This window comes from Pleurodeles waltl, chromosome 1_2 (genome assembly GCF_031143425.1).
Source record: "Pleurodeles waltl isolate 20211129_DDA chromosome 1_2, aPleWal1.hap1.20221129, whole genome shotgun sequence".
In the NCBI taxonomy this organism is placed as follows: Eukaryota; Metazoa; Chordata; class Amphibia; order Caudata; family Salamandridae; genus Pleurodeles; species Pleurodeles waltl.
The window spans coordinates 459,123,959-459,412,316 of record NC_090437.1 but is presented as its reverse complement, the minus strand read 5'-3'; positions in this window follow the sequence as shown (position 1 = coordinate 459,412,316).

Here is a 288,358-nt window from a genome sequence, read left to right as displayed (position 1 = left end):
AACCTTTCGATTCAGGTAACAGTGTAATCTATTTAGTCACACATTTAATCCAGGAGACAAAGAATCAAGTTTAAAAGTTTATTACAAATTAAGGGCCAAACTGAAGTGAATGAATCTCATAAACATGCTATATAAGTACGAAATCACCAAAGATGAGGTAAGGCATCGAATTAAGTTAAATTGTATAAGGCATATGAGAATTTCAGGTAAGGCAATAGAAAGGATGAGAAACAGAACCTATGATCTGTATATAAATTTCGGTCTTCTTGTCTAATTATTGGAGAAAGTAACTTAATCTAAATATCCTAAACTAAACTAAAGGGAAATCCTAATTAAGTCTAAGGAAATAGAGGAAAGCGTCAGCATAACAAAAACCTGAGTCAAAGTTCTGATAGAAAGGTGTTGCATAGCATAAAGCCACACAAAGGAATAGAAAGTAGAGAGGTCTATACCCCTTCAGTGAATCTCCCTTTGTCTAACTAGGTGAATACCAATGAATCCTACAGAATATTCGACAAAGCCATGTCATCCACTCCAGTAGATTTCCATCTTCCTTGCATAGTTTAAATTGGCAGCTCCTGTTAGAAATGGGGTCTCTAGTTGGCAGTGGTTTACATCCTGTCCAAATAGGGACTCTCACTCTAGTCAGGGTTAAGGAGCCACACGGCTATGATAACTCCTGCACACCCACCTGGTAGCTATGCTGAAGCAGTCAGGCTTATCTTAGAGGCAATGTCTAAAGTATTGTACACACACACAGTAACACAGTGAAAACACTACAAAATGACTCCACATCAACTTAGAAAAATAGCCAATATCTATCTGAGTAAAACAAGACCAGAATGACAAAAATCCAACACACACAAGTGAAAATAACTCTTTTTTAAAAGTCTAAGCAAGTGTTAATCAATATGAATCAATGGATATACCTCTTTAGTACAAAGTTCCTGGGATGTGTCAAAAACAAAGACGATGCAGGTCACAGGGGAAGTGAGGCACCGGAAAAGCAAAGCGATGCGTCTGTTCCTTACAGCACAGGGGAGGTGATGTGTTGATTCTTTCTTTGCATGTAAGACGGTGCATTGATTCCTTACTGACAGGGGACATGATGCATCGATTCTTTCTTCACGGGAAAGGCAATGTGTCCATTTGCAGTCATGCGACCTTGGTTTCTTACTGTGGTGTGGGTTCGAAGAAAACTAGCACCCAGGCATGATGTGTGGAAAATCAAGACACGCTGTGTTGATGGGACCACAGTTAAACAGGTTCGGCATCGATTCTGTGGCCGCTGGACAGGCACTGAGTTGATTTTTCAGCCACAAGACAGGCACTGCATCAATTCTTCTGGTGCTTCAATTCATGAATTTCCTCTTCAGATCACCAGCTTGTACTTCCTAGGGTCCAGGGACTCGAGTTGGGACCACTTGGAAAGTCAAGACTCTCAGCAGAAGATCCCAGGAACTGGCAGATGAAGTCTTTGATGTCCCTGAGACTTCTTAACAAAAGGCAAGCTCAGTCCAAGCCCTTGAAGAATCTTTGGAAGAAGGATGTAGAAAGCTATGTCCAGCCCTTTCACTCTCAGGATAGAAGCAGCAGGTCAGCAAACCAAACCAATAGGCAGAGTGGCTGTTCCTCAAACAGCATCCAGGTCTTCTTACTGCCAGAATCTCCTCAGTCCTGAAGGACTCTCTCTAGGTGCTTTAAGAGGTCCAGGACTTATAACTATTTCTGTCTTTGAAGTAGGCAAACTTCAAAGAGAAGTCTTTGTAGCACATAGGGCCCAGCATTTCCCTGCCCTGGCCCCAGATACCCTCCAGGAGGTTGGAGACTGCTTTGAGTAAGGACAGACACAGCCCTATTCAGGCACAAGTGTCTGCTGTTCCAATCACTCTAGCTCTATTACACCTTTAACCAGCCTTGCATCATTTACTGATGCAAAACCATCCATACCACATGACTCCTGTCTTATAAAATAAAGGAGTCATGCCCACCACCCCAATGGCCAGTACAGGGGACAACGGTCTCCTGGGCATGGCCATTGCACCCAGTGCCATGTTGGGGGGTTGGGGGGGCTTTCAGGACCCCCAATAGCACTTTAATTGTTTTTTTAAAATACTTACCTATACTTACCATACTTACCTGGGATGGTGTCCCCCATCCTCTGGTGTCCCTCTGGTGTAGATGGGGGTGTTCCTGGGGCTTGGGGTGGGCACCTGTGGGCCCTTTCCATGGTGTTTGACAATGGAAATGGGTCCACAGGTCCCCTAACGCCTGCCCTCACCTAGTTGTTTAATAATGGCGATAAGCAGGCTTAGCGACATTATTTAGGCCCGCCTCTCTCCTGTGTACCATTTTTGCATGGGAGGATAAAGAAGGCGCTAGGAACTTAGAGTCATTTTTTGGACGGGAACGCCTAACTTGCATCTCATTGACATAAAGTGGTTTCACGCATCCAAAAATGACTTTAACTCCAATATTTTGACGATTGACGGGCCTAGCGTCAAAATATAAATATGGAGTTAAGTTTGCTAATTCAGCACATAGAAAGTATAAATATACCCGTGAATGTTCCAGGCCTTTGGTTATGCTAAGTTAATAAAACATTCCATGCACATTTAAAATGCATGAGCATAAGTGCAATTATACAGGAAAACAGGAATTATAAATGAAACGTGAATATGTGCAGTTTCACAATAATGCCAAAATCAGAATACATATGCCTGAGTACTACAAATCAACATGGTAAAATCAAACATTAGTACACACATATACATGAACTACAAATTTTCTACTGTGAATGAGACCTTCAGTAATATGATTTAGATACTACAATTGACATTAGTATCTTTAAGGCAGACAATATATGTATTGTCGATTACACTGTTATGTCACTCCTGTAACACATGATGGTACAACCAAAATTATGTGTCACCAACCTTCAAGTTTTTAACTTCAGTAGCAGTGCTCATTTGGTCCACCACTCTACAGCAAATGAAGAAGAGGCTGGAGATTACCTCCAGCTGGTGCTTTTTGTTTGGGTGATTCCTACTTTGTGTGGATAACTGAACCAAGATATGTGTGTGTGTGTGTGTGTGTGTGTATGTGCTCGTGTGTGCGTGCGTGTGTGTGTGTGCACAACAACCAATCTGAAAAAGGCAGATTTGTACGAAATATTTTCCACCATGCATTTCAGCAATGACCTAAGAGGCTGTACAAACTATACATCGGTTTTTGTAATCGCTTTCTTGTCTTTATCTTCCAATGAATGAATAAATGGATTTTATAAAAAAGCACACATGATAATTGACTTCAAGAATATAAACACGTTTGTTTTCCAAAGAGTTTTGAAATGTGGGCAAAAGCACTCGTATTGTAGGTGTCTGTGTTGCAGATTTACATTGGGCTTAAAATATCACTAAAATCACTTTTTAAAAAAGATTAACCCTTGTCTGGTCCTCTAGCGCTTTAACAATTGTTAATTTGTCACTTGTCAAGCTCATCAGGGAGCACGTCTCAATAGTTAGTCACAACAAGGCATTCAGTTGACACATCCTGCCTTGAAAATGTGAAACAAGCGTGCATAGCTTTCAGAGGTCTTATAAAACTTAGGGCGTCATTGTGAGATCACCAAATTCCTCACATACAGGGTAAAAATGACCCTCCTCTCAGAAGTAATTTCTTTTTGAGAACTTACAGGATGAGGGCAGAGGGTTTAAGATAAAAAACTACGGTCAATATTCCAATAAATGACTCAGGACTGTAATGGCCGAGCGAATCCTCCTCCAAGCACGTTTCTACTGTTTAAAGGTAAACAGGATAATTTCGGCGTCTCTGCCTTTAACAAGCTTACACATTAATCTGTTTATATCCTTGGCTTCGATATTAATGCTTCTTTTAATTGCCGTCACTGTTGAAGAACCCACAACAGTGAGGAAGCCAACTGAGTGAGAAATCTGTTGTTTCTTGAGCCTAGCAGCACAGCACGTACCAGAATTATCAATGTCAAAATCTTGAATAAACGGCTAGCAATATTGCTGTAATTAATTTTCTGTGAAATCCAGTGACATTTATGTTTTCATTGCCATTTTCTGTAACAGTAAATTGCTGCAAAAATACCATTTGATTCTAGAAAAGTATCATATAATATAAAAAGCACCGATAGACAAATGTGTACTGCGGCTGAGTTAACAACAGAGTTATCCTAGAATATGTCTGAGGCTGTGTCAAAAATATATGCGAACTGATTGCATAAACTGTCAAACTGGCACTAATTCATGGCATCGACCTCATTAGCAATATATTACATCTTTAGGAGATGTCTAATTTTGCTTCAATTCATTATTGTGTAACAGCAAAAAACATAGTTGAATAGAATAAACTTTATTCGACTTTTCAGCAAGTCATAAAAGCAGCACATAAAACAAATCTTATATTATAAAGATGTAGTTAAGGCATAGCAATAAATATGGGAGATTAAAATGCAGTAACATATTAATTAATCAATCATGAATGTTTAGATGGGCAAATTATCATGTTGCCAGTCCACTCACAGACTTTCTTGCAGTTATTATAGAGCATAGAAAATTTGCTAAAATTCCACATATTTCAATAGAAGGTAACATCTGTAGATTAAGATACGCAATGCGACCCTGTCGCATACGGGTAGATCTTAAAAAAGGCATTAAAATACGCTTTCTCTGTTTTCCATAAAATTAGCAAAAAACAACCACATGTATCTTACTTTGTACTGACTTTGTATCACAAGGACAGGCCCCTAATATTGTACTCTAGTCATTTATAGTCAGAAAGTTTACTAGACGGTGGAACGTATCTAGCCTTAACCTAGTAAGAACAAAACGATGTCGAGGTTTTACTACATTTACCAGGTAAGGCTGCATGCCCTCCATAGACAGAATCAATTGGTTAGACATGACACTATGGCGGTCATTACGACCTCGGCGGTCTTTTCGCAAAACCGCCGAGGTACCGTCATGCTGAAGATTGCCAGTGGTGGCGGTCTTCTGCGCCGCGTATTATGACCGCTGGCAGCCCGCCGTCCTTTTTCGTACGGAAAGCCGCCAGCAGCCATAATGGCGGACGGCCCACGTCCCATGATTCGGTGTGGCAGTGTTCTGGTGACGGTGTTCTGGTGGCGGAGCTGCCACCATGGATCCCGTCCCCTCCTGGAGGATCAACGGACAAGGTAAGTTGATCGTCTGTTAGGGAAGGGGGCCTTTGTGTGTTGTGTGCGTGCATGGGGGTGTGCGTGTGAGAGTGTAGAGGGGGTGAGTGAGTGAGTGTATGGGTGTGGGGGGGTGTTGTGTGTATGGGAAATGTGTGTGGGTCGGACGGTGTGCATGTCGGTTTGTATGTGTGCGGGTATGTGTTGTCGAGGTGTATGTGTGCGTGTATGGGTGTGTATATGTGCATGTTGGGGGTGTGTGCGTGTAGGGGTGTGTATATGTGCATGTTCGGGGTTGGGGTGGGGAGGGGGATTGTGCCACCTTTGGGGGGTGGCAGAGGTGTGGGGGGAGGATTTGTGGGGGGTAGCGGGGGTAGGGGAGACCCGTATCAGTGCCAGGGAAGGAATTCCCTGGCACTGATAGTGCCTACCGCCATGGATCTCATGGCGGTTCCCAACCACCCGAGATCCATGGCGGTATGCAGGGTCCTGATACCGTCGGTGGTCTAGTGACGACTGCCGAGCTGGAGACCGCAATCTCCAGCCCAGCGGTCTTCACCGCCATGGCGGCCGGAATGGTGAAGTGGCGGATGACCGCAGTGGTTATAATTTCATTTTTGTTTCCGCCGGCCTGTTTGCGGTCTTACCGTCGCTTTACCACCGACCGCCAGGGTCGCAATGACCCCCTATGTTTTTTTGCCTCTACTATCCACCTCTGATCTTTTAGATACTTCAAGGACAGGGACCTCAGTTCTTTCCTGATCAATCTCTCCAATAATTCTGGGTTTGCGTAGTATTCTTTATGACCCATGTTTTTTAAAAAAAGTAATAATATACCTCAACCATGGGACTCTTAGAGAATAAGCTGATGCCATGCAATTCCGTAAAACTGCCATATTTCCGCCAGTGTGTTCTGAAGTCCAAATTTTCTGCCATAATAATATTGGCTGTATCTTTATTAGGTCGACTAAGAAAGTGGCCCCTAGTTCAGCGTGACTAATGAATGATGAAGTGCCGTTTGGTACCATTAACAAATGTCTCAGAAAGTCATTTTCCACCGTTTGGATCAGGTTGCAGTTGGTATACCCCCCAAACGCCCGCTCCGTACATGGAGGATGGTATACATTTGGCTCTATAGACCTTTAACATGTTCTTTGGAGGGATCACCCCTAACCTTTTTGAGAAAATCTTCAGGGCCGTCTTCGTGATCTGTAATTTTTTGGTTTTTACACACTGTGCCCAGGAACCTTGTTTATCAAACATTATGCCCAAATAAGAAAATGTTAAAATTATGTCAATCTTTTCGCCTTGCGTGGTGATGTCATGGGTCTTACTTGATTTCCTACCACAGTTCAGTATAAAGGTTTTTGAGCGGTTGACAGTAAAGCCCAGGTCTGTCATGTATGTTATACATTTTGTTAGGAGTTTTTGAAGGGCTAGTGGAGTCCGGGCCATAAGTACAGCATTGGTTGCATAGAGTAACACCGGAATCGGGCGATGACCTATTTGAGGGAGATCTTTACATTTACTTGTTAATTCTCGTTCCAGCTTGTTTATAAAAATTGAGAACAAGAATGGTGCTAATTCACAGCTTTGACGTACTCCTCTGCATATACCAAAAGGCCTAGTACTTTCCCCTCTTATCCCATATCTCACCCTCGCTCTACTCCCTGAATACAGTTCCCGTATGAACTGTATTAGTGTCAATTCTACCCCTATACTGCTTAGAATTTCCCATAATTTATCATGAACTACGCAGTCAAATGCTGAGGATAGATCTATAAAGGCCAAATACAGGTTGCCCTCCCTAATCTTTGTATATTTCCCAATTATAATACTTAAATTCAGTCCTTGTTTCACCGTACCTATTCCTGTCCAGAAACCATACTGTAATTCAGTTAGGATATTGTTTTCCTCAGCCCAGGACTGCAATCTGTTCAAGATGACTCTCCCAGCTATTTTAGCTGATGTATCAAGTAAAGAGATAGGTCTGTAACAGGCTGGGTTGAGACGGTCACCTTTTTTGTAAATGGGAACGATGATGGAATCTAGCCAAGATGGTGGTGGTCCTTGCATACAGCAAGCCCTTAGTACCTGCGTCAGTAAAGGGCCCCATACTTGTATATGTGCCTTATATAAATCTACCGGAACACCATTAGGGCCCGGTGCTTTCCCCGCTTTACTTGAATTTATGGCTTCTACTACTTCCTCCAAACTAAACTGGGGTGTTATAATCATACATGGATTTTTCTGAATAGTATGGCTCGTTGTGGAATCTAGTAGCTCTATGTCAGAAGCTGGGCTATATATCTTGGAGAAGTAACCAATCCAATCCTCTTCTGTTATTGCAATTTCCATTCTGGGATCATGTCTAGCCCCTAGAGTAGGAGTGTTTATTGTTTTCCAAAAGAGGGGATTATCTTTTGTGAGAGTAGCTGTATGTAAGGTTTCCCAGGTATTTTCTTTCAGGGTGGTTTTCCTTTTTTTAATGGCCGCCTTATATTCCTGCCTCCGTGTGCATATCTCAGTCATACATCTTGTTGGGGCACTTAGGGCCTTTGTTAATCTCTTATGTGCTTTTGTGCAGTCGAGGTCAAACCAGCCGGTTTTTCTCCTCTGTTCCATCTTTCCCGTTTTATTAGTAAGAGCTTCTTTCACACCTTGCGCTATCAAAGGAAAAGCACTTAGGCATTTTGCTGGATCTATGTCATCGCTGAGGCAGTCTGCAAAGGCTTGCTTATATTCACAGATTAACTGTTTCAGGAGGTCCTTTGGCTCTATTTGGGACCATCGTAGTGAGTATCCATTACACGAGGCTAATTCAATGTCATTTACCAAGACAACTTTATCCTCCTGTGCAAGTGTAGAGGATGTTAATGCGACCTTTAAGCTCTGCTGGAAATGGTCACTTATTGCAATATCATGGAGTGAATATTTGGTAAGGTAATGTGAGAAGTGAGTAGACATTAAAACATAATCAATCACTGTATCCACACCCCTTCCATTAAAAGTTGGTTGAAATTGCAGATCATCAGAGTAAATTTCATTTACAAAGGACAAGTTAAATTTATGCGCCAGTATATTCATCACATCACCTTGAATATTATGTGTAAAATGAGGCCTCAAGCCAATGTCTTCCTCATCCCAGCCGCACACCTTGTCAGAGGTTTCTTTACAGAGATGAACATTGAAGTCGCCACCCCATAAGATGAGACTTTCCTGCCTAGATTTTGTGCAGATTCTCTCTAGCTCCTCTCCCAACTGTGTTAAGATAATAGAGACCTCTCCCGGTGGTGCATTGTTATAAAAGTTTATAACCACTAGGTGGATCTTCTGATGTAAATCACTCACAATCACTTGATAAGATACCTTTGAGATTTGCATATTTAAGTTTGTTAGGGAAAGTGTTGTATCCGACATAAATGAGGTCAAACAGGTGGGTGTGTTTTCCACGTTTATTTCCAAAGTCACAGGAACCACCTCCAGTATTCGTCCCCGGCACCACTCCAACCGCCTTCCTTCTCCTCGCCGCACCTCCCGCATCACAGCCCTCGAGCCCCCATCCAGCCCTCTACATTCCACCCGACCCGCGAGCCCTCTACATTTCACCCGACTCGTGAGCCAACACAACATACCATCTCTTTTTTTTCCTTTTTTTTAAAAACAAAATCAAACTATAACTATCAAAAACGAGTAAAACTAGTAAATAACAAACACAAATCTAATAATAACAATAGAGGATGAAGATAAAAAAAATATATATATACTATAGATCAGCTCTTAATTTCCATGGCACAAACTTTTGACGGGAAGATCTGCTTGGAAAATTATCCTCATGCTGTAAAGCTGACTTCTGAGTATTCACATTACGTAAGTTTTGAACTTGTAAGGAAGAACTCCTATTTGCACACCTGTCAATGTCATTACAAGGATTCAAGACAGGCTCATCAGGTGACTTCACCACTCTGGAAAGATTCCACCAACGACCATCTTCAACCATAATTGCACTTCCACAAACTTTCTTTACCCTGACAGGCTTCCCAAAACAATCATCACCCTTTCTTACAGACACACATTTTTTTATACGTACCACATCTCCAGGGAATACCTTGCACAACTTAGTGGCTTTGATCAAATCATATCTCCTCTTCATACGTTCTTGACCAGACTTCACCTTTTCCCATTCCAACCCCTTTTTACTATCACACAATCCCCTGGTCTTCAACGAACTCTTCAACCAAGAGGGAAAGAGAACAGTGGTTGGTTTACGCCCTTTTAAGGCTTCAAAAGGTGACACGTTAGTTAATGAATGAGGTGTGGAACGATAAACCCACAACATGGTGCTTACCGCTTCAAAGACGTCGTAATTATTGTGTCTAGCCCACTTTATACAGTCACCAACCACCCGATTCATCCTTTCAACTAAACCATTTGTCTGTGGGTGAAATAATGAACTCTTCAAGTGCTTAATACCAGACTGCTTTAAAAACTTCTCCATTTCCGCATTAACAAATTGCACACCATTGTCAGAAATAATGATTTCCGGAAAACCTTCTCGCAAAAAGACTTCCTTTAGAAAATTCACAGCATTAAACGCTGAAGGAACTGGATAAAAATGAACCTCAGGCCATCTACTATGATAATCCATAAGAACAAACGCATATCGTAAGTTGTGAGGAAGAAAATTAAATGGGCCAATCATGTCAATCCCCAGCTTAGACCATGGTCTTTGAGGAATTTCAATAGGATGTAACGCGGAGTAGATACTTTTAACCCCTTTTCAGCCGAATTGCAAACAAGACACCCCTTGACAAGCAAATCGACCTCTTTGTCCATAGATGGCCACCAATAATTCTCCCTTAACCTCCTTTTAGTCATAGTCACTCCAAAATGTCCTTCATGCGCTATACTAATCAAACCTGAACGTAAATCGTGTGGGGGAATGCACCTTTCGCCCCTCAACAATATATGATCTTCTATAGAGATCTCATTTGCAACTTTACAAAATGGTTGTACCGGTAAAGAAACATTCTTTTCACTTGGCCACCCATTGACTACAAACTCTTGGACTTGGTTTAAAATAGGATCCTTTGCAAAAGCCACCTCCCAATCATGTTTAGTATAGGCTCTGGACATCGGTAGATCCACAGAAGCAATAAAACAATCCTCTCTATCGTCCTCAGCATCAACACTCTCCACTTCTCCCACAGGTAACCTAGAAAGAAAATCTGCTCTTACATTGAGCTTCCCCGGTAAAAATTTTACCTCCATATTGTACTGCAACAACTTAGTGGTAAGGCGTGCAATGCGTGGGGTAGTGTAATTGGTTTTTTCCCCACCGAGAATGTATAATAAAGGTTTATGATCTGTCACTATAACAAACCTCCTGCCCCAAATGTAGCTCCTAAACTTCTCACTTGCCCAGACACAAGCCAACAATTCTTTTTCTATTACTGAATAATTTACTTCAGCCTCCCTCAACACTCTAGACGCATAGCTGATGGTGACTTCACCATGTTCCGTGTCCTGGACCAGAACTGCCCCTAAACCATATTTGCTGGCATCAACCATAATTTTACACGTTAACGCAGGATCATATGAGTGTAAAGCTTTAGCATCAGTCATTTCAGCTTTTACCAACTCAAATGTATCCTGACAATCCTTGTCCCACTTAAATTCAACACTTTTTTTCAACTTATTTGACAAACACTTCATCTTGGAGGCATAGTTCGGAATAAACCTAGCATAAAATTCACATAAACCTACAAATGATCGTAATTCATCTTTGTTCTTAGGGGGAAGACATCGACGAACAGCATCCACTAACCCTGGTCTCGGTTTAACACCCTCCGACGAAACAACATGTCCCAAAAATTCAATCTCTTTCCTCCAAAATTCACATTTCTCCTCCTTAACCACAACCCCACAATCTTCAAAAATCTGTAATACCATCTTGAGCACTGTATTGTGAGCCATTAACTGTTTGGCAAAAATCAACACATCATCCTGAAAGACCACTACCCCTACGACATCTTTCAACAGAAATGACATGATGCGTTGGAAGACTGAAGCAGCTGAAGCAAGGCCGAAAGGCATTCTACGAAACTGAAAAGTACCAAACGGGGTGTTAAACGCTGTTAAATGCCTAGAGTTTTCGTCAAGAACAACCTGGTGATAAGCTGAAGCTAAGTCAATTTTTGAAAACCAGACTGCGCCACTAAGTTTTTCAAGTAGATCACAAATTCTGGGTAAAGGAAAAGAATCTATCCAAATCTCTTTATTGAGACTTCTTAAGTCAATACATAAACGGATCTCACCATTGCGTTTGCGAGCAACCACAATGGGAGACAACCATAAACTAGATTCAACTGGTTCAATCACCCCTGAAGATTGCAACTTCTCCAATTCTGATTTAAGGTCTTCCCTCAAACTAAATGGAATTGCTCTTAACTTGTGTTTTATCGGGATAGCATTATGTTTAACTTTGATACAATGCCTAAAACCTTTGATACATCCTAAATTTTTCCCAAAAACCCTAGGGAACATTGAATGAAGAGTAGACAAGTGCATGTCATCACAGTCTCTAACCACCATTACCTGTTCAGTGGTACCTGGTCTCAATACCATCCCAAATAGACCTTGGTGGAACCAGCCTAAAATATTAAGACCTTTGACAGCTACATACACCTTACCACGGATCTTGCGCCCCTTGAATTCCAACACATCCTCAATGAAACCCTCCAATTCAATCCTCCTTCCTTCATAGGAAACAGGAGCTCTATCAGGTGGAAACAATTTTCTATGACCCCACGTACTCTTGAACAAGTCTAAAGTTATCATCGTAATGCGTGCCCCAGAATCTACAAGCAAATGAAGTGTTTTACTCCCCACACAAATATCTACATACGGGTCGACACACTTCTCAAATTCATTCACTGGCAGTTGCTCATCTGTGACAACCACAATCATGTCACGGAATTCCCTTTCTAAACATTGATTGGACCCTTCACAGATATCAGACACACTGCTGATATTAACATTCTTGTCACTCTTGACACTCTGACACACTCTAGCAAAGTGGCCCGTACGGCCACACTTGTGACAAATTACATTCTTCGCAGGACACCCTTTCGAGTCTTTCAAATGTGGAACATTCCCACATCTAAAACAAATATTAGTGCGTTTGAAAAACTGATTATTGTTCGTCTTGAATTCTTTCCGTGAAGAGACAACACTGACACAAACTTTCTCATCTTCCTTGCGTTGATACGAAAGTTCTTTAAGAGAAATTTGAGCAAGTTCAATGCTTTTAGCTTGCTTGATAACCTCCTCAAGTGAAGGATCACCCATCGTAAGTAGTCTTTGTTGAATATGTCTATCATAGCAATTTCCAATGAGTTGATCCCTAACTAATTGGTCACGAAAAGCACCAAATTGGCACTGTGCGAACAATTTACGAAGTGCACTAACAAAATCGTCTACCGATTCATTTTGTAGCTGGATCCTCTTGAAAAATTTGTGGCGCAAAACAACAAGACTGGGTTGTTTATCAAATCTCACAATCAGCTTCTTCACTGTTTCCTGATATTCATCCAACTCTTCATTATCAGTCATTTCAATTTCAGGAAGATGTTTCAACGTCTCACGGCCTTCAAATCCCAGTGAATGTAACAACAAAAACGTTTTCCTTTCTGGTCTATATCGTGATGCCCCAATGGCTCCCAAATAAGTCTCAAAAGCATCAAACCATTGAGACCAGGCCACTGGTGGTTCCCCAGGTGTTTCAAGAAAAGGAGGAGGAGCCGAGACAGATTGCATAATTACAGCGTATAATTAGACAATCTGGTGGTAGAAATGAAATATTAATGTAAACCACATACACAGAAACATCTGATGTAACTCTGAAGAGTGTACTTATGCTGTGGTTCTGACAAAAACAAATAAACAACCTCCTCTTTGGCAATGTACAAACAAACGGTCCGTTTTCTAAAGCAAGTTCGCCTTATATTCCCTTTTTTTTTTTATATAAAACTACCAAAGCATCCTGTAAATGAAACGTCCTGGAGTGCTCTGTTACTCAAATACGCGTTGTCAGAGAGCGCGTGTAAACAAGCGAAGTAAGAATGCGCTCGCGGCCGGGGACCAAATTTAAACCAATCTTTAATGTCATACACGCGACTTATTGCGCGTTTATTTCAACTTTAGAGCACCAGAAACTCTTCCTGACTCTTTCCAGCGAAGACAAAGATCTCACTCACCCCGGAGATCCGTTGGCAGTGCAGCGTCCGTCTTTCAAAATATGAACTGAACGTAGATTCGGAGATGGTTCCACAAAATCCTCGTCGCCAAAATTATGTTGTATCCGACATAAATGAGGTCAAACAGGTGGGTGTGTTTTCCACGTTTATTTCCAAAGTCACAGGAACCACCTCCAGTATTCGTCCCCGGCACCACTCCAACCGCCTTCCTTCTCCTCGCCGCACCTCCCGCATCACAGCCCTCGAGCCCCCATCCAGCCCTCTACATTCCACCCGACCCGCGAGCCCTCTACATTTCACCCGACTCGTGAGCCAACACAACAGAAAGCTTATTTGAAATATATGTACATGAGCCCCCTTTAGGCCTACCATTTCCTGTGGGTACTGCTGGTGTAAGATATGTTTTATATCCATTTATATGACCAGGATTTAAAAGCCAAGTTTCCTGGAGGCATAAAAAGGAAAAATCTTCAAAAAAGTTTATCCAGGGCACGTTACTAAGCCTATTACTTAGACCTGCCACATTCCAATAAAGTAGAACTATTTCCAATTTCTGTTGATTCTGTTGCTGTGCGTTATTTATAGTCAGGGGTATACCGCTATGAGGTATATAAGTTGATGTCATAAGCGGGTCTCTCTGCCTTATCTGCCCCCCCTTCTAAATTCGTTTCCAATGCCATCTCGTTAGACATCTCTTTCTTTGCCCTACTGAGTCAATCTAAATTCTCTAGCGTTGAAAGGGCTTGAAATCTGTTGCAGGAAAGATAAGGATCAGGACTGGGTAAGACTGTTTTATGTGGTGGTCGGGCAATGTTAACATTTGGTTCCGCAAAGCTTTGATAAAAAAAAGCCAAAGGTAATAACAAAATACCATGATGGGTAACGTGCCTTGCCCCAAGTTTACAAATAACTCTCTCCACTAGGTCTGGAGATTTAAATGAGAGAACCACACAATCTCCCTCCAGTGCTTTCTGCCTGCTACCTACCCACTTAGTTCTCCTAACCATTTTAATATCATCAAAAAGGGGCCCCACCATTCCGAGATCCATACGTGATCCTATCCAATTAAGGGACTTATTCCTCAAGGCAGTCCATGTTTCCCGTTGCTGGTTAGCCACAAGGGGAACATTAGCCAGGACCACTACGTATGGTGTCGCCTCCAGGGGGAGATGTAAGATGTCGCTTGGTATGTGCGAAGGCTCAGTAGTTCTCCTTCTTATGTGTTGTTCCCCCGCTAAGTTTGTAGGAGACTGAATTATCCTGTCTGTTGGCGGAACACTATTCAACGTTTTTATGTATATATGTCTGGTGGTTGGTACTAGTATTGACGATTGTAGGTTACTCATAAGATTTGTGGTCGAGTATGGTTCAATAGGAGTTTTTCTATTTTGTATTGCGGGTTGTGAGTTACTCGCAGAGTTTGGAATTGAAGGAGGTGCACTGGAACCTTTCCTCGAGGGATGTAAATCCTTAGGCTGTAGAGACTTCATGATTACTAGGCCTGCCCCGAGATTACTCTCCATCACTCTTAGGCGTTCTGAAAGGGAGTCCAATGAGGCCCAAATTGATGATTTCAGGGTATTTATTAATTCATAGATATTAACAAGAAGTCTTTGGGTTGTATCAGCTGGTTTATTTAGGGATTTCCTCCGGGTCACTTTCTTTGATGGCTGCCTTCCGGGGATAGTTATTAGCTCTTTCTTTAAGTTTTTATTAGTGGAGTTATCTGCTCTGCCTATCAATGGTTTTCTTGAGCGCTTAGGCGATGGTGAGGAATCATCCGGGACATAAATTAGATCAGAGATATTTTGGATACACCCATTGTTATCATTTTTACTTTCCTGATTCTCTCTCACCTCCGCCCTGATACCCCTGTTATTACAATCATTACAGTCATCCTGTGTCTCTAAATTCTTTGGTGGGCGAATGGTGTAATCACTAGAAGTCAGCAGTTTTTCTTCAACATTGGAAATTTGCTTGTCTATCACCCTCATCGCTCCTGAAATATATTTTAATATGGAGGTGCTGTCTTTTGCGTTTGGGGGAGGATTCAGCATTGAATGCTTTCTTTTTCCCATGATTTATATGGCAACAAATAGGTCTTTTTAGAGGGGAGAATGTGTCAAATGTAAAACTATAAAAATTTCCCTTTGTAGGGAATAGCGTACAGAAAGATATACAAATTAAGTTAATTTACCGACCAACAAGACCCCTCATGTAGTATAACATAAGACCCAGCCCACACCCCAATAGGTATTTGGGGCCAGATGTATGAAAAAGTTTTGCACTCGCATAGGGTGCGAATCGGTAAAATCGGCCGTTTGCGAGTGCAAAACAGTGGTCTGCAATGCATGAAAGGCATTCGCAGACCACAAATAAGAAACCGCTAAAATAGCGTTGTGACCTGGAAATTGCGAGTCGCAATTTGCGATTCGCAAATTCCAGGTCGCAAGGCAATGCTGCAAAAAATCGCAAATTTCGATTTTTCGCATAATGGCATTTTGCACATGCAAAATACCGTGGACTGCAACCAGGTGGTAACCTGGTGCAAAATTTAAAAATGCATTTAAAATGCATTTTTAAATTGAACATGTAAAGCACACATGCCCTTATGGCATGTGCGTACTTTACATATCCCCGAAAACATTTTTGGGGTGCAGCAGAGGGGGCCATAGGCCCCCAGCACCCTGGGGATTTGCATTTCCAAAATTGCGATTTCTGGTTCAGAAATCAAAATTTTGGAAATGCTACAAATTCGCAGCTATGGGCCAGCAGGCCCATAGCTGCGAATGGGGCCGGTATCGCAATTTGCGATTCAGTAATAGCATTTGCGATTTTTAAGAAATCACTAATACATGTGATACATGGCCCTTTGCGAGTCGGTAATAGCGATTTCTTAAAAATCACTATTACCGAATCGCAAAGGGCCGAGATGATACATTTGGCCACTAGTTATGCAAATTAAATGTACACAGTCTCAGTCGGAGGCCGTCAATACGAACCACCTTGTCCAAAAAATTAAGTCATATATTGTATAAAAAATAAAAATAAAAAAAAGCTCTCACTTATGTGTCCTGTTCCTTTCTCCAAGACCCCGTTGTCTCCTGTGTTTATTGTTAAGGGGGTGGTCCAGCCCAGCCTCCTTCGGGCTCCGACGGGAGCGGATGGGCCCGCCCTGGGCCCGGGCTTTGCCCGGTTGCGACCTGCGCCAGTCCCCCGCCGTGGGGCTACGCGGCGTGCTTTGAAGCGCCCACGGCTCAGGTCCGGCCCTCCGGTCGGTGGAGAAGGCTCCTGGGTCTTAGAATCCCACCAGGAGCAACAGCAGCAGTGGCAAGGTCACAGGGGCTACGCGGCGCGCTTTGAAGCACCCCCGGCTCAGGTCCGGCCCTCCCAGTCGGTGGTAAAGGCTCCTGGGACTTAGAGTCCCACCAGGAGCAACAGCAGCAGTGGCCAGAAACAGCAGCAGTAGTTTCTATTTTTGTAATGTAAACAAAGTCCAAAAGATTGTGGCGTTCCACAGTCCTCACAAGGTGGTTAATGGGCACCTGCTCGTCATTTTGGAACAGAAACAAACACTGGTGACTGTGTGCATAGTTGCTAGGTTTCACATGTCCACACGTTTAGTTAGTTTAAACCCTTTTTTTCTTAGAATTCTGGGACCTAGTTTTATCTTGGATTAGACAAAGTCTGCAAGTCCCAGAATTCTAAAAGAAAACTCAGATTAGCGTAATCAGTTCGGCATGGACCTGGGAAACTTTACATCCATGCATGTGTTTTAATTTGAACACCTGATACCGACCTGGTGATTCAGTTCTCATCAGAAACCTTGGTGACCCAGTCAGTTTGCAAGAATTTCCATGCAAGGTGTAGACGATTTCACAACCTCACAAGCCAATTAGAGTGCCCAGACATCTTTCATGGATGTATGCCACAACCTCACATGCCGTAACCATGCATTCCTTAACAACACAGTTGGAACCACAACTGCCTCTTTCCACGCATGCCTTTACCATGCATGCTTTAACAACAAATTTCGTAGTAAAAGCATGCTTAGTAAAGGCATATGCGGAAAAGGCATGCGTGGTTGTGTGATACAACCCCCCCTCTTCACCTAAAAAAGTATCCCAGCCCCCCACCCACCCTGAGGCCCAAAACTACTCCCACCCCTAATAAGTAAACTACCCAGACACCCCCACCCTCCCTGAGCCCTAAAACCTTCCCCCACCCCTAATGACTAAAGTATCCCAAACCCCCACCTACTCTAAGCCCTAACAAAAACTCACCCCAACCGCCACCACAGCACCTAAAAACTAAACTACCCCAACATTCCCACGCACCCTAATCCTAAAAAATAAACTTCCCCAACCCCCCACCCCTAAGAAAAAACTATCTCTATCCTCCAACCAACCATAAGCCCCTTATCCACCCCCCACCTCAAAATACTACCCCCAACCCTGCCCCAGTCCAATTTACCTCACTGCGTCATCACCCAATCCACTAGACTATTCTTTGCCTTTTTCTCTGACTTAACCACGCATATGCAAACTGTGGCACATGCGTGGTTAAGGCAGTGAAGTATGCAGTTTTTGTTCAGGCAAGCATTGTTCTGCTTGCATGAGATACGTCCATATTGTTGCCGACGTGTTGTTTAGATAGTTTCCCATCTTCCATAGATGTGTTCAAGAACAGTTACTAATTGTTGGAAAATGGGTCATTGGTAAGGGCAGGTAGGTACCTACACATAGCAATAGGCCACTAACCTCAACGTAGGTCCAGTTAGGTCTCAGTAAATTAAACCCAGCTCAACCCCTGGTAGCTTGGCAACGAGCGACAAGGCTTAACTTAGGAGACAGAGTGTAAAGCATTCAAATATCACAAAACAGTAATTAAATAAAACACAGGAAACAGTTTAAAAATCCCAAACCAATTAATAAAAATAGATTATATTTTTATCATTAAAATGACACAAAAATGAATAAAATCGGACAAGGGGAACCGGAGATATAAATTTTTAAAGAATTATTATTTTCTAGCGCCTAGAAACAAAAAGCACCAATCTGGTCATCTGGTCGCACCTCGACCGGGGCAAAGTCACAGTTGAAGGCCGACCGCGATGGAGCCCGGCTCGGCAACAGACCGCGGGAGGCCTCGGTCAAAAGTTTACCTCCGGAGTTAGTCGTTTTTCGGAAGATTTTCTTCAGCGGGACGAACCTGCCAGTCCAATCCGACCTCCTGGAACTCTTTTCCGGATACGCGTCGCGGGAGCCCTCAGTGGAGATTTTTACCTTCGGACTTAGTCGTTTTTTCGAGGTGAAAATCCTTTGACCGGGTCATACCTGGATCTTTATCCGACATCCTTGGAGCTCTCCTCAGATACTCTGGCTGGGAGGGCCCAGTCAACTTCCTATGTTTAGACTTAGGGCCTGATTACAACTTTGGAGGAGGTGTTAATCCGTCCCAAATGTGACGGATATACCACCAGCCGTATTACGAGTTCTATAGGATATAATGGACTCATAATACGGCTGGTGGTATATCCGTCACTTTACCGTCACTTTTGGGACGGATTAACACCTCCTCCAAAGTTGTAATCAGGCCCTTAATCTCTTTTTGGTGATTTTCTTCACCGGGACAAACCTGCAAATCAGGCCGGGTCATGGTTGCGGCAAGCCGGCACAGTTGCCATGGCGGGTCGGTCCCTCTATGGAGCTTTTTTCCAAAAGTTTTCCAAACTTCTCCAAACTTCTGGGTCTTCTTCCAGATGTTCCTTTAAGGTTCTTTTGGGGTCCACAGCTCACCCCAAGGTTCCAGAAGCTCTGAGATGATCCTTGGGGGTGTGGACTACAACTCCCAGAATGCACCTGGTGCAAACTCCTTTTTGGCCACTGGACAGTGGTCAGCTGGTTGATTTCTTCAGGAGTTGGTGCAGGTGACTCTGGTTAGCAATTTTTCACCTGTAGCAAACAGGGAGTCCCTCCGTGAACCAGTTGAAGCCAGGCAAAGTCCTTCTTGTGGTGAAGCCCAGTGTGTAGCTGGTGCAGGCTTCAGAGTGCAGGGTCCAGGTGCAGGCCAGGGGTCCAGCAGCGCAGTCCTTCTTCTTCTGTGGTTCTTCCTTGTTGGAATCTCATGGGGATCTGGTAGGGAACTGAGGTGTGGGTGCAGGTCTGCCAGTTTTATCCTTGCTCCTGGGTGAAAAACAGGGGGGTCCTGGTTCTCCAATCAGGTGCAGGGTCCTTCCCCCTGTGATGGCCACTTCCTGGGAAGGGTGGCAAAAATCAATCCCAGGAGGCAACATTCCTCAAAAATCCATCATGGATGAAAGTGATTTTTGGAGGTTACATCTGGCTGAGCCCACCCACTGGTGTGGCTAAAAATCCTAAACACACCTCTCTTCTGCCCTCTCCTAATCTTATCAAGGGGGCACCTAACTGTCTGGGTTTGCAGGATGTGGGGATGTTGCTGGGTTGCTCCAAATGTCCTTCTCTGCCTTTGAAGACCAGTTTGGCAGTTCTCAACCATTCATCAGCTGCCTCCCCTAGCTCTCTAGGGTTGGTCAGCTTAGAGTCCACTAGATGCTGGCGTAACCTTTCTTGGATACAATTGGTCAAGATGTGATTGTGCAACCCCTCATAAGTATTTACTTTGTTACCATGAATCCAGCCCTCTAGTGCCTTAAGTGAGGTGTCTACAAAGTCAACCCAAGACTGGGTACTGACCTTCTGGGTGTCCCTGAACTTCATCCTATACTGCTCTGGGGTCAGACCAAACTTCTTGGTTAAGCACCTCTTCATACTAGGGTATGAATCTGCCTCCTCCCCACTTAAGGTCAGAAGCCTATCCCTCCCTGAGTTGAGGACCACCTCCCATAAACGTGAACCCCAGTGTTGAGGCCTAACCCTTCTCATTTGGAGTGCCCTCTCAAAGGTCTCCAACCACTTGTCTATGTCACCCCCTCTACATAAGCTTGGTATCTGTCACTTAAGGGGACTTTTAAAATTAAAATAAAGTCTCCCCATTCTAGCCTATGGAGGTCATTCACTACAATGAGGGAACAATTAATTTGGCTGTTTTTACCTCACCAGGGCTTCTACAACTATTTGTATAAGGTCCCTGCTTATAGTTACATAGCACCCAGCCCTAGGGGCACATAGGGCATACCTTAGGGGTGACGTATATGTAAAAATAAGGTAGTTTAAGACTTTGGAACTACTTTTAATTCCAAAGTCGAATTTGCATGTAACTTTAATTTAAAAGCAGCCAGCAAGGCAGGCCTGCCCTTAAAATGATACTGGGCACCTCAGCAGTGCACCTATGGGGGCACTACCAATGCTGGGGTCCCTAAACCTCCATGCCCTACCATATTCTAGGGACTTATAGGTAGGTTGACTTAGCCAATTATAATTAGCCTAATTTGCATACTGAATTTACACAGAGCACAGGCCCTGGGACTGGTTAGCAGTAACCAGGGCACCATTAGAGTCAGGAAAACACCAGCAAAAAGTGGAAAATAGGGGCAAAAAGTTAGGGGGGCTTTGCAATCAGCCCTGTTCTCTCACACTAACCTAACAGCTTCAGTCACTGATGGGGATCCAGCAACCAGTCAGAATAACTGAATCCCCCTTTGGAGATAGCGGAATAAGCATTGGTGGCAATTCACCTAAAACACAGAGAGTGCAGAAGTGAATTATGTGCCATCTGACACCAAATAGAAGGGAAGACATTTAATGGGAAGTTCGGTCTCCATTTTAACCAAACTTTTTTGGATCCTGGAACTACAGCACACAAATAATCAGAGCTTTTTTGATCGTAAGTGACAAAAGAGGATTACAATTACAAAAGGTATGGCATACTCAAGTGGTAAATGACCAGTAGACTGACTTGTTAAATTACATTTACATTTGCAGTTAAGTGAACCTTCAGCTTCCCGTCTTTACCTTGAGTACACAAGAGAAATGTTTGCTTCACACAGCTTTGTAAAATCTGTGACTTACATTCCAGGCAAACAGCAGGGCAATTACAGGGGAAAGGGATCGGGAGGGGCTGTGATAGGGGTAGGCATTATGCCTGAAGCTTCGCAGCTTTGCAGGCCCCCACCTTCCTGCTTCAAAATATCTTTGTATAGACTTTCAAAGCAAGTCTGTTTTTGTTATAATCGATAATGGAGCACAAAAGGAAATGCCACTAGATGTCATCAGGTGATGTATTTTAAAACAACTTTTAAAAAAAACTAGGAGTACCAGTTTTCCTTTTCTGGTAGACATAATTTTCTGTGACAAGCCAAAAACACTGACAAGCCTCGCAAAGAGGATAGGTCATCATCACTTCCAATAAATATTAGGAATTAGAACTTCGTAGAAATTGTACTTTTTATTGCTAAGGAAAGTTGTCAAAGAATAAACAGATTCCACTTCTCCTACCAACAATCACCATGAGAGAACAATGGAGGTTAAATGACTTAAATATTTATGTGATATGAATAAACTCCCACACAAGCTAGGTCTGGGCTACCTACGAAAGCAAACCAAAGGACTTTGCAAATATCCTTGCTTCACCCTGTAGTAAGGTGTGTGGGCTGAGGTCAAACTTATTTCCGGCAAGTTGAGGGTTAAAATGATACATCACATCAAACAGTACATAGTCAAAGTATTGAGAATTTTAAGTTACAACAATTTAAAAAAGAAGATATCTAAGCAGTATCCACAAATTGGAGAAAGAATAATAAAGAAACCCTGGGGAAATAAAGGTTTACACATTCCGGTGAAAGTAAATAGAGGTTACCTTTAGCATGGATAACTAAAGAACTAAAAGCAAATCCAAAGAAAAAAATAAAATGTTATTAAATACTATACGTTTCTGTTAAACGTTTTTCAAATTAGCAAAAAGTAATTTAACTCGTGAGGTTAAGTAGTCAGATATATGTCATGACTTCGACCCAATGAACAAAATCACCAGTAGCGGGACATATCAATTCAGAGGAATGCACTATTGGGATGACCACCAGATATCAGTGAGATTCACATTCCGAATTTCAAAGGTACTAGCAAGAGACCTTTGTAATGGTGGCACCTGCTCTAGATTTAGTCAGTAAAATTATATGTGTGACGTAGATAGCATCCAACATAGTGTCTGTCTGTCTGATTAGATTTGGACATTAGGCTGACCAGTCTGTCACCGTTTTGGTGACACTTGCTCCATGCAAAACCACCAAGTAAAATATGATGGTTTTTCACACCACCAAACGAGTGATTTTAAAGCAGTTAACAACTCACAGCTTGTCAGAGATAATTGTAATGTCTGTACTGGCAATTTACATCCGGAATCTATCTATCTATCTATCTATCTATCTATCTATCTATCTATCTATCTATCTATCTATCTATCTATCTATCTATCGCTTAATTTGTAAATAAAAATGTGTGGGTGCCAAAAGCCCTCCTCTTAAACACGTGGCTGCTGCAATTAAATGTGGGAACACGGAATACTGAGGGAGCGTAATCCTGAAGCCACCTCGGGCCTCTTCAGCTCACTCTTGCAGCTTTCTTTTTTTTTCAATTGTGACACTTTTTAATTTTTCTCTTCGTCGATCTTTCCCCTATATGTCTTTTGCTGGCAGTAAATGCTTGAAGCAGAAATATAGGCACAGGCCCTCAAAAATAATTGCTGGTGCTCCACACCAGAAACAACAAGCACTAATTAAGCACTTTATCTAGCTATCTAATGTTTATTTGAGAAATTTGTAGAATCACCTGAGTTCCCTTTTGATGTCTTCAGAATAATGAAAGTATTGAAGGTGTAGTATGTGTGTATGCATGTATGTATGTATCTGGTATTTGCATTCTGCAAGCCCAGCTACAAAGGCACACAACACTGTAAGTACAGGGTAAAAGGCAAAGATACGTCCAAAAGGTTTTTGGAAGGATAGCTAGGTTCGGGTAAGAAAAGTGGACTGTCTCTGCATTGTGACATAGGGCCTCATTATGACCCTGGCGGACGGCGTTATTTTGGAGAAAGGTACTGCCAACAGGCTGGCGGTACCTTTCCCCAAAATATGACATTGGCGGATTGGCTCAAGCCAAACCTCCAATGTACCACTCCGTCCACCAGGGCGGTAACAGCCGCCGGGCTGGAGACTTCGGTCTCCAGCCCGGAGGCCGTCACAATCCCACCCTCGGGATTATGACCCCATCTACCGCCATGGTTTTCATGGCAAACTTACCACCACGAAAACCATGGCGGTAGGCAATATCAGTGCCAGGAAATTCCTTCCCTGGCACTGAGAGGGGTCTCCCCCACCCCCTCCCGAGAGCACTCCCCCAACCCAACCCTCCCCTCCCAAACCCCCCGACATACACACACCTACATGTGCAGACATATACAGTACACTCATACCCACACACATACCCAGATCCACCCACGCATGCATACATTCATACACACACACTGCAACACACACTAACATACCTAAAAGCACACACACATTCACACAACACAACATACACATACACCCACACCCTTTCATACACAAACGCATTACACACACCTCACACCCGCATGCACGCTTACAAAAGCAATCACACATACCCCAACACACCCATACAACACCCCCAACCCCTTCCCGTGTTGGAGAACCCGACTTACCTACCTGCAGGGGGTCCTCCGGCAGGAGACGGGATGTGATACTGCTTTCAGCAGCAGCGTACGCCAGCGGAACACCACCAGGCCATATCATGGGTCATAATACGGTCGGCGGCGTTCTCCTGGCGTGGCGCTGCTACTGGCAGCAGTGCTGCCTTACCACCGTCCTCTGCCATGACCGTAGCTGGAATTCCACCAGCCTTCTGGCGGAATTCCGGCTACGGTCATAATATGGTGGATGGTAGGTAGCCACGGCGACGGTCTTTTGGAGGCCGTCGCACTGGCGGTAGGTGAGATTTACCGCCAATGTTCTAATGAGGGCCATAGTGTTCTTTTGTTAGCGTGTCTGACCTTAATAAGTAAACTTACAAGGGGACGCGAATAGGTCAATGAACCTTTTGACAAGCAATTAAGATGTTCTTACCATAGCTCCAGTACATGCAAATCAATATTCAATATCCAATACACCAGGTCAATAATCAACAACAATCAATAACAGTAACAATCAATAGAGTCAGTAATTATGTGCCATGACCTTTCAGTCATGAATATCCACACCTTTTAATAAAAGTTAGAATATTTATTTCCCTATATTAACAATGCTAAGGTCATGAAGATTAATCTCAAAATCAAATGAAACACCTACAGAGACAATACTGGCTGTCCAAAGCGGCAGAAGAAACGTAATCTAATCAAAGCTTGAACTACGACACATTCTAACGTTATGGTGCAAATTAATAACAAAATCAACTGTGTCAAAGTGATTACATACATTCGAGTTCAGCAGAGAAATTCATCAAGCATTATTCCCTATGATAAGCAAGGCATCAGGATTCAGCATCAAAGTTCAGAAAGCAAAAAGTCTTTAAGCATTAAAGTCAAGATGCAAAATGGGCAAGAATGAGCTATGGCAATTGCTTAAGGCGAAAATGCAAAATGCAGAACACTCGGTTCTTCTCAGTGCAGTGTCGTTAAACCAAAACCACTAAAACTATTTCCCAAATCCCTATTTGTCAATTAATCGCATGTTCAAACTTTGTCCAATGAAACTATAACTCAAAATCTATGAATTCTACTATCACTCCTTTCACATGTCATTGATTGGTTATCCTGCAATGTCCTCATCATCCGTCTTGTCAGGTAACAATATTGTTGCAGCTTCTACTCCAGTCAGTATCTCCATTGTTCTCCTCCTGAGAAAGTCAGTCTCACACACATTACACACAAAGGGGGTCATTCCGACCCCGGCGGGCGGCGGGCGCCGCCCACCGGGCGGAAACCGCCCAAACACCGCACTGTGGTCAAATGACCGCGGCGGTGATTCCAACTTTCCCGCTGGGCCGGCGGGCGATCTCAAGAAGATCGCCCGTCGGCCCAGCGGGAAAGCCCCTGCAAAGAGGAAGCCGGCTCCGAATGGAGCCGGCGGATTTGCAGGGGTGCGACGGGTGCAGTGGCACCCGTCGCGATTTTCAGTGTCTGCCAAGCAGACACTGAAAATCATTATGGGGCTCTGTTAGGGGGCCCCTGCACTGCCCATGACACCCGCCAGGAACAGGATGGCCGGAAGGGGGTCGGAATCCCCATGGCGGCGCTGCAAGCAGCGCCGCCATGGAGGATTCCCTGGGCCAGGGGTAAACCGGCGGGAAACCGCTGGTTCCCCTTTTCTGACCGTGGCTTTACCGCCGCGGTCAGAATGGCCCAGGAAGCACCGCCAGCCTGTTGGCGGTGCTTCCGTGGTCGTTGACCCTGGCGGTCGGTGACCACCAGGGTCAGAATGACCCCCAAAATGTTAAATTAGCAAGAACAGCATCTTCTAGAAGTCAGTTCTCATGAGAAACCTTCAGTTATGAGCACATTTGAACAATGCAAATGGAAAATCACAGTTTAACTCTCTAGGACAGCCATTTATTAAACGTTAAGAAATACAGCTTGACATGAGGCCTGGCAAGTAGGCCAAGACTTTTGCTAAGTTAAGGCCTACAATTAGCATAGCTAAGGCATAATACATAACCTTTAATATGACATATTACTACATTAGTCAAACATATATTCAACATTTCACAACATTAAAACATCAATAAGTACACTTGGTGAACATTGACGGCCACTCATCGTAATCATGTTTTCAAATGTGGGCATTATTTTTCTACGTTATTATATTTTCTACACAATTCCATTATTCAGATTACATGAACACTCATTAATCATTTTTCTTAATACACCTGTGCTAGCAATCCCTCCTCTGAAGACTTAGGGGGTCATTTTGACCTCGGCGGTCTTTTGTCAAGATCGCTGAGGGACCGCTGTGCTGAAGACTGCCAGTGGTGGTGGTTTTCCGCTCGGCATATTATGACTGTTGGCAGCCCTCCGCCCTTTTTCAGACGGAGAGCCGCCAACAGCCATACCTCCACGCCACGTCGACAGAACACCGCCCACCGAATCACGTCCTGTGATTCGGCGTGGCGGTGTTCTGTTGACGGTGTGGTGTCGGTGGAGCAGCCCCCATGGATCCTGTCCCCTCCCGGAGGATCAACGGTCCAGGTAAGTTGATCGTCCGTTAGGGCAGGGGGGTCAGGGGGTGTTGTGTGTTGTGTGCATGCATGGGGGTGTGCGTGTGTGTATGTAGAGGGGGTGTGTGAGTGCGTGTATGCTTGCGGGGGTGTTGTGTGTTTGGGAATGAGTGCGTGTATGTCTGTAGGTAAGTCTGTATGGATGTGTGCGTGTATGTTTGAATGTGGATGTGCGTGTCTGACTGTGTGTGGCTGTTGGCATGAATGTCGGTGTGTGTGCGTGTATGTATGTTGGTGGTGCCTGCGTGCGTGTCGGGTGTGAATGAGTGATGTGATGTTGGGGGTAGGGGTGGGGAGGGGGGTCATGCCACCTTTGGGTGGTGGCAGGGGTGGTGTAGGGGTGGGAGTCGGGGTGGGGGTGGGGGTGGTAGAGACCCTATCAGTGCCAGGGAAGGAATTCCCTGGCACTGATAGTGCTTACCGCCATGGCTTTCATGGCGGTTCCAAACTGCATGAAATCCATGGCGGTCAGCCGGGTCTAAATACCGCCGGCGGTATAGTGACGACCGCCGGGCTGGTGGGCGGAACGGAGAAGAGGCGGATGACCATGGCGGTCTTACCGCCGCTTCTCCGCCGTCCGCCAGGGTCGTAATGACCCCCTAAATGTGTCATCACACTAACTACCACCCACACATTTTTGCAGCAGCTAAAATTCTGTCAATTCAATCCTTTCATACTTTTGTTCCCTTTTTTGAGTTTTCTCTATACACATTTTCCCTTTCATTTTCTTCCCTCCTCTGATTATTCTTTGACCTTTTCAATTTAATTATTTTGCATAATTTACACAACCCCCATATTCCAATTAGACAAACCACAATAATTAATATCCCCTGCAAGATTTTCAATAATTTCCCATTCCAAATATTGCTGAGCCAATTTCCCACTGAGGCAAAACCTTTGCCAATATTATCCCAAACACCTGGTTCTTTCAATTTCAGCACTTTCATTGGTCAGATTAGTAATTAAGCCTCCAATTTCTCTACTATTTTCAGGAATATACGAACAACAATGCCTAGAATTAATCATTCTACAGACTCTGCCATCCTTCACTAAAATAATGTCTAAAGCAAGACGATTCTGAAGAGTCATAGCTCTATCAGCAGCTAACTCAGTATCTATCAGGAGCATGGCCCATGAAAAATTTGTCAGCATGTTATCCACAATAGTAGACAACTTTTGATACTTTATTGATTTCAGAATGACTCCCACTGAAGGAATCACTGCTCCAAATATATCTCCCACTATACCAGAAGAGGATTCCCTCCTCTGTCTCATAAGATGTAATTCAGTCACTTTCAGAAACTTCTTCAAATCATCCATTTGATAATTCTTTGGGAAAACTATCCCCAAATAACATGTCCCATACTATTCTCTAGGAAGACGGTAATAAGCATTAAGACCACAGAGATAATAAATTCCGGGAATCGCTGGGTCCTGTCCATTCAACATAAACGTCCATTTACTCTGGAACAAAAACACATGCTTACATTAACTTGTTCCCACAAATAAAGTGTCAGTGTATGATTAAGGACTGTATATACAAAGTTTCCCCAAATGTTGTACATCTAAAGCTAATTTCCCCTGCGTTTTAATTGCACTGTAAGCATATTCATTCCTGTAACTCCTTTTCTCTGAGCCTTTTTCTAACTTCTCCTTCAGTGCCTTTCTCCTGTCATCTGTGTGATCTAAGAAGCTATTCTCTACAGGTGTAAGCAAGCATGTCAGATTATTCCTGTGCACATAAGCTGTGCCAATCGTCAATGTAGGTTCAAAGAAACCTCTAACTATTACTATTCTATTATCCCTAACTATTCTACTCCAAAACCTAATTATAGGGACAAATGAAAACACCATATTATAGCTTGAATAAAAGTACTGAATGTACTCCTGGTTATAAAATCTTGTTAGTAGCAAACTACAACTTATTCCATATGTTAAAGGCAAACTATGGTACGAAAATCCTTCCTCAACTGACAAAGGAATCTGCGTATACATATAACAATTCCTCGCATCCATCATTTCAACATACTCACTCAATAGGCGATAGGGGACATTAGAAGAAAGTTCTCCTTGCGCACTAGTATCCCAGTGCAAATTCTTCTCATCTAATCTAAACCTCTCTATTGTCGTTAGTGCAGTACTTGTCTCAAAAGCAGAAGTATGGGTGGCTTCACTCTTATCAAGAACAGACATACCCACAATCAACACTACAAGCAATATCCCACACACAATCGCCAAACCAATACTCACATATTTACAGAGCCTAGTATTCCTATCCTGCTGGCTAATGTTGACACGTAGGCTCTCATTATTCTAATGAGACTACTGGATTTTGCGCAGCAGAATCGCCTGCGATGTGGGAGACTGAGTCTGACCCACTACAGGTGACACCTGTCGCCCCAATCCGTGTTTTGCTCCAGCTATTTAGTAGTGCCCCATCTCTACCCAAGGGCAAGGATGATTGGGCAGCCGAACGCACAACATAATTCATTTCTCAGGGAAACCGTGTCACTCAGGTCTCATCCGTTTCTCTCAGTTACATAAGTGTCACATACAAAATGACAACCAGAGGCAATATATGTTTCAATAAGGTTTTAATGAAGCAACTGCATCTTAGATAGCAAAGCATGTACTGCAATAACCAGGATGATACAGCATGACAAGATTAACATTTTGACAAGGAGTGTAAAGCATAAAATTAACGCTACCATTTTGTCACTAGAGCGAATAGACTAATTCCAACCTAGGATTATAATAGAGCCTGTTAAGCTCAAATTCTGCCCTTCAGATTCCCCTGGGAAGACATCATCCCTCATACTTGAGCAGATGCCTGAAGTCTGCATAAGCAGCTGTAGCAAAGCATTCAGCAATCAGCATACAGTCGTGGTTCTCTGGCTGGAATCTCCCTCTAACTTGTAAGGGACAGGGAAGTGTTTATATAATAAAATAGCTGATGTTCTGAGAAATTGTCCCTACGTAAGGATGTGTGTTATTTATGAATGTCAGAGACAAAACTTGTACCACGTTCACTGGCAACATATCTTACTGCAGCCTTGAAAGAAGCACAGAGTGAACAAGAATGTCTTGTTTAGGAACATAGGCCCATATTTATACTTTTTTAGCACCACATTTGCGTCATTTTTTGACGCAAAAGCAGTGCAAACTTACAAAAACAATTGTATTTTGTAAGTTTGCGCCGCTTTTGCGTTAAAAAGCTACGCAAATGTGGCACTAAAAAAGTATAAATATGGGCCATAGTGCTGGCCTAAGCAAGAACAGCTAGATGGAGAGAAAATAAAACAAGACCGCAAAAGTGGCTATTGTTAAAATAATAAACAAAGCTGAATAAGATATCTAAGTTAAAGTGCACAGCGGCAGGCCTAGTGTGCTAAAATAACGTGCATGAAGCTATAACTAACATGGCTACACAACAATGTTACTCATGATCTGTAAAGAATTAGAAAGCAGAAGAAAGTAAACAACTCTTCTTTCAGCAATTATTTACAGCGTCCAGTCTCACTTCCCGGATCCTTGTCAAAACTGGTAAGCAGCTTATCAAAATCAGGTTTCAAAAGTCAAATCGGATAATCTATGTCTCTTCTGGTTACTTTCAAAAGTCTCTTTTTCAAAAAATGTTTTTTCTCTCAGGTTGTTTTAACAGTTCAGTTCATCAGCTTCCTTCAAGTGCCAAAATACTGACCCAGAATGTCTCTATCAAAACAAAAAGACAAAAACTCTGGCTGACACTCACTTTTAGTGGCATACGCCTATTTAGGACCTGCGTATCTCCGACTTGCTATTCTCTTTCTTTTCAACTTTCGATCACCATTCAATTCTCCTTCACTTAGATCTTCTTTCCTTGTTGTATCTAGTTCTTCCTCAATTGTTGCCTCAACAACCACTTCCTTTTCTCTCACTACTTGCGACTCCGGCCACTTATCTCCTTTCAGTGGACCTTTTGTCAGTGTTCTTTTCAGAGTCGAACTTGAACCTTCTCCTTGTTCTGCAGTGTTGTCTCTTGATGGACCTTCAATCATTTCAGGAGGAGTTAGATCAGAATGGCTTCAATCCACCTCAACTCCTTTCCCCTCTGAGTCTGGCAATTGCTCTGTTTGTCTCTCAAGATCGTCTCCTTCTGGGAAAGCCCTCTGACTAGGCTCTCCTGCTGCCTCAATTGAGATAGGCCCTCCCTCACCCTCCTGGAGGTCTTCTCCTTCGTCTTTCACATGAGTGACTGAACTGTCCTCAATGGGTTCAGATCTGGTCTCAGTTCCCCTTTGTTCTCTTTACAGCCCTGAGACTTGTTTCGCTGTTGTTGGTACTCTCAACAACTCCTCTTCCTCATGATCCAGTGGACATGCCACATTCTTCATGTGACTAGCATGAATCCAGTTCGGAATTCCAACACACATTTTAGCTGTGGTAGTTGTCAGAACTACCTGGAAAGGGCCTTTCCAACGAGGCTCCAAACACGTCTCCAGCTCCAAGGGTGTGCCCTGGTTCATGGATCGGTGGCAGTGTGGTAGCTTCCACCTGCTGAGAGAAAGAGTGAACCACATCAGCCAGACCTTAACAGTAGTCCAACACCATATCATCTGTAATGTTGACAAGTGCATTTGCAGGCACTGCTGGCAACGTCTTGGCTCGGCCCATAAGGATCTCATGCGGAGACAATCCTGTCTTCCTGTTGGATGTGTTTCTCATTGACATAAAAACTAAAGGCCATGCGTCAGGCCATTTCAAATTTGTGGACGCACACATCTTTGCAACTCTTGACTTCTAGGTACCATTCATCTGTTCCACTTGTCCCGATGCTTCAGGATGGCAACTACAATGCAACTTGTGCTCAATGTTCAATGCTGCAAACAGAAATTTAATTACTTCATTGTTGAAGTGACTTCCCCAATCTGATTCTAAAGAGATCGGAAATCCGAAATGCGGTAGCAGTTCCCTAAGCAGTAGTTTCGCTACTGTGAGACTATAATTTCTTCGTGTAGAATAAGCTTCAATCCAGTGACTAAAAATGCAAATAATTACCAACATATATCTCAAACCTCCACAAACAGGCATCTCAATAAAATCCATCTGCATTCTGCTGAATGGACCTCCTGCTCTTCCAATGCGGCTCAAATTAACCACTGTCCCTTTCTCCGCGTTCACCTGTTGACAAATGACACAACAATGGCAAACTGCTTCAGCAACCTGTCTAAACCTTGGGTTAAACCAATAATTTTTGAACAATCGAATCATTGCGTCTCTCTCAATATGTGCTTGACCATGATAGTACCTAGCCATTTGAGACAGCAGACTATTTGACAAAACCAATTGTCCCTCTTCTGAAACCCACAATCCATCTTGTCTTTGCACGCATTTCATTTAGCTCCATGAACTTTTTTCCTCCCTGTCTGCATTATTTTGCAACATTTTCAATTCCTCCAAGATGTCAATTACTTTCAGTGCATAGCTTGGACAGGTTTCGTCTTCCTCAGATAACAGTTCCCATTTGTCTTTGAATGATATACAGTTCAATGCGCAAAAACTTGCGACTTGATCCACATATGCATTTCCCAATGATAAAGTGTTGCAACTTCAGATGTGCACTGCATTTCACTACGGCAATCTTTTCAGGCATTTGAATAGCATGTAACAGTTCTTTAATCCTCTCACCATTTCTCACTGGTGAACCAGAAGAAGTCATGAAACCTCTCTGTGACCACAACTGGCCAAATTCATGGACTATTCAAAATCCATACTGGCTATCCGTATTGATTGTAACTTTCAGCTGAGCAGAAACAAGGCATGCTCTAGTAAGGGCTACCAGTTCCACTACTTGGGCAGAATACACTCCTTGAAGCCAGGAAGCTTCTAAAATGACAGTAATTGTGCACACAGCATATCCTGCTCTCAGTGTCCCTGCAGTGTCCCTGCATTGTCTCTCAGACAAGAACCATCAGCAAAGATAACTTGGTCATTTTCTTCTAATCGGGTGTCTCTAATGTCAGGTCTCGGTTTTGTGCACAAGTCAGTTACTTCAAGACAATCATGCTCAACATCTTCCATCTCCATCATTTGTATACTTCCACCTTCCATCCATTTCAACATTTTCATGTGGAAGGAAGGTTGCCGGGTTCAGCACTGTACATCTTTTCAATGACACATTTGGTGACCCTAGAATGCTCGTTTCATATCCGGTCAACCTTGCACCAGTCAAATATAGGGTTTTCATCCTTGTAAGTACAATCTCAATAGAGTGAGGGACCATTATAGTCAGGGGATGTCCCACCACAATGCCTTCACACTGTGTAAGGCTTTGACCATCTGCTGCAACTGCCCAGAAACAACCTGGTTAGGCTGTGGTACTGGGTCCAAAGTATCTGAAAAATATGCCACTGGGCGATTTACACCTCCATGGACTTGTGTCAAGACAGACAAAGAACATGCATCACGCTCAAGACAAAACAATGTGAAAGGTTTTATGCAGTCAGGCATAGCCAACGCAGGAGCCTTGCACAGACTCTCTCTCAATTCAGTGAACGCTTTAATTCCAGCCTGTTCTAACACTACAGGATCAGTGACTTCCTTATGAGTCAGCTTCTGCAATGGTCTCAAAATGACTGAAAACTTTGGAATCCATTGGCGACAATAGCCTACCATCCCTAAAAACATCCTGATATCTCTCTGTGTGGTCGGGGGATTTATCTGCAGTATGGTTGTAATTCTTTCTCTCAATATCTTTCTTGATCCCTTCTCAATCTGGTGACCCAAGTATTTCACTACTTTTTGACAGTTCTTCAATTTAAGTGGGACACTTTTTGACCATTCTTTCCCAAATGGTTCAAAAAGGCAATCGTATCATACTCGCACTCGTCCCTTGTCTTGGAATGCTATCAGCAAGTCATCAATGTACTGTACCAAGGCCGATTGGAAAGGCAATTCCAACGACTCCAAATTCTTCTTCAAGATCTGATTAAATATGGAAGGTGACTCTGAAAATCCTTGAGGAATTCTGCACCAGCAATAAACTCGATCCAGAAATTTGAAACAAAAGAGAAATTGACTATCCTCATGAAGAGGCACAGAAAAGAAGGCTTGTGACAAATCAATGCCAGTGATCTACTCAGCATCACATGGAATCTGAAACATTATCACAGCTGGATTTGGCACCACAGGACAACATTTGACCACAATCTCATTTATTTTTCTCAAGTCCTGGACAATTCGAACTTTCCCACAGGGCTTTTACAAAGCCATTATCGGTGAATCACATGGACTGCTCAATACTTCCTTCAAAGCCCCCTGCTTTACAAAGTCTGCAATTACCTGGGCAACCTTCATAAGGACCTCTTGTGGCATGTGGTACTGCGAAAGTTGAGGAAAAACTGCATTTGGCTTTACAGTAACTAACAGGGTCAACTCCCTTTATCAGAACTACTTCTTTTCCAGTCAAATCCCACACTTTCTCCCTAACCGTTCCCTGCAAATGAGGATGGAGCTCTTTCACTGTGAACATTGCGAAAAATTCAGTCAGAGGGTATTCCTCATTTATAGTTTCCCCTTCTATCTCTGGGGCTTGGTCATCTTGATCATCACTATTCGTCTGAATCTCAATTCTATCATTTGAACAAGTAATCAAACATTTTGTTTTACACAGCAAGTCTCTTCCCATCAGGGATACCAGACTTGAATCGCAGACTACAAATTTGTGCAATCCCTGAAAGTTGCCAATTTTAACCATGAACCGGCTCTGTAATCGGGTTGGTCAAATACTGATTCGCTACTCCTCCAATCTGAACTGCTCTACGTGACAGGGGCAAATTTGGAACTTCTGCACTTCTCACTGTAGAGCGTGTAGCTCCTGCGTCAACCAAGAATGAAACTCTCTGACCCATAACCTTCCCCTTCACATAGGGACCTCTTTGATCTACTTCTAAGGAAGTTGCAAGCACACACGACTCCTTATCTGAACTGTCGCTCATCCAATCATCATTTATTCCATTCTCACTGTGTAATGGGAATTGGTGCACTGTGTTATTACTTTGGTTAAGCCTCTGACCTGTGACCTGTTGAGAAAGCATCACCTGTTGCTCTTCCATTGGGGCTTGGGGTATTTGAATTTGCTGTCTAGGTACCATGGGAACCTGCTGTTGCATTGGCTGCAATTGTGTCATTTGTACATGTAACACACAAAAGGAGAGCGCTGGGAGTGTTGCTCACCCACACCACCTCCCAAAGGAAACTATATCATCACTAAAGGTGTGGGGTAGTAGGAACTGAGGGTAGGACTGAGTCGATATTCCCTCAGCGTACAGTGTTAGAATCGCTTTAGATTCTGAAGCGGGGAAGTCATGGTTGGAAAATGTCCAAGCATGGGGGTGCTGTGTTGTTCTACAGGTGGAGGGGGGAGTTCCCTTACGGACTAGGTGGTCTCTCACACATAATAGTGTCTTGCTTCATCATTTGACCACCTAGCCCCACCCAAGTAAGATGATACTACTTAGGCGGACTCAACCTCTTGGTTAAAAGAACCAGAGGGAGTGCTGAAATTAGACTGACTGGATAATTACAGAGATCCAGATGAGGTGAAAAATAAAATTACCAAGCAAGTCACCAATTGCTACTGCTAGTTTTAATGAGGGTGCATGCTGGTAAGGCTAAGAACAAGGGGGGAAAAGGCTCGTTAGAGGATAATGTCTCTTGGAGTCTAAAAAGGAATACGTATGACCAACACGTTTCTGCCCTCGCAAAGTGCTGGTAGGTCAGGGGCATTCGTCAGGGTCGGAGCACACGCAATAAGTGAAGTGCTCAAAGTGAAAAATTTATGGCCTACCTGAACAAGTAGTTCACGGAGTGGTAGGTCTAAAATAGCCCGGAGTTGGGGGCGATTTGCCTCTGGTCTGGCTAGTGCCAGGGGGGTTTTCCCTTGTAGTCACACTCACTCCAAAGGGAATACCATGGGGGGTACCTACATGCCGGAGCCAGGCCGCTCTGGTCATTTGTACATGTGACATTTGCACCTGCTGCATGGGCTGAAAATTCTGCCCTTAATTCACATGATTTTGAAAATTTGGATTATAACCTCTCACTCTCAGCCCTCTCATGTTTTGGAATGAATTGATGTCATTACTCTGCTGAATGACATCTTCCTGCACCATCATTGGACACTCCTGTTTCCGATGTCTTACGGCTCCGCAAACATGACATAGCATAAACGTCTTCATTCCTTGCACATCATTCTGAACCCATAAAGTATCTACGTCTGGACCATGAGTCATATTTCCTCCACAACCTCTACGTCTCACCTGGGGCTGAAACATCATGTTTCTCTGCTGTTGCTGTGGTAACTGATGTGGAAAATGTCCTTGCATCCCTGTTTGAGCTGCTTTAATTAGCATCACCATCGCCTTCTCTTTCAAATTTTCCTACTTCAACTCTGTCTCATCACTACAGTATTTTGCATGCTGCAACACCGCATCAATCAGCTTTGCTTGCCAGCAAATCAAATGAGTCTTAATCATCTGGCCAATTTTAGTTCTCAACCCTTCCACAAATCTGAACACAAAATGAATCATGTCTCTCACTTCATTTGTCTCTGTTCTACTTTAATGCTTAAACACCTGCAACAATCTCTCATAATATCCATGAATCGACTCATTTGCCTCCTGAGCTGTCCTGTTAATCCTCTGCCAATTAATATTCTTGGGCAAAATTCTCATTTTCAAAAACTCAATCACCTTATAGTAATATTTCATTACCTCAGGAGATGGTGTACCTATATTCTTGTCTCTCTCTGGATCGCTTTTTGACCAATCTACACTGCTCTTATAGTCAATCCAGAGATCATCTGGAACCACTATCTCTAGTAAAGTGTTCACGTCCTCCCACAGGCACTTTGCAAGTTTCACAAACCTGTCTGTCTGCTGGTACCACGCTACTGGCTTCTCTCTCAATCTTGGATAATCACTTGTAAATGATAGACTAGATTATCACTTTTGCTCCAAGGGACATGGACAAAATTCCCTCCTGGAATCTCTCTCTTTGGTAACATTTTCACTGGATCTTTATCCTGCTGCACATCTGTAGTCAGCTCCACAGAATCCTTTTTTCCCTTGTCTCTTTTCTTCACCCATCTGCCTTCCCACTTGTCTAATGCTCCCCAGGTCTGGGCACTTTGAAGCAATTCCTTAAGGTGTGCCTTCATTCCGGCAGATCTCATGTGTTCAAAATCTTTAGCCTCAGAATCTAATCTGTAACTCCTTTTCAAATGCTTCATTTTCTCTATTTCTATGCCGTACTTCTCTGCCAGGTCTGCTAGTTTTTGATGCACAGTGCTCACTTCCCTCATATTCTTCAGGCACAAATATCCCAATTCTGCCTCTGTGTAGGATTCTAACCTGTTCACTCCCATAGTTCCCTCAATGAGTTCACCCGCTTCCATACTTAACCTATCATAATTCAAACACTCCTCTCCTTCAGGAGCACTCTGTGGGGTACTCAGCTGGTCTAACCGTTCATTCAACTGCTGAGCTGTCAATCCTTGCAGCGAAATGTTACTTGCTTGGACTGGTGGCACCTGCTGTACAACTGCATTCTGGGTCTGTGGTGTCAACACTTTCAAACTCTGGCTAACGTTTGATCCTGCCATAGTATCTGGAAGTGCTACAAATGGACTAAGGTCTAACAATGATCTTGATCCGTCAAAAGTCTGTCCCAAAGGAGAGACTATTCGAGCATCTTCATTATGACCTCCCCTCATTATTCTCTGGGACATTGCTCCCTATTCACCTACAGTCATTTTCTTCGGTGCGAATAAGGATACGGCTGGACCAACAGTATTAGGTAGTGTTATAGCATCTGGGACTGTTCTGGCACTTACGCTCTGTGGGAGAGTAACTCCCATATTCTGATTCATCATTGGAGTCATATCTGACTGTGTCCCTATTACTGGAGTAAATCTTGGCATTACCTGCGGCTGCACTTGGGGCAGTAAACGTAGAGTTGGTTCAGACTCAACCAACATCGGTCTCTGGAAAACCTGGAACGTAGGCACCATTAAGTTCGAAGTTGTTACCATAATGGGCACATTAGGATAAATTCTCTGAACCTGTAGCGGTTTCATCTGATTTTGTACTACAGGAGTAGTAGGCACATTAAGATCACTCTGCATCACATTCTGTGTCAAGCTAGCATTAACCTGCATCAGACTCATTATCCCATTAACCTGGGTCGGGGCTGTCGGATCAGCACTGGTACTTGGACCACTCTCATGTGATGTATATGGTGGTGGGCGATTTCTCAATAACTGTATAATAAACTCATCACCATTGATTCCTCCTCCACTGTTGAAGACTTTTTAGTCTCCCTACTTTCAGTCGGACTTCTGTTAGTCTTCCTAGTAGCTTTCCTTTCTTCCTTCTCATTGTCCTGGGTAATTGCCAAAAACAACTTAATTCATGCAAAGTCTCCATCCTCCACACTCTCTGATCACTGTCCCACCTAGCCTCTGTTGAAGTCTTTTCTGCCTTTCTCATCCTCCTCTCGAAATTATGTTTCTGGTGCTGTCCAGCTACTGGCTCCCAAATTGCTAATGCCTCAAACTGTGCTGGTCTCGAAAGGGGTTCATATAGCACCATCCTTAAATGCTCCAAAACCCTCAAATTGAACATCCCATTTGTAGGAAATGCTAAGTTCCCATCCTTTTCTGTCACTTTGCACCATTGCTTTAGCCAAAGACATTGTAAGCTGGTGTACCTTCTGGCGGTGTAGTCTTGCCTCTATTTGGTGCAATATACGTATCTCCCCTTAAGGCACTCTTTAAAGCTTTGAAAAAGTTCATCTTTTACACCTTTTTGTTGTTCAGAATCATTTCAGGAAGTGACTTTTAATCTTAGAATTCCTTTCACCTACTTTCTCAACCAATTGCCTGTCACGGAAGGCTGCCAATCTGTGAGTGACCCTTCTCATTAACCGACCTATCCCTGCATGGCTCCAGTGATGTCACACTTACACGTACTGTGGCTGACAAAGTCTTGCGGCTTGTCCTCCCAATCTCCGATTCACATAAATTCATGCAAAAATTGCAAGCACTAATCAAAAACCAAAAACCAAATCTGCTGGTTCAATACAGGAAAAGTATCACAATCGCTTCAGAAACCCCTATGGATTTTTCACTGACAGCTCTCGCTCTAACAGATACTCCTCCTTTCTTGGTCTCCCAGATTCGCAAGCAAAAGTCGACCCACAAATTTTACTCTGAACTGATCAGTGGGTCTGTTCTGGTGCACGTAGGACTAGCCAAATCTCAGTCAAAATTTTCTTTCACTCACTTTGACTCACACTCTGACCTGTCAACCACTCCTGATCAACCTACTAAACCAGACTCATACACTTTTCAATATACTCCGGAGTCATAGACACTGCTCATTTAAACAAGGTTCCAAACAATATGAATAATAATAATAAAAGGTGCCAGGATGCTTCCCTGTCAAAACTCTCTCTTCTGCTTAAAGTGCAGTGTGTATTTCACATTAAGGTCATATCTTATGGAGGATGAGAGCCCCTAGTGCAAGCTATACAAAAATAGTGACAAGTGCAGGCTCAACACCAATGGAGTACAGCACAGCCCTGAGCTTAGCTCTGTTAACTGTGCCAAACGCCATGCTGAAGTCATTAAAAGCCCGATGGATGGCTCCCTTCTTTGTTCTGTATGTATCAGGGCGGGCTTGTGTAATTTTTTGTTTCAATGTTAGTGATTTAAGTCTCCCAGCACTTGCCACATGTTCTGTTGTCCCCCTGTTTCCACAGCATCTTGAGAATGTGTGCTTCTGCGTGTCCCCATGTCAGAAATGCAGCCAACCATTAACAAAGGCTGTGGGGGTCTACATCTGTCGCGTGAGGAGGACAAAACAGAGGTCAAGGAATTTCTGTATGTGTTTGTCTCCCTTGTTTTTGGGCTGAAGACCCACCAGGTAAGACTCGGGTTTTGGTGCAAAGGCATGTTCTGTGACTTTGGCTACAGCAGTGGTGACCTTGTGCAGATCATTTATAATACTGGGCACTCTCACATCAGGAGGTATAATCCAGCTTCCATTAATGTACACATGGGACACCCAGGGGTTAGGGTTGGGAACATGCGCTTAATGTGTTGTGGGGAAAGGTAGGCTTGATGCACATAGTCAAATTGCAGAATTGGAATCTCAGATTGCGAGATACTTCTTTGATTTGCTGAAGTCCTTTTGACCAGGCCCTGTCTGACAAAGGTTGTGGAAGGACGCTATTTCATCTGGTCTGCTCTTTGTTTCCGTATCCCATTGGGGCAAGGTTAAGGGATGTGTAAAGGGTGGTAATGGTGTGGTGCATGATTCAGTGAATTAGGAGAGTGTGTAGAATGGGGAATGAGGTTGGTCCTGCTTCTCTAGTGTTTCATTTGGAGCATAGTGCTTTTTGTATGGCATTGAATCTTAGGAAGTGGCCGGCGCCCATGCTGTATGTGTCCAGGATATCTTGGTAGAACTGCACAATCCCCTCTGTACAGTGGGTTTGGGGCACAGGGCTCATGTGGAATTACCATTGGGGCACTTCATGGCCTTCTCCAACTCCATGACAGATATCCTCCAGAGCCCATGGTCCAACTGCAATTAACACTATGGCAGGCCCCCTTGCAGAGAACATGAACCCCTTGAATACATTGTACAGTTGTATAATTAGGTTTCCAGTTTGCACACTTTGTGAAGGAATGACACATATTTCCTGGTTAATTGGCTCCAACTGCCATGGCTTATTGATTCCAGCTGCTAATGTTTATTGGTTCCACCTGTCATGCTGTACTGGTTCCAACTGTCATTTTGCACCTGCCTTCATTAAAGGTCAAAGCCATTACACTCACACATGTTCTCTCCCCAGGCCTTTATGAGTCTTCCTGTCTTCAATGTGTGCCACGTGCCTCTCAAGAATCAGACCCCAGACACAGTATTCAAACCACGCCCAAAACTTGAGTCAGTGCTTGGTCTTGTTCCTGTCCTGAGCAAGGATCATCCGCTCATTCACCTGCTGAGTTGGTCAGAATCATCCAGTGCTCTAGTCTTCATCAGCCCAAGCCTATCTGCTGGTCCTGTGATCCTGGTGCAGTCAAAGTCTCCATCATCCCAATTTCCTGCATGGCGATACCTGTTCCACGTTGGCTCCCTGCTCAACAGCTACGTGACTTTCTCCGGATTCCAATTTAAGAATGAGAGACAATGCAAAGTACTTGATCACAGGTTAGTGCACACTAATCGAAAAAGGTTAATCAAAAGACTAAAGGAAAGACTGAGAGGTTGATTTAGACCTTGACGGTGATGCTTTCGCCGTCGACTTCTTGACTGAAAACCTATTCACCGCCACAATGGTTCACCTGCCGTATTTAGATGTTGGGGGTCCCATAGACGAAAGCCTGCATTCAAAACACCGTCTCTGCCAAGAAACACCGCCCGCATTGAAGGCGGGAGAGGGAAAAGTGACGGACAGCAAGACCCCAGACACCCTTCCTTCTGTGCAGATTTTGATGTGCTATACCGCCAAGAAAAAAGTTAAAGTCTGACCTCCACTTCTGAGTTGCCGAATCGAAGAGGGAAAGGGGTGAAAACTCACCTTTATACTCCATTCCACCTCCGTCTGCAACTGGACATGACTGGACAATACCTGCTGTCACTCCAACCACCGACCCATGGAGATTACATGGCCCCCCCATCAAAGGACTCAAAGGTAAGGAGGGGTTATTGCCAGGGTACATTGCGTGGGCAGTGCATGGGAGATCAGTACTACTGCAGGCATATACATGTCACAGTATGTTTTTTAATCACTGCGACATGTATATGTGGGATACACAATGGTGTCACACGTGGCTGGGGACACACTGGCACAACAGATATATCACATACATACACAACTGTCATCACTCATTGCAATATGAATGCTGGCACCACAATGATGGTGCACTCACACTGGACAATGGTGTCCATAAATGCGCATTGCAAGGGAACCTGTACAGGTAGGTTTTATGCTATCTGTTGTGTATGTGAGTCTGAATCTGTGGATTGGCTGTTTGAGGTGGAGGGAACTGGAGTGCGTGTGTGGTTGCGTCTGTATGTGTGTCACTTGCCTCTCAGACCGAAATTGTTGTTGTGTATGTTGTGTTGCTGTGTGCTCATTCAGGTGAGTGTTATTGTTTTGTAGCAGACATTGTTATGATGTGTGTAGTTGTACATGAGTGTGAGTATGTTTGTGTAGCTGACTGTGTAGTTGTGTTTGTTGTGGTTGTGTCATGTGTGGGTGCAGGGTCAATGTATGTGTGAGTTGTATCATGGATGTATGTCAATGTGTGTTTTCGGTATGTATGGATTGTGTTGTGTTAGAATGACAATGGGTTACTGTGGGAATGTGGTGTGTTGTGTAGTGCAGGTTGACGCATATGGCTAAGGGACAGTGTGTGTGTATCAATTACCTCTATTCCACAGCCCCTGCCATTGTACACAGTCCCCTGGGCCCTACCACCGTCTCCCTCCATCAGCAATCCATCATCAGTCAATCTACGTGTAGAGCTGTAACATCTAAATACTGCAGGTGGAACACCGTTGACTTGATGTTGTTTTCAGGACTGCTGTGAATGCAGCCTAACTGTAACATTGTGAAGATCTAAATCAAGCCCTGAGGTTTTTTTTCCAAAGAAAAAGCACATATTCTGTATATTAGACATTATGGCCCTCATTATGACATTGGCGGTAAATCCCGCTTAGCGCCATGCCGACTGCCGCCAACATAACACCACGGCGGCGAATAACCGCTAACCACTTTATGACACACACATACCAATCTGTCACTATATAGCCACACACACAAGTCTGGCAGCACAAAGGTCAGTGAAAAACTGGCAGCACCCAAACCCACACCGTTACGCCAAGAGAACTACGCCCAGCATTATCACCCATCAATCACTGCGGCGGACATTCAATGGAGGTAAAGCATTGGCGGTACATACTGCTGCACTCAAAATACACACACACAAACAAAACAACACCACGTTGGTCAAATGAAACTACACATACCTGACACCCATACAGACACCACACCCACACACCCACATCACTGTAAAACACACACCCACAGTACCCACAACCCTTTACGACTAGAAAGAGCCACATAAAAGCATCACCTATAGACTATCCACGCACCTTACATCACACACCCCAACACATCACCCCACACACCCTCACCCACACCACTCACACTACACCCATGGTACAACAACAACAGCACAGGTTCTCTGAAGTGAAGCTGAGGGTCATGGTGGAGGAAATCATCTGGGTAGAGCCACAGCTATTTGGATCATAGGTGCAGCAGACATCCATTGCAAGGAAGATGGAACTATGGCGGAGAATTGTGGACAGGGTCAATGCCGTGGGACAGCACCCCAGAACAAGGGGCGACATCAGGAAGAGGTGGAATGACCTACGGGGGAAGGTACGTTCCACAGCAGCAAGACACCAACTAGCTGTACAGAGGACTGGCGGTGGACCCCCACTTCCTCCTCCACAACTAACAACATGGGAGGAGCAAGTCTTGGCAATCATGCATCCTGAGGGCCTAGCAGGAGTAAGCGGAGGACTTGACTCCGGTAAGGCAAATCTCCGCCTGCATGCCATCATAAACCCCCACCTGTACCCTCACTCCCATCACTTCACGACCTCCCACATACCCCACCATCACAATCCACTCATCCCAATACCAAGCCCTGCACGTAACCCCAATGAATGGACACCCTTCACAGACCTGCATGGACACCTATCACCACTGCATGCACACTGGAGAGAATCATCTAGCCCACCAAATAGCTACTCACTCAAAGGCAAATCTGCCAGGGCAACAACAACCATAGAGGGCAATATACCCATGCACATTATGTCACATGCAGAAACAATAACACTGCATTTACATCCCCACAGGTCCCCCAGCCAATGTCACTGGAGAATAGGTGCCAGCAACATCCAGTCCCCCCAGAAAAGGCCCACAGTGATGACAGCAGCTCTGCGCACCTGGAACTGGATGACCAACCTGGCCCATCAGGTAACTCTGGACAGTCGGTTACCCAGGCACACTCTCACACCACCACAGAGCCTCCATCCTCAGGAAACACCACCACAGCACCCACCCAGTGGACCCATACCTCTGTTCCCAGGACACATCAATCAACAGTGTGTCCACCACTACAGGGACCCCAGGCCACCCCACAAACACAGGATGATCATGGACCTGTGGTCAGTGGCAGTGGGCACACGGTTCAGGGAACAGAGGCACAAGACAACAGGGAAGCTGGCAGGACTGCTGTGGGACAAGGGGAGGACACGCCCAGGAAACTGACTCTCTACGAGGCACTCACCTTGATCCTGGGAGCATACCACCATTCCCCGGATACTCTGGGCCAGATACTGGACAAGCTGCAGGAGAACATGCGGCTGCAGGAGGGACAGTATGTGGGGACCAGGGAGGACTTAAAGGACATCAACACTACCCTGGTCTCCATTGCAGGGGTGCTGGCAGACAAGGCCAATGCTATGAAGAAGTCAGTGGCACCCCACCAGGCCTTTGCCACTAGCCAGACAGATGAATAGCCCTCCACCTCCGCTGCCGGTAGTGGACAGGAGGCCCCGCCACAGGACCAACAGGCCCCCAGCATCCCTCCCCCTGCAGAAGGTGAACCACCCTGCAAATGTCCCCAGTCATCCAGGCAGAATCCAGAGACTATTGCCAAGACCCCCGCCAGGAAATAAGACTCTCTTGATTGTCACCCTTGTGTCCCACTCTGTCACCCTGTCCACCTTGAACTGCCATTGTTCCCCTTCCTATGCCCTCTTGGACAATGCACATGTGATGCAAATAGACTAGACTGCAACCTGGACTTTCCTCCATGATCCCCCCAGCCCATTGCACATCCCCCTCTACCTTTTAGCACTGAAATAAACACTCTTTGAAAAAATACAAGTATGGAGTATGTCAAATGATTTAAATATGTATTCGTTTAACAAGGTTGAAACATTGAAAATCAACTGTACAGAAATGTATACATAGGAATGACCTGTAGTTGGCTGCAGTCAACACACCAGGAGCGATGGTGGGGCACAATTATCTGCAAATAGAAATGCCAAAGGCTACAGTGAGTGGCCATAGAAGTGGGAAAATTAGCCTGCAAGTGACAATGTCAAACACAAACCTGTCAATTAAATGTGAAGTAACACTGTCTTACCTGTGTGTCATTGGAAGTATTGATGAATTATTGCACTTCTGTTGTCCTCATCCTCTGCCTCCTCATCACTGTACACAGGGTCCACTGCTACCACACGGCCATATCCAGCCTCATCTTCCTGTAGAAAAGGCACCTGGCGACGTAAGGCCAGGTTGTGCAACATACAGCATGCCACGATGATCTGGCAGACCTTCTTGGGTGAGTAGAAGAGGGATCCACCTGTTAGATGGGGGCAACGAAACCTGGCCTTCAGGAGGCCAAAGGTCCTGTCTATAATCCTTCTTGTTCGCCCATGTGCCTCATTGTAACGTTCCTCTGCCCTTGTCCTGGGATTCCTCACATGGGTCATTAGCCATGAGAGGTTGGGGTAACCGGAGTCACCAGCAAATATTGAGGGACAACTGTTAGCCCCACACCATACCCATACACCAACATATACTGGGTGGGAACCAGGGCTCACCTATTAGCCACACCCTGTGCCTCTGAAATTGAGCCACCACATATGGGATGCTGCTATTCCTCAGGATAAAGGCATCATGCACAGACCCGGGCTATTTTGCATTGACGTGGGAGATATACTGGTCCGCCAGGCACACCATCTGCACATTCATCGAGTGAAAGCTCTTTCCATTTCTGAACACCTGTTCATTTCTCCGGGGTGGAGGGACAAAAGCTATATGTGTACCATCAATTGCCCCAATAATGTTGGGGATATGTCCAATTGCGTAGAAATCAGCTTTCACTGTGGCCAAATCCTCCACCTGGCGGAAAAGGATGTAGCTGCGCATTTGTTCAATCAGGGCAGACAACACTCTGGTCAGCACTATTGAGAACATTGCCTGAGACATTCCTGCTGCCAAGACCACTGTCACCTTGAAGGAGCCAGTTTACAGGAAATGGAGCACTGATAGCACTTGCACAAGAGGAGGGATCCCTTTGGGGTGACGGATAGCAGAGATTAGGTCAGGCTCCAATTGGGCACACAGCTTTGTGATTGTGACCCTGTCCAGTCTATAGATGAGGATAATGTGCCTGTCCTTCATTGTTGTCAAATCCACCAGGGGTCTGTACACGGAGGGAAGTCTCCATCTCCTATTCATCCACAGCGGTTGCAATCAATGGGGCAAAATGATGAGCAGCTGGTCAGTATCTCTTATTTCCAAACACTACACTTCAATGCATGTCGTCATTGTAGCAGTATTGTTTTGGAGAGGTCCAAATGGTGCATATGTGTACTGTGACGCAATTAGGAGCCATGGCCTGCACCCCCCCTGAAATGGTGTCCACCTGTCCTGTGTGGAGGGGCAGGTGGAAATGAGGTAATTCCGCTGACGTTGTGCGCCGTTGCGGGAGGCAGTCGAAAACCGCTGTGCAACTCCTCATTGGTGAACATTGGGCCCCATGGGGTACAGTGGCCAATGGTGATGTATGCCTGCAGTGATGGTATGCACTGCCGTGGACGTCACAGCCATTTTCTATCTGGTCACTCACTTGCTACCTGACCTTCAACAGGAGAGGACCTACACAGCAAGTGCTGCTGTGACCTGTGTCTGGAACTGACCATGGCTAGTTGGAGCAACTGGTGGATGGGGTCCTACCCCAGTACCGAATGCGGTATGGGGCTCCAGACCAACAGGTGGGTACACCGTGAGTATGATGCATGGAGCGTGAATGCATGGAGTGCTGTGTGTGAAGGCCTAATGTAGGGGGGGTGGGGGATGGGCCTTGGGCAGCCTGCTGCATGTATCGTGGGCCATGTCTGTGATAGTGGGGATGGGAAGGGGCATGGTGGGCCATGAGTGTAACAGGCAGAACGGTCAGACTAATACCTTTTCCTGTGTATGGTGCGCCATTGCCAAGTATGTGCAGACTCTGAGGGTCTACACTAGGTGGAGTACCCACTGTCGCAAATGGTGGGAGGATCTGAGACGCTGGGCACGGAAGATGGCAGAGGCCAGGTTGGGATGGCCTCCCAACCAGGATAGGATGCCCGTCGAACCCTGACCCTTCTGATGGTATGCATACTAGCTGTGGCCTATCTGGAGTCGGATGGGTGCTTGGGGGCATCACAGCAGCAACAAGAGGTTGAGTACAGTGCCCCAATCTACAACTTGCGTTTGGTGGAGTGGTATCCGGGTTGGGGATGTGGGCCTGTGGGTGCCCCTAGGCCAGGCCTGACATTGCAGAGTAGGACCCATGTTGGGTAGGGTTCTGATGAAAAATACCTACAACCAAGTTAGTGGGCATCCACTACTGGGCAGGCATCTGTGGGTCTCAGGTATGCTGCAATTGGCGTTAGGTGTCCCTATCCATGGCCTGGTGACAAGCATTGTGACTGGTAGTGCATTGCCTAGTGCGTAGGGCTGTTCCCTCTGTGTGTGTGTGTCGTGTACACCAACGGTGGTGTTGTTGCCGCCATTGATCAAGTGTATCCTTTGTCTCTTCCCCCCCTTTTTGTTTTGTCACCCTGTACTTATGTGCATTAGCATCATCTGCTGATGGAGCTGAGGCACCAGTGACGGAGGGAGCTGCATCCCACAGGGCCCAGGGGGCCGAATGCACAGACGGTGAGGGCACCAGTGGGTCGGAGGGTGAGGGGAGCACCACGGCGGAGACAGGAGGGAACAGTTCGGACATCGATTCCTCCTCCGATGGAAGCTACCTGCTGGTTGTGGACACCTCTGTGCCCACCCCAGCTACAGGTACAGCCTACACCCCCCCTTACCATCATCGCCCTCCCAGCAGCCCCTCAGTGTGTTTCCTGTGCCCGCTCACTCAGGAGGGTGGGCAACTCCTTCACCCCAAGCACCTCAGGCCTTCCCCCAGTGAGCCCTGCTGCCCTGAGTGAGGAGGCTATTGGCCTCCTGCGATCCATCTCCGTTGGGCAGTCAACCATTGTGTATGCCATCCAGGGGCTGCCAGTCCAAATGCAACAGACAAATGCATTGCTGGAGGGCATTTACATTGGCATGGCGGCCCAACGTAGATCAATCTAGGCTCTGGCCTCCTCTCTGATGGCAGCCACTGTCCCTGTTTCTAGCCTCCCCCTCCAACTTCCTCTACCCAATCCCATTCCCCTCAACCCCAACCTATCCAAGCACACAGTCAGATGAGCAGGCACCCAGGACAACACACAAGAGTGGACATGGCAAACACTTGCACCATACTTCATCGAACAGGCACTCACACAAACACCATCCAGATGCAGACATACCAACATCCACTGCCTCCACTGTGGCCCCCTCCTACTCCTCGTCTACCTCCCTCCCAGTTTTGTCTACACTCACACCTGCATGCACTATATCCTCATCCACTACACCATCACCAGCACACCTATCAGCACACGCCCCTCACTGGCAGTCACCACTTCCATGCACACATCCACTGTGTCTGTGCCCTCCTCCCAAAGTACACATACGCAACCACTCTGACACTCAACAGCCATCCACCTCACAACAGCATCCATCCCATGCACCTGCACCCAAACACAGCAGGCAGACACCTTCTACAACCACTCCCTCTACCTCCACTCCCAAACCATCTCCCTCTTCCCGCAACAATGTCCCTAATAAGCTTTTCCTCTCCACCTTTGACCTCTTCCCTAGCCCTCCCCCACATCCCTCACGTCAGGCCAGGGTGGTCAAAATCCAGCCAAGCACCTCAGCCACCCAGTCCAGGGGCACAGTACTGTCCACAGCTGCACCAGGTGGGAGAGGGTCCCAGGCACCAGGCATCGACACTGATAGGGTGCCTGCACCAAGTGCTGTAAGGAAGGGGAAGGAGGAACCCCCAACTGCTGCAAAGAAGAGCAATGAGGCACCCCCAGCTGCTGCAAAGAAGGGCAAGGAGGCACCTCTAGCTGGTAAAAGGAAGGGCAAGGAGCAATCGCTGGCTACTGCCAAAAGGAGCAAGGAGCCATCCCCAGCTGCTGGCAGGAAGGGCAAGGGGCCTGCACCAGCAGGCAAAAAGGACAGGAGGCCTGGTGCTGGAACTCAGTCAGAGCCCCCACCATGAACCACAGTGGTGCAGCCGTCCGAGGCTGCAGAGGATGGGCTGGAGCCTCCCCCCACCACTGCTAGCACCGCCACCAGCACCACTGCCAGCAGCAGTAGCCCCAGTGGGCAGCCGTCCGAGGCTGCAGGGGATGGGCTGGAGCCTCCTCCCATCACTGCCAGCACCGACACCAGCACCGCCACTCCCACCACTGAGCAGCCGTCACTGCCGGTTGACAGTGTGTCGTCCTGCATCCATGGGCTGTTGTGCGGCCTGGCCCCTGCAAATCCTGTGGGTCTGACACCCAGGTGAGAGACTGTGACCTTGCACTCCCCAAGATCTGCATCACAGGGCACAATGCCCCCTCCAGAACCAGTGGAGAAGCCTTCCACTCACCCCATCCTTCACAAGATGAAGCTCACTGAGCACAATGCCCCCTCCAGAACCAGTAGAAGAAGCCATCCACTCACCCCATCCTCCAAAGGATGAAGCTCAGTGGGCACAATGCCCTCTCCAGAACCAGTGGAGAAGCCATCCACTCACCCCATCCTCGTCAGGATGACGCTCACTGGGCACAATGCCCCCCCAGAACCATTGGAGAAGCCATCCACTCACCCCATCCTTCCCAGGATGAAGCTCACTGGGCACAATGCCCCCTCCAGAACCAGTGGAGAAGCCATCCACTCACCCCATCCATCCCAGGATGAAGCTCACTGTGCACAATACCCCCTCCAGAACCAGTGGAGAAGCCACCCCTCACCCAATCCTTCCCAGGATGAAGCTCACTGGGCACAATGCCCCCTCCAGAACCATTGGAAGAACCCATCCACTCACCCCATCCTCCACAGGATGAAGCTCACTGGGCACAATGCCCCCTCCAGAACGAGTGGAGAAACCATCCACTCAACCCATCCTTCCCAGGATGAAGGTCACTGGGCACAATGCCCCCTCCAGAACCTGTGAAGAAGCCATCCACTCACCCCATCCTTCCCAGGAAGAAGGTCACTGGGCACAATGCCCTCTCTAGAACCAGTGGAGAAGCCATCCACTCCCCCCATCCTTCCCAGGATGAAGCTCACTAGGCACAATGCCCCCTCCAGAACCAGTGGAAGTAGTCACCCACTAGAGAGACTGTGGCCTTGCACTCCCCAGGACCAAGCACAAGGCATGTTGGCCCCTCCAGAGCATGTGGGCTAATCACCCACTTGAGAGACTGTGGCCTTGCAAGCACAGGGCATGTTGCCCCCCCCCGGACCAGTGGTTTTCCATCTTCAAGCTGAGGTGCCCCCCATACCCAGTCCCCCTGAGGTGCCTGTCTATTTTCTACCTGATACCCCAGCAGTGTTCTCTCCGTGTTGTTGCAGAAGTGAGGTTGGGCCTTGGACTTTGTGATGTGGCCCTGTGACCCACGGATATTGAGGACTGGGCAGTGTCCCTACATTTGTAAATATGTGTATACTTTTTGATTTGGATGCACAAATTTCACCTATATTTATCTGATTACAGCCTTTTTACACTATAGTAGTTGTCCTTGCATTATTCCTGAGGGTTACGGGGTGAATATGTAATGTTACTGCATCTGCTTGTGTGTATGGTGTTGGGGGTGTTGCGTGTTGTGTGTGTGTGTCACTCTCTTTTTCCTCCCCCCTATCATGTTTGCTAGGCGGCAGTACACACTATGGTGTCTTTGCGGTGTTGGTGTTCGTAATGGAGCAGAAGGTAGAAGAGCATGGGGAAGACATGCAACTCAGGCTCCATGGCGGCATGGTTTTTCCCTGAGTCTCCAGAGGTGAGTAGTTTCCCTTCTGTGCAGTGTTTCTGCCATGCTTTTGATGTCATTGGTACCGCCCTGGAAAAGGTGGCGGATAGGTGTGTCATTATACAGTGGGCAGTACATTGTGTTCCACCTGGTTGTTGGCGGCTACTGCTGTGGTGCCTGTTGGTTTCACCCTAGTGGTGAGTGTGTTAAAGTGGCTGTTTCCGCCATGGTAATAATTTCATCTTTATTACTGTTGGCATGCAGGATGGAAAGTAGGGGATGCGGGGCCCTTTGCTATGTACAAATCTGCACTAGCATAGGCAGGCCACTGTCATCTGGCAGAGTTCCCACTGTGGATGACAGTCTGGGTCAGACAGCCACATGTAGATGCTCAGTCGCCTCAGGATCCCACACACCACTGCCTTCTCAGGGCATGCAGTCACCTGCACATTGGCCACTGTAGTTGTGCTTCCGCATAGTTTAGCTCAAAGTTGGTGTTAGAAATGGGGTCTTTGGTTGACAGTCAGGTTACCCCCTGTTCAAACAAGGACCCTCACTCTAGTCAGGGTAAAAAGAGAATCACCCTCAGCTAACCCCTGCTTAGCCCCTTGGTAGCTTAGCAGAGTAGTATGCTTAACTTCAGAATGCTAGGTGTAAAGTATTTATACCAACACACACAGTAACTTAATGAAAACACTACAAAATGACACAACACAGTTTTAGAAAAATAGGAAACATTTATCTAAACAAAACAAGACCAAAATAACAAAAAATCACAATACACAAGTCAAGTTATCAATTAAAAGGCAAAAAGAGTCTTTATGTAGTTTAAAACACACTAACACTGTTAGCATGAAAATGTACCTTGGGTGCGTCAAAAATAACCCCGGACGGGCGAGTGTGCGTCAAAAAGGGCTTGCAATGTGTCCATTTCACTCACGAGTGAGACCTTGCGTTGTTTCTCCTTCCGACCGGTCAGGGCGCGACATTTCTTTTCTCCGCAGGAGAGCGATGCGTTGATCCGATCAGCACTCTCGGGTCCGGGCAGGCCTTGCGTTGCATTTACACACCCAGCGGTTTTTGCTTTGGAAATCCAGCCACATAATGATCCGAAAACCATGCAGCGCAGGTTGCGATCTCCCAGCCTCAGTCAGTGATGCTGTGTGTCATTCCTCTTGCTCCGTGCGTCGATTCTTCGGTCGCTTTTCCGGCGAGCATCGACTTGCAGCAGCAGAGCCAGCGCACATCGTTTCTTCAGCTGCAGATCGGAGTCGCGTTGATCTTTTCCCTGCATGGCCCTCTGTGCGTGAAATTCCTCCTCTTAGGCTGCCAGCTTCTCCTTTCAGGGTCCCAGGAACTGGATTGGCACCACAGGGCAGAGTAGGAGTCCCTCCAGAGACTCCAGGTACTAGCAGACAGAAGTCTTTCCCGTCCCTGAGTCTTCAAACAACAGGAGGCAAGCTCTAAATCAAGCCCTTGGAGATCTTCACAAGATGGAAGACACACACAGTCCAGTCTTTGCCCTCTTACTCTGGCGGAAGCAGCAACTGCAGGATAGCTCCACAAAGCACAGTCACAGGCAGGGCAACTCTTTTAACTCAGCTCTTCAGCTCTTCTTCAGGCAGAGGTTCCTCTTGGTTTCCAGAAGTGTTCTAAAGTCTGTGGTTTTGGGTGCCCTTCTTATACCCAATTTTTCCTTTGAAGTAGGACTACTCCAAAGCAAAGTCTCTCTTGAATGTGAAACCCTGCCTTGCCCAGGCCAGGCCCCAGACACTCACCAGGGGGTTGGAGACTGCATTGTGTGAGGGCAGGCACAGCCCTTTCGGGTGTAAGTGACAACTCTTTCCCTCCCTCCTAGCACAGATGGCTCATCAGGAAATGCAGACTACACCCCAGCTCCGTATGTGTCACTGTCTAGTGTGAGATGCAACCAGCCCAACTGTCAAACTGACCCAGACAGGGAATCCACAAACAGGCAGAGTCACAGACATGATATAAGCAAGAAAATGCTCACTTTCTAAAAGTGGCATTTTCAAACACACAATCTTAAAATCAACTTTACTAAAAGATGTATTTTTAAATTGTGAGCTCAAAGTCCCCAAACTCCACATGTCCTTCCACTCCCAAAGGGAATCTACACGTTAGTCAGATTTAAAGGTAGCCCCCATGTTAACCTATGACAGGGACAAGCCTTGCAACAGTGAAAAACAAATTTAGAAATATTTCACTGTCAGGACATATAAAACACATTACTATATATCCTAGCTTAACCATACACTGCACTCTGCCCTTGGGGCTACCTAGGACCTACCTTAGGGGTGTCTTACAGGTAAGAAAAGGTAAGATTTAGACCTGGCAAGTGGATACACTTGCCAAGTCGAATTTACAGTTAAAAACGCACACACAGACACTGCAGTGGCAGGACTGAGACTTGATTACAGAGCTACTAATGTGGGTGGCACAACCAGTGCTGCAGGCCCACTAGTAGCATTTGATTTACAGGCCCTGGGCACCTCTAGTGCACTGTACTAGGGACTTACTAATAAATCAAATATGACAATCATGAATAAGCCAATTACATACACATTTTGTAAAGGAGCACTTGCACTTTAGCACTGGTTAGCAGTGGTAAAGTGCCCAGAGTAACAAAAACAGCAAAAACAGAGCCCAGCACACATCAACAACCTGGGAAACAGAGGCAATAAGTTAAGGGAGACCACACCAAGGATGAAAAGTCTAACAGTTGGACACACTCAGTCCACCCTCGAGCAGTGATCATTGTAGAAGAGGAAGTGCAACCTGACATTGCCTGTTGCTTCATATTGTTTTTAACAGGATGCCAGGGATTTCACAGGAAAAGCATCTGGGGAGCACAGCTGACAGTGCTGCAAAAACATAAAGTAGACAGGAAGTACCAACATCTTGGAGATCGCCAGTCTACCCAGTGGGGAGAGAGTCAGCGATTTCCAGAAGGGTAGAGGCTTATGGGTAGCTTTCATCACTTAGGGGGTTATTCTAACTTTGGGGGAGGTGTTAATCCGTCCCAAAAGTGACGGAAAAGTGACGGATTTACCACCAGCCGTATTACGAGTCCATTATATCCTATGGAACTCGTAATACGGCTGGTGGTATATCCGTCACTTTACCGTCACTTTTGGGATGGATTAACACTCCTCCAAAGTTAGAATAACCCCCTTAGTCTTTGTTTCCCTCTTTGATGTCCCTTTCTGAATGATATATTTGGATGCCTAAATATTTAAAGGTGTCATAGCATCACCGGAGCCGGGTCTGGATTGGGCCAACCCTTTCCAATTGAGGGTTGATGCCAGAGGAAACAGGCATGATTTTGGCCAGTTTACTCTCAGTCCTGATTTGTCAACAAATGTGTGCAGTAAGAGCATTAGGTTGGGTCAAGTGGCTCTCACTTTCCATAAGAACAGCAAGGCATCATATCCATTTAGTAAGACAATGTGGTGAATGTCTGGTTCTGGGTTCCCTCATTGGAGTGCACGCCATTGCGGTTGGCAGGCTAGTGGTTCCATTCTGAGGGCAAGGGTCAACAGGGAGAGAGGGCATCCCTGCCTGGTCCCCCTTTGGATTATGAAACTATTGCATATCACCTGACCTGTCTTCACTCTTGCCATTGGGTTCTTGTACAATGTACAGATGCAGCCTAGGTCCCTCACACCAAACCCCATGTGTTCAGGGAACAACAGTAAGAAATCCCTTCTTAGGGCGTTGAATGAATTTTTCAGAATCTAGGGACACCGCCACTTGGCCGCAGCATTGGGAGTGTTGTCTTGTATCAAGCGATGGATGTTAAGGAATGTACTGCACCCAGTTATGAACCTTGATTTGCCCTTATGTACAAGGATGTTGATCGCAGGTATTAGTCTGTTCGCTAGTACTCTACCTAGAATTTTGTAGTCCAGGTTAGGAGGGATAATGGCCAGTATGGGTGAACATCTTGTGGATCATGATCGGGTTTGGACAAACCCACGAACAGTGCTTCAAGAAGCAAGTTGGGGATATGTCCTGTTGCTCTAGTTTCATTGTACATCTCCATTAAATGTTGAATAGTAGGAGCAGAGAGGGTGGCATAGTAGTCAATCAGGACACCATCCGTGCCTGGCATCTTGGCAATTTAAAAGAAAGCAGCCCATATGTCCTCTAGTTTTAGAGGTTCATCCAGGTCAGCCCACTGTAGCAGGGTCAGTTTGGCTAACAATAAATTCTGTAGGAAACCTTGTGTTTGTTTTCGTGGTGAGGAGCCCACCGCTCTACACAGTAAATGGTAATAGTCCCAGAATGTGGAGTTGATGGCCGACTGGGTTGTGGCTAGAGTTCCACTCTCCATTCCAGTCGTTCGTATCGGAAGCCATTGCTGATCTTCATTTATCAGCTTGGCCGGGGGCCTCCCCAAGCAATCCCCCTCTGGGTGTAACATGGTCAGGCATTGTTTATAATCATGTTTCTCCACATGCACCTTCACGTCATTGTGCTGTTTGTGCAGTTGTTGGAGTTGGCCGGACATCGTGGTCTGGTTAGCATCCATCATCTGTAGGGTCGATAGCTACTGTTCAAGTGCCAACAGTTCCTTTTGTAAGTGTTGGCATATTGTCTGTGTGGCTACCATACAGTGAGCCCAGATGACCATTTTGTGTGCATCGCATTCCACTGCTTGGGTCAGGTGGATCCTTTATTTAGGTCGAAGTATTGGATGACACACTTTGGTAGAACTTCCCAAAATGGGGGGTCTAAGAGTGCTTCTGTTTGCAGTCTCCAGGTGGCTATCCTGGGAAGTTGCCTTCTCCATTGTAGAGTCACCTGTAGAGGGCAGTGATCTGAGAGGGTGTGCACCAGGTATTTCAATTGACCTATATGTGACCCCAATCATTTCATACATAGAAAAAGGTCTAATCTGGTATGAATGTCATGAACTGGGGAGCAGAATGAAAATTTGCACTGTAGTGGGTGTCTGAGCCGCCATACATTCTGCAAGCACCAGTGGTTGAGCCATGTTTTGAAGAGTTGTGTCATGCAGACGCATGTAGCGGTTCAGTGTGGGGGGACAGATCAGTCGTGATCTGTGTCCAGCACACAGTTGAAGTTGCCACACCATAGCGCTGGAGATTTTGGGTCATGGAAAAGAGCATGGTAAAACGGTTTGTGCTATGTTCTGAGGCCATTTCCACCACCTGTGCTTGGTCCACTGATGCCTAGCCCTGAATAGGCTGAGAGTGTGCAGTTCTGCATTTCCTGCATTTACAGCGGGGATCACCCAGTCTCTGTCCTCCCAGGGTTCCATTATGTGTGAGCCAACCCTTTCATGTGGAGCCAGGTCCACACATCTGCAGGTGTTAGGAAGATATTGAAGGTCTTTCGAGCCATTACTTTGAGTTCCACTGGGAACAGGAGCACGTATTTCAGTTGCAATTCCCAGAGACATTGCTTGAATATTGTGTAGGAGCTTCAGAGTTGCTGTACTTCTGCCGTAAAGTCTCCATGGTTTTGTATAGCCAAGGAGCCTTTATTCAGAATCACAGCAGAACTAGGTCACAGTCAAGGAAATTGAGAAAATTAGCAATGAGTGATTGAGTAGGTGCCGCACCTGATGGTGGCTTGCCAGGGATGCAGTGCCCCCATTCTATGGAGGACAGTTTTGGAACTTTACTTTCCAGCACAGTGGTCATTAGCCAATTTTCAGTAAAGAACTCAGCACTGGGACCTTCCAAGCATTCTGGGAAACCCCAGAAGCGAATGTTGTTGCACCATGACCGCCCTTCAGCATCCTCTGCCCTTGCGTGCAGTGAGGCTACCTCCTCTTTTATAGCACTTAGTTGCATTTGCAGACTGCTCACTGTGGGGTTCATGGAAGTGACAGTTGATTCTGCTTCATCCAAGCGTTCCACCAGCTTACAATGATGTGCTCTCAAAAGGTTCTAAGGAGACCGTGAATTTTTTGGCCTAAAGTGACCTTTTAGTATCCAGGATGGCATAGAGGACCTTCTCAAGTTGGACATAGTTTGTGTTGAGGGTGGTCTGCATTTCCCCTTCATGGCAACATGGGGCTGCAGTGTGACTGATGGTTAGGTGTAAAATGCCTGATTCTGGGGTCTTGCTATCTTTCTGCTGTCCCACAAGTGGTCAGAGAGGTTCAAGAAACTGTTGCAGCATTTGAGACCTTTTGGTGGGGCATGGGAGGTAGCAGAGCATCTATCTGTTAAGTACCTTTAGGGAATTGAGCGTTCAGGTTGTGGGTGTGTTTCCTTAGGTCAAATCACTCCAATCCTCTTCAGTCCACTGACTCAACAATCTGGTGATAAAAGAGAATGGTAGAAGTCTACTCTAGGTTAGCCACCTTTGTCTAAGAGATTACTCCTTCTTATGGGTGCCCAGCTTGGGTGCTGCCGAGGTCCCCATACACACCTTTTCACTGGTAATAGTGTCTCTGCAACAGTGTGGGCATCGCCAACCAAAGTCCACTGCTGTAGAGTGTGGAGTTCAACCAAAGAGCATGTTGCATAAGTTGTGGAGTTCAACCAAAGAGCATGTTGCATTGTTGTCTGCACACAGGTGCCGACCGGGGATTTTTCATTTGCAGATCTAGGATTGGTCTTGTTGTATTATGGTAGTTATCCACAAAGGGCTGGTGGGCCCCAGGGAGAGCAATGGGAATTTGGCCTTGGGTTGAGGGGGAGTATCCAGGGCCTTTCATGCCCCCAGTGCTGCAGTATTTGGGTGTCAGGTTCTGTTCACCACCTCGCCTCGATCTTTTGGGTTTCTGCCCCGCTATTCAAGCATTCAGCTTGAAGACGCACTGACAATTCACTGTGTGTTGTTCCATAAGTATTGATTTGAGCCCCACAAGTGTCTTTTGCATAGCTGGTGATAGTATAAGGCCTGAGGGGCACAGCCAGCAAGACTCTTGGCACGGAGGTGCAGTTGTAGTGATTTGAGCAGGTGAGCTCGCAAGTGACTTTGCACTCCCCTCTTGTGGGTTTTGTCAGGGGTGGAGGTTGGCCACTGTGCATTATTTGTCTCAGGGCATCCCAGAGCCCTATTCCAATCCCCAGGTGTAGCAGTTGGGTTCCTTAAGGGTATCCCTCTGTGTCTGGTGCGGTCTCGCAGGTGATTTAGGTGCGGTCTCCGCACTGTTGGTTCAGTTCAGTTCCACACAGCCCTCCCTTCTTCATGGCAGGGGAGGGAAAGAATATTTTTTTTGTGTGGCACACATTCTGAGCTTATGCATTTCAAGGAGCTCCTATATGCGCTAATAAATGAATTGGCACTAAAGGTGTGCAACCCATTGAGTTAACAGGCAAAGTTGACAAAGGGCTGGCTCTGGTTCTAGGAGCCTGTGCACCAGCCTAGCCTTAAAAGTAGGAGTTTTTAAACATGAACTGAGCAACATTCCCCTCTACGACAATACTGTTAATGCACAAAGAGGCAAGTCAGAGGTCATGTGTACCCAAATGTGGGCCAGATTCCTATTACTCTTGGACCGAAATTGCATCATTTTACAACATTTAAAAAAATGTTTCTCAGAGGGCGAACCCCTCCACTCCTTATTTGAAACATCTAGCTCTTTCACTAAAACTCATTACCTGGTCGTGCGGCCTCCAATTTCTAATACTACCAGCCTTCACTGACTGCCACTAATAACTGCTTCACCATCCATGCATTGAAATGGAAACCAAAGCATAAATAAGGAGGACTCCCCTCACCATGTGGACTAATTTGACTGCTGAACCCATAAAATAACCATAAACTAGTGGTATTGGAAAGTCTATACGTAATACACAACAATCAAGGGGGAAAGGGGGATGACATTTTCACCCATCAATATGTATACATCATATTGGGTTTCGTTAGCAGAAGAAAGATGGATTCAGAATATGTTGGCAAAGTATTTTCTCGATTTTGAGTTGCCTTGCCCTAGGACCACAGTGATGCCTGATAAGGGTTTAATTTTGGGGATGGGAGCACCTATGCCTATTAATGTTCCATGTGGCAGGCATTCATGAGGCACTAGGTGTTTTGTGTATTTTCTTCATTTTTCACCCTTCCTGATAAGGGTGGGCTAAAATGGATTTACATTCTGCTGAAAAGCACCAGAGGGAGGATATTTTTCATATTGCACTTTCAAGTATCAGCCTTCCTGGTTGTGCGTGGATTTCAGGCTTAAACAGCGGTGGAGACAAAGTACTACAGAGCAGTGACATTGGCCAAAATCTAAATCAGGCATTTAATGTCCCTGTTCCTTAAAATATAATCTAACCTCGAGAGGTGCAATGTGGTGCTCATATATAGTTCTCTAGTTCCCTCAGGCTGAGTTTGCGCTACATAAAACTGCAAGAAAATTGGTCACACGTCTCGTTTTTTTTTTTTACCTTATCTAAGGTTCAAAGTCAAACCAAAATACAACTACTTCTGTTTCCTCTCTTTTCTTTCATCATTATCTTTCATTCACATATTCCACGTATTAGTAAAAAAATACACTTGGATAAAACATAGGCAACGCACCAGAATGCAGCTCCAGTTTCCCTCAAATGACGGTCTGGGAACCCCAACAGCATTCATCAATAACAAACTTCTTCAGAGCATGTTACACACAACTCTACACAAAAATAGCATTTGACAGACATAGTATTTCGCACCGAGACATACCACACAGCACTTTACAACAGCATATATTGACTCCGAACTCTCGTAATACATCCAACAGATTCAAAATATGACATTGACTGGCTATTAAGAAATCCTACAAAAATGTCTGCTATTAGACACTTGTCACACATATACATTATGAGCACGCTGACCAAATCAGGATATAGGTAAGAAATGTAGTTCAGTTCACCAGTGACATGCACCAAAAATGCACAACTCATTAAAACTGACCTGCTCACATTACTAAATACACACTCCATAAAGCCGATGCAGACACTGGTCTTCGATGGAATCCTTTGGAACGTCAAATTAATCCCTATACAATTGCAACATACAACTAATAACACCACCATACACTATAGTTTTCTTTAGATTCAAGCAATGCGCGCTGGGTGATCAGGCTTTCAGAGTCATTTCATGGACATTCCGATTTGATTTTTCTTTTGTTTAAAACAAATCTGCAAAAACCTCGATGTGCATTTGTGAAAACAATTAGGAACACATCATCTGTGCTCATACTAATTTAGAAAACATTAGCAGCCAGGTATTTAAACGAGTGCATCTACTTGGATGTGTATGGTAATAGCAACTTGTTTGGTTAAATGTAGCCTTCAGGCATTGAATCAGTGACACTGGATATAATGTTTGCACAGAGATAAGATCTCTGTCTCATTCTTTGCCCTTCTCAGATTCTCAGGACACTTGATGAATGATCTGCAATCTTGCGGTTCTATGGAAACTGGAACAATATGTTTATCTCTATTGAACAGCAGTTCATCATTTTCATTGATTTCCCTTCTGCTAGCAAAATATCCTCCGATTTCACATCATTTTGCTTATTTTTTCCACAGACAGTTCATTTCGGATCATTTCTTCTAAAACCTTGGAGGTTTGCAAGTTCCTGTGATACCTATTGCACACAGGCAACTTATCCTACGTCTCTGGAGCAAACACTTCTCATCTTGCTCTGAATCTTGGGTTTTTCAGAGTTGTCAAGCAATAATTACTCCTCCTCTGTCACTTTAACCGCCTGCACAACAAGCGCTCACACAAAACATTACAGTTATGAAAGCAATTAAAGTCTCAAGCCTGCTGATGTTAAATATATTAAGGCGCACGCTTTTTCTGACATATTTGCATCCATAAGTAGCTGAGAAAATTGCACAAGTTCTGATGGGTTATTTTTAAAAGCAATAGCATATAGCATTTGCATATACTTCACTTCACGATTTACTAATTTGCCCTATATTTAGAAACAATTAACATATTTGTGCTGGCTATTTGCTCATACAAGTTTCAAAAGGTCGTCAAAAATGTGTTGGCTCATTGGTGAGAATAAGGGGAGAAAATATCGATGTACTGCTTCTACTAGAAATAGGGCATTGTGTACTTTATTGCACAAGTGGACTTTTATCTCCTATTGGTTTCTGAAGCATTAAAATAATTGCATCAAATTATGCTCTGTGATGCAGCTCATAATTTATTAGGTGTGTCATAAATTCATTCAATTGCCTAATCATCTTTTGATCACTAGACCGATTACAAAAACAAAGGTTGCAATGTTGAGAATTTGCTCCAGAAGGGTCCTATGCCATTTGTAATTGATTTCTTAACTTCTATGTATTCACAAAGAATGGATGGTGGCTCCCCAGCGAGGGCATGTGATTTGGTGCCCCATCAGTCCAGGAGGAAAGGGGAGGTGAGAAGAAGTTGATTGAGCTATTACAATGGTGCATTTATTCTTATATTTCTGTTAAGACACAGTAGATATTTGTATGGAGGCACCATGAGAACTGGGTTAGTCCACTATACACTCCCCGTTAGTGTATGCATTATTTTGTTTTACTGCAGCTTTAAAGTACTTCTCTTTTTATTAAGACATGCACTGGACTGGACAGTGAGGTATTGTGTCTGACTGTTTGCATTCTGTGTCTCTGCATCAGACTACCTCCTTGAGAACCCTTTGACTGCTCACCCTTGCTACCTTGAGAGTCAAGTGTGGAAAGGGTGTACTTAAGCCCAGTTTGCAGAACGATACTAGGCAAACCCCAGCATACCAGAGGCAAGCAATCCAACCACCACCACAGTAGCCCCTGCCTGCTCGGTAGTCTTGGGAACAATGTCTCTCAATTCCCTTTAAGAGAAAAAGCAACATTTCGATTGGAGTAATTGTTTGTGTTGTCAGTGGAGCATGAGCTCCTCTTTTAATGTATAATTTTTTATAATTATGATTTTAGCTGTTTAGTTATACTCATGGTGCTTTATAGTGCATTTGTTACTTAAATGAAATGTTAGTTTCTGGTTGGGAGCTTCCTAACTCCTTTTCTGGTTATATTGCCTCTCCTTTTACTATTTTCTTCTTTCCTCTCCTGGTCTCTGTGCCCCTCCATAGCAGTGTTCCCCACCAGTTCATCACCCCCCTATCTCCTTGCAATGTAGATGTTGACCTTACAGAAGGAGCCAGCGTGAGCCATGCCACTAATGTGGTCCAGGCACGTTAATGGCAAGCCCCACTGCACTTGTTAACGCTTCAGCAGGGCTAGATCCCCTGGGAAAGAAACCTTCCTCAGATTTTGTTCCCATCTGCTCTCATTCCTTCCCTCATTATTATGTTGTAAAGGAGCGAGTTACTGAGTATTTGTTTTCTGGGGGTGACTCTTCTAGGCACGCTTCCTTCTTCCAATAAAAGGCATTTTCTTCTCGCAAGCTAAATTGTTTTTACTTATTCCATGTTCGTTAGACAAACAATATCTTGAATTTCTTGATCTTATTCCAGATAGCAGTCCTGGTCACGTTTTAGTATTTGAGAGGCTTGGTTGAATGCCTCCAATGGTAGCTATTGCCTTCTGCAATTTGTATAATCTAGCATGGCTGGATTGCGTTGAATAGGTAAGAGGTGGCCTAGTAACATCTTTGGAAAAATATAGGCCCAGATTTACAAGAAACTGGTGCATCAGTACTGATGCACCAGATTTCTTGCGCCACCCCACCGCTACCTAATGACACCATAGGTGTGCCGTATTTACAATACTGCGCACCATGACACACGTTAGGCCAATAGCTTCAAAATTAATGATGCTATTGTGACACTTTGCTCCACTAGCATAAGTGGAGCAAAGTGCAAGGAGGCTCATTGATTTCATTGGGTGTGTCCTTTTGAGCAGGCATTAAAAATGACGCCAAAGATGGTGCAATGAAATCTTGTAGATTTAATTGCACCATTTTTGTGGGCCTACTAATGCCAGAACACCCCCGTCGCCTACATTATGCCTGGCGCAGGCATAATGTAGCGCAAGAGGTCACAAAGTGGCGCAATGCTTGCAATGCGCCACTTTGTAAATATGGCGTAGTGATATTTGCCCTTGTTGAGCCACATTAGAGTAAAAAAAATGACACTAATGTGGTGCAAGGAGGCCCTAGGGCCTTGTAAATCTGGTCCTCAGTGTCAGGAAATGCTTCAGATATTAACAACTAACTCTGCAGAACTCCATTTCTCGTACTGATGGTTTTAGTTTCACATGTTATATAGTTATAGCGCTCCTGGGGCTGCTAGTTGTTCTACCGGTGCCTTTATGAGGCAAACATCTCGTTTGTACTCCAAGCTTTTTAATATATTCTGCTAGGTGATTTTAATATATGAGATAATATCATAAAAGGCTTTACATTGCAGATTTTCTTAGTACTGGAAAATAACTTAAACTCCCTCATTAATTTCACAAGGACAATCCCATCTTGCACCACACATTTACTAGTTTTGAGGACTATTCGTTCTGTTGTGTGTTTCATCTAGGTTGATTATCACGAAAAACATGAAAAACAGCACCTACTCCTATTACAGATGCCAGTTACTTTACATCCTGGTCCTCTGTCACACAGCTGGAATCTGCTCTACTTGGTGCTGTAGATTTTCCAGTGGATCCTAAAGATTGTGATAATTGCCTTACTGAATAGTTGCACAATAATTGCAGACAGTGTAGATCCACTGAGCCCCCCCTTTACACTTGTATAAATCGTACTACTTCAAAAACCTTAACTCGCTTTGTAAAACGGCTAAATGTAAATGGCGCCTAATTTCTTAATCTGACACAGTTTATATTCCGACGAGGCAAAATCGTAAAGCTGTTTACAGCAAGGTCCGTTCTTCAAAGGATTATTAGAAGACTGAAAACTGCGTCAGCAAGCTGGAAACAAAAGTCAGAATTGTTACAGTATCGACTACAAAAGTATCAGAAATATGGACAACCAAAACATTGTCAAGTTAAAGATACATTGATAAATATAGGTGCATTAATCCTAACTCCACATCTGCATACCTTGATGATACAGATGTGATATAAATACACACACACATATATATATATTTTTAATTTACTCATACAAAACCATAGAAATTCAGCGGTTATAGTTAGAGTCCTTTCAAGTAACTATAATTCGCGCCCTAAGGCAACTATAGCTGGAGCCCTTGCCATGCAGTTTCCTAATCAATAATGTTGTTGCAAATGTAGCAGTGGTATCAAAGATGCCATATAAGATCTCATTAATGATATAATATGAGGACTAATTAGCTGGGCAAGGTGTGAGTTATAGTTATTTTAGAGTGTGAGTTATAGCAACTTGAAAGGACTCTAACTATAACTGCTGAATTTCTATGGTTTGTGCAAATTAATTCTGAACCTAACTATAGAGTCCCTGTAACCTTTGTTTTTTTCAGTGAATTTCTAAGGTTTTTTATGGTAAAGTAATTGTAATTACTATACGTTATTCCAACCTTCGCTGGTGCGGTTGCTAGCAAGGCCTGGCCTTGCAGCTAGGCTTTGCAACCAAGCCCTTATAACCACACTACCCCATGCCACACATGGCCTTTGCCAAGCGCAGCGCAGGTTGGCCACAAAGCCTGTCTGTCAGTGGATGTGAGTGGGTGTGTTAGTATCTGAGTGGGTATGCAAGTGGGTGAGTGAACCTATGAGTGAGTCTGAGTGGGTGCATGGGTGTCTGAGTGGGTGTGTGAGAGGGCGCCTGGGCCTCCGAGTGCATGTATGAGTGAATGAATTAGTGTATGAATGAGTTTTCTTTAACATTTTTCTATATTTGCACATATTTTGCAAATAATTCATGGAAATTAGTGAAAATGCATACATTTGCCTCTAAAACACACCTATATCACACTCCTGGGGTCAGAGTACCTTCTCAATGACCCCCTATACCGCTTTCAATTTGAATTTTCATCCCCAGGGACTGTGTCCCGTAAAATAAAATGGCGGTCACAATTTCCTAGTGAGATTGCGGTCAGTCAATTGCAGTGCCTCTTTTTCCATGTGCGTTCACGAAAATTCACGAATTTTCATGATTTTTTCGTGAAATAATTGTAAACATTTTGTGGCCAGAGATATACAAATTTATTTGCCCTTAAATATCTCCTTTACACCAAATAACAAAAAGCACAATCTGCGTACCGGCAGCTGGCTTTCTGCCAAATTTGGTGTAATTCCGTCCAGTGGTTCGGACTGTAGACGTGTTGACAGATCTTATGGGAACACAATGTTTTTTGAGCCCCCTTTTTCTCTGTCCCAGCTTGACGGATCACCCCGAAGCTTCCTGGCCACAACAAGAATCCCCAGGCCACTTTTTTTTTGAAAATTTCATGAAGATTTGTCAAAGGGTGCCAAAGATATAGGCAAGTCAAAAACAGTTTTTCTATGGAAACATGCTCCTTAATATAACGGTATAATACACATATGATATTGATATTTTGGCTGTCAATATTTTTGCAACAATATTTTTGTAGTCAATATTATGGCATAGAGCCTGCAGCCAGGCCTTGCAGCCAGGTCCTTATAACCACCCAGCCCTGGGCCAATCACAGCCTCTCGACGTGCGCAGGGCAAGTTGGCCACAGGGCCTGTGTGTGTGTGAGTCTACGAGTAAGTCTGAGTGGGTGCATGAGTGTCTGAGTTGGTGTGTGAGTGGGTGAATGAGTCTCTGAATGAATGTATGAATGGGTCTGTGGTTTTTCTTTCAAATTTTTTCATATTTGTGAATATTTTGCAAATAATTTGTAAACATTTGTGAATTTTCACAAATATCGTGTGTGGTAATGCATAATTATTCCAAATCTGTAATTTGCTCCTAAAATACACCTAAATCACACCCCTGGGGTCAGGGTACCTTCACCCTGACCCTTTATGCCACTTTCAACTAGGAATTTTCACCCCGGGGGACCAGGTCCCGTGAAATAAAATGGAGGCCAGCTTGGGTGATCAGAGGTTCTTGAGATCCACCCATATCAGGCAATGGTGGTAGAGGCTCAGGAGCTGGACCTGAGGGTGCGGTAGCCTCCAATGTAGTTGCAGGAGCTGGTGAGTGTCAAGGTAGGTGTTTAAAGTGTGATGTATCCCAAGTGATGTATTTTCATGGACGATGTGCTGTCACCATGTGCCCTTTGCACACCACCAACTGTAAAGGGTCAGTGGCAAAAGGGATGTCCATCTTTTGTTTCTGTCTCTGCTTTACCAGTACCGAGACTCCTTTGTCAAAGACTGTTTTCTGGGCTTGTGGTTGCTGATCCGCATTGTTAGGCCTGACAGCTTTAGGGTGGTCACCCCAAACTTTTTGCCTGCCTCCCTCCACTTTTTGATCACAGTTTTTGCTGGCTTGAGGACTCTGCGTACTTTACCACTGCTAACCAGTGCTAAAGTGCATATGCTCTCTCCCTTAAAACATGGTGGCATTGGTTACTACCCAATTGGCCTATTTAATTTAATTATAAGTCACTAGTAAAGTGCATTATATGTGCCCAGGACCTGTATATTAAATGCTACTAGTGGGCCTGCAGCAATGATTATCCCACCCACTTAAGTGGCCCCTTAAACTTGCCTCAGGCCTACCATTGCAAGGCCTGTGTGTGCAGTTTCACTGCCAATTCGACTTGGCATTTAAAAGTACTTGCCAAGCCTAAAACTCCCCTTTTTCTACATATAAATCATCCTTAAAGTGAACCGTAGGTAACCCCTAGGGCAAGGTGATGTGTAGGCAAAAGATAGGACATGTACCTGTGTAGTTTACATGTCCTGGTAGTGTAAAACTCCTAAATTCATTTTTACACTGCTGTGAGGCCTGCTCCTTTCATAGGCTAACATTAGGGCTACCCTCATAAACTGTTTGAGTGGTAGCTTCTGATCTGAAAGGAGTAACAAGGTCATATTTAGTATGGCCAAAATGGTAATACAAAATCCTGCAGACTGGTGAAATTCGATTTAATATTTCTATTATAGAAATGCCACCTTTAGAGAGTGAGCATTTCTCTGCACTTATATCCTTCTGTGCCTTACAACCCACATCTGGCTAGGTTTAGTTGACAGCCCCCTTGTGCATTCAGTCAGACAACCCCATGCACAGGATGTTCAGTCACACTTGCATACATCTGAATATTGAAGGACTCTTCCTGGGCTGGGAGGATGGAGGGCCTGACACATGTCAAAGGAAAATAGCCTGCCCTCACACAAATTACTGCCACACCTCCTACTGGGACCCTGGCAGACAGGACGGAACTGAAAGGGTAGCTTATGCACTTCTAAGCCACTCTTTGAAGTCTCCCCCACTTCAAAGACACATTTAGGTATTTAAGCAAGGTCTCTGACCCTATCAACTTAGACACTTCTGAGGTAGATACTTCTACTTCAGCAGACAATTCCTGGAGAAGAAAACCTGAACCAGAACCTGCAACCTGCCAAGAAGAACTGCCTGGCTGCCCAAAGGACTCACCTGACTTCTTTTCTGCAAAGGACTGCTGCCCTGCTGTTGCCCTGCTGCCTTGACGCTCTCAGGCTGTGCTGAGAAGTGCTCTCCAAAGGCTTGGATAGAGCTTGCCTCCTCTTCCCTGAAGTCTCAGGAACAAAAAGACTTAGGTGGTCATTACAACCCTGGCGGTCGGTGTTAAAGCGGCGGTAAGACTGCCAACAGGCCGGCGGTAAAAAAATTGCAATTACGACCGTGGCGGAAACCGCCAACAAAGACAGCCACTTTAACACTCCGACCGCCACGGCAGTACAAACAAACAGTGCGGCGGTCACCGCCAACAGACAGGCGGGATAAAATGTACCGCCCACACTATTATGACAGGCCAATCTGCCACCTTTTCCGGGGCGGATTCACCGCGGATAAAAACATGGCGGAAACAGGAATCCCGAAGGAAAAACGCTCACCTCTACACACCCCATGAAGAACGAGGACGCCATAGATCCAGAGCTCCAAATTCTCCCTGCAATAGACTTCCTGCTCCTTTACCAGGAGCACGAAGGCCAGCGGCGAAGACCACGGTGAGTACAGCACCTACGACACAGGGGAGAGGGGAGGGAAAAAACAGGGACATACACACGCAACACCCCCACCCACTACAACACACACACTAATGCAAATCAATACATCACAGTTACACCCCCAAACCCCCTGGAAGAATGCAAAGACAATAGAAAATGAGTGTAACCATTGTAATATATTAAAAGCAAGTAGGCAGAAATGTATATATATATATATATACACCATGTACAAAATATATACCAATCATAGTAGTCCAGGTAGTGCTCTAAGAAAGTCCGTGGAACACTGGGACCACACGGTATGGGCGAGGCCCACTCAAGATCCCCGACCATGACGGACAGAACACTGCAGGGGCATCAGAGAGCAACTAAACACGCACCTCAGGGGGAGGGAAAGGGGGGGCACCTCAGCCGGTTGAGTGCACGATGCCAAATCCACGAGGGGGACACATGCCCACTGTTCCATCCTGGGGAGTGCAAAGCCACAGTCTCTCAAGTCTCTACAGTGGGTTATTTGCTCACTGCCATATCCTGGGGAGTGCAAAGCCACAGTCTCTCAAGAGGATAACAGTCTCCACTGGTTCTGGAGGGGGCATGGTGCCCAGAGTGCTTCATCCTGCTAAGGACAGAGGTAGTGGATGACAGTCTCCACTGGTTCTGGAGGGGGCATGGTGCCCAGAGTGCTTCATCCTGCTAAGGACAGAGGTAGTGGATGACAGTCTCCACTGGTTCTGGAGGGGTCTTTGTGCCCAGAGTGCATCATTCACCCCGTGACGGACTCAGTTGCATCAGTGCCATTGCCGCTCATGGGCCAGCAGTGCTTGAGACAGCGGTGGCCTGTTCAGCGGTGTTTGAGATGGTGTGCCCTGTTCAGCGGTGCTTGAGATGTGCACTCTTCCAGGATTTCCTTTGTGCACAGCCAAGCCTGGGTCCCCGACACTCCTTCCTGCAGTGCACAACCTTCTGAGTTGTCCTCCGGCGTCGTGGGACTCCCTTTTGTGACTTTGCATGGACTCCGGTTCACTCTTCTTCCAAGTGCCTGTTCAGGTACTTCTGCGGGTGCTGCCTGCTTTTGTGAGGGCTCCCTGAGTTGCTTGGCACCCCCTCTGTCTCCTCCTCCAAGTGGCGACATCCTGGTCCCTCCTGGGCCACAGCAGCACCCAAAAACCTCCACCGTGACCCTTGCAGCTAGCAAGGCTTGTTTGCGGTCTTTCTGCATGGGAACACCTCTGCAAGCTTCATCGCGACGTGGGATATCCATCCTCCAAAGGAGAAGTTCCTAGTCCTCTTCTTTCTTGCAGAACTCCAAGCTTCTTACAACAGGTGGCAGCTTCCTTGCACTCTCAGCTGGCATTTCCTGGGCTCCTGCCCACTCTCGACACTGTCGCGACTATTGGACTTGGTCCCCTTGTCTTACAGGTACTCAGGTCTGGAAATCCACTGTTGTTGCATTGCTGGTGTTTGTTCTTCCTGCAGAATCCCCCTATCACGACTTCTGTGCTCTCTGCGGGTAGTAGGTGCATTTTACACCTACTTTTCAGGGCCTTGGGGTGGGCTATTTTTCTAACCCTCACTGTTTCCTTACAGTCCCAGCGACCCTCTACAAGTTCACATAGGTTTGGGGTCCATTCATGGTTCGCATTCCACTTTTGGAGTATATGGTTTGTGTTGCCCCTATACCAATGTGCTCCTATTGCAATCTAATGTAACTTTACACTGCTTGCATTACTTTTCTTTCTATTACCTGCATAATTTTGGTTTGTGTACATATATTTTGTGTATATATCTTATCCTCATACTGAGGGTACTCACTGAGATACTTTTGGCATATTGTCATAAAAATAAAGTACCTTTATTTTTAGTACTTCTGTGTATTGTGTTTTCTTATGATATTGTGCATATGACACCAGTGGTATAGTAGGAGCTTTACGTGTCTCCTAGTTCAGCCTAAGCTACTTTGCCATAGCTACCTTCTATCAGCCTAAGCTGCTAGAAACACCTCTTCTACACTAATAAGGGATAACTGGACCTGGCACAAGGTGTAAGTACCTCTGGTACCCACTACAAGCCAGGCCAGCCTCCTACACCGTAGAGTAGCGTGTACTGGGGGAGGACCCCATCCATTAGTTTCTCCAACTCCTCTGATGTGAAGGCAGGGGCCCTTTCCCCAGACACTCGAGCCATTGTCTCTTCCAGACCGGCTCACAGCAGCACTTGCAGTGTAGGTCGTCTCCTGTCGAAGATCAGGTATCGAGTGATTGAACAGATAGAAAATGGCGGTCACGTCCGCGGCGGTGCGTACCGTCAACGCCGGCGTACATCGTCATTGGCTCCTGGGACCCATAGGGTCCAATGTTAACCAATGCAGCATAGCGCCGCGGTCTTCGACCGCCTACCGCGACGGTGTACAATGCCAGCGCAGTTACCTCACATCCCATTGTCCCACTTTAGAAGTCAGGCAGCCGCCATTTCAGGGGCCCACATGGCTTCATTTTCAACTGCGTCGCACATACCTAGGCCTAGACTCAACACACACACAGGCCACCTTTTGTGTATGAATGATGTTCTATGTAAACTGTGGGTACGTACCTCTGAGTTGTTTGACTCTGTGCTCGCTGTTGTCCTTCATAGGCACCGTCCGTTGGGACATGTGAGGAGATGGCGGCATTCTCCGGAGTACCAACCGTTGGTGGACCTGTCGACAATGGAGGAGCGACATGTGATTATCACATACAGGCTTGACCGAGCCACAATCCAGGAACTGTGTACCCAGTTGGAGCCAGACCTGATGTCAGCAATCCGCCATCCGACAGGAATCCCCCCTCAAGTGCAGGTGCTGTCAGTGCTCCATTTCCTTGCAAGTGGGTCTTTTCAAACAACAGTGGCCATAGCATCAGGGATGTCCCAGCCTATGTTTTCCAACGTATTGTCCAGAGTGTTGTCTGCCCTTCTGAAACACATGCGGAGCTACATCGTTTTTCCTCAGGTGGAGGATTTGCCTACAGTGAAAGGTGATTTCCATGCCCTGGGACACATCCCCAACATCATAGGTGCCATTGATGGGACCCATGTGGCTTTGGTACCCTCCCCTCTGGAGTGAACAGGTGTACTGAAACCGGAAGAGTTATCATTCAATGAATGTACAGCTGGTATGTTTGGCAGACCAGCACATCTCCCATGTGAATGCCATGTTCCCTGGCTCAGTGCATGACGCCTACATCCTGCGGAATAGCAGCATCCCTTATGTGATGGGTCAACTCCAGAGGCACCGTGTGTGGCTATTAGGTGAGCACCTGGAAGCAAGACAGTGGGAATGGTTGTCTGGGTCTGGTGATATCCCTCCAGGTTAGTGCGTGTCTAACAGTTGTCCCTCGCCATTTGCAGGTGACTGGTTACCCGAACCTGTCATGGCTACTGACCCCAGTGAGGAATCCCAGGACAAGGGCAGAGGAACGCTACAATGAGGCCCATGGGCGAACTAGGAGGGTGATCGAGCGGACCTTCGGCCTCCTGAAGGCCAGGTTCTGGTGCCTCCATATGACAGGTGGATCCCTATTCTACTCACCAAAGAAGGTGTGTCAGATCATCGTGGCCTGCTGTATGCTTCACAACTTAGCTTTGCGTCGACAGGTGCCTTTTCTGAAGGAGGATGGTCCAGATGGCGGTGTTGTGGCAGCTGTGGAGCCTGTGGACAGTGAAGACGAGGAAGCAGAGGAAGAAGACATGAACAACAGGGACTCAGTGATCCAGCAATATTTCCAGTGAGACACAGGTAAGAGTACAGACCTGCCTACTACATGTACTTTAACACGACTACCCCTCATGTACTTTAACACTACTACCTCTCTACGGTCTGTCGTTTTCACCCAGTGTATGGTCACTGAGTTGTCACTTTCCCTTACGATTTCACAGATGTGGGTCCCACTGTGTGACATCTGCTTAGATTCCTCATGGACTAGAGCTGTGTGACATAGGTATGTTGACATTACAATTGAAAGAGCATTTTGTCACTGTAATTGCTAATACACTACTTCAAAAGCACAGACAGACTCCAGATTGTTTTGTGCTTTAAGTGCGTTTATTTAAGTGCTCAATATTGGAGGGGGTAGTAAAATGGTGAGGGGTGATGGCGGAGGAATGTCCATGGCAGAGTCCAGTCTATTAGTCTCACAGGTGCATTGCCCATATGGGCATAGGAAGTGGAGCTGGGGCAGTTTACGTATGGACAGGGTGACAAAGTGGGACAGTAGGATGACACTCAGGGTGGTCTCATTTCTTGGCGGGGGTCTTGGCATCGTGCTCTGTCTTGTTCCTGGATCTCAGGGACCGTTTGCGGGGTGGTTCTCCCTCTGCAGGGGGTGAGGTGCTGGTGTGGTGGTCCTGTGGCGGGGCGTCCTGTCCACTAGCGCAGGCGGAGGTGGTGGGCAGTTCATCATCCATGCTAGTGTCAGGGGCCCCTTGTAGTGCCACAGTGTCCCTCCTGGTGTTGACAAGTTCCTTCAGCACCCCTACGATGGTGCCCATGGTGGAGCTGATGGTTCTGAGTTCCTCCCTGAAGCCCATATACTGTTCCTCCTGCAGGCGCTGGGTCTCCTGAAACTTGGCCAGTACTGTTGCCATCGTCTCCTGGGAGTGGTGGTAGGCTCCCATGATGGAGGAGAGGGCCTCGTGGAGAGTGGGTTTCCTTGGCCTGTCTGCCCCCTGTCGCACAGCAGCCCTCCCAGTTCCCCTGTGTTCCTGGGCCTCCGTCCCCTGGACTGTGTCCACTACCACTGCCCCCAGGTCCCTGTTGTTGTTGGGGTGGTGGGTTATCCTACGTTCCCTTTAGTGGTGGACACACAGCTGATTGACGTGTCCTGGGGACGGAGGTATGGGCCCGCTGGGTGGGTGCTGTGCTGGTGTTTCCAGAGGGGGGAAGGTCTGTGGTGGCCTGTGACTGGGTGAGGGGACCCAACTGTCCCAAGGTCCTGAGGTCCCCAATGGGCCGGGCTGGTCATCTAGATCCAGTTGGACAGAACTGCTGTCATCACTGTGGGACTCTTCTGTTGGTGGTGTGGACATGTGTGGACCCTCCTGCCCGGTGACGTTGGGTTGGGGTCCTGCAGGGGTATAAAAGAATGGTTATTACATCTGTGGTGTCATGGTGTGCAATGGGTTGGTGACCATGTACCCCAGTGCTTGCATTCCTGTGTGGGACCTTGTGTGATGATGGTTTAGGGGGTTGTATGGGTATGTGCAGTGGGCATGCTTTAGTGATGGCTGTCCATGCTTTGTTGTTGCATGCAGGGCTTGGTGTTGGTATGGGTGGTTTGTGATGTTGGGACATATGTGAGGAGTTTGAGTGCTGGGGGTGAGGGTGAGGGTGGGAGTATGTGATGGCATGAAGGTAGGGTGGGGGATGTAATAGTTAAGATTTGTCTTACCAGAGTCCATTCCTCCACCTACTCCTGTGAGGCCCTCAGGATGCAGAATCACCAAGACCTGCTCCTCCCATGTTGTTAGTTGTGGGGGAGGAGGTGGGCGTCCGCCGCCAGTCCGCTGAACCGCCAGGTGGTGTCTTGAGACCACGGAATGCACCTTCCCCCGTAGGTCGTTCCACCTCTTCCTGATGTCCTCCCAATTTCTTGGGTGCTGTCCCACTGCGTTGACCCTGTCCACTATTCTTCGCCATAGCTCCATCTTCCTTGCAACTGAGGTGTGCTGCACCTGTGATCCGAATAGCTGTGGCTCTACCCAGACGATTTCCTCCACCATGACCCTGAGCTCCTCCTCCGAGAACCTGGGGTGTCTTTGCCGTGCCATGGGGTGGTGTAGGTGATGTGTGGGGTGGAGTGTGTGGTGATAAGTATGCTGATATGGAGTGGTGTGTTGTGTGAGGTGCGTGGAAGTTCTGTGGGTGTTGTGTGCCTGTGGATGCTGTTGTTCTTGCTGGTGCTGTCTCTCTCTGGCCTTCTTTCAGAATTTTTGGTAGTAGGGGTTTGTGGGTGATGTGGGTGTGTGTTTTATATTGTAATGGGTGTGTTGGAGTGGTGTGTGTATGTGTATCAGGTATGTGTATTTCGAATTGTCCAATGTGGCTGTGTTTTGTAGAAGTGTGTGTATTTTGAGCACGGCGGTGTGTACCGCCAATGGAATACCACGGTTGAAAGACCGCCGCGTGGATTTGTGTGTCATGATAGTGTGGGCGTATTTCTGTTGGCGTGACGGTGGAGGTTTTGTTTTCGCCAGTTTATCACTGACCTTTGGTGTGGTGGACTTGTGTGGGTGTCTGAATTTTGTCGGATTCCGAAATGTGGGTCATAATAGCTGTGGCGGAATTCCGCGGCTGCGGCGGTGTGTTGGCGGTCTTCTGCACGGCGGTAAGCGGCTTTTACCACCAATGTTGTAATGAGGGCCTTAGGGCCATATGTATGAACACTTTTTCCCATAGACACAGAATGGGTAAAGACCTTTGCTACATCTTGCCATTAATTCCTGCAAAAGAACTCCTTGTGCAGAGGAAATTGATGCATAGCCTGCAAGAAAGAAGCAGCCCGACTTCGCAAGGAGAAGATCGACGCAGCACCAGCTTTGCGACTGGAAATTCTACACACAGCCCACTGGATCGATGCAAAGCTGAGCTGGAATGATGCAGTCTGACTTCCTGAGAGGAATCGACGCAGCACCTTCCATGCCGTAGAAATTTCGACGCATCGCCCACCGGATCGACGCAGCCCTTGTGACTTTGTCCTGCAAGCACAGGATTTCAACGCATCGTCCCTGGGGCGTCCGAAAACTCCACATCCCAAAGATGATCCAAGTCCATGCGCCGGAAATCGACGCAAAGTCTTCCCTGCATGGAAAATAAATGATGGTTATCTGTGTGCGGCCAGAGAAATCGACGCACACCTCCCCGTTTTCCACGCACCTCCTCCTCTGTGGTCCCTTGCGGAGAATTTGAACGCAAACCAGGTACTTTGTGATTGCAAGAGACACTTGTTGCTTTTTAAGAGACTAAAGACACTTTATATCATTTTTACAGTGATATTTCAATGTATACTTATTGCATCTTGATTGTTTTGACCTGCGTCTTATCAGATAAATATTACATATGTTTCTAAACAGTGTGTGGTATATTTTTGTGGTGTTCTACTGTGTTATTGCATGAATTTGTTGCCCAAATACTTTACACATTGCCTTCTAAGTTAAGCCTGACTGCTCAGTGCCAAGCTTCCAGAGGGTGGGCACAGGATAATGTGGATTGTGTGTGACTTACCCTGACTAGAGTCTGGGTCCTTGGTTGGACAGGGGGTAACCTGACTGCCAACCAAAGACCCCATTTCTAACAAGCATGTACTTTCATTTTGCTCTTATGAGAAGCACTGGTGTCACAAAGTTTGTCAGCATTCACTGATTAATTGGATGTCCATTGAGGTAGCATTGTTCTGATACCTCTCCCAAACAAAAGGCAGCTGGGTTTGCACCCATAGTAGAGTGAGGAGTTGATTGATCAGCTCCAGAGGGCCTGGCACATAACTTGCCAAGGATTGATTTTTTTCCAGGGATGCTAGTTGAATTGCCCTCTTGAGGATGCTCATAAATCTTTCAACTACACCATTGGCTTGGGTCCAGAAGGTGTAATCTTTTGATATTTGATGTTGAGTTGTACAAGAAACTTTTTGAACCCTTTGCTGTTGAAGAGTTAACCATTATCAGATTTAAGGATCTCGGGGATACCCCAAGCTGCAAAGATGTCATGAAACCTTTCTCTGTCTTTATAATGATTTGTTAGAACATTGTTTCCACCGACAAAAACAGGAATATTCATCTATGATTACCATGAGCTTATGTCCATTTCCTAATTGTCCAAAGAAGTCAACTGCAACTCTTTCCCAGGCATGGGCAGGAAGGTCAGACATAGTCACTGGGTGCTGCGTCATCTTGGGGGGGGGAGCAATTGCAGGCGTGGCATGCTGTCAATTCAATTTCTACTCGCTCATCTAATAGAGGGACACACACTCTGTTTCTCAGTGCTCTTTTGGTGGCCTTAATGCCACAATTTCCTTCAAGGGCTAACTCGATGACCCGTTACCTTGGGCTCTCGGTTATGACAATTTTTGTGCCTCTCAGTATTAAGCCTTCTTGTGTGACGGCTAACACATCTTGTACATTTTTGAATTTTTGGAATTCAGTATCATCAGACAGAGGCTGTGCATGTCATCTCCGTCATCGCTAATAGAGGGACACACACTCTGTCTCTCAATGCTCTTTTGGTGGCTACAATGCCACAATGTCCTTCAAGGGCTAACTCGATGACCCGTTGCCTTACGCTCTCGAGTATGACAATTTTCGAGCCTCTCAGTATTATGCCTTCTTGTGTGACGACTAACTCATCTTGTACGTTTCGAACATTTGGAATTCAGTATCATCAGCCAAAGGCCATGCACATCATCTCCTAGCACCAACTAGCTGTACAGAGGACTGGCGGTGGACACCCACCTCCTCCCCCACAACTAACAACATGGGAAGAGCAAGTCTTAGCAATCATGCATCCTGAGGGCCTGGCAGGAGCAGGAGTAGGACTGCACTCTGGTAACTCAACTCTACACTACTATCACCCCCCCCACACCTGCATACCATCACATACCCCCATCCCATCCTAACTCCCATCATTCCACCACCTCTCACACACCCCACCATCACATCTCACCCATCCCAATCCTAAGCCCTGCATGCTATACCAATGCATGGACACCACTCACAGACCTGCATTGGCACCTATTACTAAAGCATGCACACTAGAGGGAAACAGCTAGCCTACCAAATAACAACTCACACGAGGCAAAGCTGGCAGGGCAAAAACAACCATAGAGGGCGACCCACCCACGCATAATATGTCACACACAGAAACAATAACACTGCATTTACATTCCCACAGGTATCCCAGCCAATGTCACCGGAGAAGAGGTGCCAGCAACATCCAGTCCCCCCACAGCAGCTCTGGTCGCCTGGATCTGGATGACCAACCTGGCCCATCAGGGACCTCTGGAAAGTCGGTTACCCAGGCACAGTCACACACTACCACAGAGCCTCTTCCAACAGGAAACACCACAACAGTACCCACACAGCGGGCCATACCTCTGTCCACAGGACACATCAATCAGCAGTGTGTCCACCACTACAGGGACCCCAGGGCACCCCACAAACCCAGTACAATCAGGGACCTGGGGTCAGTGGCAATGGGCACAAGGTTCAGGGGACAGAGGCACAGGACAACAGAGAAGCTGGGAGGACTGCTGTGCACCGGGGGAGTACCGGCCCAGGGAACCGACTTTCCAGGAGGCATTCACTGCGATCCAGGGAGCATATCAAAATTCCCAGGATATGCTGGACCTGATCCTGGACAAGTTGCAGGAGAACATGCGGCTGCATGAGGGACAGTACCAGGGGATGAGGGAGGACTTGAAGGCCATTGACACCACCCTGGTCTCCATTGCAAGGGTGCTGGCAGACATGGCCAACAGTATGAGGGAGGCAATGTCACACCAGCGGTCTCCTGCTACTAGCCAGACTACTGAACAGCCCTCCACCTCCACTGCCGCTAGTGGACACGAGGCCTTGCCACAGGACCTAAAGGCTACCAGCACCCCTTCCTCTGCAGAAGGAGAACCACCCCGCAAACGTTCCCTGCGATCCAGGCAGAAGCCAGAGACTATTGCCAAGACCCCTGACAGGAAATAATACTTTCCTGATTGTCACCCTTGTGTCCCACTCTGTTACCCTGTCCACCTTGAACTGCCATTGCTCCCATTCCTATGCCCCATTGGACAATGCACCTGTGCTACAAATAGACTGCACTCTACCCTGGACTTTCCTCTATAATCAACCCAACCCATTACACTTCCCACTTTACTTCAGAGCACTGCAATAAACACACTTTGAATAAATACAAGCATAGAGCCTGTCAAATGATTTAAGTATATATTTGTTTAACAAGGTTTAAAAATTGCAATTCGACTGTACAGTAATGTATACATAGGAAAGACCTGTAGTTGGCTGCAATGAACACACCAGGAGCGATAGTGGGACACCAATATTTGCAAAAAGAGATGCCAAAGGCTACAGTGAGTAGCCATAGAAGTAGGAAATCACAGCCTGCCAGTGACAATGTCAAACATGAAACTGTCAATGAAATGTGAAGTTACACTGTCTTACCTGTGTGTCATTGGAAGAATTAACGAATCACTTCAGTTCTGTTGTCCTCATGCTCATCCTCTGCCTCCTCATCTTCACTGTCCACAGGGTCCACTGCTGCCACATGGCCATCTCCAGCCTCCTCCTCCTGCAGAAAAGGCACATGGAGTCTCAAGGCAAGGTTGTGCAACATACAGCATGACACGATGATCTGGTAGACCTTCTTGGGTAAGTAGCACAGAGATCCACTTATTAGATGGAGGCACCAAAACCTCACCTTCAGGAGACCAAATGTACATTCAATTATCCTTCTTGATCATCCATGTGCCTCATTGTAACGTTCCTCTGCCCTTGTCCTGGGATTCCTCACATGGGTCAGTAGCCATGAGAGGTTGGGGTAACCTGAGTCACCTGCAAATATCGAGGGACAACTGTTAGCCCCACACTAGCCCTTATGGCCCAAACCATACCCATACACCAACATCCACTGGGTCGGAATCAGGGCTCACCTCAACCTGTTCCTCTGGAGTTGGGCCATCACATTTGGGATGCTGCTATTCCTCAGGATAAAAACATCATGCACCTACCCAGGATACTTACCATTGACATGGGAGATGTACTGGTCCGCCAAACACACCATCTGCACATTCATCAAGTGAAAACCTTTTTGATTTCTGAAGACCTGTTCATTTCGCCAGGGAGAGGGGTGACAAATGCTATATGTGTTCCATCAATAGTCCCAATAATGTTGGGGATATGTCCCATTGCATAGAAGTCAGCCTTCAGTGTGGCCAAATCATCCACCTGGGGGAAAACGATGTAGCTGCACATGTGTTTAATCAGGGCAGACAACACTCTGGTCAGCACTATTGAGAACATTAGCTGTGACATTCCTGCTGCCAAGCCCACTGTCACTTGAAAATAACCAGTTGCCAAGAAATTGAGCACAGATAGGACTTGCACAAGAGGGGGAATCCCAGTAGGGTGATGGATAGCAGACATCAGGTCAGGCTCCAATTGGGCACACAGCTCTGTGATTGTGGCCCTGTCCAGTCTATAGGTGAGTATTATGTGCCTGTCCTCCATTATTGCCAAGTCCACCAAGGGTCTGTACATGGGGGATGTCACCATCTCACATTCATCCACAGTGGTTGCAATCTATGGGGCAAAAGAGTGAGGAGCCGGTCATTATCTGTACATTGTAACCACTACAGTTCAATGCATGATATGATTTTTCTATTTATTAGTGGCATATGTCTTAAATGTACATTTGTGAACTGTGACGCAGTTAGGATCCATGGCCTGCCCACCCACCTGAAATGGTGTCCGCCTGTCCTGTATGGAGGGACAGGTGGAAGTAAGGTAATTCCGCTGACGTGAGCCATTACAGGAGGCAGTCGGAAACTACTGTGCTACTCCTCATTGGTTATCATTGGGCCCTATGCAGTACAGTGGCCAATGTTGATATACGCCGGCGGTGACGGTATGCACCGCCGCGGACGTCACTGCCATTTTCTATCTGTACACTCATTTGCTACCTGACTTTCAACAGGAGAGGACCTACACTGCATGGGCTGCTGTGACCTGTATCTGGAAACTACCATGGCTCGTGTGACTGGGGAAAGGGCCCCTGCCTTCACCTCAGCGGAGTTGGAGAGACTGGTGAATGGGGTCCTACCTTGGTACCGACTGCTGTATGGGCCTCCAGACCAATAGGTGAGTACACTGTGAGCACAATGCATGAATGCATGGAATGCTGTGTGTGAAGGCCTCGTGTTGGGGGGGTTGGAGGATGGGCCCTGAGCAGCATACAGCATGTATGCTGGGCCATCTATGTGCGTAAGGGGAATGGGAAGGGATATGGTGGGCCATGAGTGGAACAGGCAGGATGGTCTAACTAATACCTTTCCCTGTGTGTATTTTCTCTGCAGGTCAGCACCCATCAAAAGAAGGGTTTATGGCGTGCCATCACCAAGGACGTGCGGATCCTGGGTGTCTACGGCACGCGGAGCACACACTGTCGATAAAGGTGGGAGGACCTGAGACGCTGGGCACGGAAGACAGCGGGGGCCCAATTAGGATGGCCTCCCAACGAGGAAGGGGTGCCCGTTGAACCCTGACCACCCTGATGGCCTGCATACTGGTGGTGGCCCATGCAGAGCTGGATGGGTGCTTGGGGGCATCACAGCAGCCACAAGGGGGTTAGTACAGTGCTCATCATCACTACTTACGCCTGGTGGGCAGGTATCTGGGTGGGGGATGTGTGCCTGTGGGTGCCCCTAGGCCAGGCCTGACATTGCAGAGTAGGTTCCATGTTGGGCAGGGTTCTGATGTGAATTTCATCCAACCTAGCTAATAGGCATCCACTACTGGGCAGGGCTATGTGGGTCCCCGGTATGCTGCAGTTGGCGGTATGTGTCCCTCCCATGCCCTGGTGACTAGTATTACTACTGGTAGTTCATTGCCTAGTGTGTAGGGCTGTTCCCTGTGTGTGAGTGTGTTGTGTACGCCAACGGTGGTGTTGGTGCAGCAATTGACCAAGTGTATCCTTAGTCCCTCCCCCCTTTTTTTGTTGTCACCCTGTCCTTATGTGCATTAGTATCATCTGGCGGAGGAGCAGTGGCACCTGCGACGGAGGGAGCTGCATCCCACAGGACCCAAGCTCTGGCCTCCTCTCTCATGGCAGCCATTGTCCCTGTTTCCACCCTCCACCCTCCAACTTCCTCTACCCAGTCCTATTTCCCTCAACGCCAACCTATCCCAAGCACACAGGCAGACGAGCATGCACACAGGAAAACACATAAGAGTGGCACAGGCAAACACAAGCATCACACACCACCCCACAGGCACTCACACAAACACCATCCAGATGCAGACATACAAACATCCACTGCCTCCACTGTGTCCCCTCCTCCTCGTCCTCCACCTCCCTCCCAATTGCATCTACACTCACACCTGCATGCACTACATCCTCAACCACTACCACCATCAACACCACACCTAGCAAAACACTCACCTTACCTCTAGACACCACCCCCACATCCATGCACACGTCCCCTGTGTCCTCTCTCACTGTGTCTGTGCCCCCTCCTCCCAAAGTATACAAACGCAATACTCAGACACTCAACAGCCATCCACCTCACACCAGCATCCAGCCCATGTACCTGCACCCAAACACAGCAGACAGACACCTCCTACAACCACTTCCTCTTCCTCCACTCCCAGACCTTCTCCCTCTTCCCGTCCCGATGTCCCTAAGAAGCTTTTCCTCTCCACCGTTGACCTCTTCCTTACCCCTCCTCCCTCCCCGTCCTTGACGTTGGGCCAGGGAGTGTAAAACCCAGGCAAGCACCTCAGCCACCCAGTCCACGGGCCCAGTAGTGTTCCCAGCAACTCCTGGTGAGAAAGGATCCCGGGCACCAGGCAGCCACACGGAAAGGGTGCCTGCCCCAAGTGCTGCCAGGAAGGGCAAAGAGCCACCCCAAGCTGCTGTAAGGAAGGGAAAGGTGCCACCCCCAACTGCTGTAAGGAAGGGAATGGTGCCACCACCAGCTGCTGAAAGGAAGGCAAGGAGCAATCCCCACCCGCCTGAAGGAAGGGCAAGGAGCAATCCCCTGCTCCTGAAAGGAAGGGCAAGGAGAAATCCCCAGCTGCTGCCAGGAAGAGGAAGGAGGAATCCCCAGCTGCTTGCAGGAAGGGCAAGGGGCCTGCACCAGCAGGCAGAAAGGACAAGGGGCCTGGTGCTGGGACTCAGTCAGAGCCTCCAAAACTTACCATGGTGGTGCAGCCATCTGAGGCTGCAGGGGATGGGCTGGAGCCTCCCCCTACCACCACCACCAGCTCCACCAGCAGCACCGCCACCAGTACCACCACCAGCAGCAGCAGCATCAGTGGGCAGCCATCTGAGGCTGCAGGGGATGAGCTGGAGCCTCCCCCTACCACTACCAGCACCAGCACCACTACTGTCAAAACTGAGCAGCCGTCACCGCCGGTGGACAGTTTATTGTCCTGCCTCCATGGTGCTGCCCCTGAAAATCCTTTGGGTATGACACCCAGCTGAGAGACTGTGACCTTGTACTCCCAAAGATCAGCATCCAAGGGCACAATGACCTTTCAGAACCAGTGGAGAAGCCATCCACTTACAACATCCTCCGCAGGATGAAGATCACACAGCACGATGTCCCCTCCAGAGCTAGTGGGCAAGTCACCCACTTGAGAGACTGTGGCCTTGCACTCCCCAGGACCAAGCACAGGGCACGTTGCCCCCTCCAGGACCAGTGGATTTGTTCCATCTTCCGGTTGAGGTGCCCTACCCGTGTCCCATCCCCCTGAGGTGCCTGCCTATTTTTGAACTGATGCCCCTGCAGTGTTCTCTCCGTGCTGTTGCAGGAGACAAGTGGGGCCTTGGACTTTGTAATGTGGCCCTGTTTCCCACGAACATTGAGGACTGGGCAATGTCCCTTCATTTGTACATATGTATATAGCTTTGGATGTGGATGCACGTATTTCTACTATATTTATGTTATTACACTCACTCTGATCTATTGCTGTTGTCCTTGCATTTTTCCTGAGGGGACGGGGTGTAAATGTTATGTTACTGCATCTGCTTGTGTGTATGGTGTGGCGGGTGGGGGTGTTTGCATGTTGCATGTGTGTGTCACTCTCTTTTTCCTACCTCCCTCCCTTCTGTGCTAGGCAGCTGTACTCACTGTGGTCGTCTTCGCCGTCGTTGGTGTTCGTGGTGGAGCAGGACGTAGAAGAGCATTGGGAAGACATGCAGCTCAGGCTCCATGGCGTTGTGTTTATTCCCTGAGTCTCCACAGGTGAGTCGTTTCCCTTCTGTGCAGTGTTTCCGCCAGGCTTTTGATGTAGTTGGTACTGCCCCGGAAAAGGTGTCAGTTTCCTGTCTCATAATACGTTGGGTGGAACATTGACTTCCACCTGGCTGTAGGCTGTTCCTTGCGTGGTGCCTGTTGTTTCCGCCCTGGCAGTCGGTGTGTTAAAGTGGCTGTCTGTCTGGGCTGTTTTCGCCATGGTCATAATTTGGCAGTAATTACCGCTGGCCTGTTGGCGATATTACCACCGCTTTACCACCGACCGCCAGGGTTGTAATGAAGGCCTCAGTCTCTTGTATCTGAACAAACCATAATGAGTGAAAAAAGTGGTGATATATATGAAGTTCTCTTCTAGCTTGACTTGGTGGTACTCCTTGTTTAGTTCAAGACAGGAAAATAATTGAGCTCTGTTTAGTTGCACAATCATGACTGCTTCATGGGGACCAGGGTGTCTCTCCCTCTCAATGGTTCTGTTTGACTGGCGCTATCAACACAAATGTGCACTGCTCCACTGCTGTTAGTTTTTTGGCATAACTACTATGGGCAAAACCCATGACATGGGGCCTGTGGAAAGGTCAATGATGTCATGTCTTAAAAGTGTTGCCAACTCTTTCTCTATAGCTTCTTGACAATGAAAAGCAACTCTGGTGCAGCTGGGCAACTGGGTGAATTTCTTCGAGAAGTTCTTCTTTTTCTTGAGTTTTCCCAAACCATGAAACAACAATGGGAATTGACTCTTAATTTCAGGTTGAGTATGGAGGTTGTAGTTGAGAGGTATTCACCCCTTATCAGCTACTGTAGCAAAACTTAGCAAATATGAGCTAGATGAGGTTCCTTGTTCAACATGAGTGGTGGCATGTACTGACATTGTTTTGTGTTGCATTACTGCTGTGAATGACCCTTGGCTTTGTAGCAGTTTAGAAGCTTCCCAGGTGTATACTTTTGTGTCTGAAGGAGTAAGGCATGGTACAGGTGAGAGATTGTTCAAATGATCCACTGGAATGATATTAATCGATGCCCCACTGTCAATGATGAAGGATATGGAGTTCCTGTTTACCTTCAATGTGATCCTGGGACAGTGTCTGAAAGATGTTCAAAGCTTTGTTTGATGAGTTGCTTTTGAACTTCGGTGTTCTTCATAGGCAAATAGCCCCACAAGTGTATGCTGTCTTTTCGTGGACATCATCAGCATGCACCCATTGTCTTCATTGGTACTCGATAGTGACATAGAAGACCTATTGTACAACGAACTTGACGAAAATTGATTTTGCCTAGTCTATACTTGTCATAGCTGATGCGGCTTTTTGGTTTTGTGGTCGTGGCGAGAGTGCATTTGATATCCATCCATTTTTCTTTCCATTGTGACACACTTGAATTTTCCTTAGCTCAACACACAGTTATGAAGTGGTTTTCTTTCCCACAACCCTTGCAGATTTGTCCTAGGGCTGGACATTTACCTTCATTGGGAAACAACACTTCACAGCACAATTTTGTCTTCTTCATCAACTTACATGTATCTGTTTTGTGCTTGCTTTTCATAGACAACGCTGATTCATTGTGCACTGCCCATTTCCATGTCAGCAGTTTGTCGTTCTACATGTTTCTCTGCACTCGCGGTCATCAACATTTTCTCTAGACTGAGGCTCTCATTACAACCATGGGGGTTGGTGATAAAGCGGCACTTATACCGCCAACAGGCCGGCAGTAACAAAAATGGAATTATGACCACGGCGGAAACCGCTCAGACAGACAGCCACTTTAACACACCGACCTCCACGGTGGTATCAACAAGCACAATGGCGGTAACCGCCAACAGCCAGGCGGAAGACAATGTACCGCCCTGTAGCCGGCTGTCGGAGATACCGGCTACTGACGGCACCAAATCAGGAACGGCGTCCCGATTCTCCTTCGAGAACGCCGTTCCACCCGGGTGTCAGACAACGAAGACGCCGACACAAGCACTGGGAACCCGGATATCCGGGTTCCCGAAGGTATAGAAAGTGAAGACGGACTTCGCGCGAGGGACGCGAAAAGAAGTGAAGACGCCGACGGAGGAGCCGAGAGGAGAAGCGAACGACCCGAGGACCCAGAAAAAAGGCGGCAGAACGAAGAAACCCAGAAAACCAGTGACCAAGGCGAGTTGGATATCCGGCGAGGATCCGAAGGACGAGAAATCCGCCACGTCCCAGGAGGTACGTGGCTACACCAGGTACGGTCCTTTCTAAAGGACAACCTCGGGCTAAAGGGGAGGGGGAGGTCAGGAGAGGGGAGAGGTGATCCAGGGAGGGGGAGGGAAGAGAGATTAAGAGGGGAAGGAAGAAAAAGAATAGATATTGGAGAGTTAAAGGCACCACAGAGAAGGAACCACTGGCACCAAGCGAGTATAACCTATCACTGGGAAGATACTAAGAGGTGACTGTTTTCCTGACCTCGGATTTTTCACATTCTACACCTTTCACAAAGGTCGGAGCTCTCTCTCTCTCTCTCTCTCTCTTTCTCTCTCTCTCTCTCTCTCTCTCTCTCTCTCTCCTTACCTTCTTGTACTATTAGTCCTAACAGTACATATATACTACCCCGACTTACCCATATCTCCATTCCTCTTATTTTCCGGTGCGCCTGGGAGTCCACAGGAAATACCTGCGCCAGTCAAGAGGAGACCCATAGAGGAGAGAAGAGACATCAGGGAGAGCCCGACAGCCCTAGAATATTAATGACTTTTTCACAACGTTAAAGAGTTTTAAATAAAACTCATTATCTCTAACACACTCGAGCCTCCTAGTCCTTACTATCGCCACACCCACTGCTACAGTGGTGTCAGAAGTGGGATATTGATACGTGCACGATAAAAGGACCAACTAGACAGAAAGAAAATGGGGGAGAAACCCACATGGGAGGACATGATACAACAACTAGCTGAGGGACAGCGACACCTGCAGCTAGTATGGGAGGCCCATCAGAGGGAGGCTAAGGAAGACCGAGAGACACTACAGAGCGCCCTAAAGAGCCAAGCCACCATCATGGCCAATAATCAATTAGTGCATGAGACGGCCCTCCAAAAGCTCACTGATACCATCACAGCTAGCAAGGTCCACCCCAATGTACCTAGCTCAGTCCTCCAGAAGTACCAGGACGGAGAGGATCCCGACGCTTTCTTCATTAACTTTGAAAGGGTGGCCTCCTCGGCCCAATGGCCAGAAGAACGGTGGGGCCAATATATAGCGCCATTGCTGACCGGTATCCTCCAAACGGCTTACCAGCCCGCTAATCTGGATGGTACCACACCTTACAAAGAAATTAAAAAGAGTATATTGGAGAGAGTCGGGCACGATACCGGGTATTATCGACTACGATTCCGGAAGATCAAATGGGGGCCGGCGGAAGACCCCCGGACCTTTTATTATAAAGTCAAAGACCTGGGACTGAAATGGCTGGGACCTATAGGGAAAGAAAGGGAAGCCATTATAAAATATGGTGTGGTCCTGGAGCAATATTTAGAATCACTCCCTCCCTCCACTCGGAGTTGGATATGCCAACACCTGAATGTCAATACCGACTTGGCTGTGGACTTAGCCTGCGCTTACCACCGATCAACCGAGTTCAAGGGTTTAAGCTCTAAGACACCGACTAGACCCACAGCCATGCCTTTAAGAAGTTTTCCTCGGAAGCCCCTCGAAGAAGCAGGGTATCCCAAACTCGGGGAAAACCCTCCTATGCAACAGCCACAGTGTTATAGCTGTGGTGAGTGGGAACATATAGCTCGCCTATGTCCCCGGAAAGGGGAAAAACCTGAACCCATGGAGATTGGGGTCACTAGGGGAAGAGTCTTGGGTACTGGTGGGGGTGATCCCAGATACAAACAAAAGATTAAAGTCAACGGAAAGGTACTCCTAGCCCTGATGGACTCGGATGTAGCCAGTCCGAGGTAAGAGCTGATGTGTTGAGTCTATCTGGGCAATCCAGTCACCAATGGGTATCGATCTAAAGTATACACGGGGACAAAGACCAGTACCCCCTTGCCCTTGTAAACATAGAGTGGGAAGATAATCATGACATATTACCAGTAGGAGTTATGGATTGCTTGGTGGAGGACTGTATATTAGGAACGGACTATATACGGTTCCCCGAACTGTTGCAAAGGGCCAGGTCACAAGTAACTACCGAGGCCTGGTGGGCTGAAGCCCCATTTCATGGTAGCTATATTGAGGACAAACCGTATCGTCCAAGACCCACTAGACGGGAAAAGAGACAAACAAAACAACAGTATTGGACTGCAGAAAAAGGGAAGAACGTAGAGAAAGTAGTGGCCAATGTTACAGCTCCCCTTCCTTCCTTCAAAGTCAGCCAACGAGAAGATCCTTTGTTACGGAATGCTTGGCGAACGGCCAAATCTGAATCTACTAATGAGGTGGGTCCCTACTTCCTGGTCCAGAAAAATCTCCTTTACCGTGTCATAAAGCACAATAACATCGAAAAACGACAGTTAGTTGTACCTGAACCCTATCGCCTACAGGTACTCTTTTTGGCACACAATCAACCAGGAGGGGGTCACTATGGTAGGGAAAAAAACAAAGAATATTTACTGAGGAGGTTTTATTGGCCCGGAGTTTATGCCCAACTTCGACAGTATTGTGCCCAGTGTCCCCGGTGCCAGGTAATAGATCCGGGACCCCACAGGAAAGCACCCCTACAACCTCTTCCTATTATTGAAGTTCCGTTCTCGCGGATCGGCATGGACTTAGTAGGTCCACTCCTTCCGTCTACAAAAGGTCACACATACATTCTAGTTTTAGTTGATTATGCTACAAGGTATCCTGAGGCTATACCCCTTACTAGTATGACCTCTAAAAACGTAGCCCAAGCTATGATCACTTTCTTTTCTAGAGTCGGATTTCCCCAGGAAATCCTGACTGATCAGGGAACACCTTTTATGTCTTCACTAATGGGTAATATCTGTAAGATCCTTGGGATCAAGCAAATCAAGACCTCTGTTTATCACCCCCAGACAGACGGTTTGGTTGAGCGGTATAACCGCACTATAAAAACACTACTACGAAAAACGGTCTCTGAATCTGGACGAGATTGGGACCAACAGCTTTCTTTAGTCTTATATGCTATAAGAACACATGAACAGGCTTCAACAGGACATAGCCCCTTTGAGCTTGTCTTCGGGCGACAACCTCATAGTCTGCTAGACATGGCAGCGGAATTGTGTGAAGAAGAGGGAGAGGAAGAAAAACCCCTATTAGAATACGTATACAACCTGAAAACACACCTGCAATCCGTATGGGAAGACGTACGTAAACATCTAGAGAAAGCACAAACCACACAAAAGAAGTATTATGACAGAGGAACAAAAACCCGGTATTTTCAACCGAATGATAAGGTTCTGATATTAAGACCTTGTTCAGATAATAAACTTCTAGCCAGAAGGCAGGGTCCATATACTGTAATACAAGCTATCTCCCCAGTTACTTACGTGATAGAACTGTCCAAACAACCCAAGAGAACTCAGATTTACCATGTTAATCTGTTAAAAAAATGGGAAGAGCCCACTATAGCAACAAACCAGTCAGCTACTGGTTTCCTAATAACCCCACAGGAACATCTGAATATGGAGTTGTGCCCTACGACCAACAATGTAACTATAGAGAGACCCCATATTAATGTCAACCTCACAGAAGAGCAGATGAACCAGCTAAAAACCCTATTAAAACACCATAGCCAGTTTTTCTCAGGAATCCCCGGTAAAACCCATCTAATCCAACACCGCATCAGAACCCCTGAGGGGAAAGTAATACGGTTACGTCCTTACCGTATCCCCGAAGCTCGCCGACATTTAATAGAAGAAGAAGTACAAGCTATGTTAAAATTGAAAGTAATAGAGCCATCGACAAGCCCCTGGTGTTCGCCCGTTGTCCTTGTCCCAAAACCGGATGGGTCGATACGATTCTGTATCGACTTCCGCCGACTAAATGAAATTTCATTATTTGACATGTACCCAATTCCCAGGGTGGATGACTTATTGGAACGACTGGGGAAATCCCGATATATGTCAACACTCGATTTGACCAAAGGGTACTGGCAAATACCCCTCGCTCCAGCTGATAAAGAGAAAACTGCTTTCTCCACTCATTCAGGACTCTACCATTTTACGGTGCTTCCATTCAGGCTCCACGGGGCCCCAGCCACATTCCAAAGGCTAATGGACCACCTTTTGAGACCTTTTCACAAATATGCTGCTGCATATTTAGATGATATTGCAGTTTTCAGCAACACCTGGGAAGACCATCTCCTCCATCTCCATGAAATCTTCCAAGCACTACACACAGCAGGTCTCACAGCCAACCCAAAGAAATGCCACCTGGGTTATGACCACATTGCTTATCTGGGGTATTTTATAGGACAGGGTCAGCTCCGACCTCAAAAAAACAAGATCGAGGCCATCCAACAGGTTCCTAACCCCACAACTAAACGGGAACTTCGATCCTTTCTGGGGTTAATCGGGTATTATCGTCGGTTTATACCTCGATATTCTATCTTAGCCGCTCCACTCACTGACCTTCTCAAGAAACACCTCCCATCGAAAATTACATCCCTGTCTGACGAACAACTGGCTAGTTTTCATAAGTTGAAATCGTGCCTTACCACAGAACCGGTTTTGCAGTGTCCTGACTTTTCTAAGGTTTTCCATCTCCATACGGATGTCTCGGATGTGGGGTTGGGGGCAGTTCTTTCCCAACCCGACGACGAGGGCCTTGACCACCCCATTGTGTACATCAGTCGGAAATTGTTACCCCGAGAATGTAACTACCCGATTATTGAACGTGAATGTCTGGCGATCAAGTGGGCGGTGGAAAACTTTTAGTACTATCTACTAGGCAGTCCTTTTGTGCTGTTTACTGACCATGCTTCCTTGACTTGGTTGGCTTCCAATAAAGACTCCAACTCCCGAATCCTTCGTTGGTTTATGGAACTTCAGCCCTTCTCTTTCCAGGTCCGTCATATTCCGAGTGCTCTCCAGGGACCTGCTGACTACTTGTCTCGTTTTCCTGGTTCTTCGGAACTGTATCAGTCCCGATCTTGGGATGGGGTGTGTAGCCGGCTGTCGGATATACCGTCTACTGACGGCACCAAATCAGGAATGGCGTCCTGATTCTCCTTCGAGAACGCCGTTCCACCCGGGCGTCATGACAACAAAGACGCCGACACCAGCATTGGGAACCCGGATATCCGGGTTCCCGAAGGTATAGAAAGCGAAGACGGACTTCGCGCGAGGTACGCGAAAAGAAGTGAAGACGCCGACGGAGGAGCCGAGAGGAGAAACGAATGACCCGAGGACCCAGAAAAAAGGCGGCAGAACGAAGAAACCCAGAAAACCAGCAACCAAGGCGAGTTGGATATCCAGCGAGGATCCGGAGGATGAGAAATCCGCTGGTACGTGGCTACACCAGGTACGGTCCTTTCTAAAGGACAACCTCAGGCTAAAGGGGAGGGGGAGGTCAGGAGAGGGGAGGGGAGAGGTGATCCAGGGAGGGGGAGGGAAGAGAGATTAAGAGGGGAAGGAAGGGAAATAATAGATATTGGAGAGTTAAAGGCACCACAGAGAAGGAACCACTGGCACCAAGCGAGTATAACCTATCACTGGGAAGACACTAAGAGGTGACTGTTTTCCTGACCTCGGATTTTTCACATTCTACACCTTTCACAAAGGTCGGAGCTCTCTCTCTCTGTCTCTGTCTCTGTCTCTCTCTCTCTCTCTCTCTCTCTCTCTATCTCTCTCTCTCTCTCTCTCTCCTTACCTTTTTGTACTATTAGTCCTAACAGTACATATATACCACCCCGACTTACCCATATCTCCATTCCTCTTATTTTCCGGTGCGCCTGGGAGTCCACAGGAAAAACCTGCGCCAGTCAAGAGGAGACCCATAAAGGAGAGAAGAGACATTCCATCAGGGAGAGCCTGACAGCCCTAGAATATTAATCACTTTTTCACAACGTAAAAGAGTTTTAAATAAAACTCCTTATCTCTAACACACTCGAGCCTCCTAGTCCTTACTATCGCCACACCTACTGCTACACGCCCACACTATTACAACAGGCCAATCCGCCACCTTTTCCGGGGCAGTACCAACGACATCAAAAGCACGGCGGAAACAGAACACAGATGTCAAAGGATTCACCTCTGGAGACTCAGGGAACAACCAATATGCCATGGAGCCTGAGCTGCACATATTTCCATGCTCGTTTACCTTTTCCTGCATTATGAGCAGCAACGCCGGCGAAGATGACCACGGTGAGTACTGCCGCCTAGCACACAAGGGAAGGGGGAGAAAAAAAAGAGAGTGACACACACACGCAACACGCCACCCCCCCACCCCAACACCATACATACAATCAGATGCACAAACATTACATACCCACCCCGTACCCCTCAAGAATAATGCAAGGACAAGATAAGTGGAAGAAATTGACTGTAATACGATAAAATAACATGAATAAGTGCATCAAAATACAAACGTATATACATATGTACAAATGTAGGGACACTGCCCAGTCCTCAGTGTCCGTGGGCCACAGGGCCACATCACATAAGCCAAGGCCCCACCTCACTCCTGCAACAACACGGAGAGAACACTGGAGGAGCATCAGATCGAAAATACACAGGCACCTCAGGTGGACGGGGAATAAGGGGGCACCTCAGACGGAAGATGCTACAACACCACTGGTCCTGGAGGGGGGCTACAAGCCCTGTGCGATGTCCTGGAGAGTTCAAGGCCACAGTCTATCAAGTGGGTGGGTTGCCCACATGCTCTGGAGGGGGCAACATGCCCTGTGTTTGGTCTTGGGGAGTGCAAGGCCACAGTCTCACAAGTGGGTGGTTTACCCACTGCTTGGTCCTGGGGAGTGCAAGGCCACAGTCTCTCAAGTGGGAGGTTTGCCCACTACTTGGTCCCGGGGATTGCAAAGCCACAGTCTCTCAAGTGGGTGATTTGCCCACTGCTTGGTCCTGGGAAGTGAAAGGCCAAAGTCTCTCTCGTAGATGGCTTCTCCACTGGTTCTGGAGGGGGCATTGTGCCAAGTGTGCTTCATCCTGGGAAGGATGGGGTGGGTGGATGGATTCTTCCATTGGTTCTGGAGGGGGCCTTGTGCCCAATATGCTTCATCCTGGGAAGGATGGGGTGAGTGTACGGCTTCTTCCACTAGTTCTGGAGGGGTCCTGTGCCCAGTGTGTTTCACCCTCAGAAGGATGGGGTGAGTGTATGGCTTCTTCCACTGGTTCTGGAGAAGGCCTTGTGCCCAGTGTGCTTCATCCTGGGAAGGATGGGGTGAGTGGATGGCTTCTTCCACTGGTTCTGGAGGGGTCATTGTGCCTTGTGATACAGATCTTGGGGAGCGCAAGGTCACAGTCTCTCACCTGGGTGTCAGACCCAAATGCTTTGCCAGGACGCACAACAGCCCATGGAGGCAGGACTACTCACAGTCTGCCGGCGGTGACAGCTGGTCAGTGGTGGCAGTGGCAGTGGCGATGCTGGTGTCGGGCTGACAGTGGTTGGGGGGAGGCTCCAGCCCATCCCCTGCAGCCTTTGATGGCTGCTCACTGGGACTATTGCTGATGGCAGTGGTGCTGGTGGCGGGGCTGGCAGTAGTGTTGGTGGTGGCGCTGGCAGTGGTGGGGGGAGGCTCCAGCCCTTCCTCTGCAGCCTCAGACGGCTGCCCCCTGAGGCTGCAGCTGCTGGCAGTGGTGCTAGTTGCATTGTGGTGGTGGTGGGGTGAGGCTCCAGGCCTTTCCCTACAGCCTCGGACGGCTGCCCACTGGGGCTGCTGCTGGCAGTGGTGCTGGTGGCGGTGCTGGCAGTGGTGGGGGGAGGCTCCAGCCCTTCCCCTGCAGCCTTGGATGGCTGCCGACTGGGGCTGCTGCTGCTGGCAGTGGTGCTGGTGGTGGTGCTGGTGGCAGTGCTGGCAGTGGTGGGGGGAGTCCCAGCGCCAGGCCTCCTGTCCTTCCTGCCTGGTGCAGGCACCTTGCCATTCCTGTCAGCAGGCGGGGATTTTCCCTTGCCCTTCCCTCCTGCAGCTGGTGGTGCCTCCTTGCCCTTCCTAGACGTTGCTGGTGGTGCCTCCTTGCCCTTCCTTGATGCACCTGGTGCAGGCACCCTGTCAGTGTTGCTGCCTTGTGCCCCGGATCCTCTCACACCTGCAGTAGCTGTCGACCCTACTGTGGCCGTGGACTTGGTGGCTGAGGTGCTCGCCTGGGTTTTGACCAACCTGGCCCGACAAGAAGGACGGGGGGAGTGGTAGGGAAGAGTTCAAGGATGGAGAGGAAAAGCTTCTTAGAGACATTGGGGCAGGAAGAGGGTGGAGGTTTGGGAGTGGAGGAAGAGAAAGTGGTTGTAGGAGGTGTCTGTCTGCTGTGTTTGGGTGCAGGTGCATGGGCTGGATGCTGTTGTGAGGTGGATGGCTGTTGGGTGTCTGAGTGCTTGCATTTGTGTACTTTGGGAGTAGGGGGCACCAACAGAGTGAGAGAGGACACAGGGGACGTGCACATGGATGTGGGGGTGGTGACTGACAGTGAGGGACATGTAGGGATAGGCGTGATGGTGGTAGTGGATGAGGATGTAGTGTATGTAGGTGTGAGTATAGATGCAACTGGGAGGGAGGTGGATGACGAGGAGGAGGGGGACACAGTGGAGGCAGTGGATGTTGGTATGTCTGCATCTGGATGGTGTTTGTGTGAGTGCCTGTGGGATTGTGTGTGGTGCTTGTGTCTGCCTGAACCACTCCTATGTGCTGTCCTGGGTGCATGCTGGTCTGCCTGTGTGCTTGGGATAGGTTTGGGTTGAGGGGAATGGGATTGGGCAGAGGAGGCTGGTGGGGGAAGGCTAGAAACAGGGACAATGGCTGCCATCAGGGAGGAGGCCAGAGCCTGAGTTGATATCTGTTGGTCCACCATGCCAGAGTGAATGCCCTCCAGGAATACATTTGTGTGTTGCAAATGGGCTGTCAGCCCCTGGATGGCATTCACAATGGTTGACTGCCCAACAGAGATGGATCACAGGAGGTCAATAGCCTCCTCACTCAGAGCAGCATCGCTAACTGGGGCAGGGCCTGAGGTGCCTGGGGTGAAGGAGATGCCTACCCTCTTGGGTGAGCGGGCTCGGGAAACACGCAGAGGGGCTGCTGGGAGGGCGGTGTTGGTACAGGGGGTGGAGGCTGTACCTGTAGTTGGGGTGGGCAGAGACCTGAGACCCACAGACACCTGCCCAGTAGTAGATGTCTACTAGCTTGGTTGGAGGAGATGTATATCACACCCTGCCCAACATGGGCTCTACCCTGAAAAGTCCGGCCTGGCCTAGGGACACCCACAGGCCCACATCCCCCACCCGGATGCCACCCCACCACACGCAAGTAGTGATGATGGGCACTGTACTCACACCCTTGTGGCTGCTGTGATACGCCCAAGCGCCCCTCGAGCTCCAGATAGGCCACTGCCAGTATGTGGGCCATCAGTGGGGTCAGGGTTCGACAGGCACCCCTTCCTCATTGGGAGGCCATACCCAGCTGGGCTTTCGCCGTCCTCCATGCCCAGCGTCTCAGGTCCTCCCATCATTTCCGACAGTGGGTGCTCCAGCTGCCGTAGACCCCCAGGGTCCCCACGCCCTTGGCGATGGCACACCATATGCCCTATTTTTGATGGGCACTGACCTGCAGAGAAATACACATAGGAAAAGGTATCAGTTAGACCATCCTGCTGTTACAATCATGGCCCACCATAGCCCTCAAATCCCCTTATGCACAGACATTGCCCACCATACATGCAGCACGCTGCCCAGGGTCCTTCCACCAACCCCCCCTACACGAGGTCCTCACACACAGTACTCCATGCATCCATGCCCAATGCATCGTGCTCACAGTGTACTCACCTGTTGGTCTGGAGGCCCATACAGCAGTCGGTACTGGGGTAGGACCCCATCCACCAGTCTCTCCAACTCCGCAGCGGTTAAGGCAGGGGCCCTTTCCCCAGTGACACGAGCCATGGTCGTTTCCAGACACAGGTCATAGCAACACTTGCAGTGTAGGTCCTCTCCGGTTGAAGGTCAGGTAGCAAGTGAGTGAACAGATAGAAAATGGCTGTCACGTCCACACAGTGCGTACTGTCACCGCCGGCATACATCACCATTGGCCACTCTAACCCACAGGGCTCAATGGTATCCAATGAGGAGTTGCAGGGCGGTTCTCTCCTGTCTCCCGAAACGGTGCACAATATCAGTGTTTATACCTCATTTTCGCCTGTCCCTCCTAACTGCATCACAGTACACATAAGCACCATTTGGGCCTATGCAACAAAATACTGTTACAGTCACAACATGCTATGCAGTGTAGTGTTTGGAAATATGGAATACTGACCAGCTGCTCACCGTTTGCCCCCTAGATTGCAACTGCTACGGCTAAATAAGAGATAGAGACATCCCCCCGTGTACAGGCCCCTGGTGGACTTGGCAACAATGGAGGGCAGGCACATTATCCTCACCTATAGACTGGACAGGGCCACAATCACAGAGCTGTGTGCCCAATTGGAACCTGACCTGATATCTGCTATCCGTTAGCCCACGGAGATCCCCCCTTCTTGTGCAAGTGCTAGCAGTGCTCCCTTTCCTGGCAACTGGCTCCTTCTAAGTGACAGTGGGCTTGGCAGCAGGAATGTCTCAGCCAATGTTCTCAATAGTGCTGACCAGAGTGTTGTCTGCCCTGATTAATCTCATGCGCAGCTACATTGTTTTCCCCCGGTGGAGGATTTGGCCACAGTGAAAGCAGATTTCTATGCAATGGGACGTATCCCCAACATTATTGGGCCAATAGATGGTACACATATTGCATTCCCCCCCCCCCCCCAGATTAATGAACAGGTGTTCAGAAATCAACAGAGCTTTCACTCAATGAATTTGTAGATAGTGTGCCTGCCGTACCAGTACATCTCCCATGTCAATGCAAAGTATCCTGGGTCGGTGCATGATGCCTTTATCCTGAGGAATAGCAGCATCCTATATGTGATGGCTCAATTCCAGAGGCACAGGTTGTGGCTAATAGGTTGCCCTGGTTCCCACCCAGTAGGTGTTGGTGTATGGGTAAGGTGTGGAGCCTAAGGGTTAGTGTGAGTCTGACAGTTGTCCCTCAATACTTCCAAGTGACTTTGGTTACCCCAACCTCCCATGGCTACCGGCCCCTGTGAGGAATCCCAGGACAAGGGCAGAGGAACGTTACAATGAGGCACATGGGCAAACAAGAAGAACAATAGAAAGGACATTCAAACTCCTGAAGGCCAGGTTTTGTTGCATCCATCTAACAGGTGTATCCCTGTACCACTCACCCAAGAAAGTGTGCCAGATCAACTAGGCATGCTGTATGTTCCACAACCTTGCCTTAGGTCGCCAGTTGCTTTTTCTGCAAGAGGATGAGGCTGGAGATGGGCGTGTGGCAGCAGTGGACCTTGAGGACAGTGAAGATGAGGATGCAGAGGATGAGGATGACAGAAGTGCTATAATACGACAATACTTCCAATGACACACAGGTAAGACACTGTAATTTCACTTTACATTGACAGTTTTCTGTTTGACATTGTCACTGGCAGGCTGATTTTCCCACTTCTATGGCCACTTATCGTAGCCTTTGGCATCTCTATTTTCAGATATTTGTGCCCTATTATCGCTCCTGGTGTGTTGACTGCAGCCTACTACAGGTCATTCCTATGTATACATTATTGTACAGTTGTATTGCAGGGTTCAAAGCTTGTTAAACAAATACATAGTTCAATCATTTACTTGTATTTATTCAAATGGTGTTTATTTAAGTGCTAATAAGCATAGGGGGATGTGCAATGGGCTGGGGTGATGGTGGAGGGATGTCCAGATAACAGTCCAGTGTATTTGTGTCACAGGTGCATTGTCCAAGGTGGCATAGGAAGTGGAGCAATGGCAGTTCAAGGTGGACAGGGTAACAGAGTGGGACACAAGGGTGACAATCAGGAGAGTCTTATTTCCTGGTGGGGGTCTTGTCAATGGTCTCTGGCTTATGCCTGCATCGCAGGGACTGTTTGCAGGGTGGTTCTCCTTCTGCAGGGGGTGAGGTGCTGATAGCCTCTTGTTCCTGTGGCGGGTCCTCCTGTCCACTAGTGGCAGCAGAGCTGGAAGGCTGTTCATCGGTATGGCTAGTGTCAGGGGCCCGCTGGTGTGCCACTGCCTCCCTCATGGTGTTGGCCATGTTTGCCAGCACCCCTGCAATGGTGACCAGGGTGGTGCTGATGTCCCTCAAGTCCTCCCCGATCCCCAGGTACTGTCCCTCCTGCAGCCACTGGGCCTCCTGCAACTTGTCCAGCATCTGGCCCATCGTCTCCTGGGAATCGTGGTATGCTCCCAGGATGTTGGTGAGTGCCTCCTGGAGAGTCGGTTCCCTGGGCCTGTCCTTCCCCATCGCACAGCAGTCCTCCCAGCTTCCTTGTTGTCCTGTGCCTCTGTCCTTTGAACCGTGTGCCCACTGCCACTGACCCCAGGTCCCTGATTGTCCTGTGTTTGTGGGGTGGCCTGGGGTCCCTGTAGTGGTGGACACACGGCTGATTGACCTGTCCTGGGGACAGAGGTATGGGCCCACTGGGTGGGTACTGTGCTCATGTTTCCTGAGGGGGGAGAATCTGTGGTGGTATGGGACTGTGCCTGGGTTACCGACTGTCCGGAGGTCCCCGATGGGCCAGGTTGGGCATCCAGATCCAGGCATCCAGAGCTGCTGTCATCACTGTGGACCTCTTCTGGGGGGGGCTGGATGTTGCTGGCACCTCCTCTCCGGTGACGTTAGGTGGGGAACCTTTTGGGATGTAAATGCAGTGTTATTGTTTCTGTATGTGTCATCTTATGCATGGGTGTGTTGCCCTCCGTGGTTGTTATTGCCCTGTCAGCTTTGCCTTGTGTGAGTAGTTATTTTGTGGGTAGGTGATTCTCTCTATTGTGCATGCTTTAGTGATGGGTGTCCATGCAGGTCTGTGATGGGGGTCCGTGCATTGGGGTTACATGCAGGGCTTAGTATTGGGATGGGTGGGTTGTGATGGTGGGGTGTGTGTGGGGTGGTGGAGTGATGGGAGCGAGGGTAAGGGTGGGGATTTGTGATGGAATGCAGGTAGGGGGGGGTGATAGTAATAGAGAGTTGACTTACCAGAGTCCAGTCCTTCTCCTACTCCTGCCAGGCCCTCAGGATGCATGATTGCTAAGACGTGCTCCTCCCATGTTGTTAGTTGTGGGGGAGGAGGTAGGGGTCCACCGCCAGTCCTCTGTACAGCTATTTGGTGTCTTGCTGCTGTGGAGCGCACCTTCCCCCGTAGGTCATTCCACCTCTTCCTGATGTCATACCTTGTTCTGGGGTGATGTTCCATGGCGTTGACCCTGCCCACGATTCTCCACCATAGCTCCATCTTCCTTGCAATGGATGTCTGTTGCACCTGTGATCTGAATAGCTGTGGCTCTGCCCTGATGATTTCCTCTATCATGACCCTTAGCTTCTCCTCAGGGAACCTGGGGGGTTGTTGTGATGCCATGGGTGTAGTGTGAATGGTATGGGTGAGTGTGTGTGGGGTGATGTGTTGAGGTATGTGATGTAAGGTGCGTGGATGGTATATAGGTGATGGTGATGTGTGGCTATGGTCATGTCTGTGGTCATGCTATCTCTCTTGTGGCAGTTGTTTTTAGTTGTAAAGGGTTGTGGGGAATGTGGGTGTGTGTTTTATAGTGGTGTGGGTGTGGTGTGTGTATAGGTGTCAGGTGCGTGTTATTCAAATTGTCCAATGTAGTGTTGTTTTGTATGTGTGTGCGTATTTTGAGTGTGGTGGTATGTAGTGCCAATGGTTTACCACCATTGAATGTCTGCCGCAGTGATACGTGGGTCATAATGCTGTGGGCTTAGTTCTGTTGGTGTAATGGTGTGGGTTTTGCTACCGCCAGTTGATCACTGACCTTTGGGCTGGCGACTTGTGTGTGGCTGTATAGTGACAGATTGCTATGTGTGGGTCATTATATGGGTGGTGGTAATCTGCTGCGGCAGCGGTAAGTTGGCGGCAGTCAGCATGGCGGTAAGCGGTACTTACCGCCAATGTCATACTGAGGGCCTGAGTGTCTCTCTCATCATGCGCCTTCTAAAAGAATCTGAAAGGCAGCCATCAATGATTCTATGGTGCATTACTTCTTCATCTGTAAAGTCACAGTACTTGCAATGTTTAATGAGTCCATAAAGTCTCTCAGCAAACTCATCCATTGTTTCACCAGTCTGTTGTCATGCTTGGTTGAAGATATATCTTTCATATTCAACATTTGACATTGGATTGAACTTGGCTTTGAGAGTTTCTTTCACCACTCGATACAGTGTTATATCAGTCTGTGAAACTTTCTTTAGCACTTCTTTCACTCCATCACCTGCAAGGTTTTTCAAATATTTCATGATTTTCTTATCATCTCCCTCCTCTAGTGCACCTATGAAGTCATCAGATGTTTCAGTCCATGCAATCCACCTGGCACCAATGTAATGTCTCTTGGATGTGTTCAACAACGGGGGTGGCTTCAAGAACATCGCTGTATTGTATTTCACTCTCCCTTCTGTCACCATTGCATTATCAGGTCGTTCAACTGATGTTGTTGTACAGGGTGGCTCTGACGACTTCTGTAAACATCAGTTGCATGCCGAGGCCTGTGTTGCAGTGTGCTTCAGCCCCCCCCCTCATTGTGACTATGCTCTCTGATTCTCTTACCTTGTTGGTGTTATGGTCCTTTTCTTGTTCTGTCGGAATAAATGCTCTATGTTTGGGGCCTAGTTTGGCATCTCTGCTGACAACCTCACCAGTGGTATTGGCGGGCCTTTTGAAAATGCTCCTCTGCAGGGCCTTTGATTGCTTCTGTGGCTGTGTATGGGCTAGAGCAGAGCTTTTACTCCATGTGTGCTGGATGCAGACCGCTTTGCATCGATTCTGGGCACACACAGCATGCACAAGTAGTTTGCTGTACCATTGCAAATTGTCAGGGGGAGTAGTCTTGTTTTCTACAGGTTCAAAAACCCCTACTCATTGCCAGTTGTAGCATCTTCCCCTGCCCTGGAGCATGCAAATAGATTATGCCACAGAGAAGAGCTGAGGTTGAACATGTCTTTATTCTCCAACATCCCTTCATGCACACACCATTACATCATTTTTCCCACAACTACACCCTGACACCTCCTTGCATAGCATGTGGTTCAAGTACAGAGTCCGCACAGAACCAAAAGGGCCTAGCGTGCATAGCATCAATATGCTAAATGAACCACATTGTGTCTATTCCCAATGACCTAGGACAGTAAATGGAACTTTCCTAGCTACTGAAACTTTTGGGTGCGCTACACTTGCAAAATGTAGGTTCTTACTACTAGTAGGAATGTAGGCAAATGCAGTCATTTCTCTAAAATAAAGTAAAAACAAAACTTTGCCATGGCTAGTCACACACTACACTCTGACACAGGCCAAGTAGCCAATTAGTAGAGAAACGTGCTGAAAACTGCATAGTTTTGCCACATTTTTAAAGGTTTTCATGAAAAAGGGTAACCCCAACCCCATTAGAGATGATAAGTCTTGATTAGCATATTGTAAAAGTGTTTGAATATTTACGGATCCCCTTTACCACCCCTGGATTCTTAGGTAGAAATTGTACAGAGAACGCATCATTTTACCATTTTTTCCAAAAGCTTCTTCCAACCCATTAACAGAAGTCGGACTTTCTCCCTTTGCTCATAGCATGCATTCACATGCATGAACTTAAGCATCACCACTTTTGAAAGCTCACCGGACACCACTGCAAAGAATCCAAGAAATATCTCAGAAAATATTTCATAAATGTTCTAAGTAGCTGCATGTAGAATTTCCACCAGATGTAAAATTATGGATGTGTAAATAAAGCACAAATTCCCACCTTCCCATGGACTCTCGGCTTATCTTCTGAATTCTACAGGACAGAACTCAACAGCAGGAAAGCTGCAGAATGTCGTGGGCAGGGGTTTTACAAGGTCAAATGCTCTTGAACCCTTGATTCTTGTGACAAAAGTTCCCAACAGGAAAAACCAGGAAACAATGCTCGCCAATCTTGCCTCTTGATCAGTTAGTCTTGCCATATATTCTTTATCCTCTAGAAATGAAACTTTCATAACTTGTAGCAAATGTTCTGTAAATATGTAATTTCAGTTCTGGTGCCCTGAATTTCCCCAAATCTTAAGCCCACAGACTCAGTTGACAAAAAAGGATTTTTCCTTAAGCCAGTATGACAGATCAAAACAGTTTTTCAACTGGCATTGCTCTTTTCTTCTTCCAGAGAGACCCTTGACCCAACTCTCCTTGAAGGATGACATGGAGAAAGCTTCCCTGAAAGTAGCTTTTCAGGGTCAAACATTCAAGAAGGAGCCGGAATAACATTCACCAGTTCCTTTGCAGGTAGAGAGGAATTCTCCAACAGGTAATCCTCTTGATGTCTTCACTTTTCAAAGCAACGCTATGAGATAAGTGCGGTGGAGCTGTGTTTTATAAGGCTAACTTCTGGTGATTGCAGAATTCTTAAACATATTGGGACAGAATTCTGACGCTCATTCTTTTGTCAATTGCGTGATCTGATTTCTGGTGTTAATTAACAATAAAACAATTTCAACAGTCCATTGTTCACTCCCTCTAAAAGATGGTGGTTTCTCACTCAGAAGAACCATAGGGTGAGTTGTCTTTCCGAAAAGAGACACAGATTTATTAAATACTAATTTCACGAGGCAGCCAATAGACATGGTCTGGCAGAGTTAACTCTATAGTCCATCCAGGAAATGGGTATCCTGTACTCTTATGAAGCTTAAGAAATTAATAAAATCACATTCTGAAAGGAAACAGTCAGTCATGAAAGTTCACAAAAGTTGAACACAGGTTTAAAGCAAACATGAACCAAACTGAAAAACATATTGTAAGTTTGATTCGCAATGCCAATAGACCAGAGCTTCACAGTTTGAACTATTGGTGCACTGCTCTAACACATTCCTTATAGGGAGATTGCTCTAACACATTCCTCATTATCGAATTCTATGTCAGGACCAGAGGATCAGATTATGCTTCTCTTTCTATGCTTTAATAAAACTTCAGCAGCCAATTAGAAAGCTCTTTAGCAAAAAACTACAAATCCCATGAACCCACCATAGTACCATAACAACCATAGAGTCCAACCCTATAAAACCATCCTGACACAAAGACTCTTCCTCTTTCTTTGCTTCTTCGCAGCCAGTTAAGTGTATACTTCTTTCCTTAGCATGATTGTCTTTCTTTATTGTAAATAGTGTTGATTTATATGCGTGTCTCGCGGGCTTTCATTTCCGATTTCCTGCCATGTGTATGTAACATTGGTATTTAACTTTTCTTTCGTTATATTTGTTCACCGGACGGCTTGGGCCTGAATTGACTGGAGCGGTATTTGTTTTCTCTGGGACCCCGGACTGCGCAGCCTCGCCACGCAGTCCTATTTTTATCTTTGATTGCGCACATCGGTGCATGCAAGCCGTCCGATACATTTTTCCCTCTCTTAAGGGAATTCCCAGCTCGTGCGCCCCATAAGCTTCAGTGCGCTTTTACCCACGTGTTTTCTGGAGTTCTGTACGCTCTGGGTCTTCAGTTTTATTATGGACTTCTGTCCCCTGTGCTCCTCTGAACGCCCTGCTTGTTGTTACTCCCAGGGTTGTAAAATGTATATAGGCTTTGCCTAGAGCTGTTGAGTTTTCCCTCCACACTCTATTTCTATTTCTTGCCGCATTTTGGGGTCAAAACTTACAGCTCCCCCTTGGATCCTCCCCCCTTGGTCACAGTGGTGATTTGCACTATATATACACATATTTCCATATATATATGTATTTAAAGATGTATATTTTCTTACTATTTTGAGTTGCTTTCACCACTCTTTCCAAGAGGGGGATGAAAATTATTATTTTGAAGAAACTCACACAGGTTCCTTTGAACAGGATCTGGTGCAAGCTTTGGACGCAGGCATGCACCAAACCGTTAATGATGCCTTGGCAAAGGCTATTACTCCATTGAAGAACCACCTTTACAGATTTGATCAGCAAAAAGGCTGGCTTTCTCCCGCCGGAGGTCTTAGTGATGAGTCCACGACTCGACCATCTAAAGCAGTGGTTCCAACCTTTTGACCTCTATGGACCCCCACATTATCAATACTGGAACCCGGGGACCCCCACTGAATCATTATTGGAACCCGGGGACTCCTACTGAGTCATTACTGAAAGCTGGGTACCTAATCTGTTAATATTACTTAATTTTCTACGCAGTCGCAGAACCCTTGAGGAGGCTTCAAGGAACCCCAGGGGTCCCCGGACCACAGGTTGGGAACCACTGAACTAAAGAGATTCACTCTGAAGCCTTTCAAAAAATCTCGGTTTCTTTGGCTAATGAGCACCCCTATAGTATGCCTGCTGAACCCCGCTCTGAAGAGTTGTCAGATGGCTCCGATGCCTCCTATTCTCAGGGTACGTCAAAAACTGATTTGCATCCTCCACTCAAGCGTAAGGGAAAAACCCATCATACTTCCAATCCTAAGCAGGCTAACCTGTTAACTTTTGAACCGGGTGATATTATACTCCCCAGATCTACAGCCTGGCTTCCTCCCCTTGAAGCTTCTGATTATGTGAGGATGCACATTCAACAGGAGTTCGATAAGGAGGTTCGCACACGTTTGCGTTTTGAATGCCCCAGACCTGATCTTCCCGACAAGGTGGCAGAGACTACTGAGATAGACCCATCTATGGTGACCTACCAGAAGAAGTACACTAAAGACCCTAAGAAGGGTATCGATAGGGCTTGGAAATCCTGTCAGGACAAGCTTTTAGACTTATCAGGTCCACTAATTAAGATCCTGGAAATTGCATATCAGGCAAAGGCATCTAACTCTCCTATTGATGCACTCTGATTGGTTGGTCTCAACGTGCAATATGTCTTTTGGGCAATACTAACTGTGCCATTTCTAATGAACTCTGTTGTTCTATTCTTATGAAACTTGACCCTAAATTGGCTGATCTAGCTTCCTCTGAAACGGGTCCAGCAGCTCAAGGCCTTTTATTTGGAGTTCCCTTTCTCAAGGAACCTTCTAAGTTCGTCTGAACCTTTTCTAGTTTAGACAAAGTTCAAGGCTCCATCAAGAGAGCTCTGTGACCTCTTTTTTCCTGGGCCGGACGCTTCAGGGGGCGACCGTTCGGCCGAGGTTACCAGAATCCAACCAGAGACAGCTTCCAGGGTCACAGAGGTAGAGGTGGCTCTCAAGACCTAGCCTCCCTCTTCTACTCTTCCAGAAGTTCTTTCAGAGGCTGCTTCCATAGAGGAAGATTCAGGGGCACTGCAGCAGCCATCCAGGAATCCACCTCTGAAGGTGAGAATTATTCAGTGGGAAGAAGTTTCTTTAGTGGGTCGCACTCAATGTTTCTTTCACAATTGGGTGCTAGAATCCGTTCGGGGATTCAAAATAGAATTCTTTCAGTCTCCCCTTCAACTTCCTTTTCCCAGCACTCTGTATTTTTCCCTCTCAGATCAGATCATCATTCAAAAAGAGATACTGGCACTTCTATCCAAGGATGCAATAGAGGAATCAGTGTTACACCCCTGAGGGTTTGTGAGTCCCATTTTTCTACTAGACAAGAAAGGTGGAGGCTCAACATCTGTCCTCAATCTAAAGGAATTCAATCAGTGGATCCTGTATCGCCATTTCAAAATGGAGGGCATCCATTTAGTATGGGACATTCTCCGGACTGGAGATGGAATGGCCCATCTGGACCTGAAAGATGCTTATCCTTCCGTTCCTATCTTCCCTCCCCACAAACGTTTCCTCTAGTTTCTTTGGGAAGGGAAGATCTACATATTCAAGGTTCTTATATTTGGCCTTTCGTCAGCCCCGTGGTGCAGCATGAAACTGATGAGGCCAGGGGTGGAATGTCTGAGAGCCAGGGGCGTTCGCCTCATCATTTATCTAGACAACAAAATAATTATGTTTCCCAATCTCCCCAGACGGTTATGATCCATTTGGAACGGGCGATCTCTCTCCTTCAAGACCTAGGCTTTGTCATCAACATCCAAAAATCCATTCTAATCCCTTCTCAATCTATAGAATTCCTAGGTTTCTTGGTGGACTGCCCTTCAGCTCGGTTGATTCTTCCTCCAACAAAGGTGAGGAATATCAAGAAAGAATTGAGACTAGCCTTGTCCAGGAAGACTATATCATTGAGGTCCCTAGCCCGTCTGGTGGGGTTGCTAGCTTCTTCTATTCAAATGATATTTTCGGGACCCCTACATTACAGGTCCCTTCAAACCATCAAGATCATGCACCTGAACAAGGGCTTGTCTTACTCCCAGTCAGTTCCCCCTCAGAGGAGGCGAAGATGGAAATTTCTTGGGGGTTATATCACATGGAAGCATGGAATGGGAGAGCCATTTTTCCCTGCTCCCCGGACCTGATCATAGAAGAGGATGCCAGTCTATGGGGTTGGGGGGCTCGTTGCTGCCCCATATCTATGCTGGTCCCAGCAGGAACTATCTCTGCATATCAATTGCCTGGAGCTCTTAGCGGGCTCTTTTGCGATTTGCAGCTTCACCGCGGGCAAAGCAAAATATTGCATTCTTCTCAGGATGGACAATGTGTCAGCGGTTCGGTACGTGAACAAGCTGGGGGGGACCCGTTCTCCTTTATGGAAGGAGATTGCCAAAGACTTTTGGCATTATTGTCTTCACAATCACATTTCGGTGACAGCGGAATATCTTCTGGGTCAGCGGAATGTGATTGCGGATTGGCATTCCCGTCACTTGACAGATTCCAGCAACTGGAGGTTACACCTGCGAGTTTTCAGGGCTATCATGATGATGTGGGGTCCGTGCACAATCGATCTGTTTGTTCCCGTCTGAATTCTCGAATCCCCACGTACTTCAGTTGGCGTCCGGATCCGGAAGCGAGGGCAACCGATGCTTTCCTCCAAGATTTGACTTCTTTCCTCTCTTATGCATTTCCTCCTTTTGTAATGATTCCCAGGGTCCTAGCGTATCTTCAGAGACAGGAAGCAGAAATGGTTTTGATCGCTCCGTATTGGAGGGCCCAGCCTTGGTTTCCCATCTTGATGGAGCTAGCTTGTGCTCCCCCCAGTCTCTTGCCCTGGAGTTGGAATCTCCTTCTGGATACGGTGGGGTCTCCTCACCCCTTGAACCTGTCAGCTCAATTGTCCCTTCTAGCGTGGCGTCTTTCAGGCAAACCCGTGTAGCCTCCCAGGCCTTTCGAACGAAGCTCAGGAATTCATCAATCAATCCTGGGCCCCCAACATACATAAACGTTATGCCTCCGCTTGGATAAAATGGTGTAGTTGGTGTTCTTCACGGGGTTCAGATCCCTTTGATGCAGATTGTACTTTGATCCTGATTTTTCTGGCCTCTTTAGCCACTTCTGGGATGGCTTATAATTCCATTAACAATTTTCGTTCAGCCATTTCTGCCGGTCATGTCTTTATTGATGGTAGACCTGTGGGTCAGTTACCTGTTGTTTGGAAACTAATTTGAGGCATTTGGATGTTAATTCCCCTTTTTCCCAAGTACACAGAGCTTTGGGATGTCAACATCATTCTTCTCTTTTTAGATTCCTGGCCTTCTAATAAATACCTCTCCAGAAAATAACTTTCCACTAAACTTATCATCCTTTTTTGTCTCATTTCTTGTAAACGTGTTTCTGACGTTAAAGCTTTGCATTTAGCAGGGAGACGTTTGTCTCCTGAAGGTGTTTCTTTTGTCATATCTGGAAGGACTAAGTGCAACACCAGTTTGGTGTTCTATCCAGCATTTCCGGATAATCTCAAACTTTGTGTTGTTCAATGCCTAAAGGATTATGAGGTAAATACATCAGAATTCCGATCTGACATGTCGGGTCAGCTGCTTATTTCTCTCCAAAAGCCATTTAGACAGGTTTCTTCGGCTACTCTGGCTAGATGGGTGAGATAGATTTTGTCTGAAGCAGGCATTGACACTTCCAAATTTGGAGCACACTCCATGAGGGGTGCTATGGCATCAAATTATTTTGCTCTTGATTCTCGTTTAGATGATATTTTGAACTCAGCAGATTGGTCCTCTGATTCAACGTTCAAAAGGATTTATTATAAGCCTATTTTGGATGTGTATTCTGTGGTACTGACAGGACTTTAAACTAGCATATTCTGAGTCTCCGGTCCTGACAGAGAATAAACATTTTTCTAGCTATTGTGTATAGAATTTTCAATTCTATTAAGGACACGGAGGTGAGGATTATCCCACCCATGGTTATTATGTTTCTGATGTGTTTATACTTTGTTTTTTCATAACGTTGTTATGATTTTGAAACAAATAGTTTTATTAAAATTCCCACCCTGTTATTATATGGTGTAAAAAAAATTTGTGCTCTATCATAAATGAGACAGTGTTTATGGCTCGTTATTTTTCTTTATCCTAGGTCAAGAGGATAAATGATTCAGAGTCCATTGTTCGGGTTCCACAGAAGATCTTTCTTCTCCTCCCACGTTGCTGATGGGATATTCGTCCTTCTGGTTTGGAAGTTGGTTGTTCTTCGGTTCTGGACTCCAGGTTCATTTGTGACTTTTTCGGCATTAGTGCTGTATATCTGACTATGTGCAAAGAAAGAGGAAGAGTCTTCATGTGAGGAAGGTTTTATGGGGTTGGACTCTATGGTTGTTATGGCACTATGGTTGGTTCATGGGATTTGTGGTTTTTTGTTAACGAGCTTTCTAATTGGCTGCTGAAGTTTTATTAAAGCATAGAAAGAGAAGCATAATCCTCACCTCCGTGTCCATAATAGAATTGAAAATTCTAAATGCGATATCTAGAAAAAAATTCAGTGTGCGCATGTTTAACCCTATTGTTCTTATGTGCTTGTGCATTTGAGTTTGACATGTGTTGGGGGTGTCATAATTGTTAAGCACTCAAATGGTGCTAATGTTTTTAACAGTTTTCTGTTTTTACTTGTGGACTTTTTAACTTCATTGGTGAGCTCCGTGTGGGAGCCGATATCTTCTTGCAAGGTTAGCATTCTAGTCGAGCCATTGGAAGAACATAGTCCTCGTTATTGAAGTGCGCCGCATTTTAAACAATTATTTTGATGTACTTGTGCATTTGAATTTGACTTGTGTTGGGGGTATTATAATTTTTAAGCACTCAATCGGTGCTAATGTTTTTTGGCTACTTTCTAGTTTTACTTCGGAGCCTTTTAATTTCATTGGTGGCATCCTTATCGGAACCGCCCTCTTCTCACAAGGTGAGTGTTCTAATCGAGCACTTGGGAGGAGGGACACTAAGTGGAGAAGAGGATATGAACAAGCTCATAACACGGATGAGCCGCTGGCGCACAGAAGGCATCTCAAAGGCATGCCCTACTGAATTTGTCATTTTCCATTCCACGGACAGCCCCATATCATTTTGAATGCAGAGTCTGCACAATCAGTAGAATCTCTAAAAGAAATCCTCGTTAAACTTCACCATTGCAGCAATGTAATTGACTTGTCAAGCATTGAAGGTGCTGTTTCATGTAAATGCTGCAAAGAGGCTTCTGGAGTTGCTTGTCCCATTGAGTGGTCCCCAGTGGCTAAGTCTCCTTCCGGTAGGCTTATCAAAGTGCATTCCTTCTCTGAACATTCCCAAAAAGGGCACAATCGGGTAAACATTCCCAAGAAGTGCACAATCTTGTAAACGATTAACATTTGGGGCCATATGTACCAACACATTTTCCCATAGACACAGAATGGGTAAAACCCTTTGATACATCTGGCCCTTCGACTTGTAGTTTATTACCGAGTCCTGGCTTAAGTCCTGGTCAAACCCAAATAATTCCATTGCATTACTTCCAGGCTATGCTAGCCGCAGATGTGATAGGTCTGAGGGTCATGGCGGAGATCTAGCTATCATTTTCTGAGACACCCTTAAATTTAGTTTGTTTGAGGTGGGCAATCTAAGAGGGGCTGAAAGTCTTTTTTTTTTTACAAGATTAACCACTCACAGCCTTTTTTTGGTTAACATATAGCCTGTCTGGACTGTACTCCAGCTTTCAGGGCTCTTTAGGAGATGCTGTCTTACCCCTATTACTTCAGTATGCCAACTTCACTTCATTAGGTGATTTTATTGTCATTTTGATGATCCTGTGAACCGCAACACTAAAGGTCTTGGAGAGATTTTAACAGTAATGGGTCTCTCTCAGTTAGTAGTGGGCCCAACACATCCAGCAGGCCACACCCTGGATGTGATTTGTACTAATTCCCCCCTACTTGTCCCAGATGACCCTGAAGTCCAGAAGTGGTCGTATCACTGCCTGATTTCTTTCATGTTAACAGTGCATCTTTGCTTCCCAGTCAACCATCAATCAGATATGGATTTGTTCAGTTTTCAAAAATGGGGGAAAATTACAAACCCCAACCTGATGACGCAGTTGGCTATGAACTTCTCTTCCCTTATGGGAATATTCCCTAATGACCTAGATTTGTTCAATCATTGGATGCAGGATGGTGCAGATGAATTAGCACCATTAGTTTGGCCAGGTAGCAGTCATTCTACCACATTTGCACCTTGATTCACGCCAAGCTTAGCCAAAATAAAGCTTCTTTGTGAGCAACTTGAGCCTAAATGGTGTTTAGTCTACAGTAGGTTCATACTTGCCCTGAAACTAAACCACAAGTCTATCGGGGAAGCCAAAAAGTCTTATTTTACTACCCAAGTGGAACATGCCAATTTTTAACCGATTTTTTTCAAATCTCCAAGTCTATTCTATAACCGAGAGCCCTATCAAGGGATAGTCATCCTTCACAAGCCATGTGTGATAGATTGTCTAACTTCTTTGAAGAAAAGATTTTATCAATTGAACATGACTTTGGTGCTAGTTGTTCAGAACTAAGCCAGCCACAAGGAGAGGCATTGAATGCCTCTCTTTTCCACTTTGCCTTATCCACTTTTCAGTCAATTTATTTGCGGTAATCACAGCAAGTGGTCCTTTCTTGTAAATCTTGCTCACCCCGGGACTAAGGCTGGGTGCTACTCTGTTCCTCCAGCAGAGTGTGTGGGGTTTTTCCCACTCCGAGCTCCACTCAGAGTGCGAAGTTCTGAAAAAACTCAGCCAAAAAGTGGTAGTGGTCAAACCACTCTTAAAAACACTTTTGCAGACTTTTCTATTCTGGACAATTTTAAGCCTATTTTGCTGCTTCCTGCACCAGGTAAAGTTTTAGGGTGGATTGTGAATGCTCAACTGACCACTTACATGGAAAATTCTAAAGCATTACATTCTTTTCAATATGACTTTAGACCTAGGCACTCTACAGAGTCTCTTTTAGTCTCTGAGACTATCTAGATGATGATGGACAATGGTAATAATGTTGGTTGATCCTATTGGATCCATCAACAGCGTTTGACATGATTTCTCATGCTATTCTTCTTCAGCATTTTCTGGATATTGGTATCAAATGGCAAGGCCTGGTTCAAATCTTTTGTGACTGACAGGAAACAGTTAGTGTCCATTGGACAATACTCTTCAGAAGAATGATCTTTACCCTTTTGTGATCTGCAGAGCTCATCAATTAGTCCATCCCTATTTAACATTCACATGGCCTCTTTGATATCTTTGATCATTTCCTATGAAATTTCATTTACTTCGTATGCAGACAACACACAATTAATTCTATCCTAGGATAAGAATTCCTTTTGGTTTAAACATAATTTTAAGAGTTGTTTTACAAGTATTATTCGATGGATGGAAAACAATCACCTAAAAAGTAACATCGACAAGCAGAAATGATTTTGTACTGGAAGTCTAATTTATTCTCCTCTATGATGTGGTGGCCGAATTCTGTCCCTACTCCAAAATCCCCAGTAGAACTGGCAAACAATTTGGGAGTCAAATATGGTAACCCCTATCTTTTCGACCACAAGAACTATCAGTAGCTGGTACATGCTTTTCACTGATTAAATCTTTACAAATATTCTTTGACTTCCTCCCCCTAGCCTCAAGGAAAACACTGGCCTTTGCTTTTATAACTTTGAGGCTGGACTATTGCAACAGCTTGTAGGTATGGAGTTCAAAGCTATTGATCATAGTCTCCCGATGGTTCACAATTCAGCAGCCAGATTGGTGCTTAAACTCCCTACATATAGTTCTGCATCCAAAGCACTCAGGAATCAGGAAGTTGCTCTGGCTACCTATTCATAAGAGGGTCTTAGTAGAAACTCTGGTTCAGGTCTTCAGAGCATTTCATGATTTGGGCCCTAAACATTTTTCTGACAGGTTCTGCCATTAGAGGACTCTGAGGACTATCAGATCTTCTAATGCCAAATGTTATTACTTCCTTCTTTTGCATTAGATTCCTAGGAGGCAAATCATTTATGGTCCTAGCATCAAAAGCCTCGAACCAACTCCCAGGACCACTCTGGTTCATTTCAAATAAAGCCAGTTTTATGAAGAATTTGAAGACTTGGCTCAAAATACCCTGTGTCACTCATTAATATAATTGTATTTGGATGAGTAAAGGTCTATTTCTTCTTTCATCCCTTCTGTATTTCCTCTTTCGCTCTCCTGTTTCTTCTTGTGCTTTTTTATTGAGGAATAGAGTTTGAGCTCGTGTCATGATGCTCTTGTTTGAGTGATAATGCTATCTAAAAGTACTGAAGCCATGTATTCATTGATTCATTCATAATGCTGAATTCAGTACATTTTTATGCTACTTTTATACATTTCCTTCAATGGAGTAAGTGCAAGAAAGAACACAATTAAGCCAAAACTCCCAGCTCTTCCCAAGAGAGGAATGTGAGAAGGCCTGGAGAAGAAGATATAATGGAAATCGGAAGATAACCTGATCACTTAATCTACACTTCTCACTTGGCTATGCCACCTTCGGAACAAGGCTGTGCTTATTTGAATGGTCAGACTAAACGAGCAATGCACAACAATGAAATACAAAATTAATGTACTTGGTGGCGGCTCCTCCGCAATGGCGGAGGAGCGTCATCCTGCTCGCTCAGAACCAGAAGAAAAATAAAATAATATTTCATCATTGTTTTATTTTTCTGCTGCTGGCTGAGCCAGCCTGTGCAGGAAGGGGCAGGCAGTCTGGGCCATGGAAGATGGGAGAGAGAAGGGGGGAGTGGAGTGTGCCCTTGACTGCTCATGTCTGTTTTGCCGGGTGTTCTACGCCAGCCAAACAGACATGCGCAGTTAAGTTTCTCCAACCCAGCTGTATTTGACAGCTGGGTTGGAGAAACAGCACAGGTTCCCTGTGCGTGAGCAAGCGGCAAACCATCCTGCTCAGGCCAAACTCTGTGCTGCTCTCATGCTAGTTATTAGCATGAGAGCAGCGCTGGGAGGCTGGCAGCACCAAGTAAGTGTTTTTTTTATTACCCTCCTTGCGATCCCCCCTGAACTTCCCATGTACCCCCTCTACCTGCCCCACCACTTTTAACTTAAGTCAGCTACTGCTGAATGTATGTTTAAAATGCAAATCAAGGTGCAATAAAACAAAGGCTTTGGTAGTAGAAAGTAAAACTGGTTTAATCTGGGTTAGTACAAGCAGCTATAAAATATGTCCTCTATATGCATCATCAAAAGTTATACAGAGGAAGATCAGAGTGTCTCTGCTCATGGTGTTTTAAAAAATCATCCCCCTTGGAAATCGACTATACTGTTGTTTTTCTATGGGTCAATGGAATTGAGCACATTTACCTTGAGTTTTTGGAGTTGGTATTATCATATGCCCAAAAGCGTAAATCAATACAGATAATGTCGGGCAAACTACGACTTGATCTTATTTTATCTGTGTCGAACCTCTATCGCTCGTTTATAGAACTGAGTGAACATGAACGGGCAGTGCTTAATTTGTAAAAAAAAAAAAAAAAATTAGCATTGGTCCCAAAAGCTCTTCTCAGAAGTCTGTGGCCGACGCTATTAACTGTCAGTGTGCTGATTACCAAGACTGTTTTGTCTTCAATTCACCTCAGACATCTTTAATCCACTATTTGACACTTCTTGTCCCTTTATCTCATTCTTACAGGTGCCTGCTTTCTTCTGATCAGAGTTTTTTCGTCTTTATCTTCCTCCCTGTCTCTCCTTAGGATGCTTTCCCTCGCCAGCTCTCAGGAAAAGTCTGATGTGGAAAAATTCGTGCCGGCTCCTACAAATGAGTGCCAGTAGCCCCCACCGGCAACTAGCAGTTAAAATTAATCCCTGTACGGCCACATTTCTTTTCCTCGTGCAGGATTTAAAGCAAGGTCGGTTACTTTGCAAAACACGATTGTACTAGCAATTTGGGAGAGGGCGAATGAAAAGACAGTTATTTCACTACATAGCTTAACATAATCTTGGTACTGCGTTCAAATAAAAAAATAACCTACCTCTGTTTCGTTTAATCCACGTTTTCTGCATTGAATCCTTTATGTCTCCAGTTCTCTTATGCAGCCAAATGAAAATGAATGAGTAAAAAAATCGATAAGTACTAAAATGCACAGAGGGAAGCTTTTAAGATGCCCGAGTATTACAGTTTTTTCGACCAGTCACCGTCATCTTTACACATCTTTTACAAACATATGTGTGTTCGAGGAAAAACCTCGTCAGACTGTAAGTGCCGTTTAACATGAAAAAAGCTTTCAGCCTTTGACTGATGCAGGATGAAATAGCCTGGTGTCACTCCTGTCCGGTAACTCACAACTGCATGACTAAATAATGATATTATTCATTTGAGACTGAATAAATTAGTCATAAACTCGGATTTTGGTACATATAATTCTGAGGCGTGCCCGCAGTAATACGTCTCTTCTTGATAATTTAAATGTTGGTCTTGTCAAAGAGCAAGAGGGGGGCGTCTGTTGTGGAGTGGAAAGGAGCGCAGACTCTGCAGCATGTCTGTGTACCCACCCACCATAGAGCATTCACCACCAGGGGTCATTTAGGATAGAGAGAAAGTACGCATTTACATAATTAAAATGTATTATATAAACATAACAGTGAAAATGCCATGCCCACCTATAGCAGAAAACCAAATGCGTACACGCATTTCTCAGGAGCATCATTTTGGTCAGGACTGGAATGCTAGCTGCTGTGTTCTTTTGATGTATTGATGTCTCGCGATGACACCCGCATACCTTTAGGTTTAAATCACGCGGCGGTGACAGCTAGAACCGTGTTTAGATGGCAAACACGTCTATCTCCGGTGTTTTATGGAGCTGCAGACTTGACAGTTGTGCTGCTTTAAAGTCCTTTGGGACATGTGGATTGTATGTTTGGGAATTATATTTTCACGATAGACAAACATGAAATGCCACGCATAAGGAGAGTGGGAAAGTGGCAGTGTGCAGTTTCGTCTGCATTGAAGTTCAACTGGTTTCCAGAAAAAAGTGAAGAGCGCATTGGATACTGTGTGACATACCTACATTGATATTTACATTGCTCATTATTTGAATACTTGGGAACTTAAATTATCATCTGAGTTCTAAATGATAAATAAATTAGGGCAGGGAAGAAAACGAGTTCGCAGAAATAAGTTTTGGAGACATTTCATCGACAAATTAAGGGGCATATTTATACAGAAGTGGTGCAGGTCGGCTCTGCGTCAAAACTGGCAGGGCGCTGTATCCCTTCTGAAATGCAGGGATGCTCTGTTTTTACACAAATACAGCCCACTCCATGTTTCCCTTTGTGCTGGCATTAAATTTAGCACTAGTGCCAACGCAGTCATCCTTGACCATAGTGCCAGGGTGTCTACATTGAAGGGAATGATTGTTTATGTGCAGGAAGGAGCACCTTCATTCATGGCGTTTTGTTACTTCTATATGTGCTGCACAATGCAGCACACATAGTAAAAGCAAAAACGAGGAGAACTAAAGTATTTCTCCTCATTGCACCATGCTAACACCACCCCTGGGGTGGCGTTAGTTTTTGGCGCTGCCAAAGATTTACAAATTCTTGTAAATCTGGGGCAGCATCAAAAGCAATGGGTGTGGTGGTAGAACGCCCACAGCAATACCCACTGCACACCCCTCTGCCGCAGAGAACTGCATCGGAGTGGCTATATTTACAAGGTGGTGTTAAGACAATGGAGTAGCTCCGGACTTGATTTGCTGGTAAAAGTCCGGAGCTACTACATTGTCTTAAATGGAGTGCTCAATATTCCAATGTTCTAATAAGAGATCTATACTTTTTATCTTTCCAGTCGCTAGATATACTTTCTAAGAAAATATCAATACTGAAAAACGGTACTAATGAGTTGAAAATAGAATTATTTTGGTTCCAAACGTGTGTCCAAAAAGAATGCACTAGAAGACAGGTGATTAATAAATATTTAAATTCTGCATGTTGTAAACGACATGACAACAGCTGTCAGGAGGCTCTGAGTACATGTGATGAAGAGTAGAAAGTGAAAAGAAAAGTCTGCTATAAATATAAAATACAGTTTGGATAGTGTTAGCAGCACAAGAGTTTTCATAATTTTGTCCAAATTTGTCTCCGAGTGGAAATAGGCCAAGTTAATCCCAAATCTCGCTCCCATACTAATTCAATGTCAGATTTATATCTGTCAGAGGAGGGTTGTTTTAAAAGATGGTAAAAAGCCGAAGCTTTTGGAGTTGTACATAGAAGACTACCTAATTTAGGGGGGGCGGGGTGAAGGCTTCGACTGGAAGTGATTATGAGCATTGGTGATGATGTTTGTAACGTTTTAAATTTATGATGAAAGGAAAATGGAAGATTAAAAAGGTCCTGAGCTGGTGAAAATGTCAGAAATTACTTATTAGTATAAAGTTGAATAATCCATATTCAACAGTTTTTTCCCAAGCTTTCCAATAAAGCCAGTGGCCTTCCAACATACAACTAAGAACGGGAAAGATTTTACCCAGTTATCTTTTCAAACATGGTGGTCCGCACTTTGTTACAACCATAGACTTGATGCAGAAAACTCTCATCTTCTCTCACCTGTTTTTAAGCGTTCTGCTTTATGGTCTCCTATCACAAAGGTTTTGATTCAACATGCAAAATCTTCTTTTCAAGTAACCTGTTACAGAAGAAGTACTTCAACCCTCTTGACTTTCCTTTTTCTCCTATCGATGACATATGTTTTTTTCCAAGTAGTTAAGTGCTTAAGATTTATTGTATACGGTTATCAGGTTACTTTTATTTGAGACCTTCTAAGTTTTTCTTGTTATAGCATCCCCATTTTCTGTTTCTTCTCACTCCTCCCACCCCTTAATTGTATTTTCTATTACCAGTTTGAATGCATTACCATGCTGTACTTTCTTTAATGCTAATAAACTTCATTTAAACTTAAAAGAAAGTACAGCAGTTAACAAAAAAAAATAGGTCTGTAATTTGTTACTCACAAATTTGTGATTTTTTTATCTATTCTAGTTCGTGCACCTCACTTCTGTAAACAAAATGGTAGCTTGCTTTTCCTTTGCAGCACTTTTAGGGGCATATTTATACTCCGTTTGCGCCGAATTTGCATCGTTTTTTTTTACGCAAATTCCACGCAAAACTAACTCCATATTTATACTTTGGCGTTAGACGCGTCTAGCGCCAAAGTTCATGGAGTCAGCGTCATTTTTTGGCGTGAACACCTTCCTTGCGTTAATGAGATGCAAGGTAGGCGTTCCTGTCTTAAAAAATGACTCCCAGGCATGTGCGTGGTATTTATACTCCCGGGCAAAAATGACGCCCGGGAGTGGGCGGGGCAAAAAACCCTGCATTTGCGCCTCTTTTTAACGCCTGGGTCAGGGCAGGCGTTAAGGGACCTGTGGGCTCAGAATGAGCCCAGAGGTGCCCTCCCCTGCCCCCAGGGACACCCCCTGCCACCCTTGCCCACCCCAGGAGGACACCCAAGGATGGAGGGACCCATCCCAGGGAAGAAAAGGTAAGTTGTGGTAAGTATTTTTTTTAAAAAAAATTGTGGCATAGGGGGGCCTGATTTGTGCCCCCTACATGCCACTATGCCCAATGACCATGCCCAGGGGACATAAGTCACCTGGGCATGGCCATTGAGCAAGGGGGCATGACTCCTGTCTTTGCTAAAACAGGAGTCATGTTAATGGCGACTGGGCGCCCAAAAGAATTGGCGCAAATCGGATTAAGATGATTTTTTTGCCTCAGCCTGACTTGCCCCATTTTGGGACGCCCAAACGCCATTTTTCCCTACGCCGGCGCTGCCTGGTGTACGTTGTTTTTTTTCACGCACACCTGGCAGCGCCGGTCGGCTAACGCCGGCTAACGCCATTCGATAAATACGGCGCCCGCATGGCGCTTCAGAATGGCGTTAGCCGGCGCTAATTTTTTTGGCGCAAAACTGCGTTAGCGCAGTTTTGCGTCAAAAAGTATAAATATGGCCCTTAGTATCTTGTTTTGCACTCTAGCAATGGACAGGTTCAGCAGTCTACTGAAGATAGCATTGTATATAATACTACACATATTTCTACAGGGAGTGGAATTTGTGTCTGTCCTTGATTATGATTAGACAGCTTCCCTCTTAAGTTTAGCTCTATGCTTTTTCTTAAACAACTATGTTCCGTATTTTGAGGCACATTTACCATTTTTCAGGCAACACAGGACAGCGAGCATAGTTGATGCACTTTGTTGCATGAAACAGAGACAAAAGAAATGTGCTGTCTGCTAAGATATGGCACATTTCTGCTTTTGTGCAGCATTTGTGCAGGAAGGAATACCTTTCTGCATCAGTAAATCCTTAAAGACAGTTTCCTCTTTCTATTTGCACCCCAGGGAGTAGCCAGAAAGATGAAAGACCCTCCACATAAGCCATTTCCAAAATTGCAATAATAGAGTATGTTTATACTGGAGCAGGGATTATTTCAATTAGAGTTTCAGTTTACCATTCATCAGGGCTAACCCCCACTTCCTGAGGTCGATGAGACTTTGCTTTTGAGTGAGAATTTTTCAATCAGGAGCTGTACATCACCTATGATTATCACAATTTTTAGTCTATTTCAGTCAATGAAGAGAGTTTGGTATGAGTTTAAGTTTTTTTTTAATCATATCTTTTATTATTTCATCATCATATAAATTAATCAAAATCAGTCATTATCTTTGTCAATAATCAAAAAAAGAATCAATACAACATATTAAATGCATTAACCCCTTTGCTGCCAGGCCTTTTCCCCTCCTTTGCCAAGCCTTTTTTTTGGCTATATGGGGCAGTTCCAGTTTAGGCCCCCATAACTTTTTGTCCACATAAGCTACCCATACCAAATTTGTGTCCTTTTTTTCCAACATCCTAGGGATTCCAGAGGTACCCACAGTTTGTGAAAAATGGGAAAAAGGGCTGCAGAAGAAGGCTAGTGTTTTTTCCCCTGAAAAGGGCATCAACTAAGGGTTTGCGCTGCTAAAATCACCATCTTCCCAGCTTTCAGGAACAGGGAGACTTGAATCAGAAAACCACAGTTTTCAACACAATGTTGGCATTTTACTGGGACATATCCCATTTTACTATGTTTTGTGCTTTCAGCCTCCTTCCAGTTAGTGACAGAAATTGCTGTGAAACCAATGCAGGATCCCAGAAAGGTAAACATTTCTGACAAGTAGGCAAAATTCTATATTCAGCAAGGGGTAATTTGTGTAGATCCTACAAGGTATGCCTACAGATAATAACAGCTGATATAAAAACATCTTGAATTGGGGTGAAATAAACAGCCATTTTTCTCCACTTTTTACTCTGTAACTTTTTCCTGCGATGTCAGATTTTTTAAAGCAATATACCATTATGTCTGCTGGGCTCTTTTGGTTGCAGGGATATATAGGGCTTGTAGGTTCATCAAGAACCCTAGGTACCCAGAGCCAATAAATGAGCTGCACCTTGAAATGGGTTTTCATTCTATACCGGGTATACAGCAATTCATTTGCTGAAATATAAAGAATGAAAACTAGGTATCAAGAAAATATTTGTGTTTCCAAAATGGGCACAAGATAAGGTGTTGAGAAGTGGTGGTTATTTGCACATCTCTGAATTCCGTTGTGCCCATACTAGCATGTGAATTACAGGGCATTCCTCAAATAGCTGTCTTTTTTTACACTCTGTCTTACACTGTCTTCCATTTGGAAGGAAAGAATGTACAGAAAGACAAGAGGAAGTAACACTTTTGCTATTCTGTGTTCCCAAAAGTCTCCCAGTAAAAATGGTACCTCACTTGCCTGGGTAGGCCTAATGCGTGCAACAGGAAACACAACATGGACACTTTACATTTTTTCACTGAAATCTGACGTGTTTTTTGCAAAGTGCCTAGCTGTAGATTTTGACCTCTAGCTCAGGGAAACCTACCAAACCTGTGCTTTTTTTAAAACTAGACACCTAGGATAATCCAGGACGGGGTGACTTGTGGGGCTCTCACCAGGTTCTGTTACCCAGAATCCTTTGCAAACCTCAAAATCTGGCCAAAAAAACACTTTTTCCTCACATTTTGGTGACAGAAATTTCTGGAATCTGAAAATAGCCACAAATTTTCTTCCACCCAGCCTTCCCCCAAGTCTCCCGATAATTCAATTTATTTATTTCACGATTTGGAACTCTGAAGAGGTCCACATGTTCATCCAACATTTAATCAAAGATATAAATATTACGGTCCCTAGCAAATATATTCTAACCCATCTTAAATACTATATAAAAAACAAGAAGAAATAAAACAGAATTATATTTCAGTTCAAAATAATCAGATCACTGCCCAACATTTGTCAGTTAAATATCATACAATATTTACATAAAAACACTATTCGATAAATAACTAGTTTAAAATGAGAAATAAAAATACCAATTCACAGATGAATTAATGCCTACACCCAAACAAAAAGGCCTACCATACGACCAGAATATTCAAATTATGACAACCTCTTTATAACTACCGAGAGAGTACTAGAGTCAATATAAATTCAAAAAGGCCTTAAAAAATGTAAACATCCTAAAACAAAATATTTCGTTCGGAGGATTATACATGAATTTCAGTACCCCATCATATGAACACATGTTGAAATTCACACATAATGGGTTCACCCATTTTTTCCTTAACTCATCTATGGATGTAAAAGTAACACATGTATGAAATTTTGTATCCCTAGCTGGCAAAGATCACAAATATTCGAGGAGCCATCCCACTCAGCAGTTACATCTCTCAGAGGTAATCTGTTAAATCTCACCAGAATGAGGAAATGTCTTACTCTATGCGGTAAATTCCACTGTAAATAAGGTTGTGGGTAATTAAAAATCGCCGAATTTGTTAATGACTTTAACCTCCACTTTTTATTGCAGAACTCCATGTCCAATGAGAAACATTTTCCCCTTGTAGCTTCATTTAGACTCTTTTTAAATAACAAGGGATGTTGAGATAACAACGAATGAACATCTAACTGAAGAATTTGCATAGCACGGTTTATATTTCTATAAAAGTAATAGTTATCTCTCAGTGAGCCAAATATTTCTTTATAGGCTAGGGATCTTAAGGATTGTACTGTACTCTGGGCTAAACAGTGGGCTCTCCGGAATACTGCAACTAGGCCCTGTATATAAATACTCTGGAAACCAATTTTTTTGCCTTAAGGCTGCCACAGAAACTAAATTATTACAGGCAACCAGGCTTTTCAGAATCCGGCCTTCAATTTTATTAAAAAACTTCCATTTTGAAATTTTGATTCCTTCAATGGCATACAGGATAGATGGAATTTTTGCTTGATAAACAGAAAGTAAGTACAAGAAGTGCCGCCGACCCACTGCTTTATAAAAGGCTAATATCCCCTGAGACTGAGACAGAGCCTTACTGCTGTTCTTACATATGTGGTCTCGATCACTAAGGGAACAGGACAGGATTTTACCCAAAAAACTGTAGGATTTCATCCGCTCCAAACTCTGCTGACCCACCGACCATATAAAGTAAATTTTTATGGGATTAATTCTCCTGGAAGCACACTACTTGGGATTTTAACACAGTTATTGTTAGGTAATGCTGATTTGAAAAATCATGTAAGGCCATGAGTCACCTATTAAGACCTTTCGGGGTGAGATTGAGCATGATAATATCGTCAGCATAGAGAAGGCAAGAAATTGGAGTGCCTCCAATTATGTGTGCAAACCCTTGGGTGTTCCCTAATACAGATGGCAGGTTGTGGGTATATAAGGAAAAAAGAAGAGGTGTCAACAGGCAGCCCTGTTTTAAACCATTTTTGTCACAAATTTAGAAGAAATACCCTGCTCTCAACCTAGCATTACTTTACACCACGTTGAGGAGTGCAAGGCTATAATTAGACATACGAAATATGCAAAAAATCTGGCATGGACACGGCTCTCCAGGACCGACTTTGCAGAACCCTGGTCTACCCAGTCAAAAGCTGTAGAAAAGTCAATAAAAGCGGCGTATACTACCCCACCCCTAAGTTGAACATACTTTTCATTTATGATTTGCATTAAAAGAATATTATTCTAGGGTGTTATGATCCTTCCAGAAGCCTGCCTGCTTGATAGGGAGGATCGAATTTTCTTCTACCCAGGAAGCTAAATATACGAGTATGCTTTTAGCAAAGATCTTACCATCAGCATCCAACAGGGCTATTTGGCGATAGTTTATAATAAAGATTTATTGCCCTTTTTATACAAAGGAACAATGATACTCCCTGTCCAAGACACCAGGATAGTACCATTCAAATAACAACAGTGGAATACCGGGTTAAGGATCTTTGCCCAAAGCAAGGGGTCTTTTTTAATTACTGCCATGGGGACTTGATCTGGATTATTGCTCCCGAGCCCCTCATCGACTTTATAAACCTCTCCATTTTAGGGATTGTAGGGGCACTGAAAGCATCGGCTCCAAACAACAACCAGTCTTTAGGTCCAATTCATCTAATTCCACATCCTCATTTTCCGCATACAGGGAGAGGATATAGTCCCTCCATTCTGACTCAGCAATTGGTGGTGCTGAGGGAGTTTTGCGAGACCCACAACCTTCAGAAATAAGTGATTAAAATTTACAACTGTTTTTCACCCTTGCTGCTTCCCTCAGAGCAATCCAACGCTGATCTGCTTCCTCCTTCCTTATTCTCGCCTTCATCCGTACTCTTCTCCTCTTGAGAAGGGAAATTCTTCTACCCCTCTCCTCCAATTCCAGCCCATGCTGTAACCTAACCAATCTGTTAATTTCCATATTCAATAGGAGAAGAGGGAGACTTGATTTCTGTTGTCGAGGTTTGATACATTTTGTCTGGATTTTCTGAATAATATTTCCCATAAAGTCGGAAAAACATTTTAACGGATCTTTATGCCAGGCAACAGTATTTCTCAACACTATTTCAAGTAATTCCTTCAGGGACAAAATTTTCAAAGGCGATCAATGCATTTGACCCGTTTTCACATTAAAATTCATATTTTGACTCCTAAAATTCCATGTTTCAATATGAGACATTTGGAGTTTTAGCAAAAGGCTAAAAATCTTATGGTCGCTAAATGAAGTATCCATAATCAACATATCCTCCTCAATTTGTGCTAGGGTTTAGGAGGCCAAAAAATAATCAATGATAGAATTACTCAGAAGGGTTATATGAGTGAAAGCTGCTGGGGAGTCCAACTGAAATTGGACATTCAAAATTATATAGCTGAGTTCCCTCAAGCCTTTTAGCAGAGAATACCCCCTTTTGTCTGTCCTATTTCTGAGAGGAAAACAAATAGATGGGATATTAAGGAGGGATTCCCTCTCTATATCACTAAAGAGTGAGAGGGATACATTTGAGATTTTGCTATTTAAATCCCCTATTATCAAAACTTCAAATACAGTTTCATGTGAACTTAAAAAAGAAGAAATACAATTCAACATATGAAATAACATCCTACCATGCTCCTTGTCAGGGGGACTGTAAGCATTTACCACTAAAATTGGCATTTTCCTACCATCCTCCAATGTTGGCACAATTCCAATTATCTGATAAGAATTGTGTAAAGTCGGAATGATTTCAAACTCCCATCTGTAATTATCACTTAAGAATATTGCAGTACCCCCTTTTGCATGCCCCATCTTGGAGGGTTGCACTTTTTGACAAGGGACTGTGTACCCTGGGCAAGAAATATTAGTTATGCTCCAAGTCTCCTGGATGCAGATCAGGGCCGCTTGAAGAGAGCAGATATGGTCTAATTTACCTATATAATTCTCTAATCCTGCAGCATTCCAGGAGACCACATGGAGATTATGGCTAAAAACCATGTTGTAGGGATTTCCCCTTCACCTTAACGTTATTTAAAGCCCCTGCCAACCAGCTCCAATTATCTTGGAAGGGACTCTGAGGGGAAGACTGAGCCTCTTTGACGAGCTTCACCACTTTTCCTCCCCACGAAAGAGAGACCTTCACACTTTCCAGGGTAGGAGCCGGAGACCCACGCCCGAGAATGATGTTACTTTTATTCATGCCTGGCGCAGGGGGTGACTGGATTCTATGGAAATGGGAGTCCATACCCCTAACTGGGACCACATCTATGCCTCTATGTTGCAATTGTTCACAGTTGACTGAAATCAAATTTACAATAGTTTTGGAGTAAAACCAGACTCTTGATTTTGCAGAGTTGAGATCCTGCATTAAAAATACACGAGCAATATCACCACTTTCAATTAAATTAAACTCCGGTATATCTCCAAAACATGATATTAAAAGAGAACGGTTTAAAGATAAATTTGAGTCAAATAAAACACAAAACTCAAGGCATGACGTTGACCCAGACAAATTGAAAGGATTCTCCCTCTCCCCATTAGCAACTCCACCACCCAAGTTGTCAGAAATTAAATGTGAGGTATTACAAAACACATCAGCATGTGGGTTAAGGGAAGAGGTCACCTTCTTTACAATCAATAGTTCATCTGGTTTGTCCACAGGAAGTTCCCAAAAGGGAACTAAATCAAGTTCTTCCTTAAAGGAGGAGGATACTATAACTTCCTGGTCCTCCAAAACATTTGTCTTCTCCTCCATTGGATCTTTATTGATAACTTCTATGGGAGGAGAGATTCCTGAAGGAATCTGGCTGTCGAACTTTACCTTTCTAGGTTTTCTTTTAGAAATCCACCTTTTAGCTTTTCTTCACTGCTTTTTCCCTTTTTGGGACTTTCCCATATTCCCTCCATTGACTACTTGCTTAATTGATTCCATCCTCTTGTGCTCCACATTTGGACAAATGGGGAGTAACTTAGACTGAGGTAAAAAGATAGGAAATGGGGCCACAGGGATGATTTTAACTCCGAATTTACTGACACTGGGATATTCGGCTGCAGAAGTGATGGAGAGAATAACTTTTCCAGGGAATAATCAGTACTTTCCAAGTCAAAACTTTCCTCACACTTCACTGGAGAAGGGTTTCCCAGCCTGGGTTCCTCTGGTAAACAAAACAGAAGGTTTGATCAGGTTTGTGTACAAATTTGCATCCAAGGGGTCCTGAAGTATACTAGGACAACTACCCCCCAATTCCTTGGATGCCTCCTTTACAGCAGTCGGATTTTTCTCAATTGGGGTTAAACCCTCCTTCTTTTGACCAGTCAGGACTTTCAATATATAAAGTATCTTGGAAATTATCAAAGCTATCTATCGATTTTTCCAAGAGCGCTAAGATAGATGAAAATATTCCCTCTAGGCATTTAAAGGACTCCAAAATTACTGTGTGTTGATCCAGGGGGGCACTTGATGAATTTCTAGAGAACAGAAACTCAGGGGTGAGTGAAGGAAATCCTGGAGATAGAGAGAGATCCGAAGGGGTACTACTAATAAGTCTAAGACAAGGGGATTCCTCTCGTCCTTCCAAGGGCGGAGATGCCCGATGAAAAGACGAGCTCTTTGTGACAAACATCCCTTTTACCTCAATGTCCGGCAGGGTAAAGTCTCCCACATCCGGGGGAGGTCCCATGTTGAAAGAAGGGAGAATCGTGTTCTCTAGATCGCTCCCAGCAATAAGCCGGAATTATAGAGATTATCAAAATCCTCCGGGTTTGCAGGAGCTTCCTCATTGGGTGGGGGATCACCAAGAATTTCCTTTTGCAAAAAGGGAAGAATTACACAGCTATTTTTTGTCTTCAAACAGGACATAGGTGGTCATTATGAACACAGGGGTAAACACCGCCAACCGCCGTGGCGGCGGTGAACAGAAAGACCGCCGTTGGCGGTGAATAGAAACCTCCATATAATGAACAAAAATCCTGAACCCGCCAAAAATTACCAGTCACCGCCAGGACCCTGTCAGCAGGAATGCTGGACCTTCCACCCCATCACCGCTGAGCACTCCCACATCCCGCCCTCCAAATAATGATGCACAAATCACCTTGGTGGTCAGTGGAAGTCGAACGACCATTGGTGGTGCCGACCGCCACGGGCGGCAAGTGGACCCAACAGCAAGAAGTGCACACATTGGATAAACTAGAAACACACACAACTGACACACATCCACAACACCATAAAACACTCACATACACACCCCACAATCCTTTGCAACAAAACCAGGCCAAAGAAGACAGAGAGCAGAAAAAGCAGACACCGAACGCCAATATACACGAGACTCACACCGACCCACAGAAGAGCACCCTCACCGCGATTCCACCCCAACACCATTCACCACACTCACCATGTCACCCCCCAAACAGCCACGCTTCACAGAAAGGGAGCTAAGGACCATGGTGGATGAGATCCTGAAGGTGGAGCCACAAATATTCGGGGCTAAGGTGCAGTACACACCTATCCCCAGGAAGATGGAGCTATGGCAGACCATTGTCAACAGGGTCAATGCAGTGGGACACCATCCACGCACCAGGGACGACATCCGTAAGAGATGGAATGACCTGTGGGGGAAGGTCAGGGGCATGGCATCAAGGCATCACATTGCAGTCCAGAAGACTGGGGGAGGACCACCACCAACACCACCTGAATACACCGACAGGATGGAAAAGGTACTGGCCATCCTGCACACTGAGGGACTCACTGGAGGAATGGACTCGGGTAAGTCGTCTACAACTGCCCCATATACATCACACCTGGAATGCATGCACCACCCCACCCCACCAACACCCACCAAGATCACTACCCCAACCAGCCCACAGCCATTGAATCCACTTCCCCCTGCATGCCCACAAACCCACTAACAGGCCCACATCCCTCCCCCTGTGCACAGCCACCTACCCCAGCAAGGATTCACAATGGCACTACACCACCCACAATGCTACTCCACATCTGAAACAAAATGCATTGCAAACCTCACAAAGGCACCCTGCATGGCCCCAAAATGTTACACCTGCACAAAACAGCCCAGCCCTATGCACCCCATTAGATCATGCAATTGTAACAGACATGTCCATTTCCCCAACAGGCACCACCACCCATGCCACCCTGACTGACAGGACAAGGAGTGGCAGTGCCCCCCAGGGAGACAGAGGCACCTCACAGGACACTGGGGAAGGATCCCTGGACACTGATGAGCAGGCTGGCCCCTCACACAGTCCTGGACTGTCACCATCCAGCATCCCACTGACACCCCAACCACCCAGCCATCAACATCAGCCCAGGGCAACCGTCCCCACACCTGTGTATCCAGGCCACAGACTGGTGGAATGCAGGTACAGAGGCCGCAGTCATCCCCTACCAACAGGCAGGAAGACGATGGCCCCAGTACAAGTGGTACCGCCAGACCTGTGCAGGGGACACAGGCACAGGGGGCTAGGCCCAGTGGGAGGGCCTCAGTGGCCCAGGGGGGAGGCCACAGGATGGATGCTGCACCCCAGGACGTGATCTCTGAGGTCCTGGGGGCATACCAGCATATCCATGACAGATTGGCACAGATAGTATCCACCCTGGAGCATAGTCAGAGGATGCAGCAGGAACACCACCAAAAGGCCATGGAGCAGTGGAAACAGCACAACGCCACAATGGCCAGCATAGCAGGAGCACTGCTGCAGCTGGTACAAACCCAGTCTGAGACCCACACAGGACAGGAGGCCCCCACTACAGCACAGGAGACAGACCGGACAATGACAGAAACAGCAGCAACATTCCACGAACTACCCTCAGAGGAAACACAAGGTACAACCATGTCATCCCCTCTAGGTCAACAGCAGGCGTCCAACCGGACCCTCAGCCCAAGATATGGGACTGGAACCCCTTCCAAAAACAATCCCCCCTCCAAAAAGTAACTCTGCAAGAATCTACCCACCAACCATCACACACAATCAACCACAAAACAGTGCTAACAATCAATAAGAACTCATGTAAGCATTAATGGACCCATCAATAGTAACAACAAGGCTGCCACCATGTTGGCATTGAGGACAACCACCTATGACCAACTGCCATCACTGTAAATTGCACTAATTAATCCCTGCCACAAATAAAACATATCTCACACCTGTAACACTGTCCCCTGTCATAATGTGTGAACAAAGTGAAGTATGGATGCAACTGGCTGATAACTTCTTTATTGGTAATGCGTAGCATGAAAGTACACCTGTGTGCCTAAATGTTGTGGAAAAATAAATAAACTAAATTGTATTTGGTACCATGCAGACCTGGACCCAGTTTCAAGTAGTAGATTCAACCCCCCCCAGATGACAAACCACACTGACAGTATGTGTCACAAACACCAATGCCAGCCCTTAGTCCCACATAGTTACTGGAAGTAGAGTTGTATCAATTGGGTCCTGGAATTGACATCTTCCCCTTCCTCACCATCACCATCACTCTCCTCCCCTCTCTGAGGAAACTGGTCAGGATTTACAGCGCCATCCACATCCAAGAGGGGGGTAGAAGTTCTCACTGCCACGTTGTGCAGCATGCAGCAGGCCACCACTATTTTACAGACCTTTTCAGGCCCATAGGCCAGAGAACCCCCAGAGATATATAGACAACAAAATCTAGCCTTCAGAAGACCTATTGTGCGCTCTATCTCCCTCTTAGTACATCCATGGGCCTCATTGTAATTCCTCTCTGCATCTGTCCCAGGATTCCTCACTGGTGTCAGGTGCCAACACAAGTTGGGAAACCCAGAATCACCTAGACAAATGTGCAAAACAGAGCAGTCAGTGTCAAGCCTCTGAGTCAGACAGCCTGGCTGTCTGCTAGGTGACGGTTACTGACAGAAACACCTACCTATGATCCACCCTCTGTCCTCTTGTAGTTTTTCCATCTTCTGTGGCACACTACTGTTCCTAAGCACAAAGGAATCATGGACACAACCGGGGAACATGGCATTCACATGAGAGATGTACTGGTCTGCAGTACATACAAATTGGATGTTCATGGAGTGAAAGTTTTTTCTGTTTCTGTACACCTGTTCACTGACTCTTGGGACTATTATAGGTATGTGGGTGCCAACGATGGCACCGATCACATGGTGTATGTTTGCAAACGCATATAAGTCAGATTTGATGGCAGGGAGGTCAGTACTTTGGGGAAACCTCACATAGGACTGCAGGTGTCGAACAAATGCATTTAGAAATCTTGTCAGTATCATGCTGAAAATTGTCTGTGAAAATCCTGCACCCATGCCCATTGTCACTTGAAATGAGCCCGTGGCCAGGAAATGGAGTGCAGAGAGCACCTGCACTTCAGTAGGGATGGCATGCTGATTACAATTTTCCAGAGTTAGTGCAGGATCCAGTAATGCACAAATTTCGAGAATAGTTGCACGGATGAGTCTGTACTTGATTATGACGTGATGCTCCACCATGGTCCGCAAATCAACAAGTGGTCTGTACATCGATGGGGCCCTTCCTCGCCACAAGGGACGGTACCTAAGAGGGATTTGAAACACGTGTGAGGAACACGCAGACATAGACACACATTGTCATTCATTGTTCACTGCTTACTTGATCGTAGGGACTCAAAAGTAAAATGTTCTTGACAGAATTTCATCTAGACCTTAATGAGTGAGCAGGGTTTGATATGTGTGGTATTGTTAATTGTCACATGCATAGGTATGCTAGGTGAACAATAGGGCCTGCATTGTGCAAATATCATTTTTATTAATGCGTAGTTTTGGCCAAAATGTCTGCCCCTGTAATCCAGATCTGTTGTTGTGGAAGTGACCTCATACCCCTAGCGGTTGACGTAAACGCGTAAGGTGGTGTTTACCGGCGTTCGCACCGTCATTGGTTAACATGAATGCCAGCCAGTGGGGAACCCGGGTGTATCATGATTGCCACCGGCAGTGATGGTGCACACCGCCGCAGTACGTACGCAAATTCGTCACCCCATCTTCACTTGACTCCCTGATCTCGTACGAGCAGGTACTCCACTGAGTGTACTGCTGTGTCCTGCCTCTGGTCATGGATGTGGCTCGTGTTGGAGAGGTAAGGGCCCCGGCCTTCACCCAGGAGGAATTGGAGATGCTAGTGGACGGGGTCTTGCCCCTGTTTGCCAAGCTCTACGGACGGCTAGAGGTACAGGTGAGTCGGGGTTTGGGAGCACTCTTTGGGTGTAATGGATGGTGTTGTAAGTACATATGTGTGCACCTCTGAGCCTGCATGGGCCATGGTTCATGCCATGCTGCGTGCGTATGTCCTGTAAGTCTGTCAGTACTGTCCATCCCATAGTGGATGTATAGCCAGCTGTACACATTTCCCAAGTGCCTGACCTCTGTGTTACATTTCTGTGTCTCCCTTATAGGTCAGCGCCTACCACAAGAGGGCACTTTGACATGCCATTGCCAAGGAGGTGCGGACCCTGGGGGTCTACAACAGATGGAGCACCCACTGCAGGAAGAGGTAGGAGGACCTGCAGCGCTGGGCACGAAAAATCTGTGAGGCCCAGCTGGGGAAGTCCTCCCTACATGGAAGGGGTGCCCATTGGGCACTGACCCCCCTCATGCTACGCATCCTGGAGGTGGTTTACCCAGACCTGGATGGGCGCTTAAAGGCTGCACAGCAGTCACAAGGGGGTGAGTACTCATGTCACATTCTTAACCCTTGATGGATGTCTGTGTGTGCGTTAGGGTATATGCTGCTTAGTTGCAGGGACTCTCACTGAAGTCCATCTACATGATGGTTCCCGTAGGGTGTAGGGGTGTTTTAGTCAGGTCTCCTACGCGTCAGGTCCTTAGATAGTTCAGGGGATGGGTATAGAGCAGGGTTCTGGTCACTAGTCAGGGGCATGGCCATAGGCATAGTAGAAGGGGCTGCCTGTTAGGGGGGGTCTTCTGGGTGGGTGTATGTCTGGCCACTATGTTCACTTCTTTCAGATATTTACAAGTGTCTCTCCTGTTTTGTCTCCCCATCCTTGTTCTCTTGTGTTGTTTGTGTACATCAGCATCATCTGATGAGGGAGCTGAGGCACCGGCAAGAGGGGATTCAGCGGCCCACGGATCCTCGGAGGCAGAGTCATCTGACGCCAAGGGGACCAGTGGGCTGGAGGGCGAGGGGAGTACCACGGGGGGACAACTACCACAGGAGGTAGTGACTCTGATACCTCCTCCGATGGGGCTCCCTGGCGGTGGTGGACCCTAGTGACCTCCTGAGACCCATCTCTGTAGGGCAGACAACCATTGTCAATGCCATCTGGCCTACAGAGATCTTTTCAGGCTCGGCCTCCTCTTGGATGGCAGCCAGTTTCCCTGGTCATTCCATTCCCCCTCCAACCTCGTCTACCCCTTCCAGCACCCCACTCCCTTCACCCGTCAAAGCACACAATCTGACACCCAGTCAAGCACCTCAACACACAAGAAGCAGACTTCTAAACACAAGCACCACACCTCCCACCACAAGCATTCACACAGCCAACATACACATGCACACACAGCAACATCCACTTCCCCTAGTGTGCCCACCTCTTCTGCCTCCCTGTCTGTCCCCTCCACATGCACACCCACAAGCACTGCACCTTCAGTCACTGTTGCTGAGCCTATTCCTGCACTCACCACAATAGCAGACATCCAGGCTTGCACCCCAGACACCACACCTGCACTCACCACAACTACTGTAGTTGACACATGCAGCACTCTCACCAGACTTGCAGACATGCACACAACATACATCCACACTGGCAGCCTGTCTTCTCCAACTGTGTCCACCTCCCTCCTCCAAAAGCACACAAACGCACCAAGACACCCACCCATCACACATCCACCACACCTCAGCATACTGTCCAGTCACCTGCACCCACAACACGCACACCTACACCACTTACGACCACACCCTCTACCTCCACTCCCATGCCCTCATCCAGTCCCAACCCAATTGCACCCAAGAAACTTTTCCTCTCCTGTGCTGACCTCTTCCAACCCACTGGCCCACCCTGTCTTGTCCCTAAGCGTGTGCACCTCCTTGCCCTTTCCACTCCTTCCACTTCACAGCCCGCCCCTGTCTGCCCTTCACATTCCTGTGCACCTTCCCCTGAGAGGAAGAAGCCCCGTGCCCCGTGCTGAGCCAATTCCATCTGGCTCCACCCGGTCGAAGCACATACCCCCACCTTCCAAAGTCAAACCCAGACCCCCTCCACCTTCAGAGTGCAAGTCCAAGCCCCACCCCTGTCGCAAATCCCCACCCCCTGCTCCTGTTCCCTGAGGTTCCTGAGTGCCCCATTGTTGCCCCATTAGGTGGAGTACCGTGCACTTTTGGGAGTCAGGTTGGGGCCACTGTAGCCCAAACACGTCTGGCACTATGGACAGGCCATTGGCCTTGTTGTGAATAGTTAGCTCTGTGAGCTGAAAATAATACTTATGTGTGCCCTGTGTTTTGGCGGCACACTCTTGTACCCTGGTCTCTCGTTTCATTGTTTTTGGGTGTGGGGCATTTGTATGTACTATGGTCAGGTTGGATTTGCCTTGTGTCGGGTAAGTACCTCTTGCTGTGGGGTGTATGGGTTGTGCTGCTGTCAAGGGTCGTGGGAGCGTTGCAGGCTGGGTGGAGTTGGGGGGTATGTAGCTGTGCCCTTTCTTTCCCTGTTTAGTAGGTTGCGGTACCCACCGTTGTCGTCTTCGTCGGCGGTCTCAGTCGTGGAGGTATATGGCAAAGAGCAGGGCTGCCATGACCTGCAGCTCTCTATCCATGTTTGCTTCGGTGCTTTGTGTAGGCCTCCAGTGAGAGTTTCCTTATATTAGGTTAGTTTCCGCCTGGCTTATGTGGTGGTTCCCACCCCAGAACTGACGGCGGTATAGTGGTTCATTATTTGATGGGCGGGTTGGTCCCTTTGCGTCGGCCTGTGGTTGGACTCTGCCGTCATCGTCGGCACTCCTCTACTGGCGGTGGGTGGTTTTCAAGATGCCTGTGTTTAAGTTGGTTCTTTATTTGGCGGTCCGGACCGCTCCTCTGTTGGCGGTTTTTACCACCAACGCGATGTGGACCGCCATGTTTGTAATGAGGGCCATAGTCTTGTTTCTTAAGGGATCGATTTAGTCTTTTTACAGGCCCGGTTGAGAAAAGCTCTGCCTAGCCGTAGGCGTTTTGCCGTCATAACCCGGGAAGGGATTAACTTAACAGGCTGGACAACTGTTCTTTTTTCCTCTCGGCTCCTCTAATCGGGATGCTCAGGCTCTTGGACTACAGGCAATCCCCGAGTTTTAGGTAGACTCCCAGAAGTTATATATATGGCTGTATAGGATATTTAATCAATATTGACCTTATTCTGGACTTCCCAGGGTTTTCCTGTAGCTGGTTCTCCCGGGGGGAGGCTCTTTAACGGGGTCACAGCAAAGGCCAACAATCCTCCAGCCCACCGCAGCATTTCTTTGAGCTGAGTATCCACCAGTACCCACGAGGGTGAAGCCAGCCCTAAGACAGAGTGGGGCGGCAAGGGTAGAGGGGGGGTTCTCTAGGCCGGGAACCCACACCCCTACAACCCTGAGTCAATTGCTGCTCCCACAAGAATCCCGATAAAAATGGTACCTCCCTTGTGTGGGTAGGCCTAGCGACCGTGACAGGAAACGCCCCAAAACACAACATGGACACATCACATTTTCCCAGAGAAAACAGAGCTGTGTTTTGCAAAGTACTAAGCTGTGGATTTGGCTTCTAGCTCAGCCGGCACCTAGAGAAACCTACCAAACCTGTGCATTTTTTTAAACTAGACACCTAGGGGAATCCAGGCTGGGGTGGCTTATGAGGCTCTCACCAGGTTATTTTACCCATCCTCCTTTGCAAACCTCAGAATTTGGCCAAAAACACTTTTTCCTCACATTTTGGTGACAGAAAGTTCTGGAATCTGAGAGAAGCCACATATTTCCTTCTACCCAGCGTTCCCCCAAGTCTTCCGATAAAAAGGGTAGGTCACTTGTGTGGGTAGGCCTAGTGCCCGTGAAAGGAATACCCCAAAACACTATCTGGACACATCAAAATTATCAAATATAAAACTACCTTATTTTGCAGGGGACAACTGTGTTTGTAGTCCTGGGCTCAGCAGCCATACAGGGAAACCAATCAAACCCAGACATTTCTGAAATCTAGACATCCGAGGGAGTCAAGGGAAGTATGACTTGCGTGGATCCCCCAATGTTTTTTGACCCAGAATCCTCAGCAGAGCTCAAATTTAGCTAAAATGTCAAATTTTCCCACATTTCTGTGTGGGATCACCACACCTGAACAAATTTCCTACCACCAAACGTTCCCCTCAAATATGATACCTCACTTGTGTAGGTGGGCCAAGTGCCTGTGACAGTGAAGAGCCAAAAACATGTTGAAACTGAGGGGGAACCAAAGCAGGTCCAAAAGGGCAGTTGGAAAAAAAGCATTTTTAGGCTGACAAGTGGGGCAGAATTTTTATCGGTATAGATGAGACAATGCTGGGTGGTAAGAATGTTGGAGATTCCTGCAGATTCCGGAAGATTCTGTCACAAAAATGGGGAACAAATGTGTGATCGCCAGCAAAGTTGGAGGTTTGCAGGGCATTGTGGGTAGGAAAATGGTGCGGGGTGCATGTGAAGTACACCACCCTGGACTCACCCAGATGTTTAGTTTTCAGATGTGTCTAGGTCTTGTGGATTTTTCTACATGGCAGCATCCCAAAGTCCAAAAATCGCAGCCCTCACCATTCCAAGTGGGACGATTTTTAGATTTAGCCAAGCTCTCTTGGCCCAAATGTAAAACCAAGACCCCAAATAATCAAATGTCCTCTTGCTTGCTGTGGAATAAGATGTTTTAGTGTGCGGGGGACAGCTGAAAGACTGTTACCCCTCTTCAGTTGGGGTGTGGGCATAACCAGGCCCATACTGTTTGGTAGCCACCACCCCACTATTTTTCTTATTTTTTAAATTCCCTGGCATCTAGTAGACATTCTGCCCCCCCCCCCCCCCAGGGTGTGGATTGGGGGTAATTGCTCTATCTGCCCACTGGTGGACAGGACAACTTTGGCCCCATTTATTTGGGGTGGGGGTATGGCTATACCCCCAAGCTCTTATTTTGGAAAAAAAATCTTCATTGGTCTCTGGTGGGCTTTCTGCCCCCTTGGGGCAGATGGGCCTTCCAAAAATAGGCCGATCTGCCCCCAAAGGGGCAGATCTGGCCAACAGTAATGTGCCCCCCTGGGGAGTGACTCTAATAAAAATAGGCTGATCTGCCCCCAAGGGGAGCAGAAATGGCCTAAAATAAATTTACCCCCTCCAGGTGAGCAAACCTTGCCTAACGTGTCCTGCGTGAAATTGGCGCAAAAAAAATAATCCATGGTGCCTAGTGGTTTCTGCCCCACTTGGGGGCAGATCGACCTAATAAAAATAGGCCGATAAAGGCCTAAAATAAAGTTGCCCCCCAGGGAAACGATCCTTGCCTAAGGGGATCCCTTTGTGTGAAATTGACGCAAAAAAAAAACCCTTGTGTCTAGTGGTTTCTGCCCCCCTTGGGGGCAGATTGACCTAATACAAATAGGCCGATCTGCCCCGAAGTGTGGCAGAAATTGCCTAAATACAATCTGTCCGCCAGGGGAGCAACCCTTGCGTATGAGGTAGCTCACCATATCTAAAAAAAGAAAGTTAACAAAAAATATATATATCCCTGGTGTCTAGGGGTTACTGCCCCCTCTGGGGGCAGATTGGCTTAATTAAAATAGGCCGATCTGCCCCCAGGAGAGGCAGAAAAGGCCTAAAAATATTTTGCTCCCCTTGCAAGGGGCATTTGCCCAAGGGGCTGCTCCCCTCATTCAATAAAAAGTTTTTTTTAAATCCCTGGTGTCTAATGGTTTCTGCCCCCTTTGGTGGCAGATTGGCCTAATAAAAATAGGCCGATCTGCCCCCAAGGGGGGCAGAAATGGCCTAAAAGTAATTTTGCCCCCGGGGAGCGATCCTTGCCTAAGGGGTCGCTCCCCACATATAAAGCAAAATAAAAAAAATATCCCTGGTGTCTAAGGGTTTCTGCCCCCCGGGGGCAAATCGGCCTAATTAAATTAGGGGGGCAGAAATGGCATAAAAATAATTTGGCCCTTGGGGAGCAGCCCTTGCCCAAGGGGCCGCTCCCCTCATGACAATGACCTAAACAAAAACAAAAAAACTCCCTTGTGTCTAGTGGGCATTTCTGCTGCCCGATCGCTTCGCTGAGAAAGACATCAAAGGAAAGGAAAGACCTTTCCTTTCCATTGATGCCTCTCTCAGCCCCTCCACTTGATTGGAGGAGAAATACAAAAGCATTTCTCCTCCGATCCAGAGGTGCAGGCCTCTGATGAGGTCAGCGCGCTCCTCAGACGCCACGGGCGGGGGGAAGGGGAAGGGCTTTCCCTTCAATCCCTGCCCTTGGGGGGATGTGGAGGAAGCCCACAAAGGGAGCGCTAGGGCTCCCTCCGAGCTCCTGTGCCAGGATGTAATGGTTACGTCCTCAGCACAGGATCACTGTGCCACGGAACGGAACTGTCACGTCCATGGCACAGAAGCAGTTAAGCATGTTCCATAAAGGAAGTAATCCGGATGCTAGGAATGAGAAATAAAGAGTGTCAGACAAAAAGCCCATAAAGAGTTATGAATTCAAGAGAAATCAACAGCATAAAGCTTCAGCATCAAATATCAGCTCAATAAATCTATAATCAATCAAAGCATAACTTCTCATGAAAAAAGGTTCTGCAAACTCAGTTGAGTCTCCAACAATGAAAAGGCAAAGAAATGAGGCATGATGGGACCATAAAGCATAAACGACAAAGAGGTAACATACTCTAGGAACACACACTGTTATAGACAGACAAAAGCAATTTAGCAAATTCTGGTGATTTCTTCTTTCTTCAGTTGACCAATCAGTTCTTAATGCACCAATGGGAACACATCCACTCCCTGTTTTCTCACAGGAACACAGTTTTCTTCAGACAGCAACTACTAGGGCTCATCATGTAACTACCTTGCTCCGGTTCCCATGAATCATTTCCCATACAAGACTACATTCCTGTGTGTGAACATATCCAACCTTTTAAATAATAAGTCTATTTATTAGCTAAAGGTGATCATTTTAGAAGTTAAAACATCTATATAAATGAAATGAAAATACTTTTGCACAACAACTATTCATTATGAAAAACAAGAATTTCAATATGTCAATATCGTGCCTTGTGCCCTCTTTGCAATTTCTTTAGATTAGTTAACTATAACATGGCAATGTCTAAATATTTCAGGCCTAGCACATTTAAATATGATTGCCTACTACAATTTTGCATGTATTCACACTATAAGCATTATTAACTTTGTACATTATTTCAGCATAACTTTGGGCCTGATTACGACCTTGGTGGATGGGATACTCCGTCAAAAACGTGACAGATATCTTGCCCAGTATTTTACATGTTCTGTAGGATATGATTGAACTTGTAATATGGCAGGTGGGATATCTGTCACCTTTGTGATGGAGTATCCCATCCGCCAAGGTCTTAATCAGTCCCTTTGTCTTTTTATCAGCAATCTAAAAACACTTTCCCAGTTAATAAGCCAAAGAGGCTTTAAGGGAGAGAGCCCACTGAGGGAATTCTGAAATACTCTCTCTGCTCTATCTCTCTTCATGCTTTTTTCCTCCCTTTCTTCCCTCCTTCTCACGGTGCTTAATTCTGTCTTTCTCTCTCTTTCCAATCTCATTTAACCATCTTTCTTTGTCATTTTCCATCCACCCTTTATTTTTGCTTTTTACCAATCCTCTCTTCTTTCTATCTGTTTTCTTCCTTTTTCTACCCATGTATCCATGGGTTCCTGCTTCTGCCCTTGCTTCTCTCCATCTATCCTTTCTTATTACTCTAATTCCTTACACCTATCGCTTCATCCATTCATCCTTCCCTACATCCATCTACTCGTTTATGCATGCATTCACTTGTCTCCATTTATTCTCTAACCTTCATTCATCCTTCTCTCCTTCCATCCCAATCTCCACCCATTTCCCCAACCATATGTCTCTCATCCATCCTTCTCTCATCCACCCTTCTTCTCTTCTTTCCTTCCAGGCTCTCTTGTGACATCTTTTTCCCTACCCCACAATGCCTTTATACTGCTTTCCTACAGTGCTAATTATGAGACTCAGGGCCTCTGGGCCTGCGGAGCCAGCGGTAAGTACCGCCCCATTAAGAGTTGTGGGGCTTGGCAGATGCCAAGCCTCCACAACGCCACCTGGCCCACTGGTGAAACCAGCAGTGAGCACCATCAACCTGCCAGCAGACCCCAGCCTGCCATCCAGATTACGAGGCTGCTAACAGCCAGGCTTTCCATGGCGGTCACCCCACCATGAAAACCCTGGCGGTCACGCACCCGGCGAAAGGAATCTTCATGCCTGTCGCCGGCACACACATACACATATGTCACCACACATGCACACATCCTCCCACCCGTCCACACATTCACAGACACCCCCAACCCCCTCATGCATGCATACACATACACACCCATTGAGCATACGCATACATGCACTCAGACACCCCCACTCACTCGCAAACATGCACTCAGACACCTCAGCTTATTCACGTACATCAACACAGACACCCCCATACACTCGCACATACACGCATGGACACATTCACATTCACTGGCATACGCTCACGCATTCACCACTGTTTGCAGTTATGCACACACGCACCCACACACACAGGCACCCCCCCTTCGGACACCCACTTTCCTTCTCTGTTGAGGAGGATTTCCGGGAGGGGATGGGTCCTGGCATCCTCCATCTACAACACTACCACACCAGCAGGACTACAGCGGGCAGAGACCTGCTGGCATGGCGGTGCCGGAGATGGAACCGCCTCTGCATCTCCGACCGCCACGACGACTGCTGGCGACTTTCCACCAAAAAGATGGCGGAAGGCTGCCAGCAGTCAGAGTATGGCAGTCTGCAGACCGTCATCACTGGCAGACTAGTGGTGGGCTTCGCCTTGGCGGTCTTCTTTTTAGATTTAGATCGCCAATGTCAAAATGAGGCCCTCAGTTCAGAGACTAGCAGTCTCTGATCAAAGTAAAATAAGCTAGAAACAAAAGGTTAAACATTTCATGTTAATCAGAAATGATCAGTGGCACCCACCGGCACCCCTGCTCAAGCAGCTAAACTGGGGAGTTGTGACACCCCTGGTATAGCAATCTGCTGCTGATGTCATGAAATTACGTTATAAAAAAAGTTGCTAAACATTCCATGGGAGTTCATATGTTGCTCTTCACAGCACGCTTGCCTTTCTTTCTCTTCCTCCCTCCCCACTGACACTGCCTCTGTCCTCATACACTCCCTCACACTGCCTCTCTGCAGCACAACAAGTGCCAGAAGACAGCCCTGGGGATGGCCTTGATGATGTTCTGCTCCCACTTCTTCGATAACACCATCCCTACCGATGTTCCTGTGAGGCGCTCCAGGCACCTTGGTGACCTTGTGATGCCATTTGCACTTTCGTCTGCTAACCCTTTCCTGGTCAACAGTGTTAGCTGCTTTTAGCTTTACCAGTGTTGGATGCTTTTAGAATCTGCTGTAATTGACAAAGCCAAAAGAAATTACAGGATATGATGAAAGTATAAAGAAGATTGTTTTGTATACTTGATCACGCTGCATTAGGCATCATTTTGGGCATCTTGATAGTATAGAAAACAGTGTTTTTTATACTTTCAACATGGATGGTCATCACTATAGGCTTTGCCAGTGCCTGCACATTTTAAAAGATTATACCATCAGTAAAGTCAGTAGTGCCACCCACAAAGGAATTTCAAAGCTAGACAAAATGGCTTTGCCAATGCCTGTTTTTCTATGTTCTCTCTAGTGCCTGCGCAAACTAATCACCTTATTACTGCCTGTGCCTCCATTGCACACTCTAGCTAATTATTGACTGCTTTTCCTACCTACCGGGTATTTCACTGGTACCACTGTTAATTTTTTCTAAGGACGGTGTCAGTACTGATTAAATACCTGCCTTGTCCAGCTTTTCTTTGTCTAACTATACTTCTGTTACACATATTCTCTGGACCTGGGGTACTCGAAAGATAATGGAAATCTTTGTGGCAGGTTTTAACTGTTATCTTGACCCAGAGCCTAAACAATACAACCCAGCTTAATGATATGACAATGTCCTCTCTTTTGAGCTTTGTGTCTTAGGTTGATATGAGGAGGATAAACAAGAGAATGCTGTGTAGGTTCAATAAACACTATTGGCGAACCAGCGGTCGCCCAGGAAAGTAGATTCTTTCGGAGTCAGGCCACGTCTCCCCAGCAAAGGGGCATATTTAAAAGCCCCTAGCACCACCGGAGTGTCACTTTCAGTGACGGTCCGGTGGCGCTATGCACTGCACCGTATTTAGAAGGTGGTGTTAAGCCACTTCTTGTGGCTTAACGGCACCTTGTAAATACGTCCCCGTCACACGCAGCACTTTGTGTGGATGGGGCGTGCAATGGGTGTTGCTGTGGGCAGGCCAAAGCAACACCCATTGCATTTTGATGCTGTCCCAGATTTATGAGTTTTCGTAAACCTGAGGCAGTGCCAAAATCTAACACAACCCTGGGGGTGGTGTTAGCAGGGTGCAACGAGTAGAAATGTTTTAATTTCTCCTAATTTTTTTGCTCTTTCTATGAGTGCTTCAGAAAGAGCAAATCTCCATTTAAGATTGTTTTTGTGCAGGAAGGAGTTCATTACCGCACAAAAACACTCTCCCCCTAAATGCAGCCATCCATGCACAATGGTGAAAGGGTTGCTGCGTTGGCGCACGGCTGCAGATTCAGTGCCAGTTCAGAAGGCAACACAGGGGTGCGCTGTATTCTATTTAATACGATGCATCCCTGCGTTGCGCAAATGACGGTGCACAACGCTGCCAAGTTTGGTGCAGTGACACACACCATCATTTTCCCCTTAAACCTGGTCCAAAGTTTCTAGAGCAAAATAAGTGACCCTTGGTCATGGACCTCAGTAGTCAGCATGGCCGCAGTAATCACTGGGGTCCAAATTATCGGTGTGTTTTCATACAAAATTAAAACATATGGCGGGGAGAACAAAAGTACCTTAACCACAACATTCATAATGCTGGTGTCACTTTGTCTTGGACAAACGTTTGAGCCAGCTTCCATTAAGACTTGCAAGCTAACTTGTCAAACCAAACAAGGTAGCCAGTAAGATTCCACTCATTACTGTTGGTCTGGAGAGCACTTTAAGTTTGTATAGATATACAAGTCCTCTCCCTTACGCCTCCCGCTTTTTGACTTTTTCATTTGTACCTAGATTCCAATGCTAGTTATTTCCAACTGCTACTGTCAACGCTGACACTTATTTTGATGCGTCTGTAACTCAAATCATTTATAGTATATTTCAATAAGAAAAATATGTTTAGCTTGCATGACTAAATCATCACCGACACAAACGAGTTGACATATCAATGCCACTTTCTGGGTGAGTACACGATGCTATGAGTATCTCAATTCCATAACTGCAGCAATGTTTTGAACCATATGGCAATGTATTAATTTATGGCACTATGCTGTGAGACGCGAGGCCACAATATTATGTGATATATAAATAACGGTTGACCATATTTGTGGACATATCCATCCAGCTTCTGCTGATTGTCGTCCTACTTTATAGGTCTCAATGACTAGCATGTCACAGTACATGCTCATATGTAATGTAGCCATTGTTGTGGTGTTAAGCACTTCCTGCTACATTGAATCCTTGTGCGTTATTCGAAACCGACAGCCCCCACCTTTTTTTAAATTTCTTCTTCATATCTTTTAATATTTTTCGTGTGACACATCGCTGACAATACACAAGCTTTTCCCGCAGCATCTTTGATTATACCATATGGCACACAATGCGCCTGTGCCGATGCAATGTAAGATAAATGTATTATGCTAAAGCCTTACTCATTCTCCACACAGGCTTGTAAAAACCTAATTGGCTGATTTGCCGGAGCAAAATACGTTAAAGGCTGTATACACCAATTAATGAAGAAATATTTCCACATCAAATTGTAGCATGACGGTTTAATTGAAGGAGGAATGAGGGAAATTATAATACTATTCCTTAAATCATATTTACACTCTAACATGCATGGGCTCAGTGTTTATTTTTAGGTCTCAGCCTACCAGACAGCACAGCTGTCTGGTTTGCTAAACACATCTTGTGGACTTTCAGAAAGTTGACATAGGAATGCATTCCGCTTGTTGATTACCATTGGCTTTTTGGTTTGAAACTCACACTTTCTGGCTTTCCACTTGCTGGCTTTAGTTGCTTTAGGTTCAGTTTGGCCCTCCCGTAAAGCGTGTTTTCTGTATTCTTCCACAAACACAATTTCTGTTTCCAGGCCTTTAAATCTTGTTCTTTTGTCATCACATTTGCTATGCATTCAAAGACCGAGGTCAAATGTCAAGCACTGTCTTCCAAGGGTGATTGTTTACTTTTCTTTCTTTGACTTCAAAGTGAGAGGGTTTATGTGACAATGTTGCTGGATATCGGGGGTAGGAATCTGTTTTTTTTCTTGCACATGACAGCAGTTAAATGAACAGTGTGAGTATTTCAGAATACATCAGAATTATGAATGCACTAACAAAGCACATTTCTAATTACTTCTGAAATGTGTTGGGAAAAAATACTTTAGTATGATCAAACAAATCTTTAAACTAGGTTATCAAATGTTCACACATTTTTTGTTTGTGCACTGTATAGTTGTATTAGTAAAGCTGTATGCCAGTGCAAATGTAATGGTCATTTAAATGTTGTCTATAACTGCAATGTGCTACCATACATGAATATTCCACTCTACACCACTCCACTCCACTATACTCTGCACCACTCCACACCACTGCACCCTACTGTGCAGCACTCCACTTTACACCACTCAATGCCACTGCACTTTGCACCACTCCATTCTATGCCACTGCACTTTACGCCACTTCGCACTATGCCTCTCGTCTCTATGCCAGTTTACTCTTTGCCACTCTACTCTACACCACTGCACTCTTTGCCACTGCACTCTACACCACTCCAGTCTAGGCCAAACCAATCTACTTTACACAACTTAATCTATGCAACTGTACTCTATGCCACTCTGCAACACTGCACTCTACGCCACTGCACTCTATGCCAGTACACTCTGGGCCAATGCACTTTACTCTATAACACTCAACTATATGCCCCTGCACTCTACGGTAATCCATGGAACACCACTTTAATTTACTCTGCACCACTACATGCTATGCCACTTCACTCTACACCACTTTACCCACTTTACACAACTGCACTCTACCCTTCACCACTCCACTGTATGCCACTTCACTCTACTCTGAAACAATATACTCTATGCTACTCTACTCTATTCAGTGCCAATCCACTGTATGCCACTGCACTCTATGTGACTCTACTCTTAACTACTGCACACTACGCCAGTGCACTCTACACAACTGCACTCTATGCCACTGCACTCTATGCCACTGCACTCTACTCTGCATAAATGTACTTTACGCCACTGCTTTCTACACCACTCTACTCCACTCTATGCCACTGTACTCTGACAGTCTACTCTCCAACACTGTACTCTCCGCCACTGAACGCTATGTCACTCTATTCAGCACTACTCCACTTTACGCCTCTGCTCTCTATACTACTCCACTCAATAAAACTATACTCAACTCTGTATCACTCTATGCTACTCTTCTCTGCACCACTCTGTGCCACTACACTCTATGCCACTCAACTCTACTCTGTGTCACTGCCCTCTGCTTTGCTCAACTCAATGCCACTCCACTCTGCCCCACTCTATGCCACTCTACTCTATGCCACTGCACTCTACAGCCCTCTACTCTATGCCACTGTACTCTGTGTCACTCTGCGCCACTCCACTCTGCACCACTGCAGATCGCTATGCACCACTCTAATTGACACCAAAGCATTTTATGCTGCTGCATTGTACGCTGCTGAATTGAATGCCACCGCACTCAATGACACTGCACTCTACACCACTATACTCTGCAACATGCTACGCCAATGCACTCTACACCAGTCCACTATACTCAATGTCACTCCAGTGTATGCCACTCTACGTGACTCCACACTATGACACTCCAATACACAACACTCTGCCACTCCAATACACAACACTCTGCCACTCCACTATACAACTCTTGACTCCACTCTTCACCATTCCACTCAATGACACTCCAAGGCATTCTCCTCTATGGCACTAACATTTAACCATGCTGAACAGCAGCCATGCTGGTGAATAACAGGGCTAAAACACTTTGGCAAAGCCAATAGCTCTTGCATAGGTGAGACCTATTTGCTTTGCCAATGCGTTTTCTCACAGGAAGCTCACATACCCGCGTTCGGGAATTCTGGACAAAGTTTTATTGTGTGTATTACACCATTCTCTTATGAAATCCTGTGAACTGGGGAATTCTAGGGGACTACTGTAGTTTGCAAAATGTCTCCATTGAATCAAGTGGGTTTGAGTGCAGATGGGCACAACGGTTAGATTCTCCTCTGAAATTCTAATTACCACCAGACTCTATGATGCGAGAATTCTGCCTTGGAACTGGGGATTCATTCACCTGATGTAGAGGAGGAAGTGTTGTAACTAGAATTCCACTGCAGATTGATGAAGGTAGCTGTGGACATAATGGCAAAGCTCTCTCTAGGAGAAACCATGGAGCATAAACCTAATTGGAATGTAGCGTCTTCCTAGGAATAAACTCTCTACTTCAGAAGTATAGAAAATCAGATTTGCAGCGGCTGCAAATCATCTGATGCTCAATATCAGAAAGATAAAAGTGTTGTTTGTTAATTATTCTCTTTCTGAAGATAGTCAATAATATGCATCAGGAAAGAGACCAGCTGTCTTGAAGTGGAACTCTTTTCTGCTATGCATGCTTTTAAGTAAGTAATATATTTACCTTGCTCCCATCCGGTCAAACGTGTGGTTTCCTCACTCTTTTTAGAGTCAGGAGAAACATTATATTTATGCCAGTGGAGCATTCACTGGTTCTGCCAATGTAAACCTGACCTGTTGTCCCGTCCACCAATCGCCTCTAGGACACAGGGAAAATCGTACCGCCCTAACGAGGACAAAGTACTTCGGGCACATGCAGGGAAATATAGACTGCGCTCCAAATGCAGGGAGGAAAATTCCCTGCATATAAGGGGCATTAGTTTTGGTATTCTGAAAATATTCTCTAGCCTTGGAAGTTTATTTTCTAAATACAAAAACTTTGCTGAGCGAACGCTATACATATATGTCCGCTCAGAGAACCTTCAGGGCTCAGGAAACCATCACTAGTGTGTCTGTTCCTGCCAAGCTGGCGAGAAATCTATCAGACCGTCTTCAAAAGTGATGAAGTGACGGCAGACCATCCGTTTAAATGACACCCACGGGCCTTATATGGGAAAATGAGGAATTCGTACGCGTGCCCTCTCCCAGGAGAAAGTGGGGTAAAGATAGGCATAGGAAACAACACGTTTTAATTTACACTCTGAAGTCCCACTGTTGCATTAGTTTCAGAAGCATTTTTAAGGGATGATATAAAATATTAATGTGAACAAATATTAATCTGCTCTTTTGTGCCTTTGTTACCTCTGCAATCAGTCTCTATGTAAATTAAGAGCAAATATAGTTCCTTTTTAAAAAAAAAATGATGCATCGATACTGTGTGTATCCTGTTTTTGTGGACGAGCGCTCAAATAAACTTATTTTATAACAAGGTGACCCTTTAATGTGTACTGTCCTGTCTATGCTAAAGGTTATATGTCAGAATATGATTATCAGAAATATAGGCTGACATGAATATTGTATCAGAAATATCATTATCAAAAATATCATCTTATTGGGTGTAGATTTCTTATTGTTGAGCACACTCATATTTTTGTAAATATTATTTAGGATTCGATATTTATGTCAGACGATAACCTGAACGTGATATTCAGATACCATACCATAGTAAATAGAAGCACTTTTTCGAAGTGTCTCAGATTCAGCTGTAATGAGGGGGGACTCAAGACTCACAGGAGCTGCCAACTAACTGCAGAGAGCCGCTAGTCTGATCAGAGCCTGAAGCCAGCTCTTTCCCTTTTGTGACTCTTTCCCTTTTGTGAAAGAGCCGAACACAGGATATGGGACATAAGCACATGTCGGCTGACATGCCTACGGCATTTCCTTCTCCGAGGGTCACACCTTGAAGGCCTCAGGCCTGCTGGACAGTGGTCTGACTGGTGTAATAAATACAAAGGTCCCCTTTAAGCTCATCGTAGGGTTAATAGATGCAAACCAGACACACAGCCACCTAAGTTTCACTGGTGTGCTCAATGAAAGGGAAATGAGAGTCAGCGGAGAGGCAGTTACCATTTAGGTCTAAAAAAGACTTCAAAGGTGAGCTACCGTTTAGGGAAATATTCTTACACTTTAGAGGACCCCAAGCAGGGTGTCTAGGAATTCCGAGACAATATATCCCAGATTTATTAACCCTGTACCAAGTGTGTGTCAACAAAGAGAAGGAAACCCGGCACAGCGAAGTTTAGGGCGAATTATCATGATTTGAGTGGAAAGATGACAACAGTAAGGCACAGTAGCACTATGGACTACTTTGTGTTACTTTGCGATAAGGAGGCATATCGTGGGGATACAATGGCATCCCCATGAAGCTGCCCATGGGTTTTGGCACAAATCCATATCTAGTGGCACTGTTAGACAACTATTTGCACCAACAAATGATACCTTGTTGGAAGAGTGGAGTACATTTAGAATTCACCATTTTTTCCCAACTTTGCACGTGTGCACTATACAGCACACATTCAAATGGGACAAGTATTAAAGCATATCTTTTGAACAGGAAGGCTCCACTTGCAGTACAAAACATATGCTTGACAGAATACAAACACCCTTGCACTATCTTGCAAGGGAATGTGCATTGGAGCATGACAGCCTTAAGGGCACCAGCAAAGTGCATCACTCTTTGATGCCATGCATCACAACTATTTTGGTTGCTGAACTGCATTGATCCAAAACTTAGTAAATCGGTACCAAGTGAGTAAGTCAATTAGCGTAATCTACAAAAGGAGCAGCTATTCACAAACGTTTTATTCATTTACTCACTCTTTCTACTCTCATAGTTCATTCTTTCGTTATGGTTTGCATCTTCTCCCTCTTTTCCTGTCTCACTTTGCCTCTATTCAGAATGTTCTGAGTTATTGGGCCAGATGTTCAAAGCCCTTTTGCATTTTTTAACAGTCGGAATCAATATTTCGGGCAGTTAAGAAATGCAAAATGGCCTTTTCTTTTGTAAAATGGCCCTTAAGGAATCACAAATAGGGATTCCCTATTTTCGATTCCTATTCTGATGTACAAAGTATTTCCTGAATGCAACTTTGGCATTTAGGAGATGCAATTATCACCTGTAAACAGGTGCAATTTAAAAAAAAGCACCCCAAGGTGCCTTTTTCTTTGTAATAGAGCACACACATCCAATTAGGCATATGTGTGCTCTACAGGTTATCACTATTTTTGGGGTGCACCAAGTGGGACCTTTAGCCCTTTGCAATCCCTGGTTTGCATTTCCTAAACAGTGATTTCCTATTTAGGAAATACAAAACCAGCCCATTGACTGAAATGCAATGGGATGTCTTAAAACCAATTTCCTAACAGCAGCTCCTACTTTGTAGTAATCGGTATTAGGAAATTGGTATTTCTGTACATAGCATTTTGCGTTTCTTAAATACCGATGTCAATGAAGTTACTATTTAAAAAATGCAAAATTGCGTTTTTGTAAATCTGTCCCATTGTTATCTATCCGATGATGAGCAAACAGCATTTTTCAGATTTAAATATTTGAGATGCTGTATATTTCCAAAAGAGTTTGTGTGACTGCAGGGTTACTTGGAAAGTGCATTTATTTATCCCCAACATTTCCCTGTGCTCTCTTTGGCATATCAACATTGTTTATTGTGATTAGTGGGGTGTGGGGTGTGGGGAGCTCTGCTGTGCTAGCAGAGCCAACGGAGATTTTGGAACTCAGCGCTCCGCTTGGAGTGCGGAGTTTATCCAAAAACTCTACTAGCCCCGCCTGCGGAGCAGAGCTCACTCAGTGCACACTGCAGCCCAGTTATGGGCTATACAGTACAAGCGCAGACAGTCTGCGCTTGTGCTGTGTAGCCCATGCCTCTGCTGCAGTGCACACCGGAGCCTGGGAGCAGAAACCAGAAAGAGGCAGAGAGCCAGGTCACTGTGAACTCAGAGGACAATGAGGCAAGGAGGACCCACTGGAAGACCAACGTAAGTCCTCGTCTCTACTTTTTTCATTGTTTGTGCACATTGGTGCACAAACAAGGACTGAAATGGCAGCTTTCCCTGCCTATGGCACTGGCCTGAATGCGTCCGATCTTGGAAGCCCTAAGCAGGGTGGGGCCTGGCTAACCAGGCCTGACCCTGCTTGGCACTTCCAAGATCAGGCGCATTCAGGACTCCGCGGGTCACAGAACTCCACTTCAGCAGAATTCAACTGTTTATAATCAACTTCGCCCAGGCCTAATTATGATACCAATTCTTGCATTACCCATCTTCATGCCGGTGCCCTCCTTCATAAAGATATTGCAAGTCTGTTGGACGTACCCTCTCTGCAAGCCCCCCCTCCAAAACTACGTTGCTAAAGTGCTTGTGCTCTCTTTTAAATATGGTAAAACTTGCTTAAATCCAATTGTCCCATTTAATTTACTTTTTAGTCCCTAGTAAAGTCATATTACTTGTACCTAGGGCTTATACATTAAATGCAACAAATGGGCCTGCATCACGTGTTGTGCTACCCACTTAAGTAGACTTTAAAACATTTCTCAGGTCTGCTATTGCAGTCTGTGTGACAATTTGACCTGGAAAAATAGACCTTTTGCAAGCCCTAAAGCTCCCTTTTTAATACATATAAGTCACACCTAGGGCAGGCCCTAAACAGCCTGTAGGGCAGGGTACATTAAATTTAAATAAAAGGTATGGTATGTGTTTTTAAGTTTTACATGTCCTGGAATTGAAAAACTCCTATTTTTTCACCACTGTGAGGTCTACTGCTCCCACAGATTAACATTGAGTTACACTATTACGTATCAAAAGTGCTAATGTTTGGTTGGGAACAGGTAGAAGTGTCATATTTGGTCTCAAAAGAATTTCAATTGAAAATTCTCTTCAATGATAATGTCTGATGTTAAGTAACAAATACCACTTTTAGAAATTTGTCACTTTCTTGTCCTAAACAATTGGTGTTTGAAGCCTGTGATTGGAGTGGCAATGGGCCTGTATGCATTCCTCCCAGCCTGGGAGACAAAGGGGGACAAGAGTTGACAGGAAGAGCCATCATGATAAGATGGGAGGGTTGGAGATGTTCCCTGCCCCACGTCTATTTCAATGGACTTACTCTGGCACACTTACAAAGAACTTGACACTAGCCTTTTATCACCCTAGACCTCTGGGGACCTAGGCAGGAGGAGGAAGGAACGTTCCAGATCCAGATGCAGAAAGGTATAGAAGTTTCTTCCTCTTCAAAGTCGGGCACCAGGTATAAAAATGGACCCTCTGACCAAATCCTCAGTATATTCCTGGACTTGTGGAAGAATTCAGAAGGACTGCCTTATACTCAGAAGACTGCCTTGTTGCTTGAGGTTTGCCTTGTTCTTCAGAGGACTGCCCTGCTGCTTGAAACCTGCCTTGCTCCCTGAAGGACAGAGGAACATTTCCTTGTTCTCAGAAGGACCTCAGTGAATCCAAGGGTCAGTTAGTCAGTTTGAGCTACAGGGACACAACAAACTCCTGAGGCCTCCTTGAAAACTGCCCAGCTGACCTGCTGCAACTGGACCTACCTGATCCTGCAGCAGGACCTGCCTGAGCCCTGGTGGTCTCTGCTACAGTGAGACCCTGAACCACGAAAGGTGACTCCCCAGGTCCTGGACCCTTGGTTCGCATCAGAGAACACTCCTCTGAACAGAGAGGAGAAATCCTGAAGTTTTGGGCCTTCGTCACAGCAAACAGACCACTTTGTGCCAAGACATTTCCAATTGCGACAATTGCCAATTCAAAGATCTAGTTAACCTGACTGCTTGACAGTGACCATCAGCAATACAAGATCTGCACTTTGCACTACAGTCTCAACAGCGGATGGTGACCGCCAACACAAAGCTCTAGCAATGACTGTACATGACTCTGAATGGATCTTCATGCTACCACAATGACCATCTGTGACACCAGGCCTGCTCATCATGCTACATTGACGATCATCAGTGACGCTTTCAATCCTCCTCACAACCTCACTCACTGTAAACTAGACTCTCCGTGCTGGACTTTAAGAAAGTAACTTCTTCAGTGGGACTAACCTGGTCTCTGTATCCGAACTCTGCTCCATCAAAGTCGGCCTGAACTTGTGATCTTACCCTGATTTTGCATGACCAGGCGTGGAACTGTGTGCTTTTAGGAGCTATATCTACATAAATCTGAGAAATGACATATCTCCGGTTCTTTTGATTGGATTTTAGTTGGTCTGGTATCGATGTATTTAATGAAATTGACTGTATTTGCTCTAAGTTGGTTTGGAATTTTTCTAGTGTTGTGTCTTCACTTTATTACTGTTAGTGTGCTGCACAAATTCTTAACACAGTGCCTATAAGTTAAACCTGGCTGCTTTTGTGCCAAGCTACCAGAGGGTAGTCTATATCTCATTGGGGCTTTTGTGGTTCACCCTTACAAGGATTTTGGTTGTTACTTGAAAAGGGTTTTCACCCCCTCAGTCGAAAACCCATTTTCTTACAAATTACTGAGGAGTTCCTTGACAATATAGAGACTTGAGGCTAAAGGCTAAGTTCCTTTATAAGGTCATGGAACTCCAAGTAAAACAGAGCATATTTTATTCCTCATAATACATGGTTTTACCTTTATCCTTTTTGTGAACTGCTTAAATCCTAGGTAGTTTGCTCTTTCATGCAAGTGGTTGCGAGGTTGCAGACCTGAAAAATAAAAATGGAATCTAGTGTGAAATTGAACACACCAAAACCAGTTACTAATTTGTTGTAAAAAGATAGTAGAATCAGTTTATTATAAGTCAGAATGAAAAAATCAGGGAGCACACAATGTGCAGATAAATACAGAGAAAATCTATTTTTCCTGTAATGGCCTTCAGTGTGAGTAAAAAACTGAATTATTATTGGGGTGGATGAAAGTCCAACACAAGTAGAAAAGTCACTAACCTGTTAGATCCATTCAAATGTCTCATTAATGGAAACCGGAGATGAACCCCGTGCAGCTGTGGCACAGAGCAACCAGGCTTAATTTAAAGACAATAGATAATGCATTTAGAAGTACTACAAAAAATAAACAGTCAAAAGCATAATGAAATAAAAATGCCTGCTCCAATTTATAAAACTCAAGAACATTTCAATAGGCAAAATTACACCAAACCATCAGCAATCAACTAATAAGAAGTGGAGGTATGGATTTTTGAAGATTTAAAAGGAAAGGCACCAAGAAAAAGTAAAGGGCCAATGATAATCTGTGATCGTAGTTGGACGGGATCTAGAAGTATTTTCAGGCTAACAGTGATGGAATTTCAGTTGGCTATATCCAGCAAGTTTGTCCCAGCAGAGATTTTGCCTTGTCTGGAAAGGAAGTCAAAATCCACCAACTGATCAAGGTTGCAGGCTTTATCGAATGATGGGTTCCACAAGGTTGGATACATTCTTGCTGAGGGCCTGCAGAAATTGTATTTCTGTTCCTGAGAAGCTTCAAGTAGATGAATCCCATTTCTTCAGCCCAGGAAAGTTGCACCTTGGTTGGACTGGCTTGTGTCATTGGTACTAGTCATCCACCATCTGGAATCCTGGATTTGTATAATTCATGCAGCCTGTCATAGATTGTAGGAGACGCCCGATGAGATACAGTCAAGGGTCCAGGACTTCAGGGACAGCCCTTTGGTCATGATTCACTTCACCAAAGATGACCTCCAGGGTCCAGTCCAGGTCCTGTTGCAACTTGTTAGGTGGGCACTTCATTGAAAAGACCTCTAGTAGATTTTTGTGTACCTGTAGCAATACAGGAAGTCAGTCAATTGACCCTTGAGGTTTACTTCTTTGTTTTAGGTACAAGTGGGAGCTGGTCTAGCCTTTCAGGTCTCCCCACAGATCTCAAATAGCAGTCTCAGTTATCCTTCTGTTCCTCTTCTGGTCTGGAAAGTAATATGTGGATGCTGCCTTGGGGTGCCCCATTTATGGTTAACACTAGATAGTTGGTGGGGTGACTCCTGGCTTCTCCCTAATCAATGAGTTACAAGTTCTTAATTAAAACCGTACCCACATTTGAAGCAGTTCCTGTTTTCATTACTGCGAACATTTCCACAAAACAACCTACCCTCAAAATCCAATATGGTTAAACGCATCTCCTCTTTCAAATTGTGTGTTCACACCTAAATGTGGGGTCAAGATAATTAGCAGTCCACTCCTCTTTAGTCACTCAAAAGACATTCTGGGGGTACCTCGCCTCCCATTAGGTTTAATACCAACCTGACTGAAGGGGGCGGAGTCTGTTCCTCTCCAGGTATCAACATACATTTAATTGTAACAGGGCAGACCTCTTTAAAGGTAATGAAGCTTTTGGACCCACCCTAGATGGTCTTCCTGTCATGGGAAGAGAATCACCCCGACACCCAGACCATTGCCTCTGCTTTCGGAGTAGTTTTCACATGACATTAAAGTCAAGCCCTGGCTGTACATCTGCTGGAGAACTAATGTGGATGAGCTTTAAGCAGGAAAAAAGTAACTTTCTAAAAGTTACCTTTTCTAAATATTATTAAAAAATGTAGCTTCCCCATTGAATTAGACTTTTTTTAAACATTAAAAAGAGTGGTTGAATTATTTTTCCAGTTGGAATCAAACCTGAAATACAGAATAAATATTTAAATGTGTACTCTAGTTTTGTTATAGAACAGCCAGGTCCTTTCACAGTGAAAATTTCTTTTGGAGGCTCATCACTGCAGGAACATGATAACATTAAACATGTGCATGTCCTATTTTAACTACCATGCACTCTATCAGTTTGTGCTAAAGGTTTAATCTTCAGCAATCAAGCTGCATCAGTAGGCCTGAAGCAATGTTTTCCTTGTCACACTAGTGGATGGCACAATATTTACTTCAGTCCACAGGTGACATTTAACTTTCCATACTGTGGAAATAGAATAGTTACATAGGCCAATCAGGGTCAGCCAATTTCTGTTTCAGGTGTCAGACCACATACAGTTACAAATCAGCTGTTATATGGAAAATAGAGACTTTTCCAAGGGATTGCAGCACCCATGTATTATGAACAACTTAATAAACTGCCACTGTATATGTTGGCACAATCCATCTTACTTTTAGCTTTTACAATTTTTTAAATCTCATCCTGTTTATTGACTAATGAATTCCACACTTATAACCATAATGTAATGTATATGATATAATCATGAAGATGTCATGTCTACTGTGAGAACTATCCACTTCTCAGACTATAAACTAAAATGGATTTTACAGTTCAACATTCTTATGAAAAACTAAATGCTACTTGACTCACATAGATGAACATTAGATAAAAAAAGTGAAAATGTTGTCTGTGTGGGTTTTAGAATTCTGTTTATGAAAGTCTATCTCTTTCAATTGAAACAAGAGCTAGGATGCTGTAGGTTGAAGCAGCATGCATATTTTTTGACGAATAAAAAAGAGGATGCATTTGCTGTATGGAAATCCTTCATTGACTTCTATTCAGCAGATAAATTTGATTTGATGTGATTTGATTTGAGTTTTACATATGTCCCAAAGTTACAAAACACTGCTAAAGTTGATGGTGTCAGGAAAACAAAAAAGATTCTAAAAAAAGATTGTTTAATACAATACAAAGAAGGAAAACGAATACAGAAGGATTCTAGAAGGATGAACATTGCATTAAATTATGGTAGCATAAGCATGTACATTTGTAACCACCTCCAAATTAGTGTTGGAATAGGTCAGAATTACAGAGTAGTATAACTTGTAAAGAGATTTCCTTCAAAATAATTTTTATAACTAGCAGGTAAAAGGTGAAAGTAAATTGATTTGAAAAAACTTTAAGGGATGGGTCAAACTTCTAAAGGACAAATTAAGGGCACATTGCTGCACATTAGTTCATTTGAAGGTAAAAAAGCCATTCATACCTCAAGAGAATTCCAGGCACAATTCTCTGCATGAGTGAGTCATGAAATAGAGTGTCAACTAATTTTTGCATATTTTTGGAGTTTTCTTCAGGATCCTTAAATAGTATTTAGCATTACTGTACAAGTTAATTGTATAAAACTTTTTTTTAAAGAATGATTTCTTTACTTGTTGAGTCAACAGAGTGAATTATTTGCTATTTCTGACAGTTTCATTATGGATGCCAGTCACTTCCCACTCCTTTCCCCTCATTCCCAGTAAAGTTGTTTAGCTGTTTGAAGAGCCAATTCAAATTACAAGTTTTAGTTGTTGTGTTTGTCATGATAATGGATGGATGGGTGGAATTATGGAACATTTAAGAGAGAGAAAATACAAACACAGCATTCTGCCATTGGCATGGTACATCTGTCATGGAAGGAAGATAACAATAAAGTTAGTTTATTTAGGGGTGGAGCTAACAAGATGGCGGACTAAATGTGTTTTGTCGAGCTCCGGCCGGCCCGTAAATAATCCTACCTATCCTGCATCAAAATCCTGCCATCAGCGATGAATCAGCACCAGGGAACAATGCCAGGTGTGTAGGATGCCGGGACGGTCCTTGGTAGCACCCCAACAAGGCCTATTTGGAGGGGAGTGGGCCCTGGATGCGGCCTGCTGTGGCGTCCTGAGCAACACCTTGAGTCGTGGACTCCCCCAGGCCGAGATGTGATGCAGCAGAACAGCGGTACCTGCTTTGGAGAGCTGGGCTGTGGCTGCGGCACGCCCTGAGAGCTGCGCTTTCCGGGCCCGAAGACAGACTTGGACAGGCGTGCATGGTGGCACCCCGGGCCCCTGTGAAGGCACAGAGGCAGAGCAAGGAGGTGGTGAGATGGCGGCCTACGGAGGAGGGCTGACGACAGTGGCAGGGAGCGGTGAGGAGTCCATGAGCGGGGGAGCTCCTTGGAGCCCAGGACTGTTGCGGTCCCCCTGCTGAGGTGCTGTGAGCAGTGGCAATGGCTGGACCGCTCTCTGGCCTGGCCTACATCGCAGCAACCGACCAGCCACGGATGGAGAGCCTGGTGAGGGGAGATGCTCAGGGGCAGCCCGGGTGGAAGAGCTGATGATAGATGAAACTGGTTGGGAACGAGCTGGGTCCTGACGGGGTCCTCCCCATCAGTAGTTCTGGGTCTAGACCATGGTAAGATGAGGGCCCCTGGGCTCAACATATGCACCATAACATACCTGGGTGAGCAACAAAAGAAGGAGATGACTGGAACGAAGTATGGTGCGGCCTACACTGTGGTGAGTAGCCAGCCCAAGAAAGGAGGACCATGTGTGGAGAGATGCTAATCGATGGCCCTGGTGGCAGCGTGGGTGATGGATGAGCCTGGTGGCGAGTGGGCTGGGACCTGGCAGAGTCCCTGCCCTAGTATGGTGCTGGGCCCAGAACATAATACGACAAAGGGAACAGCTTGTGCAACATATACTACCTGTGTGGATGGCAACAGGTGCACCAAAACCACAGTGCCAGCAGGGGAATCGATAGAACACAGTCCATGCTCATGGACCGGTGCTGTTGGCTGGGGGCAAGTGAGGACATGGCGCAACAGATCTCTGCGGCTACCTGACTAGTGTGCCAAGTAGGAGAAACACTTGAACTGCAAGACTGGGGAGAACAAAGCTTCCAGGCCTTATATGGCAACTTATGAGCATCACTGGAAAGGCCTGTGAAGTTTTATTGTGCCATCCCGTCCCTGGATAAGTAGTCACTGGCTCGATTGGGAGATATGGGCAAAGACAAAGGAGGACGACAGTCTCAGGTAAATAAGATTGTTAACTAAGAGCAGGTCACCCACGGCAAAGACAAGGTGGGCAAGAACACTCTGGAGGACACTTGAGTGCTGTGGAGAGCTGCCACCACCGGGAATCATCCATGTTTGATATCCTGAATGAAATCAAGGGCACACGCACTGAACTGGTCACCAAAATTGACACAGTGCCGGTGGATATTGCAGTACTGTGGGCAGACCTCCGTAAAGTGGCGGACAGAATGAAAGAAGCGGAAGACACCATTGGAGTGCTTAACTGGGAGGTGGATGCCCTGAAAGATACTTTCTCATCCCTCCAGAAACTTACAGTGTGACTGGAAGAGCAGGCAGAGGATGCAGAGGATGCAGAGGGTAGATCCCACCGGAACAATTTGCGCTTTGTGGGTTTCCTGGAGGGGGCAGAAGGGCGCAACGTGGAAGACTTCCTGGGACACTGGCTAGTAACAATAGCTCCCCCGGAGAGACGTACCCCTTTATTGAATGTTGAACGCACGCACAGGGCCTTGATGCCTTTCCCTTGCCTGGGGATGCCAGCACGTGCTATTTTTGCTCATTTCTTACACTACAGAGACCATGACGTTCCTACAGCACATGCGGAATAATGGGCAGCCTCTCTATGACAGCCACCAAATATTGGTGTTCCTGGACTACACCCAGAAGGTGCAGAACCTTAGGAAATCCTTTATGGACGTCAAGAAAAAGATGCAAGATTTAAATTTATGCTATAGTTTGGTGTTTCTGACAAAACTTAGAGTCATTCACAATAATAAAGTACTTTTTTTAGGGACCTGCAGGAGGAAGGCGAATTGATGGACATGGTGTTTCCGTGTGGGGGACCCCATTGGGTCCCTGGGACGGACAAACAGGGACCTCATGAGAGCCGGCTTGCACGGCGGCGCACCCATAAACCATTGCAATGTGGAGCCTCCTCGCTGGCCCCAACGGGCAGGGTTACTTTGCAGCCGGATGGCACTCTGGCCGCCGAAGGAGATGAATTGTATGGAGAAAGCACACTTGAAGACCAGCAATGACATACTGACTTAGATACGGATGCTACAGGGGATGGCCAGCCCTGACACTTCTGAATGAATGAATTAACTACCTATGGTGAGGAGGTCCTGGGGGGAAGGGGGGAAACTGCACTAAATCCATGGATGCCTGAGAGAATTGCAGCCTCTGAGGCTGATTGCTGTTGGCCACACTTAGGCCCTCATTCTGACCCTGGCGGTCTTTGACCGCCAGGGCGGAGGACCGCGGGAGCACCGCCGACAGGCCGGCGGTGCTCCAATGGGGATTCCGACCGCGGCGGTAAAGCCGCGGTCGGACCGGCACCACTGGCGGGGTCCCGCCAGTGTACCGCGGCCCCATTGAATCCTCCGCGGCGGCGCAGCTTGCTGCACCGCCGCGGGGATTCCGACCCCCCCTACCGCCATCCAGATCCCGGCGGTCGGACCGCCGAGATCCGGATGGCGGTAGGGGGGGTCGCGGGGCCCCTGGGGGCCCCTGCAGTGCCCATGCCACTGGCATGGGCACTGCAGGGGCCCCCGTAAGAGGGCCCCTAAATGTATTTCACTGTCTGCTGCGCAGACAGTGAAATACGCGACGGGTGCAACTGCACCCGTCGCACAGCTTCCACTCCGCCGGCTCGATTCCGAGCCGGCTTCATCGTGGAAGCCTCTTTCCCGCTGGGCTGGCTGGCGGTCTGAAGGCGACCGCCCGCCAGCCCAGCGGGAAAGTCAGAATTACCGCCGCGGTCTTTCGACCGCGGAACGGTAACCTGACGGCGGGACTTTGGCGGTCGGCCTCCGCCGCCCGCCAAGGTCAGAATGAGGGCCTTAGTCTAGTCCTATATAAAGATGTATATTACTAGGAGATGTGAGATCTCCTATGCCACTGTGAGGGTCCAGTTGGCTCTATACCCCCACAGGGTTCATGCAAAGTTCTGGCCACTGGAGGCTAGCCTCATAGTTAGGCTTGCTTGGTGATGACCTCTGATGAAACGTAATGCTATATATAATTGATCAATAAGTTACTAATCTGGTTTTATTGCTTTACTGGGACATGAGGTGGGGACTGGTGGCTTCTAACCCATTATGGTTCACACAGGATGGGTTGGGTCACTGCCTATGGGAGATGGGGAGTTGGGGACTGTTCGTTTTTTTGGTTCTTCATCAAAGGGTCCTAGGGCTTGTGATGATCATTGGGAAAGTTTACCTCTTGGTTCTGATGTGCAGAATAACTGCCTATGACATATGCGCTAGGTTGCCCTCATGGCAGACGCATACACATTAATGTCATGGAATGTGCAAGGTTTGACTCAGCTTGCTAAGTGGCACCATGTACGTGCCTACCTCCGATGCTATTGTGTCTCGATAGCCATGCTACAGGAGACACATACATGGGGGAACTGTATCTCTGGGCTCCAAAAACAATGGATGGGCCAGTTATACGTGACCTCCTATTCTGGCTTTGCGAGGGGGGTTCTAATCTGAATAGCCACGGGTCCCATTCCAGCACACAAGTCATGTACAGGATCCGGGAGGAGGTATTTGGTATTGTTTGGGACCCTGAACGGCCGGGAAATATGCTTGATCAATGTGTATGCCCCAAATGTAGATAGTGGAACCTACTTTGGTGAGGTAGTACGGGCTGCCTCCCCATATCTAACTGCTGAGATTATATGAGCTGGGGACTGCAACTGTGTCCTGGATGGAACGCTTGACCAGGATCCTCCGTGACAACGCACAAAACTCCACCTAACTAGACAGTTATTAGATACTTTGCTAAAACTGCAGTTGCAGGACCTCTGGCATCACAGGAACCCTACTATCAGGGAGTTCTCATGTTACAACCCAGTGGAAAACACTTACAGCAGACTGGACAATTGGTTAGTATCCAAGACCCTATCCCCGCAGATACAAGACTACTTATGGAGTTATATGTTAACTCGAAAAAAGACATACTTGACCATGAAGCTAGGCTCCGGGTCATGGAAAAATGCCTTCCAACGCAGCCACAGGGAATGGAAGAATGGCGGCAGGCTAGACGGGTGTTACTGGAGGATTGGCGACGACTGGAAAGATATGTCTATAAGATATACCACCAGCATCTACATGCGGAGGGCAACAAAGTGGGTGCACATTTGGTGTGCCTGCTTAAACAGCATGCCGACCACACGCCTGTCACTGCACTAGTAGACGCTGCAGGCAGAAGAGTATGTACACAGGTAGCAATAAATATGGTGTACCGATACCATCTGGACAGACTTTATGCTCTGCCTGGGGATGGACCACCAGAGGTGTGGACGACCTTCCTAAATGGGTTCACACTCCCATAACTGACGCAGGCGGCCAAAGCCCTGTTGGAGGCCCCCCTTGATCAGGAAGAATTACAAGAGGCATAAAACTGTTAAAAAACATCAAAAACGCCTGGCTCTGATGGCCTTCCAGCAGAGTTCTACCAAAAATATGTTGATATCCCTGCTGAGAAGCTATATGTGGTATACCAGGAGGTGTCAGCCCATTGTAGACTACCGAACGAGATGAGGGAGGCTTGGGTGGCCTTTATCTCCAAACCACATAGAGTTCTGATGGACCCTGTTACATATAGACTGCTGTCCGTTTTGAATGTAGATTTTAAAATACCAAGCAACATTCTGGTGGCGTGTCTGCTCCTGCATTTGGCTTCCCTTATCCATGAGGATCATTGTGGTTTTACACCCCATCGCAGCACTATGTTTAATATTCATCACCTTACCCACATATATCATATGTATCTACAGTGGCATTAGCTGGTAGCGTTTTCACTCCTAGATATAATTCAGCCTTTTGACTCTGTGAATTGGGATGTCTTTGGCAGTTTATGGCCATGATGGGGATCATCCGGAAGTATATTGCCTGGGTCCAACTCTTGTACCTGAGCCAAATTGCGCTGGTGCGGACTGGGGGAATGGTCTCAGAGAGTGCCCAGTTGAGGAGAAGAATGCAGCAGGGCCGCCTAATGTCTCCACTCCTTTAGTATGGCTATGGAGCCATTCGCAGAGCATTTGCGTGAACTGCTGAACCACTGGGACCTGCGTGTTTGGGGAATAACCATGTAGTTTCCCTCTAAGCCTATGATGTGCCAGTATATGTGGGGCACCGAGAATCATGGATTCCTGTGCTTCTAAAGGCATTGGGAGAATTTGGGGAGTGCTCTGGACTCCATGTAAGTTTTTGTATGTCATACCTGTTCCCAATGGGTGCCCTAGCTGGGGACCAAATCGATGCTCTCCTGATTACCGTGGGGAGGTGGGGGCCTTCGATACCTTGGGATATGATTGGCACATACGGCTGATGAACGCTATGACCTCAACCATGGCAGAGTACTAGAGGGTCTGAGGACTTTCCCTGATGGACAGGGCAGCCATTACTAAGATGGGTATCCTGCCACGTTGCCTATATGGCTTGCAGAATACACTATACGAGGTGCATAGATCGCACTTTGCATGAATAGATAGTCTAATTCTGGAATTGTTGTGGGCAAGTAGGAGGAAGAGGGTGGGGATGAATATGGGAATGAGGAGGCATCGAGATCCCTCATATGGAAGTTTATTATTTTGCCTCTTAGCTGCAGCATGCGGTACACTGGTTTGACCCTGAAGATTACTGGGAGAAGAGACTTCTGCAGGATGGGTGCAGACTACATACCTGCTAGGCCCTACTCCTGGGGAACTGAGTGATGAGGGGAAGGCGCCCCCTACATAGTGAAGCAGGTCTGTAGTGCATGAACCCGAGTGGTGTCCTCTGTATTGTGTTGCTACCCTTACTCTAGGGATGTACCCATCTGGGATATGCAGGATTTTGCGGGAGTCACTCTGGACATCTCTATGAAGAGAAGGAAAGACAGGGAATGTGAGGTAGCAGGAGATCTCTATCTTGGGGGGAAATTCATTGCCCAGCAGGATGCCATGAATGCATTTCAGTTTGGGGGAGGTAAATTGCTACAATATGCAAAGATAGCGGCAATGGCACGTGGTCAGTGGCCAGGATTTGATGAACCCCGACCTCTGCCACCCTGGATGCGTTATTGTCCCTGGGAGGGGAGCAAAGACTGGTGTCATGCCTTTATAAAGTGCTGATAGAGGATGCTCCGAGAATTACTCCAGAAGTGCAGCGTAAGTGGGGGGTGGTTCTGGAAGAGGAGGTTTCAGCTGCAGAATGGAAACGTGTGTATGAAGGGGCTAAGACGAGCAGTTCAAATGCCAAGTTTAAACTTCTACAAAATAACTATAATTATCAAACATCCCAGCCCCAAACATTCGCTGCGGCTTCTGCAGATTCTTTCCACTTGGTATGGCAATATAAGGCTCTGAACTCCGACTGGGAGAGTATAATAACAGCCTTGGAGAGGCCTGCAGCATGGAAAATGGTACATACTCCCAAGGTGATACTGCTGGGTTTATTGCCTACTCGTAGGGGGCAACATTTAAGCTGCAAATTTATGATGTTGGAACTCTTGTTGGCTAAACGTCGCATAGCGATTCAGTGGCTTAACCCCACTCCCCCAAATTATGGAGATTGGTATCGTGATTTTGCTGAATGGGCAGTAGCGGAAGAAGTTTGGATGAAACATGTCCGCACAGATGACAAATTAGCAGAGGATGTAGCAGCTTGGGTTCAAATGCTGCAAGAGCTTGGGGGGCCAGACACTCAACCAAATACAATGAGTGATGACTAAGCAATATGCATGTGTTGGGAGTTAATGGGGCTCACTGTGGCACACTGAAATGAGGGTGGGAGAAAGGCTTAGGGTGTGGGATGCAGACACCTTTAAAGAGCGAATGTGATTACATTGTTAAAGAGCTGAGAAATATAATGAGATACAAAAACAAACAACAAAAGACAGTAGATATTAGATATACAACATACTCAGACCTGGGAGATACTGCCAGCAGAATGAGGGTGGTGGGGGTAGTTGAGGGTTTTGTGTTAAATTGTTTGATTGCGATCACAATATTGAGTATTGCCTACATATTAAAGTACTGAAGTGTAATGAATAATTACAATCCTGTTTGTATCTGGCATTATAATGCAGAGAACAATACATATATATATTTTTTCAAAAGTTAGCTTATTCAAATGGTCTTTGTGTCTCACACACTTCCAATTTAGTTAACTAGGATAGAATGCAATAAGAGATGGTATATACTTTTACAAATGTTTACAATATTTAAAATTGATACAGCAAAAATGGTACAACTGCATTACCATTGTCTGTCTTGAGAACAGTGATCAACCACTCAGGAGAAATGCCATGAAGGTTCTCTGCAGGAGAGAAGACCTGTTGGATGAGACCTGCAGTAAGCTTGGTGCACAAAGAGCAAAACGTGGCTTACTATTTACTATCTTCCAGATAGTCAGCTAACCAGCTGCATCCACCCTGAATTATTAATCACCTAAACAATAAAAACTCAAGTTTAGCTATGCTCAACATGCCCATAGCATTACTCAATTAAAGGTTTTTACTCATGATTCCCCTGGTCAGTATAATTCAAAGTAATTCTCCTTTTTCTACTTCATATGGAAATGCTTCTTTAAGTTTTCTTTGCCCTAAAGTACATAAAGATGGGTCTTTGTATTCAATGTTGCTGACTTTAAATGCAGATTATTGTCTTCCAAAAAGACACAGAGCTGTTGTAGAAGAAAAACGTTAAGGCCCATATTTACATTTTTTGACGCAAATCAGCGCTAGCGCAGATTTGCGTCAAAAAGTTTACCGCCAGCTAACGCTATTCCAGCGCACCAGCCGGGTGCCTTATTTATGGAATGACATTAGCTGGCGCTGCAGCCTTGTTAGCGTCAAAATAAATGACAGTAACCGGGCAGCGAAGGGAAGACTGGGGGTTGTGCGCCAAAGAATGGTGCAAGTCAGGTTAGAGTCAAAAATATTGGCTTTAACCTGGCTAGCACCGTTTGTGACACACAACCTCCATGGAAATGACTCCTGTCATAGCAAAGACAGGAGTCAGGAGTCATGCCCCCCTGCCTAATGGCCATGCCCAGGGGACTTGTGTCCCCTGGGCATGGCCATTGGGCAGAGTGGCATGTAGGGGGGCCCAAGTTAGGCCCCCCCATGCAACTTTAAAAAAAATATATAAAGTTACCTGCACTTACCTGCACTCACCATGGATGGGTCCCCCTATCCATGGGTGTCCTTCAGGGGTGGGCGAGGGTGGCAGGGGTGTCCCTGGGTGCAGGGAAGGGCACCTGTGGACTGCTTCCATGGTCTCCTGTACTGCCATTTGTTAAATTTTGTTTTGACCAATGACTTTGTGTTTCACCACTGCGCATATTAGTTGCTCAATGTTCACCAGTAGCACATGGTATGTTTTGTTCAGTTGAGCCGCCTATGGGCTTTGACATGGCATTAGCCATTACTTTCTGTATTCAGTTTAGCCGCCTATGGGCTTTGACATTGCATTAGTCATTACATTCTGTATTCTGCCTATTGGCTTTGACATGGCATTAGCCATTACTTTCTGTATTCAGTTGAGCCGCCTATGGGCTTTGACATTGCATTAGCCATTACACTTTGTATTCAGCTCCGCTGCCTATTGGCTTTGACATGATATTATACATTGCATTTTGTATTCAGCTCAGCTGCCTATGGGCTTTGACATGATATTATACATTGCATTTTGTATTCAGCTCAGCTGCCTATGGGCTTTGACATGATATTATACATTGCATTTGATATTTAGGTTAGCTGCCTATTGCCTTTAACATGACATTGCATTTGATATCTAGGTTAGCTGCCCATTGCCTTTAACGTGGAGTTAGACATTGCAGTTGAGAATCCAAGCTGTATTTTTCCAAGCTGTGTTTTTGCACAAGATGAACCAAGATGTTTTGTTCTCACAGTAGACTAGACATGATAAGAGAGAGTACATGGGTGTTGTTCTCTCTGCTTGAGCTTGGGAACAGGAGTAGTCTTGGAGACCTGGCCAGTCTCCAAAAGGCTTGCTCAGTTTCCCAGGTCTGAGAGGAGGGGGCACACCTTTGTAACAAATGTAACAGGCTGCAGAGAGTCAGATTCGAATCTGCCGGACCTCGTGCTGGAGCTTGGCGCCAGCTGCCAGCAATCCCGTGTGGGTAGATGAATCTCTCTTTCCCGCGGCTGACAGGGGTCATCAGCTTGCAGACCTTAGAAAGATGAAGCTGTAAATAATTCCCACACGGTGAAGTATTTGTTTTGCTTTGCATTATAAATATAACCTGCTGTGTATATTGCAAACTGATATATTTTGTTTGATTAACGCGGACTTGAAAGCTACTAATTCGTCATTCATAAATATTGTGGTTGGGGAAGAATTAACAACAATAAAAGTCTTCTTTGACCTCAGAAGTGCATTTCTGTTGTGTTATGTTAGTGCTTAGAAACTAAATAAGAGGAAAGCACTACAATTGGTACCAGAAGTGGGGTCGGTCATTAAGAGGTGATTAAGAGGGTGTTGATGAGTTGGTAGATTTCTAAGTGCACACTTTAAAAGTGTAATTGTTTTTTGTTGTTTGGAGAATTACAGAAATTGTTTTCTGTTTGGGGAATCACAGTAGCACGGCAGACCATGTCTGAGAATACATGTGTTGATAAACTGCCTGATGGTGCTAAGAAAAACTGTGAATTGTTTTCTGTTTGGGGAATTACAGAAGAAAATGCATGTGTAGCTAAAATGCCTGATAATGCTTTGAGAAATAATTCCTGTTGTACATATGTAGAAAAAGTGTCTTTTGGAAGTAATGATGACAGAAAGGTCTGGATACCTTTATCTGCTTACAGAGAAATGCAGGAGAAATGTAGGAAGTTGGAACATGAAAATAGGAATTTACGTGAGCAAATTAGCCCGACTGAAAGTTATAAAAAGGCTTTCTTGTCCCATTCCAGTAATGAGGGGGTTAAGACAGCTCCGAGCTGCACTGAGTTTTTGTGTGAGCCAGGGTTTTTGGCAGCCAAAATGCATTCCTTAACTGATAACAAGGACGAGAGAGACCAGAATGTGATTTACGAGTTACCGTTGCAAAATGCACAAGTAAAACGAAAGATTTTAGAGCAAGAGCCGACTTTCATTAGCTTGTTTGATTTTTGGAAAAAGAATAGCCTTCATTTGAGAGAAATCCTAACACTTTTGTATATGGTCACTGTGAAAAATAATATGCAGCTGCGCGCTTGTGATTTGGCAAATGAAATAATGCAGACTTTAGGTTTTTGCGCAGTGCAAGAAGGAAATACTTATGTACATTTAAATCAAGAACAAGGAAAGAAAATAGTGCCCCTAGCTAGAATCATACAATGGATCTGGTATTTGCAAGACAGGGCTAGAGTACCACAGATAAAAGAGTTACCAATGAAGTTGAATGCACCATTTGAATTCGTGTCCACTGAAGATAAAAAGCATGTTTGTTTTACTAATGATTCATTGACTGAAATGTTGTTTTCTGGCACAGGAGAAGGAATGGAGTTGTATAATGTGTGTCAGATTTTAAAGCAAGAGCTACGTGAGATGTGTCATTTTTACGCTGATTTTTGGTTTATTGCTAATGTTTTAGCTGTTTGTTTTTACATATGGCTTGTACCTAACTGGTTCAATTACCTTGCAGATGTTAATGAGAAAAATGCAGAGAGAGAAGTGTTCACCCAGAATTCTGCCTTAGTGGGGATGGCTAAGTGGGTGCCCCAGAAATGTGAACAGCTGAGAGAAAAAGCCACTTACAGGTGGGCAGAGATGAGAGAGATGCACATTCCCCTAGATTTGATAAAAACTGTGCAGCACGCACAAAAGCAATCTGTCATGCAAGCAGTCACAGAGCAGTTGGGGAGAGGAAAGTTACCAGAACAGAAATGGCAAATTGATCAGGTTTTAGGGAGAGTGATTGCTGCAAACTACCAAGGAAAAATCGAAATTATGCTGATACCTAGAAAAGAATCTGATTCATTCATACAAATTGGAGACAGAATGGCCCAAATTGGCAAAAGTGCAGTGAATGGAGGTTTGTTAAAGAAGGAGTCTGCCCCAGCCCTTCTGACAGTGCAAGAAAAAGGAAGCTGTGGCGCAGCAGATAAAAACCTCAGTGCTGATGTGTGGGCTGAAGCCCCAAGTGATCCTCCAGAACCTGCAGAAAATATAACAAAGGGCCTCAAAAACTTCCTGCTGATTATAAAACAGGGAAAGAAAGAGGAAGGGTGCAGTTTAAATGAAAAATGTTATTTGCAAGAAAAGTCATACTTGTTTCTTTTGCAGATCCTACCACGTTTCGCCACTGTCCCTGAGTGTGCTGTGTGGTCCCCTTTCCAGTGTGTGCGTGTGGGGTCGGGGAAGGGACCGAACCACCAACCTGAACCTGGCTGAGTAAAGTGCCAGCACCATGGATCCATTTTGCGCAAACTGCGCCTTCAGTTCAAGTTCAACTTGTTTGATTGCATTCTTCCACTGGAACTAAGCTGTGGTTTTTTTTTTTTTCCCTTCTCGTATGGAACTCTGACTTTTGCTTACCTTCCAGCAAACCTTTCAGGTGGACCGTGCATCTTTACATGAGTAGAACTCATGCCACATCAAATTGCTAACACTGTTGAATTAGAGACTCATTCAGAGTATAAAAATTGCCCAGTCTTTTCTATGTAGATGTATCTGATGTGAAAGGTTATGAAATCAATGTGTTAATTCACTTCTATTGCTTTACAGGGATTGCTTTGATATGTTTTTTGTTTTTGTTTGAAACAGGAGATATGTGAAACAAAAATTCATTGGTCAAAGGGCGGAATGTACTGCCATTTGTTAAATTTTGTTTTGACCAATGACTTTGTGTTTCACCACTGCGCATATTAGTTGCTCAATGTTCACCAGTAGCACATGGTATGTTTTGTTCAGTTGAGCCGCCTATGGGCTTTGACATGGCATTAGCCATTACTTTCTGTATTCAGTTTAGCCGCCTATGGGCTTTGACATTGCATTAGTCATTACATTCTGTATTCTGCCTATTGGCTTTGACATGGCATTAGCCATTACTTTCTGTATTCAGTTGAGCCGCCTATGGGCTTTGACATTGCATTAGCCATTACACTTTGTATTCAGCTCCGCTGCCTATTGGCTTTGACATGATATTATACATTGCATTTTGTATTCAGCTCAGCTGCCTATGGGCTTTGACATGATATTATACATTGCATTTTGTATTCAGCTTAGATGCCTATTGGCTTTGACATGACACTAGACATTGCATTTGATATTTAGGTTAGCTGCCTATTGCCTTTAACATGACATTGCATTTGATATCTAGGTTAGCTGCCCATTGCCTTTAACGTGGAGTTAGACATTGCAGTTGAGAATCCAAGCTGTATTTTTCCAAGCTGTGTTTTTGCACAAGATGAACCAAGATGTTTTGTTCTCACAGTAGACTAGACATGATAAGAGAGAGTACATGGGTGTTGTTCTCTCTGCTTGAGCTTGGGAACAGGAGTAGTCTTGGAGACCTGGCCAGTCTCCAAAAGGCTTGCTCAGTTTCCCAGGTCTGAGAGGAGGGGGCACACCTTTGGAACGAATGTAACAGGCTGCAGAGAGTCAGATTCGAATCTGCCGGACCTCGTGCTGGAGCTTGGCGCCAGCTGCCAGCAATCCCGTGTGGGTAGATGAATCTCTCTTTCCCGCGGCTGACAGGGGTCATCAGCTTGCAGACCTTAGAAAGATGAAGCTGTAAATAATTCCCACACGGTGAAGTATTTGTTTTGCTTTGCATTATAAATATAACCTGCTGTGTATATTGCAAACTGATATATTTTGTTTGATTAACGCGGACTTGAAAGCTACTAATTCGTCATTCATAAATATTGTGATTGGGGAAGAATTAACAACAATAAAAGTCTTCTTTGACCTCAGAAGTGCATTTCTGTTGTGTTATGTTAGTGCTTAGAAACTAAATAAGAGGAAAGCACTACATCTCCCACCACGGAAATGAGCCCACAGGTCCCTTAACGCCTGCCCAAACCCAGGAGTTAAAAACCGGCGCAGATCTGGCTGGGCGTCATGTTTTAAGGCCTGTCTCGTCCTGTGCGTCATTTGGACGCCAGAGGATAAATAAGGCGCACATGCCTTAGAGTCATTTTTTACACGTGAACGCCTACCTTGCATGTCATTAGCCCAAGGTAGGTTTTTCACGTACAAAAAATGACTCAAACTCCATAACTTTGGTGCTAGACGGGTCTAGCGCCAAAGTATAAAGATGGAGTTAAGTTTGCGCCGGATTTGCGCCAAAATAAATGATGTAAATCCAGTGCAAAGAGAGTATAAATATGGACCTAAGAATCAAAGTAAACTGAAAGGCCTCAGAAAACCAAAGAAAAAGGTCAGTCAAGTAACATTGCTAGAAACACCTTAAGGCATTCACCCAAGATTTACTTAAGTCTCTCTCATCTCTTACATTTATTACTTTTGTGCTTATTATCTATTGCAAGTTATCTGTTCCAAACAAATGAGGTACCTATGTGTCTCCTTATGCATGGAAGTCACACACGTAAGGAGTAGATTCCTTTGAATCTTCATTGACAACTAAATATGGGAATGAAAAGTTAGAGATGAGATGAATCTTGTTTTTTCAGGAGAAGGAAGCATCTAATGCACACTTAGAGGCTTATGTTCATTGCAAAGGTGATGGTCAATCAAGTAACCTTGCCAACAGCATGTTAAGACATGCACCCAGAATAATCACCCAAACATCAAAAACAAAAAAATTCCTGAAGCCTCTCTCATCCATCATATTTATTATTTTGTGTTTATTAATTAAAGCAAGTCACCTGTTCCAAGCCAATAAGTTATCTACGTGTCACTTTCTCCATGGGATTCACACACATAAGAAGAAGAGTCCTTTGAATGCTAGAGGCAGTGTGTGGCATGTGTCTGATCGAGAACTCACATAACTGGCAGATAAAAAAATCAAAAGCCCAGGCAAGTTAAATAGGTGAAACAAAAGGCCACCTCGGGTATCCTCTTATAAAGTAGATATGAAAGCCATATTGCAAAAAGACTATTACAAACTCCTGTTACAGAATACTAGAGGGAAAACCATAAATCTGACATCAAAATGTCATTCATTAAACATTATGTACCATACCATGAACAAAATAGATCCTTAAACGTTATAGGAATAGAGCAAATACCAACAAACATCAGAGGCGGTGCTCGAGAACTCAAACTACAAATAACGAAAAGCGAATTCATTTGGATAGATTCAGTACACTAAGGGGCATATTTATACTCTGTTTGCACCGGAATTGCGTCGTTTTTTTTAACGCAAATCAGAGGCAAACCTAACTCCATATTTATACTTTGGCGTTAGACCCGTCTTGCGCCAAAGATCTTGGAGTTTGCGTCATTTTTTAGCGTGGACACCTACCTGGCGTTAATGATATGCAAGGTAGGCGTTCCCGTCTAAAAAATGACTCCAAGGCATGTGCGCCTTATTTAAACTCCCGTGCAAAAATGACGCAAGGGAGTGGGCGGGTCAAAAAAAATTACGTCCAGCCGCTTTTGCGTCATTTTTTAACGCCTGGTCAGGGCAGGCGTTAAGGGACCTGTGGGCTCGGAAGGAGCCCAGAGGTGCCTTCCCATGCCCCCAGGGACACCCCCTGCCACCCTTGCCCACCCCAGGAGGATGCCCAAGGATGGAGGGACCCATCCAAGGAAACTTCAGGTAAGTATTTAAAAAAAAAAAAAAATTGTGGCATAGGGGGGCCTGATTTGTGCCCCCCTACATTCCACTATGCCAAATGACCATGCCCAGGGGACATAAGTCCCCTGGGCATGGCCATTGGGCAAGGGGGCATGACTCCTGTCTGTGCTAAGACAGGAGTCATTTCAATGGGGGTTGGGAGTAAAAAAAAATTGCGCAAATCGGGTTGAGGCCAATATTTTGCCTCAGACCTGACTTGCCCCATTTTTTGACGCCCAAGCTCCATTTTCCCCTACGCCGGCGCTGCCTGGTGTGGGTCATTTTTTTTGACGCACACCAGTCAGCTGCGCCGGCTAACGTCATTCCATAAATAAGGCGCCTGCATGGCGCTTTGGAATGGCGTTAGCCGGCATTAAAATTTTTGACGCACAACTGCATTGGCGCAGTTGTGCGTCAAAAAGTATAAATATGGCCCTAAGGCCCTCATTATGACTTTGGCGGTAATGACTGCCTACCTCTGCGGCGACAACCACCAAAACACCACCGCCGTGGCTACCTACCGTCCACAATTTTAGGACCATAGCCAGAATTCCGCCAGAAGGCTGGCGGAATTCCGGCTACGGTCATGGCGGCGGATAGCGGTATGGTGGCACTGCTGCCAGCAGTAACGCGATGCAAGTAGACCGCTGCAGACCGTATCATGACCCATGATACGGCCTGGCAGTATTCTGCTGGCAGCACCACGTCCTGTCTCCTGCCGGAGAACCCCCTGCAAGATGGTAAGTTTGGTGCTCCGACAGGGGATGGGGAGTGTTGTGTGTGTGTGGGGGGGATGTGTGTGTGTATGTCTGGGCGTGTGTGAATGCGGGTGTGTGGCATGTGGAATGTGTGTGTGCATGAATGGGTGTGAGTGTGCATGTATGTTGTGTGGCATGAATGCATGTGTGCTAGAATGTATGTCAGTATGTGTTGCTGTGTGTGTGAATGAATGTGTGCAAGCGTGGGGGAATGTGGGTATGAGTGTGTGTATGCATGTGTATGTTGATGCGTGAATGTGCGTGTATGTCAGGGGTTGGGAGGGGGATGGTGGGGGTCTGGAGGGGGCAGGGGAGACCCCTATCAGTGTCAGGGAAGGAATTCCCTGGCACTGATAGTGCCTACCGCCATGGTTTTCGTTGCGGTATGGTAGCCATGAAAACCATGGTGGCAGGCGGGGTCTTCATCCCCCGGGTGGTACAGTGACGGCGCCTGGCTGGAGACAGAAGTCTCCAGCCGGTGGCTGCTACCGCCCTGGCGGACGGAGTGGTACATTGGCAGTTTGGTTTGAGCCAAACTGCCAATGTCATATTTTGGTAAAAGGTACCGCCAACCTGTTGCAGTACCTTTCGCCAAAATACCGCCGTCCGCCAGGGACGTAATGAGGGCCTAAGTTCCAAACAAATAGGTAGATATGCACACATTTTTCAGGATGGTTTCTCTTTCCACTCTTTTCTAAATATTGTATCACTAATCACCATTGCCAAACGTTCCCTACTTTCTACTTTCTCTGCCACGAGTGCAGTATTTAGCCAGTCACAAATCTCGCTTTGATTACTCCAGTATGTATATAAAAATAACCTTGTATTTATCTTTGTTTATATGTTATCTTTTATTTTTCATTTGCTAATATATAAGTGGACCAGGTTATGGGTTTGGTGATATGGGGACTCCTTCCAAAGGGTATCTTTCATTGTGAGCTGTTGTGTTTCTTTTTCTTGTAACAGTCGAACCGCAAGTGAACTTTATGGAGGTCCACTGCTTTGATGGTTAGGGATGTCTGTGACATTCCTCTTTTCCTTTTACCAAGCTGCGGTTGCTGCAAGTAAAGAATATATTTTACAAGTAACAGGGTTGCATCTTGTGCTGATAGCATCTTCATCAGCACATCCTTGTATATTTTTGGTTCTTTTGTCTTAAGAGTTTTTTATATCTCAAGACCAAAAATCTTAGGTTACTAAGAAACAGCTGGAGAGATAAAAAGTTAAATTGGCTCGAGTACCTCCTCAATGTGAACCGAAGATTTTTGGTACTGAGATATAAAAAGCTCTTAATGGCTTGATGGTCCCATGTAGGACCCCGTCAGACATTGCAGTGCCACTCTGACGTGGAGCAGAGCCCGATGATGATGCATGAGGGCTATTGCTTCTGAGAGTGTGTGCCTGCGAGAGGGGTTGAACATCCCCCGTCATCTGGAGCAGTGTACCCATTAACTTTCATATTGTATATTGGGAGAAAGTGCACTGGACCAGTCAATCTCCCAGTCCCTCCTTTTTTCTTTCACTTCTGGACCTGAACCTGCAACCTGTCTAGAGGAACTGCCTGGCTGCCCCAAAGACTCATCTGGACTGCTTTGCTGTGAAGGACTGCTGCCCTGCTGTTGCCCTGCTACCCTGCTCCCTCTAACTTTACTGAGAAGTGCTCTCCATGGGCTTGGATTGAGCTTGCATCCTGATTTCTGAAGTCTCAGGGCCAAAAAGACTTCATCTCTTCAAGGAACTCCATGTGCGCCTAAAATTGATGCACCGCCTGCCGGAAACGCCGCCCAGCCCTCCTTGCGATGAGAAATCACTGCACTGCCGAACTGGAACAACGCAACCCAGACCAACTACTGAGTGAAGAGTTGATGCAGCTCTTGCCTTGTGGCCTGAAATTCAATGCACAGCCCTACCGGATCGATGCACAGCCAAACCGGAACGATGCAGCCCGACTTCCTGAGTAAAGAATCGATGCAGCGCGTGCCATGCAACAGAAAATTTGACGCATTGCACATTGTGACTTCAGCCTGAATGCCCAGGATTTCCACACATCCTCCTTGGGCGTCAAAAAGATCCCCACATCGCAGTGAGGAACCAAGACTGCACACCGGAAATCGAGGCAAAGCCCCTTGTAGGCTGGAAAGAAATAACGCTTTGGAAAATCTGACACTCACCCTATTTTTTCCACGCATCTCCTCCTCCATGGCCTCCGTGCATGTTATTTTTTACGCAAACCAGGTACTTTGTGCAAACAAGAGATAAATGTTGATTTCTAAGATTTAAGACTCTTTTTAATCCTGCAAAAGTGATATCTCAACTTGTGCTCTTTGAATTTTGATCGTTTTGGCAAATATCTTATATTTTTTAAACCAGTGTGGTGTATTGTTGTGGTGTTTTCACTGTGTTACTGTATGATTTATTGCACAAATACTTTACACATTGCCTTCTAAGTTAAGCCTGACTGCTCAGTGCCAAGATACCAGAGGGAGAGCACAGGATAATTTGGATTGGGTCTGACTTACCCTGACTAGGATTATGGGCCCTATTTGGAAGGATGTATACCTCTGCCAAGTAGAGACCCCATTTCTAACAGTTGGCTTGGAGAAGATGAGATGGTGGCCTTTTTTTTTTAGAAGAGATGGTGAAGATGATGTGTCTGATGTAAGATCAGTGACAACATCCTGCTATGAATTGAGCTCAATTTCCAGCTCTCCTCCTACCTCAGGTAGATCAAGTGTAGCAGATTCTTGTTGCTGTTGAGTATCCTGCAAAGATCTGGGTTCCTGCTGTGATTGTTTGATTTTGGATTCACTACTGTCATCCATGATTTCAGTTATTGCAATGCTGAAAGACATCTAATTCAGTTGAGGAAGTGGGGCTGTTGTTGATATAGACTTAGGGGCATATTTATACTTTTTGGTGAAAAACTGCACTAACGCAGTCTTGCATCAAAAAGTTTTGCACCAGCTTGCACCGTTCTTGAGTGCCAGCCGGGCCCATATTTATGGAATGGTGCAAGCCAGAGCAAGTGTTGGGCTAGCGTAAAATAAATGTCCCAGTGCTATGTAAGGGGCCCATTTCGAGGCCCCCAATGGAACTGTAAAAAAAAATTACCTGTACTTACCTATACTTACCTGGGATGTGGTCCCCATCCTCCACTGTCCCTCTGGTGTGGGTGGGGGTGTCCAAAGGCATATGCAGACCGAGAAATGACCTATATTTGACATGAATACAAGGCCATCCACAAGCCCCTAATTCTGTAAAAACTATCTCTAGCATGAAGCAGGGAGAATGTGAAAAATAAATTCAAAACACATTAAGGCCCTTATTACAACCGTGGCAGTAAATGCTGCCTACCGCCGTGCTGACGGCCGCCAACATACCGTGACCGCATCGATATTCCGCTATGGGTATTATGACCCACACTGAGAAATCCTCCACAATACAGACACCCACACAAGTCCGCCACACCAAAGGTCAGTGATAAACTGGCGAGTCTTATCTTTACTATTATATCCCCCACCCTACCTGCACGCCATCACATACCCCCACCCTTAACCACACTCCTATCACTCCATCACCTCACATATACCCCACCATCACAACCCACCCATCCCAATACAAAGCCCTGCATGCAACACCAATGCATGGACCCCTATCACAGACCTGCATGGACACCCATCACCACAGCATGCCCAGTAAATCACCACTCACACAAGGCCAAGCTGACAGGGAAATCACAATAATAGAGGGAAATACACCCATGCACAATACGGCCAACGCAGATACAATAACACTGCATTTGCATCCCCACAGGACCCATATTAAAGGACACCGGAGAGGAGGTGCCAGCTACATTCAGTCCTACCACAGAAGAGGCCCACATTGACAACAGCAGCTCTGCACACTTGGATCTCGATGACCAACCTGGCACATCCGGAACCTCTGGATAGTCGGGTACCCAGGCACAGTCCCAACCCTCCACAGAGTCTCCCCCCTCAGGAAATACCACCATAGCACCCACCCAGCGGGCCCATTCCACTGTCCCCTGGACACGTCAATCAGCAGTGTGTCCACCACTACAGGGACCCCAGGCAACCCCACAAACCCAGGACGGCCATGCGCCTGGGGTCACTGGGCACACGGTTCAGGAGACAGAGGCACAGGACAACAGGGAAGCTGGAAGGACTGCTGTGCGACAGGGGGAGGACAGGTCCAGGGAACCCACTCTCCACGAGGCACTCTCCAACTTCCTGGGAGCATACCACCATTCCCAGGAGATGATTGGCCAGATACTGGCCAAGCTGCAGGAGACCCAGCGGCTGCAGGAGGAACAGTACCTGGGGATCAGGGAGGACCTAACAAAAATATACACCATCCTGGTCACCATTGCAGAGGTGCTGGCAGACATGGGCAAGTCCATGAGGGAGGCAGTGGCACAACAACAGGCGCCTGACACTAGCCAAACTGAGGAACAGCCTTCCACCTCCGCCGGCGCTAGTGGCCAGGAGGCCCCGCAACAGGACCAACAGGCCACCAGCACCCTACCCCCTGCAGGACGAGAACCACCCCACAAACGGTCCCTGCGATAAAGGCAGAAGACAGAGAACATTGCCAAGACCCCCGCCAGGAAATACGACTCTCCTGATTGTCACCCTTCTGTCCCACACTGTCACCCTGTCCACCTTGAACTGCCATTATTCCCCTTCCTATGCCCCATGGGACAATGCAGCTGTGATACCAAGAGACTGGACTCTACCCTGAACTTCCTTCCACCATCAGCCCAGCCCCTTGCACCACCCCCTCTACTTATGAGCATCTAAATAAACACCCTTGGAACAAATACCAATTTGGATTCAGTCAAATGATTCAAATATGTATTAGTACAACATTATCAAAGCATTGCAACTCAAAAGTACAGTGAAATATACTTTAGGATGACCTCTGGTGGGCAGCAGTACACATAGCAGGAGCCAGAGTGGGGCACGGAGATCTGAAAATGGAGATGCCAAAGGGTACAGTCAGTGGCCATAGACATAGGGAAACATGCTACCTTGTACAATGTCCAACAGATAACTGAAATGTTAAGTGAAGTTACAGTGTCTTACCTGTGTGTCACTGGAAGTACTGCCGAATAATAGTGGTTCTGTTGTCAACATCTTCTTTCTCTGCCTCCTCTTCCTCACTGTCCACAGGCTCCACCGCTGCCACAAGACCATCTCCAGGCTCATCCTCCTGCAGAAAAGGCACCTGGCGTCTCAAAGCGTCTTTGCAACAATGATGATCTGGCACACCTTCTTGGGTGAGTAGTACAGGGATCCACCTGTCAAATGGAGGCACCGGAACCTGGCCTTCAGGAGGCCTAAGGTTCTTCCTCTAATCCTCCTTTGTCACCCACGTGCCTCATTGTAACATTCCTCTGCCCTTGTCCTGGCATTGCTCACTGGGGTCAGTAGCCATGAGAGGTTGGGGTAACCAGAGTCACCTGCAAATATCGAGGGACAACTGTTAGACACACACTAACCCTTAGGGACAACCCCATACCGAGACACCTACTCATACTGTGTGGGGACCTTTGGCTCACCTATTAGCCACACTCAGGGCCTCTGGAGTTGGCCCATCACATATGGGATGCTTCTATTCCTCAAGATATAGGTGTCCTGCACAGAGCCAGGAAATTTGGCATTCACATGGGAGATGTACTGGTCCGCCAAACACCCCATCTGCACAATCATTCAGTGATAGCTTTTTCTATTCCTGTAAACTTGATCATTTCTCCGGGGTTGGGGACAAATGCCCCATATGTACCATGAATGGCACCAATGATGTTGGGTATATGTCCTAGGGCATAAAAGTCAGCTTTCACTGTGGCCAAATCCTCCACATGGGGGAACACGATGTATCTGCGCATGTGTTTCAGCAGGGCAGACAACACTGTGGTCAACACGTTAGAGAACATTGGTTGAGACATCCCTGATGCCATGGCCACTGTTGTTTGGAAGGAATCACTTGCCAGGAAATGGAACACTGACAGGACCTGCACTAGAGGGGGGATACCTGTGGGTTGGCGGATAGCAGACATCAGGTCTGGCTCCAATTGGGCACACAGTTCTTGGATTATTGCACAATCAAGTCTGTAGGTAATGATAATGTGTCGGTCCTCCATTGTCGCTAGGTCCACCAGGGGTCTGTACACCAGAGGATGCTGCCATCTCATAATCTTTCTCACTGGTTGACGCCTATGGAAGAGAACAGTGAGCAGGGTGTCATATTCACACTTATATTGCACTAATGATAAATTGTTGACTTTACAGAAACAGTATGTAAGCTTGAGAGACAGTTGATGTGCCAATGTCTGCTGTGACACTTTTAGGTGCCATGTCCTGTGCCCCTGAAATGGTGGCAGCCTGACCTGTGAGTAGGGACAAGTGGAAATGAGGTAATTGCACTGGCGTTGAGCGCCGTCGCGGTAGACAGTCGATGACTGTCACGCAAATTCGCATTGCTTATCATTGGGCCCTATGGGTTCCAGGAGCCAATGGCGATGTACGCCAGCGGTGACGGTACGCACCGCCGCGGACGTGATCGCCATTTTCTACCTGGCCTTCAACAGGAGAGGACCTACACTGCAAGTGCTGCTGTGACCTGTGTCTGGAAGCGACAATGGCTCATGTGTCTGGGGAAAAGGCCCCTGCTTTCAATGCATAGGAGTTGGAGAAACTGGTGGATGGGGTCCTACCCCAGTACACGTTACTCTACGGTCATCCAGACAAACAGGTAAGTACACTGTGAGCATGATGCCTGGACCATGAATGTATGGACTGCTGTGTGTGTAAGCCACATGTGGGGGGAGCAGAGGGGTCCTGGCCAGAACGCAGCATGTAAGGTGGTCAAAGTATGTGTGTCAGGGGATGTATGGAATCAGGTGGGCAATGAGTATGACGGTCCAAAGGGGTGAATAATTCCCTTTTCTGCTGTCTTTTCCCTGTAGGTCAATGCCCACAAGAAAAAGGGTATTTGGCGTGCCATCACCAAGGAGGTGCGGACCCTGGGGGTCTTTGACAGGCGGAGCACCCACTTCCACAAGAGGTGGGAGGACCTGCGCGGCTGGGCAAAGAAGACGGCAGAGGCCAGCTGGGGATGGCCTCCCAACGAGCAAGGGGTGCCCACCTCACCATGACCCCCCTCATGTTCCGCATCCTGGCGATGGCCTATCAGGAGTTGGATGGGCGCTTGAAGACATCACAGCAGCCACAAAGGGGTGAGAACAGAACCTGAAACCTGACTTTGCACGCGTTAGGAGGTACCTGGGTGGGGAATGTGGGCTGTGGGTGCCCCTAGGCCAGGGCGAACATGACAGGGTAGGTCCCTTGTTGGGCAGGTTCAGTATCACTCCTACCCCAATAGTATTGGTGGCCATCTACTCCTGGGCAGGGTCCTGTGGGTTTCAGGTGTGCAGCTAATGGTGTTAGGCACTAAACCCCATGGGCTGGTGACTGTCATCGTAAATGGTTGGGCATGGCCTAGTGCATAGGGCTGCACCCTGTGTGTTGTGTATGCCAACGTTAGTGGTGTTGCTAGCATTGACCAAGTGTATCCTCTGTCTCCCCCCCTTTTTGTTCTGTCACCCTGTCCTTGTGTGCATTAGCATCATCTGGCGGAGGATCAGAGGCACCAACGATGGAGGGAGCTGCATCCTACATGGCCCATGAGACCGAATCCACTAAGGGTGAGGGCACCAGTGGGATGGAGGGCGAGGCGAGCACCATGACGGGGACAGGAGTGGACCACACAGACAGCGACTCCTCCTCTGATGGAAGCTCCCTGGCAGTGGTGGACACCTCTGTGCCCACCCCAATAACAGGTAAAACCGCCACCTCCTACACCCCCCATATCAGCACCGCCCTCCCAGCAGCCCCTCAGCGTGTTTCCCGTGCCCGCTCACCCAGGAGAGTGGACACCTCCTTCACCCCAAGCACCTCAGGCCCTGCCCCAGTCAGCCCTGCTGCCCTCAGTGAGGAGGCTATTGACCTCCTGAGATCCCTCTCTGTTGGGCAGTCAATAGTACTGAATGCCACCCAGGGTGTAGCAGGGCATTTGCAACAAACAAATGCATACCTGGAGGGCATTCACTCTGGCATGACGGCCCAACAGAGAGCATTTCAGGCTCTGGCCTCAGCAATGATGGCATAACTTGTCCCTGTGTCTAGCCTCCCCCCTCCAACTTCCTCTACCCAGACCCAATACCCTCAATCCCAGCCTATCCCAGTCACACCTTCAGACCAGCATTCACCCAAATCAACACACTAAGGTGGCTCAGGCAAACATAGGCACCACACTTCATCTCACAGGCACTCACACAAGCACCATACCCATGCAGACACACCAACATCCACTGCCTCCACTATGACCCCCTCCTCCTCTTCGTCCACCTCCCTCCCAGTATCGTCTCCACTCACACCTGCATGCACTACATCCTCATCCACTGCCTCCATCACCAGCACACGTATCACAACACATCCCTCACTGGCAGTCACCACCCCGCAACCATTCACATGTCCCCTGTGTCCTATCCCAGTGTGTCTGTGACCCCTCCTCCCAAAGTACACAAACGCAACCACCCACCCACCAAACAGTCATCCACCTCAAAACAACATACAGACCATGCACCTTCACCCAAACTCAGCAGAAGGACACCTCATACAACCACTCCCTCTTCCTCCACTCCCAAACCCTATCCATCTTCCCGCCCCAGTGTGTCTAAAAAACTTTTCCTGGCAAACATTGACCTGTTCCATACCCCTCCCCACGCCCTTCCCCTTGGGCAAGGGTGTCCAGAACCCAGGCCAGCACCTCAGCCACCAAGTCAGCGTCCGATGTGGTACCTGCAACGCCCAGGGGCTTCAAGGGGGCACCCGTCAGGCCAGCCAGTGTGCCACCGACCCCTGCAAAGGACCATACCATACCGCCACCTGCCAAGGTGAAGAAGGGGACAGCATGACCAAGGGCAAGTAGCACGACCCACCCAGCAAGGCCTCCTCCAAAACTGCAGCTGCCAGAGCCAAGGTCCCAACAGCAGCTGCCAAGGTGAGGAAGGGGCAGAAAAGCCAAGGCAAGGCACCTTAGGTGTCGGAGCCTGCAGGTGGGGGTCTGGTGGCCACCATCAGAACCGACAGCCCCGCCACCCGTACCGCAGGCAGCACCACCTGCATCCCGCCGCAAGCACCTCCACCTGCACCGCCACCTGCACTGCCGCTGCCATCACTACTGTCAGCAGCAGCATCCCTAGTGGCCAGCCATCCGAGGCTGCAGGAGAAGGGCTGGTGCCTCCCTCCACCACTGGCAGGACCGGCACCTGCACCACTGGCAGCACCGCCAGCATCCCCGCCACAAGCACCGCCACAAGCACCGCCACAAGCACTGCCACCTGCACCGCTGACAGTGCCACCTGCACCACTGACAGTAGGACCACTAACAGCCGTAGCAGCCCCAGTGTGTGTCCGTCCAGGGCTGCAGGAGACGGGCTGTAGCCTCCCGCCACCACTGGCAGCACCCCCACCAGCACTGTGACAACCACCAGTTTGCAGCCTTAGTCACTGCAGGATGGAGTCTGGCCCTGCCTCCGTGGACTTTCCTGCTACCTGTCCCCTGCAAATCTCGTGCCTCAGACACCCAGGTGAGGGAATGTGAACTGCCACACCCCATGTGCTGCATCACTGGGCATCAAGCCCCCTCCAGACCCAGTGGAGAAAGGCATCCACTCACCCACTCCTTGGCAGGATGAAGCAGACTGGGCACAAGCCCCCTCCAGAACCTGTGGAGAAAGGCTTCCACTTACCCAATCCTTGGCAGAATGAAGCAGAATAGGCACCAAGCCCCCTCCAGCACCTGTGGAGAAAGGCATCCACTCACCTAATCTGTGGCAGGATGAAGCAGACTGGGCACAATGCACCATCCAGAACCAGTGGAGAAAGGCATTCACTCACCCAATCCTTGGCAGGATGAAGCAGACGGGGCACAATGCCCCCTCCAGAACCTGTGGGGAAAGGCTTCCACTCACCCAATCCTTGGCAGGATGAAGCAGACTTGGCACCAAGCCCCCTCCAGAACCTGTGGAGAAAGGCATCCACTCACCCAATCCTTGGCAGGATGAAGCAGACTGGGCATCAAGCCCCCTACAGAACCTGTGGATACAGGCATCCACTTGAGAGACTGTGGCCTTTCACTCCCTAGGACCAAGCAGCGGGCAAACCACCAACTTGAGAGACTGTGGCTTTGCACTCCCCAAGACCAAGCAGTGGGCAAACCACCCACTAGAGAGACTGTGGCTTTTGCACTCCCCAGGACCAAGCAGTGGGCAAACCACCCACTTGAGAGACTGTGGCTTTGCACTCCCCAGGACCAAGCAGTGGGCAAACCACCCACTTGAAAGACTGTGGCTTTGCACTCCCCGGGAGCAAGCAGTGGGCAAACCACCCGCTTGAGAGACTGTGGCTTTGCACTCCCCAGGAGCAAGCAGTGGGAAAACCACCCTTGTGGCTTTGCACTCCCCAGGAGCAAGCAGTGGGCAAACCACCCACTTGAGAGACTGTGGCTTTGCACTCCCCAGGACCAAGCAGTGGGCAAACCACCCACTTGAGAAACTGTGGCTTTACACTCCCTAGGACAAAGCAGTGGACAACCCACCCACTTGAGAGACTTGAGACTGTGGCTCTATACTCCCCAGGACCAAGCAGTGGGCAAACTACACACTTGAGAGACCTGAGAGACTGTGGCTTTGCACTCCCCAGGACCACCCAGTGGGCATGGAGCCCCCTCGAGGAGCAGTGGTGTTATTCCATCTTCTGGCTGCAGTGCCCTCCCCCCCTTCCACATCCCACTGAGGTGCCTGTGTGTTTTTGACCTGATGCCCCTGCAATGTTATCTACGTATTGAGGCAGGAGTCAAGTGTGGGCTTGGCCCATGATTTTTGGCCCAGTGGCCCATGGATATTTGCAAAGGACAATGTACGACCTTATGTACATATTGTATATTTTTGTAAATACTGTTTTTTTAATCGTTACGTATATCTCACTATTTCTGAAATATCTCTATTTAACTCAGTTCCTTTTGCCTTGCGTTCTTCCAGGGGGTTATGGGGTGTATATGTGATGTTGCTGCATGTGTTTGTGTGTATGGTGTTGTGGGTGAGGGTGGGGGTGTTGCATGTGTGTTTCACTCTCTTTTTCCTCCCCTCCTCCCCTGTGTGCTAGGTGCAGTACTCACCGTGGTTTGATATTCCTGGTGTATGAGGAGGTACACCAGCATGGGGAGGACCTGTAACTCGGGCTCCATGGCGTCCTGGTTCTTCGTTGAGTGTCGAGAGGTGAGTGGTTTCCCTTCCAAACACTGTTTCTGCCGTGCTTTTGATGGCATTGGTACTGCCCCGGAAAAGCTGGCGGATTGGCGGGTTGTAATGGGGTGGGCGTACATTGTCTTCCACCTGTCTGTTGGCGGTGACCGCCGTGGTGTTGGCTGCTACTGCTGTGGCGGTAGGAGTGTTAAAGTGGCTGTCTATGATGGCGGTTTCCGCCGTGGTCGTGATCCCATTTTGTTTTACCGCCGGCCTGTTGGTGGTATTACTGCCGCTTTAACACTGACCGACAGGGTTGTAATGAGGGCCTAAATGCCTATAGCAGACTTGGCCTAATAAGGTAAACCACACCACTGTGCAAAGACAAATCTGGATAAAATTAAAAAACATAAGGAAGGTGAAAAACTATTAATCCCAAACCTCCACTACCCAAAAATGTTGATTACCACTCAATCTCACATGAACCTGTTCCTCCCCATTACAAACACTAGGCTGTTACCAGCAAACAAAAAAAAAAGAAGAAACACAATGCCTGCCAAAACAAACATTTTGCAAAGAACTGCACTGAATTTACTTAATTTTTTAAAAATATTAAAGATTATAATTTCCAGGCGTGTATGTTTTGAGTAGTTATGCAAAATGTCAGCAAAATTTGTCAAAATTGCAAGTAATCATTTTGTGCCATATTTAGGGAGAAATGTGTCCTTGTGCTATTTTTAGATTCAAGGCTAAAAACAGTGCAAAAATAAAAAATAGTGAACAACAACCGCTTATGTTCTGTTGCCCCTGTGCAGTCGCTGTAGATTTTTACTGCAAATTTCACATTTATAGTACAAAAGTTTCAAAAACACACAAATTACTCTGTTATAATTTACATTTCACCCAAGTCTACTCAAAGCCTTTTTAACATAAGCTTACAGCAGGTGAGACTTCATTAGCAGGACTCACACAAAACAGAGGTCCAAAATACAGAGGTCCAACGGTAAAAAATGAGGATTTTCATAGGTCAGAATCAGCTTTCGTATTTGTAACAAAAACTGTTGACCAGTAGCACATCACACCTGTTCTTGTGTGGCATCTAATATTTTGAACCAAATATTGCAAATAACTGAGGCAAAAAGGCCAATCAACAAATTAGATTTTTTACCATTAGGCTGACAATTGAGATTGTGATGAATGTTCTCTACTTTCTGTCATGTTTTCGTTTAGCCTTTTCAAGGTGGACTGGTAGATGCTACAACCATTTCCTAGAAACACTAGTAGATGAAACTGAACACAAATGCTCATATTACATGAGCCTACTGTACTGTTGCTTCAAAGAGTCTGGGCACTACTCTAAAGATAGAGGTTCTCTCCCCAAGCAGATGCAATCATTATTTTGCTCAGAATGATAACTATGCAGGCAGCCCATGTCTATGAAAATCTATTGCAGTAAGTTTGTTGAGTATTGAATGAGTAGATGGTGTTAGTTTGTCTTCTCTCTTTGTCTGCTTCTTGTGAGGCAGAGGTGAGAAAGAGTACTCTCCTCATCTGGTAAAGTGATGACAAGCGGGTAGCACTACTATGATCTTATAGTTTCCTTCATGGCATTCCACATCTCATAGGGAAGTCAAGGTGCTGCAGCGCTGACGGAGTGTGACATCCACAGGTTTTCTTTCTCCTCCTGAGTTGTCCCAGGAAGTGCGAAACAGGTTGGCAAGGTCAGAATAGAAGAGGTCAGGATAGAGGAGAAATGAACTGGGTTTGGCACATACATTTTCACTAAAATGAAAGCCACCTAGATTGTCGCCTCCATGCAACCTGCCAGACAATTAAGTTGTGTGGAAGACATCAGTGGGATCATTTTCCTTTTCCTGAAAGCCTTCCAAATGCAGTAAAATGCATTGCAGGATGTCTGGCAACTGTTGTCATCACATAGAGCAGGTCTGTATCATCTCTGTCAGGAATTAGTAAGGTATTCAGGGTTTGATGGTAGCTATGGGGACTTCTGTGTGACATATTATTTTAAGGTTATGGCAGAACAGACTGGTACCATCAGCAGCAGTCGAGCCAGTCTCAAGTCTGCAACATCTACATCACAACAGGCAGCAACATTATTTAAATAACATGAATTACAGGAAGTTGCCTAGCTTGTTGTTAGTTTGTACACTGCTTACCATTCCCTGCCTTTTTTATTTTATTCCCCTACAATTGTTCGGTTACTCAACCTCCGTGCCTCTTATGTGGAACTTGCTCTTGGACTTTATTTTTAATATATACATTCCTGCTTAGCTGAGGTCCACTTTGGCCTACCTTTATGAAGCTGGTGAGTATAAATGTTTACTCATTGCTTACTTAGAAGGTTTTATGCTTTTCATCAATAGAAAAATGCTGCATGTACTCATCTGAGAGCGCAGTGCTAATGAAGAGCTGGGTGTATTCTCTCTCTCTTAGCCCATTCACCTTTCCGTTGGTGTTTGGCTCCTTACATTCTGGGAAGAGAGGCAGACTGTCATCAGAACTCATCAATTTCACAAAACTTGACAAACTGAGAAAGAAAAGCTGAGACTGATGGCAACAAAGTGTATCCATCCGAGTCATGTCTAAAATAGAAGCCTCTAATATGTGCCACAGGGCTTGAAGTGCCCTTGACACAACTAAGCTGAGTGCGAAGGGCATAAAATAAAGACCAATTAGGAGGTCCGTTGTAGCATTAGTAGCAAAGAAGACGAGTATGGAAAGTGTACTTTACTAGAGACTTTGATTAGGACAGGTTTAACAGTACCATGACCCAAAATCAGAGTACTTTTTATCATGTCTTGCCTAATGTTCTTCCTTGAAGTCTCTGGAACTAGATCTGTTTCCACTCTGTGTCAAAAACATCTGTATAACATTACTGTGACCATCATATTGATGATTTGATATGCCCTTCATGAATGAACTCCAGTGTGGAAAGCAGCTGAGTTAGCTATGTGTGTGGCTCAACCTGATTCAAAATAACCTAGTAATAGGCTGCTCCTGTGGTTCATGTGACATCTGAGACAATCTAAATGAAATAGAATATCAAGCCTATAGTAATCTTTGGAACGTCACAGTAGCCACCCTTCACCTTAGCCCAATGGGCAAATTATTTCAATTTAGCTTTCATCTGACATCCACATCAACAAAAGCTCCAAGGTTCACAACAAGGTGACCACTTCACATGTCCACCCTCAAAACATCAATCAATCAATCAATCAAATTTCTTAAGTACGCTACTCACCCGGTAGGGTCTCAAGGTGCTGGGGTTGGGGGTGTGGGAGTTACTGCTCGAAGAGCCATGTTTTAAGGTGCTTTCTGAAAGTTAGGAGGTCTCAGGTCTTGCGTAGGTTGGTGGGGAGGGAGTTCCAGGTTTTGGAGGTGAGGTGGGAGAAGGATCTTCTGCCGCAGGTGGTGCGTTGGATACAGTGGACTGTTGCAAGGGCGAGGTCGGCAGAGCGGAGCTGTCGAGTCAGGTTGTGCAAGTTGATTCGTTCGTTGAAGTAGGCCGGTCTGGTGTCGTGGAGGGCCTTGTAAGCATGTATTAGGATTTTGAAGATGATCCTTTTGTTGATGGGCACCCAGCGTAAGGATCTGAGGTGGGCGGAGATGTGCTTGTGGCAAGGGAGGTTGAGGATGAGACGTGCGGCGGCGTTCTGGATGCGCTGGAGTTTTCTCTGAAGCTTGGCTCTGGTCCCAGTGTAGAGGGCGTTGCCGTAGTCCAGTCTGCTGCTGATGAGGGCGAGGGTGTTGAAATAGGAGGACGATATGGCTTGATTTGCTGAGTCATGGAGAGAGATGAGTCATGTATGATGGCGAGATTGCGTACGTGGGTGGTGGGTGTTGGGGGTGGTCCTAGGGTGGCGGGCCACCAACAGTCATTCCATGCTGTCTTGTTGGGACTGAAGATGATGATCTCGTTTTTTTCTGAGTTCAATTTGAGGTAGCTTGCTGTCATCCATTTAGCGATGGCGAGGAGTCCGGCGTGTAGGCTGTTCTTGGTGGTAGATGGGTTACTCGTGATGGAGAGGATGAGCTGGGTGTCATCGGCGTATCATGATGTTGAGGCCGTGGGGGGGGACAATGCTGGCGAGCGGAGCCATGTAGATATTGAAAAGGGTGGGGCTGAGGGAGGATCCTTGGGGGACCCCACAAATTGTCTTGGTGGCTATAGACCGGAAAGGAGGGAGGCGAACTCTTTGGGTTCTTTCGGAGAGGAAGGAGGTGAGCCAGTCCAGGGCTTTGTGGCGAATTCCGGCGTCAAAGAGGCATGTGCAAAAACATCAAATGCAATAAGAGATTGCTGCAGGGATCAGGCTCACATTTTTAGGATGAGAAGGGTTCTAAGACACAAGAAAAAAGAATTTCAGCAGCCAAACACAAGAACCATTTAAGCTGTATAGAATATACCTTTGCAATAAGACATCAGAAATGACTGTGATGAATCCCATTGATCCTTTCACCGCAGAACTAGGTTTATAGACACCTTGGGACATGGTTTGGAATATAATCCTTAGGGAATCAGACTCAAGGTATGGAGTTGTAGCTCATCTTTACTATGTTCCTCCACCCTTCTAGCTTTTGTGCATGTTTGTGGTTTGGGGAAACATATGACCAATCCAAGGTCATCATATAAAAGGTGTCAGTTAAGGAATCCTTCATGGTTCATTAGACATAAGTCCTAGATTCAAAGAACCCCTTTGCCTTTTGGCATTGGGGCCAAAATACAGGGTTGTGTTAAATAGAATTTTGTGAGCCAGTTGAAGCACTGAATCAGACTTTGCAAAGTGTCTGTTTCAAAAAATAATTGGAGTCTATTTGAGGTTCATAGAACAGCCCTTATATAAAAAGTCTCCTTTTGTCGATGGTTGAAAGCATGGCTCAAATGCAGTACTACAAAATGTAAGCATTCTTTTGAATTCTCTACAGTGGCCATAATATTGATTTATTTTCCCTAAATTTGACATAGAGTCATTAAGAGGTCTGAAGAACAAGTTAGGTTTTTTTCTGCACCCTGCATTTAGATGTCTAGACAATGAGTCAGAACTCCAGAATCTCTACAAGTACTTCCAAAGTTATAATTATTTTCTGTGAAAGCATTTCACATTGTATGAGTCTGTGGTACTCTCTGATAATTCTTTAAATCCATCTATTGATTGGAAAGGGCACATTATCAGTTGTACCTGCGATCAATGGCATGGCACTATATGAGACTTTTACAACCTCATTTAGAGTTTGCGGGAACTGAAATTCCTTTAGTTTATGAAGGAAACTCTAAATACAGAGTAGAACGTACTGACTGAATTTATCAGATTGATTATACTTGCTATTTAGATTTGTTTTCAGAAATTGGGGGATTTTCACCTTAATCCAAAGTGATGACCTTCATCTCATGGAACAATTATGGTGCATTAATAGCAAAACGTGCCCCAGAAGGAGGTTTGAAATCTCTCTCAAGTGATGAGAACTATGGCACAAGCTGCCAACCAACTTCAAAACTCAAATCTAAGAATCTCACCCCAGGTGTTCCTGATGACATTCATGTGCTCTTATTAGTCCTTATTACAGATACTTACCTATAACTATTCCTAGAGTGACATTTGGACACACATAATTTAGCCTTGGGTTGTGAGAGCCACCTTCCATTAGCATTTGTTCCATCAATTAAGGAGCAATGACAGTATCTAAATATAGCACTCATAAGGACATAGTCCACAAAGCAGCCTGGAAGTCACAGTGGGTATTTACACCCATTTTATGTGCCTGGCCAACTGTGGTATTACAGAATGAGCCACAGACACAAGTGAAGCTATGTTTTCAAACTGCTGCTCTGCCGTTCAATGGTGTAAGGTTGTTGGTGCAAGTTTGGATGTCCACAGGAGTCATTACATTATGGGACATATTTATCAAAGGGTTGCGTAGCTTTGGCAACACACAAAAGGGCGCACAATAACCCAACCCTTACGTTTAATTGCTCAAGCCATGCAAGGCCACCTTGCCTGGCCCTGAGTGGCTCGATAAAATTCAGAGTAATGCAGCCCAGCACAAATCACTGTGCTGCGTTACTCTGCCCCAGGGAGGCATTCCATGGGTGGTGCATGGGTTTCCCCATGCCACACCCATGGATTTTGGCACATTCACAGATTTACCATAAGTGAGTAGACCTGGAAACGTGTCAAAACGGATACTCCTCCCAGAGTGAGATGTAACGAGGAGAAATATGTTGATTTCTCCTTGTTTTTACCTCTTTCTATGTGTGCTGCACAATGCAGCACACATAGAAAGAGGTGTCCCTCCATGTACAAATAAAATCCTGTTTACAATGCAGGCACCCTTTCACCAAGGTGCAAGGGTGCTCGTGCTGGCACAAGCAGCACATTCCTGTCCTCTCCTATCATGCAGCACAGCAGGGTGGCTTGCTGCACTGTATGACTTTTTAATGAGTCTGCCCCTATGTTTTTGCAATGTGTGGCACAAGATCTTGGTTTGCACTGCGAAAACCAACACAGACCATATCCAGATTATGCACCATATCAAAGTAATAATGCAAGAAGAGCACACACTGAACAATCTTTGGTCCCTGCAAGAAACATAGGAATTCTTCTTGATCTTGAGGAGCTCCACCTAGGTTTGGGAGGGCCTGTATTTGTGGCCAGGCAGTGACGCTGTCTCTTGGATCTCTAACTTGAACTTTTTATGTGCTTCATTGGAGATTTTAATGTAAAAGTAGTGTAAAAAGTGACAGAAAATGTGGGTCTTGGACCAATAAAGACTTCACCAGAGAGAGAAAATCCACTGCATCGGAAAACCAATGCAACACCTGCAAAAACCTTTGAATCGCCTGTAGAATCAATGCGGGGCTTGTCTCATGGCTGGACAATCGTCGCAGCACCCACCACAATGACGCAGTGCCTGTTTCATCCTTGCTGCACATTTTGGATTTTCAATGCATCGTCCCTGGGCATCAAAATATCCCTGAACTGCAGTAAGGAGCCAAGGCCTGGCACTCAGAAATCAATGCATCCCTTGCCCACGAGGAAAGAATCGACACATCACTCTGCTGCACTGAAAAATGAATGCATCGCCCCCTCTACGGCCCCTGCATTGTCATTTTTTATGCATCCTAGGTACTTTGTGCTAAAAAGATACATCCATTGATTCCTGTGAACTAAGACTTGCTAATCCTCTAAAAAGTGATATCTTGACTCATGCAATTGGGATTTTTGTCATTTTGTTCTTATTTTATTCAGATAAGTATTATCTATTTTTCTTAACTGGTTTGGAGTACTTCTTACGGAATTTTCACTGTGTTACTGTATGTGTTATTGCACAAATACTTTACACAGTGCCGTCTAAGTAAAGCCTGCCTGCTCTGTGCCAACCTACCAGAGGGTAAGCACAGGATAGTTTAGGTTGTGCTGTGACTTACTCTGACTACCACTGTGGACGCTACTTGGACAGGGTGCATACCTCTGCCAACTAGAGACCCAATCTCCAACACTAATTGTCACTCTAAAAAAGACCAGCTAGCCTACGGAATCTATGGTCCTGTTAAAGGCAGAAGCCCAAATGTGTGTGCCAGGTTTTGCATGAATGTGATGAAAAAATAAAAATATTTTACCTTGGACAATAACTGCTGCTGTGCTACCTGTTTCTTCTACCCTTGGCCGTGAATGTGATCTAGGGTGTGGTGAGACACTTGGATGTAGATTTGTTATGTTGTAGCTGGACCACACATGGAGTGCAACCAGGAATGAGGAGGTTGGGTGAATCTTGCTACTTGTGAGCTACATAAGCAAGAAAGCCAGTGTCTCTTCTGCAATGGAAGTTATGTGGAATGGTGACTGGGGCTGGCTGAGTGGTGATATTGGTGTTTCTGAAAAAGAGTTGTGGAAAGGGCAGACTCTAGACCATGGCTTCTAGTTACCCCGCCACTCTCCAAACTTTATGAAGCAGGAAATAAGCTTTTCATGAGCAAATCAGCCATAGCACATGACCTGGTGGATTTTTAATTGACACAGGAGCCTGTTTATTCACAATTTTCCAAGAAGATGTTTTGTCAATACTTTAATATCTCCCATAAGAAAAGGACTTTGTGCAAACAGGGATTATGACCGACAGAATTCTAAAAAGAGAACAGATTGCTGATGAGATATTCAATGATAAAGTTGTGAACCCAGGGACTTTTAGTGCAAAGCGAAGAAATATGAAAAAAACATCACTCAGATTAGTCAAGAATTAGGGGATGATTGTGCCATGAAAATAAATAAATGGTGCAAATGACAACCTTGAGAAAATATCCTTACTGTAAACTAACCTCTAGGGATCTTCGGATTCTAGTTAGTCCCTCATTAAGTGATCTTGATGATGACATTTTTAAGGACTGGCAAATGGACTCCTCCGAGTGTTCCTTCAAGCAAGTGAACATGCAGAGAGAAAAATAAATAAAGTAACAGCAGGAATCAAGGAGATTGATGATGAACTGGTAAAAGCTAAAACATCATGGGAAATACCCATTGCCTTGGAAGCAATAGAAAGGATACTGGAAAAGCATTAATCTGACATGCAAGCGAGAAAGGCAAGAAAGTTAAATTACAAAGGAACTATGGGCAAGTCTCTAGAAAAAGAAAGCACAGTGGCCACAGATGACAGCTCAAAAGTGAGTTCATCAGAAGAAGGAACATCAACAATAACCCCGAAATTAGACATTGTAGAGGAGTTGAAATTGTACCAGATTTGCACAAGACACAGAGGGAGAGAAAACTCCAATGTAGTTGGCAGAGGAATAAGAAAACTTGGAGAGGTACAAGAGGAGGAAAAAGGAAAACAAGACAAAAGGAAGAGGAAAAGGAAAATAGACCCTGCATCTTAATTGAAGAATATTATGGTAATACATCTCCCTTCCAAAGTATTATTAGAAAAACATGTATGAATACTCATCAAGGGACTGACTTTTTGCCCAGATGTGGATCTGAATTTACTAAATGCAAGAACAGATCTATGTAAGTTTTCTAGGAAACTGTAACTCAAAAAATATTTTGCGTTTCTGAGAAAAAGAATAACGCAAAAATGTAGACATTATTGTCCAAGTTAACTAGGAATGATATTTGAACATAAAGACATAATCAAGTTTGGCAAGGGAATCTGAGGACCTGCAGGACACAGGTAAGATTAATGAACTAACTACCAAAGGTCCATACATATACTGGGAACCCTTGGGATTATCTTACTGTCGATTAAATAGGTTCTTTCCTTGTCCTTTTCTATCATGTTTGAAAGATTCAACTGATTTATTGAATATACTGGAAGGAATCTCTTGTAAATCAAAGTATCTCATGGCAACTGTTGATGTGATTTCATTATACACATTTATCCAGCATAACCATGGTATTTCACCACATGAGCATTTCTTAAGATTGAGATCAATTAACCTGATGCTATGTTTATAGAAATCCTTGAATTCTGTCTTACACTGAATGTGTTTGTGTTTAACGGTGTTGATTTTTTACAATGACAAGGGACAGCAATTGGCACTTCGTTCATTCCAACATACGTGAATATCATGATGGAATGGGTGGAAGCAGAAACTGTTTGGACAGAACAAAATGAGGAGACGCTTGAAAATGTGAAACTCTGGGTCTGTTTCATTGGCAATCTCTTTGTCATATAGGAAAGAGATCTAAAGGGTTTGGAATCTTTTCTTTTGTCATTGAACAATGACACCTTTAATTTGACATTCATATGTGACATTGATGAAAGGGTGACAAATTTTCTTGATCTTGCAGTTTGTATTAAAAAACAAAATCTGCACAAAAATACATAGAAAATCTACATGGTGCAAGGTGCAATAATTTATTACAGGCAAAAAGTGGACATCCCATAGTGTTAAAATGGAGTGTGCCCTATAGTGTGCTTTAATGAGTGAGACACAATTGCTCAGAAAAAGAGGATTTTGAGGCTTAGGCAAATGAGATGATGGGCAGATTTAGAGAGGATATCAACAGGAAGTATTGGATAATGCTCTACTAAGAGCCCAGAAGAAAAAGAGGGAAAGCTTATTGACTACTAGTAATAAGTGAGGACTAAGTGAGAAAGAGGATAAAAGCATAAAATATAGTATGGATTACAATGTGGTACATGATGGCATTAGAAGAACATTTGCATGTGCTTTTATCTGAGCACCCACAAGAAACTTACAGGAAAGTGGTCTGATTAAGGTACATGCTAACCAAAAGTCACATGCCACAAATGAAAACAAATTAACTGGAATGAGTGAGCAGAAAACAGATAGGTATTTTGAAATGCTTTAAATATAAAGCATGCACGGTTGGCACTAATAAATTCTCTTCTAAAATATACAATGTACAGAAGAGAAAAATTAAAGAGCATATCAGATCTGAGGCAATGCATTTGGTATATGTATTGGAATATACCTGTGAGTAGAGATATATGGGAAGCACCAAAAACAAGGTGTAATTACGCATATTGCAACACGTCAGAACTGTTAAAATTAAGGATTTGGTCTATGCCATTGCAAAGCATCTTTGAGAAACACATAGAGGAGATACTGAAATCTTGTTTTATTATAGCATAAAGCACATTCCCAAACATATGATAAATGGAAACTGTGAGAGGACATTGAGATGGGAAGAATTAAGACTAAGAATTATTTTGGGAACAGATGTCCCCTGAGGTCTCAATGGGGAGGTGGAAGTGTATGTTCACCTTTAATCTTAGCTGATGAAAACAATTAGCAGGATATCAGTTATGGACTGAATTTCTTGTGAGCTTGGCATGTGGCTGCTTAGGGGTCTTAGATCTTTTTATAATCTTGATGATGTTTTGCACAAGGAGTTAAAGTGATGTGAAGTTTATTGTTAACATGAGATTCTATATAAAGGCATACATGTTTACACTTTTCAAGCATATGCACTCTAATGTACCAGAAAAAATATTAGCACTTTATGCTGGGGGTTACTCATATATTTAACCTTGAGTAGCGAGACATCCAAAATAAAATGTAATTGAAGCATGATGCAAAGCATATGCACTTTAGGTGTTTAGCATTTTTTGTTTTAAATGTGATTACCTTTCAGTGTTGGTGGAGTCTCCACTTCATTATGAAAATGCTTAACACTTTACTAAATTGCTATTGGAACTTTATGTTATAGATAAAGTACAAAGCAAATATATAGTGCATTAAGAAACAGAAGTTACAACATATATGTTTGCACTATTTAAGGCATGTGCGCTTTAACTTCACAATTAGGACAGGTTATTTTGGGTCCGACTCATATAATCTCTAGCAATAAGAATATCAAAAATGAATTGAGTCTAAGCATGAATTGAAGTAAATGTGCTTTAATTGTTTAGAATTACTTGCTTTGCTACTGATTGCTTTTTAGCACTTTATCTACATTTTCAATGGGCTCTTTATACTCATTTCATGGGAATCCTGATTCTTAAAACATACTACTTTAAACTAACAAAACCACTGAAATCAATAAATGATCTATAAGAAACTATAGTGTGCTGTTCGATAAATTCACCATAAAGCAGAATCGACTCCTGGATTCATTGTCATCCATTTATTAAGGGGAATACTTTTTAAAGGATGCAGTAGCCCTCACCCACCTAGGTTGCATGCTTCATCATCAGCCTAGCTCCTCTCTGGTTGGGAGCTGCAATACTCAGTGGGATCCCAAGTTCTGGGGGTCTTCGGTGGAGAGCTTTTTTTTCCCCCAACCCGGTAATTGCCAGAGCTAAGGTCAGAGCCCTATTTGGGCCAAGATTTAAAACATGACTTAACCAATCAGGCGTGATTAGGAACCCTTGGTTTTACAGTGTGGTCAAAAATTTTTATTTCCACTTAGACCCCCAAAAGGCCTAGGTATTTAATCTGGACCAGAACAAACTTTATTTTACTGAGTTATGTTTAGTTTAAAACAAAAAATAACCTCTAGTGTTAAGAAAATAATAGCGAAAATGTTAATGATGCCACAGACTAACTCTGCCGCTTCCAACCCGGAAGAGGAAGGTCCGTCGACCAATCCTCTACGATTTCCAGATCCAGAGGGGCAGTGGCAAGAGCTGCGCGCCATTTCGGCGGTACAAAGGGAGACTACCCAGGAGAGAAGGGGAGACACAGCTGAAGGAGCCGAAGGAGCCGGGTACCGACGCGAGGATGACCGGAAAACCAAGCCGAATCGAGGAGCTACCGGACAACGCCCAGGAGGGATCCAGAACTCCACCAGTGGTGCGGGAGGCACCCTGCGCAACATCCAGCCAAGCTTCAGGAGAAGCGTGGCGACTCCAGGTGCATGTCATTCGCGGGGAGGGAAAAAGCAGGGGTGGTTGGGAGGGAGTACCACGTCGTACACATAGAGGCAAGGGAAAGGTGGGCAGAAAGGGGAACCTCCATTTTTTTCAACACATAGAAGAAGGGGTGTGGTGGTGGGGAGTGCACAACACGGGAGGGGAAAGAAGGAATAGGGGAAAAGGACAAGAAATACAAAGGAGACAGGAAGAAAGAAAACGGATCACACAGAGACAAAGACAGACAGAGAGAGACATTCCAAATGCAGCTAGAAAGTGTTAGAAAAGTAAAGGGACGAATGTCTAAACAGGACAACAGAGTGACATAGAGAGAGGAAAAGGTCTCAGAGGAGCAAACCAGAAACAGGCAAAAAAAAAAAAAGGAAACAAGAGAGAGAGGGAAGAAGGAAAACAGCCCATCACAGAATACAGACCCAAAGGATGGAAAAAGGACAAAGAAAAGAAAGACAGAAAAACAGAAAACAGGGAAAAGGAAAGGCCAGAAAAGAAGGAAGGAAGAAGATAAAACCTGTACATAGGATATCCTACTTACTGGTACTTCATCTTGTGTTTCCTCACATGTGCCTCCCGGGAGCCCTGGAAGACGAGAGACAAGAAAAGGGAGAACCTGAACCGCAGCAGTGACCAGAATAGGACACAGAATCATACTGAATACTTATTGTGCATATAAAAAAAATAAAACTCACCTGAACTGTTAACTCGCTGACTTGTGTCCTCCTTGAGTCACTCTGTCACAAGTGGTGTCAGAAGTGGGATTCACGTAACACAGCAACATGGAGGAGAAACCCACACTTGCGGACATATTAGTGCAGTTGGCCAAGGGTCAGCGACATCTAAAGTTGATTTGGGAACAACAGCTGAAGGAAGCTAAGGAAGAGCGGGAGGTCCTACAGACCTGAAAAGCCAGGCCACCATCATAGCTAATAACCAACTGGTCCATGAGAATGCCTTCGGAAAATTAACAGACACTATCGCACACACCAAAGTGCATCCCAACATTCAGAGTAGCGTCCTTCAGAAGTATCAGGAACAAGAGGACCCAGACTCATTCTTTACAAATTTTGAGCGTGTGGCAAGCACCGCCAACTGGCCCATGGACAAGTGAGGACAGTACATAGCTCCCCTCTTAACTGGTAATCTACAAACAGCCTACCAGGCGGTAAACCCCGGAGGGGACATACCCTACAATGAAATAAAGAAGGCCATCTTAGAACGTATTGGGTTGGATCAAGAAAGCTACAGGGTCAAGTTCTGTCAGATAAAATGGATATCCCAGGAAAATCCACGTATCTTATACTACAGGGTACACCATGCTGGGGGAAAATGGTTACACCCCACCGAGACAACGAAAGACGACATGTTTGAGGCCATCATACTTGAGCAATACCTGGAAGCCCTCCCTCCAAACACACGTAATTGGGTCAGGCAACATCCTGACCTGACCAACCGCACAGCCATAGACCTCGCTTGTGCATTCCATCGAGCCCGGACTTCAGAGGAACCCATTCTAGACCAACAACGTCCACTACCTCTTGATTGGGTCCAGTAGAGTCAGTCCATCAACGGTCCATGGTTCCTCATGGTACAGAACGTGCCACCCCTATCCAACCCTCATCCCCTCAAGACCCCATAATGGGACCCCAATGTGTCCACTGTTCAGAATGGGGCCATATCGCCCGCCATTGCCCGTTAAAGAAGGAGACCAAAGAGCCCTTGGAGATAGGAATGATGAAGGGACGAGTGCTATGGTCTGGCAACAAGAAAACGAAGTATACCACAACCGTGGGTCTTAACGGCAAAGAAAGAACAGACTTGGTAGACTCAGGTTGCAGCCAAAGTGTTGTAAAACAGGACCTGGTGAAGCCCGAACAAAGGGATCCACATACCCAAGTCCTAATCACCTGTGTCCATGGAGATCAACAGTCATATCCGGTAGCAACGGTCTCTCTCAATTGGAGAGGAGCGGCTCACAGTAGGAATGATTCCCGCCCTAGGGGAAGATCTAATCATTGGTACTGATTACGAGGACTTTCTTCCATTGTTAGCAAAAGCCAGCTAGGAATATCTAACCAACGCATGGTGGGAAGATGTGCCATATATGAAGACAGAGGTAGAAGTGAGCCCCCAGAGATTAAAGCTTAGTACAAAACAAAAGCGGGAATAAAGGTGTTATTATCACACCAACTCGGCTCCTGGTTCTCTCCGGCTAGCCCCACAACCGACCATGGTATTAACCGCAGGGGAGAACTGCACCCTGAAAAACGCATGGCATCAGGCCTTAGCCACGGATGACACATCGGTAGGTCCCACATTTTCCATAGAAATATAACTTGCTGTATAGATCCAGTCCTAACACTCGGGAGGAGCCCCTCAACTAGTGGTACCCCAAACTCATAGACAGCAGGTCCTCCACTTGGCACATGGGGATAATGGGAAGGGATATATGGGAAGAGAAAAAACCGAGGCAGCTATATTACGGCAGTTTTATTGGCCAGGCGTCTACGGGGACATTAGGAAACACTGTCAAGAATGCCCGAAATGTCAGCTAGTTAATCCATCACCCCATGGGGTGGCTTCTTCACAACCGCTACCCATTATCGACACCCCCCTTCTCCTGAGTGGGGTTAGATATTGTGGGACCCTTAACCCCCTCAGTGAAAGGACATCAGTATATCCTGGTACTAGTTGACTACGCGGCCCAATATCCTGAGGCTATCCCCATTTCCAGTATGCATACCAAGACGATATCCCAGGCCATGATTGAGTTCTTTTCCTGAGTCGGTTTCCCAAAAGGAAACTCCTTTCATGTCCCGGCTTATGGCCGAAATATGTCATTCCCTGGGGATCAAACAGATACGGACCTCGGTATACCATCCACAAATGGATGGTTTAGTGGAGCGGTACAATACAACCATTAAAACATTGCTACGAAAAGTCATCACTGAGGCGGGCAGAGATTGGGAAAAGAAGCTACCGTTAGTACTCTATGCCATGCGCACCCATGTTTAATCCTCCACGGGATATAGTCCCATCGAATTACTTTTCGGACGACAACCCCGCACGCTTTTAGAAATGTTGGTGGAACACTAGGAGGAATCAGAGGTGGAGGCCAAAAATATCCTCACATACACAAAAGATCTGAGAGATAACCTACACACCTTGTGGGAAGAGGCCCCCACCGCATTAAGAGATGCTCAAATCAAACAGAAAACCTTGCATGATTCTAAAAGCACCCCCGAAGTTTGAGGGTGGGAGACAAGCTGCTTGTGTTATTACCCACCTGTGAAAAACAAATTGCTTGCCCGGTGGCAAGGACCATATAAGGTAATAGAACAAATCAATCCTACCACGTATAAACTTGAGATACCACCGGATACAGGCAGGGAACAAATATACCATATCAACCTCCTTAAGAGGTGGTATGAGTCAACTGACGATCACCCTACCCTGTACATAACTAAACAGCCCGAACAAGACATACCCATATACCCAGTTCCTGACATTCCCACAACAGAGACCCCCATACCCCAATTAAACGCTTCCCTCACTGAAACCCAACTTAATCATCTCAAAACCTTAGTCGTTACGAGTCTCAATGTGTTTTCCAAAACACCAGGACGAACTCTGTTGATTCAACACCCCATTCACACCATTACAGATACTGTAGCCCGTCAACGACCGTATAGAATCCCCGAGGCTAAAAGGCAGATAGTAGAATAAGAGGTGGAAGATATCTTAAAAGCAGGTATAATGGAACATTCAGTCAGTCCATGGTGTTCCCCGTTAGTGTTAGTACCAAAACCAGATGGAAGTACCAGATTCTGTATTGACTTCAGACAAGTCAATGCGTTATCACATTTTGATTTCTACCCAATGCCACGAATAGATGAGCTCTTAGATCGCTTAGGCCAAGCACGATATATGTCCACCCTGGACCTGACAAAAGGCTACTGGCGGATTCCTGTGCGTTCTGAAGACAAGGAAAAGCCCGCTTTTGCTACTCCTTCCGGTCTTTATCAATTCACGGTTCTCCCATTTGGCCTACAAGGGGCACCTGCCACCTTCCAACGGCTTATTGACAGGATACTCCGACATTTTCACAGGTATGCTGCAGCATATCTGGATGACATAGTGGTCTATAGTGCCAGTTGGGAAGAGCATCTCGAACACCTGGGTCTCATAATACAGGCCCTGAGGGAAGCCAACCTAACTGCCAACCCGGAGAAATGTAAGTTAGGCCACACCATCATCAAATATTTGGGCTACATACTAGGGGAAAGTCAGGTGAGATCCCAAATAGAGAAAATTCAGGCTATCACACAAATACCCTTTCCCCGTACAAAAAAGGATGTCCGCGCCTTCTTAGGAATGGTGGGATATTACTGACGGTTCATACCCTGTTTTTCCACCATAGCAGGACCACTTATGGATTTATTAAGAAGAACCAGTCCTAACTGTATAACCACCCTTTCTGAATCTGAACTGAAATGTTTCGAGACTCTAAAACGCCTCCTGACTTCGGAACCTGTCCTATGTTGCCTGGACTTTACTAAGCTTTTTGTGGTTCAGACTGATGCCTCAGATGTGGGACTGGGGGCGGTATTATCACATGCTGATAGTGATGGGGCTTTACACTCCATTGCCTACATCAGGCGCAAATTGTTACCCCAAGAGCAACACTACCCATCTCTTGAAAAGGAGTGTTTGGCAATAAAATGGGCTGTGGAATCACTATGGTATTATTTGGCAAGGAGAACATTTACGCTACTGACAGACCATGCTCCTTTAACATGGCTGGCTTGACATAAAGGCACCAATGCTCGGGTTCTCAGGTGGTTCCTCTCACTCCAGCCTTTTTCCTTCCAGGTTCGTCATTCCCCTGGGTCCTGCATGGCTAATGCTGATAACCTGTCCCGCTACCCAGCTATGGAGCGGCTCTATCAGCCACTCGCTAGGGAGAGTGCCTGTGACGGGCTGGTTCCAACAACAGACACGTCCGTGTATGCGGCCCAGACTAACTCTGCCGCTTCCAACCCAGAAGGGGAAGGTCTGTCGACCAATCCCCTACAATTTCCAGGTCCTGAGGGGCAGTGGCAAGAGCTGCATGTCATTTAGGCGGTACAAAGGGAGACGACCCAGGAGAGAAGGGGAGAAACAGCCGAAAGAGCCGGGTACCGACGCAAGGACGACTGGAAAACCAAGCCGAATCGAGAAGCTACTGGACAACGCCCAGGAGGGATCCAGAACTCCACCAGCGGTGCAGGAGGCGCCCGCGTGACATCCAGCCACGCTTCAGGAGAAGCGTGGCCACTCCAGGTGCGTGTCATTCGGGGGAGGGGAAAAGCAGGGGTGGTTGGGAGGGAGTACCACGTCGTACACATAGAGGCAAGGGAAAGGTGGGCCGAAAGGGGAACCTCCATTTTGTTCAACACATAGAAGAAGTGGTGTGGTGGTGGGGAGTGCACAACATGGGTGGGGAAAGAAGGAATAGGGGAAAAGAACAAGAAATACAAAGAAGACAGGAAGAAAGAAAACGGATAACACAGAGACGAAGACAGACAAAGACCTACCAAAGGCAGCTAGAAAGTGTGAGCAAAGTGAAGGGATGAATGTCTAAACAGGACAACAGAGAGACATAGAGAGAGGAAAAGGTCTCAGAGGAGCAAACCAGAAACAGGCAACAGAAAAAAAAGGAAACAAGAGAGAGAGGGAAAAAGGAAAAACAGCCCACAACAGAATTTAGACCCAAAGGATAGAAAAAGGACAAAGAAAAGAAAGACAGAACAAAAGGAAAAAGGAAAGGCCAGAAAAGACGGAAGGAAAAAGATAAAACCGGTACATAGGATATCCTACTTACCGGTACTTTATCTTGTGTTTCCTCACATGTGCCTCCCAGGAGCCCTGGAAGACGAGAGACAAGAAAAGGGAGAACCTGAACCGTAGCAGTCACCAGAATAGGACACAGAATCATACTGAATACTTATCTTGCACATCAAAAAAATTAAAACTCACCTGAACTGTCAACTCGCTGACTTCGTGTCCTCCTTGATTCTGCCGGTCACAGCCCCTCAACCTGTAAGGAAAAAAAAGAGAAAAAAAGGAGAAATGGAAACAAATGATTTTATATCACTAGACTTGTACTTCCTTAATATCTATGTGATACTCATAATTAACCCATTGCATACAGTGCACACGTTGAAGGTCCACAAGAGTTTTTTTTACACACACATGCTTGAGGAATGAATACACATTTTTATTCATACCATTTTGGTCTGTTAAGAGGGCCCCTTAAGGAAAACTCAGAGCTGTGGCTCCTCAAACATCTGTGTAGGAGAATGAAGATAATAAACCAACAGCAGAAAAGAAATCCATAAGTCAGCCTTACAAAATGCAACGGTCTGATAGAAACTTACTTGAGTACGGAGGAGACTCTGTGGACATCCTACCCTGCTTCTAGAGCCCCCAAACAGTGACTGCAGGAAGACGTAGAGCCATTTTTAAAGCTAACTTTAAAAATGACCGGATACGAGCATGACGTAAGCACATAGCATGTGCTCAAGCTACTTTGTCATTACCTTTCAGCGGTGGCTCTGTTCATCTTTACAAGTGAAATCCATGCTCAGCTTGAAGTTTAAAAACACTGTGAAACAAAACTTTATGTTTTTACTGTGTGATTCTGATTATTAGTAACTTTGTTTTGGAACAAAGAAAAATGGTTAAATGAAAAAAATTTATCCACATGTGTATTTACTGTAACCAATTGGCCCAGAATATAAGGACACCATTTTGGAAATGGATAAATAAATAGGCAAAATACAAGAAAGTGCTGAGGTTGTAGCATAATCTTTATAAAGTAAAAGTATTAAATATGAATAATATCAAAAGGGAAAAACAAGAGGGATTAGGACCAGAAATGTGATAAAGGCTTGGGTTGTGTGGACTCGGGGAGACAATAAATGGGTTCCCTGGCAGGCATTGGGTTAGATAAAAAGCAAGGGATGAAAAACAACTCCCCAAGAAGAAGTAAGTGACTTCAAATCCTTCTGTTTCCATTGGACCAGGAGGAAGAGCCCAGAAGAAATGAAAAATAAAAACCACATATAACAATATATCCAAATGCTCTACTTGTTTTATGGTCAACAAACTAGGTGAAGGTATTTTAAAATTTTGAGAGAAGTGTCCAGGGGATCTTATCACTGAGACCGCTTAAACCTTTCTGAAGTATAAACATCCATCTTTGTCCCTTTAGCAAGAGCCTCTTCTGGTTATCAGGTCGTTCTTGTAGTTTCTCAGTGATTAGGCAAACCGTGGCATTAGGTTTTTGTTTGTGAGCCACAAAGTTGTTTGTCACTCGTGCTGCTGTGTGTTGACATCTAATTGTGATCCTGTGGTCACTGAGCCTCACTTTTATAGGACATATTGTCAACCCATGAATCATAGAAAATATGGGCTTTGGGTCGAATAGATACAATTTGTAGTATTGCAGTTGGCATGGTTTTTGAGTTGCCACTTTGAAGGGAGTACAATGTCAACTTCTGTTATTTTGGTCTAAAGATGACAACATTGCAGCCACCACACTGGAAATGACTGTCACTTTCAGACGGTTCCAAATGTATTATTTGCAAGGGGGTCCACCTGTTCACTGCAGCTGGTGTGGACGAGCATGTCTCGCAAATTTGTTGATCTTCTGAAAGCAAAATGAAGTTTCTCAACTTGTATCTTGCCAGTATGTGCTATTTGTTTTATCATTTTTACATCATTTGAGATAGGGGTGTATGTTGTTACACATGTCAGCTTCTTCCCAGAGGTTTTTGGTTTGTCTCCAATGCCTCCCTATTATTGGTCTGTGCTTGCTGAATTGTTTTTGGAGAGTATAATTTTGTTTGAAGCTTCTTTGTAAGTAGACAAGCCTGATCCTCAAAATTACAGAGTCTATTGCAGTTCCTGTGCAGCTTTATGAACTGCCCAAAGGGTAGGCATAGGGATATAGGATTTTACCTGTTAAACTGCAGGTGACTGTTTCTGTCTGTCTTTTTATGGAAGGTTTGAGTATTAATAGTACTCCCTTTGGTGTTGATGACAAGATGCAGAATGAAAATCTCTTCCTGAGACATTGTGTGGATGAAAGTTAGAAATGGATCCAAAACGTTGATTCATAATGATGTAATTTCAGATGTTGCAGTCAAGTTATCAGACATTTCATAGATCATGTCATGAGTGATGTAATATGTGGAATAATTAGCAGTGCATGGGGAGGGCTCGAGCTATAGTTACCTTAGTGCATGAGTTATATTTACTTGAGATAACTATAGCTGGTAAATTTCAGTGGTTTTGTTAGTTTAAAATTGTATGTTTTCACTGACATTGTCACATAACTATAATGTCCCTTTAGCTTTTGTGTTCGTTCAGCAAATTGCTCAAGCTACTGTCTAAATCTCCATTGCAAGTATTCATTGCATAATTGAAAAAGACAAAAATTATCAAGCCTTCAATGTTTATTGGTTATTAGGTTTAGCACATGAAGGGAGAAACTAAGAAAGTTCACCAATAGTGGATGAGATTTATTCACATTTCACTAAGGTCTAAACAGTATTATGTGTCCCATTGTTACCTTTATCTCAAGGCTCCCTTCTTTGCAATCCAGAATAGCCTTTGCAAAAGATGCCATCTGTATGTCAATGGGTTTGATCTTTCTCAGCCATCGTGAATGCCAGAAATCCCTGATTTTGAATGCCTTTGAGGGTTCTCCAAATCTAAATCTTCCAACTAAGTATGGATGCCAGAGAGGTGGGTGTTAAGTTCCCTTCACATATTGATAACAATACCTGCAACTGCTGACACTTGAATGACTATCTTCTATGTTTCAGTAACTCTGTTGTTAATATCAACTGTGCTATTGTTAATGTTAGATAATGTCTCTTTACTCTCTATTCATCTCCTGATTTGCATTGGCCATGAACCCAGCTCTTGCGATCAACACAAAGGAGTTAAGTAACTTGCATTACAATAGAGTGTGAGGTTTCAGATGACATTTGCAGCTGTGGTTGTGTCCCCCAATGGCTATGCCATTTGTCTCCTACTATCCTGTGCTTGAGTATTAGTTATGACAAGGTGCAGCGTACCGTGTTTTCATGTGCCAAATCATTATCACTTTCAGGGGATAAAGGACAGGCTTTCCTTATTCTATCTATGCATGTAAAGCCTTGGGACACTGTTAGACTTAGCCTTCTTGGCGTGGTCTCGCCTAACTTTTTGCCTCTGTTTCCCAGGTTATTGATGTGTGCTGGGCTATGTTTTTGCTGTTTTTGTTACTCTGGGCACTTTACCACTGCTAATCAGCGCTAAAGTGCAAGTGGTCTTATGTAAAATGTATGTGTAATTGGCTTAGCCATGATTGGCATATTTGATTTACTAGTAAGTCCCTAGTAGAGTGCACTTGAGGTGACCAGGGCCTATGGATCAAATGCTACTAGTGGGCCTGCAGCACTGGTTGTGCCACCCACATTAGTATCGCTGTATACATGGCTCAGACCTGCCACTGCAGTGTCTGTGTGTGCAGTTTACCCACTTTCCAGACCTAAACTATCCTTTTTCTAAATGTAAGACACCCCTAAGGTAGACCCTAGGCAGCCCCATGGGCAGGGTGCAGTGTATGTTTAAGGTAGGACATATATTGATGTGTTTTATATGTCCTAGCAGTGAAATACTGCCAGATTCGGTTTTCACTGTTGCAAGGCCTATCTCTCTCACAGGTTAACTATGGGCTGCCTTTAAATATTATTAAAGTGCACTCCCTTTTTGGAGCAGATGGGATTATGGATTTTAGGGTATCTGAGCTCACAATTTAAAAATACGCCCTCTAGTAAAAGTTGTTTTTAGATTGTGTGTTTGAAAATGCTACTTTTAGAAAGCAGGACTTGTCTTGCTTAAACCAATCTGTGACTCTGCCTGTTTGTGGATTCTCTGGATCAGTTTGACAGTTGGGCTGTTTGCACCTCTCCTCTAGACGGTGACACACAGGGAGCTGGGGTGTAGCCTGCATATCCTGATGAGCCATCTGGGCTTGAGGAGAAGGGAGGAGTGGTCACTTACACCTCAATGGGCTGTGCCTGCCCTTACACAATGCAGTCTCCAACCCCCTGGTGTGTGTCTGGGGGCCTGGCCTGGGCAAGGCAGGATCTTTCAAACAAGAGAGACTTTTCTTTGAAGTTTGCCTAGTTCAAAGGCAGAAAATGGTATAAGTATTGGACCCAAAACCCCTTAAAATTAGATCACTTTACGATTCAAGAGGAACCTCTGCCAAGGAAAAGAGCAGAAGAGCTGAGGAGAAGTGCTACACCTGCATGTGATTGTGCTTTGTTGGGCTATCCTGCAGTTGCTACCTCAGCCTGTGTAAGGGGACAGAGACTGGACTTTGTTTTGCATTCCTGCTTAAGACGTATCTCCAAGGCTTAGAGCAGAGCTTGCGTCCTTTTTTGATGCCTCAGGGACAGTAAAAGCTTCACCTTCCAGTTCTGAGTTTGTGTGCTGTGGACTCTAGCTTGTCAGAGGGTGCCATTCCAGTTCCTAGGCCCCTGAAAGTGAATTTCTGGAGAAAAACCTGTCTACCGCCGTGCAACTTCGCTAAGGATGTCGCTGCCTGGAACTGTGACACCGCCTGCCGTGGGGCCGTGGACCTCGCAGAAATGCAATGACCCCGACGACCCTGTAGGCTTCGTGTCACTGCAGCCGCTGATCCCACCTGACTTCACTGACTTGGGAGTGTCGTAAGTCCGACATCTGTGACATCAGATGCCATTGCAGCGCCTGCAGCCCTGTGACATCATCGCAACCCAGTGAGGTTACCCCGCAGCATGGTGACTTCGCCAGACTTCGTACCTGCCAAAACCAAGAGACAGACTTCGCAACTGACGCCGCTTCACCTCCACCTCTCTGCAGTAAGGATCTGATGCCACTGTGCAATGCCTCTCCTCCTTCTGCCCTGTAGCACTGAAACCGGCGCTGCATCGGATCCAGCTACACCTTGCTCCCCGACTCCGTGCACCGGCCTGTTGTCTAGTTGTTTCCTAAGGTACTGTACCTGGGGGTTGCATTGTAGGAAACGACTCCGTCACTATGCCGCTTAATACCAACTTGAAGCATTTGCGTTTTTAAGCGCTATTTTTGTGTTTAATTTTTCTAAATTCATAACTTGACTAGTGAATGTTGGATTTTTGCCGTTTTAGTCTTGTTTTGTTCAGATAAATATTGGCTATCTTTCTGTGTTGAGTAATTTTGTAGTGTCTTTACTGTATTACTGTGTGTGTAGGTACAACTACTTTAGATATTGCTTCTGAAGTTAAGCCTGTCTGCTCGTGCCAAGCTACTAAGGGGATGAGCAGTGGTTAACTGAGTATGATTCTCCTTTACCCTGACTAGAGTGAGGGTCCTTGCTTGGACAGAGGGTAACCTGACTCACAACCAAAGACCCCATTTTTAACAGACATCAGTTCTATAAAAGGACCCAGGGGTGTGATGCCACAACTACTAGCTGAGTGAAATACAAATGCAAAGGCATTACTTTTTCTTAACTGAAAGACTTACAGAGACTTTTTTTCTCATGAAGGTGTGTACATTGTTAGGAATCATGGCAGCTCTAAGCAAGTAGCTTATCCCATTTTGATATCAGTGGTCGCTATCAGGATTCAAATACAGTGGGGAACAATGGCACCAGACTCAGCATATATGCGGCTCCCCCGGTGTCCTTGAGCAGGAATGGAAAGGCTTCCATCCTGCTCAGTGAAACTGGAATCTAACCAGTCCTGGAACTGCTCTTGTGCTGTTTTCAGCATAAAAGCAGCTCCAGGATTGGTTTGAGCAGGCTAGCCCAGTTTTCATTTTGAGGCTGGGAGCCCGTGCCATCTAGTTCCCCGCTATTTGATAGCCCTGGGATTGCTGGGTCTACAGGGCTCATGTTTGGCTGGCCGCACCAAGGCAGTCGGCTAACCCAACATTCACACTGAAAGGGGCAGCAGTCATCCTGCAATTGCAAGATGTAGCCCAGCCCTCACGCTTGTGCTGTACACAGCGCAGGCTGATGGCAAAATAAAATGGCATTATTATGCCATTTCATTTATTTGTGTTTGCCTGCTGCACTCATAACAAGCAGGCAGTGCTCTTCCGCTCTTTAGGAGGAACTGCTGTGGTCTGATATGATATTTACCATGTTTCATTCATCCTGTGTGTACTCACTGTTTTGTCATTCAGGTTCTGCACCTTTTAGTATGAAAGTTTCTCTCCCCTCCTGCATAGCAGACACAGAGCTATGACATAAATTAGATGCCCCCTTCACTGTTGTGCTTGCCTGATCCTTCTCACAATACTGTTTGTCTCGCCTTGTAATTGGGGAGGGCTTATGGTTGGCAGGGGAGTTTCCTGTGTGAGCTCCTGCAGTACATAAGGGGATCTGCTTTACCTGTGCTACCCGTTTACCAGTTAATGCTGAATTGATGGTACTGAGAAAGCTAAACTCAATGTTCTGAAACATTGCCTGTTACTTCAGTCTGACACTCAATCTCCCCAAGTGATGAAGTGTGTGACTGTAAGAGTACAGTAGAGTGGGCAACCAACAATGCACCGCCAGTAATCTGTAACCCTCTTTGGCTATTCATTCACTTCTGGTGGTCTCTAAAAACCTGCAAATAAAGCAGCTCATTGAGCAATTTGGTGTAATGTTACTCAAGCCAAGGGTTGGCTACTAATTGGACAAACGCTAAGCATGCAATGAGAGACTCTGGAATCTGAATAAATGATGACCCGCTGAAAGCAAGACTTGAAGAGAGGAGCTTCCAGAGAAACCACACAACAAGTAACAAGTATCTGGTGACAATCGTGCTTTAAGATTGCAGAATCAAAAGTGTGATGGAGTTTTTCCTAACAGCTGCAAACAGGATGACCTCATGTCTCTTTAGCAAACGGTAAGTAGAGTGGAAGAGAGGGGGTGGTAGTGGTACTAGCACAGGCTGATGATATATAGAGAGTCCTTAACCTGTACAGTGCCTGGGTCGAGCTGGTCTCACCCTTGGTCACGGTTCCCGTGTGTCGGGGATGAGATCAGCTTATCCTGAACCGGGTCCACGAGGGGAGTCCTAGCACTCCCCCTGTGGGCCTCCTACCCACAACCCCGTGAGGAATGGAAGGGGAATTGCTTCCCCTTCCACCCGACCCACCTGGTCCCCCCCCAATGACGCCTGATGATATCAGCACGCAATCACGTGTTGACCTCATCAGAGGTCACCTCCCATCGCGCTGGAAGCATGCTTCCAGCACAATGCAGAAGTGACATGCTCAACATTTCTCTTCTCGGGAGGATGGGGCAGGCAGAGACATCAAAAGAAAGGTAAGGCTTTTCCTTTTTCCAGTGAGTTTTTTAAAATTTGTATTTACATATGGAGGGTAGTGACCCCTTGGGCAAGGGTAGCTCCCTTGGGGGCATTTAATTTTTAGGCCTTTTAAGCCCCCCCGGGGGCAGATCAGCCTATATTGATTAGGGGGGCAGAAAGCACTAGACACCAGGGATTGTTTTGTTTTTTTGGTTTCAGAAGGGGAGCTACCCTTGCCTATATTGATTAGGCCGATCTGCCCCCAGTTGGGACAGAAGCCACTAGACACCAGGGATTTTTTTTTAAATGAAATTGGCATAAGGGGAGCAACTACTTTGGCAAGGACCGCTCCCCAGGGGACAATTTTTTTATTAGGCCTTTTCTGCCCCCCCCCGGGCGCAGATCGGCCTAAATTGATTAAGCTGATCTGCCCCCAGGGCAGGCAGAAGCCACTAGACACCAGGGTTTTTTTTTTTTTAAATGAAATTGGCATAAAGGGAGCGACCCCTTTGGCAACGGACAATCCCCTGGGGGCAGATTGGCCTATATTAATTAGGCCGATCTGCCGCCAGTTGGGGCAGAAGCCACTAGACACCAGGGATTTTTTTTTTAAAGAAATTGGCATAAGGGGAGCGACTCCCTTGGCAAGGGTCGCTCCCCTGGAGGAGGGGTGGAATTGTTTTTAGGCCATTTCTGCGCCCCTCGGGGGCAGATAGGCATATTTTTATTAGGCCAATCTGCACAGAAGGGGGGCAGAAACCACAAGACACCAGGGATTTTCTTTTAAGTCAGTTTCACGCAAGGGGAGTGACGCCTTAGGCTAGAGTTGCTCCCCTGGGGGAGCAAATTTATTTTAGGCCATTTCTGCCTATATTGATTAGGCCAATCTGCCCCCGGGGGCAGAAGCCACTGGAAACCAGGGATTTCTTTTTAAATGAAATTGGCATAAGGGGAGTGACTCCCTTGAGAAGGGATTTTTTTAAAAATGAAATTGGCATAAAGGGAGCGAACCCTTTGGCAAGGGACAATCCCCTGGGGGCAGATTGGCCTATATTGATTAGGCCGATCTGCCACCAGTTGGGGCAGAAGCCACTAGACACAAGGGATTTTTTTTAAAAGAAATTGGCATAAGGGGAGCGACTCCCTTGGCAAGGGTCGCTCCCCAGGGGGCAATCTTTTTAATAGGCCTTTTCTGCTCTCCCTGGGGCAGATCGGCCTATATTGATTAGGCTGATGGGGGCAGAAGCAAATAGACACCAGGGATTTTTTTATGAAATTTGCATGAGGGGAACGACCCCTTAGGCAAGGGTCGCTCCCCAGGGGGCAGTAGCTTTATTAGACCTATTCGGTCCCCCTTGGGGGCAGATCGGTCTATATTGATTAGGCCGATCTGCCACTAGACACCAGGTATTTTTTTTATTTGTTTATATTGATAAGGGGAGTGACCCCTTAGGCAAGGGTCGCTCCCCTGGAGGAGGGGGGGAATTGTTTTGAGGCCATTTCTATGCCCCTTGGGGGCAGATAGGCATATTTTTATTAGGTCAATCTGCACCCAAGGGGGGCGGAAACCACTAGACACCAGGGATTTTTTTTTTTATGAAATTGACATAAGGTGAGCGACCCCTTTGGCAAGGGTCGCTCCCCAGGGGGCAATTTTTTATTAGGGCTTTTCTGTCCCCCTGGGGTCAGATCGGCCTATATTGATTAGGCTGATCTGCCCCCGGGGGCAGAAGCCACTAAACACCAGGGATTTATTTTTATTTGTTTATATTGATAAGTGGAGCTACCCTTAAGGCAAGGGTCACTCCCCTGGGGGGTGGGTGGCAACATTTTTTAGGCCATTTCTGCCCTCTTTGGGGGCAGATTGGCATATTCTTACTATTCTTGCTAGGCCAATCTGCACCCTCAGGGGGGCAGAAACCACTAGACACCAGGGATTTTCTTTAGGTCAGTTTCACGCAAGGGGAGCGGCCCCTTAGGCTAGGGTCGCTCCCCTGTGGGACCAAATTTATTTTAGGCCATTTCTGCCCCCCTTGGGGGCAGATCGGCCTATTTTAATTGAGCCGATCTGCCCCCAAGGGGGGCAGAAAGCACTAGGCATCAGGGATATATATATATTTTTTTTTACAGATGGGGGGCGACCCCTTAGGCAAGGGTAGTTCCCCTTGGGGGCAAATTTATTTCAGGCAATTTCTGCCCACCTTGGGGGCAGATTGGGCTATTTTTCTTAAGCCCACCTCCTACCAATGGGGGCAGAATCCACTAGACACCAGGGTTTTTTTGTGCCAATTTCACGCTAGGGGAGCGACTCCTTAGGCAAGGGTCGTTCCCATGGGGTGCTAATTTATTTTAGGCCATTTCTGCCCCCACCAGTGGGCAGATGAGGCAACAACCCGCGACCCACTCCCCATGGGGCAGAAAGCCTACTAGATGACAGGGAATTTGAAAAAATATAAAATAGTAGGCTTGTGGCTACCAACCAGTATGGGCATGGTTATGCCCCCACCCCAATTGAAGGGGGTAACAGTATTTCAGCTACCCCCAGGACACTAAAACATGTTATCCCACGGCAAGCAAGACGACATTTGATTATTTTGGGTTTTGGTTTTACATTTGGGCCATGGGAGCTTGGCTAACTCTCAAAATCATCCCACTTGGAATGGTGTGGGCTGCACTTTTTGGACTTTCGGACGCTGCCATGTAGAAAAATCCCCAAAACCTTTGCTGGAAATCACCCATTTTTCCCATATTTTTGTGACGGAGCCTTCTGTAATCTGCAGGAATCCACAAAAATCCTACCACCAGCATTGTCGCATCTATACTGATAAAAGTTCTGCCTCACTTGTCAGCCTAAAAATATATTTTTTCAAACTACCTTTTTAGATTCGCTTTGGTTCCTCCTCAATTTCGACAGGTTTTTGTCAACTCCCTGTCACAGGCACTTGACCCACCTAAACAAGTGAGGTATCATTTTTATCAGAAGACAGAGGGAAACGTTGGGTGGGAGTAAATATGTCCTGGGGTGGTGATCCCACACAGAAATGTGGGAAAAAAAAGATTTTTTTGCTCATTTTGAGCTTTGCTGAGGATTCTGGGTAAGAAAACACTAAGGGATCCACGCAAGTCACACCTCCCTGGACTCCCTCAAGTGTCTAGGCTTCAGAAATGTTTGGATTTGGTACATTTCCCTATATGGCTGCTGAGCCCAGGACCAAAAACGCAGGTACCCCTCGCTAAAACAGGTAGTTTTGTATTTGATCATTTTGATGTCTCCAGATAGTGTTTTGGGGCATTTCCTTTCGCTGGCACTAGGAGGTCTACCCACACAAGTGAGATACCATTTTTATCGGGAGACTTGGGGGAAGACTGGGTGTAAGGAAATTTGTGTCTCCTCTCAGATTCCAGAACCTTCTGTCACCGAAATGTGAGGTAAAAGCATTTTTTTGGTCAAATTGTGAGGTTTGCAAAGGATTCTGGGTAACAGAACCTTGTGAGAGCCCCACAAGTCACCCATCTTGGATTTCCCTAGGTGGCTGATTTTCAAAAATGCACAGGTCTGGTAGGTTTTCTTAGTTGATGGCTGAGCTAGAGGCCAAAATCCACAGCTAGGCACTTTGCAAAAAACAGCTCTGTTTTCTTTGGGAAAATGTGACGGGTCTATGTTGTGTTTTGGGGCATTTCCTGCCATGGGCACCTACCCTACCCACACCAGTGGGTTACCATTTTTATCAGGAGACATGGGGAAACGCTGGGTGGAAGGAAATTTGTGGATCCTCTCAGATTCCAGAACTTTCTGTCACCAAATTTTGAGGAAAAAGTATTTTTTGGCCACCTTTTGAGGTTTGCCAAGGATTCTGGGTAACAGAACCTGGTGAAAGCCCCACAAGTCACCCCATCCTCGATTACCCTAGGTGTTTAGTTTAAAAAAATGCACAGGTTTGTTAGGTTTTTCTAGATGCCGGCTAAGCTAGAGATCAAAATCTACAGCTAGTCACTTTCCAAAAAAGCACGTCAGTTTTCAATGTAAAAATGTGAGGTGTCCATATTGTGTCTCATGTCACGGGCATTAGGCCTACCCACACAAGTGAGGTACCATTTTTATTGGGAGACTTGGGGGAACACAGAATAGCAAAACAATTGTTACTGCCCCCTTGTCTTTCTCAACATTTTTTCCTTCCAAATGTAAGACAGTGTGTAAAACAGACGTCTATTTGAGAAATGCCCTGTAATTCACATGCTAGTATGGGCACCTCAGAATTCAGAGATGTGCATATAACCACTGCTTCTCAAGACCTCATCTTGTGCCCATTTTGGAAATACAAAGCTTTTCTTGATACCTATTTTCCACTCTTCATATTTCAGCGAATTAATTGTTGTATACTCTGTATACAATGAAAACCCATTGCAAGGTGCAGCTCATTTATTGGCTCTGGGTACCTAGGGTTCTTGATGAACCTACAAGCACTATATATCCCCGCAACCAAAAGTTCCAGCATACATAACGGCTGATTGCTCCAAAAAATCTGACATCGCAGGAAAAAGTTACAGAGTAAAGAGTGGAGAAAAATGGCTGTTTTTTTTACCTCAGTTTCAATATTATTTTATTTCAGCTGGTATTGTCTATAAGAAAACCTTGTAGGATCTACACAAGTGACCCCTTGCTGAATTCAGAATTTTGTCTACTTTTCAGAAATATTTTGCTGTTCAGGATCTAGCATCCATTTCACATCCATTTCTGTAACTAACTGAAAGGAGGCTAAAATCAAAAAATATTGAAAAATGGGGTATGTCCCAGTAAAATGCCAAAATTGTGTTGAAGAATTTCATTTTCTGATTCAAGTCTGCCTGTTCCTGAAATCTAGGAAGATGGTGATTTTAGTCTCACAAACGCTTTGTTGATGCCATTTTCAGGGGCAAAACCACAAGCCTTCTTCTGCAGCCCTTTTTCCCATTGAAAAAAAAATACATTCTTTGTTGTATTTTGGCTAATTTCTTGGTCTCCTTCAGGGGAACACACAAACTCTGGGTACCTCTAGAATCCCTAGAATGGTGGAAAAAAGGGCACAAATTTGGCATGGGTAGCTTATGTGGACAAAAAGTTATGAGGGCCTAAGCGCGAACTGGCTCAAATAGCCAAAAAAAGGCCTGGCACCTGAGGGGGAAAAGGCCTGGTAGCGAAGGGGTTGAGGCACTGCTGAAGCAGATGTCTTAATTAGAAATTACTAATGAATGTTTACGTATTTTGAAGAACGACTTATGTAGAAAAATGAATAACGTAAAAATAATGTGCACGTTTGAAAATGGGACCTCGAAGAATGGCCACCAGTGTTCATGAAATGTACTAAATTATGATTAATACGCACAAAATATTGAAAATGTATTAGGTTAATGTAGTAATATGTCATATTAAGGGTTATGAATTATGTTCTTGCTTATTAATTGTAGGCCTTAACTTGGTGAGTGTATTGGCCTAGTTTTGCCAGGCCTCATGCAGAAGCTGTATTTCTTAGTGTTTAATATAAAATGCTGACAAAGTGAACAAAATGTGAAGTGCTCATTGTTTTAATAAAATGCTTAGCAGTAACTATGTATGGGAACCAATGGGCAGGAGATGAGGTCTCTAGTAATGTATCCAAATGTGTGTAATATACATGAAGATGTACTTTCCCGTACGCAAACAATGAAGACACTGACTGGAGACGAAGATGCAACAAAATTGATACCTGACGAGCCAGATGATCAGAACATTGTAAAGCAGACCAATCAACGACGTGTGAACTGTGAAATATTAGAATTCATAGATTTGGTAAATGGACACTATTGGACAGAGTAATAAAGTACGATCAATTGATCAATTGGAAATTGGGGGATGGTTTGGGGAATTTTTATATAACAATGTGACAGAGGGAACTTAGACTGAATGCAAGACTCGAAATCTAGAGTGGCGGTGTGAGAAGAAGAGATTTGAGAGTCTGCCATTGGGATCACACTCTCTGACTGAGAGCCTAATGTTTTGCTGATCGATTGATGACCTGAGGACAAAGACTGATTCTGCTTGCTGACACATACCGTGGATATATAGATATGACAATGACTGAATTGCATTTTTATGCTGTGAGAAAACAGGGCTGATTGCAGAGGCCCCATAACTTTTTGCCCCCATTTTCCACTTTTTGCTGGTGTTTTCCTGACTTTAAAGGTGCCTTGGGTACTGCTAACCAGTCCCAGTGCCTGTGCTCTGTGTAAAATGGATATGCAAATTAGGCTAATTATAAGTGGCTAAGTTAACCTACCTATAAGTCCCTAGTATATGGTAGGGCATGTAGGTTTAGGGACCACAGCATAGGTGGTGCACACCTAGGTGCATTGCTGAGGTGCCCAGTGTCATTTTAAAAGCAAGCCTGCCTTGCTGGCTGCTTTTAAATTAAAGTTATATGCAAATTCGACTTTGGAATTAAAGGTACTTCCAAAGTCTTAAACTACCTTATTTTTACATATAAGTCACCCCTAAGGTGTGCCCTATGTGCCCCTAGGGCTGGGTGCTATGTAACTATAAGCAGGGACTTTATAAAAATAGATTTATAAGCCCTGGTGAGGTAAAAACAGCCAAATTCGTTTTTCCCTCATTGAAGTAAATGGCCTTCATAGGCTAGAATGGGCAGACTTTATTTTAAATTTTAAAGTCTCCTTAAATGTTACATACCAAGAATTTGGTATCAAATTGATTGTTGTAATAAATCCCACAACTTCCAGTTGTTGGATTTAATATAACTTCTCCAGGTAAAAAGTTTAGACTTTACCTAAAAAGTTGCCAATTTCAGCTCTGCATTGTTTTTGCTGCTGTGCTCTGATTGGCCAGCCTGCAGCAGCTTCTGCCAGGCTGCCTTGATGAGGTGTGAAGTGGCCTGGCTTCACACAAAGGAATGTGCTTGGGGGAGAGAATCTCCCCTCAGCAGATGGTGAGGCAGGAAGGGGGAGGGCTGCCAAACTGGTCTTCAAAGGCAGAGAAGGACATTTGCAGCACCCAGTAACACCCCCACATCCTGCAACCCCAGACAATTAGGTGCCCCCTTGATTAGATTAGGAGAGGGCAGGAGAGGGGTGTGTTTATGATTTTTAGCCACACCAGTGGGTGGGCTCAGCCAGATGTAACCTCCAAAAATCAGATTCATCCATGTTGGATTTTTAGAGACTGTTGCCTTCTGGGATGGATTTTTGCCATACTTCCTAGGAAGTGGTCATCACAGGGGGACGACCCTGTCCCTGATTGGAGAACCAGGGCCCCCCTGCTTTTCACCCAGGAGCAAGGATAAAACTGGCAGACCTGCACCCACGCCTCAGATCCCCTCCAGAATTCAACAAGAAAGGAACTAAAGAAGAAGAAGGACTGCCCTGCTGGACCCCTGGCCTGCACCTGGAACCTGCACTCAGAAGGACTGCACCAGCTGCACACTTGGGCTTCACCACAAGAAGGACTTTGCCTGGCTTCAACTGGTTCAAGGAGGGACTCCCTGTTTGCTACAGGTGAAAAATTGCTAAACCAGAGTCCCCTGCACCAACTCCTGAAGAAAGCGACCAGCTGACCACTGTCCAGTGGCCAAAAAGGAGTTTGCGCCAGGTGCATTCTGGGAGTTGAAGTCCGCACTTCCCAAGGACCATCACAGAACTTCTGGACCCTTGGGGTGAGCTGTGGACCCCAAAAGAACCTTGAAAGAACATCTGGGTGAAGCCCCAGAAGTTTGGAAAAGATTGGAGAATTTTTTTAAAAAAGCTCCATAAAGTGACCGACCCGACGCGGAAATTCTAGCCGGCTTGCCTCAACCGCGACCCGGCCTGACTTCGTGGTTCGTCCCGGTAAAGAAAAACATCCAAAAAAGAGACTAAGTCCGAACGTAAAAAGTTGACCGGGACCTCCCAGCCATCGTATCCGAGAAGGGCTCCATGGACGTCGGATCAAGATCCAGGTTTACCCCGGTCGAAGGATTTTCATCTCGAAAAAACGACTAAGTCCGAAGGTAAAAATCACCACCGAGGAAACCGACTTCGCGTATCCGGACAAGGGCTCCAGGAGGTCGGATCCAACTGGCAGGTTCGTCCCGGGGAAGAAAAACATCAAAAAAGAGACTAAGTCAGAAGGTAACTTTTTAACCGAGGCCTCCCGCGACTTGTAGCCGAGCAGGGCTCCATCGCGGTCGGCCTGAAAGTTTGACTTTGCCCCGGTCCTGGTGCAACCAGATGACCCGATTGGCGCTTTTTGTTTCTAAGCGCTAGAAAATAATAATACTTTAAAAATTCATATCTCCGGTTCCCCTGAACCGATTTTAATCGTTTTTGTGTCATTTTAAAGATAAAAATATAAGCTATTTTTTATAAATTGGTTTTGGATTTTTAAACTGTTTCCTGTGTTTTATTTAATTACTGTTTTGTGATATTTGAATGCTTTACACTTTGTCTCCTAAGTTAAGCCTTGACGCTCGATGCCAAGCTACCAAGGGTAGAGCTGGGATTAATTTACTGAGACCTAACTGTACCTATGTGGAGGTTAGTGGCTTGTTGCTAGGTGTAGGTACCTACCTGCCCTACCAATAACCCATTTTCCAACATATGCCTTTTCTTTCTAGTTACAAACTGGGCTGTCTTAACACTTCCTTTAGGTAGATATTTTCCAAATTTGTGCTCTAAATTGTTTGGCATGAATCCCCCCATGCTGATGCTAATCTGGGTAAGTTAAGGTTATTCACATGACAACTGACGAATTGCAGAGACAAATGGCTAACTGCCTATTTTGCTTAACTTATGGACATTTTAGCCTTGCTTAAATGGGTTTTACTGATGATTTGTGCTGATGCATTGGAATGTCTTTGGATTCAAGCTTTGATTAGATCATGTTTTCTTGTTACTTGTTGATTAACAAGCAATATTAAATTAGTTTGAATTGAGATGATGATTAAGATTCATGACTTTAGTATTGTTAAAATAAGGGAAATAAAACTTACTAAACTTATAATTAAAGGTGAAAATGAAGGGTCATGGTGTGTGAATTTTACTGACTCCATTGATTATTGCTTTGACTAATGATTATTGATTATTGTGCATTGATTATTGTCTCTGTACTTGAACTATGGTAAGAACTCCTTAAACAAATCAAAAGGTTCATCAACCTATACGTGTCTCCTTGTAAGTTTACTTACTTATTAAGGACCGACGCACTAACAGCACCCACCTCCATTGGTGTCTCCCCTTCCCCTGCATTAAAGTCTTTGCCCAACACAAACACTATACAGTGATTAGACATGCAGACACGAATAAAACCACAGTAACTAGAGTACCTGAGGGAACGATAATGTCAGCAATGGTGAAGTTTGTTATATTAGAAGTTAGGCTCTGTTTGGACAATTTGGATGTGGCACATAAACAGAATTTAGAATGAGTGAATGATACGGGTGGAGATAGACAAAATGTTTACACATTTTTCATAAATATAGTTACATTTATCCTAAACATTGCAGAGCTATAAAATAAAATAATGAACACTATTGAAACTAATCCAAACACGTAATTTCACCGATACTCAAATGAAACCTTTGTGATTAAAGAATAGAAAAGAGTGAAGTTGCTCAGAAAACCAGGAAAGTTGAATAATGCATTTCCACACCGATTAACACAAATGATTCAAGTCTGCCTGTTCCTGAAAGCTGGGAAGTTGTTGATGCCATTTTCAGGGAAAAAAACACAAGCCTTCTTCTTCAGCCCTTTTTCCCCTTTTTTTTCAAACACCGAAATATTCGCTGTATTTTGGCTAATTTCTTGGTCTCCTTCAGGGGAACCCACAAGCTCTGGGTATCTCTAGAATCCCTAGCTTGTTGGAAAAAAAGGACGCAAATTTAGCGTGGGTAACTTTTGTGGACAAAAAGTTATGAGGGCCTAAGCGCGAACTGCCCCAAATTGCCAAAAAAAAGGCCTGGCACCTGAGGAGGAAAAGGCCTAGCTTCGAAGAGGTTAAGGCACCCACCTCTATTGATGTCTCCCCTGTCTCTGCATTATAGTCTTTGCCCAATACAAACAATATACAGTACCACAGACATGCAGACACCAATAAAACCACAGTAACTAGAGTACCTGAGGGGACGATAATGTCAGCAATGGTGAAGTTTGTTACATTAGAAGTTAGGCTCTGTTTTGGACAATTTGGATGTGGCACATAAACAGAACTTAGAATGAGTGAATCATAGGATGGAGATAGACAAAATGTCTACACAATTTTCATAAATATAATTAGATTTTTCCCAAACATTGCTTAGTTATAAAATAAAATAATTAATTAAGACTATCGAAACTAATCCAAACACGTAATTTCACCGATACTCAAATCAAAGCTGTATGATTAAAGGATAGAAAAGCGTCAAGTTGCTCAGAAAACCAGGAAAGTTGAAGAATATATTTCTCCGCCGATTAACAAAAATGAAATTTGGATGTTTGTCTGTCTGACCAGAATTATCTAGACAGTGTGTGCAAGAAAGTGGATTCCTGGAGTAATTTAGATCTTCAGAAATGATGGCATTTACTAAATGTGCCCTCCAAAAAGAAAACGTAATAATATTTATGAAACATTTGTGGATATTTTTATATTGGAACTTATTAAAGAAACTGTTGAGAAATTAGTGAATTTTCCGATATGTTAATTAGGAAGATAGAAGACGTATTATAGGAACTAACCATGTCGAATCAATTGCATCACTGTTAATGCTAATTTCTAATGTCTGTTTTCTCATAACAACACAATAAAGAGAACATCAGCTGAAGTGTACAAGTGGGATAGGTTCCAAACGTCTGCTACGTCAAAGGTGTGCAATGGCACAAATGTATCCATCAGAGCATTGCAGGACACCTAACACTCGTTTAAGGGGCATTAAAATGAAGTCGCCACAATGAGCAATTACAAACCACTTATGGCATTACAACCAGTTACACTCAGAGGTTTCCTGACCACAGACAGTATATACTGTGATAATGTTGCAGTCACAATGTCTATACAGGATGAATAGGGTAGAATTACCTGCACATAGTCCCCGGCAGTGGATTAACCTATTGACATTGTTCGACCTCATTGTGTTACTGTTCCTGGCATGTGAGAGCCTGGATAACGAATACGATTTGTTCCTTGTTTTGTTCCCAGATTTATATTCTGTTGAGATTAATCAGCTCATGTCCTATTGGAGGTTCTTCTTCGTGAACGATGTTAGGTGAGATAATAGATTGCCTCTGGTATGGCAGCACCATATTTGCATATATTGCACATAAAGGTGTAAACCCCAAATGTACAGATTGTCCAGCTATAAGTGTCCTGACAATATCAAGCATACCACCAGTGCCGGTGGATGGCTCTATTAACTCGTAATCAGCCCCGCTGAAAGGCGTTTGAGTACTAAGCGCCATATGTACGAACACATTTTCCCATAGACACAGAATGGGCAAAACTGCTTGCTACATCTGGCCCTAAGAAACTAGAAACAAGGGGAAAAAAGAGATACCAAGAAACATTAAATGAAAAAGAAAGTAAGAAAGGATAGGAAGAGATATCAAGAAATAAAGAAAGCTTGCCAGAAAAAAAGCAAAAGCGGATTATATAACTAAGGTAGAGATACTGCACGGCTTTACATTTTTTTTCCAAGATAATAGTGAGCAAGTATGTGCCTGATGCAGTTTCTCCTTGAATATAACAACCCATTCAGTAGGATCAATCGATTTAGCCATTTGCATATAACTCTGTGATTATTCAGTATTTCGCCATTTCATTGCAAACTTCCCTCTTACGTACAGAAAGGTTAGCAGAGGCAGCAGCAAGGCTTGTTTGTCTTTGAACATCTTGAATTATCAGATGACATGAAAGGAAGTTAGAGATATGATCAGGCCACAAGGGTAGCAGAAACAAAGGGCCAGATTTTAAGAAAAGTGGTGCAACGCAATGCTGTGCCAAAATTGGCAGCGCCACGCTGCGTCACTTTAGAAATTCAGGGATGCGTTGTATTAAGGAAATACAGCGCACCCCTGCATTTCCCCCTGCACTAGTGCTAAATTTAGCTGCCAGCACCAACGCAGGCATCCTTGCACCATCGTGCAAGGATGTCTGCGTTGAGGGGTGTGATTGTTTATGTGCGGGAAGGTGTCCCTTCCTGCACATAAACAATCACTAATAGCGCTTTGGCACAAAGCGTCATTTTCAAATGATTGTTTATATGCAGGAAGGGACACCTTCCCGCACTTAACCAATAATTTCTGATACTTTGCTTTTTCTATGCATGCAGCAGAATGCAGCACGCATAGAAAAAGCAAAAAAAGAGGAGGAATACTTTTCCTGTGGGTGGCGTTAGATTTTGGCGCTGCCTCTCGTTTATGAGATTTCATAAATCTGAGGCAGTGTCAAAATGCAATGGGTGTTGCTGTGGCACGCCCACAGCAACACCCATTACACGCCCCTCCCATTCACAGTGCTGTGTTGGGAGGGGCCGTATTTACAAGGTGGCGTAAAGCCACAAAAAACGCAGTGCTTAGCATCACTAAAAGTGACACTCCTGTGGCGCCAGGGGCCTATAAATATGGCCCAAAGTGCTTTTGAATTCTACATAGTGCTACATGCACCACTTTTGCCATTCTAAGCACTGCAAACAACAGATGTTACGTTTCCTGATTTATGGTATTAAGCCCAACAAGACAAATGTTTGGTTGCAGGGGAAAGTTATAACCAGCAGAAAAGGGAAGTTGTGTTGCCACTGTAAACTCCTATGGAAAGGGCTTAATAAGCATATTGTGCATTGTGGCCACTACTGGATGCCACACTACCAGAGATATGCTGGACTCATCGCGATTGTTGCATCCCCCCCGGATGCAGCCTCTAGTGTGTTTTTTCCACCAATCTGGAAGCTATCCGTTGCTCCTTGTGTCATGTTCTTGATGGCCATTGTGGACTTTTGTGCATTTTTTCTGGCCACCTCTGCCATCTTGTGTCCAGTTCTATGGGCCTTATATGGAGTAGTGTGTCTAATTCTCGGGGCTATACCTAGACTATTGTCCAGACCAAACCTCTGAAGTGTATGAAGATCCATATGGTGTATTGTCCCTAGTTTATGCTGCCTCAGCTGGAGCATTACTACTACTTTGAGATGCTACATAAGAGGTATTGTGGCCACTTCTGTGGGCTACCTATTGTGTATTCAGTAAAATTTTGAAGGCTCAACTGAATAATTGTGTCCAGTCTGCAGATCGTTCGCTAGAGTATGGTTTTTAGCTCCGGAAGCCTGATCTGACTTTGTGTTGAGTTCCAAAGATATCAGATTAAGGGCCACATGTACGAACACTCAAAATTGCGATTTCCTAGTTTTGATTCCATGTGAATCACAATTAGGAAGTTGCAATTCCAAATGTAAGGAACTCCATTCAGATTCATTTGCGATTCCCGGTGGGTCACAAATAGACTTGCTTCATTAATATTTGCGACCCACTGAAAATCTAAAAAAATCACATGGATTGTGACCTGCTGGGCTCAGCAGACCACCACATCTGAGACTGCTTATAAATAAAGCAATCTATTGTTTTTTAAATGCAGTCAGTTTTCCTTAAAGGAAAACAGGATGCAATTAAAAAGAAAAAAATGAAACGCTTCAGTTTCATTTTTAAATGTAGGCACTGGTCTGTGGGACCACTGCCTGCTCTTAAAAAACATTTCGGCATGCATTCAGAACTGGGAAGGGGTCCCTTTGGGGACTCTTTCCCCTTAGCAAATGGGTTAACACCAATTTGAAATTAGTAACTGAGTTTGTTTTGAGACCACATTCAAAGTCACAAAACAATCATACTGACCATTCAGATTCGGTATTATAAAGGGACACCATGAACTCGCCCCTTCCTAATACTGAATCGCAAAACCCAAATTGTGATTCAGTAACAAGTTACTAAATCACAATTTGGTCTTTGTACATCCCAAAAAGCATTTTTTTAGTCACAAACGTGCTGATTCTGCGAATCAGTCCGTTTACCACTAGAAAAATGCTTTGTCCATGTGGCCCCAAGTATTATGTGAAGTTTCAGAGGCCTCATTTAAGTCTGGTGTACATTCTGGTGATATCAAGGTGAGCATTACATTCAGCTCTGCCAGTGACCTCTGTCATATTTTATCATGGTGAGGTTCTTACCTAAAGTAGTGTGTTCAGTAGTAGATGCCAAATCCACCGTTTTGTCAAATTTAGAGACCATCTCTGAAATATTGTATCCACTTCTTCAAGCCACCTGTGGAATGCTGTATCTTGCTTCCGGGCCAAAATCTAGAATACTGTTTCAGATACGGGGGCCACATTATATCAATTCTGAATTTTATATTTGAAGCTGTAGGTGAAACTCTATATATACAATCTGTGACTATGTTTATGCGTGCATGTTTGTGTTGCTGTGTGTGTCAATGGGTGAGTGGGTTGATGAATGCACTTGCCTGAAATGTGATTGCTCAATGGACGACTTGATGGCTGATTCATTTAATGGGTGAGCAACAGAGTCAACAACAGATGATATGAATGGGAAGTGAGTTAAGCAACAAGGCCTCAGGTAGCTGAGTGGCTGAAGAACTAGTTGTTTTGGTAAAGTAGAAAAGAGCAGCTGAAATTATCACCAGAAACCATTTTTTGCCCAATAATATGCACATGGGACCGCTATGAGAGAACTGTTTTTACTCGTTTTGTATGGATCGAGGTAAAATCTGGGTTTAGTTGAAGCGGAGAGCATTAAAAGTCATGGTTAAAGAAATCTGAGGGCAAAGAGAAGAGGGAATAGAGGCTGAGGGAAAAATGCAGACTTAGGGGTTTGGATAATGGGAGAGAGAGCATTCTGACAGACGAAGGAGCCATGGGATTGGGGTTCAGGATAATTCAAGAACTTGTGAAAAGAAAAGAACTGTCATTCGGCAGACATGAAAAGAGGACCGAGACTCCAGGGGCTTAGAGGTCATCAGCAGGGATTTTCAGATGTATTGATTTAACCTAGGGACATAATGTTGTGGGAAGCTACTTGTCATTTGGGGCAGCAGAGAATTCTGAAATCTATGGACCTGAGTCCAGGATACCTAGGTGTTGGGGCACCAGGCCTGATTTAATGATTTATTTTAGGATTTCATGTGGCCCATCGTATATATTATGCACATGTATGCAAAGGTATTCACAACCCATGCGTGCGTCCATGGGATATTTGGAAATATTTATTTGTAGGAAACATTTTGATGCCACAGTAGACACAGGCCACTACTAGTTATGAGTTTATACAAATGGACGCACTATACCCGTGGCTCCTGACCTCACCAACCACAAAAATCGTCTAGCTTTGTAGACGGGTATGCTCAACTTGGTGGCCATATCTATAGTTCAACTGTAAATGATCTGTCCATAGCTAAAACATAAATATGCCTAGATGCTCTCATATATCCACAGTTGTACCTTAGATCAGCAACGTTGTTCTTAAATCTTGTGCAACTTTCCAATGTTAGCGTTCGTTTGTTTGCACATACAACCCTATTATTTTTCTGCAGAAAGATTTGGAAGGAGCACGTGCCAACATATTATATTTTAGCAGGACAATGTCAAACATGCTGTGCTGTAAGCTATTACTTCCTAAATACTCATTTGAGAAAGGGTAATTTCAACTGGGACAAAATATGCGAAAAAAACTAATCAAAGAAACTTGACTTTTGTACTTTGCTCTTCATGAATTTGCTTAATATTTTACTGGGTACTTTGAAACTGACAGTAACTGCTTTAAAAATGTAATAGGAAAAGTAGAGGAAAATCAATAATAGCACGAGGAACGGCTCAAGTAGTCTGCATTTTCACAGTGGTCATCTAAATGTAATTTTATATCCAATAGTTTGTATTGATTGTTTGTGAGACAGTAATGCATTATGGCGTAAGCCGGGATGCGTGGTTATAAATATCAGAACGATTTTGTCTGTCTTGTCCATTTCTTATCGAGTTGCATTTGCTCTGAGAGGAATCTTACTTTGCGGTGCTAATATGCTGCAGCATGAAACAGGAGGATGAAAATCAGCTCTTAATTTGCGCTGGTGGCTTCTGGTGATGGGTAGCAGCACTCATTTGTGAGGAGGGAGACTCATTATTTTTTATCATCATACTTTTCTCCCAGAGCTTGGCAGAAAAGCGTGAAAGAAGAGAAAAAAGAAGAAATCACTGAGAAAGGGAGAAAGCAGAAGCTGAAAGAGTGAGATATGGAGGCATGTATTGTAGGGAGAAGACGAAAGGGGCATGAGGTGCTATCAAGAGTAGGCAGACTTGGTATCCAGCAACCCTAACATTGGTCAGCACTGGAAGTGGGTTCCTAATACAACCGATGGGCAGCTAAACTTATTCTACTTTTTGTTTTAACAAATTGAGCTCTGATAAAATGCAGCACCAAGACCCAGACTAGAGGGTCGATAGACTTTATTTTATCTCTAAAATACAAAAGTCCTACTAATAGAATTCTAAGTGTCATTAAAAGGCTAAACGTAAGTTTACTCAGAGCGCAGGCTCACGAACTAACCCATTGTATAGAATGACATCCAATAAACGTCAGTGTTAGGAGAAAAATAGAGAGAAATCGCCTGTACATATTTGACTTACAAAGCATATTAGTCAACATTGTTTTGTAAACCTTTTAGCCGTTTGATACACAGAAAGGACGCAATATTTTGAGCGTCTCCTATTGCAGAACAAATAGAGGCAAAATAAGTAACAAGCATTTTCAATGCAACGGGTCTCGCATTTGTTCAAGTTAGAGCTATTGGCGTTGTAAAGCAAAGAAAACGCAGCGCCATCGCGCTATGTAAAATGCAGCGCGATTGCACTGCGTGAAAAATAAAAAGATAAAGTAGCCGGGACCCCAGGCTGAAAATATCGAGCCTTGTATGTTTTTAGTACTTTACCGGTGCTGTGTAGGTGAGCTAAACACCAGAAAAGGCATGACGTATGCATACCTTTCACAAATGAAAGCAAGTGGATTTTAAAAGGCAAGCCCACGAACCAATGTAAGTGACTGACGTGGCATGGGTGTGGTCCGGAATGGACGGAGCGCTTTGCGCTCGCCCATAAAAACAATTGTATTTCTTACTTGGTGTGTGATGAATAACAATATATAGCACAATTAGATTGCTTCCTTATAGGACCGCTGGTGTTTCAAAACACTATGAAAGTACAGGTTTTTGTGCTTCTTATGTAAACGTCATTAGACCATTTAATTCTTTTCACGTTTTACATTTCATCAGTCAGATTAAACAACATTATTTCAGAGCTGCTGACCCACGCACACAAACCTCTACACAACCAAGGACCTGCCTACATTTCCACCAAACGTGAAGAAGACTATGCTCTGCCAATATATCGCTTGTCCACACTCCACGCATCCACTGAAGCAGAAGTGGAGGTTGTGCCTTCTCCAACATACCACCAAAAACCTAGAACAGCCTCCCCACGCATCTCTGGACAACCACCTCTCATCTAGAATTCCCGCAGAGCCCTCAAGACCTGGCTATTCAAATGTGCCACTGAGACCTGCAAGCGCCTGGATACTCTTCAGGGTGATTAGTCACGCTGTACAAATCATGATTGATTGATTGATTGAATGCACATTTAGAGGCATATTTATTAAAGAGTTGGGCCTCCTTTGTGCCCCACAATGGAGCGCAAAAGAAACGCTACTCGTAAGTTCGATTTATGAAGCCGCCTTGCATAGCTTGATAAAGCTAAAGTAATGCAACACAGCGCAAATCACTGCATTGCGTTACTCTGCCCTAGGAAGGTGTTCAATGGATGAAGCATGGGTATTCCCATGCATCCACCCATGGATTTTGGTGTATTCCCAGATTTGCCATTACTGGTAGACCAGGGAATACATCAAAATGCTGTGCCTTCCCAGGTGAGATATAATGAAGAGAAATATCTTTGTTCCTCGTCATTACTTCCTCTTGCTATGTGTGATGCATTCTGCAGCACACATAGAAAGAGGAAAATGCCTCAGAGGCTTGTTTTTGTGCAGGAAGGTGTCTCTTCCTCCACAAAAACAATCCTGAATACAATGCAGATACCCTTGCACCATGCTGAAAGAGTTCCTGCGTTGGCGCTAGGCAGTCCATTCTGGACTGCAGGAAAAAGACAGGAATGCACCATATTATGTTAAATACAGGGCATTCCCGCCCTTTCCCTTTCATGCAGCGCAGCAAGGTGACTTGCTGTGCCTTGTGATTTTTTCATAAATATGCCCCTAAGTTTTATTTTTACTTCAAAACAATGCTCAATCAGAAGGTGCAATTGGACTGCACCTCTAGACCTAGCTTCGTACCCTAAATAAGCAATCTTTTTACTTGAAACCTCCATTCTCATATTTGGTTATGACAAAATAAAGAAATACATAAACAAACAATATTTTTAAAGAGTAGATCAATCACACAGTAAATATTACGAACCATAAAAGCCAATTTATTCAATTAAAAATAAATGATAGCATATAGTTGCATTCAGTAATTAATAAATGTTTATTGCCATACATAACTGGGTAAATGGAATGCCCGGACTGTAATTTAGCTCATCTTTAACATCCAGGGCCCTGAGCCTACCTATATATTCTGATTACCATTTGCTGATCAATCTATGGTTAATTTGAAGATGAGTTAATTAGGTGAGGGAGCTAGCTGTCCTTGTTTTTATGCTGGAAAGTCTCTGCACAGCAATAGTTTTGCCAGCCAAAACCTCTGACAATTGTCACGCTACGCAGAGCGAGATCAAATCCTCAGAAAATTTGTGGAAAATGTATAGTAGGTTAGGTGAAACTTAAAAGACCTGCAGAAAATTCTACGGAAATATAGACTGATAATTCTAATTTTAGTCTAAAAAATATTCAAACAAGCTATATCAAACTATTTATTTACAGAGGGTCTCTCTCGCACTCATTTTTCTCCTCACTCACTCTTTATATGTATAGCATCTACACCAGTCACAAACAGCTCTCTTATCCTTTCTGTGCCCTTCACAACCTCATACCTTGATTCAACCCTTCTTTGCATGTTTAAGGTAATGCATGTGTAGTTGACTAACAATTTTCAGAACATATGAGAAAGGCTGTTTCGGATGACTGAGTATAGTTGTGGTTGAGTTACCTCCTCGGAGAGAGTTAAGAAGATGCAACTGCTCAGTCAAACCAGCCTCTTAACTGCACTGCCATTAAATAATAATCAAGTAGTTCTGCTTGCAGGTGTTGCTATCCTATGTTGATTTGTTCTTTGTGATGCATTTGCAGGCTTCTGCAACACCTAAACATTGATGTGGGGATAGAAAGCTTGAGGGCATTTTCAAAAACCTCGAATGTCTGCAATAAATATTTAAAACCTGTTAAAAAAAAAATCTAAAAGCCATATAATCTCCAGAGCAGTATGAAATCTTACTTATCTGGTGAAACACCTACCACATATATTTGGAGAATCCCTCACAAAAGGGATTCCTGCATTTTTATTTCACAGAAACACAGTTTTGCTGATGTAGATTATTTCTCAAGCCATCCTAGAATAATAGAGGTCAAGGAAACATGTTGTAAATATTTTTAATGATTAAGATATTAATGTATGATTTTAATTACATTCAATGGTTCAATAAAGAGATAGTAAGGGCCTGATTTAGACATTGGAGGACAAGTTACTCTGTCACAACAGTGACAGATAACCCATCCTCAAAAATCTAAATCCCATAGGATTTACACCAGCAATCTCATTAATGCTATCTTTTGCCCCTGCAATCAAGTGTATATAGGGCAAACAACACAAAAGCTCTGCGTACTGATTTGCAAGCATAGAAGCTGTGTGTGGTGTAACATCACCAGTGCTACTCTAGTTGAACATTTTGTGGAATTTGGACACAATGAGAATGACTTGCGCTGGCGAGTTATCAGTGTAGTGAAACCACCAGTAGGGGGCAGAGATATTTTAAATATTCTCAACAAAAAAGAACTGAAATGGATCCTGCAGACTATTAGTCTACGTACGAGTCTTAACAGGAAGGATGATTGGACTACACTACGTTGTGGCTGGGGCTACATATGGAATTGATGACGCAGAAATGAAGGTTTTACATTTATTAGCGCATAAACGTAGTGCTGCAATAATCAAGTGTGACTTTAACCGAACTAATAAAGATTGTACGGGGACAAATGTGCCCTCAGAGTAGTTCGCCGACATTTATAAGCGTGCTTTATATGACGTGATGTATTAGAATTGTACTAATCTGACATAACCGTAAACGTGTGCCATGATTTGCTTGTTTGAAATGTTTTAACTTAGCATAACTTTAGTGGAGGCTTCGGCCTAGTTGCCTTGTCTCACGGTCTAGATGCTCGTGTTTTTCTAATGTGCTAATAAAACGTGTATTCTTGCTTGAAGCTGTACTTTTCCAGTGAGATCGGTTCACATGCTTATCTTTAAGGTTTCGTGCCAGCCTGGCATCTTCTTCTTTGCTCCAAGGTCAATCTGCAGGTGCAGACAATGGAAGCTCTGAAAGTGAGTTAATTGGTAAAATATGTTGCAACTTACGTTCCCGACTCCAAGGATAATGTATGCCTAGGTAGAAGCTTGTGAATTGTTGTTTTTGATTGGACAATTTGAAGCCAACCTATGAACCCTCCAATGGAAGACCCTACTGGATTTGAACTGTTGTTTATTTAAACCTGGTGCACAAGAAGAAAGCGGCCATTACCCATTGCACCCATTGAAGAAAACGGACATTATTGCCCATTAGCCATTACCCGCCATTTGCAGGACATTGCAGCCATTATGGCCCATCTTGCCGACCTCGTCATTTTGCCATCTTCTACGATGCCAATTGATGTTCGACGCCATTTTGAATGAGACTTTGATGCTTTCTCTAATCGAGAGAAAGAGACTTTAAGAAATTCTCACCCTAGAGACTTTAACTTTGATTTGCCCCTTTGCATAAAGTAGTAGTTTTGTCCTTTTATCTTGCCGCTGTGAGGCAATTGCCCCGTCCACCCTGCCCCCTTTGCCCCCGTCCCATGCTGATCGAAACCGGTACCTGTGAGACGAAGACTTCCTTGAATGCTGATTGAATTTGGTAAATATGAAAGGAAAATGTACAATTGCATTGTGTTTCTTTTTAGGTAACCAACTGCTGATTTTTGATAAGAGCCCTAGTTAGGAGTTTTCCAAATCAATGTTGCTAAATTGTTTTTGCATGAAGTCCCACATGCAGATGCTAATTTGAGGTTAGATGAGGATTCATTTGATGCACGATGCAATTTGAGACCTTGTTATGCTGACTGATGTATGCAATTAGCCCATTACAGATTATAGTTTTAGTGGTTTGCGTTGCTATTATCGAATGCATTGTTATTCAAATGCTGCATAGATTGCATCTTTTTTGCCGTTATGGACAGCTATTAATGTTCATTTACATATATCATTTGGTGTTGAGACACATTTATATCGTGCTAGCTTTGTTAAGATAGGGAAATAAATTCATTAACTTTGAATGAACTGGTGTGGTTATTCATGGCCGAAAGGTCATGGTTCGCCGAAATGTTTTCTGGATTAATTGTGAAGTGTTATGTTGATCAGGGCATTGCTTATGTTCGTTATTGATTATTGATTTGATTAAATTGACTAATCTCGGGTGAAGAGAGCCCCACTTGGTCAAAAGATTCATCGACCCAAGAGCGTCCAAATACAGGTAATTTATTAGGATGGAACGCTCTATCAGTAGATGGTAGCAGAGGACGGTTTCGCCCTTTGGGACCCCACTCGAGAGGTAACGGTTTCGCCCTTGGGGACCCCACTCGAGAGGTAACGGTTTCGCCCTTTGGGACCCCACTCGAGAGGTATATGGTGTTGAATTGAAGGTTTCGCTCTTTGAGACCCCACTCGAGAAGTATATGGTGTTGAATTAGATTTTTCTTGGGTAAAACAGATTGAGAGAATGATGATGCCCTAAGTCCCCCGCGACTTTCCCGGGATCTCGGAGCTTGCGAATGGAGAGAATGGAGGTGTGAAATCGGCGTTGGCGGTACTAGTGACGGTATGAGTGAAGTCAGGGTTTTGCGCTTGCACAGCTTATTGCCACAGATTGTTTGAAAAGGTTGCGAGGATTTTAGAGAATAGCGGAGGTGCGACTCCGAGTGTGAGAGTAGGGAAGTCGTTGAACTTCATGTGCATGTGGCGCTTTGTGCAGAAAAAGGTCCACGTGGTTGTTGTTGTTGAGACGGGCCCTGCGAGGTCAAGAGACTCCGGAGTATGTTGAAAAGTGTATGAGACACTTGTTTTATGTTGTGGTCTGGTCGGTTTAATAGGTTGACCGGGCGTGGTCAACGAGTCGGTACGTGTGTTAAGGGAGTGAAAGAAAACTTCGACTTCGGGCTTTGACAAATTCTAAGTGCACTAGAATAGATCACTGACAAGTTGAGAGCAGAGTCTGCGGGTCAGAATTTGCTTGCGAAAGTGGGGACCGAGAAAGATGGAATAACTGCCGAGGCTAGTGAAAAATCCCTAAGGTCCTGAAGCGATTGTGTTACCCTTCCTGTAGTAAACCGACAGATCTGTTTTATTATTATTTGGTTGCTCGCGATACATGCCAGAAGTTGTTACGAGAGGAGCTGAGTGAAGGAGGACAAGCCGCGAGGCTTTGTCAGCCGCAGAGTGTGTGAGTGTGACGTCACTAGGAGCCGCGCTGGGATAGGTTGGTTGCAGAGAAGGGTCGCGCACGGATTGGACGCAGTCCGTGGGGCTCGATTGGAAGGGGAAAGGCAAGCGAAGAGTATTCCGGGAATTAAAGTCACTTATTGATTACAAATTTTGTGAAATAAAAGACGAGAAAATGAAATTTTTGAAAGCATTAAAGAGTGCGATGAAGGGGGAGTCTTACATTAAAGCGAGCGTAGGAGAGGAGACGCCACCCGAAGGTACACCAGCTTACATTGAAATGGAGGAAAGGGGGGTAGCTCCGTGCCTTTGGCTAAAGCAATGGCACAAGCTGACAGAGAGACATGGGAGCGTGGCGTTCCCTATCCATGGGACATTCAATATAAGGATCCTAGAGAATTTGAGATTCGCGATGTACGACATGAAGGTACCTCCAAGACCAGCACAGTTTGAGGCTCTAGCGATTTGGGAACTAATGGCTAGACAGCAACAGCAAAAGAAGTTCGAGGCCAGGATAAGAAAGGTAGAAAAGACACTAGCGGACGCTAGGTGGGATAATGCACAGAAGATGTGGAGGTCAGATATATTGCAGGGGATAAAATTGTTTCCCGCAATTGCTAGGGAAGAAGAGGCGACAGGCAAGAAAGCTACCTGTAAGACAAACAGGAGGTGTTCCAAAGATAGAGAGGACGAGGAAAAGTTAAGGAGAGAAGACGAGTCAGAGGATGAGGAGTTCATCATGCAATTGCTGAACGACCGTCCACCACCTTATGCAAAGAGTGAACAAGGTCCAAGTACCAGTTCTGCCCCTCCGGCACCGGTACAGAATAATGAAACTCCGAATTCAGAAACGCCATCGGGATCTAAGGACCCGAGTTTACTGTTCACCCCGCAGGTACCGCAGGTTAGGAGAATATATCCAGATGTGCCTATATTGAAAACAGCAGAAAATTATCAGCCGCAGGTCCCAAGGTACTACAGCAGTGACAACAGTACGGGAATGATTCTAGATCCAACCGTAATGGGAGTACAGAATGGTCGCAACCCAACATTGGCACAAGCTGAGTCAACCCAGCTTTTGATGTCTCAAAAGCAGATGCAGGGGGGAACCGCACATGCTCAGATGACGGGGAGTCAGACGGGCATGCCGGCAATGATGACCCATAGTGTGGGAATAAACATGCCTCAGAACCTGGGGAATGGACAGAACCCAGATGCGATATCCCTACCCATTACTGTAGGTCCACCGGTACCTTTGTACATTCAGCCTAACTCAGATATGAGCGGTCAAGGATCAGTGGTGCAGAGTGGGACGGAAAGGAGGTGCATAGAAAACACTCCAGAGACAACTCCGATAGCGGCTCTGCCAACTGGATCTGGGTCCTTGATGGAGTTTAGTCCCATATGTGTTCAGTCAACAGTGGTGAGGTCGAGTCCCCCACTGATGATACCGCTATCATCGAACACTGAAAAGTTGCCGCAACCATCAATGGCAGTCAATGTGAATGCTACACTGATGGGGTTGAATGCGCAACAGCTGACACAGTGGTTCAACAGTCTGAATTCCACACAAAGCTCAGCCAGTGGGAAGGGAGAGGACTATCTGAATAGGGTCAGGTTGAACATGGAAGCAGAAGAATTGGTGGAAGGGACTATGGGTTTGAATAGGTTAGAGTCCTACTCGGAAGAAGAGCTGAGGTATCTATGTCCCAGGATTACGAGAGAAGTGAACAAGGTACATAGAAGGTTGCAAGAAATAGCTGACAAAAACGGGGTTATGATAGACAAGACAAAACACTTGAGCAGGAGCTATAGATTGGATTTCGGGACCACAGACATTGAACACATGAGGTCAGCAGGCATGAAAACGCACCTTAGAGAATTGCTGCAGAGTGCACAAGTGTGGAGGTGCTTAGACAAATGGGAAAGTAGATGGGCAAAGAAAAAGGAAAAGAAGAAAGATAGTGTCCCAGAGCATAAGGAGAAAAGACCACAGAGTAGTGATGCAATAACCATGTTACCAATGAGGGAGACAGCAGGGGGAAAATTAATACATGTACCGTGGCACAGAAGCGACATTCAGTCTTTTACGGATGATTTTCCCAAACTGAGAGAGAAACCGATTGAATGGTATCAACAGACTGATAGGTTTGTGAAGCTTGCAAAATGTCTTTGGGAAGACCTGAACACCCTCTTTGAGATTGTGGTTCCGGCAGACTTGTGGGAAGACTGCAAAAGGGCTGTAGGTTGGCCGACAAGTGAACCAGAGAGAGACAGGGATACGGGTGCACCATCACCTATGGTAATGAGCTTGTACTATAAGGTGATTGAGCATTTGAAGACGAAGGTTGCCGCGAAAAATGTGGATTGGCAGAAGATTGATCGGACTGCCCAAGAGGCTAAAGAGTCGATTCATGGTTACTATGAGAGGTTGTTGAAGGCGTTCAAGAACTACAGTGGCACGGAAACAATAGAGGCGAAGGACATGCTTCATTTTGTGTTTAGATTTGTGGAAGGGCTGAGACCAGAGATAAGTCAGATGATAAAGACGCATTTGATTTGTTGGCAGTCGAAACCTATTGATGAGGTGTTGAATTATGCGAAATACTGTAGCGACGAAATTGAAGTGAAACAGAAAAGGTTGAAAGAGAAAGTGATGGTGATGCAACTTAAAGCAGCTCAGACAGGTTTGCAAGGGTTGCAAGGGTTCCAACAGCAGATACCGCAGCCGCAGCCGCAGCCGCAGGGAAACATGGTGTTTCAGCCACAGGCGAGAGGCAGAGGCAGAGGAGGCTTTGGGAGTAATGGTCCGGATTTGAACACTGTTGCAATTCCGAATGGTGTGCAGGCAATGAAAAGGGTGATGCCGTGTCACGTGTGCGGAATCGTCGGGCATTGGAAACGCGAGTGCCCGATGGTGATGCAGGAAGGTGCAGGTGTTGGTCAGCAAAACAATGATGTCAATGCATTCCAGACAATGAGGGGACCGAAAATGAGAGGTCCAAACCCAAATTTTCAGACCATAAATCAGCTGCAGGGATTACAGCCGCAGCAGATGCAGATGCCCCGTATGCAGATGACGCAAATGCAGCCAATGCATCAGCAGTTTCCCATGGTACCTAATCAGCAAATGCAAATACCTTTGGCACCAGTGAGTCAGCAGCAAGTGATGGTTCCTCCACAGGTCTCGGGTCAGGTGATGAATACAAATGGCACAGTACAACAGTTCCCATTACACAGTGAGAATGGAATAAACAATGTATGGGAGAGTGAAAGTTCAGATGAGGAGGGAAATTGTGTGCTTGCAGCATCCTTGGAAGTTGATCAAAAGGGTCCATATGTGGAGGGAAGAGTTATGGGTCATCGTGTTTCATTCTTGGTTGACACAGGAGCCACACGTTCAACTGTTAGGAGCATTGAAGTACCAAATTTGCCACTCTCAGGGAGAACAGTTCAAGTAGTGGGAGTAGCAAACAGGCACCTGACGAACCCAATCCCAGATCCAGTACAAGTCAGAATTGGTAACTATCAAGGGTCACATAATTTTGTGGTATGTGACTCAAGCCCGATAGCACTGTTAGGGAGAGACCTATTGTGCAAATTGGGATGTTCGATTATGTGTTTGAACGATGGAATTAGAATTCAGACGAGCAGTGATGGGGAAGAAGAGGACAGTGTAGAAGGGGATGAGATGGAAACTGTTGATGAAGAATATCCTCTGATTAATCTTTTTCCGATGATAACTGAAGAAGATATTCCAGCTGAATTACGGGAAACAGTCGGAAAGGAAGTGTGGGATATGACAGGAAAAGAGGTGGGATTGGTGAAAGGAGTGGAACCAGTGAAAGTGACCATAAAACCCAATGTAACCTTTCCCCAGACCCCACAATACCACATGGCACAAGACACCCTCATGAAAGTCGCCCAACTCATTGACGAGTTTGTAAAACAGGGAGTACTGAAAGAAGTGTTAAGCAGTCCATGTAATTCACCAATCATGGGACTAATAAAGCCGAGTGGAAAGGTCCGAATCGTGCAGGACTTGAGGAAAATAAATGACATCATAATTAAATGCTGCCCTGTAGTACCGAATCCAGCTGTGATAATGTTTCAAGTCCCTTGCGATGCCGAGTGGTTCTCAGTCATCGACTTGTCACAAGCATTCTTTTCGGTGCCTCTTCATGAGGACAGCCAATTTCTCTTTTGTTTCAAATTCTTAGACAGAGTTTACAGTTGGTGTCGAATTCCTCAAGGGTTTTCTGAGTCACCGTCAATTTTCAATCAGATTCTAAAGAAAGACTTGGAAGCGTTAGAATTGCCATTCGAGTCAACCCTAGTACAGTACATTGATGACTTACTGATTGCATCTAAGACAGAAAGTGGCTGCACAGCCGACACCATTGCTCTACTGAACCATTTGGGAAGGAATGGACACAAGGTGTCTTCTTCAAAGTTGCAGTTCTGTCAGAAGAAAGTGAAATACTTGGGTCATCAAATAGAGAAAGGGTCACGGAGAATAATGAAGGAAAGAATAACAAGTGTACTTCAAATGAGTCCACCAAAGACATGGAGGGAGGTGAGGAAGTTTTTGGGGATGGTGAGCTACTGTCGCCAGTGGATTCCCAACTTCTCAACTCTAGCAAAGCCTTTACTGAAACTGACCCAGAAGGATGCCTTGGATGAAATTGAGCTGAAAGGAGATGGATGCTTTTATTGAATTGAAAGAATGCATGTGCAGGGCTCCAGCTTTAGGTATGCCTGATTACACAAAGCCTTTCACATTGTTTTGTCATGAACATGATGCATGTTCTTTGTCTGTCTTGACCCAAGCCCATGGTGGCATAAACAGACCAGTAGCGTATTTTTCAGCTACTTTGGATCCGGTCGCAGCCGCCAGGGTGTTTGCGTGCCGTAGCAGCAGTTGGTATCAGCCTCACTCAGAGTGAAGGAATAGTGATGGGACACCCATTAACAGTCATGGTCCCTCACTCAGTTGAGACACTTTTGACCCGCTCCCGAACACAACACATGACTGGAGCAAGACTCACAAGGTATGAAACCATAATTCTGGGCTCACCGAATGTGCAGCTGAAAAGGTGCACTACGTTGAATCCAGCAACCTTGCTTCCCGGTGAAAATGCTGAAATTGAGAACGCTGAAGACGTCGAGCATGACTGCCTTCAGGTGACTGAATTTTGCACAAAACCCCGACCTGATATTAGGGATACTAAGCTTGATGAAAATGACCATATTATTTTTGTTGATGGTTCATGTCTAAGAGATGGGTTGGGAATTTTGAAAGCAGGATATGCTGTATGTACTGTAACAGGTGTCTTGGAAGCGTCCTGGCTTCAAGGAGTCTATTCCGCACAAGTAGCAGAGCTTGTAGCCCTTACAAGAGCATGCCAACTGTCTACATTGATGAAGGTTACATTTACACTGACAGTCAGTGCGGGTTTGGAATTGTGCACGACTTTGGGCAACTATGGTCACAGAGAGGTTTCCTGACCTCTTCAGGGTCCCTAGTGAAAAACGGGGAGAGAATAAGGGAATTGTTACACGCCATTCAGATGCCAGCCGAAATTGCAGTGGTAAAGTGTAGTGCTCATACAAAAGGACAGGACTATGTTTCCCTGGGAAATGCATATGCGGATCAAGTCGCAAGATTTTGTGCCTTGAACTGTATATTGCTCAGGGATGAATGGAATTTGATAAGTGAGCCAGAGCTCGAACCAGCTGAAGCATTTGCCTTGAAGGTCGTGGATACAATGGATGAACTAAAAGCATTACAGAATAGCTTCAGGGAGGATGAAAGAGCTTCCTGGATTAAGTCACAATGTACAAGGAGACCAGATGAGTTATGGGCTTCAAATGAAGGAAAATTTGTTTTACCAAATGGTCTCTTATCGCAGCTAGCGCGGTTCTATCATGGGCAGGCTCACCTAGGGAGAGATGCCATGATAAGATTGTTCAAAACTGATTGGTTTAACCCCAGATTCCGTCAAGTTGCAGAAGCAGTTTGCCATCGTTGTGTCGTTTGTCAGCAGATGAACCCAGGAAAGGGAACGGTTGTGAACATGAGCCACATTGGCAGGGCGAGTGGCCCGTTCAGCAGAATGCAGATGGACTTTATTGAGATGCCTGTGCATGGAGGTCTGAAGTATGTGTTGGTGATTGTGTGCATTTTTTGTCACTGGATTGAAGCATACCCCACACGTAGAAATGACAGCCTTACAGTTGCAAAACTATTGTTGAGGGAGTTGATACCACGTTTCGGATTCCCGATCTCTTTAGAATCAGATAGAGGAAGTCACTTCAATAACGAGGTGATAAAGTTACTTTGCGCAGCGCTGAACATTGAGCAAAAACTGCATTGTAGCTATCGCCCTGAAGCCTCAGGACTGGTGGAACAAATGAATGGTACACTGAAATCAAGAATGCCGAAAATATGTGCATCGACAAATTTGAAATGGCCTGACGCATTGCCTTTGGTGTTAATGTCAATGAGAAACACCCCTGACAGAAAGACTGGATTGTCCCCGCACGAAATTCTCATGGGCAGGGCCATGAGACTTCCTGCAGTTCCCGCAAACGCGCTTTTGAATATTACAGATGATATGGTGTTAGACTACTGCAAAGGTCTGGCTGACGTGGTTCGCTCTTTCTCTCACCAGGTGGAAGCAACCACCTTGCCACCGATCCAAGGTCCAGGACACACACTGAAAGCAGGTGACTGGGTCGTGATAAAGAAGCACGTGAGGAAGTCGTGTCTGGAACCCCGTTGGAAAGGCCCTTTCCAAGTGATCCTGACGACCACTACCGCTGTGAAGTGTGCGGGAGTTCCCAACTGGATACACGCCAGTCATACAAAGAAAGTGTTGTGTCCCACAGATGAGGAAGTTGAAGCGCTGAAACTGCCAGTACCTGATAACAAAGTGCCGAGCGCTGAGACAGAGCAAAACAGAACTAGAAGCGAACAGGCAGAAATAGAGGAGAGAGAAATATTCTCTGAGGACGAAACAACCGATTCACTTGGGGAAGACCAAGGAGAAACCTCAGACAGCGACGAAGCAGCTGAAGGTAACAAAGAGCCTGAAGCAGCTGAAAGTGACAAAGAGCCTGAAGGAAGTAACGGTGACAAAGGGCTCGAAAGAGGTGAAGAAGCAGGAGAGCCTGATCAGAGGAGGGCTTTCCCAGAAGCAGACGGTACAGAAAAAGAAATGGAAAACCTGATTGACTCCCCAGAAGGAGGGGACAAGGCAGAACAGAACAAAACTGTTCAAACTTCTTCAGAAGAGATCGCAGGTCCATCAAGTGGACACAGTGCAAAGAGAAGACCAAGTATATCACCAGTAAAACTAAGAACTAGAGAAACGTTGAACGACAGTGAAGGGCCAAGAGTGAAAGAGAAAAGAAAGGAAGTGTCTGTCGTGGTACCAACATCAAGTGAAGAAAAAGACTTGGCCAAAGAGGAAAGTACCAGTGAGGCAGAATCAAAGAGAGATGCAAAATTGAAAAGGAAAAGGATACCAAACAGGAGATATTCCGGTCCAGAATGGGCATATGTAGTCAATGACGATTGGACCGACGAATTTGTATCTCTTAGCCTCGAGAACGAAGAAGAAGAGATACCAATAGAAAAGAAAAGTTTTATGGACACTATTGACTGAAAAAAACTGATAAATTACATTGCTTGCTATAATCTAACGTGATACAACCAGCTGAGACATTGCTAAACCGGATGAGACATTTGCTAACTTGATAAGACTTTGATAACCTGAATGACTCTTAAACCCGATTTGAGACAACGTTGCTAACTGGTAAAAGACTGAGTTATTGCCGAATTGAGACAAATGCTGCTAACCGATAAGTGACTGGGCTCCTGAAGAAAACTGTGTGAACATTGCGCTCGTTCAGCTTTGTAACTAATTGCTAAATCGTTTCTTTATAAGTGCTTCTAGCTCTCTGATTCTATACAGATCATGACTAAGTACGCTACACAAAACAGTAGAGTGAAATATTGCAAATATGCGTGTATAGGCTTGATAACTGCATGTGTACTAATAATAATGGCAATAGTGCTTGCAACGCGTGGTAAGGGTGAGAATGAGAGAATTGATGCTTCTACTTCTGCTCCTGTTACTGTCACTGAACTAACCGCATTGAAAAGGCTAGAATTAGATGAGAGACACTTGCATGATAAGAAGGAACTTTCGTATAATGTTTTCTATCGCTTACTAACAGAATATGTTGAGACTATGGATGCGAAAGATTGTTATGTGTGTACACAGATACCGACATCGGTAACGGAAGGGGTGACTTATCACCACATGCCTCTTACATATGGGATTACATGTAGTTTAGTAACTTCTAGATTTTATGGTCAAACTAACATACAGTATTTTTACTCAAATTATGATGTTACCTTTGCATGTGTTCCTATAATAACGCAACTAAGCCAGATTGCTAAAGATTGGGATGCTAAAATAATGAGGGAATTTTTCGAGCCAATGCAACCTTTTGAAACAGCTCACGCTCATAGGGAAAACCTTACCTGCTCGCTCTCTGCAGTAGAAATAAGCTTTTTAGATCGCACAGATGATAGAAGGGCACAAATGAATGCGAAATTAGAAAAAGAGCTAAGTAAGAGGACTTCGGTAGATAATTATGCTTTTGCCGCAATAAAAACACAAGGAAAAATAGCTTTAGACGCTTGGCATGTAGGGAAATTTTGTATATATTGTGGTGAATCTTATTATGATAACATTTTCGTGGGAGCGAGTGAATGTAAACATACGTTTATCTTTAAGGCCAAATGGACATTCATGCTGAACGGACTTGACCCTGTCATACCTGGTGTATATTACATTTGTGGGCATAATGCCTATTATCGTCTTCCAAAGGGATGGTGGGGGAGATGTTATTTGGGTATAGTGTTCCCAAAGGTTTATCAACTGGATGACCTATCGGTGATTCCAAAGACGCCTGGATCTCATCGTATCCAGAAAAGAGAGACTGCAGCTGCTGTGGTAGGAGATATATTTGGAGCCATGATTCCTTCATTGGGAGTTGTGTTGAATTCCATCAAAATAAGAAAGTTGTCTACTATAGTGGATAACATGTTGACAAAGTTTTCAGGTGCTATAATCCTGATGGATGCTGAACTTGCAGCAGAAAGAGCTATGACTCTTCAAAACAGGCTTGCCCTAGACATTCTTTTAGCAAAGGATGGCGGCGTTTGCAAAATGCTTGGTGCGCGTCACTGTTGCACGTATATACCAGACAACAGTGTGAAGATTAAAACAATGCTTGCAAATCTAACAAAAGAGAGTGCAGACTTGAAGGAATTGAAAGAACCAGGAGTTTGGGAGAAGGTTGGAAAGGGAGTTGCTTCAGTGGGAAATTGGCTTGGTAGCATTTGGAATGGAATATTACTAAAAATAATACAGGGAATACTAATAGTACTAATTTGCATCTTTGGGATTTGGGGAATAAAGAGGGGAATACTAATGATCATGGCAAGAATTAAGAGGAGGAAGGAAGAGAAAATGATGAAAAGAATGGCAGAAGAATACAAGGCAAGAACAAGGGGAACTAAAAGGCAAAGAGAACTGACAGAATTTTAATGGAATAAAATTTGTGGGAATGGTTTTGTGTGATGACAAATAGTCATCAGAGGAGGGATTGATGACGCAGAAATGAAGGTTTTACATTTATTAGCGCATAAACGTAGTGCTGCAATAATCAAGTGTGACTTTAACCGAACTAACAAAGATTGTACGGGGACAAATGTGCCCTCAGAGTAGTTCGCCGACATTTATAAGCGTGCTTTATATGACGTGATGTATTAGAATTGTACTAATCTGACATAACCGTAAACGTGTGCCATGATTTGCTTGTTTGAAATGTTTTAACTTAGCATAACTTTAGTGGAGGCTTCGGCCTAGTTGCCTTGTCTCACGGTTTAGATGCTCGTGTTTTTCTAATGTGCTAATAAAACGTGTATTCTTGCTTGAAGCTGTACTTTTCCAGTGAGATCGGTTCACATGCTTATCTTTAAGGTTTCGTGCCAGCCTGGCATCTTCTTCTTTGCTCCAAGGTCAATCTGCAGGTGCAGACAATGGAAGCTCTGAAAGTGAGTTAATTGGTAAAATATGTTGCAACTTACGTTCCCGACTCCAAGGATAATGTATGCCTAGGTAGAAGCTTGTGAATTGTTGTTTTTGATTGGACAATTTGAAGCCAACCTATGAACCCTCCAATGGAAGACCCTACTGGATTTGAACTGTTGTTTATTTAAACCTGGTGCACAAGAAGAAAGCGGCCATTACCCATTGCACCCATTGAAGAAAACGGACATTATTGCCCATTAGCCATTACCCGCCATTTGCAGGACATTGCAGCCATTATGGCCCATCTTGCCGACCTCGTCATTTTGCCATCTTCTACGATGCCAATTGATGTTCGACGCCATTTTGAATGAGACTTTGATGCTTTCTCTAATCGAGAGAAAGAGACTTTAAGAAATTCTCACCCTAGAGACTTTAACTTTGATTTGCCCCTTTGCATAAAGTAGTAGTTTTGTCCTTTTATCTTGCCGCTGTGAGGCAATTGCCCCGTCCACCCTGCCCCCTTTGCCCCCGTCCCATGCTGATCGAAACCGGTACCTGTGAGACGAAGACTTCCTTGAATGCTGATTGAATTTGGTAAATATGAAAGGAAAATGTACAATTGCATTGTGTTTCTTTTTAGGTAACCAACTGCTGATTTTTGATAAGAGCCCTAGTTAGGAGTTTTCCAAATCAATGTTGCTAAATTGTTTTTGCATGAAGTCCCACATGCAGATGCTAATTTGAGGTTAGATGAGGATTCATTTGATGCACGATGCAATTTGAGACCTTGTTATGCTGACTGATGTATGCAATTAGCCCATTACAGATTATAGTTTTAGTGGTTTGCGTTGCTATTATCGAATGCATTGTTATTCAAATGCTGCATAGATTGCATCTTTTTCGCCGTTATGGACAGCTATTAATGTTCATTTACATATATCATTTGGTGTTGAGACACATTTATATCGTGCTAGCTTTGTTAAGATAGGGAAATAAATTCATTAACTTTGAATGAACTGGTGTGGTTATTCATGGCCGAAAGGTCATGGTTCGCCGAAATGTTTTCTGGATTAATTGTGAAGTGTTATGTTGATCAGGGCATTGCTTATGTTCGTTATTGATTATTGATTTGATTAAATTGACTAATCTCGGGTGAAGAGAGCCCCACTTGGTCAAAAGATTCATCGACCCAAGAGCGTCCAAATACAGGTAATTTATTAGGATGGAACGCTCTATCAGACTCTAAAACCTTTCAACATTTTGACCTCGTTTTCCTTAATTACTTCCATGCTGCTTTTATTTTCTACTTGTTAAAATGTGCCCCTTCCTCCCGTAAAATAGCCTTTTTTGATTTTTAGTGCTTGTTGCTTTCTCACCAACATTGTATAAGTGCCTTCAGTGCTGGATTTAGTGAGAGCATTATTGCAACTCCTCTACCTCTTCTCTTCTTATTAGTAAATGTAGTCCTAACAAGTTAGAATTTCCCATGGTGTGATTGATACTGTAATATGGCTAAGTTATTTTTGTAGTCACAAGTAAAATTTTGTATGAAGATCTAAATATATGTAAGGTAAGTACCCTTTGGGAACTTTCTTCCTCTTTTTTCCTCTTTGTTGATTTCCTTCCCCCCTTTCTTTTCCTATTTCCCCTCCTTCTTCATTTTCAGACATGGTGCACTCTCACTGTCCTGGTCAGTACCCTCTATTATTTTTGACTCAACATTATTTCCTGCTGAGTACTCGGCCATTTTGTTATTTTTGTGGTAATTCCCTGAATATTTGATCGTTAGGCTGCTCTTTCTTACTTTTTTCTAACCACTGGCTTCCTTTCAATAGAGCTTCTATTGGTTTCCCAGCTTGCCTGGCATCCAGTAGTCCTTTTTTACTTTTTTTTTTTTTTTAATCAGCATACACGGCTCCAGCGTTCTCATTCTGAATGCACAACTGTCTACTTTCCAGCATCCTGCTCCTTCGGCACCAGTAAGTAAATATATTCCTTTGAGTCACCTTACTGGAATTATAGATGCCTATTGGTAACTGCTCTCCTTATTTACTTTAGATCCTCAGGTTCAATTAACCCTGCAGGTCTGTCTCCCTTGTCACTGGTTATTTATCTACTGCATTGATGTCCATGTTATGCTGACAATCACGGGGTAATAATCACCCTTTTGGTTCACTTTAGTCAGTTTACCTTTATTTTTTCTTACCTGGTGAGTATTGCAATCATTGTGATTGGTTCCTGCCCATTTCGTTAGTCATTGTGAGTCTTACTTACTTTCAATGTCCCTTACTTTCCAGCTCCTGTAAGCCTTTTATACTAGTTGATAATCCCATTTCATTTTATTTATGTTCAGGTATATTTACACATTTTTCCATATACCTTTTGTGTTTGTTTCTAAATTTTTTGGCCACTTATTATAGCACTCGCTTTTGGTGCACATTGGTTTGCACACATCGGGTATTAGCGTAATGATTTATCATGTTTTTTTCACTTGTCTGACACAGATTGCACATGTGTCGTTGAGTTTTTGGAACTCATATTATTTACTTCTAATTATTTGTTATTTTTGTCCCCTTTTCTTTTCTCTTTCTCTTTTTTCTTGTTTGCAATCACCTTTCTTTTTGCTCTTTTTTCTTTATCTAACATACTTTACGGCTTACTGTTTCTAAAATTAGTGCTCTCAGGCCTGCTTATCTATTTGTGCTGATGATGACCCTGATATTGCTTGGAGGATCAAAATGTTGTTCACTTTGACATCCTCACCCTTTTTACGCCATTTTACTATTGTATATAAAGGCTATGCTGAGTCTGAGTTAAACTGTGATTTATGTAATGGATTGAATATTGTCACACATATTCCTGAGTCTCTACTATTTAGACTTGTTTAATTCCCCACGTTTACTTTCTTTTGCATTAAAGTATATTTGTGTTATAAGTTGATTGGACTAGTTATATGGGTATGATGGTACTCCCACATTTTTGCTCTTATTTGTGTTGCAGAGGGACCTCTGATCCTTGTGTATAATACAGTTGCGTAGGTTCTCATTATGCCAATGAGGCTAATGGATTTGGGAGACAGTATCACATGGATTGTGGCTACTAAGCATTATTCCACACCACATGACACCTGTCGGCCTAATCTGAGTTCTCCAGCTAACTACCAGCACCTCATCTTAGGCCAAGATGATGGTGGCAACCGGGGGCATGACAAGAAGGACTCCTCAGGAGAATCATGGTCGACCAGATCCCATCTATTTCTCTCAGTTACCAAAAGGCCTCATACAGGCAAAGACAACAGAGACAGAATACAGTTCAATACATATTTATTGAAATAACTGCATCTTAGATAATAAGGCATGTATTGCAATAACTAGGATGATAAAACCCAATAAAAACAAGCAGGTGACTAACAGAGTGAAACACAAGGACAGTCCTACCATACCATACCATACCATACCATACCATACCATACCATACCCTACATATATGTATTTCTCCTACCTATACTCTATTTGAGCAGAACGTGATAAGCCTAGTCTGCTCTTCAGGTTTCCCCCCTTGGGGTACGTCATCCCTCATACCTGGAGCAAGAAGCCTGTAGTCTGGAGAGACACCGTCCCCATGCGGATCAGGGGTCTGGCCATCTAAGCAAGTGGCTGCAGCGAAGCAATCAGCATACAGTAGTGGTCATCTGGCTGAAATCTCCCTCTGACATGTCTAGGACAAAGGGGTGTTTTTATAATAAAACAGCTGACAATCTAAGAAATAGTCCCCATGTATGAGTATGTGTTTTCTGTGAATGTTGGAGACACAGCATACCACGTTTGTCAGCAACCCTATCTGACTGTAGCCTTGGAGAAGGCACAAAGTGAAATAAATGTCCTCCTAAGAACGTGATGCTTTCCTAGGCGAAAGTACAATGATATAAAGAAAATAAAACAGCACCACATATGTGTCTATTGCTAGAAAAATGAAGCAATGCTGAATAAAATGTAACTGGATTAAAGTGCACAACGGCAGGCCTAGTAAGCTAAAACAATGTGCCTAAAACATGCCTAAAATAGCTATACAACAGTACGTACCCCTGGTCCCTTGTTATCCATGGGCTTCCCTATTTTTTTGCAATATATTTTAAATTTGTATAGGCAGACATTAGCCAATTATACACTGGCTTGTCACTGCCATATACACGGTATAATGTTAATTTACAGAGGTATGCTAGGCTACAATATGTCACTAGGGGACAAAGTCGGGATTCTATTGCATTACCCTTGTGTTACGCACTATGATGCAAAGGAAACACAATACTTATGTAAAATTTACCATACAACGCACAACCACCACTTGTTACCCTGCTTTGCTTGATACATGTACACAGACACAATGCAGCACAAGTCACTGCCTTAGATTAATATGCACACCATAATCTACAGTTCTACAAAATTTCAACTGCATCCATACTCTACTATACTGTACGGCACTACAATATACACCACTCTACAATTTCCATTGTATGCCACTGCAGTGCACACCACTCCACTGTATGCAACTCCAGTGTACTCGACTTCACTATACGCTATTTCACTCTACACCACTCACCTCCACGCTATTCTACTATATGCCACTCCACACTACAGCATTCCAGGCTATGGGATTTCACTGTATGGCAGTTCAGGGCTGGCAACTCCACTCTGCCACTCCACTGTAAGCAATTCAATTACATGCTATTCCCTTGGATGACACTCCACTCTGCGCCATTCCACCATATACTATTCCACCCTACCCTACTATACCCTACTATACAGTACGCCACTGCAGTATTTCCCACTCCACTGTATACACTACACTGGATGCCAATCCACTCTACAAACACTCCACTGTATGGAACTCCACTGTACTCTACTTGGCTATACGCTATTCTACTGTATGCCACACAAATCTATACTATTTCATGGGATGGCACTTCAATGTACGCCACTCAAGTATATGCCAAACCACTATACTACACTTCATTATCCCCTAGTTCGTTAGACACCACTCCAGTGTACACCACTTCACTTATGGTATTCCAGTTTATCACACTGCACTGTGTACAACTCCTGTCTATGCCACTCCACTGTATGAGACTCCTCTTTGTATCCACTCCACTGTACACTAATCCACTGCACACCACTCCACTGTACTCCACTACACTTTACGCTATTCCAGTCTATGGCACTCCATTCTATGACACTCCAGAGTATGCTATTCCACTTTATGTGAATCCACTCTTCTAGACCCCACTGTACACTACTAGACTTTACAGCATTCCACTGTACAGTATTTCACTATTTACTACTCCACTCTATGGTACTCCACTTCACACCACTACACTGTATGCCACTGCACTCTCAGCTCGACGATACAATAGTCTCCCCACTCTCTAGAACTGCAATCTTCAAAACTATAATTAACTCTTTTGACAGTCTATGAAGCTCTAGTTCACTCCATACATGTACACTCCACTGGATTACTCTGCAGTCCAATCTATGCCCATACACTCCATTGTACAACACTTATTCCACTTAGCAAGACTTTTCAATATTATACAATACAGTACTCCACTCTACTGTGTGACATGGCACTCCAATTTATAATTGTTTACTCAACTATAAGTAACACAATTACACTATAATCCACTCCATCCACTCTTTCTAGGACACACTAATACATTGTATTATACTTTAATAAAACCACGTCACCCAGCTCCACTGAACTCTACTTAACTCTACTCCACTGTATGAGAGTTTACCTCACTGCGCACCACTGTCCAACAATCCATTCTGTGCAGCTCCACTGTACAATGCACTACTGTACTACTTTACATTCTACTATTATTCTACCATGCACTGTGTTCTTAGAAATAATCTCAATTCGGTTGGCATAAGTGTTTTTTTTTAAAGATATGATTTGACATGGTAAAAGTGATGTCATGTCGAGTGTGTAACCAGTAAAATGAGAATGCATGAGTTATAGTTAATGTAGTTATGGAAAGTGACATGAGAACACTGTGTATGGAGGTGCATGACATATAGTTATTTGAATGTGGTGTGTAAATCCTAATTTTAAGTTTTAATTATTACTTTAGAATTCGGAAAGAATAAATAAAGTTTTCCTAATTGTAACTTAGCCCTAACCATTCTTTTTTCATGGAATTCAGTGAAATATATGTGTGTATGTGTGTATGGGTGTGTGTGTGTGTGTGTGTATTTACTGAGACCAAAGGTTAGGGAAACTTTACAGTTCAGTGATAACGTAAAGTTTTAAATGTAGAAAACCACTGAAATTCATTAGTTATAGTTAGCTCAATTAGCTATGCCCTAAGGTAACCATAACTAACACCCTTATCATGCACAGTTTTCTCATCAATAATTTATTGCAAATGTTGCAGAGATATTATCAATGATGTCATAGAAGATGTCATGAGTGATGTAATATGTGGAGTAATAAGCAGTGCATGATGAGGTGCTGTCATGTAGACATGCATCAAGACACAAGCACATGCGTCCACCCACCCTTTTTTAAAGTTTCAAAATGACCAACTCCAATGTGAAACTGTGAATTACAGCATGGGCAGTAGGAGGTAAATGACACCAAGCAGAAGAGCATGTGGGGTACAATAAAAGGGCCATAGTTTTGTAATAATAAATACATTAAAAATAAAAAACGCTTGGCAAGGAGAAGCAACATATAAGCTTTGGTGCTGAGGGTGGGACAAATATGAGAACAGAAATCAGCACATGCAGGAGAGAGCAAGAACACATATGCCCTCCTAATAAGTACTGAAAATAAACTAAACATGTAGTTACTTGAATACAAGCAATGTCAGTAGTACAAGGATAGAAGACAGTCACTCAGAACAGTTTGAGACTAAAATGCTCCTGGGTGGGAAAAATACAAGAATGAGGAGGAAAACCAGTGAAATAAGAGCATGAAAGTGAGTTAAACAGCAAAGCCCTTTAATCGTGAGCACGGGTCTGACCCAAAGCCAACCCATACCCAAAACTACTTATTGCAAACAATAGGTTTGGACAACAATCACCTAAACCTGTCAGTAGACAGAACTTAAAGAGAGATGTGATAACATATAAGTGGACAGGGTAAAACCTATTTGCTGCTCGTGATACTGCAATGATTAGTGTCATATTTCCATCCAAATTTGTCTATTAGGAAGGTGCAAACCTACTGTCCTGCCAGTACTTCAGAGTCCAAAGAACTGATGGGCAGATATGCAATCATTGTTACAAGTTTTACAAGCTGCCCCTGATGTTTCAGGAACTAGGTAATACTGGAAGTATATTGAAATGAAGGAATCTCTGCTTTAGGCTTTGACAAAGTGAGAATGAGTGACCACTAACATGTGGTGCTGCTTTTGAGACTATGTTAAACATGACACAAATTGCATGCAATAATTTAAATGATCAGTCAGTGTTTTGACTCTTATGTTTGGCATGTTATGTTATGCTGATTTGTAGAGATCACTAAACACCTATAAGGCTATCCAGGCTCTTGAGCTGGTGTGTTGGCATGTGACCCTCACATGTCTTCAGTTTCTTGCAGAACTCAAGTGGTGAGGAATAGATTCTATACTGAATGAGGTTGTTCTGTGTTTTTGGTGTGATGTACAAGCAACCTCCAGTTTTGCTTTTGTGAAGATGTGGGTGTGTGTGTGAGTGAGAGTGAGCATAAGTGTCTGGCAGGCTGGTGAAAGTGTATGAGATGGTTCAGGTAGGCTGGTCCAGTGAAGTGTATGGCTTTTTAGGTGTGCAGGAGAAGTTTGAATTGGCTACAATTGTGAATGGGGAGCCAGTGGAGTTCTCTGAGGTGAGGTGAAATGTAGGTGTGGCATGGAAGGTTGAGTATCAGTCTTGCAACAGCATTCTGAATGGTCTAATGTCTGTACAGGAGCTGCTTGCAGTTTCCAGGATAAAAGTGCATGCTGTAGTCCACTCTGCTTGTGATGAAGGCTTTCATGACAGTTTGTCTGGTGATCTTTGGCAGCCACTTAAAGGATGGGGAACCAGGCAGAGCTCACTGCATTGACATGTGCCATCATGTTGAGCTTGTCATTCAGGATGATCCCTAGATTTCTGGGATGGTCGATGGATGTTGGTCCTAGTTCTGTCAGCCACTAGGTGGCATCCCATGGGAAGATCTTACATCTGAAGACCAATACTTTTATCTTGTCAAAATTGAGCTTCAAACAGTTGGTTCTCATTTAATCTGCTACCATTGGTGAAGTTGATTCTTGAGGTAGTTGCCTTTTCTGGGAGAGGGTGAGTTGGGTGTCATCAGCATAGGATATGATGGTAATGTCTTAGGATCAGATGATGTTGGAGAGGGGAAACGTCCTAAACAACGCAGACATTTCCTACGCAAGCCAAACAACACTTGCCTTTTTCTCTGCCTTAACCACACATGCGTCAAACTATGCATATACATGATTAAAGCAGAGAAAAAGACAGAGAGCAGTCTAGTGGATTGGGAGAGGACACAGTGAGGTAAGTGGGGCTGCGGGTAGTTTTTAGGGGTGGGGTGGATTGAGGGCTAAGGATGGGTGGGGGGGTTGGCAATTTCTTTTTTTTTAGGGGTGGGGTGGGGGGTCTGCAGAAGTTTACTTTTTACAGCTGAGGGTGGGTGGGGGGACTGAGTAGTTTATTTTTTAGGGGAGGGGTGGAAGGGTGTTGGGCTTTGAGTGGGTGTGGGGTAGTTTTTTAGGGGCAGGGGAAAGCTTAAGGAAGGGTGGGAGGAGAAGAGGAAGGAATGGGAGAGGGCGCAGTGAGGTAAGTGGGGTTGGATTTAGTGCTTAGGGTGGGTGGGGGGTCAAGGTAGTTTAATTTTTTGGGGCGGGGTGGGAGGCTGGGGTAGTTTTTTTGGGATTAGGGTGGATGGGAGGTTGGGGTAGTTTAATTTTTACGGACAGGGTGGGGAGGCAGGGTAGTTTATTTTTTAGCAGTGGGATAGGTTTAAGGAAGAGTGGGAGGAGAGAGGAGAGAAGAAGAAGTAGGATTGGGAGAAGGCATGGTGAGGTAAGTGGGGTTGGGGCAGGGTTTGGGGGTCGTTTTTTTCAGTGGGGTGGATGTAGGTCTTAGGGTGGGTGGGGGTTTGGGGTAGTTTATTTGTTAGGGATGGGAGTGGAGAGGGTCGGTAGTTTATATTTTAGGGCATAGGGAGGGTGGGGTTTCAGGCTAGTTTACTTATTAGAGGTGGGGGAAGGTTTTAGGACGCTGGGTGGGGGTGTCGGGGTAGTTTAGTTTTTAGGGATGGGGATGTGGGGTTGGGTAGTTTTTCTTCAGAGCTTAGAGTGGGTGGGGGTCAGGTAGTTTACTTATTAGAGGTGGGGGAAGGTTTTAGGGCTCAGGGCGGGTGGGTGTGTCAGGGTAGTTTAGTTTTTGGGGGCAGGGTGGGAGTTGAGGTAATTTTTTTACAGCTTAGGTTGGGTAGGGGGTCAGAGTAGTTTAGTTATTTGGTGTGGGGGAAGGTTTAGGGCTCGGGCGGGGGTATCAGGGTAGTTTAGCTTTGAGGGGTAGGGGTGGAGGGGTTGGGGTAGTTTATTTTTGGGCTTAGTGGGTGGGGGGTTGGAGTAGTTTAGTTATTGGGGTGGGGAAAGGTTTTAGGGCTCAGGGTAGGTGCGGGTGTCTAAGGTAGTTTACTTATTGGGGATGCGGGTAGTTTTGGGCCTCAGGGTGGTTGGGGTACTTTTTTAGGATAATGGGGATTGTATGACAGAGCCACGGTAAAGGCATGTGTGGAAAAGACCCGACGTGATTCTGACCACGTTGTTTTGGCATGCGTGGTTCTGTTGTGTACGCTCTCATTATCTCGATGAGGCTGCTGGATTGGGTGGCTGAAACACCTGAATTGTGGGGAGCTGAGTCCAAATTCACACCATGTGACAACTGTCAGCCTCATCCGGGTTTCCGGCTAACTAGCAGCGAATCACCTCTGCCCAAGAGCAGGAATGATTGTAGCAACTGGGCGCATGACAGAAATGACTCCTCAAGGAAGTCATGGTTGATCAGATCTCATTCTTTTCTCTCAGTTATATTAGCCTCACATATGCAAAGATAAACAGAGGCAGAAAATAGTTCAATTAGGTTTATTGAATTAGCTGCATCTTAGATAAAATGGCATGAATTGCAATAACTAGGATGATAAAACAGACTGAAAGCAAAATGATGACAAGAAGAGTGAAACTCAGGAAAAGGCCCACCATACTGTCACTGGGAGTAATACAAGTGGTTCCTACCTAAGCCATGTTAGAGCACAGGCTGATAAAATGTAATCCGCCATTCAGGTCCCCCCCACCTCCAGGAAGACATCATCCCCCATACCTGAGCAAGGAAGCCTGTTGTCTAGAAAGACATCATCCTCATGTAGGCCAGAGATCTGGTGGGATAAGCAAGCAGCTGTAGCAACGGCAATCAGCATGCAGTTGTGGTCAGCTGGCTGGAATCTCCCCCTAACGTGTATAGGACAGAGAAGTGTTTGTATAATAAAACAGGTGACGTTCTGAGAAAATGTCCCCACGTAAGGATGTGTATATTTCTGTAAATGTTGGGGATACAGCGTACCACTTTGATAGCAACTCTATCTGGCACCAGCCTTGAGGAAACCACAAAGTGAAAAGAATGTCTTACTAGAAACGCAATGCTTTGTTAGGCAAAAGTACAACTAGAAAAAGAAAATAAAACAGCACCACAAATGTGGTCTATGCTAAAAGAGTAAAATGAAGCTGAATGAAATGTAACTGGGCTAAAGTGCACAAACGGCAGACATAGGGCCTCATTATGACATTGGTGGCAAATGCCGCCTACTGCCACAACAACGGCTGCCAACATACCGTCGCTGTGGCTACCTACCATCCACCTAATTATGACCGTATGAAGAATTCAGCCAGAAGGCTGGCGGAATTCCATCTATGATCATGGTGGCGAATGGCGTTACCGGTGGCCTACCGTATCATGTCCCATGATATGGCCCGGCGGTGTTTTGCTGGCGGACGCTGCTGCTGGCAGCAGCGCTGCGTCCCGTCTCCTGCCGGAGGACTCCCTGCAAGCAGGTAAGTCGGGTTCTCCGACAAGAGAGGGGGTGGGGGGTGTTGTGTGCATGTGTGGGGGTGTGTGTGACTGTCTTTAAATGCGTACATGCGTGTGTAATGCGTGTGTGCATGAGTGGGTGTGTGTGTACGTGCATGTTGTGTCGTGTGAGTGCATGTGTGCCTGGATGTATGTTCGTGAGTGTTGCTGTGAGTGTGTATGAATGTATACAGCATGGGTGAATGTGTGTATGGGTGTGTATGTATGTCTGTGTATGTGTGTATATGTGGGGGGATTCCGGAGGGGGGCAAGGGAGACCCCTATCAGCACCAGGGAAGGACGGGCCATATATACCAAATGATACTATGTATACCAAATTATACTATATCCGAAACAATCCCATCAGGAATTGGTATGGCTGAAATGTTCACTAGGGACAAGCCTCTGCAAACCTCAAGGAAGGAAAAATGTGGTTTTAGGACCTCATCCACCAGTTCAACTGTAGAGCGTTCAGGAAGGTAATGACCATGTATTAGTAAAAAGAAGACAATGACAAACCCAATCCAAAGGAGGAAGGCAAATACAGTTAATAAGAGCCACAGATAGTTCCATACAAGAATAAAATAGTTCATTTTGAGCCAAATTATCAGCTTACGTGCTATTGACAGTTCTGTAGCAGAAGACACAGATGAGTCGATGAAAGTGTCATTGATGCCCGCAAAATAGCCAAAAGCAGTTTGTGCCAAAACTGGATCCGTGTTTGGAAGGGGAGAAGTATCCCTCGGTGGTTCATAGTAGACTATACCATCCGTTGTGTTGAATTTGAGTATAATCGCTCAACGTTGTTGACATAACTTGTCACAGAAGAAGTTAATGGTACTAATGAAAGATCGTTTTCCACCCTCCACAAGCTTGGAGAGGTGTCAGTATTGCTGCTTAAAACCTGTAGAGGAACATCCTGGTCTGTAGTGAGAGAGATTCGGATAGGCCATATGGTGTAGCTTGACATTCTCAATGGAGACAAAGCAATTTTCTTTAGAACCAGGCAGTGGTGGTAGAATGACAGTTCTTGTACTGTGTATTCCCATACTGGAACTGGTGCACGATAGGAAGGACCAAACTCCTTTTTCACAGCAACCTTTTCAGGCACTAGATCCCCAACTTTAGGAATCCAGCCAGAAGGTGTTATTGGTACATCCCGTATTACCAAGGAGGTGGCACTGGCAGATGTGTTGTCATCACGGAACTGTTGTAAGTCCTGTGAGACTGTGACATGTTCATTTATGTCAAAAGGTGTATCTGCTACCTCTGCACCAGGACCATCAAGATCTGAAACATACTTTTGTGTTCCGAACAGTCATTCATATGAGGTACACCACCACCAGGGACCTTCTGGGCAGATTACTAAGTGCTCTCTGGGCTCCATAAAGGTGATTAGGCCAACTATGAACTGTGCCTAATGATCTAGCTGTTAAGGATTGCTTTAAATCCTAGTTTCATCACTCCACAACACTATTTCCCTTGGGATGAAATGGAGACAAATAATACAGTTGGACCCCTAACAAAGCCATGGAGTTCCTGAATGCCCTTGAGGCGAAAGCAGGGCCCTGGTCCAAGTGGAAAGCCGCAACTGCGTATGTGCCGATAAAGACTTGAAAATCTTTAATAACAGTTCAAGCATCAGCCGAGCATTGTGGCCAAATCCATAGAAATCTGGAGCATGACTCAACAGCGACTAAGATGTATTTATATGCACTATCAGGTGTCAGGGGACCACAATGGTCCAGGTATACACATCGTAAAGGTTTGTTGGAAATTAGGAGGGGTGTCTGCGGTGAGCGTCTAACGGAGGACTCTTATTTGCTGACAGATGTCACAACAAAGGACATATTGCTTGGTCTGTTTGTATAGACCTAGCCACCAGTAGCGTGCTATGAACAATGATATTGTAGCCACCACACCAGCATGGGAATAAGCAACTCCCTCATGTGCAGCTTTGATCAACTCTGGTATTGTTACTTGGGCAGTATTGAGGCTTGATATTCTGTAGGAATATTTTGCAGGCCATGAGCTTGCCATCAGCCAAAGCTTTCACAGCTGCCAGTGTTTCATCATCCAATTTTGCCCTTGAATGAGTTACTGCAGAAACAGAACCCATAGTTACAGCTGACTTGGCTGCTCATCAGCCAAGGTATTGCCAGCAATGTGTATTCCAACATGCTGATGTCCCACTGTATGTACAACATGAACTTGGGTAGCGTTTCTTTCAGATCTGCTACTTTCCCCACAGGAATCTGTGTTTTATGGTATTGACTTTTGAATCTCTGAACCCATTCTGGCACCACTATTGCAGATATTCATTAAAAGGCTTGGCACAATAATACGAATCACATTCAATTAATGTTAACTGTTCTAGATCTGTGTGTTTCAGCGCCATCACCAGAGCCTTGAGCTCTTCTAATTGTGCAGTGCAGTCCCCTAAGGTCTGCGTGTAAGTGTGCTATGGATGGAATTCACCATCCTTCATGTGGCCACTCACAAATGTGGCGGATTATTGATGTTTTGTGCTATCGGTGGGGTTGGCTGAGCCACCATGTAGATAATTATTTGATATTGTTCCATAGGCAATGTATTCAAGTTCATATTGCAAAAATTCTTTGTAATTTTGGTCAAATTTATAGTCAACATCAGTGTTCATGAGAGATGTTGCCTATAGAATCCAACGTGGATGTAATGCTTTAGCGTTAGAAGCATTGGCGTTGGTGACAGCCTCAAAGGCTGGGATCAGAGATACGACAATGATGCATTTCCCCTGGGCCAGAGGTCTCTCTTTAATGACAGCCATCTGAAGAGCAGTGAGAATTTTCTCTGTGGGAACGTTGTTCTGTTGTAAAATATAAATGTGATTTGTATGCAATCGGGACGTCTCACCCTTATTGAACGTTACATAGGTGAAACCAATGGCACCAGCAATTAGTTTGATGATCAAGTGTGTTATGTTGGCCCGTGTGTGTAAACGTTTAGCTCCAAGCATGTCTTGTTGCAATGCTCTAAGAATGTGTGTGTTCTACTATCCAATATTTGCTTGAAAAGTCCGGATGTATTAAGTCATATAATGGTTTAATGCATTGTGTATAATCTGGAATGTATGTTCTGCCAAAGTTTAAAAAGCCCAACAAAGACTGGAGCTTTTTTATAGTGTTTGGAGGTTGTAGTTGTGTGCATTTTTCTAAATATTGGGGTGCAAGGCTCTTGCCTTGATCTGATAATTTGTGTCCCCAAAACAGGACACTGAGGAAGGCTATTTTTGTGCCTTTTAAATAAATTTGTAGCCTAATTCAGCAAATCCCACAACAATGCGGGCAACCCGTCTTACATGTTATGTGAAGACATCGACGTAAGGTAGATGTCATCTACGTAGGACACTGCCTCAGGGTCAATGTCATGTAGAATAGAAGTAACACAAGCTAAAAACAGTCCTGGACTGTTTGTGTTCCCTTATGGGAGACAGCAGAACCTTTTTTGGGAGCCTAAAGAACTAAAACGTGTTAGATCCCTACTTTCAGGTGCTATGTTTTGACAGAAAAAAATGTTGAAAATATCCAAGGTTGTTTTGTATTTTTTGCGCACTAAATTGTTTGTAAGTAGTGTGTGAATTTTGTATGGCAAATGTGCGTGTATGATTGATTAAATGTCTGTAGTCTAAGACTATTCTATATGAATGGTCCGGTTAGCTACGGGGACAATGGATTGTTCATTGGTGAGAGAAAGGGTTTGATTATGCCCTGGTACTCCAGCTGTGTGAGGATTTCCCTCACAGGTGCTTTAGCTTCATGCTTTATTGGATATTGGGGTTGGGGTTGATTGGTATTACATGATAGGGGGAATTTTTATCCCGTCCTATGAGGTTGCGATATGATGCGGGTGCCTGCGCAAATCCCTAATCAATGGCGTAAGCCTCCCTGAGCTGTTTGGGAACAATGGGCAGGAAAGAGGTTTCAATTATCTCTTTCCCATAAGAGAGATTATGGACAAATTCTGGCAGCCATTCCTTTTCGGCAAGCAAAATATAATTAATGGTAACTACGCAATGCCAAACATTGTCGTCTATTGTGCACTCAATGTCTTCTTCTAATTGTACAGTTACTTTATACACCATGTTGGGTGCGGAGATGTGCATGTCCGCAGTCTCAACTTGTAAGAAGTCATCAGTTGCTTACTCCTCCAGATGATGTTGAATATTCTGACGGACTATTGTGACCTCTGCAGCGCTGTCTAGCAGTGCCAGTGCCCACTTCCTGTTCTTCAGTAAAGTTCTATTCCTGAGTGGCATGTTGTATAGGAATCGCTACTACTTCAGATGAGCGTTCTGAGACCTTTCTCGGTTTCACATACTCAGTTCGCTGCTTTGACCGCCCACCTCTCTTGCTGCGTTTATCCGGTGAGTGCTGAAAGGAACAAGATTGTCGTGTGTCAGTATATTGATATCTGTCAGGCCTTTTATATTATCTCGATGTCTAAGATTATAGCTATTTTGAGGGCTCTCCAAATAGGGAGAGTCTCCCCTTTCCTTTTTAGGTATTTGTTTTTGTTTATCCCAGCATTTTTTAGAACCTTCTGGTGCTTGCTTGGTAGAAACTTCATTATATTTACCCTGTAATTGTGGTATAATAGGTCTGGCCCCCAGACTATCTCCACCAATACTAGAGTAGGTCTCAGCAATAATCTTTGGCAGCTTGCGTTCTTGATCCTGTACAGGAACATCCTGGAGCTGCATAAGCACTGCTAGTGCAACTGCTTCCCCTTTAAAATTACTTAATATAATTGAAGATGCAGTGGTAAAATTGCCCATTAATTGCATCACCAAGTCCAGGGCTGGGGCAGCCCCGTATTCATCTTGAATTTGTTTTGACACTTCCGTAAGATTGGCAAGTGTCAGTGTACTGTGTGTGGTAGTTTAGAGCATCACAAATATTGTGCTGCATGTATTGCAGATATCTACTTTGGGAACCATCCCAAATGGCAAGCACATAGTGAGAATTCTATGCTTATCCTGAGGTCCCGAATGGGGAAAGACTGTTTCCAGCAGCATTTATTTTTTTAACTAACCAAAAGGGAATCTTCTACCCATGATTGAATTTACAGTTGCAGGGTTAATGCCTGGAGTAGCTGCATATGGTTGAGCGGGCAGCACGTGCTGGGTTAGTATTTAATGCCTGCATTACACACTACTAACAGTCTGTATATTGCCGTAAGGTCAGCGTATAAGAGGCGAACCTCAGCTACCACCAAGGTTGCTGCATTACGATGATGTGTATATGTGGCCAATAAAGGCCAGGTAGGACCATCATTGCTTAGAGGACCTAACCTAACGAGCAGTATTGTATGTGGTGTAGAGCGATCAAGCCAATTATAGTCTTGATAAGGTATCTTTGAGTATGCATAGGCTCTGTATTGCGCAGGTATGTTAGCAGGTGTTTAGTGATGAAATATATTAGTGTTCCCATCAACTGCTGGAAAAGTGACCCAAGAATAAAATATTTCTGTTCTGTACAGAGGATGAGCCTCGGCTACAAATGTTACTGGACCCCCTGGCCTTTGAGGCCATTTGCTAATAAATGAGCAGTAAGGGGTTGGCACACGTTGATAGAAATTGCTACCCATTGTGGGTTTGCCTTGGTAATGGAAAGGTATTTGTTCAGAGATAAGGAAACCAAATGGGGATTGATCCTTTAAAGGCTCAAGTTTAAACAACCTGCAGTGGTGGATATGTACTACCTAACTAGCTGAGGAGGCAATCCTCTATACCACGGACATCTCCATATATAGTATTGAGGTGCCTTTAGCACATAGTGAGACAGAGGTACTCAGGAGAATCCGAAAATTAGTGCCTGACCAAACATTGGCTGGACCATGTCACGTAGGGTCTCATTATCCTAATGAGGCTACTGGATTGGGTGGCAGAATCACCTGAATTGTGGGGAATTGAGTCCAACCCCACACCATATGACAACTGCCGGCCTAATCAGGGTTTTCCGGCTAACTAGCAGCGCCTCATCTCTGCCCAAGAGCAGGGATGATTGTGGCAACCTGGTGCATGACAGAAATGATTCCTCAGGGGAATTGTGGTTGATCAGATCTCATCCTTTTCTCTCAGTTATGTTAGTCTCACATATGCAATGACGAACAGAGGCAGAGAATGGGTCCATTACGTTTATTGAATTTACTGCACCTTAGATAATATGGCATGAATTGCAATAACCAGGATGATAACACACTCTAGAAGCAAAATGGTGACAAGAAGAGAGAAATACAAGAACAGTCCCACCATACTGTCACTATGTGTAATATATGTGGTTCCTACCTAAACAGCATGATAAGCCCTAATCCGCCCTTCAGGTTTCCCCCCTGGGAAGACATCAACCCCTATACCTATGCAAGGAAGCCTGTTGTCTAGAAAGATAGCATCCCCTTGTGGGCCATGAATCGGGGGTCCAAGCAAGCAGCTGTAGCGAAGGCAATCAACAATCAGCATGCAGTCGTGGTCATCTGGCTGGAATCTCCCTCTTACATGTATGGGGCAGAGAAGTGTTTTTATAATAAAACAGCTGATGGTCTGAGAAAATGTCCCCATGTCAGGATGTATATGTTTCTGTGAATGTCGGAGACACAGCGTACCACTTTGCCGGCAACTCTATCTGGCTACAGCTTGAGGAAAGCACAAAGTGAAAAGAATGTCCTGGCAAATGCAATGTTTTCGTAGTTGAAAGAACAATGAGATAAAGAAAACAAACACCACAAATGTGGCCTATGCTAGAAAAATAAAACAAAGCTGAATAAAATGTAACTGGGCTAAAGTGCACAATCAGCAGGCCTAGTTGCTAAAATAATGTGTCTCACAACATGGCTAAAATAGCTATACTACAAAGGCAAACCTGAACTTGATATCTGGCTGTTAGGGTGATTATGTATGTTCAGGCAGTGATGAGTGGGTAAAGTCCATTAGCCAAACTGTAAATGGTTCTATGCTTGATTATTTTGGAGGAACCATTCCAGTCAAAGTGCTTTTATTATTCAGGGACAACTGAGTCACATGATAACAAATGTTCCATCATGTTTACAGCTATAGGCAAGTGTCCTATAATATCATACCAGGGAATGTATATTTCACTCAGATAATTCTTTAGCCACCAATCATAGACTTTTGCATGATGGTAGTCCTCCTCCCAGAGGTGACTACAGGATGCAAGTTGGACATGCAACACATCTTATTTGCTCAGTAAAGGGCCCTATTCACAAAAAACATTTTAGACTATGAAAAGAGGTATTAATTTATTTACCTCAAAATACAATTCGCAAATCTCCCGCTGGACATCTTTGCCTCTCTAATCTCTTTAGTAAGGAGGTCTCTGCCTCAGGGACATAGATTTCCACACATGAAGGTATATGTTTGAATGGTAAATGTGGGAGGGAGAAGGGAAACCAATTGGAAAGTGGTGAATATATATTCCTGAATAGATAGGGTTAAGTGGAATTGAGGAAATTATTTAGGGAGGACCTTACTGATGCAAAAAACATACATAGAAGAGTAAGACAACTGGAATTCACAAAATACACATTTAAATCTGCTGATATACTACAACTGACAAAACAGGCTTATATGTACTCCTTCCCAGCTGTAGAATGAGTCACAAGCCACATGGTGTGAGGAGAGCTGTATTTCTGTGCGACCAGCCCCAGTTTTGTGCTGTCTGGTATTGTTGTTTTTAATAATGTTTACTGGGGCACTGCTGTCTTGTCTCCAGTGTATGTGGACTGACTCCTAAAGAATGGCAAAATTGGTTAATCCCCAATTGGCATATTTAAGACTCCAGTAAGGACACAGAGTATGGTCCAGTTAAAATACACCTATGTAAGGGGAAGGTAAATATCCCCTTTGGACTGCAGCACCTATTGTGCCATCTTCCAGGCTGACAACAAACAACATAGCTTCCGGCCTACATGTCATTGCTGCATCTTTTAAACCAGCAGGTAAACCTGTCAAAATAATAATTTTTTACAGGAAGGATCATTATTTTTAAATAATAAATGAGTGACCATTAAATAGGATTTGTAGCCTCAAGATAGTGCACCTCATATTTAAAAGTGGTAAATGCAGGACTCTAGTGTTAATTTGTTCCTATACTAAAAGACAAATATGGATATCAGGAATTGTGCTTCAATACACTGGTACCCAACCACTGTTAAGCAGTAAAATACACACAAATGATATATTGAGAACAAATAAAATCAAACAGTTGGAATTTTTCTGTCAACTTTTTTTATTTTCCACTGAAATTGTTTCCAAACAGCCAAGCAGCCAACACGTGTTTCACTCTCTCTGCACTTCTTAAGGGCTTGTATTTTGATTAATTAGCTCCTGAATGTTTTTTTTTTTAAATAGGACACATTGAAGTACTTCCTTTTTGCCAATTCCTAATTTTTGCTTTCTTTATTAATGTGGTGACTTCAAATCATTTAGTCTGAGGATCTAGTAAGTATATTCTTTTATTGTAGTTGTACTTGACATTTTGCAATGTATGTCTACCTGATTCAAAACCTTGCTCATACAGACTCTATGATACGGAATATTTTTTTATTGCAACCTCCAGCACTCCTTGTCTCTCTCTTTGTTCTCATCTACATTGACTAGCCCCAAAAGCTATTTTCACTGTACATAGATGTAGCTGATCCCATTGGAAAACTGTAGTGCATATAAAATACTATTTTGCTTACTCTGGTTTGAGACCAGCTACTGTAAGAAATTGGGTTACTGGTTTGGGGGGTGAAACCCTGCTTAAGCAGGACCCCAATCATTTTCAGGGGGAAGTCACAAGCACACCCTAAATTAACCTGTGTTTAACCCTTGGGTATCTTAACACAGAGCTTGAAGGTTTAACTCAAAGACAATATATAAAGTATTTGTGCAACATTTCAAACAGTAACACAGTAAAATCACACCACAAAATGATCCCACACCAGGTTAGAAAAATAGAGGCATTTTTAATAAATAAAACAAGCCACAACAACAAAAATCCAATCAGTAGGACTGGAGATATGCAGGCTTAGAGGTTTCAGTAAATATAGTGTCAAAAAGTGCAAAGGGTCAATTGTTGATATGTGGTTGTGCCAGACAGGACAAAGTTCAGCGATGGAGCATGGGCCGGCTAGAGAAACCCAGCTAGGCCCACTGAACAAAGTACTTTAAATCTTGGTTTGTGGAGCACTGCAAGGGTCCACATCAAAGATTCTGAAACGATTTGTCGGTTCTGAGATGCAGTGAGGCTGTGGTGCAAAGTCATGCGTCATCATCAAAGATCCCATTGACAAGGGCTTGCGATGTATAGTCAGGTGCCAGGGATGCATCCAGCAGTTGGGACAATGCATCGGTTTTGAGAAACAGTGAGGTAGTGATGCGCAGTCCAGTGTCATCATTGAGACTGCTTTTGATGATGGGTGTGAGAGCCTGTGCCAAGGATTCTTCAGACCGAGGCTGTTCAGATGAGGCTGTGATGCGATGCAGATCTTGCCACAGAGAAGATCCACACAACATAGCGGCGGTGATGCATTGGTTCTGCTGGGAGTTGCGCCATGCAGCAGAGGAGATCCGTCAGTTCTGCTGGAATCGGAGAGGCTGGCAGAACACTTTAGGCTCACTTTTACGTGTCCAGGACTGGGATAGCACCACTTGGCAGGGTAGACTCATGGATGGTGCATCATGTGCAAGGGTCAAGGTTGTTGGAGCTTTCTGTCCCTGGGGCTCAAGTCAGGAGGTCAGGCAACTAGCCTTTGTAGTCACTTAGTGGTCCTCAGTTCAACTGATGCAGGCACTGTCCTTCTCACCCAGGCAAAAGGGCTGCAGGCAGCAAATCAGCACAGCGTGGCAGAATTCCTTCAAAGCAGCAGTCAAGTGGAGTGATAGTCCTTTCAGCAGCACAGCAGTCCTTCTTCATGGCAGAGTGTGCACAGGTCCAGAAGTATACTGAAGAGTTGGTGTCTGAGGTCCAGTATTTATACCCAGTTTAGTCTATGAAGTGGGAGAAGATTCTGGAAGTTCTGGCGGTTCCCCTTTGAAATGCATAGGTGTTTACTTTCCTGGTCCTGGCTCCAGACTAACTACAAGGGGTATGCGACCCTTTGTGTGGAGGCAGGACACTATTCAGGGTTAATTAGGGCTGTGCCCAAATCCTCACTCCCAACCTGCCAGTGATGGCCCATCCAGGCACACCTATGCTCTCTATTGTTTGTGGCATTGTGTGGCATTTTGCAGCACATAAACAATCATCCCTGCAAGGCAAGCATCCTTGCACTATGGTGCAAGGCTGCCTGCATTAATACTAGGTAGCAGTTTGTGCACCAGCACAGAGGAAAGTACAGGAATGCGTCCTATTTCTGCAAATATGACACATCCCTGCACTTTCAAAATGATACAACGCACCAAAGTGGCTTGCAGTGCCACTCTGTGTCACCTCTTGGGAATTGAGGCCCAAAGTGCCTAACTGCTTTCCTGACTGAATTACTCCTCTAGGTGACAAAGGCTAGTGTGCAAAACTATTAGTTTCTTTTCTGAGTGGCTATCAATAACATAGAAACTTCTGTTTGTCCAACATAATTTAGATTTGCTTATCATTTTTTTTTTAGAAAAGCTACTATCGTTTTAAAAACATTGTGGAGTTGTTGCTTGAATTCAGATTGCCAGCCTATAGAGTGGAGGTTAATCTAAAAATCAGCAAGCCCAGCAATCTAAATAAATAAATATTTGTTGAATCTATTACAGCACCAGCGGATTGAATACATGGTTAATTTGTATCCCCTCTTCACTTTTACTAAGCACAATATAAATGCAATTACAATGTAAAAATATCAGGTTCTTAATGTAGAACCTATTCCTTTATGAACCTTGTTCTTTCAAGTTGTAATGTAATGGAATTACTATGATAGTTAGCATTACCATGAATGTTTGTAGGCATGAATGTTTGCATGGACTTCAAATGCTTTGGTAAATGTCAACCTTACTTGAACTTTTCATTTCCTATATGTTTTGTTCTAATTTTAAATGTCTTATATGCAAGGGTGTTTAAGCAACTGCTACGCCTAATTAAAAATTTGCATTCATTTTTTATGTACATTTGTAAATACAAAAGGTTACCACAAAGTACCGAAAAATGGTGTTATAGAAGTACAGACATTTCAATTTAAGAACACTGCTGTATTTATAAAAAGAAGAAATCCGGAGGGCATTGTGAGCTCTGTATAAAATGGCCACCGTACTTTGAGCCTCCCAGCTGACCTCTGCAATGTTTTTTAAGCGTGACGCATTAGTTTCAGATTGCCTGTTCTGAAGCGTGGATCACGACATCGGAAGGAGGCGGCCTTCTTTTGATGCATTTGTTTTGTTCCTGGAGAATGCAATTCTTAAGTTTACAGCAGCGAAATGAAACACACTTCATCTCCATACACTATTTAGAATGCTTAACAGGAATTTATGTGGAAAACAGCGCAGCCGAATAGATAATCCTTGCATTCTACTTCATAAAAATTAAGTGAGTCACTGTTTACCAAGCGCGTGTTGGCATTTTAGGTCCATTTATTAAATCCTGCAATGTAAAAAACTTGTGCAAAGACTTTGTTGGGAATACAACACAAGCTGCTGCGTGGATTATAATTTTGCTTTGTTCATTTTCTTTACTCCCAACAAGTTGGAAAAAAATACAAAGGTTCTGTTCTGCTATCTCATACATGCTGTAAACAAGGATGTTTTGAAACCACTGTATTCAGTGTGTGAGAAAGATTTTACATTATTGCGTGAAAAGTGACGAAACACCTTACCTCCAAGGACCTCTTCGAAAACTGTAGGTCCATCATATGTTAAAAAACAAGCAAACGTGAAAACGAGAGAGCCATAAAAAAATACTAATAAAAGCAGCATACTTGCTACCTCACACATCTTTCTCCACTGCATTTGTCCAGTATTGCAAAGGTATTGATATGAACTATTAATATAGTTATATGTCGTTTTCTCAGCCATTCCTCATATTCATGGCTCCTGGGCATTAAGGGGCATATTTATACTCTGTTTGCACCGAATTAGCATCATTTTGTTTTACTCTAATTCGGGGCAAACCTAACTCCATATTTATACTTAGGTGCTAGACCCGTCTAGCGCCAAATTTATGGAGTTAAAGTAATTTTTTGGAAGTGGAGACCTACCTTGCCTTAATGAGATGCAAGGTAGGCGTTCCCGTGCAAAAAATGACTCTGCTGGCGGACGCTGCTGCTGGCAGCGCCCAATCCCATTGCCCTGAACAAAGGTACGTGGGTGCTCTGACAGGGGCGGCAGGTGTTTTGTGTGGGGGTGTGTGTGCATGTGACTGCGTGCGTGTATGCAGGTGTGTGTTCCGTGTTGAATGTGGGTGCATGTATGGAGGTGTGAGTGAGTGTATGTTGTGGTCTGTGAATGGGTGTCTGCATGTATGCATGAAAGTGTGTGCGGATGTGTGTGTGAATGGATGTATGCATGCATGGATGCATGTGGGAATGGGTGTGTGTATGCGTGTGTGGTTGTGTGAAAGGGGCCTGAATGTAGGTGGGGTTTGGAGAGGAAGGGGGTGAGGGGATATCTGGAGAGGGGGGTGGGGATGGGGAAGACCTCTATCAGTGACAGGGAAGGGCTCCCTGTCGCTGAGAGTGCCTACTGCCATGGTTTTCGTGGCAGTAAGGAAGGCACGGAAACACGGGCAGTAGGCGGGGTCATTATCCTGCAGGCGGTACAGCGACGACCGCCAGGCTGGAGATTGATATCTCCAGCCCGGCGGCTGTTACCGCCGTGGCGGTAGGTGTGGGACTTTGGCGGTTTGGCTTCAGCCAAACCGGAAATGTCATATATGGTGGAAAGTACCGCCAGTCTGTTGGCAGTACGTTTCACCATATTACCGCCGACCGCCAGGGTCATAATGAGGGCCTACATTTCTCTTGTCACATGTAATATATATTATTTTAATTCCACTTGTCTCATATATTACTTAAGTAACGTGCACTATGTTCTAACCTCTTGTGTCGTCTTCTTCCCAGCGTCAATCAACCTGAGTCTGTTGAGTGTCTTCCACGTTCAACCATCCGTTGTTGTTATATACTGATTTATGCACCCCGTACCCTTGTTGTTCCTGGTAAGTTCACCAATATGTTAAGATCCTCATGTTCTTATGTTCATCTGTTATCTTTTTCATTCAGTCCCTTTCAATTTAATACTTTTTTGGGTCATTTTGTTGCTCGATTATAAGCATCTGTGCTCTATTTGTATAGCATAATATGGATCTTTTCTTATTGTTTACTATTAATATTGTACCTGTTCGCTGGGGCGAGTTTGGCCCCTTTCTCTTTGGCACTACATGCTGTCTATATCCTTTGGGATGACTCTCTTTCAACTTAATGGTAATGCTGCAACTAATGGCCCTTCATTCTGTGTTGCCTTTTTGCCCACTATGTTTTTGTAGGGCTTTTTATCCTCCTTTTCTCCTTTTCACTATCTCTGTCCTTCGCTCCAATTCTTTTTGGAAACCCTTCAATTATTAATAAAATGTCATATGTTTAATTTAACAAAGTTACTAAGGCTTTATGATTTATATTGATGACATTCTATGGCGCACCATTGAGAATTACAACTTGGAATGTTAAAGGCTTGAGAATACCGATCAAACGTCAACAAGTGCTTTCACGCCTATTTTGATTACTTTGTGACATTGCCTTACTCCAAGAAACACACATCACTAATTTAGATAAAAATACGATGACAAAAGAATGGGTAGGTGATCTTTACTCTAATCACTCCATCACTATTCAGATCTCCATCACTGAAGCGGCCATGAAGACCACGGTCCAACTTTCTCAGTTTAAGTCTCGCTTAGCTGAGATCAACTTGGAACTCAATGAGACTAAGGAATACCTTACACGACAGAAAATCAATAAATTGCAGAAGGACATCAAATGCTTTAGTAGAGAAAAAATCTATCCCTATACAAAAGACGACTATCAATGTGAGGGAGCTTCCGAGACCTCAGATGACTCTGATACCCCGCAACAGAGGACCCGCACACCACAGTACAGTTCTAGCTCGGATGATTGGAGCGGTGATGAGGGACAGAGGAAGAACCGGAATCGCTACATCCCGCCTACTCATTTTAACTCTCCATTCCCATACCAGCAGATCCCACCGTGGCGATCTATGCCCATGCCTTTTTTTCAGCCGCAGTCACAATACAATTTTAATCCTTTTTTAGGAAGAGTCCGGGGCAGAGGCAGAGGCAGAAACAGAAGGAGAGGCAGAAACGTCCACTGGGCACAGGAAGAACCACAGATGGTCACCAGGAGTCGCAGTGTGACGACACAAAAGAAACCCTAGTTGTAAACCTTTCCAGCTCCACCCTCACCCCTCCGGAGATGGCAGTCCTAGAGAAAGGCCTAGGGTTTGTACCCACCCCTAAGGAGGATCAATTCAGACTAAATTGCGAGATGGCAGCTTTGTTTCGCAAGATCAGATTACATTTTTTCTTCAAAGATCGTCCACTGTTGGATTCTAGTGATGATACCAATTTAAGGAATCCATCTACCTTCATGCCCCCTGCTACCACGGTCCCGTTAGAGGTACTTACCTTTGAAAAAGCAGTCCGTCACGAAATTCAACTCCTAGAACCTCCACAGGCTTTTCAGAATATTCCCAAATTGGAACGTACAGCTATCCATTCCTTATCACATAATCCAGACATCACTTTAAAACCTGCAGACAAAGGAGGTGCTATTGTGGTTATGGATACAACTTATTATAGACAGGAATGTCTCAGACTACTCAGTGATGAATCTTACTACCACCATATTTCGACCGTCCCGACCCCACGTCTACAGCGTTTGATCCGTGGAATGATAATGGAAGTAGAGTCAGATGGATGGGTTACTCAGCAAGAAGCTGAGTTCCTGGATACGAAGAACCCCAGGACTCCATACTTCTATTGTCTCCCTAAAATCCACAAAGGTATTCCTCCCCAGGGCCGCCCGATAGTGTCCGGAATTGACCTCTTTTGGAACCCTTATCAAAATGTTGTGACTTTTTTCTACAACCTATTGTCCAGAAAACATCTACTTTTCTAAAAGACACTAAAGACACTCTGGTTCTACTTAATGATGGTAACAATGCAGGTACCACAGACATACTAACATGTCTAGACGTGGAGGCTTTATATACTAATATTCCACAAGAAGCAACACTTGCTGCCGTGAAGGACATACTTCTGGCGGATACTTGGACCTATAACACTCCGGTGAGTTTTATTATGCAATGTGCAAGTGTGGCCCTCAAAGAAAATTTCTTTCAATTTGAAAAACGTCTCTTTCATCAGATACAGGGCACTTCCATGGGGAGTACTTTCACGCCCAGTCTGGCCTGTTTATATATGTTTGCCTTTGAACGACGCCACATTCTTACCCCTGACCAACCATTTTTTTCCAACATTAGATTGTGGCGTCGATATATAGACGACATTCTAGTGATTTGGAAGGGTAATATAGACCAAGCAATAGCCTTCACACAGTGGGTTAACACTTTAGACACCCATCTTCGCTTCAGCTCCACCATCTCTGACAGAGAGGTATCCTTCCTCGACCTACGAATCACACTCAAAGATGGGTACCTCCATTCCTCTGTGTTCCATAAACCCACTGATAGGAATAGTCTTTTGCTTTACAGCAGCCACCATCCTAAGGCACTGCGAGATAACCTACCTTTTGGTCAGTTCCTCAGGATACGACGTAACTGCTCAGATAGGAGTGATTTCCACACCCAAGCAAACACGTTGTGCCGCAAACTTTGCGAACGCAACTATCCAGCAATGAATATCAGACGAGCCAAGAAGAGAGCCAGCAATATCCCTAGGGAAACATTGCTGACCAGCAACACATGCATGCAACAATCCAGACTTACCTGCGTGACCACATTCACCCCTCTGAGTAACCAGATTAAGGCCCATTCTCACAAGTGCAGGCGAAGCACTAGAATGCCCATTATTTGCCTTTAAGAGAACCCATAACATTAAAGACCTGGTAGTCCACACGAGACCTACAACACATCGACACTTTGACAACACGGGTCCTAGTCAATGGCTGAAAGTTAAGGGACACTACCCTTGTGGTGGTTGTAATGTCTGCCCCATGACTAGTAGTACTCAAGAGGTGGACCTAGGTGAACCCAAGACATGGCAATTGAGATCCCATACCAATTGTCATACAAAGGACTGTATTTACATGATCACATGTCCGTGTGATCTTAAGTACATAGGTATGACAACCAGAATGGTGAAAATCCGAATCAATGAGCACCGCAGCACCATCAGATGCAAGAGGTCCTCCACAAAACTAACCAATCATTATATTGAGAAACAACACACTACTGATGACATTAGATGGGTTGTTCTAGAAACCATTAGAGACAACAGAGACTGTACTACTAGACTTTTTGAGAAGGAACAACTGTGGGTTTTTAGGTTAAAGACCCATATATCTGGACTTAATGACGAAATTCAGTGGACTAGTTTTATCCACTGATAACCATGTCCATGTATTATTATTTTTATTACCTTGCCCTTTTCTACATCTTTTTGGTATTTTCTCAAAGTACAGGAAACTTATTCTGCTCTAACATGCAGATTTCTTTGCGTGGGTCCAACTTTATTTTAAAGATTATTGTGGGATTTTCCCCTTTTCTACTGCATAGTAATTATAGCATCTTTATGCAGACCCTCTCTATAGATGGCCGACACAGTGTTGTTGTCCTTTCTTTGTTTCAGTTTTTCCTTGAGTCCTTTCTTCATTTCTGACCTTTCTCCCTTTTATTGGCCTCCCAACCGATTGCTCCCCATAGTTCCGGGGACCAACGGCGGGCGTAGGTGATCCAGAGTTGTCGGCTCCACAGAAAAGTAAGTGCCCTCTTGGGAACCTTTGCGCTCTATTATATTAGATCTCTAACTGACGCGGGCTCTGGTATTTTCACCCGCGCTAATGATAAAACGAGCCGCTTTCCCTCACGCGGTTCGTCTCTGTGCCTGCCCGCGTCTACACGCGGGGCCGGAGCAGGGACACCACTGTGTTCTTGGTATTGACGGCTGGATGAGTTGAGACGCGTTGGGAATCCCGCACGCTCACCCGCCCTGTTTTGGAATTGTGTGTTCACCCCCCCTGGCTTTCCTTAGCCAGCCACGGTAACAGTTTGCGCTAGCATTTCAATGCGCATACCGTGTTTTGAGGCGTCTAGTCTTTACATTCTCCACAACTTTTTTCCTTTTTCACTTTAATCATACCAGTGGTATCTTTGTCCAGTGCGGCGCATGTCTCATATATCCCATTTTAGTCTTGATATTTCTCTCCCTTGGAGCACGTATTATACATCATATGGAGTATCCTTGATGACACCTTCCACATACTTGTACGTGTACAGTTTAAACTTTGCTGCATTTTTTACTACCTCTTTCTAGCTTGATTACGGTGCCATTAGTACCCGCCAGCTCCCCTAATCTTCTGTACTTAGCTTTACCTTACTATGCCAAAACAGGAGGTCTTTTTCATGTTCATTGATAGGAGTTTTTATGTTGATAACTCACCTTGCCTGTTATGGTCTTCAGACATTTTCCACACAGTTAAATAACCAATCTAACTAATGTATTATTTAAGGTTTGTTCTCTGTGTATATGTTTAGACCATAGTGGATTTTTCAAGCCTGATGTTTTCACCGATGAGGCCCTACCTTTAATATTTGGAGGGTAAGCATTATGGAACCTTCGCCAAGTTGGTCCTTTCTTATTTATCACTGTTGTACCTTTGTCACATGGCACTTTTGGGATTCCTCACGAGTGTATGGGGTATTATCTCAGGATACTGTGGACACATCACTTTTGACGACAATGAAATCTTTTGACGTTGGTTTCTTTCTTCTATATTTTTCTAGGTTTCTGATCTCCCTATTATGGGATTCCTAATTGTTTAAAGGATTAGGTACGTGCTAAGGTCCGGACGAATCGCATAAGATCATTTATTGACTAAAAATCAGCGAGAAACATGTTGACCTATGATACAGAGTAACACAGGGGATCCTATGTTTACTTTTCCCTTTACTACTCTCTATTGTGAGATTTAGTAATTGTATTAAAATATTCTTTTTATATGGGGAGTGTAGACATTATTTTACCATATCCCTATTTATTGTTTTTAATCATGTCAGAGGTATCAGTATTAGAATAAATAAATAAACAATTTTTTACCTTTTTGGTATTTTTAACTATTCTTATACCAATCCTGAATCACTTTTTGACTGGTTGTGCATTATTCTCAAAAGATCTCCGGCAAAGAGCCCCTGTGTGGGGCCCGTCAGGCATTGCAGCGCTGGCCTGATGAGGAGCATAGCCCTATGATGAAGCATGTCACCGGAGGGTGAGTGAGGGCTCTTGCTTCGAATACTTTGGTTTCCACTGTATGCAGAACCACTAAGTTGGAAAGAAACCCTCTTGTATTTTGGAACCGTGTGTACATTATTTGATTTATTGATTATCGGGAGCTTTACACACGGGACCAGGAGTCTTTCCTCCGAATCTCCCACGTATGCCCATCCCCGTTGTTGTTTTTTGATGATCTTTACTCTTCTCCATCAATCCAAGGTAAAAATGGGTTGACAATACTCTGCCATAAAAAGTTAAATATGACATTTGTTTAACAATGGGTTATTGTCCAACCTAATGACATTTCACATACGATTATGAAAAATTATGGCCCCACAAATCCTGATCTGTTTCCAGTGAAAAGTTTCCCACAATATTACTGAATATTGTAATGAGAATTAAATCCTGGGAGGATTCTAGACCCTTTCCTACACTGACATTTTACAACTAAATTTATATCCCACAAAGTGCATAAAACCTTTCAGCGTACAAGCAAACATAATGCTCTTTCAGACTCATGGAGATTGGCACACCCTTCTCTTCAGGAATATTTTTTATTCCGCTCCTTATAGGTCTCAAACTAGAATTGCTTACATTTTCCTGAGTAAAAACCTAACCCTATCCATTTAAATTTAGAAATTGGATCCATCTTGATTTCTGACCATGCCCCAATTTCCACAGATCTGGATACTCCTCTGAAAACACCACTTACTTCTAGATGGAGATTTAATAATAATTTGCTTCATGATAAGTATCTCTCTCCTCTTTTAAAGAATTTGTTCTGGAGTATTTTGATTTCAATGATACATGTGAGATCTCTTTTCAATTTGTCTGGGATGCTTTCAAGGCTGCATTTAGAGGCTTTATCATTTATTATGTTTTCAATAAACAAAAAAGCAAGGAAAAATAATCTGCTTCTGATTTTAAATAACATTAAAACACTCAAACATAAATATCATACCTCAAAAAATATTAAATCAGATTTAGAAGCCCTAGGTGCAGCTAAAATTCAATTTAATAAGGTTACAATGGAGAAAGCATGTGGAACTCTCTTAGAAATTAATGTAAGACCTTATGGTGGTAGGAATAAATATGGCTCTCTTTTAGCCAACTGCCTTAAAAGCAGAAGGGAATAAAGCTCCATCAAATCAATGATCAATCAACTGGGTGCTACTCTTTTTCGAGATTTAGACATTGCTCACACCTTTGGAAATTACTATCAAAATCTTTATACCCCTGAATTTACACCTTCTAAAGATTCTCTTAGGACCTATTTTTCTCATCCTTCAATGCTCAAAACATAGCAGATTGATTTGACTTCTCTAGATACACCAATATGATTGAGGAGTTATTTACTACAGTCAAATGCCTACCATCTGGTAAAACACCTGGACCAGAGAGATTAACTGTTAAATTGTACAACATTTTTCAAATCTACTCTTCCCTAAATTACATAAATTAATCAATCATTTTATCTCAGTCAATAAATCGTCCAGCACTTTTACTGAAGTTATGATATGTGTCATATCTGAGAAAGACACAGATTTATTGCAATGTAAAACTTACCGTTCCATATCTCTGATAAACACAGATTGTTCAATATTTGCAAAAGTACTGGCTATCAGACTAAACAAAAGCCTTTTCCTTTCCATTTCATGCCTCTCTGAGCATTTCTGCAGCACGATTGCATAGCGATCATCCTGCAGGAATGCCACAAGACACCAGGGATTTTTTTAAAAAAAGGTATCAGGGTCACTCCCCAAGGGGGGGGGCATTTTTTCTAAGGCCATTTCAGCCCCCCGGGTGCAGATTGGTCAATATTAATTAGGCCAATCTGCCCCGGGGGAGGGGCAGAATCCACAAGACACCAGGAATTTTTGGTTGTTTGTGTATAATGATTAGGGGAGCAACCCTTTAGGCAAGGGTCACTCCCCAGAGGGCAATTTATTATTAGGCCTATTCTGCTCCACCCGAGGGCAGATCGGCCTATATTAATTAGGTTGATCTGCCCCCCAGGGTAGGCAGAAGCCACTAGACACCAGGCTTTTTTTTGTTTATATTGACAAGGGGAGTGACCCCTTAGGAAAGGGTCGCAATTTGTTTATTAGGCCTTTTCTGCCCCCCCAGGGGCAGATCGGCCTATATTAACAAGGCCGATCTGCCCCCAGGAAGGGCAAAAACCACTAGACACTAGGGATTTTTGTTTTGTTTATATTGATAAGGGGAGAGACCCCTTAGGCAAGGGTCGCTCCCAAGGGGGCAATTTCTTTCCTAGGCCTTTTCTGCCCCCACTGGGGGCAGATGACCCTTTATTAATTAGGCCATTCTGCCCCCAAGGAGGGCAGAAACCATTTGGCACCAGTGATTTTTTTATTTTTTTTTACAGATGGGGGCAATTTTATTTTAGGACATTTCCTCTCACCTTGGGGGCAGATCGGCCTAATTTCATCTGCCCCCAAGTGAGGCAGAAAGCCCACCAGAGACCAGGGAAGTTTTGTTTTCAGAAAAAGCACCCCACATAAATGGGAACAAAGTTGTTCTTCCCACTGGTGGGCAGATGGGGCACTTTCCCCCAATTCACTCCCCCGGGGGCAGAAAACCTACTAGATGCCAGGGAATAAAAAAAAAATAGTGGGATGGTAGCTACCAACCAGTATGGGCATGATTATGCCTGCACCCCAACTGAAGGGAGTAACAGTCTTTCATCTCTCCCCCGCACACTAAAGCAAGAGGAGATTTGATTATTGTGGGTTTTGGTTTTACATTTAGGCCAGGAGAGCTTGTCTAACACTCAAAATCATCCCACTTGGAATGGTGAGGGCTGCACTTTTTGAACTTTGGGATGCTGCCATCTAGAAAAATCTGTAAGACCTAGACACATATGAAAACTAAACATCTGGATGAGTCCAGGGTGGTGTGCTTCACATACACCCGCACCATTTTCTTACCCACAATGCCCTGCAAACCTCTAACTTTGTTTGAAATCACACAGTTTTCCCACATTTTTGTGATGGAACCTTACGGAATCTGCAGGAATCCACAAAACTCCTACCACCCAGCATTGTTGCATCTATACTGACAAAAATTCTGCCTCACTTGTCAGCCTAAAACATTTTTTTCCAAACTGCCCTTTTGTACCCGTTTTGGTTCCCCCTCATTTTTCACATGATTTTGGCACTTCCCTGTCACAGTCACTTGGCCCACCTACACAAGTGAGTTATCATTTTTACCGAAAGACTGATGGGAACGTTGGGTGGTAGGAAATTTGTGACGGTGAGGTGATCCCACACAGAAATGTGGGATAAATTTGAGTTTTTAGCTACATTTGAAAGTTTCCCCTTGGTGTCTAGTTTTCAGAAATATCCAGGTATGCTAGGTTTTTTCCTAAGTGCAGGATGAGCTCGAAGGCAAAATCCACAGCTAGGCACTTTCAAAAACACACGTCATTTGTCGATGTGAAAATGTGATGTGTCCATGTTACGTTTTGGGGCATGTCCTGTTGCGGGCACTAGGCCTACCCACACAAGGGCGGTACCATTTTTATTAGGAGACTTGGGGGAATGCTGGGTGGAAGAAAATGTGTGGCTCCTCTCAGATTCCAGAACTTTCTATCACTGAAATATGAGGAAAAGAGTTTTTTTGCCAAATTTTGAGGTTTGCAAAGGATTATGGGTAACAGAACCTGGTGAGAGCCCCACAAGTCAACCTATTCTGAATTTCCCTTGGTGTCTAGTTTTCAAACATTTATAGGTTAGCTCGGTTTCCCTAGGTGCCGGTTGAGCTAGAGGCCAAAATCCACAGCTAGGCACCATGCAAAAAACAGGTCAGTTTTCTTTGGGAAAATGTGATGTGCCCACGTTGTGTTTTGGGGCATTACCTTTCATGGGCACTAGGCCTACCCACACAAGTGAGGTACCATTTTTATCAGGAGACTTGGGGTAATACTGGGTGGAAGGAAATTTGTGGCTCCTCTCAGATTCCAAATCTTTCTATAACCAAAATGTGAGGAAAAAGTGTTTTTAGGGCCACATTTTGAGGTTTGCAAATGATTCTGGGTAACAGAACCTGGTGATAGCCCCACAAGTCACCCCACCCTGGATTTCCCTAGATGTCTAGTTTTAAAAAAAGCAGAGGTTTGGTAGGTTTCCCTAGGTGCCAGCTGAGCTAGAGGCCAAAATCCACAGCTAGGCACTTTCCAAAAAACAAGTCAGATTTCAATGTAAATGTTGCGTTTCCTGTCTCGGGCACTAGGCCTACCCAAGCAAATGAGGTGCCATTTTGTATCAGGAGACTTGGGGGAACACAGAATAGAAGAACAAGTGTGAAATTGCCTCTTGTCTTTCTCTAATGTTTTTTCTATTTGAGAAATGCCCTGTAATTCACATTTTAGTATGGGGACCCCGGAATGCAGAGATGTGCAAATAACCACTGCTTCTCAACACCTTATCTTGTGCCCATTTTGGAAATACAAAGGTTTCCTTGATACCTATTTTCCACTCTTCATATTTCAGCAAATGAATTGCTGTATACCTGGATACAATGTAAACCCATTCCAAGGTGCAGCCCATTTATTGGCTCTGGGTACCTACAAGTCGTATATATCCCACAACCAGAAGAGTCCAGCAGACGTAATGGTATATATTGCTTTTGAAAATCTGACATGGCAGAAAAAGTTACAGAGTAAAAAGTGGAGAGAAATGGCTGTTTTTTTATCTTGATTACAATATTCTGTTATTTTCTACAGGAAAACCTTGTAGGATCTACACAAATGACCCCTTGCTGAATTGAGAATTTTGTCTACTTTTCAGAAATGTTTAGCTGTCTGGGATCCAGTATTGATTTGATAACCATTTCTGTCACTAATTGGAAGGAGGCTAAAAGCACAAAAATAGTAAAAATGGGGTATGTCCCAGTAAAACGCCAAAATTGTGTTGAAAAATGTAGTTTTCTGATTCTATTCTGCCTGTTTCTGAAAGCTAGGAAGATGGTAATTTTAGCACCACAAACCCCTTGTTGATGCCATTTTCAGGGAACAAACCACAAGCTTTCTTTTTTAGCCGTTTTGCACATTCTTTTAAAAACCAAAAATATCACTGTTTTTTGGCTAATTGTTTGATCTCCTCCAGGGGAACCCACAAACTCTGGGTACCATTGGAATCCTTAGGATTTTGGAAAAAAAGGACGCAAGTTTGGCATGGGTTAGCTTATGGGGACAAAAGGTTATGAGGGCCTAAGCGAGTAATGCCCCCAAATAGTCAGAAAAAGGCTTGGCACCTGAAGGGCAAAAGGCGTGGCAGCGAAGGGGTAAACTCTTCACCACTTTCATCTGCATAAGTAAATGTTATTCAGTCCCCATATTTATCTCTTAATAAAGGCACAAGACAGGGATGTCCTTTATCGACATTACTTTTCAAATTAGCTCTGGAACCTCTTTTGTACAGACTCAAACATTTTGATAACTTTTTTCGGTTTCCAACTGGAAGAGGTTCATATGAAATTTACAGCATAGGCAGGTGATATATTACTTTACATCTCTTTATATCTCTAAGCCACATACCTCTCTTCCTTATTTGTGATCAGTTACACCAATATTCAGAAGTCTCTGTATATAGACTTGATACATAAAGTGATGCGTTTAAATAAACATTGTCTCAAGTCCAAATTCACAGATATAGGTTTGGCATGGCAACCTGACAAGACTGAGGCCCTGATTTATACTTTTTGCTGAAAACCTGCATTAGCGCAGGTTTGCGGCAAAATGTATAGCGCCGGCTAGTGCCATTCCTAGATGCTGGCCGGGCATCATATTTAAGGAATGACACTATCCGGCATAAAGGGTGGGCTGGCGTAACAAAATATGACACTAGCCGGTTGGGGGTGGTGGTATGAGAGATGGGGGATTAGCACCAAAAAAATGACGCTAGGCTGGTTAGGGTAAAAATAAATTAGAATACTTACCTGTACTTACCTAGGATGGGGACCCCCATCCTCCGCTGTCCCTCTGGTGTGGGTGGGGGTGTCCCTGGGGCCTGTGGAGGGCACCTGTGGGCTTATTCCATGGTGTTCCACCATGGAAGTAGGCCCACAGGTCCCTTAACGCCTGCCCTGACGCAGGCATTAATAAATGGGGCAAAGCAAGCTTTGCACCATTTTTTTACTCCTCCTCCCTCCCGTGCACCATTTTGCACAGGAGTATAAATATGGCATTAAGGCCATAGAGTCATTCTTTGCACTGCAACGCCTACCTTGCATCTCATTAAGGTAAGGTAGGTTTCCACTTCCAAAAAATGACTTCAACTCCATAAATTTGGCACTAGAGGGGTCTAGCACAAAAGTATAAATATGGAGTTAGTTTTGAACCGAATTAGAGTAAATTAAAGTTAAAAAAATTACGCTAATTTGGTACAAACAGAGTATAAGTATGCCCCTAAATGCTTAGGGGTATTATATCACAATAATCTCAGGGATAAACTTAAAGCTAACATGGATACTTTGATCACCAAATTCACTATATTGTCTCAAAAATGATCTCCACTATTTTTACATGGTGGGATAGTCTTGACACAATTAACATAATGATTCTTTCAGTAATCAATTCTTTTCTAATTATTGTGCCTCTTAAGATCCCTAGGAAATGCTTCTTTACTATTGACAAAACCTTATCACAATTTTTATGGAATCATAAAACATCTCGTATCTCTCTCAACCGCCTGAAACTACCAAAAATAATTGCAGTGTCAAGGTTCCTTTCTGAACCCTTTAGAATCCCAAACTAAACTATGGTGTAAACTGGAGCAGGCCTTGAACTCTCCCTTTTCTCATGAACATATTCTATACATCCTCAATACCCTAAATATCAGTTAACTTCATTGATTTATTTTTCCTGTCCCGTATTAAACCCTTTTATTACTAATGCTTCTTCACTGGAACAATTCCTATGACGTCCAATCTGGTATAACAAGCAGCTCTTACACAATGGGAAACCACTATTCTGGTGTATTATGACACAGAAAGGTGTTTTTACAGTTTCTCAATTAATTCTTCCCAATTATGCACTTATTCCCTTTCTCACTCTTTCATCCTCTTGCAATATATCTCCTAACCAGTGTCAAACATTATCCAATTTTAGAACCCACGCTTAAACAGGCAATAGCGACTTTTTCTTTTCTGCCTACTAATCTTTCCACAAAACAACTATACCTGAGCACTATCATTCATACCTCCAAAGCAGCATTATTATATAAAACTTTAGCTACACACCCGGCAGCTAGACCTAAATGCAGAATAGAACTGATTTACTTTCTGGTTGGCCAATTTCCCTGTGGCAAAAAATATGGGATAAAATTCACTCTACTGCTCGTACAGCCAGCCTCACTCAAACATTAAATTTCTTCTACAATAGACTGATTCATACTCCAGAACATATTTTATACCTATGTTACTAAAAGTAGACTTTGTAACACTAATCCGGGTACCCACATACATATGTTTTTTTCATGTCCCATGGTTGCAGAGTTTTGGGAAAATGTTTGGTCTACAATTAGAAATATTATAGGTGTATATGTTCCATTCTCTGTTACTGCACTATTATTGGTTGGCTTGAACAATATATGGCCTTACTGTACATTGTATCATAAACTAATAGATTTGCTTGTAGAGATTGCTTCGAGGCAATTACCTCCAATTGGAAACCTACTGAAAATATTTCTTACCAACACTGGTGGAATCCAGGTCCTGATTTATACTTTTTGGTGCAAAAATGCACTAACGCAGTTTTGCACCAAAAAGTTTAGCACCAGCTTGCACCATTTTTGTGCACCAGCCGGGCACCATATTTATGGAATGGTGTAAGCCAGTGCACAGGGTAGGATAGCGTAAAAAAAAATGGCGTTAGTCGGGTGGGGCTAGTGGTGTGGAAAAAGGGGGTTTTGCACCAAAAAAGTAACGTTAGGAAGGTTAAAGTAAAAAAAAAGACCCTAACCTGCCTAGAGTCATTTTCTGATGCAAAACCATCCATACCACATGGCTCCTGTCTTAAAAAAGACAGGAGTCATGCCCACCACCCCAGTGGCCAGCACAGGGGACCAGGGTCTCCTGGGCATGGCCATTGCACCCAGTACCATGTAGGGGGGGCCATTTCAGGGCCCCCAATGGCACTTTACAAAAAAATACTTACCTGTACTTACCTATACTTACCTGGGATGAGGTCCCCCATCCTCCACTGTCCCTCTGGTGTGGGTGTCCCTGGGGCCTGGGGAGGGCACTTGTGGGCTTATTCCATGATGCTCCACCATGGAAATAAGCCCACAGGTCCCCTAACGCCTGCCCTGACCCAGGCATTAAATAATGGTGCAAAGCAAGCTTTGCACCATTATTTGACCGCTCCCCCCCATGCCTGATTTTAGCACGGGCATAAATAGGGCGCTAAGGCCATAGAGTAATTTTTTGCACGGGAACACCTACCTTGCATCTCAATAACGCAAGGTAGGTTTCCATGTCCCGAAAATGACTTTAACACCATAATTTTGGCACTAGACGGGTCTAGCGCCAAAGTATAAATATGGAGTTAGTTTTGCACCGAATTTGTGTTTAAAAAATGACGCAAATTCAGGGCAAAACAAGTATAAATATGCCCTCCAGTCTGTTACAATCATCACTGGATCGATACAACCTACACAAAACATAGTAAGTGGCCATGAGCAAAAAACTGTGGGAACCATCAACATCACAGTTGTCCTTGACTGCAAAGGAATTGTGACTTAAAAACTGACTTTACCATTGAAGAGGGATTTAAATTACAGTTCTTTTGACATCGAACTAGGCATTGCTATCTGCTCTCATTTGAAAGTTATGATTTGTTAAATGCAACAGGTTTACCCTATTTTATTCTCTAGGAGTGTCAGGCTTTGCAGTAGTGAAACAATGAATTTAAGAGTTTTTTACTACAAGGGCATGCAAAAGTGAAAGATAAATGCCCATCTTTTTAAATCCATTGTACCCGCTGTTTAGGGCCTATCCTGGGGGTGACTAATATGCATTAAAAAGGATAGTTTAAGCCTGGCACAACGTTTATTTTGCCAGGTAGAAATGGCAGTTTAGAGCTGCACACACGGGCTGAAATGGCTGGCCTGGGCCATGTTTAAAGAACTTCTCATGTGGGTGACACACCCACTAGCAGAATTTAATTTACAGGCCCTGTTGTACCACATTACTGGGGACTTACAAGTAAATTAAATGTGCTAATCTGGTGTGAGCTGTGTAAAGTACAGAGCAGTGGCAGCTCCTCCTTTAAGGCGGAGGAGCTTTACCCTGCCTGCTGGCAGCAGGTAAATGCAGAATAATAAAATTGTCATTACCATTTTTTTATTCTGTGTGCCTGCTCGCCGTGCTAGTGCGAGTATGATGGTGGGGATGGGTCAGATTTCTGCTGATTGCAGAGTAACATCTGGACGTGCACAGTGCGCATGTCAGATTGCCCGGCTGTCTACAGCCTATCCGACATGCGCACTTCAGAGCCAACAATCCCACCTCAGTAAAACAGCCAGGTGATTGCAAGCATAGGCCCCTAGCCTCAAAATGAACGCTGGGTTAGCTTGCTCTAACCAATCCTTGAACTGCTCTCATGCTGAAAACAGCATGAGAGCAGCTCCAGGATTAGTTGGATTGGCATACCTTAAGTTAAAAACCTTCCTTCCCTTTCCTGCTTGTCATCCGAGAGAGGAGAGACACCAGCCAGCAGCATCTTCGTGAGCTTTTTGGCACCACGATCCATCGATTTTTAAAGGCACTAGCTGCCCTAGGAGAGAGCACACGCACTTTAGCACTACTTAACAGTGGGAAAGTGCACAGAGTCCTAAGGACGAAAAGAGATCAGGAAAAATAGAGTAAGGTGAAAGGTTTGGGGGTAGACCACCCTAAGGTTGACAGGTATATCAAAACTGCTTTGTCAGATAAAATTGAGGCATACCAGTACCAGTGGTCTGTCAAGCTGAAACATTTCAAATTCATACATCCACTATTTGTAGAAGTGATGGACGGGATTATTGTTATTTGATTGGAGGGGATAGTCGGTGTAGTTTGAATACAGTGTCACAACACCAAACAGTTAAAAAAAAATCACAAATATTTTGCAACACATCTGATGATTATAGCCAATATTAAGTTAACAGTGCAAATACATGGAGTAAGTGTGGATGATCGTGTGTGAAGTAATTGCAGGCAACCCCATTTTTACAGGGTAGGTAAGGGGAGAGAAGGTGAGTTATGTAAATATATTTTGGGATGAAAGAAAAATGTTAACATGTTTTTATCTTTTTGAATTTCATGATTGTCATTTGATCCACTGGCGTATTTTACGAACAGCATAAGTAATATCATTTGTGTATTATCATGGACTTACATACCTGTTTTGGTGAATTTTATCTACCTTCATCTCAAATTTAAGACATTATTACATTTTATTGCCTTACGTTGTTTCATGAATTGGAAGATGAGAAGTAAATTAAGAACACACATAAAGTTAATTTATGATGAAACTTCATTTATGATCGTAAGTTATACCACCTTTGTAATTCGAACCCTATGTTCTATAGTGTCTACGGAACCTATAACAACCAAGGACAAAATCAGAACAAAATGGAAAGTGAATTGTGTTGACAGTACAGCGTGGCACGAATACATCAAGACGCACAATGGTAAGTGCCAAGGGAGGTTTAGAAATCATGTGCCAGCCCTTGAGGGACGGAAACATTACCAGATAGACAACCTTCAATCAATGCAATATAGAGGCATAAATATTGATTTTGATCTAAAAGCATTTTTATGGGGATGGACTCAGCATTGATTTTTGACATTTGTATTCACACACAGAACCCTTTTCTAAGATTTTTAACACCGCCAGACCTTTTCTTAGACAACCATAGGATTGTTCTTCATAAAAGCGATTATTTGATTCTTCCATTTTTTACATTGATACAAGGCGGTATTTGAACAGACAATATAATGGTCCACACGCACATGTATATTTATTTTAGGAAGAATATAATAATTAAAAATAAATAAAACATATCATATTTACAGCATAGTGATTGCTTGCACTGACTTTAAAATGTAGACCTTTGCATGTTTAGGCAAATGTGTTTAAACATGTTGGGGCATATTTATTATAGGCTTGTGCTGCGGGAGCGTCATTTGTTTTACACTCCGACAGCACAGTCCTCAACCATGTCTATTAGACCACACAAAACCACTTTTCACGTGCAACGGTCAAAGATTTTGATGCTGCCCCAGATTTACCTAATCATGTAAACCTGGGGTAATACCAAAACCTAAGAAGGTGTTCTTGCCATAGTTTCAGTACAGAATCAATAATCAACACGCAATAATCAATAACCATTAGTCAAATCAATAATCAATAGAGTCAGTAAAATTTCACACACCATGACTAACCACACCTTTAATTTTAAGTTTGGTAAGTTTTATTTCCCTTATTTTAACAATACTATGTCATGAATCTTAATCATCAACTCAACTAAAATCAAACTATTTTAATAATGCTTGTCAATCAACAAGTCGCAAGAAACATGATCTAATCAAATCTTGAATCAAAAGACATTACAATGCGTCAGCACAAAGCATTAATAAAACCCATTTCAGCAAGGCTAAGATGTCCATATAGTTCAGCAAAATATTCTGTCAACCATTTGTCTCTGCAATTCGTCAGTCGTCATGTGAGTTAACCTCAATTATCACAGATTAGCATCAGCATGTGGCTTCATGTAAAACAATTTTGAACAAAATTTGGAAAACATCTACCTAGAGAAAGTATTAAGACACCACAGTTGGTACCTAGAAAGAAAAGGCACATAAATGCAATTCAGTCATCGTCATATCTACCTATCCACGGCATGGGTCAGCAAGCAGAATCAGTCTTCGTCCTCAGGTCATCAATCGATCAGCAAAGCATCAGGATCTCAGTCAGAGAGTATGAGCCCAATGACAGAATATCGCATCTCATAACGGGGTAAGTTCTGAGCTCTTTTTCCTTTGTCACGTTGTTATATCAATGTTCCCCAAACTATCCCCCAATTTCCAATTGGTCAATTTATCGTACATTATTACTCTGTCCAATGGTGTCCATATACCAAATCTATGAATTCTAATATTTCACAGTTCACATGTCGTTGATTGGTCTGCTTTACGATGTTCTCATCATCCGGCTTGTCAGGAATCAAAATTGTTGCATCTTCGTCTCCAGTCAGTGTCTTCATTGTTCACGTCCTGGGAAAGTACATCTCAAGCACATTACACGCATTTGGATACATTACTAGAGACCTCATCTCCTGTCCATCGGTTCCCATAGAAAGCTTCTGCTAAGCATTTTATTAAAACAATGAGCATTTCACAGTTAGTTCACTCTGTCAGCATTTTATATTAAACGCTAGAAATACAGCTTCTGCATGATGCCTGGCAAAACTAGGCCAAGACACTCGCTAAGTTAAGGCCTACAAGTAATAAGCAAGAATATAATTCATAACCCTTAATATGACATATTACTACATTAATCTAATACATTTTCAATATTCTATACGTATTAATCATAATTTAGTACATTTCATGAACATTGGTGGCCATACTTTGAGGTCACATTTTCAAACGTGTGCATTCATTTTTCTACATAAGTCATTGTTCAAACTACGTAAACATTTCGTTAAAAATTTCTAATTAAGACAGCTACTTCAGCAGGTGTCTACATTGGCGCTAGGCAGCCCATTGTGGTGCATTCCTGCCCATTCACATTGGCTTGAGGCAGCGTAGCAAGAAGGCTTGTGGCGCTGGCCTACACTAATTTCCCATAAATAATCCCATTTGTGTTGTAAAGAGTTTGTACTTTAGTATATCTTACTTCTTGCCCTACTTTGAGAATGTAATTAATATTTTATGCTTGTGCTGGTGTGAAGAGTAATAGGTATGGGCAATTTATTTTTCTTGAAATTATTATCTCTTTGAAACCTTGATAATTTGGATAATTTGTAGCAGCATGCAATGGACTACTCTGTGGGAGAGAAAGACGATACTTCAGGAAGGCCTTCTCTAGCAATTGTAGGGAGACATTGTTTACATGCCCCCAAAGGCCGGCCCCGTACATGGCTGTTGACATATATTTGGCCTTATACACTGTTAGTATCTCTCTAGGGGGTTTCTTACCAACCTTGCAAGAAAAGTTGCATAAGGCTGCAATTTGTTTCTGAAAGTGTAGCCCTCTGGTTCTAATTGCCATTTGCCATGTCCCTTTTATGTCAAACATTATCCCCAGGTAGGCAAAGAACGTAACGTAATCTATTCTGGTGTCTTTTATCATGAGATTAGGAGTTTTCGGTAACACTTTCCTGCACCTCATAGCAAATGTCTTGCTTTTTTTAACTAATAGCCCCAGTTCCTCCGTATAGGACACAAAACATGTTAGTAACTGTTGTAGTGCAAGGGTGGTTCGGGCCATTAGGACCACATTATCAGCATATAAAAGGGCAGGGACGTCCCGGGAACCAATTTGGGGCAGGTTGTTACAATTGGCAGATAATACGTTACCCAGACTATTAATGTATAGGGAGAAGAGAAAGGGTGTCAGAACACAAACCTGCCTTACACCCCTCTCTATTCCAAACGGATGGGTACATTCGCCTTTAAGTCCGTACCGCACTCTGGCGCTGCATCCATGATATGTTTCCCTGAGAAATTGTATGATGTCTCAGTGCCACCTGCGTCCAGGGACAAACTGCCTATGCCACTGAAGCACCAGGAGGCGCATAAATCGGCTCATTGTGCCCACAATGCAGGACACTTTCAGTGGGGACCGGGGGACTGAGACTCAGTTTCCCAGCACCACCTGCAGCAAGGAACATGCCGCCTACACCACTGAAGTGCCAGGAGGCACATAAATCACCTTGTTGTGTCTGCAGCATGAGACACATGTAGGAAGCGCCAGGCTGCATGCCCAGGGAAAGACCGGGCCAAGAGCAGGCCCGTCTGCACCTGTCCATGGGCAATAGAGGCCTGATCACTCCTCTTGGCCTGTTTGTTCTGCTTTTTTGGAGGAGGTCATGGGAGAACTTGAAAAAGCATGCATCTTCAAGTTAAAATAATGGTGGGAGGTGACATCACTTACAAAGTACATTGAATGTGGAAGGGTGCCACGTAGTCTACATATCTTAATATTGCCCACGTTTGGGGATATGGACCCAGATCTGCTAGAATAGTGGAGAAAATATACTGCTGATTGCTCTCTAAAACGTATGTGAACTGTTCAGAATAATATCATAAAAATGCAAAGAATAAACAGTAAAAATGATTAAGATCACCCAGCAGGTTGCATAAAGCAATAGTTATGGAAAAAGTATAAATCAGGGCCTTAGTTCATCTAAATGTGACAAGCAGTCTTTCTTTAGGTTTTTTTCTTGTGACAGCTTGTAGTGATTCTGGTTTATGGTAATAGTCTGGGTGTCCTAGATCACTCATAATTTTTTTTACATAGTTCAACCATTTTACTTTTCCTCCATTAGAGGACCTGAGGCAATCCTGTATAATCTCTTGGTTGAGCTTTGTATACTCAGAAGTCTATATCTTGGGCCATAGCAAGATCAGTTGGGTTTTAACTAGGTTTAAATTTAGCGGGACCCCTAATTCCGAGCAGCATGCAATGGACTACTCTGTGGGAGAGAAAGAAGATACTTCAGGAAGGCCTTCTCTAGCAACTGTAGGGAGACATTGTTTACATGCCCCCAAAGGCCGGCCCCGTACGTGGCTGTTGACATACATTTGGCCTTATACACTGTTAGTATCTCTCTAGGGGGTTTCTTACCAACCTTGCAAGCAAAGTTGCATAAGGCTGCAATTTTTTTCTGAAAGTGTAGCCCTCTGGTTCTAATTGCCATTTGCCATGTCCCTTTTATGTCAAACATTATCCCCAGGTAGGCAAAGAACGTAACGTAATCTATTCTGGTGTCTTTTATCATGAGATTGGGAGTTTTTGGTAACAATTTCCTGCACCTCATAGCAAATGTCTTGCTTTTGTTAACTAATAGCCCCAGTTCCTCCGTATAGGACACAAAACATGTTAGTAACTGTTGTAGTGCAAGGGTGGTTCGGGCCATTAGGACCACATTATCAGCATATAAAAGGGCAGGGACGGCCCGGGAACCTATTTGGGGCAGGTTGTTACAATTGGCGGATAATACGTTACCCAGACTATTAATGTATAGGGAGAAGGGAAAGGGTGCCAGAACACAAACCTGCCTTACACCCCTCTCTATTCCAAACGGATGGGTACATTCTCCTTTAAGTCCGTACCGCACTCTGGCGCTGCATCAATGATATGTTTCCCTGAGAAATTGTATGATCGGTAGTTCCACACCCATGTTCCCCATGATAACCCACAATTTGCTATGAATTATGCAGTCAAAGGCAGTAGTTAAATCAACAAAAACTAGGTACAATCTCCCTTGTTTGATAGTGGTGTATTTTTCGATCAGCATGCTTAGGTTTAGACTCTGTTCCACAGTGCCTACTCTCTCCCGGAACCCATAATGTAAGTCCGATGAAACATCCTTGTCCTGGGCCCATTCCTGTAGTCTGTTCAAGATAACACAGCCTGCTACTTTTAGCATCGAATCTAGGAGAGAGATAGGATGGTAGCAAGTTGGACTATGTCTATCTCCCTTTTTGAAGATTGGGACAATAATTGATTCCCTTCAGGATTTCAATAGGCCAGCTTGACAGCACGCATTCAGGACTTGAGTAAGCAGTGGCCCTCAGAGGGTCATGCTGGCTTTAAACATATCTACAGGGATGAAGTCCGCGCCCAGCATCTTACCGGCTTTGCTAGCATTCAAGGCATCAATGATTTCATCCAAGGTGAATGCCAGCTTGATTGGGAAGGTAATAGGGGGAGAAAGATCACTATTGGACACAGCATCTACTGTCAGCCCTGACCTGTTAGTAGGATTTGAATGAATATTAGAAAAGTGATTAATCCAGTCTCCCTTACTAATGGCTATTTCAAGTCGTGGACTGGTATCAGGCTGGATGTAGGGTGAATTAATTGCCCGGCAAAAAGTTGCAGGGTCTTTACTCGTACTTGCTTCATGCAGTTTCTCCCATAGATCTTCTTTTAAAACTGTTTTCGTCTGTGTTCAAACATGCTTGTAGTGTTTACTAGCTGCCCTGACTTCGTTTGCACAGCGTGGTCATTTTTGTAGTGCCAGTTTCAGCATTCTATGGGCCTTGGTGCAATGCTCATCAAACTACCCACCCGTCCTGTTGTTGCTGCTGTCCCTACCTGTAATTACTAGTCCCTCGTTAACATCCCCAGCAATCTTTTGGGAACTCTCAATGATATCAGATCCCAGGTCTAGACAACTTTCAAAAGCCTGCGTACAACCACAGATCAACTTTTTTAGAAACTCTTGGGGATCAATCTTTGACCAGCACAAGGTGTACTCATTGAGCCTGTTAATGTCCATAGCTCCCACCGTACAATAGTTAAGAAGTGGCGCCTAGGATAAAAAAAACTCTTGATGCCACATCCAGGTCTGTGCTCACGGGGAAATGGTCACTGCATGCAGTTGTATGGGTAATGGAATTTCCAACCCTTGTGGCGTGTCTGTTTGTGACCAATATGTAATCTATCACTGAGTTTTTCCCATGCTCATTAAACGTAGTTGTGAATGGGGTTGGTGGGCAGCAAATCCAGTTAAAGAATGAAAGGTCAATGTTGAATATAAGATCATTCATTTGTTCCCCACAGGTAGAGTGTGTAAAGTGTGAGTGACCAGCATTTCCCCCTTTAGCTTAAACCGCAGGCATTTTCTGAAGCCCTAGTGCAAACTTCCATATTAAAATCTACCCCCCCATAGAAATACCATTTCCTGGAATTTTTTAATCCTGAGAACTTCAATATCCCTTTTTAGTAGAGTCAAGGCAGTTTTTAACTCAGCTTTCGGGATGTTGTTATAGAAGTTAATTAAGGCCAACAACCACGATGTGATGGTAGGGTTGCGGAGCCAGCATAGTTATACTGGCTGCTGTCAGGGTGTTTGAAATGTAAGTACAGATCCCCTCCTTTGCTCTCTCAGAGTTGGATGGCTATGCCGAGGTATGATAGGTTCTGAAACCATTTACGTGGATTGGGTTTACTGCCCATGTTTGTTGTATACAGACTATGTTGAAGCAATTAACACAATCACACCATTCTGCTATAACAACCTTAGATAGCAACCCTGCCATGTTCAAGAATGCTATCCTTGTATTCCCCTCTGGAGCGGTACGTTCAGAATTAACCGAGTAGTCCCAAATCGGTGGATTGGGTATGTCCAGGCCAAGGGGAGGATGTTTTTAGAGTCAGCAGTAGGAGAAGCAGTCGAACCAGGAGTAGTTATGTCGCGTGGAAGGGGTAGTACATCAGCAGGGACGTCGGGTGGTGCACTGAGTCAGTCATTCTTACCTAGATTAGTGCCTGCTAAGAGTTTGGTGAACCCGGTCCTGTCACTCGGGGGGGGGGGGGACTGGAATACTTAAACTGAATGTGTGAGTACCCTGGGGCGCTTGCCTTGCATCTAAGGCTGTCGCGTAGGCTCTCATTATCCTAAAGAGACTACTGGATTTGAGCGGCAGAATCACCTGCGGTGTGGGAGTCTTAACCCACTACAGGTGACACGTGTTGCCCCAATCCGGGTTTTGCTCCAGCCAACTAGCAGTGCCTCATCTCTACTCAAAAGCAGTGTTGATTGGGCAGCTGAGCGCATGACACAATTGACTTCCCAGGGAAATCGTTGTCACTCATATCTCATCTGTTTCTCTCAGTTACATTGGTCTCACATATACAAGGACACGTAGAGGCAATATATGTTTTAATAAGGTTTTAATGAAGCAACTGCATCTTAGACAATAAAGCATGTAAAGCAATAACCAGGTTCATAAAGCTTGACAACATTTAAATTGTGACAAGGAGAGTAAAGCATATAAATAACGCTACCATGTTGTCACTAGAGTCAATAGACTAATTCCTACCTAGGCTACATTAGAGCACAGCATGTGAAGCTCTAGTTCTGCCCTTCAGGTTCCCCTGGGAAGACATCATCCCCCATCCCTGAGTAAAGGCCTGAAGTATGCATACGCAGCTGTAGCGAAGTGTTCAGCAATCAACATACAGTCATGGTCATCTGGCTGGAATCTCCTTCTAACATGTATGGGACAGGGAAGTGTTTTTATAATAAAACAACTGATGTTCTGAGAAAATGTCCCTACATAAGGATGTGTATGTTTCTATGAATACCAGAGACAAAGCATTACCACGTTTTACCGGCAACCTATTTTACTGCAGCCTTGAGAAGCGCAGAGTGAAAGAAATGTCTTGTTTAAGAACATAGTGCTGGCCTAGGCAAAGAACAGCTAGATAGAGAGAAATAAACAAGACCGCAAATGTGGCTATTGCTAAAATATTAAACAAAGCTGAATAAAATATCTAGGTTTAAGTGCACAGCGGCAGACCTAGGGGGGTGATTCCGACCCCGGCGGTCCTTGACCGCCAGGGCCGGGGTCGGCGGGAGCACCGCCAACAAGCTGGCGGTGCTCCTAAGGGCATTCTGACCGCGGCGGCATGGCCGCGGTCAGAAACGGAAAACCGGCGGTGTCCCGCCGGTTTTCCGCTCCCGCCATGGGGGATTCCGACCCCCTCACCGCCATCCTGTTCCGCCAGGAACAGGATGGCGGTGAGGGGTGTTGTTGGGCCCCTGGGGGCCCCTGCAGTGCCCATGCCAATGGCATGGGCACTGCAGGGGCCCCCGTAAGAAGGCCCCACTTTTAATTTCAGTGTCTGCTTAGCAGACACTGAAATTTGCGACGGGTGCTACTGCACCCGTCGCACACCTTCCACTCCGCCGGCTCCTTTCGGAGCCGGCTTCCTCGTAGAAGGGTGTTTCCCACTGGGCTGGCGGGCGGCCTTTTGGCGGTCGCCCGCCAGCCCAGTGGGAAACCCAGAATGACCGCCGCGGTCTTTTGACCGCGGTACGGTCTTCTGGCGGTTCCCGCTTCCCCCCTAGTGTGCATGGAGCTAACCGGATCTGGCCTTCTAACTGCACCAATTATGTCCTCACGTGTTATGGAGTAACAGCCCCTCACATGACGGATCCAGTGGATTGCCTTGTTTCTCACAGGATCATCCACTTTCCTGTGGGATGGTAGGTGTAGTTTGGGGACATTAACCATTAGGGCAGTGTTGTTAGAATTAGCCTGATTGGCAGCAGGCTGTCCAACGTAATTTGGAACTTTAT